Source organism: Lonchura striata, chromosome 16, assembly GCF_046129695.1.
Source record: "Lonchura striata isolate bLonStr1 chromosome 16, bLonStr1.mat, whole genome shotgun sequence".
NCBI lineage: Eukaryota > Metazoa > Chordata > Aves > Passeriformes > Estrildidae > Lonchura > Lonchura striata.
In genome coordinates, this window is record NC_134618.1 from 2,213,052 (window position 1) to 2,498,621 (window position 285,570).

Below are 285,570 nucleotides of genomic sequence, written 5' to 3' on the forward strand. Positions count from 1 at the left end.
CAGCTCAGAGCAGCTCAAATTCCTTCCCACGTGCTTTCAATTAACATCTTCATTAAACACCCTTTCAAAGCCACTTCCAGCCAGAGCATGACAGCGCAACAGAGCTTGGCTTTGTGAAGTCACCCAGAATTGATGACAAATCAAAAAGGGCTTGGTTTGTCCTGTACCAGCTACACGTGCAAATGGGAGATAGCTGCCAACGGAGGGAGTGAGTGTCCCTGCTCAGCTCCTCATCACCCTCCAGACCCAATAACAGTACCCAAGCCATGGGGGAACCTGCTGCCTGTGCACTTGCTGGGAGAGGAATTGGCTGCAGTGGCAGACCTCCCCTGGCCTGGCAGCCTGCTCCCAGGCCATACCCCTGATCCCACCAGTGCCAAGGGCAGCTCTCCAGCAAACTTCAATGAGACCTGGCCTTCAGTTAACCCAGCAGAGCAGGAAGGTTGGGAAAGCCATCTGGAAGGAAACATCACTACAAAATTGTCCAGATTGGTGTTTCTTAGAGACTCTCCATTGTATCTTCTCCCTCTAATTTACTTTAACTGTGGGCATCCAGGAATCCCAGCCCCCAGCAGTGTACAAACTGCCTGTCTGCATCATCATGAGCAGCCTTGTGTCCTCAGGGGTGACCAGAAGGGACCACAGCCTTATGCTAGCAGAATTCCATCTCTGCTTGAATGGCAGTAATGGCACTAGCTGGCTCTGAGCCAGCCAATCCCACATCCCAGACTTGGTACAAATATTTGTATTTCAGCCTGGGGCAAAAAGCTATGTTTCCATTTTCAGTCAAATCAATGAAACCAGGGATTGAAATCCCTGTGAGAGCTTGGGTGCACCAATAATCCATGCTGAGTGCTCAGCCTAGAGTGCTGATCCCACCACAGGCTCTTCCCCTTTGTTAGGCATCAAGAAATCTGAACCCCCTGGTGAAAGCTGGCAGCACTGGGTCCCACCATGCAGGCCCATCCACCTCTCCCCATCCTCCCTCCTGGTGAGTGCACTGGGCACCACCACCTCACCAGGGGTTTCTCACTTGGTGCTTGCAACAGCCAGGGGATAAATTGGGAATGGCCAGGGGCTGTCTGCCAGCCTGGGAGTGAAATCCACAGTCATGTTTTACAAGGATAACTGTGGGACCTTGGAATATTTTTCCTCCCTTTGTTCTGTGCCCAAACACATATGGTATTTGGGGATGTTCTAAATGTCACCCAAGGGATCTATTCTTTAAAGATACTATAAAATCATGGAACTACAGATTGATTGGTTCCATGATTTTATGGTATCTTGGTTGGGTTGGAAGGGACATTAAAACTCATTTTGTTCCACACCCTGCCACAGGCAGGGACACCTTCCACTATCCCAGGTGGGATAGCTTTGTGCAACCCAGCCTTGGGCATTTCCAAGGATGGGGCGGCCACTACTTCTGTGGGCCCCCTGTGCTAGGGCCTCACCATAGATCCAGATACATGGATCTATAATCAGCAGCTCATTACCCCATAACCTTTAAGATAAATTTAGCAGACTTTCGCACCTGGTTCCAGTTTGATGATGACATTGCAGGGCAAACCTCTACAAGAGTGACAATCCAGCATGGACTTCATCTCTGCTGTGCTCTTGTACAGAAACCTCCACCCTCCACCTGCTGAGCTTTGCATCAGTGGATGGCACCAGGCCAGATTTATTCTTTGTACAGATCATTTACTGAGTGTGCTGCTCATAAAGGAGCAGGAACAGCAGTGGGAGTAAGGAATATCAGAGCACTTGGGGCCATAACACCTCCCAGTACTCTGTCCCACCACAGCACTTGCATGTAAACAACAGCACACTCTCCAGGACACTTCACCTTTCTCTGCCTCCTTCTCCATGCAGTGTGGCCAAATGATCAGTGGGATGGATTTCCATGACCTGGCATCCAGTGCATTTGTTTTCCAATGTTGAGGCATTCTTGGAAACCAGCTGTGTTAAGGGAAACCACCAGGAGTCACGTTAACTGATGCCAGCATGGTGACAGGTCCTGTTCAGCTGCAGGCAGGAGCCATGACATTGGTTTGCAGAATGCTCTGCTGTGGTTTGGCTGTGGCTGGCTCCACACAGGGCTTTGGTGGAGAGAGGAATGTGGCTGGCTTCAGAGCAATGTGCACAGAATGTGGCTGGGTCCAGAGCTATTTCTTCCACAGCAAACAGCACCTTGATGGAGGAGCTGCTGTGATCCTCAGCAGGCCAGGCAGCCAGGTATAACCTGAGATGTCCTGGGGGATGAGACAAGTGGAAGGTGGGGAAACTGGTGAATGAGAGGCCGGACATGTGCTCACAGCCCAGAAAGTCAGGTGTGTCCTGGGCTGCATCTTCAGCTCTACAGAGCTGCCTCCAAATCTGGGATCCTTGCCATAAGAAGGGCATGGAACTGCTGGGACAACTCCAGAGGAGGCCACAGAGATGCTATGAAGGCTGGAGCTCCTCTTCTCTGGAGTCAGGGTAGGAGAGCTGGGGGGCATTCACATAGAGAAGGCTCTGGGGAGACCTCAGAGCCCCTTCCATGGTTTAAAGAAGGTCCAGAAAAGCTGGAGAGGGATTTGGGACAAGGAATGGAGGGACAGAACAAGGGATGGATAGGATATTGGGAAGGAATTGTTCCCTGGGAGGGTGGGGAGGCCCTAGCACAGGGTGCCCAGAGAAACTGTGGCTGCCCCTGGATCCCTGCAAGCATCCATGGTCAGGATGGACGGGGCTTGGAGCAACTGGAAATAGTGGGAGGTGTCCCTGCCCATGGCAGGGTGTGGAAGGAAGTGATCTTGCAGGTTCCTTCCAGCCCAAACCATTCTGTGAGTCTGTGAAGTTGAGGACTGCAGTCTATCCATTTAAAAACTATCAAAGAAAGAAGAGTAGAGTCATATTCTGTTACTATCTTCATGTGCAGATCAAAGTAAACTACTTCAAGACAAGTACATTTGCATCTTCAAATGTTCTTTGAAGCCTGAGACAGCAAAGTGCACACTCAGCTTTGAGCATGTGGTTTATGATCTTAAACTTAGGCTTGAGTGAATACTGGTATAAAAACATTGTCTTAACACATTATATGTTGGGTTTTTCTTTTTTCTTCCCACCAAAAAATGCGATTTTATACATAGTATAAATGTTCATAAAGGATTTTTGGTTTCGTCAGAAGGTGTCTTCCAAAATTCTTGAGTTAAAATAAACTTGTAGATAGTCACTGGTTTGTTTCTGTGTTTTGGTTTTTCAATGAAAGTGAGTTTTGTTAAAAAAACACTCTGGTTTGCTTCTCCTTTTTAAGTGCAAATAAAATAAAATAATGCACTACTGCTTCCTCATGAATTTGTATCTTTGTATTCTCAGTTCCTGTTTTCACATTTTAGAAGAGGTCTTCCTTGTGTCCCAGGAATTTTCTTGGGATGGAAACAGCTGTTTCCTTCCTGGTCGGTACATGGGTTTGGAGAACCTCAAGCCAAAAAATCCTAGACACACCAAAGTCATGTGAAGCTTTCCGATGGTGCTAGTGTTACCCGGACTCTCATTTCCTCCAGACCAAGTGTCTTTGTGGTTGAGAAATTGCAGTCTTTCTCTAAGATCCGTGCTGTCCAGCCCAGTTCCACATGGGAAGTGGTTTTACCCACAGCACACAGAGCAGGCCAGTGTGGTTTCCCAGGGAAGACTGGGATCCTGAGCAAAGGTTCCTGGACACAAGCCCCAGGCCAAAGGGGTTTTGCTCAGCAGAGCTGCATCTTTTGTGGGCATCCGGGCAGGGGATGAAAAGTCTGGGCACCCTGCAGCCCCTTGATTCACCAGTATGAATCCCATCAGACCACCTTGCAATTATACAGCAAAGCTATTCATAAGCTCCATGAGTAAACAGTCCCTGGCACTGCACATGGTGGCACAAAGTTCCTACAGATGATAGAGAGCTAATTAACTTAGTAATTGCATGTGGTGTGACAGCCCTGGAACTTCCGCGCTGTTTTGGATGGCTGGGATGGGTCTTACTCATGTTCTCACCTCCTGTTTGAGGGGAGAAATTCTTTCACTGCCTTCAATGGGGCAGGCTCAGAGCATCTCATCTCTGTGGCCATTGCAGCAGCTCTGCAGCCATTCCCTATAACCAGAACTAAGGAGAGAAGAAGTGTCCCAGGCAAAAAAAACCAACAAAACAAAACAAAACAAAACCCACCAAAAACCAAAAAACTCCTCAAAAGAAACAAACAAACTGAAAAAAAAAACCCAAACGAAAAAAAAAAAAAAAAAAAAAAAAACAACTGTCCAAGACACCAACTAAACAAAATACTCCCCTATCTCAGACTCAGAAAACAAACTTTGGGAACCACAAACCTGAATTCATGTCTGATAAACTGAGCAACTCCTTTTGGTGGGAGAAAAGCAAATAAAATACTTCAGAATTGATGCCAATAGGCTCCTGAGTTTGGATAGAAAATTCAATGTCACAATTTGGGTTTATTTCTATGAATTCATACGATGTGAGCAGAATACCACTGAGCACGGCTCATTTGGCAACAGAAATTAATACATTCTCATTAATCTGCATGGAAGTACTCTGGTTTTCCCCCTCTGTGATTCTGACCCTGGGCCTGAAGGGAGAAGACCCGTTTGTCCACCCGGACAGGTTCATACTTTGCTTCACTGTGCCTAGGAGCAAAACCCAATACATTGATTTACATCATTGTGACGTTAGTGATGAAATGACAATGACAAAGAGACAAAAAAATCCTCCAAAAGTTCAAATTGTTCTGCAGCATTATCTCTTGGTGCTCCACAGCACCTGAAGAGTAGAGTGTCAGCTGCCTCCAAGGGAAGCTGGGAAATGTGTGCCTCTGTGGGGTCCACTGCTGCCCTCAAACCCTGCTTCTTCCCACCTCCCAGATGAGCACTGCTCATACCCACCCCAGCCTGGATGGGATTTTTAAGGATACACATCTCCAGGATATAGGATTGTCCAGAGAGAGTTGGTACCAAACTCAGGGATGGTGTGCAGGCTGCTGGAGTGGTGTCAGTGTGTCCAGTGGGAGCCAGGCAGGGACAGTGCCTCTGTGCTGGGGCACTGCTGGGACCACAACCCAGTCCTGGGGTCAGTTCTGGGCCCCTCATGACAGGAAGGACACAGAGGGGATGGGGCATGTCTGGGGAGGGGAGCAGAACTGGGGAAGGGTCTGGAGCACCAGGAGCAGCTGAGGGGGCTCAGGATGGAGGAGAGAACATGGCCTCAAGTTGCAGCAAGGGAGTTTCAGATTGGACATTGGAAAAATTCCCTCATGGAAAGAGTGGTCGGGCACTGGCACAGGCTGCCCAGGGAAGTGGCAGAGTCATTTCCCTTGGAGAGATTTAAAAACCATGTAGATGTGGCACCTGGGAGCATGGCTTAGTGGTGGCTTGGCAGTGCTGGATTTAATGGTTGGACTCCATGACTTTAGAGCAATTTTCCAACCTGGATGAGTCCCTGATTCTATGGTACCAGTGCAGAGGGGCTAGCAAGCACCAAAGGTGCTCACCTGGGTTCAGGTGGGTGTGTGGCACAAAGGTGGGGTGCACATATGGTACAAGGGTGTTTGTGCCTGGATACTGGCAGTGCCCCTGTCTGGTAGTGCTGGGGACATGGGGCTGCAGGGACAGTAGTGCCTGTGGCACGTGACACAGCTCTGTGCAGGTACAGTGTCCCAGCCCTCCAGGACTCTCACCTGCTTTGCTCATTAAATACTGGAGAAAAGAGATCTTACAAAGCTTCCATGGCAGGAGACAGCAGGGCTGAGCTCAGGTGCTTTGGGGATTCTCCTCCCTAGCCTGTGCCACGGTGCACATGCCACAGCGAGTGCCAGATCCCTGTGGAGAAAACCCCTTCACCAACCCTCTGCACCAGTGCAAGGAGACCTACAGGCTCTGAATCCTGGTGCTGCCAGGGCTTAGTGCCCTGCTGCCCCTCACCCAACACCTCTTCACATTACCTTAAAGAGCCACCACAGCCCCAGCACTGAGATGGCAGCCTTAAAAACTGCCACAGACAGAGCCTGCTGCCTTCTGTTCCCAGCCCTTGACTGTGGGGAAAGGCAGAAGAGTGTCTGAAGGCTCAACAACCTATTCAGAAAGAAAACATTGGTATGTACCCATGAAACCATTGAGAGAGAAGGAAAATATGAAAAGAGATAACCACCTTGCAAGTGCCATTCTTCAAGAATGCTGTGCAGTAGGAGCCACAGAGAGGATGAAGGGTCTGGAGCACCTCCTTATGAGGAGAGACTGAGGGGGCTGTGCCTGGTCAGTCTGGAGAAGAGAAGACTGAGAGGGGATCCCATCAGCCCATACAAATATCTCCAAGGCAGGTGCCAAGAAGATGGTGCCAGAGTCTTTTTAGTGGAGCTCAGCAACAGGAGAAGGAATAATGACCATAAACAAAAAGACATGAAGTTCCATCTCAACATTAGGAAGAAGTTCTTTCCAAGGATGGTGGCAGAGCACTGGAACAGATGCCCAGGGAGGGTGTGGAGTTTCCCCTCTCTCAAGACATTCAAAACCCATCTGGACACATTCCTATGTCACCTGCTCCAAGTGACCCTGCCTGGGCAAGGGTTTGGACTGCATGATCTCCAGAGGTCACTCCCAACCTCAAATCTTTTGTCATTCTGTGAGGAGTGTGTTGCATCAGGACATCACACATCCCCGTGTCCATGGCTGTGGGGCTTCCCAATAAAAAGCTGTGCAACTCCTACTCTTCCCACTTTGCATTCAGCTCTGCTCCTACCCAGGCCCTGGCTCCTTCTCTCTTCCTCTCCCAGGCGAGGAGAGGAGGTCCCACAGTGTTCCCTGCAGCCAAGTGATCCAAGCTGCTGTGTGGCCAGAGCATCTCCTGCAGAGAAGCTTTGCACAGCCAGCGGGACCCTTCCACAGACAGAGCTCTGCACCGGGGCTGGGCAGCAGCTCCAGCTGCAGACATTGTCCCAGGCCCACCTCAGAGAGCAGCACGGGGCTTTGGGTCATGGCTCCGTCTCTCTTGATGGAACTGGGCTTCTACGAAGGGAGAACAAATTCTTAAGGCAAGGGGAGGACTTTTTCCCTTCTGGGGTCAAATAAAAGGGCATCAGGAGTTGCACGGCTCCATGCTGAGGAGCATCAGGGACACACATGTAGCTTTCTGTACATAGCCTTGATCTAACACTGAATTCACTCTGTGACTTCCAAAAAGGCACTTAGTTTTCTACCAGTTGTGCCTTCCCTCTGCCTTGCCTTAGGCTCTGAGCATCAATAGGTGACACATGCAAAGGGAAGGGCCACCCTGCAGCTCCTGCTTCTTTGGGATGTTAATGCCTGTGGATGCCCAACAATGGCAAACGCCATGGGAACCTCTGCACTCACCAACCCACTTTTTCCTTGACCTGGGAGAGTGGGGTTTGTTTTAACTTGAGGCAGAAGACAAGCAAAGGAGAGAGGAGATGGGAGAAGCGCCTTTTAAAAAGTTCCTTTGTCGCTCGCCTCCACATCCCATGGTGGTGCCTGCACTGACGTCAATGTGGTGCTGGTTGATTTGCACCAGCTGAGGGGCTGGCGCAGGATCCTCCCCTCCACAGTGGCTCTGACGTGGGGCAGGAAGGGTTCATGCTGGGATATATTCCTGCCCGTGCCACACTGGTGGCCACAAGGCGAGGAATGAGGAACCTCTGCAGAGTGACAGACGACTCTTATGGCTGCCCATGGAGCCCCTCCTGCACCCTGGCACCCAGTGACAGGGGCTGCTGCCCAGCCCTGACCCCTCCATGCCAAGGGAAGGACAGTGAGGTGGCTGCTGCAGGGACATCAGCATCAGGAGCCTCGCCTTGCCAAGGGGTGCCAGACTGGCACCTTCTTCACAGTGTTTGTGCCAGCTGTGACACAGCTGTGAGCTCTCGCTGCCATCCCTGCTCATCTGCAGGTGTTCTTCCCTCAGTGGAGGCTGCAGGACTTGACCTAGGCATCAGCCCTACAGCTCTGGGGTTTCACCAGCCCATGGAGCTGATGCCTTGGCACGCCCAAGTTTATCTTGCTGCCTTACAGTGCAACAAATCCCAGAAGAGCATTTCTGACTAGTACTTTGCTCCCACGCATGTGATTTGTGTTAATGTAACACCGAACAGCATGGAAAGCATCCCACCAAACACTCCTGGGAAAGAGGAGCCCAGCCCTTGGAATCAGAGCTGGTTTGGGAGATGGATGATGGAATGCTATGCACCCAGCCACAAGAAGGACAAGTGATATGCAGTCAGCAGCAGTCGTCTTTACTATGGACCACAGGAGATCAGAAAAGTAACCATGTTAACAGGAGACCTAGTGGCTAACAAAATGTCATGCTGTAGGACGTACTAGAGAAAGAGAAGCACAATCACCAGAACAAAACAGCACCCAGAGGGACAGGGAAGCCCAGGGGGTTGCAGGAGATGCCCTATAGCAAATCTCTAGTGTGGTATTGACACATCTATGAGTGCAGGGGGCTGGCTGCATGGGTTCCTTTAGTCTTGGACACAAGTCAAAGCGTCTTCACTTTTACCCAATTCCAGTGGCTCTAGCACAATGATTATTGACTTTTTTTCAGAATAAAAATACTAATATAATTTTTTTCCAAGAACTTTGTGCAAGAATCATTTCTCCAGGTGCAGTGAAAGGAGGGCAGATAGGAAAACACCCTTCCCAGGGTTGTCCTTATGGCTCCTGCCCTCTCCTCACTGACACCACAGCCCTCCCTAGCAATCTTCAGTGGTTTTGCCTTCAGTGAATCCCAAACAAGGTTTTCCAGAAAAAAATGAGAAAAAAAAAGTATTGCTGCTTCTTCTTGTAATATTTTTCCCTCTCTCTCTCTCTCTCTCTCTCTCTCTCTCTCTCTCTCCCCCATTTCTCCTTAAAAAATGTTTACTTTCAAAAATTCCATTCCTGCAGAGAGTCCTGAGCTCTGAGGTCTCTGGACTCCACCCTCCTCTTCTCCAGTCAGAAAAACTGAGTCTCGATGTCTCTTTGGTTAAAAAAAAAAATTAAAAAATAGCACAAACAAATAACACACAACCCAGTATGATCCCATTCCACCCTGTGGATGCCTGATGAGAGGGTGTCTGTGGAAGAAGGAAGCATCAGAGACGAGCTGTCTGCTCACTGGAAGCCGAGGTCTCCGCTCCATCCCGCCGGCTCTCCTCCTCTCATACGGTGGTCGCTGGCCCATACTGGAGCACCAGAGGGGATGTCTCCTTGATGCGGACGTAGAACCGCCCCTCGGGCTGGCTGGTGTGGAGGGACAGAGGCAAGAAGTCATCGGGGAGCCACCGCTCGCTCTCGTTGGCAGCGAACACCAGTCCGAAGTGCTCCAGCTGCTCCTCGCCATAGCAGACAGCGGCCAAGCTGCCCAGCACGTCCCGCGAGATGTCATTCATCTCCAGCACCACCAGCTTCACCACCTCCCTGGCAGGCGTCTGGCTGGTGATGTGCAGCTGTGGAGAGAGAGATGGGAGAGATGGAGAGATGGGAGAGATGGATGGCAGGCGGGAGGAATGAGGAGGAGCAGGGCCTGGAGGCAGCAAACGGCGTGGAGGAATGGTGAGGGTGCAGGAACAGCTGCCCAGTGGTGCCCGTGAGCAGGTGCAGCAGCCTGGCACAGAGCCATGGGCACACTATGCCCAGGGAATGCCCAAGGGGTGCCCTAGCATGCCAGGGCCCAAACTTATGCACTGCTCTCCTGCCTCCACTTCTGTCTCCAAGCCCTTGCCACTCAGCCCTTGCACGTGTTACCTACAGCTCTGCTGAGGCTGCCCCACTATCTCATCACCTGCAGCTGGAGAGGGACAGTCTCTGCCCTGCTCCTGGTACCATGGAGGGATCTGTGTGAAGTCCCTCTTGTGAGCAGGGTCCAGACTCTCAGACCAGCTGGACCACAACAGCTCTGCCAAACTACAACTGAAACCTCTTTGGAACAGGGCGATAAATTTCATCCGTGCACAAGCTTGGGGTTCTCCCACCAACAGCTACCCTTGCCCTCTGCTTCCCTGGGGACAGCCCTGTGAATCCCCAATCCTGTCAAAAAAATGAGCTCATCAGGACCCCGGCTGCTAAGGCCAGGAGCCACTGCTTGGCTTCAAAGGCCCAAAGGCAGGACATCCATCCTCGCCCAGGGAAGGTAACATTTCCTTTGGCACATCTGTGAGGGTTTGTGGAGCGCCAGGAGTGCTGCCTTGGCAGGGTGGTCCCAGCCCTGGGCCCATGTGAACACTGCCAGCCCTGAACAGCTGTGGCAGGGCTCAGCTGATTTACACCAGCCAAGGAGCCATGCCTTTGAACTCGCCTTTCTTTGAGAACATCGTAAAATGGACAAGCAGGTGTGTCCAAAGCTTTGCAACTTCAAAAGCCACATGGGCAGCCCGCCAAGAACCTGAGGGCTCCGCTTCAGTTCCACAGAAATCTATGGGCATTCCTCAAATAGAAAATAATCTGGTGAGGCACAGTTGTCTCTGCTAGGATGTCCTGGCTTGGTGCAGAGACACTGGCTATCAAACCTCCCCAGCAATAAACCAATCAGCCTGTTGGCACTGTTCTTCCTCTGCCATTACTTGGGGGTTGCTTTCAACCCATACCAGTCCATGATTTAATGATTTTCTGCTCCATCATCCTCAGTCCTGGGCACCAGGAATGTCTTGGAAAGGTAATTTCAACAGGGGAAGGATCTCCATGGCTGAGACCAAAGGAGGCCACAAAGCCAGAGGGGGACTTGCCCAAGATGCGCGTCCTGGGGGATGCTCCTCTATGGGGGAGCCCACCTGGAGCAGGTGTGAGTGATCAGAGCTGGTGGGGTCAGCTCTTGGCAGCAAAGCCCCCATGGAGAGAAGTCAGGTCACACAGCTGCTCCAGCATAGTCTGAAGGAGCATGGAAGGAGCTCTGCCTGTTGTCCTAGCTGGAATTGGAGTGGGTTCTGCCACTGGAGTTGCCACAGGCTGGAGACAAAAGGCTCCTGCTCTCACCTCCCTAATGGGGAAGGCTGGAGCAGAGACCACACACCTGGGAAGAGGAGGCTGTAGGAGGAGCATGCGCAGGGCAGGGGTGACAGCTGAATTTTGGCCTGGAAGGATGATATGTTTGAACACCAGGACATGGCAAGGGTGTGGCAAGGACACCATCTTAAACAATGGATTCAGTTATTACATCAGCAGCTCAGATATATCAAGGAAGATTTGGATTTCTGCTAATACACTCATCTACTATTTTGGTTTTTTCCCACTATTAGAACAGTCAGGTTTTTCTTCTCTCTTTATTTTAAACAAAAACAAAACCAAAAACAAACCAAAAAACCAAAACAAAAACCACACAAAACAACAAAACCAAAAAACAAACAAACAAGAAAACCAAAAACAAAACAAAACAAAAAAAAAAAACAACAACAAAAAAAAAAAACCAAACAAAAACCCCAACCAAACAAAAAAAAAACCAACAAAAAAGTGTCCTTTCCTCTGCCTGCCCACTCTGGGTGACACCAACCTACTGTCACCTGCTGAACCACAGACCAAGAGCTGAACTTCAGCCCCACTGCCGTGTCCCCAGAATTCACTATGTGTGGCCCTGGCTCACTCCTTCTGCAGCAGTAGCCATTGTTCCTGCAGAGACACCCTGTCCTACCAGCAGCCTCATCTACAGCATGGACAGAGGGAGTCAGGACAGGAGTGCTGCGGGTCTCCAGGGGAACCTCACCCCTGGGACGGCGGAGGATGGGGAGGGCAGTGCCAGGCGTGGAACACATGAGCCCTGCTGTCTCTGTCCCCATCCCGCCAGCCCTGTCCCTCTGGGCACAGCAGAGCCGCTGCGCCACCCATGACAGGCTCTGGTACCTTGACACTGGTCTCTTTGGAGAGTCCCGTTTCGTACTGAGGGCAGACCCTCAAGGTGACAGAGCCCGGCTTCTTCCCTTGCTCGGCCAAGCCCCCAGGCTGCTCTGGCTGCTGCTCTGTCAAGTCCTGAGTCCACTCATCCGAGCGCGTCCGGCAGACGGGCTCAGAGCCCTGTCCCCCCCGGCAGCCCTCGGGGCTGGGTGTCAAGCCAGTCCCCAGCCTGAGCTGGCTGCAGAGGCCCGTGGTCCTGCTCTCGACCGGGGAGCTGTCCACGGAGCCAGGGCAGGACTTTCTCGGACCGGGGCAGTGGGGCTTGGGGAAGTCAAGGCTGCTGGTCCGAACGCAGTACGCCTGTCGCTTCTCTGTGATGCGCAGCAGCTCGATCTGCCGGCTGGGCAGGACGAAGTCACTGTCATAGAGCTTGGGCGGTGGCCGGGGCTCCTCAGGTGGTGGCGGCACTGGGGCTGGGGTCTTGAGCTCGTGGCTCTGCAGGACGTCCGGGGCACTGTCCCGCAGGGTGCGGGCCACCCTCCGGCTGCAGCACTCAGGCCCCGAGGTGGAGTACACCAGGTCGAGCTCCTTCGGGCTCTGCGCCCGGCTGGAGTCGTAGTCGCTGTCAGTGGCCAGGAACACCTCTGAGGAGCCTTCCTCGTCCGACAGGCCGTGGGAGTCTGCGAGGCGGGAGAGAAGCAACGAGTGGCTCAGCCTGAGTGTGGATAACCCCCGCGGAGATGGAATCCAGGGAAGCCTCTGAGTTTTGTCCCCTTGTCACACAGCAGAGTGGCACTCGCCATGGAACAGGCAGGGCAGGTCCCGCCCCGGCTGAGGCCGACTGCCCTGCATGCACCCGGCTCCAGCCCCCCGACCCACCGAGCACGGCAGCCATGAGCCCACAGGCAGGAGCCCGGCACGGCCGCGTCCTCACCGGAGTTGAGCTTGCGGCTGGTCTCTGGTGAGAGCGCTGGGGATGGAAGGTAGTCAATGTGGGATGAGGAGGATCGGGTTTTCTCCTTCACTGTCCCTCCGGCCTCGCTGAGGAAGCCACTGAGAGAGATCCCACAGGAGGGCTGCTTGTAGCGGGCGTGCTGCAGGACATCCATGATCCAGCGCATCTCTCGCCAGATCTCCTCCATTTGCTGCCAACAGAGGAAATGGAGGAGCCCTTTCACACAGCAAATGATAGCAACAAGAAAATCCCATGGCAAAACATGGAGTCTGTACACAAACATCTCTCCAGAGCTCTGGGGGAATCCCCGGGCTGGGAAATGCAAAGGAAGTGCTCTCAGGCAGAAGGAGGACACAGCTGCTGGTTCAGCAGGGGTGCTGGGGACAGGGGTAGTGTGGGATGCTCTCTTGCAAGTCCATCCTAAAATGCACATGCAGGCCTATTTCTAGCAAGGAGGGCATGTGCTCTTTGGGTCTCTCCTTGGGATTTTTAACGTGATCATTGCAGTAAGAAGTTGCTCAATAAAGCATCTGCAGCCTGGAGAAGAGGAGGCTCTAGGGACACCTCAGAGCCTGAAGGAGCTCCAGGAAGAGCTGGAGAGGGACTTCAGACAAGGGATGGAGGGATGGGACAAGGGCCTGGATGAACAGGACAAGGGCCTGGAGTAACAGGACAAGGGTGAATGGCTTCCCACTGCCAGGGTTAGATGGGAAACTGGAAAGGAATTCTTGGCTGTGAGAGTGCTGAGGCCCTAGCACAGTGTGCCCAGAGAAGCTGTGCCTGCTTCTGGATCCCTGGCAGTGCCCAAGGCCAGGTTGGACACGGCTTGGAGCAACCTGGGACAGTGGAAGGTGGAACTGGATGAGATTTAATGTCTGTTCCAACCCAAACCATTCTATGAATCTATGAAAGACCAGCCTACTGCTGCCCATCAGCCAGATCAGAGAAATCCCCTGGGGCCACCAAGACCAGCGAACAGCCTGAATGCAGATGCTGCTGCCTGAGTCCTGGCAGGTTAGGGGCACTGTGGAGCCTGGCTCCCACCCCATACCTGGATGTAGTCCTGAACCTGCTGGTGCCTCTGCTTGGCAGTGGAGAGCTCGGCATCGGAGAAAGCCTCCCTGAGGCTCTGCTGGGAGAGGAGCGACTCCAGTTCCAGCAGGGCAGACACTTGGCAGTACTGTGTGATGAACTCCCGGTTGTATGTGAAGAAGTGGACTGGGAGAGGAAACAAGAGGGGAGGGGATGAAAAACATTAGGTCCCATGTCCTCCTCCATATCACCCAAGATGAGGAGGCAACACTGTCCATTAGTCCACCTGGACAGCCCTCAGTACATCCCTCCATCCCTGCTCCCCAGGGACTGAGGGAAGTCTAGGCACACCACTGCCCAGCCCAGCTCTCAGGAGGCCTCAGAGGACAGCAGGACCAGCAGAGTTGAGTTTTGGCATCCCTTCTCCTCACCCAGCTCGAAGATCTGCAGCGGCAGTGTGAGGAAGCCAGAGCGAGGGGTATAGGGGTTGTTCTGGCCTGGAGCAGTGCAGACATCATCTGATGGAGGCAGCAGCAGCAGGAAGGAGACCTGATCCCCAAAGTCCAGCACCTCTTGGCTGTACAGACGGAAGTCTTTGGCCTGCAAGAAGACAGTGCAGGTAACAGCTGCACACATCACCTGGTGGGGCCTCTGTCCAGTCCTCCTGCACAGATTAGTCCTCAGGGATCACCTGTAGCCAGGGGACACTGCAGCTTCAGCACACAACCAGAGCCCCCTTGCTTCTGGCATAATCTGCTTAATCTCATCACTTCTTCTCTAATTTTTCCTAAAATTTTTGAAACTTCTGGTCAAAGTCACCATGACAGGGTGTCAAAAACGTACCACCAGTAATGGCTCAGTGATGAGCAGGGAGGTGCCCTCCCAGCTACCCAGGCAGAAGCACATACCTGTCATTGGGGCTGCTGGGTTGTTTCCCAGCAGATACTTGGCATGGTGGAAGAAGGTTTCTCCCCATGCAGTCTGGCCCCAGGGGCTGAAGCTCCAGCCCAGCACTGGCCAGGGACCAACCTGCTTTGGAGGGGCAGAGTTGGGCTGGTCTCGTGCTGCCCAGGACCAAACCACCGGCAGGAGTAAACCCAGATTTGCTGTCGTTGCTTTGGAGTACAGCGTGGGAAGGACAAACAGCTCCTGTGGACACTGTCCCTGGGCAGGGCAGACTCGCCACTCACCTTCTGTCTGCACAGCACTAAAATCTGGGTGCTCCAGCCCCACCAGGAGGGCCAGCCATGCAGTTCCCCACCCACTGCAACCACCAGCACTGTGCTCACAGCCCCATCCCCTCCCTCTGCCCAGACCTTGACTCCAGCCTCTACCTCTTGAAATGGGATGTTCACCAGGGTCATCAGCTCCTTGATGGCCACTTGGAGCTCCTGAAACAAGGGGTTCTGGGACCTGTCAGTCTCTGGCTCTGTGGGAGCAGCCTCCTCCACGCTGGCCATCTTTTGCAGCCACTCCCACTCCTCCCTGCAGAAGGCCAGAGACAGACAGGTGAAGGAAGGAGCAGTTTGTGTGGACGTGGACACATTTCTCTGAGAGCTGTTTTTGCTTGGCTGTTCCTGTCCCAGACACTGCAGCATCCCCAGAGGTATGGGAGAGGTGGAGGTAGACAGGGAACTTGGTTTGCTCTAGGCTGAATCAGACTCACAGAATCTACTGAGCTGGATGGGACCCACACGGATTGTCAAGTTCAGCCCTGACCCCTCACAGGACACCCTAACAACCCTACCCTGTGCCTGAGAGCACTGCATGGCAAGGCTAAGAGGGAGTATTACACTGCTGCTGAAGCAGGAGGTGATAGGTGCTGTTAGCCCGGATGGGACAGAGCAGCCTGACTGCCCTGGCTGAGCAGCCTTGCAAATCCCACCTGGAGATGTTGGGGTTGGAGCGAATCTTGACATGGCACAGGATGTTGGGGAGCTGCTCTGGCACCAGCACTCGGATCTGATCCACGGCACTGCACAGCTTCAAGTAGCCCAGGTAGAGGCCCTGGGAGAGGGCATGGCTGCTCCGCTGGTGATAAGCCAGCTTGTCCTGGGAACAAAGGCACTGCTGGATTGAGCAAGTCCTCACAGCAAGGCTGATGCTGTAGCACAGCCAGTCCAGCTGGAGAAGGGGAGCAGCACAGGAAGACAACCTGGTGCTGCCAGGTTTCATCTGGCACCAACTTGATGCCTCCTCTTGAAACAACAGGAGTTTTGGAGGCTGGCTGGGCTTTGCTTCCCCTCTGCTGTGAGCTTCCCAGGCCGAGGGGGAGCAGGGAGCACTGGTGTTTTCCAGGGGAGCCCAGTGCTGTCCTCGCCCCAGCACGCACCTGGAGGGAGATGAGCAGCGTGTCCAGAGCAGTGGGCTCCTCGGGGGAGGACACGGACTTCCGGCTGGTCTGCAGCTTGCAGATGGGGACCCAGCGGACGCTCTCGAAGGTCTGGTTGGTCTTCACCTCCTTCAGGGTGACGATGAGGATGTTGCCCTGTTTGTCTTTGATGGGCTCAAAGAAGACCTGCCCCAGGTCCTGGATGCCCAGCAGCCCCTGGGCAACAGGGTAGGAAGGCAGGAGAAAGCAGAGGGTCAGGGGATATCCCGGAGGCATGGTGGGTCTGGGCAGCTGGGATGTGCCTGCAGCTGCCTGCTGGAAACCAGTCTGCCCAGAAAAACACCCTGATGGTCCCCAGCCCCTCTGCAGGAGACTGCCATGACACCTGACACCTCACTGTCCCACGGCTGGAGTCCTGCCAGGGAGGATGAGGCAGGGACACACAGTCATGACAGTCATGGCCAGCAGATCCTGGGTTTATCCCGACTGTGGTACATCTGCATGCTGCTCCCAAGGGAGCTCAGCCCCTAGCATCCCACTTAAAGTGTTTGTTCCCTGCCCAGGCTGACCCTCACCTGCATCTGTGAGATAGCCAGCAGCATTTTGAAGCGTGTCTGCAGGATGCAGGAGCAGGAGGACTGGGACACAGTGACACACTGCCGCAGCCACAGGATCTCGTCCCACATACATGACACCTGCACACACCAAGGAGTGTCACCGCTGCTGCAGCTGGGTCACACCAGGCTTTTGGGGAAATTGTTTGCCTCTCTGAGTTGGGTTAGGAATGTGCATGGGCATGCAGCACCTCTCAGCAGGGTTGCAAATAAATCCCCGTGCCACAGGCACTGAGATGCCTCCAGAGTCTGTAGCCAAGGGCAGCCCTGAGCCATGTCCACTCAGACATCCATCTTCATCTAGGACTGAAACCCTGAGTTTGAATACAAGTTGGCCAAGGTCAGGAGGGAGAAGAAAGCACTCTCCATCAGTAGATAAGGATCATCCAGCAAATTATTTTGGCCCTGAGATGCCCACATGCACTTTCCTTAAGTCTGCTGACATCAGAGGAGCTGCCAGCAGCTCCCTGTGCATCCTACAGCAGAGGCAGAGGTGCCATGGCAGGATGCTGAGGGGAAGCAATTCAACAGCCACTGACATCCCTGTAGAGATGCAGTGCCCACCCACCCCAGCACACAGCCTGCCCAGTGTGGCTCTGGTCTGTCACTCATCTTTGGGCTTCTAGAGGTTGGGATGAAATGCCATTCCCTGGAAGTTACCTGGTCCATGCTGAACCCCAGCAAGAAGCAAGTCCACGGGCTGCTGGCACTGCCAAGCCCCAGTGTCTGGACTGGAGAGGCAGAAGTATTGCCTGATGCCTGCCTGGGTCACCTTGGTACTCCTGGCCCTCTGCCTAAACACAGGGTCCCTCAGCCACCCACCTTGGTGAGCCACAGGAAATCCTGCATGAGCAGGCAGGAGTAGGTGTCATCAATCTCCACCACGGGGATCTGATCTTCGTGGGTTACCAGGATGTTGTCGTCCTTGTAGAAGATGGCTGTCAGGTAGAGGCCCCTGCATGGGAGGGAAGACAGACTTCAGTGCCACCCCCAGCTGCCAGCTCCATCTCCCAAAGGGTCTCTTTCCTGAGAGAAGAGGAGATGCTCTGCCCCAGGTCCCCACTTCTCTCCAACAGCCTGTGGCAGAAGAGGCTTGTGGCTGGTACGGGAGCAGGAGCAGGAACCCAGCGTGTCCCAATAGATACCACGGCCCATGACCCTGCAGCACATGGGACAGAGATGGGCCAGACTGTGCAGGGGACACTCTGGGTCTGGACAACTTGGAGTGCCAGGTGAGCCCCAGAGGTGATGCAGGGATCTGGGCACCAGCACATCTTGGCCAGTCCAAATGGAGACACCAAGAGAACCTCTGATCTCTGGGCCATGGGACTCCTCTCCACTGACACCACAGCTCACTCCCAGTGCAGACCCTGCTCTGGGCACCCCCAGCCCCCAGTGTGCAGGCACAGCTCTCAGGATGGGCAGCTCTGCAGCCCTGCTGGGACAGGGGCTCTCCCCAACCCCATGCACCAGCTCTCACCGCTTCAGTGTCTTGAGAAACTTGCTGCCAGGGTGGAAGAGGTGTTTGAGGCTCTTGGAGACTGAATGCTTTCTGCTCTGGGGCTGGTTCTTGCAGGGCTCTGTGGAGCAGAGAGCAAAGGATGCTGCAGCAGGAGATGAAGAGCTGATACCAACTCATTGGGAAGGCTGAGATCCCCACTGCCTGAGCACTGGCAGTGGGGTCTCCACTGCCTGAGGTGTCTCCCTGCTCTCCTCATCCATGGCACAGATCTATTCCTGTACCACCCAGCTCTGTGGATCACACCACAACTGTGGGGACTCAGCTGCCCCTGCCTCAGCCTCCCTGGAGCACTGTGCTGTGGGCTCACCGTGGCAAATGCAGTGCTGGTGGACGGTCTTCACCTGGCCCAGGAGATGGTCCAGAGCTTCAGCCTGTCCCCTCCGCCGTGGCGCCCTGCCGTCGTACTCCCGCCAGTCTGTGGGGACAAACCAGCATCACCCTGGCACCCCTTTGCCTGGGCCAAAAGGGGTTCCCATCCCCTCCTCCCACATCATCTGGGTGTCCCCCCCCATGCCACAGCATGGCAGCAGGTGTGGGTGCTGGGCACTTCTGGGTGTGCTGGGAGATCCCCAGCTTTGTGCCACTCTTCCCAGGAACCCCCAGCTCTGCACAGCACCCCGTGGCCACTGGCCTCCTCACAGCATGGCAGGGACACACCAGGGGGAAGGAACAAGGTCTGTCTGTTTCTGCTACACTTCACTGGCCTTAAAAAATAAAATTCTTTCCAGTGTCTTCCTCCAGGTCTTCCCCAGTTACTCCAGATGAGTGCTGGAAGCTGGGCTTACCTCGACAAACACATAAATAAACTCCCATCAGCTCCACCCGCTATGGGCCAGCAGCAGGACCATGAGCAGGGCTGGGGACCTGCTGGCTCTTCTCCCTCAACTTTATATTAATTGCTTTAAACACCCCATGTCCTGCCCACTGCTGTTTTCCATGGAAAGTTCAGCTCTGTTAACTTTGGCTAGAACTTGCCACTATTTTTAGTAGCTTTAAAAACACCCAGGGAGGTGCTTGACTATATTCTGCTGGGCCAGGGAGGGATCTCTACTGAAGGGAGAAATATTACTGGTAATAAAAATAAATAAACCCCACTCCTGTCTGATTCACTTCAACTACACTCAATTGATGCCACCTAGATCTTGGTTACAGGGAATGGGACCTGTGTGAGGCGGCAAACGGGCTTTAAAGTGGGTGCAAATATGACAGGGACAAGACCAAGCCACGGCAGTAGACTGCTGTGTCCTTGCTATGTGCATTCCTAGACATGCAAATGGATTTTTGGTGATTTCAGTGCTCTGTGGACATGCAGCCAGAGCTGTGCATGGTGCTGCACATCTCTGACCCATTACTGTTGACCTCCACCTGTTCCCAATGCCCTCACTGCTCCCTGGGTGCCTTCAGCATGGTGGGATAGGAATGGGCTTCCATGGCCTTGGGACAAGCTCAGCCTCTCAAGGGGCTGTTCCTTACTCGTTTACAGCATCAGTCCCATGGGACACCACACAGGCACCTGTTTTGGGACTGGTGACATGTGGCAGAGACATTTCTGGAGCCCCCTTAGTCCTGAACTTCACCTTTGGGCTGCTCTTTCCAGCTCAGTCCACCTGGCCCTTCTTCACCCAGCACCCCAGGGTGCCTTGTATGACATTGGATGGCTGTTTCCTGACACTTTTCCTGGGGCCAGCATGGGGAGGAGAGTGCTAACAGCCCAGAGCTGGTCTCTTCTGGGGCTCGTGACCCCCATCCTAGCTCCATGCCAGGGAATGCAAGTCTTTGGGCCTGGGCTGGATGGGAGAGACCATGTGGTGGTACAGAGTGGGAGGCCACTGCCCCCCAGGACCACTCTGAGTCCTGGCTCTTTGCCACCTAATAGCTTTCTCCATGGAATGAGCTGATCCAGGTGGCCTGAAATGGCTCAGCCTTTCCCAGGCAGCAAGGGTAATTCCAGGCTGAAAACTCACTCTTTGACAAAGCACTTGTTGGCTGAAGGCAGCATCCCAGAACCCCAGGCACAGCCTTCCCGCCTGGCCCGAGACTCCAAATTCTGCCTCTGCCCCTGGGTCCACTCCCTCCCATCCCAGCAGTGAGAGGAACCCCTGGATGGCACAGGGAGCTGTCCTGTCCCCCCAGCCCTGTGCTGGCTGCCGTGGGAGTGTTCCCAGGGGTACTCACTGGAAGGGATGGCGAAGGGGGGCATGGAGGCTTGTGGGGGACCCCAGCCCTTCATGTTGTAGGCAGACACGCGGACGTGGTACGCCGTGCCCTGCAAGGAGAGCAGCACACTCAGCATGACACCACCTCTTCCAGCTTGGCGGGTGAGGCAAGGAGGATTCCCCCAGCCCACTGCTCCAGTACACCACGAGAGCACTCAGCTAGGAGCCCACAGCCTGGGTCACTGGCTCTCACCTCCCCTCCTGTACAAAGTCCTTGTTGTGAGGCACTAGAGAATCCCCGTGGCCCTGCTGGGTGGGTTTGGGGCACACAGAGGAAGGACTGGACATTGCAAATGCCCCTTGCCAAAGCTGCTCCAGCCTGAAAGACTCAGTGATTGTGTGGACTGGGGTGCTGGCGATCCCCTGGGACATATAAGGTTCCAGCCCCTGGAGACAGGGATCTGGCCCAGCACTGTCAAAGGCTTGTAGCACAGTGACAGTGATTAAAGTCTCTGATCAAAGCCCAGTCAAGCTGACAGATGTTGCCAGGCCTCCAGGCACTCATGAAGGCAACAGGACCTATGGAGCAGCTCTGAGAGCGTGATTGATGGGCTTGGAGCAGTTCCTTGCAGCGATGCTGCTCCAGGCACCGCCTGAGTCCCTCCCACCACACTGAGGGCAGCTCCCACCCCGACAGCACTCCTGGGCTTGGAACTGCTGCTGGGCCTAAGCCCCTCTCACCTCACCAAGGGGGTCCTCTGCTCCTCAAATCAGTGCTCCCTGCCTGCCTACCCCTGCTAAGGGTGACCCCATTTATCCCAGCATCTGCCTGTGCCCCCATCCTGAGCTCCATCCCACCGCAGTCCCTGTGTCCCTGGTGCCGGCCCAGACATGGCTCTTATGGTTCTCAGGGAGATAAAACAGCAAGGGTCCACGGTCCCACCAGCCATGACCTTGCCGAGCTCCCAAAGATGAAGATGGAGCTGGTTCCTCCTTCGGTGGCATCAGGGCTGGGGCGAGGGGTTGGACTGTGCAGGTGGCAGAGGACTGAGCCACTGATTTACTGCCCAGGAAGAGCCTGGGTGGAGACAGGAGTGGGGAGGGGGACGGAGGACAAATCAGGCATGGGGTGAATGGGCCTGTTGTGCCTGTCACTGCCGAGTCCCTGGCACCCTGTCAGGGAGCTTCCCCACTGTCAGTGGCTCCAGCCATGGGCGGACAAACATGCTTCTCCCAGCCCCACACTCTTGGCTCTGCCCAGGCTCTGCCCATGGCATACAGCATGGCACAATCCTCTTGTTCCTGCTCAGAACGATCATAGAAACAAAGAATCATTAAGGCTGGAAAAGGTGTCTAGGATCACTGAGTCCAACCATTGCCAAGGCCATCACTAAACCATGTCCCAAACTACCAAATACAAGTCTTTGGAACATTTCCAGGGATAATGACTCCACCACTGCCCTGGGCAGCCTGATCCCCTCCTCATGTGCTGCAGTATGGCCTGTGGCTTTTCCCAGCTGTGGGCTCTCCCTGCTGAGCCCTGCCTGCTGTGGGCACCCCGGCACTCACGGACACCAGCCCCTGGATGGTGAAGTGCAGGTCCTTCAGCTTGTCGATCACGGCTTCTCCCAGCAGTGGTGAGAAGGTGGGGGAGCAGCTCCACTCCACTGCAAGCAGAAAGACCCCAAGGTGCATGAGGCCCTGGAGTGGGGACAGGCCACCAGGGCTGGGGCAGCATGTCACAGACAGCAGCTGCAGGGGGATGGCAGACAGCACAGGAGATGGAGGCAGTGGAGTGCAGGCATGGAAAAGGTGATTCATAGTGGGGAGAAGGTCGTGAAGAGGTCATGGGGAGCTGCTGTCGTCACCAAGCCACATAAGATGGGGTCAGCACCTTTAATTGGTGGGTCAGAAGTGGGGGATGGAATAAATTATTCCAGAAGCCAAAAAGATATAGTTTAAGTGGGTGAGGTGTGCATAACAATGAAGTATTCCCAGTGTGCAGGATGAGGGGGGCAGTCGACAAGTGACGCTCCGAATTTTCCCTTGGTGCAGGATGATGTTTGGTCTAGCTCAGAGCATTTGGATGGTGGCTAGGCTGTCCAGCAGCCATGGCTTCCCCTGTCCTTCAGTATAAAAGTGGCCTCACTGGGGCTTGGCAGCACTGCCCATGGCTCTGTTGTGTTGACATGGGGTGCAAGGCACCTGCTGTGGCTGTGTGACCCTGCCCTGCTGCAGGGATCGTCATCCTTACCTTTGTACTTGGTGACAACAGCTGAGTTGACGCTCAGGGGCTCCCAGAAGGTCACCTGCAATGAGGAGCTGCTGGCCACAGAGAGGTGGACGCTGCTGGGGGCATCTGGCACTCCTGGGGACAGAGAGTGCAGGGACTGCTACAGCAATGACGGTCACTCTGAACCTCTCCGTGTCCCTCTTGGGCCTCTCTCCGGTCCCAGGGGCATGTTCCCTGATGGAACATATTCTCCCCTCCATGCACCCACACTGCAAGTTCTGGCCACAGGGTGCAGGCGATGGGTGCTGGTGCCCCGCACAGCCCCACTCCTTCCCCTGGAGCAGGGACAGCCCCCCAGCCCTCCGGTGGTCACTCACGGGCATGCTCAAACCCTGCCTTCATGCGCTTGTAAAGCCGGAATCGCCACTCCCAGGCCTTGAGCTGCTTCTCCTTCTCGGAGCAGTCAGCATTGGGCGCCTCGTTCACCACCTGTGCCATCAGCTCGTTGACACGTTGCTCCGCTTCCCGCACCAGCGTGGAGAGGTGCAGTGAGCGGCTTTCCAGGCTCACAACTGTGGGAAGGTGCACACAGCCACGGGCCCAGGAGGAAAGGGAGGAGAAGGTGGTTAGGGCAGGCTCTGCCACTGCTGGCAATGAATCCCCACCCTGAGACCCCATCCTCCTCTCCGTGTCCTGGTCCTGGGGTCTGCCTGAGTGTGCGGTTCCCCTCGAGCCCTGCTGCAGCCTGCATCTGTCTCCCAGAGCCCAGTGATCACCGCCCCACCTGCATCCAATGCCTGGGGTGCTCCACTGCATCATGCTGGAGACACAGGCGATGGGCACAGCACGACTCCTGTCCCAACTTACAGTGTGGACTCTCCTTCGCTCCCGCCTGCAGCAGGGCCCTGGCGATGGGAGCGTTGTTGGTCATGATGGCGATGTCCAGGGGCAGGAGCCCCTCGCTGTTGGGAGTGTTGAGGTCCAGCTCCTCAGGGCTGTAGTGTTTCAGCATCTCCTGCACCCTGTCAAGATCCTGCAGTTCCACAGCCTCAAAGAGTGCAGCATTGCTCTGGAACTGGGTGAAAGGAGAAATGCAGCTGGGCTGAGCATGGGGCACCCTCCTCCATCCCACCACATACCCTGGACCCTCACTAGCACCCCATGAACCCAATTAGGGAGAGGGTGCCCTCATTCCAGGGGCTTAGGAGCATCAGCTCTTTGCAGACAAATCTGGATGATGCCAAGCAAACACCTGGACCATCTCCAACTGAACTTCCTACAGCTTCACTTAACACAATCTTGTGCTCCCACCCAGGTTCCAGCACCACCCACACAGGGACCCTCTGTCCCCATCTGGATGGAGCCAGAAGTCACTGACCAGGTAGGACTTGCGGAGCTTCTCCTTCTCGCCCCGTCCCACCAGGCTGCCCTCGTCGAAGGAGGTGTAGTTGACACGGAATTTCCCGGACAGGTTTCGATAGAGCCTCTTGGCTGCATTTGGTGAGGAAGGGCCTGGTGGCTTCCTGGCCTGTGCCAGCTGCAGGTCCCGCATCTGCTGCGTCATTTTAGGGGAGGATGACCTGGGAAAAAGCCAGGAGGGAAATGAGGCATGGAGGATGTGCCAGAAAGGCAGAGGCACATCTGTATTTTCAGGACCAAGACAGGAATCAGAGAGCCAGAGCACTCCCAAGCAGTACCAATGTGAGTGGCTGCAAGGTGAATGCCAGTGACAGCAATGCTCTCACCCATCTGTTTTCAGCTGTGGCAGATCTATTCCTCCTCCTCACCACTGCTGCTGGCCCTGCAGGGGTGCCAAGGGGCTCCTATGATCCCTGCAGGTAAGAGATTTCCTTCCAGACACAAGCTGGGATGTCCAAAGCAACCTCAGGCTGCTCAGCTCTACAACTGGTCTGGATGCATCCCACAAGGGCAATGTCTCCACACACCCAGTCTCCACCATCCAGCTCCTACAGAGATGGGCTTCCCCATCCAGGGATGCCCAGTCCCCTCAGCAGCGGAGGCTGCAGGGCCCGGCAGCCCCCAGACTTGTGCTGGGTGATTGGTGTCTGTCACCATTGGCCTGGGATAGCCTCCTGTACCCTCTCCACACCCACCCTTCTACAAGAACCCGTGTCTTGCACTTCCCACCATCCCTCAGCCCTTTCTGGTACATGGCTTTTCTCAGAGTTGTTATTCCAGCAAAGGGCACTCTCTGGAAGTGGGAGCAGGGAACATTAAGGGCCATTTCTAAGGGCATCCAGACAATGCCAGGTCCTGACAGGGACCAGTGACCCCAGTCTTCCGCTCACCAAGAGATCCAGCCTTCACAGCTGCTCCTTACCTTTTCCATCCATTAACCTACAAAATCTTTTCTCCTCTCTGATTATAGAATCACAGACTGGTGTGGGTTGGAAGAGAACTTGAAGACCTGCCACTGGGACGTGATTTTGGTTCTTATTTTCAAGATCTACCAGTCACAAGGAATGCTAGAGTCTTTTCTGGGGACCTCCAGAGTGGGAGCTGTTCCTCTCCCTGCAGTCAGGACCCTCCTGTCTCCATCAAGACCTCATCTCACCAGTCAAAATCCCCTGCTTTGGCATGAGTGTGGCCTTGTTGCTGTGTGGGGCTTTTGCCCATGAGTCATCCCCTATGGCATGGAGGGTTTCCACTGCGTCAAACATCTGATCCCCTTCTTGCAGGAGCTCTGGCACAGTTCCCAGAGAAGAGCATCAGGTCTTAGGAGCATTTAGCATTACACTTAACAGAGTTTCTCTCAGCTTTGACCCCATCCCCCGGTGTATATGGTCAGATATTTAGGGGCAAAGTCTTCCTCCTCTTGCTTTATTGGTTAAATATCAAGAGTGATAAAAGCATGGCATTTGGCTGAAGGTCATGCCAGAACACCCCACTGAGGCTGTGCCTGCAGTAAGGATGTTTATAAAGCCATCATCGTGAGACAGGATATTAATAACCCCTTGCTCTGCACTTTGTCGTCCTCATTTCAGATGAGGCACAGGGGGCTGCAGAAGGACTTTAATGATTTTACCTTTTACTACTGTGATATTTAAGAGTGGAAAATGCTGGGAAGGTTGTCTCCTGGCAATCATTCATCTCATCAGTTTCAGACTGTGGAGTTAGAGGTCTCCAGTGTGGCCCAGCCACAGTGTCAAGTTGCTGCCCTGGATTGCTCCAGAAATGGACATTATCTGAACACAGGGCTTCATGGATCAGACACTGAGCACCGGTCACACCAACCAAAGGCCCATTTGCAAAAGCAGACAGGTGTTTTGTCACTTCAGGTGGCAAAACACTCCTGAGCAGCCACGTGGGTGAGTTTTGAGCAGCAGAGTCCTACTGGTTCTGCTGGGGAGGAAGGGATCAGCACCCAGGAGTGTGTCACTATGGTGGGAGAGATCTGCACAATGCACGGAAGGGCTGAAAAACCAGTCTTACAGTCTCCAGGACCTGCCTGGCTCTGGACACAGTGTCCTCAGCCTGGGCACACCATATGTCATCACGGACAGGGAGCAGCTCACACACAGCACACACAGCCTCTGCAGAGGGCCGGGCACAGAAGTGGAGCAGCAGCACAGCTCTGCTGTCACTGGTGCACAGAGATGAGAGAAAAGCCACCTGTACCTGAGCAGGCAGAGCTGTTCTGGCAGGAGTAGACCGAAAGGCAGGTTCTGATCCTCAGGAGAAGCCTGAGATGCAAAGCACTGCCTGGCGTATTTAGGAAAGAGAACTGACTTGAGAGGTTCTCCAGCAAAATCTTGTCCTTTCTCTTGTGTTTAAGAGTTCCCTGCTGCCCAAGTTCTCTCTCCTCTCCACTTCCAGCTGCTGCTCAGAGGTGAAGGTGGCTCTTCCAGCAGGCTCATCAACAAGGTGTGGAAATTCCACTCCAGCTCCCCTTCTTCAAAGGAGGCAACAATGCTGTCCCACACAGAATGCTCTTCCCTCTGTGGAAGCTGGAGCAGACCCTGTTGGAACAGATCCCTGCTCCATTCGTGCCTGCAGAATCATGGTTTAAAATGGAGTGGTGCTTTGGAGAGAAAGTAATTTGTTCTGCCAATTAAAATACACAGCAAATGACCCAGTGTAGGCAGACTGCACAGCTGGGAGGAAGCTCTCTCAGAGATGGCAGAAACAGAGGCAGAGAGAAATTTCTCACTGTTTTCCCTCCTCTGATTTGCTTTTAATGAGAAGTAAAGAGATGGAAATTATTCAGTGCTCAGGAGTAAACATCTATGTACATTAAACCAGGTGCCCCCAAGAAAAAAGGGTTTCCTGCCCTGTGGTTATGAATCATCTGGACTCAGTGAGATGATCTTGATTTATCTACAGCTAAACTTTGCCCTAGAGCAACTGATAGCTGAAAACAATGCCTGCAGATGTCCTGACCTCAGGGGCTGACCAGCCAACACCAGCTCACCCATGGCAAAGCCCCATCCTGCAGGGAGGTGTGGAAGGAGATCCCACCTTCTCTGTCTGAAGAGTCTCAGTGCAGCCAAACTAAATTTATCCCAGCCACAATTGGTTCGTGTTGCTAATTATTGTCCTACAGTCTGCAAGCAGACTTTGCCTGTTTTGCCCACCCTAGCAGTTCAGCTCTCTGGCCATGGAGGATGTGTTTGTGACCATCAGGGAGGTGATGTGGACATCGGATTTGCAGTGCCAGAAACCCACACACCATCAAACTCCATCTCTCCATAGAAGAGGCTGAGGTTCTGTGGAAGGATGAGCTGGGGCTGGTCACATCCCTCTGAGGTCAGTTCTGGGCCTCTCATAGAAAGAAAAACCTTGAGGGACTGGAGCGTGTCCAGAGAAGGGAACAGAGCTGGGGAGGGTCAGGAGCACCAGGAGGGGCTGAGGGAGCTGGGAAAGGGGCTCAGCCTGGAGAAGAGGAGACTCGATTGAGAGGGACCTCATGGCTGTGCACAACTCCTGACAGGAGGGGACGTCCAGGCTCTGCTCCCAGGGGAAACAGCCTCAGGTTGTGCCAGGAGAGGTTTGGATGGGATATCAGGAAAACTTTTTTCCTGGAAAAAAAGGAAATGGCACAGCTGCAGAGGGCAGTGGTGGAGTCACCATCCCTTGAGGGGTTTAAGAGTTTTGTAGATGTGGCATTTGGGGACATTGTTTAGTGGTGGCCTTGACAGTGCTGGGTTAATTGTTGGATTTGATGAACTTAAAGATTTTTTCCAACCTTAGTGATTCTAACTATGATTCTGTCTCAGGAAACCAATGCAATAGAGGTGGTTTTCTTTTTTTAAAAAAGCACATGAGGATGGATGATCATAAGGCATTTTCATTTTTTCCCTTCCTCCACCATCGAACACAAACAAATCGACTGGGTAGTTTACAATGTGGTTTATGGATATTCTGAATGTTAAGGTTTGCAACACTGCAGATCCTGGCCTAGTAAAAAGTGTTAATAATTGTTGCAATTCCTTGATTTTAAGTGTGTTTTGTGGAAGGGTGTAGCCCCTCCGAGTCTCCAGCTGAGAAGCAGTCCCTGACAGAGCTGCTGTGCCCCAGGACAGAGCTCAGAGCCCAGGTGGGCTGGACAGCTCTGCCCACTCCGAGCCCAGTGGGTACCTGGCCAGGGAATGACCACCCTGCCCACAGGTCACCAGGCCAGACATAAGGAAGAAACTTTTTATCATGAGGGTGGGGAGGCCCTGGCACAGGGTGCCCAGAGCAGCTGTGGCTGCCCCTGGATCCCTGGCAGTGCCCAAGGCCAGGCTGGATGGGGCTTGGAGCAACCTGGGACAGTGGAAGGTGTCCCTGGCCATGGCAGGGGGTGGGATGAGATAAACAGTATTTAAGGTTCCTTCCAACCCAGAGGAGTTCATGAATCTATGATGTGGCTGGTGGGGACTGTGGTGCCATCCCACAGACCAGCCAGCACCAGGAGCCTGGCTATGAACAGCTCATGTGCCAGCAGTGCTGCTGCTGGGGCAGGGACCTTCCAGCCACACCCTGAGCCTCCGGGTCCCTGCGACCCCCAGGCTGGCTGTGGGAAGGAAAAGCTCCCCTGCCTGCCCAAGTGAAGGCTCCAGGCACAGCAGCTGACATGAGCTCAGCTCTACACTCCAGCGCCTGGGGTCAGTGTGGGTGGCTGTCACTCCAGGGAGCTGCTCCACCATTCCCAGCCTGATGCAGCAAACAAGGAAGCAGCAGGGCTCCATGCACAAGAAAAAGGGAGCCTGAAGGAAGGGGCATGAAAGGTGCTGATGGCTTTCAAAGGACAAGGGTTGGTATTGGGACCAGAAGAGGGACTGGGCCCTTGCAGTTTGCTGAAGCCTCACAGTCACTTGGATGTCAGTAGAGCGTTAGCACAAGATGCCAAGGATACTCTCCTGAACCATGCTCCAATTCGGTTCAGAGAGGCAGCCAAGGATGGAACAGGTAAAGGACAGCAGCAGCCTAAAATCCAGTTATCAGGGAGAGACAACCCAATGCAGGGAGCTCACAGCAAGAGGTGACCAGCACCAAGTGTGGGCAGCAGGGAAAGGGAGCAAATCTGCCCCTCTGCCCCACTCAGGCGAGACCCCATCTGCAGAGTTGCCTCCAGATCTGGGCCCCCAGCATAGAAAAATGAGTCCAGAGAGGCTACAGAGATGCTTCAAAGACTGGAGCCCCTCTGCTCTGGAGCTGGGCTGGGAGAGCTGGGGGTGCTCACCTGGAATAGGCTTCAGGGAGAGCTCAGAGCCCCTGCCAGGGCCTAAATGGACTCCAGGAGAGCTGGAGACGGACTGGGGACAAGGGATGGAGGGACAGGGAGGAAGGGTGAATGGCTCCCACTGCCAGAGGGCAGGGATGGATGGGATATTGGGAAGGAATTGTTCCCTGGCAGGGTGGGCATGCCCTGGCACAGGGTGCCCAGAGAAGCTGTGGCTCTTCCTGGATCCCTGCCAGTGCCAAGGCCAGGTTGGATGGGGCTTGGAGCAGCCTGGGATAGTGGAAGGTGTCCCTGCCCGTGTCAGGGGGTGGAACTGGATGATCTTTAAGGTCCCTTCCAACCTGAGCTCTTCCACGGCTGTATGATCCTATGAGATCAAGTGGGAAGATCAACAGAGAGGTATTTCCTGAGAGAAAAATCTGAGTGTGAGAGGTCTCTCCACACCTGAGCACACTTGGTCTGACCCACGTCCAGGGCTGTGCTCACTCCTGTGCAGCAGGAATTCACAACTATGGCCATGGACAGTTGGACACCAACACAGCAGAGACCAACACTCAGAGCAGCTCCCCCACAGCCATGGGGACAGGAACAAGAGGTGCCACGTCTGGCATGAAGAGGAGCTGCTGATGTGTTTGCATTTTCCACTCCTTTTTCCCAAGCATAAGCAATTTTTCATGACTGGCAAAATAGAAGCTGGATTAAAAATGGAACATGAGTAGGGGAACCCTTCCAAAGAGTGGGATTTCATAACCCACCAAAAAGCACGCTCAGAACTAGGACCAAATGCCATGATCAGCATCCCTGCAAGGCAGCAGCGCTCATGGAGCAGCAGGCACAGCAGTTACCCACCCTGGGCTGTACAGACCACTGAGGCATTTAGGTGCTGTGCAGTGACCTGGCCACGCAGACACAGAGCAAAACACTCCTGCTCCATGGAAACATCTGTGTGCCTAGAAAATGCACTTGCCTATTGAAAACAGGGTCCAGGGAAAGGCACCAAAGCAGACTTTGTTTGTTTGTTTGTTTGTGTTTCATCCAGCTTTTCTCTTTTCTCCCCACTTGGCAAACCTGCTGGGTTTTGTTTTGAGTGGAGCTGAAGTGAGCATGCCTCTTTTGTTTAGCAATAACAACTAACTTATATAGATGGTCTCCTACCACGATATTTTTGTTGGAGCTCCAGAAGCCCAGTGCTGCTATAGCCCAATGCCTAGAGGAATTCAGCATGGTGTCAGGCCCCTGGGTCAGTGCAGAACTTCCTGAGCACAATGGCAGCACATTGTCCCTGCTGTCCCCAGGCCGGGCACACTGCGGTGTGCCTGTGCTGCCCGAGGAGCTCATGGCCCGTGGCAGCAGGGAACACCCCCATGGACACACAGCCCACCCTGGCGCAGCAGGGCTCTGGAGGGGAAAGCTGACACCCAGCAGCTCAGTACCCAAATGAAAAGTGCATCCTGGGTGACATCTGCAATACCCAGCAGTGCCTAGCACTCTGCACCTTTCCAGGAGATGAAGAGCAGCATTCCCCCTTGGAGCACTTTTCCTCTGAGCATTCCCGCTGTGCCATCCAGGCTGCTCCCCAGATCAGAAGGTTTTTTGCATCTCTCGAGGAACACTTGCACTGGGATCACATGGCAGGGACACCCCCCTCACCTCCAGGGCCGGTCCTCACTCAGCTGTGGCAGAAGGGACTCACACAGGCTGGACACATGAGATCCCACACCACAGAGCCAGCTGGGGGTCAGCAGTGTCCTCCTAAGGCACAGCCATGTCCTTTGGCACAGCATGAAAGAGCTTGCCCAAATGTCTCATCCCCATTTAAATCACAGGCTGAATTTAGGAAAGATGGAGACTTCAGGACTCCGAGAGAGGTCTGGAGCCAACCAAGTAGATCACTTGCTGACAGTGTCCCATAAAACACCCCAGTGCTGCAGGCCCAGCAGTGCCTTTGGGAGGAAGGGAGTGGAGACGCTTGAGCAAACTCTGCTGCAACACAATAATGCTGCTGCTCCTTGCTTTTCTTTATTTTTTAAATTAGACCTCCTGATCACTGCTTAAAAGTGAGACCAGAAGGATCTTGTGGTTCAATGGCCATTAAAATGTAGCCCAAATCAGACTTCCATTTGCAGTGTGCCTGTGACATCTGCCATCAGGGTCAGGACTGGTGTCAGGCAGGGCTGACATCACAAAGTGCTACTGCCCCAGCGTGCCATGCAGGGCACCCTCCTGCACACACACCTCACGCAGCACTGCCAGGGCATAGGGCACATCTCCCTGGGGACTGTGCTGAGGGACATGGCACAACGTCCCTGCCAAGGCAGGTGATGCTGCCAACACCAGCAGCCTTACATAAGCAACACCTTGGGCTGCAGTGAACGGGGCACTAGTGGGCACAGCCTGGCTCCAGACACCCCAAACCATCCCTTGAGGGAGGAAATTCAACATTTCAGAGGCTCACACAGTCTCCATTCACAGATCTGGGTCAGGAAGCTTCTACACCTTGCCCAGTTCTGCTGATTTTACTGTTTTCACAAGGATTTACCCAGCAGAGCTGCTGTGTGTCCTGCCCAGATGTTCCTACCTAGAAAATCCACAGAAAACCCACTTTTCTGTTTTCTATGCTGCCAAACTTTTGCGGGGATGGAGCCGAGTGGGTCTGTGCATTACAGATTGAGGACATCTCTGACTGGACGGGTTCGGGAGCTGCTGCTTGGGCTGCAGCATCCCTGTGTGACTCGCACATGTCCCTGGGGCACTCCCGGTGCCAAAGGCCGCCGGTCCCTCCCCACCGGCAGGCACGGGGGACGCCTCAGCCCTGGGCTCCCATCTCCCGGCCAGCGCGAACCTTCCTCGCTGCCTCGCCACAAAGCCAGCCTTTAATTGCTGCTTGACATTAAGTATCTGAGCAAGGGAAGTCTTGGGTAAATGTTCTTGCTATGGGAACACACAGTGCTGAGTCTCTTTAATTACATTGTTTTTGTTTGGCTTTTTTTATGAGTTGCGCTGCGGCTTGCCCTCCCTGACAGGCCGGCGAGGCTCACGCTAAATATGGCCGGGTTTAAAGCCCGCCGTGAAACCCGAGCCGCGGCACCAGACTGGCTGGACGCGGGGCAAGCCAGGGTTACGCGGGACGCGCATTCCAGCCGCCGCTCCGGCCCGCGCTGCCCCCGCCCCGCTCACACGCCCGAGCCTCTCCCAGAACGACCACCACGCTTCAAACCACCGCTGCGTCTTCCTCTTCCTTGCCCTGTGAAACCCTCCTGCGAACAGCCCAACCCTGGGCCCCAGGCTGCCCCGTTTCTGTCGTGCTCATCACTTCCACACTGGCCCACATCTCCGCGGTACCCATCGAGCCCGTCTCCATCACAGCTGTCACTTCCTGTGCTCTCCCCATCCCAAACTGTCGCGCTCCACACCTGCTCAGCCCACCTCCAAACTGCCCCTCGGGGCCAAAGAGCCTTCTTCCCACTGGCCACACTGCTTTCATCTTCTTCTGCCCTCCTTGTTATTTTAAAGGCATTCCAGAGGATGCTGTCAGGCTTGGATGTGGTTTGGTTGGGTTGTTTGTTTTCATACTGGAGGTTTTATGATCGCATTGGGAACAAGCCCTAATTGAGCTGCAATTTGAATTGCAGTCCGTGGGTATTTGTTTCATTTTTGGAAGGGCTCAAATGGCTCTGCAGCTTAGGCTGGAGAAGGCATTTGGTTTTAACTGGAACCTGATGGAGACAGGACAGAGCAGGACAACTGCCCTGAGTCATGATTAAAGTTCCTGGGGAAGTGCAGTGTGGTCAGCCTGGTGCCAGGTACTCACGACACAACAGGCGGTGCTGGTTGTGATCACAGCCCTGTGACCACCCAAAAACCCTGGCACTGTCAGGGAGGAGGCAGACACAGCCAGAACTCTGGTGCCAAGAGCCAAGCGCACAGCCCTGGGGCCTGGCTCAGTGGGAGCTTGCAGCCACCCTGCAATTCCCTGTCCCCTGCAAACTTCTTTTTCCTGTGAAGTCCTGCCCCTGCAAATCCTTGTCCCCTGCAAACCTCTGTCCCCTGCAAACCCCTGTCCCCTGAAAAATGCTGTCCCCTGACAGCCCATGTTCTGCAAATATCTGTGCCCAGCAAATCCCTGCGCTCTGTAAACCCCTGGTCCCTGCAAACCTCTGCAGGGGTTTGTGGCTTGTGCTTGCCTGGCCCCCTAAAGCAAGAGAGCTCAGCACCCCAGAGGGAGCTCAGCACGACCGCTGGTTGGTCCTTGGGGAGTCAGGAGCTGCCCCAGACCAGAGCTGCTCATGGGAACAGGCAGCAAGAAGGGGCAGCACCTAAATGTCAGTGCCCCGGCTGCCCTTCGTGGGAACTGCGCAGTGCCACTTTCCAGTGACTGTGTCCCACACCCACTGGCAGAACTAGTGTTCAGCCCCATACCCAAATGTGCCTGATGCTTCCAGCACCAGCAACGAGCCAGACCTTTGCAGGTAGGGATGGGCAGACAGAGGGACCAGAGAGCACCTGCTCTGCTCCATTCCCATCCTGCCAGGATCTGAGAAGCCCAGATGCTGGAGCAGATCAGCAGAGCTCTAGGAGACACCTCCAAGCCACTAACACCATCCTAATTAAAGCAGACTTCCACATGGGGAAGCAGATGAGCCGTGGGGACTTGCTGCCCCTCTGTCAGGAGGAAACCCTATCCCAGGCTGGCCTGCCAGGAACAAGCAACACTCCTGCCACAGCTGCATGTATGCAAACCCTGCTCCGGGGGATCAAATGCAGGAGCTGAGTCATACGATGATTGAAATCAAAGATCGCTGAAGGCAAAATAAGGGAGAAAAAGTATCCCTGTGGGTTCTCAGAAGCCCACTTTGGATCCAACAAGAGCAGGAGGTAGATGCTCAGCATGGAGATGCCAAGGGCACAGCTGGCATGCTGGGAAGAGTGAGAAGGGATGTAAAGTCATACTCATCCAAGCCTGTCCCCTTCTTTGGGTCCTGACGCACACTTTTGGAGAGGGAGCAGGGCAGGGGGCTGGCAGAGCCCATGGAGCCAGAGGCTGTTCTAATGAGAGAAGGAAGGGGGCTGGGATGACAGCGTCCCTGCTGCTCTGAGGGCTGCTGCCATGTACCTGCACCCCACTAAAGAGCCCAGGACCTTCCAGGAGCCAGGAATAAGCACTCATCTGCCTGTGCCCAAGATAGCTTGAGCTTATACCAGAGGATGTCATGTGTTTTGTCATGCCTCACGCCAGTGTAGTGTTCCAGTGTCTCCTCACTCCCCTGACACAACCAGGGCTCTCCCCTAGGTGTGGTCTCTCCACATCACTGTGCCTTTCCCAGCATGGTGGGGTCCACACGCAGACTCCCCACTACAGTTCCAAGGTTGGGTCAGCTCCTGGTTCTGCTGGAACAGGGTTCCAGGGAGCCTCATCCCCATGCCTTGCCCTGGGGCTGAGGCTGGCCTGGCATGAGACCTGCAGACTCATCCCAGCAGTGGGAGGCAATCCATTTGCACCAGACCTGCAGAGAACCAAATCCTTTAACCTCCTGCGCCACCTGGTGCCACCAGGAAGGACGTGCCAGCGGGATGTGCCTCCCGGCGGAAACCACATCCTCTCCAGAACCATCAAATGGTAGAAAAATGTCCCAAGAAGGTCTTCTGGAGGTCCCCTGAGCTCACTTCTCCATGCCTATGGCTGGGCTTCATCCTCAGCCACCTGTGTCCCACATGTACTTCCCAGTCCTCCAGTTCATAACTGGGATGTTCCTTCATGGAAACCCACCTCCATTCCACTGTCCCACCCAAGACATCCAGCCAGATGGGACCAAAACTAGGCTGAAGACTTCCAGAGCTGCACCCAAAGGGGTTACAAAAGGGAGCCCACAGCCACTGATCTCAGTGGGGAGGAGGAGACATTGGCCAAGTCACAATGGAAGAGCAGACAAATGCACACACCCAGCTCCAGAGCTGTCCCAGCTGGTAAATGTTACTGGAGTCACAAACACGCTTCCCGCTGGAAGGCACACAGCAGGAGGCAGCCAGCAGTGCTGGGCACACTGGCCACTGCCCACGGACTGTCCCTGGCATGGCTACCAACAACAGCCACCTCCACTGGGTTCTCCTTGGACCAGCATGTCCCAGCCTGGCAAACCCCTTGCCTGGCACAGCTTGCTCTAGATCTGCTCCCTGCCCAGCACCCACTGGGACTTTCTCTGACCACCCCACCACCTTGCCCTGGTGCTGGTCTCATGCCAGCACCACCCAACTCATGAGCAACACCAGAGGGGCTGGGTCACTGCCACCCAACTACCACAGCATTTCCATGGAGTCAGGGTCTAAAGCCTGCAGTCCAAGAGGAGAAGCCAATTTTTTCCACCATTTTGCTAGAAAACATCCTACAAGTGCCCGAGCACTCTTGTAACTGCACTAACTGGGGACAGTAACCAACAGTGGGATCTCCTTCCAGCTGGGGCTTGCCTGCTCCCTCATCAGACCAGGGTTTTCCCAGCCCATGTGTCATTCCTCCCTCTGCAAGAAAGCCCTGAGATACCATCAGGTAGAGAAACCCCAGATGAAGAAAATTGAGTCTGTGGAGAAAGTTACAAAGCCAAATAAATGGGACAGCAATTAGAAAAAGTTTCCACTCAAATATAAAAGAACAACTTTGAAAACCATAGCAATCATCAGTTCAAACCTCCAGCTACCAGGACCTGCTCAGCCCGGACTTGATGGCCTTGAAGGTCTTTCCTGGCCGTAATGGTTCTGGGGTTCTGTCCTTCCATGCGTGGCTGTGACGCTGCTGAGCTCACCCATGGGGCAGGCAGGTCTACAAACACCTTTTCCCAGGTCTGGCATGACAGGAGCATTTCCTCAGCTTGTCCTCCCCTCACCTGGCACAGCCCAGGCTGTCCTGAGCTCTGCTGCTTCTCTCTGCTGAGGTGAGAGGCAGGTGATACCCACAGCCAGTGTCACACATGGGAAACGGGGACTAGGACAACGTTGTCTTGGGTAAACTGCTTTTGAGACTTGTTAATTGGAAACGGCTCCTTCAGCCACTTGTCTGGGCAAGGAGGTGTCCCCAGAGAAAAGGACAGCAGGACACAGAGTGGCCGGAGTCCCTTTGCAAAAGGGGGAAAGCAGCTGGCCCCCAAAGAGCTCCTCAGGCATGCCCAGCCATGCTTTCCAGTGGCTAACCATTTGACCAAATCCATGCTGACTTCTAGCAGGAATGCATCATCCCTGCCAAATTTCAAGTCTCTTTTTCAAAGAGTGGAGACACCAGAAGCTCTCAAACAAAGAGACAGCAGAAAAAAATAAATAAATTGGCAAAGCTAACATTTTCCCCCAAACTTCTGCTGAAAATAGGGAAAAATAGAGGGGAAAAAAAGGAGAAAGTTCAGCCTGAGGCAGAAAAACATGTAATAATCCAGCCCAAACAGTTAAAGCCTGGCAAAGGTAAGAGCAAACAAACTTCCACTGGGAAGTGCTGTATGGCCCTTCCAAGGGGAAGCTGTGGTCCCCTCCTCATCCCTCCATGCAGCTCACAGGGATGACTTCCCTGCAGCTCAAAAGAGCAAGAGTGGCAGGGGCCAGTGGCTGTAGGTGGCCCTGGAGATGGGAGGTGTGGGGGGCAAGAGGAGACAGCACCTCCAAGATCTCCCAAAGCCCTTGGGACATGCCTGCTCACACAGTTACACCAAGCAGGACCTTTGAGCCACACACAGCCAGCTTGAGCCCCTCCATCACCAAGAGGCTGGGAAACATCTCCAGAGTTGGTGGCCCCAACACATGGTGAGTGCTGCTGCCTCCTTCCTCCCCCTCTTCATCCCCTGAGCAGTGAGGTGAGGGGATATCCTCATGCTCCTCATACACCCAGCTCTCCCCATCATGCTCCTCACCCCATTTTTCACTTGTGCTGCAAGTTTCAGCACCAGGATGCTCACAAATCTGAAAAACCCCACTGTGCCCTGCCACGTGCTCACCCAGGATGCCACAGCTTGTCCCCATGTTCACACGGGTGGCTCATGCTGCAGTCACACCTTCCCATCACTGACCCAACAAGTTCTAAGCCCTGAGGGCCTCCCTGGCTCCACTACCCTGATTTTTCTGTGGTCTGAATGCAGACAAGGGAGGTAGCAAGATTGATCTCCAGGTAAAGTGTGGGAGCATCATGAGGAGGGGGATTTAACTCTCTCACAGACCACCTGGGTGACCCTAAGCATGCCACTAAAACCCTGGTGCAGCAGTGGGATGCACACCATCCCCTGGGACCAGGGAGAGCAAAAGTTACAGCAGCACAGTCCCAGTGTAACACGGGAAGAGGTCCATCTGTTTCCACACAGGTCACAAGTCCAACCCCTGGCCCTGCACAGACACCCCAACAATCCCACCCTGGGCATCCCTGAGAGCATTGTCCAAGCACTCCTGGAGCTCTGGCAGCCTCAGGGCTGTGCCTGTTGCCTGAGGAGTCTGGGCAGTGCCAGCAACCTTCTGAGGGAAGAACCTTTTTGAGGCATCCAGCCTGACCCTGTCCTGGCACTGCTCCAGCTGTTCTGTGGGCTTGTCCCCGGTCACAGAGAGCAGAGATTGAAGCTGTCTTTGTGCTTCAGAAGGATGAGGTGATTGTGCTGGTGCATGAGGAAGGCAGCCTTGGGTCTCTGTACAGTGCAGGATCCTGATTCTGACCTGCTGGCATCATCAGGAAAGAAAATGGCCAAAGAAACTTTGAGTTCATGTCAAGTTCACCCGAGTTGAGCTGTGCTCCATAAGCAAAACTTTCCTGCCTGACACAAGCCTTCCAGAGTTCATGACCAGGGCAGAGCAGGGCCAGGACTGCACTGCGAGGATGGGATTGCTTGGCAGAATCCTTCTTCCACTTGCAAAGAAATCAGGCAGGATTCCACTGGGAATTCCACCTCCTGGCTCATGGAGCTCCAGGACTGTGCTCACCACTGAGGTTCCTCAGGCCCCAGCTGGACAGCACCAGTACACCAGGCACAGGGAAAGCAGGAGCACTGACCAAATAACACAGCAGCTTATCTGTGTCCAGAAGCAGCGTTCTTGCTCCCCAGGATTTGGCCCAGTGCTTTGCAGGATTTCAGGGCACAGGAAACCCAGTCCAGGTCCCCTGCCCATACAGACCCATGGGCACAGCAGGACTTGGCTCTGGAGCCCAGCTTGGGCAGGGAGGATGGAGCAGGAGTATGGGGCACAGGCAGGGACAAGGCACACGTCAGAACCTGCACAGCAAACCCTGGCCTTGGCCCAGTCCCACTTCCCAAGGAGATGTGGAGGCCGAGCGGCCCCTCCCAGGACCATAATCCAGCCCAGCCTCACCAGGTGCCTCTGCCCCTGGGGCTGGTCCCTGGCAGGGGACAGCAGGGCCTGATCCCCCAGGAGCCTCTGATGGGTCACTCCGTCAGGACTTGTGCTCTCTGACACAGAGGGTGATGGCTCCAGCACACAGGGGGAGTGAGCAGCCTACGACTCCAGGCCCTGGCTCACAGTGACATCTTTAAACCCAAAAGAATTTCGGCTAAGATTATACCTGACTGGATCTCCCTAGATTACCTCTGCTCCTGTCACTGCCTCTGACCACAGTCACTGTGCCTCCTCCTCCCCAGTAAAGATGCTCAGGAATGAGAGCACTGGGGATGAAAAAGGGACACTTTTTTTAGAACGTGCTTCCTGGGTAGAAGTTTCTCTGGACCACTTCCAGTACAGAAACCTTGACCTTGGTGCTCTTAGCTACAGTGCCAGCACAAGCTGATATACAAAGACTACCAGGAGAACTTGACCTGCCAGCCTGGAGCTTAGAGCAAGCCCACAAGTCAGCCATGGGTCTGGGGCACAGCCAGCACGAGACCCAGATGCCAGGAGTCCTAGAGCAGCTCCTCCACCAGCAGCTCTCATAGAATCAGAGGATCCTGGAATGGTTTGGGTTGGAAAGGAGCTAAAAGATCATCTTGTTCCAGTGCCTCTTTATGGGCAGGAATGGCAAAGTGCCTGAAAAAGGAGGTCAACATTGCCAAGCACCTTTTAAAGAGTGAGAAGCTGAGGGACAAGGAGGGCCAGCTCTTGTCCTCTGCTGCTCAGTGAGTCAGGAGAAGCCACAGGTACCACAGGTGGATGAAGCTCAGAAGCTCTTGTGGGTCAGTTTGGGTTCTGAACTTAAATGTGGAATCTGGAGGTGGAGAGGAGAAGCAAGACCAGGGGAAGAGGTCAGTAACCATGGTGCCAGGTCATCCTGCAGTCCCTGCCTTCTCAGGGGCCTCAACAACCCCACATTCGGAAACCTGCAGGGTTTGTGTGGAGACCACAGCTCAACAAGCCAGAGTCCCACCCAAGGTGATGGTGGCTCCTTTTGGGGCAGCAGGCCAGAGCCCACCCTGATAACACCAAGAAGAGATGTTCCTCACAGCTCTGCTCATCTCAGCAGCTGTTCTGTGGCCATGCTTAACAAACCTTATGTAATGTCGTATGTTCATTTTTCAAAGCTCATAAAATCCAATTTTTTACTGCAAATCAAGAATGCAACACAAGAAAAATGTAGACTTGTTGGAGATATTCCAGAGGAGGCCATGAAGATGATCCAAGGGGTGAAACCCCTCTGCCCAAGAGACAGACTGAGAAAGCTGGAGAAGACTCCTGGGAGACCTCAGAGCCCCTTCTAGTGCCTAAAGGGAGCCTGCAGGAAGGCTGCAGAGGCAATTTTTGGAAGGGCAGGCAGTAATAGCACAAGGGGGAATGGCTTGAGGCTGAAGGAGGGCAAATTTAGATAGGGTATTGGAAAGAGTTTTTCCTGCAAGGGAAGTGAGGCCCTGGCACAGGTTGCCCACAGAAGCTGTGGCTGCCCCTGGATCCCTGGCAGTGTCCAAGGTCAGGCTGGACAGGGCTGGGAGCAGCCTGGGATGGTGGAAGGTGTCCCTGCCCATGGCGGGGGGTTGGAATGAGGTGATCATGAAGGTCCCTTCCAACTGAATCATTCCATGATTCTATGATTGAAAGCTAAGGAGAGCTCAGACCTCTCCAGTGCAGGGGTAGGCAAAACAAAGCCCACTCCATGATTTGTGACTGTATGAAACCATTAGTAAACTTGCCCTGACCACAGGCAGGAGATTTGTCTTCCAGTTACTGCCTGATGAGCCCTGGCAGGCCCTGTTAGGACACTTCTTGGATGGAAACCAGACTCTGAACAGACCTGGAGGGGGCTCAGATGAACCTCTGCACCGTGGGCAGGGTGAAGACCACATGCAAGTTCTCAGGGTGACACTGGTAGCTGCTGCCAAGTGTCCAGTTCCACCTTGGACACAGCCAGGCATGATCCTTGCCTTTTCCTGGCCTAAAATCTATCAGATCTGCACTATCTGGCACTGCCTACATGGAAAATTCGCCTCCACATTGCCCAACAGTTCCTTGTGGCAGAAGATCTTCATCCCTGTCTGACTTTCCCTGTTACCAGAAAAATAAAGGCAACAAAGGAGAAGTGAGACAGGGAAAAGAATGTCCCTGGGGTGGAAACTGCTGGGGTAGATGGATGAGTAGTTTAATTTTGAGGAGAAAGGGAGGAAATGTGGAAGTCAGGAGTGGAAGGGAACATAACTTCCCTCTCTGACCTCCACCAGGCACAAGGTTTGGCAGATGTTGAGGCCACTTGGGCACACAATTTCCCTGAAAAGCATCCAGCCCACACAGGAAGGGTGAGTACAAGGGATGGGGAAGAGTTAGTGTGCAATAAGACTCCATCAAAGGTGGAAAGAGGTCCCAGCACATCCAAGGACATGGTCCTCCCTGTCCCAGTGTCCTGGGCTGGGGCTGAGTCCTCCCTCCCATTTGGCCTCCCCACAGAGCACTGCCCATCCTGCCAGCATCCAAGCCAGTAGATCCAATGTCAACCTGGCACTGGGAGATACTCTCCAGGAAGATAAACAGGAGGTGTCTGAAGCCCTGGCAGGCAGAATTGTCTCTGCCAGAGGAAACTAAGACCAGAGGAAACCTGCCCAACAGTGACCACCACTGCTCAAGGGACAAAGAAGCATTACAAGTACTGGAATACCTTGGAAGTGCCAGCTGTCAGGATTATCTGGATATGTTCATGTGTTTCCTGACTCAATGTCTCCAGAAACATCAGCAGCAGGACCAGTGATCCCTTCTGCTCCCAGAGATGGAGGGAGCCTGGCATTCCAGAACTGGAATGTGCTGCTGCCCTTGCTGGAGCTGCTCTAGACATGCAATTCCTCCACACTGCCCTTCCCTAAGTCCAAACTGGCTCATGGAGAAGAGGTTCATGGCTGGAGATCTGAAGACCTGACCAGTAGTAGGAAACCAGGACTATTATGGATATTCCCATTAAAAGAAACATACTTTTGTGTGTTGAATAAGGGAACTGAGAGAGCAAAGACCAGTGCACTGGGACAATGTAGTGATGAATAAGGGGTAATGGCTTCAGACCAAAAGGTTTATGCTGGATATTGGGAAGGAATTGTTCTCTGTGAGGGTGGGCAGCCCTGGCACAGGATGCCCAGAGCAGCTGTGGCTGCCCCTGGACCCCTGGCAGTGTCCGAGGTCAGGTTGGACGGGGCTTGGAGCAGCCTGGGACAGTGGGAGGTGTTCCTGCCTGGACAGGGGGTGGAATGAGATGGTCTTTAAGGTCTCTTCCAACCCAAACCATGCTGGGATTCCACAGGAATACCAGGTGGTGTGGAACCACTTGACTTGCACTGAGATTTAGATACCCAGGAGGCTTGCCTTTCATACCAAGGATTGTGACATCTCTGCAATTCCCCTAGTATTTCCATGGGGATTGGGCTGCCTGCTGTGGAAATCCACTGGCACCTTCCAGGCAGAGGCACATTCATGGAGAAGAGCCAATGGAGATTCTGCAGGATAAGGAGCATCCTCCACACTCTTCAGCAGGGACCAAGGCATCCATCCTGCTTTGCAGATCCTGGCCACAGAAAATGGCAGAGGGATGATGACAATAAAAGAAAACAAATCAGGCAATTGGGCTATTTGAGCGAAATTAAAGTGTGCTGAGGGTAATGGACTGAGAAATAATCTTATTGGAGGTATCAGCTACCAGCAGAGGGAAGCGGCCAGAGCACCAAATCAGCACAATATTTTATATTTGTCTTTTAAATGTTATTTGTGCTCTCAGAGAGGAAGGGATCTGGCTGAGGGCTCTGGTCCCAGACAGGGAGAACCTGGACATCAGTCTTCCCTGAACATTTTACTTCTGCTGCTTCCCCAGAGGAGGCAATTTCTCCCACTGCAATGACATGAGAAACAAATAGAGAAGAGAGTGCTGGACCTGCTGGAGCCTGTGGCAGCACAGAGAGGCTCCAGGCCTTGCTCTGCTCCCAAGCCTCATTGTAATCACAAGCTGAGCTGAAAAGAGGAGGAAAACTGGGCTCCCAGAGGCCTGTGGCACCAGGAGGGGAGGCACAAGATCTCTCCTTTCCCATCTGCACCCATCTGTAGGTGAGGATAATCCTGGCTCCCTGGTGGCAGCATGAGGCAGCAGGAGTGGAGCTGCAGGGACCGTGGCTCCTCTGCCTTTTGGTAAGGACTGGCTGCAGCACCATGCCAGTCCCACCAGGACCAGCAGTTGCCCTCCAGCCTCTGCCTGCCTGCAGGAAACTCAGAAAATGAGGATAAAAAGTGATTGTTCTTAAGTAAATTATTCCGTTGCAATGCTTTCCTGAGGTAAATCTGACTTTCAGAGATGTTTGGAGGGCTCGCTCCTCCCCAACCCCATCAGGATGTCCCTCATAGTCACTGTTAAATCGTTGTGCCTCCCACTCTGGGGAGGGGGATGTAAACCCCTGCACCCCCAGTACATCCAGAGGCACTGACCACGGCCATTCTCAGGATGCTAGGGACACAATCAAGCTCTTAAACCACATTGTCCCATGTGCAGTTCAACAGCAGGAACTCTGGGGCTCCCTAGCCAGCATCCACCTCACTCCCAGAGAGGTCAGGTGGGGAATGGCACACCAGGCCAGCCAGCAGAGCCCCTGACACTCAAGTGTCTATGCAGACAGAGTCCTCCTTGTTCGCCGAGGCTGTGGCTTCTCTTAACCATTTTTATTGCCTCTAAACCAACTCTGCAGCGTCCTGCTGATGGCAGCGTCCATCTGCCACACCGGGGAAGCTCTGGCTGCACAGAGCCCTGGGCGAGGGGCCCTGCCTCCCCGGAGCCCGGGCACCCCAGCAGAGCCCAGTGCAGTGTGGAAGTCCAGCTCCCATCCGGCTAATTCAATAAGTCACAGATACCATGACTTCATAAGGCACAGAGGCTCCACAGCTATTAGGGGAATTGGGAGCAGGGGGAGGAGGAGTTGAAATGGAGAAGGGATGGAGACGGGGAGGGTGGAGAGGGGGAAGCTAAGACAAGCAGCAGAACAAAACATCCCATAAATCATGAGGAGCTGCTGAAATACCAGAACAAATGACCCCATAGCTTGGCCATTGTTCCCGAGTGAGGGCTTAAAGTGCTCCCAGTTGAGACAAAGCGCCTCGCGTTTCGTTTCAGCACCGCGCTGGCCCGGCCGGACCTGGGCTGAGCTGGGGCTGTGTCACCCCAGACCTGTGCTGAGTGTCACCCCAGACCTGTGCTGAGTGTCACCCCAGACCTGGGCTGAGCTGGAGCTGTGTCACCCCAGACCTGTGCTGAGCTGGGGCTGTGTGTCACCCCAGACCTGTGCTGAGTGTCACCCCAGACCTGTGCTGAGTGTCACCCCAGACCTGTGCTGAGTGTCACCCCAGACCTGGGCTGAGCTGGAGCTGTGTCACCCCAGACCTGTGCTGAGCTGGGGCTGTGTGTCACCCCAGACCTGTGCTGAGTGTCACCCCAGACCTGTGCTGAGCTGGGCCGTGTGTCACCTTGGAGCCAGCTGGCACTGTGGGATGGGGGTGGTGACCCTCTCCGAGGTTGGCTCCCCCACAGAAAGCGCTGCCAACGTGGTGCCCACAGCTCAGCCTACCCAAAGCATCTCCTTGCTCCCACATGCCCCCACAGCTCCCAAGCTCTCACATTCCTTCCCTTCCACTGCAAGACTCAGGGCCTCATTTCCCTTGTTTTTCCTCACTCAGGCTAAGAGCTTCCTGGCCTGGGAAAAGAAAGATCTCCAAGACTTTTCTGGAGTGTAACTGCTCGAGTAGGGCTGTGAAACCAGGAGGAACTCAGAGCCCACCATCTTCATGGTGCTGCTACTCTTTGCCTCCCAAAAAGTTGATGACAACTCAATTTGTGCTGGCTGACTTGGCAAAGGGACAAATGTCACACAGAGAGTCCTGGGGACAGACCCAGATGACTGTGGACAGCTGTGGGAACAGCACCAGGCTCTCAGGGAGCTGTGCAATAGCAGCACTCCCATGCGCTGGATCAGGAATGATGGGATGGATCAGTCTGCAGCTCAGCACTTCCTCCAAGCCCTGCAGCTCCACCAGGCCCATGGCACTGGGTGCCAGGAGGAGAGGACCCTGTGGATGGGGACAAGTCACCTGGCTGCTTGCCCACAGCAACAACAGCACCAATGCTGGAGGCACTTCCACAGCAGGGATTCCATACCCAGCCATACAGGGAGAACCTCTGCAGCACTCGAGACCACTCAGAGGCAAAACATTACACTTTAAATAACTTCCATGAAAACAGTTCCCTTAATAAACTTCTTTACAACCAAACCCGAAGCACAAGGCAGAGTGCAGCAGCAGTCATGTGCCACCTCCACCACTCAGATGGTGCCAGCGAGGTTCCCATGTCTGGTGTCTCCTGCTCACTTGGCACCTTCCACCCAGGCCTGTGTGGTCTGCTCGGTGGCCACTGGGCAGGCAGCTCCCTGAGCATCCCATTCTGGCAGCGAGGAGCTGGGAGGCAGCGCCAAGCCAAGGGTCAGGCAGGAACACGAGCTGCAGGCAGGGCTGAGCCTGTCACCAAGAACCGACACGCTGCTGCCAGCACGGCTCAGCCTCGGAGTGGGCAGCCAAGGAGCAGAACCCAGATAACGCATGGGGGGAGACAGGAATGTGCTGCATTTTTCCTGGCACCACGGGAATAGGCTATTCCAACCACGGATCACAGGGAGGCTGTCTGACAGGGAGAATGCGAGGAGCCTGGAGAGAAAAAGCAGTAAATAAGCAATGAAGAAGAAAACAGAGGGAAATCAGTGTGAACAAGTGGCGAGTATGGGAAAAGGAGTGTTGGGGGAAAGTAAACCCAGGAACAAACAGAAGAAGGAAAACCAGAGCTAGAGCTAGAACAAAAAAGGAAGGGACAAAAGGATTTCAGAAGGACAAACCAGCTGAAACTCCCAGTGAGCAATGGAGCTGAGAGGATGCGAGAGGGAACAGAGGCTCCCAGCTCTGCTCACACAAGAGTAAACAAGGGATCGCAGCCCTTCCATTGGATTAAGCCTCACTTAAGAGGGAAGATAAATGTGGACCATAAGTCAGGTAACAAGCACTGGAGGAGAGAAGGCCTCTACTCACTCTAAGTGGGGAGAACAGGGATTCTTGGAGTTTTGGCATTGCTATAGGACAGTGTGAGGCCTCCATGGGAATCACCAGCTTTCACCTTCTTCGCCCCAACAGCAGAATGTGGTGGGCTTCAAGTCAAGTGTGCTTTAGTAGCCTTGTGCTGTTTTGGCTTGGGAGCTAGATTAGGACCAGAGACCACAGAAAGCAGAGCTTCAATAAACAAAATCCCAAATCCTCCCTTGCCTAAGTTACTTTTGCCTCATTTGGAGCATAAGCTGCCTTGGTGACCCAGCACACAACATCCAGCAAAGAGGAAAAGGAAATCAGCAAACCTGGGCAAAACCAGACATATGCAGCCCCCAGGTTTCTCCCAAAGACTGGGAAAGCTCGGCTCCAGCACCTCTGAGCAGCAGGACACCGGCACAGGGAGCCATGGGCTGAGGTGATCCAGCATATTCACAGGCCCGAACACTGGGGACTTTGTGGCACTGGCTTTAAAAAAAATACCCTAAAAAAGGCCTAATAATGAAGTATTTATTTCAGCAAACAACGTATGAATGAAAGAAGTGTTTTCTCAATACTTCACTTTTTCTCTGCCTTCTCTCCCTTCCCCCTAGCAATTTTGTTTTTAATAAGTGGAACTAACAGGGCTTTGCTTGCTGCTGGCCGGGCTGGAGAGCAGGGCTGTGCTCTGCTGGCCTGGTGCAGCACAGGAGCATGTGCCACGGGAGCAGAGCTGCCTTGTGCCTGGGGGAGCACGGCCCATCAGCGTGGCCACTGAGCCAGGGAGATGTGCTCTGATGGACACACGCTCCGGGAGACCCGCCTTGGGAGCATCCCTGGGCTTGGCAGCAGCACGGGACATCCAGCCCCTCACTCACTGTGGCAGCAAGGAACTGCACCTCCTGGCCCAGGGCTCACTGGGGATGGGCCAAGTGGAGGTGAAGACATCTGTGCCCTGTCCTACCTGGCTGTGCTCAGTGCAGGAACAGTGTTAGGCTCCGTGCAGCTCCTTCTCTTCTACCTCAGCTCCATCCACCCCTACCTGAGCATCTGAGTAATTTGGAACACTGTAAAATTGGCTCAGCTTGCCCTGTGTGGGGATGGGTTGTACTGACAATGCTTTGGTAGGAATTTCAAGCAGCAAACTTAAATCCCTTCCCTAGACTGACACCCAGCTTTTCAAAGCAAAGAGCACAGATGATGTCATGCTTTTCTACCTCCTCCTTGGCAACAGGAGACAGCAGGTTGAGAAGCTGTCCTTTGCCTTCAAGCCTTGGGGTCAAGATGGGTGGGACTCTGAGAAGCTGCTGATTTGGGAAAACATGGTCCATTGCTTTTCCATGCCATTCCTACCCATGAGGGATGAGCTGAACCCGTCACACACAGTATGGGTGTTCACCTCTGTGCAGAGGCAGGTGAAAAGATGCAGTGGTAACCCTGGGTTGTAAATACAGACAGATTTGATGCAGGTAGTTATTTGCTCTGAAAGACAAATTAGGCATATGTAGATTTGCCAGGATATGAGCCAAGTTTCCCATCAGCCAGAGCACCGAGGAGCAGCCTCACCTGCAGCCCAGGATTGTTTGAAGTGGCTAACTGAGGGTGCTGATCCTGCTGTGATGGGCAGAGATCCCTGGTGATGTACAGGAAACACAGAGAAAAGTTGTTTCACACCAAGAAAAAGGCCAAGATATCCCTTAGCAGGTCATGGCTGCAGAGAAGGCTGGAAAAATCTCCAAATGCCTCTCTGAGGACCTGTGCACCTGAGATGGACGAGAGCAGGGGAGCAGGCAGGGGGCAGGGTCCTCATCCCACTGCCACCCTTCATCATTGCGACCCTCTGGGGTGACCCCTCCTCTGTGTCCTGCCAGCCCCTGAGCTCCAGCAGCCTGACCCACCTGATCCTGGCTGCTAGGATGATGTCTGATCCAGCCCAAGATGTCTCCAAGGCATGGATAAAAGCCCTGTACAGGGTGAGAGTCCTGCCTGGCTGTGCCTGTGTCCCTGCAGAATGGGGACATCAAGGCCTCGCAGCCCCGAGCTGCAGCATGATGGCACATGGCAAACCAAAGGCACAGGCAGCCCCTCCTCACCAGAGCTCCTTCCCAGGCTGCTTCACAGAATCCCTCTAAAAGAGCATCGTCTACCACTGCTGCGAGTCCTTGCTGCACAAGGTGGTTTGCCAAATGCAAGACAGATGGCTTCCCCCAGGAAAACACTAGGGAGTGGGGGAAAATGTACCACAAATATCCCCCGACAGGGCTAAACTGGGACCCAGGGGCTTCAAAGACACATTTAGAGAGGAAAGAGATTGGCTGGCTTCTCGTGCTTCTTTGTTCTGAATAAAGACAAACTGATTGTTTTTAATGAGCTCTTTGTTGTTTCCCTATTTGCTACATTACAAATTCACATATTTGTCTCTTTGGGAGATTGAGAGTAATTGCAGACCAGGTTTTCTCATGACATCCTCTTAGCAAAGTGAAGAAAGTTGTGTAAGTGGAGAAGAAAGTAGTCTGTCCCCAAATATCCTGAATTCTTTGATTCATTAATACCTGGTGAGCTTTGATGCTAAAGGAACCTCACAGATAAAGGAAGCCTTTGAGGAGGGTTCCACACCCTCACACTGAAGTGTTAGAACACACAATAAATGCCAGAAAGATCTCCAAAAAAAGCAGGGAAATGGAAAACCAAATTCAACATTCTTGCAATTTCTAAGCATTTTTCATTTTTCTTTTTCTTGGTTATTTTTTTTTTTAAGTTTTACCCTCCTTTATCCATCTAAGGAAGCAGAAAGCAATGCAATTTCCAGCTCTTTTAAATATCCTTAGCAGGTCACCTCCAATGCTGGGATGGCTGGCTGTGATCTGCTTCCAAGACTGTTTCATCAGAGCTCAGAAGCCCAGGATGAATGACTCCCTGCCTGAGTGGGGACAGCTCTCTGAGACCTGTGCTCACACCAGGGCCCCAGGCAGTGCAGCAGGAGGGAGCACTGCACCCTCTGGGGCCTGGGGCTGCCCTGCAGGGCTGGCACAGCCCGGGAAGGGAAGGGAAGGGAAGGGAAGGGAAGGGAAGGGAAGGGAAGGGAAGGGAAGGGAAGGGAAGGGAAGGGAAGGGAAGGGAAGGGAAGGGAAGGGAAGGGAAGGGAAGGGAAGGGAAGGGAAGGGAAGGGAAGGGAAGGGAAGGGAAGGGAAGGGAAGGGAAGGGAAGGGAAGGGAAGGGGGCAGTGGTGGGGGTTGTCAGAGGCTGTGTGCTCATGTGCCCCAGCTCAGCAGACAATGCCATTACCCACACGAGCCCTGGCAGATCTTCAGCTGCGGGATGGTTCTCGTTTGATACCTTGGGGGAGCCTCTGCAGCAGGTGGAGGGGTTTGTGTGTCCATGGGTTGCTGTCCCATAGGACATCGCTTCAACCAAGGCAGCAGCGGGAAAGGGGGACAGGAGGGCGACTGGAGAGGCAGAAGCTTCTTCCCTCAGTCCTGTCCTGCAGCTCTTACCATTCAATGCTCAGAGACCTGGGCCGGAAGGCAGACAGCTCGGCCGAGCCATACTCAGCTTTCCTTCTCTTCTCCTGCTTCTGCTTCACCGACAAGCGGTGGGCAAACCTAGCGAGGCTGCTCTCCGACCTGGGGAGGGGAGAGGAAAGGTGTTAATGGCACCGCAGCCCTGGCCCGGGGCACAGCTGGGGCACAGCGTCAGGACCTGCTCAGTGCTGAAAGGAGGGGGCTCCCAGCGGGCAGAGGCACCAGCCCTGCGGGTGGGAAGTGGAGGAGCAGCAGCAAGTTTGGTATTGCTCAGCAGGCCAGGACCAGCACTGGTCCATGTTAGCCAAACTGGAGCTGCAGTCTGGCAGGCTGAGAGAGCCAGGTCCTGCTCCCTGTGCAGCAAAATCACCTCCCCAGGCTGTGCATTCCTCCCGAAACTCCAACAGGCGACAGCCAGGGGCATGGAAATGGAGAGAACCAATGCAGACTGAATCAAAGGCCACACGCTCCTTCAGAGAGACCCTGGAGCCCCTGTCGCCTCCCAAGCACCAGAACAGCTTCCCTGAGGAGGACTGACATGGAAATCAGCCCACATCGGAGAGGTTTTGGAGACAGAAAGAGAAATGTGTGGGGGAAATGGATTCCACTGAAGGACCCATCTGTGCTGACAAAGCCCCTTCCCACCAGGTGGGTGCTCCAGCCCCTGGGGCCTGGGAAAAGCACATCAGCAGGTTCCAACGTGCTGCACATTCCAATGGAACCCGGCCCTGTCCAGGGAGAGTGGCTGGCACACGGCACACCTGCCCTGCCTCCAAGCCCAGTGGCTCACCGGCTGAGATGGGCTGAGGAGGCGCCTGCCCCGCAGAGACCCTCGGCCCTCTGCTCCCTCTGGCACACGGAGCCCCCAGAGCCCCCCGTGCTAAGGGTGGCACCCCCAGCCCGGGCTGGACACAGCAGCACAGCCTGTCCCTGCTGCCAACGCGGGAGCAAGGCAGGACACGTCTGGGGAGCTGAGACACCCAGACTTGGGCACACGACCAGGCACTGGGGCTGTGTGCCAGCCCTGCCACACACCGGCACAGCCACTGCCTCCTGTCCTCCTGTAATGTGCCAGCACAACCTGTTCCCACCACTCGGGCAGCCCCGGGCTGGGCAGGGAAAGGGACAGGAGAGATTTGGCAGAGGTCCCAGGGGATGAAGGACAGAGTTGAAGCTACACACACTGCTAAAGCAAATCCTCTCCTCTCCTCTCCTCTCCTCTCCTCTTCTCCCTCTCCCTCTCCCTCTCCCTCTCCCTCTCCCTCTCCCTCTCCCTCTCCCTCTCCCTCTCCCTCTCCCTCTCCCTCTCCCTCTCCCTCTCCCTCTCCCTCTCCCTCTCCCTCTCCCTCTCCCTCTCCCTCTCCTCCAACCAAACAAAATAACCTCCAAAGAAAGAGAAAAAGAGAAGCTATTTCTCTGAACTGAGAGCTCCATGCCTTTCCTCACAGTAATTAGGCCAGCCCCGACCAGCTAACAGTTTTTTCCCTGATACATTTTAAACACAGACATCTTCAATTCATTAACTGGTTACTGATTTATTTTTCAGCTTATGAATTGCTGTTGCCGGGGATCGGGTGGAGACAGCTTTCTGGAGAGGGCTCTTGTCTCTCCAGTCCCCGCCGGCAAAGAGCTGTTCAGACCTTCCAGGGCAATTCTTTACATTCTTGAGAAAAAATCCTACTTTGATGTAAAGAATGAGGTTTGCCTTAAAAGAAACCCAACAAGAAACCCAAACCCTAACTTTCCCCCGCTCATAGCCAGAGAAAGAGGCAATGAAGAGCAGTGATCCTGGTGCTCATAGAGCAGAGCCCAGCACCAACACCATCCCCACCACCTAACTCTACTTTGATCTGGTGTCAAAGCTCAGCTGGAATGAAGAAGATCCCATTTAGGGAGGAGTGAGAGGTGGGCGCTGACAGCCAACGCTCTGCAGCAGCCCCAGGCACGGTGTGGATACCAGGATGAGCAGGGCTGACCCAGGAATGGGGCTGGGCAGTGGGAACAAGTGCTGCTGGTTCCCTACAGCACCTCCTCAGTGGAATTTGGCTGTTCCTGCCCCTTCCCACCTGCCCAGGAGGAGCTCGTGCCACCCTGCAGGGATGAGGGCTCCAGCCCCAGCTGAAAGGATGCTGGCAGTGTTAATCTCCTGAGATCTGGGATCTGCCTGCAGAATCCTGCCCTGTCTGCTGTGCTGACCCAACCTCCACCACACTCCCTGCACCATTACAGCCACCCCTCCAAACTGGTCCTCAGCAAGGATGAGGTGTTGGGAAATCCCAGATATCTGGGAACTCCCAAATACCCTGAACAGATGCAAGAAGGCAGCAGCCCCTGTCACAAGTGCCTTTGTGGTGCTTGTACATGGCCCTTGCAGCAACTACCACGGGAACAACTCCACACCCAGGAGCTTTACCTGGATGAATCCACCTGCCCAAGCACAGCAGGAGCAGCCACTGCATGGCTCAGATTGGATAAAACCAACAGCATCTGTCAAGAAGAGCTGGTGGGCAAAAACAGAGCAATGTGCCACAGGTCATCAGTGTTAGGGATGAAGGACAGTTAATCCTGGGGGAAGGGTGGGCTGGTGGGGCTGGAGAAGCCCCCTCGGTGTTCAGGAACATGTGGCATTGCAGTGAGTCCCCAGTCATGGCATCAAGGGGAAGGCACAGGGAGACAGGGAATGGATGCTCTCCAGCCCAGGGCAGGTGCTGCCCAGATCTGCCTGTTGAAGGACAGACAAGCTAGTCCATGTACAAGTCAGAAGCTGACCAAGAACCTTGGGGTGCTGATTTCACCCCCCAGATTTGCTGGCCACCACCTCCAGCTGGTACAACACAGGTAAAGGAATGGTTGTGACAGCTCTGACAGCCCAACACCTCCCCACTGGGAGCTGTCAGCAACTCATCCAGCCATGAACCAGCCTCCCTCCCCTCTGCCAGACCCCAACGCTTCAGCAGAAGCATCACTAATTAGAAGCCAGGAGCACATTACAGATCATCTGGCGATTTATACAGAGCTGCTTTACATAAACCGTGCTGCAGAAGGGGAATGAATCATACCTGCTCTGCCAAGGCCCTGCTGGTGGGTCAGCTCCTCCCAGCTCCTGTGCTGAGCTGCCCCGGTCCCCTGGGGTCAGAGTGCTCCCAGGGCCAGGATGGTGTGCCCAGGGCTGGGATGCTCCCACAGCACTGGGGACTGTGCCAGGTCTGGGCTCTGTGGGTGGCAGTGGGGGTGAGCCTCCAGCACAGAGAGGGAGATGCTGTGGAGACCCCAGCGTTACTTCTCAAGCGCTTTCCAAACATTAAATAGATGTCCCTGTCCCTTAATAAGGATAAGTGTTAGGAATCTTATGGTAGAAGCAAGAACACTGAGGCAGGGAGAGGACATGCAGGTAAGACAGACTACCTGTGGTTGTCAGCATCCTTCCCCTTGTGCGCTTATCTGATGGGCAAGATTTCCGTGCCTTCCCCATCAGGACTACACACTCGAGCCCACGAGTGCTGGTTTGGGGAACAGGCAGCCCCAGGTGCCACTGTCAGCCTGAGCCAGCTTCATTCCAGCCATGGGATGGGGACAAGGCCAGCACTGCTGCCCCAGCCCTGCACAGCGCTGCTCGGGGCTCATCCAGGCAAGGTCCGGGCTCACCTGCCCAGCGCTCGCTCAGAGGCAGCACCTTGCAGCAGCTCAGCACTGGAGCAGCAGGGCTGACACGGCAGACACAGCTGGCACCTCCGAGGCAGTCCCCACACCCCAAGGGGACACGTGGGAAAAGCCATCAACTGGAGCGTCAACCGCAGCACCGGGAAGAATTGTCTCCTAACAACCAGAGAAGGTTGTTCAGCTACTGTGCTGTATCATAAATCACACCTCTATGACTTTGCCATCTGTCAACCAGATTACACGTGTTCAGAGTCCCATGTCAGCATTTAAGTCAGAACACTGCATCTTTTCCCAGAAATAATTATCAGTGCTGAAGGCTCTTGCAGCAATATCTGTCCTCAGCCCTTCTCTCCAAAGCTCTGGACAGAAGAGAGCTGGCATTCCCAGAGGGCAGGACCACTGTTGGCACAGCGATGCACAGTCTCCACGCGACACGTCCCCCCTAAGCCCACTGCTTCAGGCACAGGGAGGGGCAAACTCCCCCCTGGCATCAGCCATGGCACCCAGCACCCTGAACAGAGCTGGCAGGGCCGGGCAGAGGCTGCTGCTAAAGGGAGACAGGAGCAGTGCTGTCCCCAGCCTGGTGAGGGCTGAGAGCCCGGGAGTGTCCAACCAGGATGAGCAGAGTGCCCAGAGCAGCAGCTGGACACCAGCCTGACCAAAGGAGAAGAGTCCAGCTAAGCACAGGGCACAGCTCCCAGTGCCCCAGTGTGCTGTGTGACGTGAGCCTGTACCCATCTCTTCACCCCACAGGTTTTGTGGGAGCCCGACCCCACAGGGGTGACTGCCAAAGCCCTCAGCCTGCCCAGACAGTGGGAAGGCAGGCAGAACACAGACACAGAGGGCTGGCAGCCTGTCCCCATCCTGCCTGTGCCTCCAGCAGCTTGCTGAGCTGGCACCGGACACGGCACCCCGGCGCACAAATCCCTCAGCTGCCCTGGGATGAGGACAAGGGACTGAAGTGCTGTCCTCCACCCCCTCGCTGGCCAGGCAGGCGGATGAGCAGTGACATTTCCCAAAGCTCAGAACAGAAATACTCGGGCACTGGATCCATCCTCCAGCTTCACCCGCCACACACAGGCGTGGATCCGGCCGGGGGTTCGTAATCACCACCGCATTCCCCACACCACAACTGGGAAGTGATGACAAGCAAAATCCTGATCCCTCGGCTCCACATCCCTCCCTCCCCTGTGGTGATCTGCTAAAAGCCTTTTGGCAGCTTGCAGCCGCCGGGGTGAGCGTGTGCCCGCAGGAGCCCGGGTGCCTCAGCGCTTGCTGGCACAGCAGCACTGTGCCATGGCTGGAGCTGCAGGGACACCAGGGGCCATGCAGGCACAGCTGCACCGAGTGAGCCAGCCACTGGCACAGGATGACCAGCACCAGCAACACCTCTGCTCCACCGCGCACCCAGCCAAAGCCCTCACCACCACATGCATACCAGCCATCCATCCCACAAGACAGAACATCCAGGCAGGAAAAGCTCCCACTTGTTGCACACTCCTTAGCCTGAGACTCAGGAGCCAGCACGTGCCTGTGGCTCTGAACTAACCCAGATGTGGGCAGGCAGCTCCCAGCCTCTTCCATCAGCACTGGCAACAGTCCTGGGATGAGCCGTGGGCTGCCGGCAGCCCAGTCAAACAAGCAGTGTTTCAGCTGGTCCTCCCTCCTTGGGGAGCAGCCCCTGCACAAACAGTTCGGAGCTGGGCTTCTCCCCCGGCGCCGCTGCAGCCGGTCTGGGGAAGGTGGCTGAGCCCGGGGTGAGCAGTGCTGCGAGCACGCAGCCCTGCACTCCCTGCGCTGTGGGGCTTGGCTGCTGTCAGTAGCTTATTTGCACAGGTACAGTCAGGATAAAATAGAAGGAAAATAACCAAAGCTGGAAAGGCTCTTCCCAAGCAGGGAGCAGTCTTTTGGGAGAGAGAGGGTTTGGAAACCCTCGTGGCCAGGAACACACAGTCAGCCTCTAGGCAAGTGCTGGCTGCGCACGCTGCTCTGGCAAGCCCCACTCACCGGTGGCATGCTTCCCACTGACCACGGTCCCAGTCATGAGAGTGTCTCCAAAGCAGCAGCCAGGGCCAGGACCCCAGTGAGCCGTGCCCAGCTGTGCCCTGCAGGGACAGGGACAGATGCCCGCGAGCCACGCAAGCGATGCTCACTCACCTGCGCAGCCTCTGCTCCCTTTGCTCCTGGTGCTCGGCTCACCCGCTGCCAGAGCAGCAGCTCATGCCAGGGCGTCTCTTCGGGAGAGTCCCTGTCCCCTCTATGCACACTCCCATCCTGAGCGGGGTCCCTGCTCCCATCCGCGTCGCCCGACCTCCTCAGCTGCCACCTCCGCTTCCCTCACCCATCACCTCAGGTTTCTCATTTGCTCTGTGCTTGCCTCCTTTTTTCTTTTATTTTTTTTTCCTCCCAATCTTGTTTCTATAGAAACGAGATTAGCAGAGGGGGAAATAAAACAGCCCCATGTGACTCAGATTCCGACACTGAAGAATCTCCTGGTTGCGCTCGCCGTGGCTTTACATAACCAGGAGCCTGTGCGGGCTCAGATGGGGGTCCCGGGCTGGGACGAGGGACACAGGGCCCAGCCAAAGACAACCAGGCTCAGGTGAGCGGGATCAGGCTCAGGTGAGGAGTACCAGGCTCAGCTGTGGAGGGACTACCAGGCAGAAGGCAGCGAAGCCTCACCTCCACTTGCTTGGGGTTTGCTGTGACACCCCTGGTGCAATTACATGTCCACAAATCCTGCTGGCACCCCCATGAGCCCCTCTCACCCTGCATGGCCCTGCCTCACTATCTGTTCCCATTGAAAAGGGGAGAAAACAGAGGTAGGGATGCTGAAAACTACTCTGAGTCCCACCAAAACCTCTTGGGTCTGTAGGTGAGCTTTGGAGGAGGAAGCCTCAAGACTCCCCATGCTGCCAGGCTGTCCTGCCCCTGCCCTCAGCACTTGGGAAAGTGTTTTGGCCCACCGGTCTCCAACCTTCATGGACTCATGGGTGACCATGCAGGCAGTCTGGTGAGCTGCAGGCAGGCACATATTCCACTCTGCTGACATTCCTTCTCCTCAATCTCCCAAATCTGTGAGAAGCGCCCATGACTGGGGCACACAAACCATGGACTGAGCTCTTCCATCACTCTTTGGGGACCGACACAGAACACTGCCCACAAGGACCTCTCAAGCCCAAACCTTAACTCCCAGTGAGCTGGGAAGTGCTGAGGATCCTGCCTGAGAACCCCCATGTGTTTCCTTAGCTTGGGGACAGATGCTGATTGCACATGACCAGTGCTGCCTGCCAGGGTCACCCACCCAGGGCTTCTGCTGATGAACTCCCTTGTCTGTATGGCACTCTGCTCTCCTGCTGCATCTCTGGAAGCTCAACCCCCACTCCCCAGCTACTGCCCAGGACTGAAAAAGAGGCAGCATGCCCTTTTACTTGGGTACTTTTTACAGTGATAGGACAAGGAGAAACTATTTTGAAGTAAAAGAGGGAAGATTTAGAGTAGATGTTTTGGAAGAAATTCTTTGCTTATAGTGTGGTGAGACCCTACACAGGGTGCCCACAGAAGCTGTGGCTGTCGCTGGATCCCTGGAAGTGTCCAAGGTCAGGCTGGATGGGGCTTGGAGCAGTCTGGGATACTGGGAGGTGTCCCTGCCCGTGGAAGAGAGTTGGAACAAGATTATCATGAAGGTCCCCTCCATCCCAAACCATTCCATGATTTCTAGGATTCTATGAAATGGCAGTCTAGGATGATGTCCTGCCAGAACACAGCAGTGAGGTGTCTTCCCCATGGAATGGCACAGGAGCTCAGCTGGGCTAGCAAGGCAGCAGAGCATCTCAGGAGGTTTGCCCAAAGGATGGGCATTGGCTTATCCAGATCCTCCAAGTCCCTGGTTTTCCTTTGGGATTTCAGTGTCCCACTTCTCAGGCTGACTCAGCCATGATTAGCTGGTGAGCTCTGCTGCTATGACAGCCCCAGGCCTGCCTGCAGGATATGACATTAGGAAACCTCTCCCCCCTAGGGCACTCTGGTGTTCACGGGGGTCTCAGTTCCCTCCCTGACAAGCTCAGGACAGATCAGACAGAATGTCAGAGCAACTGTGAGCAGCCATACTGAGAGCAAGTGATGAATTCAGGCATATCCACTTAACCAAACTTTTCCATGAGTTATCCCAGAGGGCTGGGGATTTGATGTTCAGGTTGGGTGGTGCTGCAGAGGAGACAAAGGCTCATGCAGTGCTGAGGGCATGAGCTCTGTGAGGGCCCTGGCTCACCCACCTGCTGAGGACACAGCTGCATACCCAAGCCACCCTGTCTGGTGGGACAGAGCTGGGGATGCCTGTTCTGACCCAGTGAGGAGGGTGCTCAAGGGCAGGACAGCTGGGCAGCAGCCTGAGGCTTCCCAAGGCCAGGGAGAGGGGCCCCGGGGATGCTGCAGATGACAGAACTTGCATGAGAGGGTAAAGAATGAATGTAGGGGGCTCATCAAAAGGGAACAAGAAGAGATGTCTGACAGCCCTGGGATATGAGGCTGCAGCTCCAGACAAGTTGATCCCAGACCCTGAACCATTCCTCCCCCTGACACAGCTCACCTCAACAGAAGCCATTGTTTTGATTACCCTAAAACAGTAAAGAAAAGATGAGTCAAAGTGCAACCCCCTGAAAACCACAGCCCAGGGCAGCCCCTTTCATTGGCCCAACACAGCTGTGGTCACTGGGTAGTTAGCGAAGGGATTTTTATAACAACAAAAGTCTCAGTGGTCACTGACATTTGCAGATCTTGGGGGCCATAATCAGTGCTTAAAGCCTTTCAGTGAGTGCTGCTGTGCCAAGCCTGACTCTTCACAAGCTGAGCAGATGCAGGCACCAGGACTGATGCTAGGCTGGATTCCCTAGAAAGGACCAAGCTGGACTCTGCAGGTCCTGGCTCTGCAGCCAGAAGCCAGGCAGAGCAGACAGGATTCTCTATTTAAAGTATGCTAACAAGGTCACAGAAACGTCTGCCAGCAAAAGGACTTGGATACCTTGATCTAATTATAGCTGGCATTATCAGGCTGCATTACAATTAGCAAGTCAGTGGCCAGTCTCTATTTCTGGTCTGCAACACGAGGCAGGCTGGTATTCCAAGGAAGAAGGAGAAAGAAAGCAGGGGGAGCAGGACGGAGATACCTCACAGTGTGTTTAAATAAGCAGCACAGCTGCTTCCGAGTGCTGTGGACAGGCAAGTTTTATTTGGAGGGTGTTTATATGGAAAGAAAGGAGAGAAACACAACCCATCCCTTCAGCACAGCCTTCGGCAGTCACCTGCGAGCAGCTCCTGACCCCGCGCCCGCTCCTTCCCCACGATGGTGAGGGCTGGCTGCACCCTCCAGGTGAGCTCGGGGTCCCACCAGACCTCTGGGCTCCTGTGCCTCAGAGCAGAACCCCAGCCCAGCTTTTCATGGAATTGTTAAGGTTGGAAAAGTCCTCTCAGATCATGCAATCCAACCAATGCCAAGGTAACCACTGAGCCATGTCCCCAGGTGACGTATCCACACAATTTTTGAATCCTTCTGGGACAGTGATTCCACCCCTGCCCTGGGGCAGCCTCTTCCAATGCCTGAGCACCCTTCTGTTTCTTCCAGTGGAGAAATCTTTAACATCCAAACTTTTCTAAGCTATTTAAAAGCCAAATTGAAGCAGCATCCAGGAAGGAACCCAACCACATGTCCTATTTGAACCCCACAAAGCCTATTCCCACTGGCCCGTCCAGTGTCCAGCACCAGACCAGTCACTTAAGGACAGCTGGCAGCAGCCAGAATCCCTGGAAATGGCTGGCATTTTTAGAACATCTTTTTGTTTTCTTTGAAAACCAGAGCTTTTTCAAAATTAGAGCATTTGATGCAAAGTATATGATGCTAATCCAAGCAGAAGGAACCATCTGATGAGTCCCAAATTAAAATGTTCCTTTGTTTTGGCTTTCAAACATTGCATTTTTATATTAATGAACACTCAGAATGGAAGGTAAATTTGCATGTCCTTCCCCTAAAAAATCTCTCTCAAAACAGTAATTTTACTCATTTGCATTTTGACAATAACAACTGTCCCCTCTCTGACCAACATCTGTGCTGTGACAGCGATGCTGGGCACATGTGCCACGGCCTGCTGAGTCATCCTGCACCCCAGCATGACTGCCACTGGGGAGACTGGACCTGCATCAGTATCATCCCCCTGAGCAGACATCCTCCAGCTGGAAACCCACCCTCCACAGCAAGCATCCCAAGGGTGGACACAGCAAGGAGGCAACAGGATGTGCTGCTGAGAGCCCAGGAGTACAAATGTGGTCTGAAAAGGGGCTACAGGACCTTGTAAGAGGTGGGATCCTGGAGACAATGTGAGACGATCAGGAAGATTCCTCTCTCTCCAGACTGTAAGGAACATTTAAGCTGGGCTCTGCACACCCGTGCCACTGTCACATTAAGATCCCGTTGTTGCCCTTTGGCATTGTAAAACAGCTGAAAAGAAGAGAAGGGTTTGGGGGTGCTGCTGGCTGAGAGCTGGACATGCCCCGGCCATGTGCCCCCAGACCCCCCTGGCTGGACTGGGCAGCAGGGGCAGGGGGATTCTGCCCCTCAGGTGAGACCCCACCTGCAGAGCTGCTCCAGCCCTGGAGTCCCAACCCAGGAATGACATGGATCTGCTGCAGCGAATCCAGAGGAGCTCACAGAGATACTCTGTGGGGGCTGGAGCCCCTCTGCTCTGGGCCAGGCTGGCAGAGCTGGGGGTGCTCCCCTTGAGAGGAGAATATCCAGGGAGAGCTCAGAGCCCTGCCAGGGCCTAAAGGGGCTCCAGGAGAGCTGGAGAGGGACTGGGGACAAGGGATGGAGGGACAGGACACAGGGAATGGCTCCCACTGCCAGAGGGCAGGGATGGATGGGATATTGGGAATTAGGAATTGTTCCCTGTGAGGGTGGGCAGGCCCTGGCACAGGGTGCCCAGAGCAGCTGTGGCTGCCCCTGGATCCCTGGCAGTGCCCAAGGCCAGGCTGGACAGGGCTTGGAGCAGCCTGGGACAGTGGAAGGTGTCCCTGCCCATGGCAGGGGGTGGAACTGGACAGTCTTTAAGGTCCTTTTCAATGCAAACCGTTCCATGATCCTATGATTGCATGCAACCAAAGATCTTTTTCTGACTCCCAAGCATGAACCAGATCATTAACAAGAACCATTTCATGACTGGCACATACCGGTGTGCTTCACTCTCAGAATTAACAGTCTACTTTAAACCCAAAAATCCATCCATTTACAGACAACAAATAAATAAAACCTACAAAATAACATGGTCAAAAATTCCTTTCCTTGGGCAAAATTCCCATCACTTGCTTGTTTTTAAGAATCCTGTGATGTCCCTCTGTGATTGTTTTTAATGAAGATATCTATCACTCCTTCCTGAGCAGCAGGACGGAGCACTTGGGCTCTTCTAAGCAGGCTGTGTGAGCATGATGGATTGTCCATGTGCCAAGTCAGAGGAACGTGCAGACTTGCTCTTGTCTTGCCAGGAGGCAGATTTTAAGAATTCCCCTACTACCAATTACAGCTTTTATCCTAATTAAAAAGATAGCAGGGCAAATAAAGAAAAGGATGAAATCCAACTAATGTTTTTGTTCACATTCCCTCAGCAACGATGGGTGAGGAGGTTCCTGAGGGGCTCAGTCCTCCTGGGACCTTCACCTCCCTCCACTCCTGCCAGCTGAGCCCACGCATGGAGAGGCGGCACCATGCAGTGCTGGCAGTCCCGCTGTGCCGAGCCGTGCCGTGCCGTGCTGAGCCGTGCCATGCCCAGCCGTGCCGAGCTGTGCCGAGCTGTGCTGAGCCGTGCCATGCCCAGCTGTGCCGAGCCGTGCCGTGCCATGCCCGTCTGTGCCATGCCCAGCTGTGCCGAGCCGTGCCGAGCTGTGCTGAGCCACGCCAAGCCGTGCCGTGCAATGCTGAGCCGTGCTGAGCCGTGCCATGCTGTGCCATGCTGTGCCATGTCAAGCTGTGCCATGCCGTGCCGTGCCATACCGAGCCGTGCTGAGCCGTGCTGAGCCGTGCCATACCTAGCCGTGCTAAGCCATGCTGAGCCGTGCTGAGCCATGCTGAGCCGTGCCTTGCCGTGCCTTGCCGAGCCGTGCTGAGCCGTGCTGAGCCGTGCTGAGCCGTGCTGAGCCATGCTGAGCCATGCTGAGCCGTGCCACGCCGAGCTGTGCTGAGCTGTGCTGTGCCGTGCTGAGCCGTGCTGAGCCGTGCTGAGCCATGCTGAGCCATGCTGAGCCGTGCCACGCCGAGCTGTGCTGAGCTGTGCTGTGCCGTGCCTTGCCGTGTCGAGCCATGCCATGCCGAGATGTGCCGAGCCGTGCCGAGCCGTGCCATTCCAAGCCGTGCCGAGCCGTGCCAAGCCGTGCCGAGCCGCGCCGTGCCGTGCCATGCCAAGCCGTGCCCAGCCATCCCAGCCTGTGCCTGCAGCCTGCAGCCTGCCCTCCCTGTGCAGGGACAGAGCCCCGGGGGACGTGCCATTGTTTAGTCTGCGCGCAGCCCTGGCGCTGAGCCGCCTCCTGTTTTCCATGGCCCCGCGTCCCACACTGCGCGCAGGAATGGAAAAGCTTGTTATTCTGGGCTGCTGGGCGGTTGGGCCCTTCCAGGAGCGGGGAGCAGGGATGTGGTTAGGGCGAGCCTCCATGGATCAGATCCTGGCTGGCACCCATCTCCTCCAGACCACACCGCCAGGACAGGCAGGTGACAGGAGACGGCTGTGCCGGCACACGGACGCGCTCGTGTGTCCAAGTGTGCCTGCAGGGGCCTGGAGGGAGGGTGAAGGATGGGAGAAGGGTGGCAGAGAACAAGCCCAGACCCCAGAGGCACCAGACAGCTGCTCATAAATGAACCCCTCAGCATCCCACTGGCCTCAGTGCTCAGGAACGGTACCAGGCAGGGCCAGGACACGTCCCTTTGAGTGATGGAGCACTGGAACAGGCTGCCCAGGGGGGCTGGGGAGTCTCCTTCCCCAAATATGTCAAAAACACATCTGGGCACAACCCTGTGTAAGCTGCTGTAGGTGACACTGTGCTTTAGCAGGGGTTGGACAAGATGATCTCCAGAGATGTCTTCCAACCCCAACCATTCCCTGATCCCATGGGACACACAGCCTGACCCATGGTTCTGCTGCCTCTGCACCATCTGGGTAGCTGGGGGTTCTGATGACCCCCAAGGGTACCCAGTACCTCTCTGTTTCACTCACAAAGCTCCTCAAACTGGTAAAGAGCTATCAAAGAAGTTAAGACCTATTAAATCCAAACCTATGGAGGGTCCTGGGCAACCAAAGAGAAAAAGAAGAATGGCAAAATACCACAAGTCTGATTATGAGATTAACACTGGTGCTCACCAGCACCAAACAGGAAAAACTCACTGAAGGACTTTAATGGTCAGAAGAACATGACCATAAAATGCCACCACGTTACCATAGCCCTGTTCTGCCCTCTGTGGTTCCTCTCCTGCAGAGAGTAAGTGATTATTAGGGACAGCTGGGCCCACACCACAGAACCCACTTCACTGCCAGCACCTCCTGGTCCCAGGATGGCCTGCAGGAAGATGCAGGGCTGCAGGGGCACCTGTGGAACTTATGCCTTGGCCCCTAGGTGGATCTGGCTGGGGGTGAAGACCCTCCAGGCTGCAGCTCCAACCACATCTGTCCATCCCAAACAAAAACGTCCCTCTCTGGCTTTTCCTTAGGATTTGTGTCAGAAATAAACCCCAGTCTCCTGAGCTCATTGCACTGGTGCAGGAATATGCATCTTTTTCTCTTTCCTGTGTCCCAGTTCTTCCCAGTTCAGTTCAGTTCCCTCCCCACCTTGCCCAAGGCACTTCAATATTCATGGGGACGCAGGACGCTGTTTAGCAGCCCTTGAAATAATGGGGACCAGGAAAATGGGAAACACATCCCTACAGGCAAACCATGGCTTCTTCAAACTTCCTCCTAGCCCAAAATTTCCCTTGAAAAGACATGACAGGGAGTTACAAAGGTCCCTCTTGCAAGGAGGGGGAAAATGCAGGAGAGAAAAGCCCTTGGCGCGCCTTCTGCGCAGCCGGCTCCGGCTCCCACGGCTGCCACAGAGGTTTGAGGGACTTGAAGGGATTTGCGATGCAATAAAAACATTCCTGCTTGCAAAGCATGAAACCCCAAAAGTTTATGGGAAACCACTGTCTTCGGGATGTCTGCATATCTTCAGGCATCCTGGGAGCTGTAGTTCAAAGAAACCGAGAAAAAGCAAGCAGCCGATAATGATGGTTTCTGGGTGGAGGTTGTGTGACTATTGGCTCCTGCATGAAAGCCTGAATTTCTGGGATGCTGAGCCCATTTCTGCAGCCAAGTGAGAGGAGAGCTCCTTGGCACTTGGGGTAGGAGGGACTCCAGCTCCACAGCGAGGGAGAGTGAGAGGCACCCAGAGAAGGCAACCCAAAAACCAGGTGCTGATGACTGGGAAGAGGGATGCACTGCAGCAGAGGCCAAGAGGGACAGGCCAAAGCCATTTCCAGGGCTGGGAACCTGGCTGGAGCATGGCCTCACCTGTGAGCTAAAATCTCTGTGCCTCAGTTTCCCCATAAGCTCTTATTATCCCCCTATTCCCAAGGGCTACAAGGATTGGCCTTTGCTGTTTGAACACCCATGGGGAGCTGAACTCTTCAGAAGGCAGCTGTTCACACTGCACCAGCAGCATTAAATCACCTCCAGGCCCATTTCCTCTGAGCCCATGAAGGACAGCTGTGCCAGCCAGGCTACTGAAAGGCACTTAATTCCGACAAGAGACACCCTGCATGCAAGAGTCACCTCCCAGCAGGAGAACCCGTGGCATGTGATGTGACACCCTCCAGATGATGCACTGCCCATCAGCAGAACTGCCACACCTGAAATGCCCTGGGGTGCAGGGGGCAGTGGTGAAGGGACAGAGATGTGAGAGGCTGTGCATCATCCTAGACTGAGCATGGAATGATGAAAGAGATACTTTCATTTCCAGCCAAGGAATTCTGCAGCAAAGACCATAATCTGGGTGAAGTCAGCACTGGAAACATGAGCCAGGCAGGTGAGCTTCTCGCTACCTGCTTTGTATTGTGGGCTTGGGCTCCACAGGCCAGAGCACAGGACTGCCCCGTGGCTGTGCAAGGCCCTGTGTGACACGGGACAACACCTGCCCACCAGCACACCGTGACACAGAACCGCGGGGACAAACCCACAGCATCAGACCTGGCATCAGCCGACACAACCAACCCCAGCACGGTGTTCTCTGCTGGCTGCTATCGGCCTGAAGGCCTCAGAAGCGCCTTCTGACACTTGGAAAGCAAAGATAAACCACAGAAGAATTTGTCCTTTCGGAAGACCTGTAGCCCTGAAGAACAAAGAAGAGGTGGAGCATTCACACTGGCAGTAGCAGCATGGATTATTCCGTGGATGGTCTCCAGCTGTGGCATCGTCCCACTCCAGAGCAGAATATCTTGCACATTGTTGCCAAAACCACACGTTGGTGCTTGCCAAACATTGCCCATGGGGTGGGAACACCCCACAAGGCAGGTCCCCAGGACACAACACTCTTCACACCTCACTGCTACTGGCCTTTGAACTCCTCAGCACCACTCTGGTGTGATGAGGCAGCAGGTCCACATGACACTGCAGCTGAGAGCCAAGTTTCTGGAGGTTCTGCAGACAGACACCTTGGTTTTGCAGAGCTGAGCTCTCTGCTCTGGAGAAGAGTGGCTAGAATGTTTCTGGGCCAGCAGTGCCTTCACAGGTAGTGGAAAGGGCACCCTGAAATGGTAAAGGCCAGGGCACATAAGCTGAAGACCTACCAAGATTTAGGACATCATGCTGGTGCCTCTTGCTTCCTTTTCCTTGACTGCCATACTCACACAGCAATCCTGATTTCTCCTGGAACTAAATCCAGATTGACTGAAACCATGCAGTGGACACAGCCAGCACCGTCTTCTGAGGCTCCCAAACTCCAGGAAATACCCACAGGCATGGGCCAAGCATCTGGGGTGAATGCCAGCACCTGCTCCACCTCTCCCAGGGCAGGAGGTCTGCACTGTGGCCTTGCAATGGTTGTCCCTGCTCATTTCAAACCTCAGTTTAGAGCCCTTGTTCTGTACCTCAGAGATGATAAAGCCCAGCTGAGGAAGATGGTGGAGGCTTCAGCAGCAGTGCAGATGCTCAGAAACCAGGACTACCTCCCAGCCAAGCCCAGCCAAAGCACAGCATGTGCCTCTTGCACTGCAGGTTTTCTCCTGCACTGCCTGACCCTGACAGAGCATTTTCATGGCACCACAAGCCTCAGGAATGGACATCTTCAAAGCAAAACCTCAGGGAGAGAAGGGTGGAGCAGGAAGCTGCTGTTACAGGCCATTTCTGAAAGGCAAAGCAACCATCTGGGTTCAGAGCATCTCTCAGCAGCTGGGAGATCACACAGGCACTGCCATGAGACAGGTTGGCTCAATGCCCCCAACAGGTACTCTGGGCCTTCTGCACTCATTTGCCTTTGAATTAACACTGGTCTTCAGATCTGACTGACAATGCTGACATCTGGCTATGATACCAGGAGTCGTTCCCAAAGCTCCTGTACCTTTTTTCCAGAAGATCCAAAGCAGTAATGGGTTATTAACCAGGGAGACAGCGAGCACAGGGAAGGAACGTGCTGTTCTTTGACAGGAACTGTGCTAATGAACGTTTTAAAATTAAAGATCAGGAAAACCTCAATGACAACTTCTGCCCTAGAAAAGCTGCCATTCAACTCCAAGGAAAACAGCCAAGAATGAAGAAAGCTCACTGTGGATTCTGGGTCCACATTTCACAGCTTTCACCTCCAGCACCAGGTTACTCCATAAGCAGAGTCCGGCTGTAGCCTCATCACAGAGGTATCCCAAGGCCCTCTGCTAATTCTGGGTATGATTTCAGCCAGCCACCACCCGATCCTGATGGAAAGCAGTTGGGTGATAGCTGAACCAGGACTTTGCAAGCAACTAAGAGCACCATGCAGACACAGATTCCTATCCTGGGGATGAGTGGCCCTGGTGTCCTCTCTTCTCACACCTCCTTGGAGCTGGTTAATCCACAGAGAAGAGGAGGAGCTGCCACACCATGATGTTTGTGGCCTTACAAGTGTCTTTCAGGTTTGCTTGAATGGTTTGCTTGAAAACTTGAGTCGTTTTCAGGCTTCATCTCCTTGGCCACTGAAGGGACTGCTTTAACAGGAGCAAATCCAATGAAACACTTCAGCATGTGCTCATCTCCCAGGTAAGAGCAGCCTGTGGAGATCTGTGCTCCAGAAAAACATTTTCTTGGATGTGATGGAGATGCCACCACCAAAGCCCTACCTGAGTAAGACCTCCCAGGGCTGCTTCTCCCCAAGAAAAACAGAAAACCTATACTGAGTATCAACCTGTGCTTTAGGCATTTAAAAACAAGCGTAATTCACTCCACTCTAAAAAATAACAACAATCCTGGAAAAAACAGAGCACAAACTGTACCTTCACACGTGCCCCACCAAGCATCAACCCAGGGTGAGCAGAAGCAGCTGAGTCCAAAGAGAGTCACATTTTCTAGGGAACATTAATGCAGCCCTGGAGCTGGTGGTGACAGGTGAGCTCCGGGCTCCTGGCTGTGCTGGGCTCAGTGGGAGCCGGGGCTGGAGCCCCACGGGACAGATGCTCTAAATTAGGAATGAAAACATTGCCCCCCTGCTCAGCAGAAGGCTACACTCAAAGGGAGCCCTTGTCTGGGACAGGCAGCGGGCGAAGCGAGGCGATAACAACAGCCCTGCCAGAGTCCAAAATATACCCGCAACTTGTTTTGAATTACTTTGTGCTGGGCTTTAAAATATGCTGAAAATTTTCCATCCAGCCTGGCTGTGGAGCTGCAGGAGGAGCCTGGGGTTTGTTTCCACGTACAGTGATGCTGATCTGAATTTCTCCCCATGGGCAGTGAAAAGAGAGAACTCTCGGGGAGGGCAGTGCTGAGAGGAGCAAGGGGACAAGGAGACATCCAGGGTGCTCTGGTGGTGATTTTGGGTGGGGACTGCACAGTAGCCACACCAGTGGCTGTAGGGGGGACTGATGCTCCTTCCCAGCACTGGGAAGCACCCCATGGACACATCAAGCTGAGTTAAACCACAGAGGGAGATCTGCTCCCTGAGTGAGCAGCACAGCCCCTGCCAGTGCTGGAACCTCTTGCTTGTGGCTCAAATCAAGGCAGCTCCATTACAAACAAACCTGTGGGAGGGAGAGGCAAAGAAAGAATCCCTCGAGGAATCTGCAAGGCACTGGAGGAGCTAAAAATAAGCACCACCACCAAATCAATCTAGAAACAGAAAGCTAAAATCCCTAATAATAGAGGGTTGCCAGGTGGAGGAGGGATGTGCCTGGCATCCTATGCCCTGGCTCTGCCCATCAAGGATCCTGCAGAAAGTGGGGGCACAGGAATGTGGGACTGGGGGGGCATTGCTGCCTCTGCCTCCAACACACACCAGCTCCCATACAGGGAAGTGTAGCATTGTTTCCCTGTTGTTTCTTACCTTTATGGTTTCATATTGTCTCTCAAGTTGGGCCAGCTTCTCCAAGGAACCAAGGTGTTTCAGCCAAACTGCCCAATCCCTCCTCCACTCCATTCCAAGCTCTAGAAATGGAGCCAAATCTTGTGTCCATTCCAGTTCTGGTCACCATCTTTCCCACATCCCTCTGGTAAGATCAGTCTGATCTTAGGACTCATCTCTGTATCTATCAGTGCTATCACCCCAGAGGCCTCCAAGGATGCATATCTCAATCCAGGCCTGACGCCCCTGAACATGTGCTATCACAGACAGAAACCTCAGAGTGCAGATCACCATGGCCTCACAACTGTAAAGTAACAGAAACACTCTTGGAAAGTGGATAAAAGGCTCTGGACGGCAACTCAATTGCAATGTGACATTCAAGTGTGAATTTTAGGACTTCACAAGATCGGAAAAATCTGTCCTGTATGTGGTAAGTCAGCAGAGTGGAGGAGCCCTGTGTTTGTTTACCAGGCACACCAGAGAATTGCCTCCTGCCAGAAGGTCCCAGCACAGGGCCAGAGAGCTGCTCCTGTCCTCCGCATCCCCAAGGCCAGCAGGCAAGAATGCATCCCAAGGGGGACTGGGAGAACCCCCGTGCTCATGCCATGCCCACCCCCCAGGCTGCCATCTACACATGGTGACACGCACACAGCCAAGCAGAGATGTGCCACGGGGGGCTGCACCCACCCCTGTCTGACCCCACCCCAGCCACGGCACAGCCCCCCTGGATCCGAAGGGTGGAACTGGGGGGACATGAGGCAAGGACAGGCCACCCAGGAGCGGGGACAAGAGCTGGGCAGGAGGAGGTAATTCGATGTGCTGCCCTTGCCTCCCCCAGCACAGCTCAGCTCAGGTAACGAGCACTGCAGGAAAGGGGACGCTGCTCTCCTGACACGATACACGCTGCTAATCCCACGGCTTCATCTGTCACTTTATTTGTCACTTCATCTTTCACTTCCTCGGCGGCTGCGGGCCCCAGCCCCATCCTGCCTGGCTCCCGGGTGCCGCACGACCCCGGCCCGCCGGGCTCTGCTCCCTGCCTGCCTCCGGCTCCCCCACCCCGCTCCCCGCTCCCTCCTCTGCCGCAGGAACTCCAGGAGGGCAAAAAGGGTGTTGGCAGGGTGTTTGTTAAATGAAATGAGCTGGGAATGAGTGGGAGCCTCACCAGGCAGTGCTCCCAACGCTCCTGCACAAACCACTTCCCTGGGCTGGGAGGGGAGAACAGGACCCGCGTGGGGCTGGGGACCCGCCCGTGGGGTCGGTGCTGACACAGGGCAGCCCTGCGAGGGCGCAGCAGGTTTAGCGCTGGGCAAGGAACTGTGGAAGCACAGGAGCAAAATCCCAGTGGCCACCAGCCCCGCCTGGCCGCTCCCTGCAGGGAGCTCCACATCCCTCACATCCCCAACCTGCAGGGTCCAGCAGCTGACCCTGACATTCTCGTCCAGCAGCTCCTCTCTGGTGTGAAGCAAGAGCCCTGGACATGCCTGCAGGGATCTACCCAGGGACACAGACCCCAGCGCCAACTCTCTGCCCAGGAGCCCCAGAGCAGATAACCTGCACTGTGCAAGTGCTGGGGCATGCAGCTCGGCAATAGCCCAGCTCTCCAGCTCAGGAATGTCCAAATAAATACAGAAATACATAAAAAGGCCATAAATAAGGTTGCCTGAGATGGCTGTTTGTCTCCCGCCTGGCCAGGACCCCTGCTCCCCCGCTGCTGTTTGCCTTGGCAGATGACAGCTGGGTAATTTGTTTCCATTGCAATGAAGTCCCAATTAACTGGAATAAACTTTTTACACTAAGTGTGTTTGTTTAACAAACTGGCTCTTTCAGAGCCTCACCGAGACCTGATTGATGCATTTGAGGGGAGTGGAAACACGCTGGGTGCTTGGACATTAAAGCAGCAGTGTCTGAGCAGGCTGGGCTGAAAGGGCTCTCTCTGTGTCTGGGAAATCAAAACTGACACCTCAGATGTCTGGACTGGGATAGGGATTTCAGCGTGGCCTTTGTGTACAAATATTGACAGTTTCTCATTCGCTGTGGCTGACACCCCCCTCCGGTGTCCCTGCGGGGCTGGAGATCGCCCAGGGCCACGCTCTGCTCTGCTGGGAGAAGGTGGGATCCATCACTGCTAGGATGCATGGGGTTCCTCCTGGGAACAGCACTGCGGGCTCCAGCCAGCCATCCAAATCCCAAAGAAAGGTGGGATTGACTCCATAGGGCACTCTCAATGAAGCAGAGCCCGTGTCTGCTGAAGCAGCCACGTTCTTCCTCCTCTGAGATCGGCTTCATGGCTCATGAAGCCATTGATGCACAGCAGCAAGACCAAGGTGGTGAGAGACCAGTCTGAGATGGCTAGAAACTAGTTGGGAGTCTGAGTCTGGTTTCTGGTTCACACCAGAGCTTTCAGCAAAACACTCCAGCTGAGGGGAGGTGAGAGAACAGAAGAAATGTGATAAAAGCCCAGAAGCAGAGTCCTCAGAATCATTCAGTGAGGATGGATATGGCAAAGCCAAGTGGACAAACAGCACAGGAGGGGTCTGGCACAACTGGGAGCCAAGGCAGGCAGTGAAGATGCAATGCAGGCAGAGGAACTGTCTGGACACACCTGGAGACAGAAGCTCTCGTGCTGTGCTTCCTTTGGGAACATCACTGCTGGGAGCACCCTCGGGACAAGCAAAAGGAAGCCCCACATCTGCCAGATGGTGGCCTAGGATGCAGAGGGACAAAAGAGGAACACTGTGGGGAAAAGATGACCCAACCACCCCTGTCCAAAGGCAGGCACCAAGCACCACTGCTGGCCCTGCTGGGATGTCCCACGAGGAGGGAAAAGCCATGGCACAGCTCCATGGCAGAGCCCACACCAGGACCAACCCCACCCTGGAGCTGTGTTCCAGCTGCCTGGTGAGACACTGCATGGGTAATAAGCACTTCTGGAAAACAAAGCACTTCTGACATCCAAGGGGACAAGGAAAGCAGCTGAGCTTTCTCTCCCTGGGTGCTTTTACCTTCCTACCTCAAACTGCGAAGGAAAACCTCCAACAAACCCCACTTGAGAACTGTCAGCTCCAGAGGGTTCTTGAAGCATTCGCTGGGAAGGCTTTTCTATTTCAAATCTAAAAATTGGAATCTGCAGGTCCCAGAGCTCCTTTCTTCTGGTTCTCCAGCCCATTTTCTCAAAGCAACAAACACATTTCCATCTAGTGTGGGGCAAGGTAGTGTTTTCTTGTGGCTTGGGGTTGAGCAGATCTCCCACAATCCATCAGTAAAATGCTCCAAAGTCTGCCTGAAGTCAGCCTGCCAGGGCTGTCTACAGCTTGAGTCAGTCAAGTCTTTAATTTAGGTGTAAATACCATTATTCATTGTTCCAGGCCCTGGCACAGGGTGCTCAGAGAAGCTGTGACTGCACCTGGACACCTGGCAGTGTCCAAGGCCAGGTTGGATGGGACTTGGAGCAGCCTGGGACAGTGGAAGGTGTCCCTGCCTGTGGCAGCAGCTGGAACGAGATGAGCTTTAAGGTCCCTTCCAACCCAAACCATTCTGGGATTCCATGATTCTTCAGTGATTATTATTAGCTCCTATATTCGGGATGTGTTGAAGCCACCAGAGGCAGCACTGATGGCAGAGCTCTGCACTGTCTGCCCAGGCTCCCTGTGCAGTCCATGGGGAGATAAGAATTAATTTTCCCATCAATTAGATGAAATGCTGGTCATGATGCCCTTTCACATGATATCCTAAGCCTGAAGAGACAAATAAGCACCTTCATCCCTTCCCACTGCACAGCCACCACACTACCCTAAATGCTGTGTCTGCCAATGCCAAAAGCCTGCAGGAAAGCTGAAATCCTTGGATCACCCTCCACGAAGAGCTCTGTCAGGATGCAGGAAAGACAGTGCATTTCCTCCTTTAACACCCTTAGTCACACTTTTCCCTGAGCAAATTAGCACTACTCCCATGTCTCCCTGCAGTCTGCCAAGCACAGTCCAGTCCTGCCTGATTACCCCTCCCAGAGGAAGAGCTCTGGGATCCAGCTGATTGCTCACACAACCTGTGACATCCCTGGAAGTGTTCCAGGAATGGGGTTTGGAGATACCTGGGACAGTGGAAGGCATCTCTGCCCATGGCACAGGGGTAGAACTAGATGATCTTTAAGGTCCCTTCCAACCCAAACCCTTGTGTGATTCTCCAGTGCTGCAGCCCACCTGTCAATCTGGCAGGTGGGAGCATGGAGAGAAAATACCACAATGGCATTGGAATAAAAACCGAGATTAATCTGTGGCTGTTCCAAGAAACTGTATCAGAGCCCTGCTTGTGCTGTGCTGAGGGCAAAGCTCTTGAGATTATGTGAGGCAGCATGGTGGAGAACGGAGAATGAGGAAAGGGAAATTTTCTCTCCTGAGCAGAAACTGAAAGCGCTCAACACACCTGGAGCTGCTACACTGCTGAACGTGATCACAGTGCCTGCGTGGGAGGGTGGCAGGGAGTGAAGAGGAGGGCACTGCACACTTACAGTACACACCATTATACGTTTTTCTTTGGAATTACAGACCTTTTAGCAGTGGATGCTTGAATAAACACATATTTACCTTCTCACCAAGAACTGGGGCGAGGCACAGCACATCATACCTAAGCCAGCTGCAGGAGCTCACCTAAATGCACGTTCCCAATGGATAAGAAATAATGTGTTAGCACACTGGGAGACTTGCAGAGCCAGCAGTAAAATCATGGAATCATGGGAGGATTTGGTTTCCATCTAGCTCCAACCTCCTGCCATGGAGTGCAGAATTCAGTGGTCAATACAAATGAAATATTACAATATATAGGAAAATTATTAGGGAAACTAAGGAAAGGGAAAATGTGTGGCTGGACATGGAAAATCTGATATTGGGAACCAAACAAAGGCTGGCAATAGGTCTGGTTTTAAGGATCACTGGGGCTACTTAAAAGCAGAGTCTGTAAGAGTGCTCAAATGATACAGAAAACACAGTCCATATTTATTTTGTGTTTGGGGAAAAAATGTGAGTAAACTAATTCCTAGGAGAGATGAAGCTCTCATTAGCATCCATGTGTATCAAATGTGGCCAAAGAGCACCAAGCAGCCAGCACAACCAACACATACCCAAAAGCTGGGGAGAGGTTTTTGGGCTCTGCTGCTTGTTTTGAGCCAAGTCCAGGCTACCACATCCAGATGGAAATGGCTCCTTCCCCCCAACATTCCCACCCAGCAGTAAGGGTGACCTAGTTACCAACCAAACAGTCAGCCTGATATAGGACCCAGAAGGCAGGGCTCATCTGGAATTAAATTAAGAACTAATTAAAGGATGTAAGTTCTAATTAAAGTCAGTCAGTGTATCTTGGTGGAAGAGATCTTGTCAAATGAGCCTGATGTCACTCAGTAATGAACACTCACTTGCAGGAAAGGCCTTGTGCACATCCTGGCTGCGCAGGCAGAGCTCTCAGTGCTCCTTGACATTCTCATTTCAGAAGATGGGGCTGTGCAGCCCAAATCAAGCACTTTAAATAGATTTAGAGCCGGCTGACAGGTCTCACACAGGAGGTGTCAATGGGGAATCGTTAGTGAGGCTCCACAGGGAACAAACCAGTCGATATTTCCATTGATGATCACGATGGAAATACAAAATCCTCACTCAAAAAATTAGCGGATGACAGGAAGATTGATGGAATGGTAAATATTGATGAGGAGAGCGGGAAATGCCTGGTAATGCTGAGCCCATTCAAACACTGTACATGATAATGCAGCCCAGCCCAGGATAACAGAGCTTTGGAGAGGGATTTCAGGCCGTAGTTTTGAACAGGGACTGGATCCCAGACAAGAGGGAGCCTCCAGAAAGGGTCAGGGGTCACCACGGGTGAGCAGCCCAACACAAGGCTCTAATGTGATGCTGTGATGAAAAAAGCTGATGAGGTTCTTGGGGGAGAGCAGGAGAGCTGCACATATTGCACTGCTGGGACTGCCACTGCCACTCCTGCAATTAAGGTGTCCATGTTTAAAGGGGACACTAAAACAGTACAGCCTGGAGGGATGAGTCACAAAATTGATCTGACGGCTGGAGAAAATACCATGCTGCAAAAGATTTGAGCTATATTGAGTTTATTGATAAAAATCTGCCACCCACCAAAAACCAGAGTGGTGCCAACTGCTTTTATCAGCAAGATGTGCCAGGAGGCAGGGACTGGGAAGTGGAGCCCAGCAAATTCTAGCAAGTTTTGAGTCAGGATTAGATACATCTCAGGGACACTCAGAGAATTACATAACTCTCAAAAGGCAACCAAAACCTCTACAGGAGCATGTGGGCAATTCATATCCCTGCAACACATGGGAGGCCACAGGAGTGATGTAATAGACCTAAACCCACCCAAATGGATCCCATCAGACAACTGCAGCTCCAGGGCTGACTCCTGCTGTGCACAGGATGAAGGCTCAGGAGGGCTGTTTAATGGCTTTAAACTGACAGAGCAGGTTTGGAGTAAATGCTATGAAGGAATTGTTCTCTGTGAGGGTGGACAGGCCCTGGCACAGGGTGCCCAGAGCAGCTGTGGCTGCCCCTGGATCCCTGGAAGTGTCCAAGGCCAGGTTGGGCGGGGCTTGGAGCAGCCTGGGACAGTGGAAGGTGTCCCTACCATAGCAGGGAGTGGGACTGTATGAGTTTTCAAGTTCCTTCCAACCCAAACCTTTCTGGGATCCCATGAGACATCCTGGCCTTGGAGCCATGAGGTGCTGGGGTGGCACTGAGCTCCTCAAAACAGAAGTTCTGAGCTACAAGTCCAACCTCTGAAGAGTTCCCATCAAGTCTTGTGCCAGAAGCAAAGCATGAGGGAAGGGAACCCTCTGTCTTGGAGAAAGCCCAGCAGGGATTGCTGGCTAAGCAGCTCAGGAAACTCCTCTCCCCACTTCTCCCTTTTGGACCCGGCTGTCTTTGGGATGGCTGCCGTGGGTGGCAGCGGCACCTCCCATGGCTAAAGCATCTCTGCGTTGACTCACTGCAGCAAACATTTTGCTCTCTTGCTTAGGGGAGAAAATAGGCTCGGTTATTTGTTAAAAATGCCCATCTTCCTACGCTCAATTCCCTTTCCATGATTAATGCCAGGCACTGCAATCGTGGCAGGGCTGCAGCTGGTGATTAGGTGGCTCCCATGCCAGCCTGGATGCTGAGCTGGCAGCACTGTCCTCCCAGCACCAGAGAGGAAGGCAGCCCCGGGCCCTGAGCAGCAGGGCAGGCAGATACCATCCTCATGTCCCCACCAGTGCCCAGGCACACAGGGACCATGCCCACTCTGCTCCCTCCTTCTGGAAAAAGCAGCAAGGAGAGAGACTCCCGTGGCGAGCAAGGAGTCTTGTGCTGCCCAGAGGCTCTGCAGGGGTGCAAGGGCTGAGCCCCAGTCCCTGCTGGCATCTCACAGGGACAGAATCCCCTCAGGGAAGGGCACAGTGCAGGGGACACCTGCCCTTCAGCTGGGACAACAGGAAGCACGACAGAAGACTTGTGAGTCCTTGTGTGGCAGTGCTGGAGACCCGGGATCAGGTCCAGGCAGGTTTTTAATTGGAATGGAATTGAAATTTCAGGGGAGACACAATCCAACCCTTCTTTGGTGTAAAGAAAGGGGCTGGGGGACCATGCAAAAAGCCCTGCAAGTTTCTATGACAACTGCCACTTTAAGAGCCTACACTGCAACCTCACTTAACACATTAAAAGCTGCGGAGAAACAATGAAACCCTAAACTTTATTTTATACCAGGTGCAGGAGGGCTGTTCCCAGGAAGAGCAGGCACAGGGCTTGGGGTTGGTCCAGTGCTCCCATGGCCTGTGCATCCAGTGCAGGGTAAAATGAGTTCAGCCACCCCAGCAACACCTCCTGCTGTCCCCTGGGCTCCAGGGACCACTAAAACCAAATCCTTGTTCAAACTTTCCTGGGCCAACATATTTAATTCTGGTATCAAGGGTCCTGATACCATCTTGAAAAACCATAGATCCAGAATAGTTTGGGTTGGAAGGGACCTTGGAAAGGATCTCATTCCTACCCCCTGCCATGGGCAGGGACACCTTCCACTATCCCAGGTGTCTCTAAGCCTTGAACACTTCCAGGGATCCAGGGGCAGCCACAGCTGCTCTGGGCACCCTGTGCCAGGCCTGCCCACCCTCTCAAGGAAGAACTTCTCCCCTGTACCAAATTTAAATCTCTTGTCTTTTACTTTAAAACTATTCCCCTTTGTCCTATCACTCTCTGTCCATGTAAACAAGACATTCTCCCTCTCTTTAATAAGCTCCTTTAAGTACTGTAAGACTGAAATGAGGTGCCACTGAAGCTTTCTCTTCTCCAGGCTGTCCCAGACTGCCTCCAGAACAAAGGGTCTAGCCCTGGAAGCATCTTCGTGGCCTCCTCTGGACCCATTCTGTGTGCAGAGCATCCCACCATGATCCTCCAGGCCCAACGGGCACAGGAGCCCAGGGCAGGCACTGTCTCCCAAGGAGCGATGAAAAAGAAAATGAGTAAGAGCAGTGCTCATCCAGACTTCAGCAGAAGCATGGTTTCAGCAGGACCTCCCAGGCACATAATGCAGTGCTGCCCTGCCAGGCTGCAGCGGGAGGGGACCAGAGGACAGCCAGGCCTTTCGCAGGGGGCCCTGCCCTCAGCCCCAGGTACAAACTGGTACCAGTTTCCAGCTTCCCAAGCAAACAGCAATGTTAGCCTGGGCAGGGAGCCCAGAGGCCACAGTGCAAAGCAGCAGGGTGATGGCTCCTCCATGCCTGAGCTCCTGTCGGATCCCTGCCAGCACCACTCCTCCTTGGGGCCCTGTCCCAACTCCCTCCACAGCCCAAAGGAACAGCCTGGATCTGCCTGTTCTGAGCTGGCAGGAGATCAGCTGAACTCCTGCACCCACGGCAAAGGTCCAGAGCGACCCTGTGCCATGCCATGAGATACCCCTCAGTTCCTTCCCACTCCTGCTAATCCCCAGCTCCCTGCTGCTCCCCACTGCTCATTCCTGCTTCTCCTAACTCCCTGCTCCCAGGCTGCTCAGTCAGCTCTGCTTTCCATTCCCAGACTGGCATTTGTTGAATGACTACATTTCTCCAAAGTGCCTTTCCAGGATTCCCTTCCTTTCTCTGCACTCCAAAGTATTAAACCCCTCCACCTGCCTGCAGCTCAGACTGAATCCACTTGCCAAACTCCAGGGGGAATATTTTCTAAGTTTGCTTTACAGTTCTAATGGCTCAGCCCCACTACCGGGATACCCCAAACCAGCACCAGAATCTTCCTTAAATATGTTGTGTGTAAAGATCAGTCCTCAACTCTCCAGAGATCGGCCTTGGCTAGGATTTGGGGTTGGAAGTGAGGACACTGTGTTCATTACCCCTTCTGGAGGGCTACACTCCCCTTCAGCTTCCAACCTGCACCTGCCCAAAGGGCACCCACCCCACAGACACCAACATTTCTCTTCCCCCCTCCAGAGCTCTGCCATCCCACTGCCACCAGAGATGTTGGTGATGGTACTTCATCCTTTCCTACAACCAAAGCTGGGAGCATCCTCCAAATCTGTGCAGGTGGTTTTGGGACAGTTTCTTGCATCACTGAGTATCCCAATGAGTATCCTTTATGGAGAGGTGGTCTTGGCACTGTTTCTCCTTCCCCACAGCTCCCTGGTGTCACTGGCACCATCTCTTTCTCCCCACTTCCCATGTGTGTCCTCCTGGCTCTGCTCAGCACTTGGAACCTGAGCTCCCAGCTGAACAACTCTCAGCCACCACAGAAGTCAAACACTGCCTATATGTGTGTGATTATCATCATTACTATAGCAATAATGTCTGAGGGAAGGAGGCACTGAAATGAAAACCTGGCTTAGGAACACATCACGCTTATTATGATGGTCCTTAATGCTTCCAAAATGTAAATACTGATTTCTAGAGCCTTAAAACCACTAACATTTTATGAGATAATGATTCAGCAAGGAAACACTTTCATCTAAGTGCTGGCATGGCAAGATTGGAGTCTGGGAGATGAAATGTTCTGCTGTAAGGGCCAGGTGACAAAGAATTAGCTGTGGAGACAGCTCCACGTAATGACTTTGAGGCAAACAAACAGGAGCTGCTGCTTTCTGGGAGGTGGTTTCAAAGGTTCCTCGCGTGTTTGCACATCTGAGGCTGGAGGACAGAGGGCGGGGGCAGCCTTTAATCCGAGATGGAGACAGAGCCATGAGGTGCCTGCCCAAAAGGGCTGTGGGACCCTGCTGCTGCAGGGCGGGCTGCGAGCCAGCCGGTCTCTTCTGCACGGCCACCATCCCAGGGGCTGGGAGGGGATCACTGAGAGCATCTTGTCACCACAGCTGCGTCTCTCCTGACACCTCAGAGTGCCTTGCAGATATTCCCTGCTCCCCAGTGACGGCTTCCTGACAGCTGAGAATCACGAGGGGGATGAGGGCAGCTCCCACTGCAAAGCAGTGACACTTTATTAAGCCCAGGTATTTCAGTCTGCATTTGCTAGGGGGTTTATGAGTGTCATAACTACCAACATTTCTTTCTGCTTTAAAGAAAATGAGCTCCTGACGCTGAAGAGCAAATATGTGCCAGGGCAATTAGCAAACACACCAGACAACCTCAGTTCCTGTCAAGAGACTTCCACCCAGCCCTCCCAGGAGAGTTATCACCTCCTGTCCCAGGAAAGCCTATTCCTGTCTTACAGCATGGTGTCCTTGCCCCTGGGTCCTCAGCCAGTGGCTCCTTGCTGCCTTGACAGAGAAGTCAGGTCCCTGTGTTAGAAATTTGGAAGTATCTCTGGAAGCCTGGATAGTCTGACAGCATTACAGCTGTATCAGCACCTTCCAAAAGTGGTGTGGCAAAGGAGTGAGCAGCTCAGGGGCTGGACTGATACCACCCCACGTTTCTTCCCCAATGCCTACCAACTCTGCTCAGATCCCAGACAGAGCAGAGTTGCAGCCAGGGCTGCACCAGGGGAGGCATGGGCCCAGACTGCATCAGATGAGAGTTGTTAGGTCAGGATAAACCATCCTGACATCTGAGCACAATGATTTGGAAATACAGGAAGGCACCTGTACCTGTTCATGTGGATGGCTGGAGCAGTCAATTCAGGTGAGGATACCTGTGCAGATGTTGACTAACAACTGGACTTGTGGACACTCCCAACATGCCAGGTTCCTCTCTCAGGTATTTCAGCCACAGGAGCTCTTTATGTACCACTGCTGGTCCTTCCTTGGTGGTCTCTACCCCTTTCAGTTCTCAGCTGATGTAACTTTACCTAAGATTAATGCTTCAGCGTTCTTGACTCGGGCTGCATCCCTCCATTTACCATGGAAGAGGGAACATTACCTCCCAGACTAAAAATCAGGAGACCCAGCTCCTGACATGGGCCAGCTCTTACAGGAATATCCACAGGTACCATCACTGAAGCCCTTGCAAGCAGAAGGGCACCTCCCAGAGCAGGCAGCAGCTCCACCAGCTCCATTCTGGGCACCTCTGACTTCCTATAGCCAAGAGCCACCTGCACTTCACCTCCCTGTGTGCTTTCCACTGCACCTTGAGGCAATCAGTGGGAGATCAGTACCTCGTGGATGGACTGGGAAGAGGGAAGGGCCATCAGAGGCTGATGAGCAAGGGTGAACATGTCTCCATGCCCTTGATCAGCACTGGCATGTTCCAGGAGCTCAGGAAACACCCACCTGCTGGCTAAGACAGACTGATGGGAGCTGTGAGGTGAGGACACATTTCCATTGCTGAAGGGAAGAGGCAAAACAGGAAGGGAGTCACTCCAGGAGACACAAGGAAATTCAAAAGATGGAATATCTCATGTCCATAGAGGAAGAGGGCACCCAGTTAGAGAAAGCTGAACATGGCAGGAACAGAGAAGGAGTCACTCCCAGGACAAGCAGTGACAAAACTCACTGCTGAGATTTCTGGCATGTGTGTCTTCTTCTTCTGCTTTCAGGACCAACATCTGCTGTGGGAGAGCCCTAAAGCCTGACACAAGAGCAGGGTGGCTCTGACCCTGCTCCCACAGCTCAGGCCTTTGGTGGCAGATGAGCCAGGGCCCCAGAAGCCAGAAAAGGAAAAGCAGAAGCACAGTCAAGTTTGCTCTGACACATGGAAGCTGCAGGACCAGCTACACACTGCCAGATTTCTCTCAGCTCACCACCCTCACTGCACAGATGTGTCCAGGAACCCCCACAGCTGGGCTCAGCTCTTCCCATGCTCTGGCTGCTTGCCACCGCCTTGCCCAGGGCTCAGGGAACTGTGAATCTGGGCTGTGGAGCTGCTGCAGAGGAGCTGAGCTGTCTCAAGTCCTCAGCAGGTCCATCCAACCTCTGGCATTTTTAGCAACCTTTCTCTGCTGAGGAAGATAATCTCCAATCCTGCTAGAAACTGAAGGGCTCCATAGAGAGCACCTGGTCCAGCCAACAGGCACAGTGTGGCATCAGCTGGTGGATCAAAAAGCCAGATGGGATGGGGGCAGTGGTACACAGGCCACATCAGGCCACAAACATATCCATCACAACCCCAAAACAGCCACTGAGGAGTGTAAATGGGCTGGGCATTAACCAAAGTCATAGTGTTAGGACCAGGCACATCACAGCTGCTCAGCCAAACCATGGAGGTCCCGTGGCCTCATGGCACAGAGAAACAAACTCCCATGAAACATCCTGTATCTACAAGAGCACCTGCACCCCCCCTCTGACACAGCAGCTCCACATCTTCAGCGAGATGGGAAGCCCATGTTCTCCCATTCAAGGTAGAGAAACATTCCTAATTTCTCAGAAGAGATTAGTTATAAGTGCAGCACCATAAATTATGGCTACCAACTGCAAAAACAATAGGAAATCTGAATAGTAAGAGCTCTTAAAAGATTTCCTCCAAATCTCCTACTTCAAGCCTCCCCAAAGCTTCAGCTGGAACTGAGACATGGGACATGCTTCAATCTGTTCTAAACCTGCTTATTAAACTCTTCACAAACACAGCACTACATTCAGGAGCACCAAAATCTTGGACAGCTGTTGGGAGATGTCACAAAAACACAACCGTGAGCTCTTTGCCAAATGTGTATTCACATTGTTGTGGCATCCACAATGACTCCATAACCTCCTGTGATATTCCTCTGATCTCCCAGAAAGCCATGCAGGATTAAGCAGATACTCTGTATTTCCAAAAGTCTTTATCTGCCTGAGGTCTTGGAAAGCTGATGAGCCACACTGTCTTGGGGTGAACAGGCAGAGGAGCTCCCTCAAATCAGACTTTCAGTACAGACCTAGAAACCAGCACCGTGTTTTAAAAACTCTTGGTGGCATAAAGAGGAATCAGCAGACAACTGGACAGCACATACACAGCCCACACTTGCTTTCCCAGGATGGACAGCGAGCAGGCAGATCTGTACAACATTCCCTGACACAGCCTGCCACCCCTGGACCTGCTCCCTCTGAGGCCAAGCCTGACTTGGAACAAGAATTCTGCCACGCTGCTTGCACTGCTGGGATGTAGCACTGCAGGAATGCTTGGGAAAGCAGCAAAGGGTGAGCAAGAGCACAGGGACAGTGAGCTTTGGAGGAGAAATCCTCACCCAATTCCTTCTGAATTGTCCAAAGCCATGCTCCCTGGACAATCCTGCCCATCAGAGCACTGTCCCACAACTTCAAATCCACCTATGTTTTTTGGTTTGTTTATTTTTTCAGAAGGAAGGTGATAACCTGAAGATTTGCACTTCCCCAAGCAAAGCAGGAGCAACACAAGGTCCCACAGGTGACGTGCTCAGCAGCACAACACATAACACAGTGCCAGGGCAGAACCCAACCTCCCAGCAGGACTTTTGGCTCGGTTTGCCATTATCCAAATGATGATGGGAATAAACCTGTCCATTCAGCAAGCACAACCTTCTTACCTGGAAGGTGCCATGCTGTGGCGAGGCTCTGTAACCTAATCCACACACCAAGTAGCCAACTGTTTGTGTTGGTGGAGTGGTTTGCAGCAACTTTCTCAGGTCCATAGCTCTAAAACCCCCTCGCCCTCCTCTCCCCCTGCAGCTCACAGAGCTGCACCAAGCACAGGGGTGAAGACAATGGGCACCAGCGTGGAAACACAGCTGCAGGAGATGCACTGCGAGTTCCGCCCGCTGTGACACGCAGCGAAACCCTTTGATTCTCCAAGGCAGCTCAGCTGTGTAAACCAGGAGCAGAGGGAGCCAGAGGTGGGAAAGGTCAGCAGCGCACCCCCCTCTCCCGGCTCTGTCCCCCAGGCTCAGTCAAGCTGTCATGGTTCCTTCTGACCTGATGGAAGGATTTGCATATGCCCTGAAGCCATCATGACTGACAGCCCTTCCACTGTTATCCTCAGTTTTGTAATTGCAGCAGCTATTCTTGTACACTGAAATGTCTAATCTTAGCAAGCCATGGAGCTGCTGGGTAACACGGACCAGCCGGGAATTTCCATGCAATTACTCACCACTGCTATTGGCACTTACTTTGGCTGGTAAAAGTCCTTCTTGTCTGCTGACCCCAGGCTCTACAAGACACAAAAGACAGATGTATTTATTTTTTTAACCATTTGCCAAGCAAGTATCGCTGATGAGGATGTGTGAGGAAGCACTGAAAGGCAGTGTCTGTCATTTTTCTGCCTGATGGGTCTTAATGGACTGGCTAGACAGGACAGCTTGGCCCTCCAGCCATAGGCAGTGCCCACAGCATCAAAGATGCAAAAATAGGGAGTTAAACTAGAGGTGAGAGGATGCATTAGATCCGAATGCAATGTACTCAGGCATGTTTGTGTCTTCTGCAGAAATGTGGCACCTTGTGTCAGGAGGGGACTCTCGTCCTGTCAAGTCCACCCAGCTGAAAAGAGGACAAAGTGCAGGTTTGGTGGAGGGGCTGAGCCACCACCACTGCAAAGACCCTCTGGCAGGTATGGGGCTGAGCCCAAGACCCACAGCTCCTGCCAGGAGCAGGACAACAAAATTCTTCTGCCAAGGAAACCACATCAGGCCTCAAGCACATGCAAAACTGGGAAGCAGTGACAGCCCTGATGCTTGGTCAGGTTCCTGTCCCTCCACCCCAAGCATGATGGAGTGTAAGTCTGAGAGCACCCCAGCTGGGCTGTGCCATGGTCCCCTGTGAGACCCCAGGGAGTCCAAGTCTCCCCATGGGGCCCCTGGGCACTGCACAGACCCCACCTGGGGTGCATGGCCAGGTGTGTGCATGGCACACACAGGGTGTGTGTGCAGCTCCTCACACCTGAGGATGAGGCCGTGTACCCCGCACACATCCCAGTCTCTCCCCCAGCACACCTTGTCCCAGAGGCACCCACAACAGGGACTGGCCCCCAGCCCTGCTCTGAGGCCCCAGTACATGGCCCGAGCTCCCTGAGCACACAATGGCACCTGCACCGAGGGATGCGCAGGGCAAGCCGTGCCCAGCGCAGGGGACACTCACGGCAGGTGGCACCGGGACAGACAGACACACACCCACCAGACTTTGGTGTCACCAAAGCTGCTGCACCGCCACAGCCCTCTCCTCCTGCTCCTTGTCCTCCTCATTCTGGGGATCATCCTTGTCTGTGCACCCTGTGGGGCAGAGGGCAGGGAGCAGCAGCACAGGGTGGCCCCACACCGTCCCTATGCCCGTGTGTCGGTGCGTGCAGCTCGCTGTTGTGGTTTTGCTCTGTGGTTGCCAGGCAATGGTGAGCTCCAACTCGAAACAGTGGGAGCAGCGGGGCTGAATGCTAATCAGGCCCGCAAGAGCAATCCCAAAGCTTCTCCTTGCCAGCCAAAGCCAAAGAGAGCTCCCACTAAACCCAGCAGGGAGAGGAGGACCCCAGCTTTTAAGCAGGCAGGGATCCACTGTCACCAAAATGTAACCAAAAGGGAGCTCTGGACACACCAGCAAGATGGGGATGTGGTTCTGTGTGGGTGACCCTTTCCATGGCACGGAGATGTTGGTTGGTCACCGGCGCAGGGGGGAGGCTGCAGCCACCCCACGGCACAGGGTACGACAGGCTGCGTGTGTGACACCCTGGTGCTCAGCCCCGGGCACAGAGCTCTGCGGGGAGAGCTGGGAGCACACAGCTTCCATTTGGGGTGAGAAGCTCATTGGGAATGGCTGGAGCTGTGCCAGGGCAGAGTCAGGCTGGAGATCAGGAAAGGTTCTTCCCCCAGAGGGTGCTGGGCACCGCCCAGGCTTCCCAGGGAATGGGCACCACCCCAAGGCTGCCAGAGCTCCAGGAGTGCTTGGACACTGTTCTCAGGGAGACACAGGGTGGGATTGTTGGGCTGTGCTGGGTAGGGCCAGGGGTTGGACTGGATGATCCTTGTGCATCCCTTCCAACTCAGGAGATTTTGTGGTTCTGTGGTTCTAAGATGTCACCTGCCCTGGTGCTGACTATCAACATGCAAGAGCTCTGAGCAGCTCTGCCAGGTGGAGATGGGGATAGCCCCTGGCTGTCCCTGCTGCTCCTCTGACCCCACAGCAGCAAGGAGCTGCACCAAAGCCCCACTAATAAATGGCCAGACACCAAACTGGGCTGATCCAACACCGGCACAACCTGCCCAGATACGTCCATCTTTGGAGACATCCAAGACCCACTGGACATGGACCTGGGTGTCCAGGATAATCCAGACTAGGTGATCCTGCATTGAGCAGGGGTTTGGGCTGAGAGATCTCCAGGATATCCCCAGATCTCCCAAACCACTCCGTGCATTCCTGAGGTAGGAGAAAAATGAGCACAGCAGTAACTGCTCAGAGTGAGTGATGGGACCTGAGCAATGGGAGCTGTCCTGCAAGCCCAGAGCACACTCAGGAACAGCTCCACTCCTTCCAGCACAGCATTCCCATACGATATTTCCTTACTTCCTTAAACTTTCAGACAAAACCCAAAGTGGTACTTCCCGAACTATGGATCACTTTCAACGAAATTCATGAGCCATGACGAATTCAGTTCTTTCTGCTCTCTGTGCAAATGGGGATCATGGAGAACTGCTGATATTTAAGGACAAATCACCCTCAAACAGTGTTATCAATGCCACTGAAACAACATATGGATAACCTGCACCTCACACAGCCAGACCCTCCTCCCAGCCACAGCAGAGGTCCATAGGAAAAGCTCCCATCAATGCCATAGCCAGTGGAAAACTGAGATTTTAGATATCTGGGATAAAACAATGAGGAACTAACTTTGAAGAGAGATTTAAAAACCCCACCAATAAACTGGGCAGTGATTACAGCAATGATGAGCCAAAATTACTAATTTTAATGCTCATGAAGAAAATAACAAATAAGGAGGAAAAGCAGAATTTCAGCAACATGTCCAAGGAATTGGGCCTGGAGCAAGACCAGGAGCTTTTAATCAGCTGGTGGCTGTACCACCATCCCAAAGTCTGCCCTTGAGCCATTTCTTCCCACTTTGTATCTCAGTTTCCCCATATTGCTCAGGCACAGCCCTTTGCCTTCTTACACTCTTTCCAGAAGAGAACAGGACCATGCCCAATAGGCAGACAGAGTTGCACCAGTCAATCCCACCATGCTGAATTTCTCTTTCCTAAGCAAGCACAAAACCAAGGTAGCCACAGATCCAGAAAGCTCTGGGAGAGTGTCCAGGAAAGCCCAGTAACCACCAGTGAATGGAGCAGAGCTTGCTGGAGGCCTTTCCAAGGGCAGGGACATCACAACATCCTGGTAGGAGCTGAAGCACTGAGAGAGCTCAGAGCCCTGCCTGGGAAGATTCTCCTCACTGGGGGATTGGTGATGGTCTGAAGAGGTTAATGAGGGATCACACAGGGAATGGGGGAGGCTGTGGGCCGGAGTGGCCACTGTAGTGTCACACACAAAGGGACAGCAGCAGCAGGACGGGGACAGTGCCACCAGTGCCACCTCGGTCCCACTGAGAATCGCAGTCTCAGCCACATCCACAAGAGGGGAAGATAAGGGAAAAGGGGTCGAGGGAAGGGTGGGACGTAAAGAAGAGAGGTCAAGAAAAGGGAACACACCACATCCTGGATCTTAGGAAAAATGTCCTGTCACTGGGCTTGAGCAGTTTCAACACCTCCAAGTGGGAGACATAGAGCAGGTTTTACAGCACTCACTAAACAAACCAGTGTAGATGGGACAGGTCCTGACCTTACTGGGAACTGGGACTGGCTTTTCTTTTCCTGTCTGTTCCTGAAGCCTGGTAACTGAAAGAGGCAGAGGAGCAAAAGGTGACCTGGTGTTTCCCTGTGCCTTCTGGGAGGAAGGATCAATTCCTCCTGGACTGAGAGGGGCTCCGCAGGCTTCTACAAATGCAAATAGACAGTGAAAGCTCACATGCCAGCCTGTGTGCATGCTCTCCTCCTGGATGGTCTCCAGACTTCTGGAGGAGTGACTGCTCATGGTTCCTGTGCATCAAGGCAGAGAGATGCAACTGTAGTGTGGCTCAGCTCCCAAAACAATCTGGGAGCCTCACAGACTCCCAGCCACCTCCTGCTGCTGCTCAGGGTGCTGGGAGCCCTCAACTATCCTGACAGAGGGAGAGAAACATCACCCAGCTCTGAGTCCCTGTGAGCCCCACACTGCAGCGTGAGTCACCCTCCGGCAGGACCCACTGCTGCTCCTCACTTGCTCACTTCACCGATGACTCAGGGCTGAGGAAGCACAGTTTAAGTCCCTTAATTAAATAATCTTTATCAGCTTGTCTTTCTAAAACAAACACCTTGAGCGAGGCCTGCACCCATCTCCACCCTTTCATCCTGAGACACCAAGGCGAGGGACTGTGGGCATGGGCACAGAGGCACCTGTGGGGGCAGGAGCAGCCCCTGCTGCCTTGGCACATGGCACTGGGCAGGGCAGCCACCAAAACCTCCCAGAACAGGTGCTCCATCCCTCCAGTGCCCCAGTAGGGCCAGGAGAGGAAGGTGGGATACAAGGGTGCTGTCCCAGATGATGAATGCCCCATCCCTGGAAATCTCCAAGGCCAGGTTGGATGGGGCTTGGAGAAAGCAGGGATACTGAAAGGTGCACATGGCAAGGGGTGGGACAGGATGAGCTTTAAAGTCCTTTCCAACCCAAACCACTCCTTGATTCTATGAATCTGGGCCAACAGGAATGCTTGAATTTGCTCGTTCAATTTCACATTGAAGGCACTAACTAAATAATTTTGTGAGTTACACAGTGTAGGTAAGACAGCGGCCCAGATTCCCTAGGCCAGCTCATCTCCAGAGCCAGCCCTGCTGGTCCCCAGTCAGAATTAGCACAAGATGCTGCACACAGAAATGATGAGTGACTTAAAGGAGTGTGCTCAATTTCAAAATTCAGCCATGCTAGGAAGATTACAGACCTGGGGTTGGAAACAAGGATGTTCATGGAGGGGCTAAGACAGAGGTATTGTTTTATTTATTTCTTCCTGCCAGCAGACATCAATCCTGTTGTACTTTTTCCTCCTGTAGTGTTGCCAAGCATAATCTTGGCTCATCTTTTTTTCTAGGCAGCGTCCCCGCGAGAACAAAGTTATTAGCAAGGCTGAAGAAGCCTCATGCAATTATTTAGCAACTACACCAAAATAATCCCCAAAGACCAGTGGCTGCTCACAGGTGGCAGCTTTCTAAGTCATTCCAATAAAATCTGGCTCAGTAACTCCCAGCATAATCAATGCCCACACAAACAAAGGAGAGGAAAACTGAGGGATGACCGATTTTTCCATGCTAGAAGAGGACTCTGCAAAACAAACTCACAAGCCATTGCTGGCTGCGGGCTGTGCTGCCACACTGCCACTGTCACCTGCTCACCTGCCGGGACCTCAGCATCCCTGAGCTGCACTTGGAGCAGGGCTGGACAGACTCCAGGGGGATTTGGGCACAGGCAGGAGGTGCTTGGCCCCCAGGGCAGGGCAGGGTTTGGGGACCATAGCTGCACAGCCTGTCGCCCCAGCCCCTCCTGGCTGGGTCTGCCCCCAGGCACAGCCATTGCCCAGGTTCTGTGTATCTGCAACATGCTGCAGTTATGAGTAATCAGGAGGTGATGCCTGACTGTCAGAAGGGGAATAAAATTCAAAGCCTGGGATATGAGTGGTTGTTTGGGGGGAGGAGGAGGAGGAGGAGGAAGGAGATGGCAGCCCCCACCTCAGCTCACAGCATCCCCCCAAGCAAGTGCTGGAGCAGGGCCAGGCTGGGTACTCCATGGACCCCATCTCCCTCCAGCCCTCTGGCAGGGGCTGGCTGAGGAGCCAAAGGTTTCTGGGAATGCTTCCTTCCTTCTGAGATGGGCAGCACCCATCCCACCTGCCTCCAACACTGCACCCCTCAAACAGCCCCAGCACTGCCAGGACCCCGAGCTAATATAGCCCCAGGCAGCCCCAAAACATCAGCTGAGGGCAGATGAACCTTAAAATCCTAAAACTTGAATTTCAGGCTGGATGAACCAGATCACTGAGCTGAAAATCACAGAGGTAACTCCTGCCTCCAGTGTGGGTGCCAGCCTGGAGAGAGCTCCAGGCCACCAAGCTGGGGGCAGCCCAGATTCCCAAAGGCCATCCTGGATGGAGAGCAGATGCTGCCTGTGTGCTGAAGTGTGGAGCACAGGAATGGAGAACTGGGGTGTCTTAATAAAGCACGGATGACCCAGCAAAATGAATCTGGTGGCAGTGGAAGGGTCAGGTGGGGCAGGCAGTGCTGCCCAGATGAAAATGGCTGGCGCAAGGAAAGGAGGGAAGAGGACACAACCCCTGGCAATTACAGAAGGGTCTTTGTCGGGGGATGGTATTTTGGCAAGGCCAAAGCACCCATGGGACCACAGGGAGGGGTGTGAGCCCTCAGCCCCAGCCTCTCACCATCGTGACCCTTCCTCTTCCTGCAAAGGATCTGAGGAGAGGGTGGCGTTCCCCCCCAGACCTGACCCAGCTGGGGAGGATGCCAATGGCTCCAGCACGTTCATTCTTCCACAGCTACCTCATCCCAGCCAGCTCACAGAGGGAGCCTGACCTGGCTCTCACACTCGCCTGCAGACAGGCCTGACCCCATGCGTGTGCCCGGGGGAGTGATGCACGTCCAAGTTGGGCTCTGAGTCCAGCAGAAGGTGAAAAACAAGCTGGAAACCAGAGAAAAGGGGGTTTGCACCACTGAGGGGGGAAGGAAAGGCAAACATGGCTCTGCACACATGGTACACTGAAGCAATCCAGAGAACAGAACCAAGGCCCTGCAGCCACCCCCGGCAGAGCAGCAAACCCCACACTCGGGAGCTTGTGGTGACCTCCAGGCTCCTGCCCGAGACACCACAGGCCCAGCAGGAACAGGGGACTGGTCTGGGTCTGGGTCTGTGTCTCCCTGATGGCACAGCCTCACTCAGACCCCAGCCCCTCACAATGCCAGGATGTGTGAGCAGGTGAGCACCACCCTGCTCCAGCTCAGAGGGTCAGTGGACATTCTGATTGCTCACCCACCCTCACCTCAGGAGGGGAGGCCTCCTTGGTGTTTTTCTAGGGCCTGAAATACAAACATAAACCCGGTTCTTTGGAAAATGGGGTGACCAGCAGAAGGTGGTGGGGCACTGCCCAGGCTTCCCAGGGAATGGACATGGCCCCAAGGCTGCCAGAGCTCCAAGGAGCGTTTGGACAATGATCTCAGGGATGTACAGGGTGGGATTGTTGGGGGATCTGTGCAGGCACAGGAGTTGGACTTGGGTCCAGGTTTTAGGTTCAACTTGTGTCCAATCCCTCTGGGGCCATTTCCAGGGTATTCCACGATTCTGTGATCTCCACCCAGCCTCTCCCTGAGCCCCAGGGCAGTGATGGGATGGGCTCTCTGGGACAGCAGCCACATCACCAGCCCCTCACTCCAAAGCATATCTCTGCAGCTCAGCCTGGCCCTGCCAGAAGGTTTTACACTCTTCAGGCCAGGCCAACCACAACAATGTCAAATTTCCCAACATCATTAATTCTGCTTCCTCTTCCTTCTCCTCCAGCTCAGAGCTCACCCCTAGAGGTGCCCCGCACAGTGGAGCAGGATCTGTGTTGAAGCAAGAGAAAGGAGCCAGGCCTGGTTCCACATGCCATGCTAGCATAGCTCCAGGGACCCCCACCCCCCACCATCTCCCTCCCTCAGCAATTACATCCACAAAACTGGGCTGGCTGCAGCACAGACCCTCACTGTGACTTGGGGTTCCTTGTAGCTGTGAAGGGAGGACCAACTCCATCCCAGCCTGCCTTCCTGAGGGAGGAAAAGCGAGTCTACTCGTGAGCATCTGCCAGAACTCATTAAACAAGTCCATTTGCACTCCCTCCTTGCCTTCCCACCCCTTGCAGCATCTCCCCAGCTCTGCTTTCCCCAGCTGAGCCTCTTCCCAGCCACGCTCCCCGTGCCAAGGGGAGCTCACCCGCAAACCCCTCACAGCTCACACCACGCTAAGGCTGACCCAAGATTCAAAGCATTTCTTTACTGAGAGCTCATCCAGGAAACTTTGTTTTCTCCACTCCCATTGTACTGCTGCATGCCTGTAGGAATTCATTCATGCACAGACGGCCACGCAGGCACGCACAGGCTCTGTGCTGGAGTGTCCCTGTGGAAGGAGCTCCCGGAGCCCTGCTGGGGCCGCCACAGCCAGACCCTGCACTTGCTGCTTCCGCGAATGTAAGAACTTGTCACATTGCTGGCAAAACCACGGGAGCTTGTAAACCTGTGCCACAGCCTGCCAGCTCCACAGCACCCAGGCATGCACGGGCCTGGGCACCTTGGCTCCGTGCTGTCATTCACCCAGCCCCTGGGTGCCAGGGAGGGTGCCAGGCGTGCCCGGGGAGCTGCAGGCACGGGGCCGCAGCCACCCGTGACCATACCACTGGTGAGCTGCACACCTCCCTGCTCCACCTTATTTTTCCTTCTTTTTCACGATTAAAGCCTGCAAACTATTACAGCAGCTTCGAGCACACTGGGAAGGAGCTGTGCTTGGGCTTAAGTGTTTGCAGGATCAGGGCTGAGCTGTGGAGTTGAATCGCTGCTATTTATAGCAGGAAGCCCTGAGCACAGCACGTGCTGGAGGGGAGCGTGGCCGGGCCCGTGTTCCTGCTAAAACCTGGTGGGTTTTTTATTTTGCCTCATTTTGGGGATATCAGCTGCCTGCTCTCATAATTGCATTCATGTGCTGCCTGGTATTTACAAATGGTTTTGTTGTTTTTTAATCTTTGGGCACACCAGGTCATAAAATCCCAGACTGGTTTGGGTTGGAAGAGACCTTAAAGCTCATCCTATTCCATCCGCTGCCATGGACAGGGACACCTTCCATTAGACCAGATTGCTCCAAGCCCCATCTACCCTGGCCTTGAACACTTTTATCCTTCTACATGTTTATACTGGTTTATAGGTGAAGTTCTATCTTTCATTACTGGTTAAAAAAATAAAAAAGCAGGAAAAGAAGTTAGATCCGAGTAGTAAGCTCGCAGCTCCCAGGACCTGCAGCTGCTTAATCACACCCTGTCCTATCACACCCTGCCCTGCAGCGTGCACTTCACAGCGGCCCTGCGTGCCCGCAGCCTGGCTGGATGGCAGCAGCCTGACAGCAGCTCTGCCTGCCAGCCCAGCTAATTATAGTGTGGGGAGCCAAGGAAGGTGCCCTGCCTGCCCTCCTCTTCCCTCCCTTTCCCTTCCCCTCCCTGATCCCGTCACTGCAGCCTCTGAGGAAGAGGACACAGGGCTGAAGCTCAGGTGGGGGAAGCCCCTTCCCTGAGGCTCCCAGGGGGACCAGTGAGCAGTACAAGGATGGGAGTCCCCAGGAGACTGTGTCAGGGGATGTCCAAGGGCCCTGACCCCCCCGGGGTACCTGGGCAGGGAGCAGGCCATACCCCCACCATGACCTGACCCCACTGCAGAGCCAGGCTGTTGGTCCTATGCCATCCCTGCTGTCCTTCCAGCAACCCCACCTCTCCTTGGACGGAGCTCTGCTTCTCCCTTGTCTGTCCCACTGCCTTCATACACCCCGAGCACTGGGTCTGGGTGAACCCTTCAGTCTGCCTGGAAAACCAAATTCACAGGAATGCCCTCTCCTCTGGCAGCCTCAGCTCCTTGAGAGGGACAAGGCACAGATGTAAGAGGACCACAGTGGGATGTCCCACCTCCACTGGCTGGGGTCTGCTGCCCCACAGGGGAGCCTAGGCATCACAGACCCCCCAGCAGGCAGCAATGCTGTCATCTCAGTGAGCAAGACCAGGACCAACAAAGTATACATCCTCAGGAAGTGTCCTCTGTCATCAAACCACTCCTGGGGTAACACACATGGAAAATGGGGAGGATCCGAGCAGAGCAGGGATCCAGGGGACCTGGCTAGTCACCCACCACAAGTTCTAAACAACCACAGCACACATGAGACCTGCAGGGATGTGAACAGAACCCAGCCCTTGCATGAGACACAGAAGTCCACAGGACTGGAATGGGTTGGAAGTGACCTTAAATCTCATCTCATCTCATTCCACCCCCTGCCATGGGGACACCTTCCACTATCCCAGGCTGCTCCAAGTCCTGTCCTACCTGGTCTAGAACACTTCCAGGGATCCAGAGGCAACCACATCTTCTCTGGACAACAACATCCATCCAGAGTTCGAAACACCACTGGAGAGAAGTTCTGTCATGCTCCTGGCCCTGGAAGTGGCTCCCCAAAGTCACACAACATCTGATTCAATCAGTGTAAATGTGAATCCCCACTCCCAGGAATGTGGCTGCCACCACAAAATGACCTTAACTGCTCCTAGCTCCTGGGGTGCTGCCTCAGCTTTATCTCAAGGCAACAGGAGCTAAAATATGGTTTGGTCAGGACAGGGACAGATGTGACTCAGAGGGAGCACCTGAGCTCCATATAGAGCAAATCCACTGCTTAGACACAGCAGGAACCATTTTACTACCTGGGTAACACTGAGCACCCTTTGCCACCATCACTGGCCCAAGGTAACTCCTCCAGGCCTAAAAATTCACTTTTATTCTCAAGTTAAAAGTGTTTGTTTGTTTGTTTGTTTGTTTGTTTAAATAGGGCTTGTAACATATCAACTGACCCATTTTGGAGCAGCAAGCTCTCTGAAATTCATATGAAGCTGTGGCTGCCTCATCCCTGGAAGTGCCAGATTGAATGGGGCTTGGAGCAACCTCGGATCATGGAAGGTGTCCCTGCCCATGGCAGAGGGTGGAATGAGATGAGTTCCAAAGTCCCTTCAAGACCAGTCCCTTCCATTCCAAACCACTACATGATTCTAGGATAATATGCCACAGGTTTTTGAGAGCATCACCAATGTAAGCAGAGAAAAATCTACAATAACTTTATCTATTTTGGTTACAGGTGAAGCTTTAAGAAGAAAGAGCCCCTGGAGCTTTGCACATTTCTCTTGGAACAGCCTTTCCTGAGGGATGGAGGCACTGGTTCAGTCCTGGCCACCCATTTCTCATCCAGACAGGAGGCAAGAAGGAGCCAGGGGATGAGGATACCCCTCCATCCCCCCAAAGCACACAGCTTCCCACAAAGCCACCCCATCTGGCAGTATGGTGGGGACAATGATGACCTTGCTATGTCCCCAAGTCCACCTTCTTAAGTGGAAAGGGACCAGGACAGCCAGTCCCTCACTGCTCCCACAACTGCATCCGTGCCCTGAGCATTTACACAGGCTCCAGCCAGCCAACCACCACCAAATATTCAGGAATCAAACTCCATAAAGGACGCACAAGACACACTACAGAATAAATTGAGTACATTAGAAAAAGCTCAGAGAAGAAAAATAGATTTTTGGAACGTGTTCTCAATCTCATTAATTGGGAAGACAGCCTTGGAGGGGGAAAAAAATGATTATATCCTCCCCAAACCATTATCCGCTCTTCAGAGTGTATCATATGAAAACAGTTATATAAAAGAATAAATTATATTTGGAATGGCAAGAACCCCAGAATAAAGCTAGGAACTCTGATGTTCCCATATAAAGATAGGAGACAGTTATCTGTTCCAAATTTTCCAGTTTTCTGCTGCGCCAATTCAAATTCACTACATACCAGCATGGCCATATAAAAGGGACTCCACCCATGTGAGCTTGGAAAGAGCAGTAATCCCCCAAACTATCAATTTAATGTATGGGGATAGAAAATGAGAGAAGAATGTACTCCCAGAAGGAGCGCTCTGTTAACGACATGGCACAGGGCTCCAGAACGTGCACACAGGAATATCATCTGCAGGGACTTTGCGTTGTGAGATCTGAGCTGAAATCGAGATTTCTGCACGCAGACACCACCGATGCTGCAAATTAAATGCCCGGTTCCAGATCCACTGTGAACTGTATTTTTGTTTTATTTTCTACTATTTGCTCAGTGTCACGTTTCTTGCCCGGCACTAGGAAATCAACTCTTCCTTGGGGGTTTTTAAATTGATCTTCAGCACATATGCCCAGGCTCTCCTGAACAGCAGAGGAGTGAGGATGCCTCAGGCCAGGGCTAGCACCAGGCAGAGTGCTCTCAGCCTGACCCCTGTCTGGGGAACCCCTACATGGGCAGCCTCAAGCTTCCCCTTATCCTGCACTGGATCTGAGGTGGATAAAAATCCTCCTTTTTCCTGGATTTCTGCAGATGCAACACAACACTGGGAATGCTGTAAGCATGGGCACATGGCACTGGTGTGGGCCGAGGCACAGCAGCAAGGGGCTGGTGACACAAACATGGGAGGCAGGATATGACCCTGAATCTGTCCACACACTCCCGAGCCCCCAGGAATGTGCTGTCATGTTTGAAACCACAAAACAAGCTGGTTCCTCACCTGAACTACACAAACAATACACAAAGTGCAGGTGGTATCTTTCCAAGTTTTCTTTCCTGTTTGGAATCCCTGCACCGAAGACCCAGCTCCATATTCCTCCCACCAGACCTGTGGAGCCACTGTTCACAGCAGGAGATGAGCAGACAGGAAGGATGGCTAGGAGATGGAAATTGGGCCAGGAGATGAAAATGAGCCCATCTTTCATCAGTTTTTAAACCAGTCAAGGGCTAGGGACAGAGACCCCTTGTCACTGGTCTGAAGCTTCCAGGTCCCCCTCCCTGGAAGTGTTCATGGCCAGGTTGTACAGGGCTTGGAGAAACCTGGTATGGTGGACAGTGTCCCTGCCCATGGCAGGGGGTTGGTACAACATAAGCTTTAAGTTTCCTTCCAACCCAAACCATTCCACGATTCTATGAAGAAGCAGCGTGAAGAAGAAATTATTTTCTCCAGCTCTACCAATCTAATAAAAATCCTTATAAAATAAAATCTAAAAAATAAGAACCTTCTAGAAAGCACCTCTTCTCATGCCCTGAAACCCTGATGAGGACCAGCTGCTCCACGTCCAAGCTCCCCCTGCACCACTGGCACTGCGCGGCGCTGGCGCCGGAGCCGGCAGCACCCTGGGAAGGAGCTGGCAGCCAACAGTGAGCCCTGTCCAAGCCATCAGGATGGATATGCAGATAAACCAGGTCAGAGAAGTGTTTCCATCCTGGCCAGACAGTGACTAAGAGACGGCATTAATTTGTTACTCAGCCCAAGTTTAACTTTTCAGACCAAGAAGAGACAAATGGTCGTTCCAAGTGAAAAAATACTGCAGGATGCATTCCTTTGCCCTGTCCCAGGAATACTCAGGGATTCATGATTTCAAGATGGAGTTGACAGCTCTTTCATATATCACTAAGAATAACAAACCAACCTTTCTGTTTTTCTTTTCATTCCCCAAATGCTATTTACTGGTCACAAGAAGCCACACGTCATGTTCACATAGTGCTCTGGGAAGGTGGGGCTGGACGAGCTCCACATGCTCTTAGTGCAGCACATCAAACAACCACAGACAACACAAAGCTGTTTTATTGGCACTCCTGCTGTCAGCACAGAGAATCAAGTGTGTATGAGGGAGCATCCACCTTCCACCCCTTTCTGGACTCAATGTGAAAGCTCCTGGGAGTTTACCAAGGGTGTGAGACTGAGAACACAACTGACAAACCCTTTGGAACTTGAAAGCCTATCTAAATTTACTCAGAATTTGATAACCTGCTACAGCACTTGTGTCTGTTGCATTGCCTGGTTCGGACAGTCCCCACATCACACAGGTACAGGGCAGCACCTCTGCACCAGGGTGCAGGGAGAGACCCGCATGCCCAAGTGAGGGGACAGCAACTCAGTGTCTCACCAGTGACCCCAGTGACCCCAACACCACACAGAGGGATGGGTATCACCAGAACCCCTCACACAACAGCTTTTTTAAAAAAATTTGCTTTTAGGGCCTTCAGAAAATGGTGTTTTCAATGACTGGGCTCAGAGACTTGTCCAACATCATGCCAAGATGGTGGCAATTGTGCCCAGGGAGAGGGACCCCTAGTCCCACTGGTTCCCTCCTGTCCCTGGGCTGAAGCTGCAGGGTGTGAGGCAGTACAGGGTCCCTAGGGTGCCTCACACCACTACAAAGTATTTGCTCCTGCAGGCAGAGGGGCTTTGATGCTGTCAGCCTGGCCAAGTGCAGCACAGCAGAGCTCTAAACAAACACTGCCACAGTGCTCACATCCAACTGCGTCCGCAGATAGAGCAGAAGGGATGCCCGTGATGTGATACAACCTCAGTAAATCCTGCCAGAGAGCTCAGACCACATCATACCCACATCTTGTTTTATAACACCATGTACTGTCTCACACTAGGTAAGGTCAGAGCTGTGCAGAGCTTTCAGCCCCAGCAACCTTCTTCTGAAAAATTCCCAACCAGCTCTGCCAAGGGGCCATGATCTACAGATCCAAATCAACATCCTTGGGGCCCCCCAGCACAAGAGCTGGTACCACACTCTGCAGCCTGGCCCCTTTGGAACCCAAACAGCGACTTCTCCACCACCACTCAGGACCCGAGAACCATTTTTAGTCCATAGCCAAACAAGCCTAAGGAATGCCTGGGGACAGTCCACAGAGACCCAGCCCCACAAAGCACCTTGATGGCAGCATGCTGTCACTTAAGGACAGCACGGTAACAGTTCTCATGCCTCCTGGATGTGGAAACCAGGAGACAGGACCCACCTGGTCTCCAGTGAAACCCCAGCCAGCTCCAGCTGAGCCGAGTTGCTGTAGGAGGGCAGCCCAGCCCAGCACCCCCGGGCGAGGCCAGAGCTCTCTTACCCTGCAGCAGGGCAGCAGAGGCCAGCTGGAAGGGCTGTGCTGCAATGCAGCGGCCGCGGGAGGTGGGTGACACATCCTGCGTGCAAAAGGCACATCTCCAACCGGCTGGGGCTTTCAGGACTGGGCAGGGCTCCTGCTCTTCTCTGTGCCACCCACAGCCCTTCCCTGTGGCACCTGCTCTTGGTCCCACCCTGCAGCTTCTGCCATCTCCTCACGCTCGCCCCATCCCACTGGCTCCTGCCCAGCTCCAGCTCGGAGGGGATGGGAACCCTCCAGAGCTGGGGTAAGGATTGGACCAAACCCACACCCCACTGAGCTGCAGCTCAGAGCCACGGCAGCTCAGGGCTGGCCGCTGCAATGCCACTGGAGAGGTCCCTCCTCTGATGTGTCCCTCGTCAGGCACAGCCCCTCCTCTGGCACATCCTCCCACACACAGGGGTCTGGGCAGAGCTCACCTCTGCACTCCACAGGGCAGCAGTCCTCCAGGATGCTTGCTGAGCCCAGCTGGCCTTCCCCACAGCCAGAAACACAAAGTCTCTGTGAACCTCGTGAAAAAACCAACCGCCTTGAATGCATTTTAGCTTTTTCCCAGTAAATCTCCTTGGTACCCCCTAGTCTGATGTGAAATCACTCACCATCTCTACAGTACTCAGAGCTGCACAGAGGTCCCTGTTTCTTCCCTATCTCGTCTTCTTGTCTCTCTATCTCTGTTTCTTCGTTCTCGTCGTCTTCTTCTATCTTCTCTCCTTGTCTTCCTCCTCTCCCTGCTGGGTGGCCAGGCTCTCCCTGCCAGTAGGGCAGCAGCCTATTCCAAGATTCCCATCCGGCCGCCCACAGCCTCTCCCAACAATTACAGGCTCTGCAGATGTCCCAGGTAAGCAGCAATGACAGACCTCGAGGCAACTTCATGGAAATGTCTGTTCAGAGGCAGGGCTACCTGTCCTGCCAACTCCTGCTTGGAAAGGAGCATCCTGCACACCCCAGCAGCATGACAACCCCAAACAACTGGATGGAGGGAAATGAAATTACACCAACCTGTCCCTAGAAAACGAGGGTACAAGTATTTCCTAGGGTCCCTGAATCCTTTCAGTGGCCCTGTCCCCAGTTCCATGGCTTCTTCCCAGCACAGACAGGTCTGTGGGGTTGGAGTGCCCACCCCAAAAGCTTGCACAAGCCCAGCATGTTCAAAGACAAAGTGATCCTTTAATGCTGCATCCACATCCAAAGGTTATTGGTGAAAACCCACGGGACAATCTTTGGTGGCCACACTAGAAATGTGGGTGCTGGGGCACCAAGCAGTGCAGGGCAGGGCCCTGGGCAGTGGCAGCAGAAGCCTCAGCCCCTGGGCTCAGGGTGCAGCTGCTCCCTGAAGAGGCACAGCCAGGCAGTGGGGCACAGATGTGATGGGCTGTGGCTCTCACCACACACTCACTTCATCTCTGACTTCCTGGGTGTGATCATAATGAAAGTCCAGAACCCCCACCAAAGGGCAAAGCTGGGAATTCCCAACTGCAGCAGACACCAAGCCCATGCTGCTGACACAAGGTACAGCAAACTTACAGCTCCTCTCACCACAAACCCCTCCATACTCACCAAGCAACAAATGACATTGTTCCCCCTGTCCCATCCCTCAGGAGCCACTGAAGGCATCATTCCCCTTGCCTTATCCCTATGTGACTCCCAGCCCTGCCCAGCAGCACCGGCCCTGCCAGATTTAACACTCAGCACACACTCGCCCCAGCTTCCCTGTGCTTTGAAAACAGCAGCCTCTGACATCAGGAGGGGCTCGTGCTCTAAACAGGGTCCCATGTTTCCCTCTCCACACTCTGTCCATAAAAACCCTCACACTTTCCTGCTAAGCAGGACAACCAGGACCCTCAGTCCTGTCTACCCACTGTCCATAGGCAGCAGCAGCACTGCAAGGAGCTCCCTGGTCACTTCCTGCTGGTCTGCTTGTGTATTTTAGGGACATGTGGCAGATGGGCACACCAGGGAGAATGCAGGAGCCCCTGGTCAATCACAACCTTGTGGCAAGTGAGCAGCACCCAAATCTTGCTGACCACAGGTGTCGAAAGTGACTTAGAAATAAATATGAGCATAGATCTTTGGGAAGGGTGAGGAGGAAAAAGGTTGAGGAAGAACTGACTGAACTGGGATAAAGAAACTCTTGCATCCAGACCACATTTCTCTCCAGAAGGAGTCAAAACCTTAACAAGAGTTTGTGTTAAAGCCTCTGATCTTCACTGGGGTTTCACCCCTGGGCACTACATGTTCACATAGCCAGAGACAGCCAAAGTCCAAATTCAACTTTAATCCAAATGACATTAAAAAGATACTCCAGGGATTAAGTGACTTGACAAGCTCCAGGCACACCCAGGGATAGAAAAGTAATGGTGTGTGTCACAATAGGGCCCTCCTGGAACTCACCCCATGTGCCTCAGTTTACCCAGTCATTATGGGCAGGTGTGGTACTGCCCTGCTCCTGCAGGGCAGGAGGAGGTCAGGTGCATATCACAGAATCACAGAATCATGGAACCATGGAATCATGGAATCATGAAATGGTTTGGGTTGGAAGGAACATTAAAACCCAACTCATCCCACCCCTCCCATCCTCCCATCCATCCCACAACTTCCACTGTCCCAGGCTGCTCCAAGCCCTGTCCAGCCTGGCCTTGGGCACTGCCAGGGACCCAGGGGCAGCCACAGCTGCTCTGGGCACCCTGTGCCAGGGCCTGCCCACACTGCCAGGGAACAATTCCTTCCCAATATCCCATCTAATCCTACTCTCTCTCAGTTCAAAGCCATTCCCCTGTGTGCTATCACTACATGCCCTTGCAAATACATATAAATATATATATATATATATATATACACACACACACTCCTACCCACACATATTATATACATATTTTTATTTTATGTTTAATAGTGCTGTTCCCAGGACTGCTCCCATGAGGAGCACAGCCCCATACTGCTTTGGCTGGGGGTCGGGATGAATAAGCAAGTGGAGGGAGGAAAGCCACGGCCCTGGGGGGTCTGCCTGCAATCAGGCAGCATTTCAGCAGTGGTGAGGGAAGAAATTAAAGAAATAAATCGTATTTTGTTCGTGCTTAGTGAACACTCACTAGAGAGTCATGATGAAACCACACATATGCTTTTCCAGGCAGGAGACAGCAGTGCTTTGAATCACAGGCTGGTCCCAGGGCGGCACAGAGATGTGGGTACTCACAGCAGGAACAGGATGGATGCTGACAGGGAAGGAGGTGTCAGAGCACAGGGAGCTCTGGCTGGGGATGTGGGGTGAAGAATGGATTTGCTATGCCTGAAAAGCTGGGCTGAGGTGGATGCTGGGAGAGGAAGTCAGGGAGGAGAGGGGAGGTACAGCCTGAGCCCTCAGCTGGCACAAAAGGGCTAGCAGAAAACCCCCTTCACAGGAAAGACCCTGCCCAATGCCATCATGGCACTGCTGGGACTGGGGATCACCTGCTCCCCTACCTGTCCCCAGCCTTGGGAATCAGCTGGCCAGGAGCAGCACCTTGGGATTCCCAGCAGCAGCAAAGTGGGCATGGTGCCTGCTACAAAAAATGAACTGGGAGAGCCAGTTCTGGGGCAAAACAGCCATTTTTGAAGAGGAGGGGAGAAAAGAAAATAATTTTTTAAAAAAAAGGAAAGGGAAAAACAAAACCACTGTGTAGGAGATGAAGGGAATGGGGGAGAAAAGTTGAAAAGAAATCCCTGGGGAATTGTGGAGAAGAAGAAAGAGCATAGACACGCCAGGCGAGCTGGAGTGAGAGCCAGGGAGCAGGAAGCGCCTAACTAGGATGGAGACAGAGATACTACAGAACCCTGGTGACGTCATGCCGGAGTCGCAGCGGTTTCCAAAACAACTCCAACTCCAGAGCCCAGAGAGGGAGTGAGGAGTGCAGGAGAAGTGGAAACGAGATGGGGCTCGGCGCTCAGAGGGAGCTGGAACAGGAGCTGGAGGCGTCTGTGGAGCCGAGTCTGCTCCCAGCTCCCCGTCGGTTTGCTCTGGCGGGACGGGCTCTGGGGAGCCGGCAGCCACGGAGACAGAGGTTATTGTAGAGCCAGGCAGCATCAGAAAGGAAATTCCTGAGGGTGTTTTCCTAATTGACACGTACAATGAAGTTACAGTCCCCCAAAGCCCCTTGCAGTAAGGAGGTAAATGCTGGATGCTCCCAGAAGCAGAGCCAAGGAGTGAGCAACAGCAGAGCCGGCGACCCAGAGGAAATAAATCTGCACTAAATGGGAACCACACACAGAGAGTTGTCCCGATGGCAGCAGGCGGCTCTGCCCCAGCCTGTTCGGATTAGATGGTTTTATGGTTGTGCTGGCCTTGGGGAGCCTGGCCAAGGCGGCTGGGTCGGCTCAGGGCTCTGTGAGGAGGGTGGAGAACAAAGTGAGAAGGCAGAGTGAACCCCCAGGGTCAGGCTGCGGTGCCCTTTGTCCAGGGCTTGCAATGTGGGGATGCCCCCTATGTCCCCAGCCCATCCCGCAGCTGCTGGGTGGGACTGGCAGTCCCAGCACCCACCCTATGGATAAGGAATGGTGTCACAACAGCCATGGTGACTTTTCCTGTCTCCCAACCTCAGGTATTTTCCTGCCAGAGGCTGCAGGAATTCCTGCAGGTTCTCCACTGCCAGCCTGGCCAGAGCCAAGCCCAAGGCAGCACCTGGGTGCTCCCACACCTTTGCTCTCACAGTTTCACCTCCTGCCAGGCTGGAGCCTGCCCGTTCTCATAGGCTGTGCTGCTTGATAATTGGCACAGCCGTAAGTGAGTGTCCTGGGGCTGGGGCTGATGCTGGAGTTCTGCTATCCTGCAGCAATCCAGGCCTGGATCCTGCTGGGACACAAGGATCCCCATTCTGTAACACTGCTGCACTTGTGATGAACCTGCTTGGTCTCAGAACTGTCCAATTGTCCTTGGCTTCTGCCAAGGGATGCAGCACACAGGGAACACTGCCAAACACACTGGTCAGGGGATGGGTGTCAGGGCACACCTGCAGGCTGGTGATGGTGTCCTGGGTAGGAAAAGGACCCAAGAGGGGTGAGCAGGGCACAGTCACCTCTCTGCCTCCAAACCTGTGTCAAGCGGCAGGAAGGCACAGGCTGCACAAAGCAGGTTTGGCCATGAGCCCACCTTGCAAACCACTCAGGGAGATCCAAGGGAAGGCAGCGAGACCCCCGAGCTGGCGAGAAAGACAATTGTTAGCATGGAATTGCCAAGAGATGTCCTCAGTGGCGGCACAGCCACGTCCCCTCTGCACACACTGGATGGCTCAGAGCCGGCAGCACGGGGAGCAGGCTGGTCACAGCAACAGCCCCTGCCTGTCACCCTCCCCTGGGCCCCTTCCCCGCTCCCTGGTTAAATCCCACCACGGCTGCTTTCCTGCCCGGGGGCGAGGAGAGCCTGACTCACACACTAGCAGAGATTAATAAGCGAGCAGAGGAGCCGGGCTCATCCTCTGAGGCGGCAGCTGAATCACCAGGCTCCAGCTGCCTCGCGCATTGTTCCAGCGCTGAGTCAGTGCTGCTGCGCAGGGAACAACGGCGGCGAGCACAACTTGTGGCCTGTGAAATGCAGTAGCACGGAGAAATCAAAAAAGAAGTGTTGCTGTAAGCAAGCTAATAGGGCTACCCACGGAGTCCCAAAAAAGCAGTGCTCTGGTCTCCAGCCTCCCCTCCAGAAATCCAAACCCACAGCCTCTCACAGGGGCACTGGGCTTGGCATCAGCAGCTTTCTTTCTGCTTAAAAGCTGCCACCTCTGTATTTATCATTTTTTATGTTCAACCTTAGCTGGATGATGTGGTCTGGTTGTTCCTCCCACCCCAGCTGGGCTGCACGTGCGCTGCACACAGATATCCCAAGCCCTTCCCATCCCTGGCAGTGCCCAAGGCCAGGTTGGACAGGGCTTGGGAGCAACCTGGGATAGTGGAATGAGATAAGCTTTAAGGTCTTGCCAACCCAAACCTATGCTACTCCCACAGCTCCCAAACTCACAGTCCTGGTCTAGCACTTCCTCCAAAAGTACAAGATGGGATTTTGAAAGATGAGGAAAACATTAATTCCTGGAGAAACTGCTGTCTCAGAGCAAGTGACAACCACCCTTCTCAAACTCTCCAGATCATCCTTAGTTGCCAGGCTGCAGGGTTCTCCATCTCTCCCAGGTAAAGAGAAAGTCCCACTCCAGCCAGGTGTGCCAGTCCCTTTTTGCGACCCCAGAACAGCTCCTGCCATACAGCAGTGTGAACAGCCACCACTTCCTGGGCCTTGCAAAATCATATTTCACCTCAAAATGAAGCAAAATCCTTCTGCACTCAACATCCTGCTTCCCGAGGCTGGGAGGGAGTGTCTCAGATCCTCTCAGGGTCCTTGTCGACCCACAAGCCACACACTTGGCAATCTGGAAAGTACTTTGCTGATACACAGGAGACAAAAACTTGAAGAAACAAGGGACTAGAACCTGGATTCATGGAGCAGAGAGATAGGAATCAGCTTGAGAAACAGGGTCAGCTGCTGGTCTATCCTTAAACACAGCCCTGAATTACAAACATCACTGTGCCCGAAGTGCCTCTTCCTGATCATATCACCCCCAGACAAGCCTCAACCTTCCCTGACACCAGCTAATGACTGGGCTTTGAAGGTGCTGCACGGCAGCAAGTTCTGCAGGTTAACAGGAACATGTGGCAGTGCTGCATCTCCTTCCTTCCAGCCTAGTGTAATGTCCTGCCCTAGAGAAAGACCAAGCACACAAAGGAGTGCCCAGGAGTCACAATGCCATCCCAAGACACCAACCTCCCAGTGCAGCTCTGGGACCCTCTGCATCCCAGATGGATGGTCCCAGCCCTGAGTGCTGTCAGCAGCCCCTCCACCCCCCATGCCCTACTCTGGGCTGACTGCAGTGGTGGTGGTGCTGGGCAGGTCCCACACAAATACAACGTGAAACCTCCTTGTCCATGATCCAGACTAGAGTCATCCAATCTCCAACCACCCCAATCTCAATGAACCATCAACCTGAAATAAAACAAAATCCGCTCAAAATCCCAGGGAGCACCAGGTTGCCTCTGTTTGCTCTTACAAGGATCTAATTCAGGTCTAATAGGACAGTTATTATGATATATTAAATGAGTGGCAATTGATTATTAAGAGCTTATTCATTGGACCTGGGCAGATGGGTAATCAGATACCTGCCTATTACATAGCTGTGAAACCACTCTGAATATGCTTCTAATGACCAAGTGATATTTACTTAACATTCAATATCCATCACTAGGAAAGGTCTCTCTAGATTTAATAAGCCTCTGTTATTTTATGCTTAATTAAATACCATCCACTATTAAAAACATATTTAACTGAGGTCAAAACCAGTAAAAACTGTATCTTATAACATAGCTGTTAAACCTCAAATATCTTCTTAATGATTAATTGGGATTTAGCACACGATCGTTGTCCTACTGAGAGCGGATGGAAAGCGGAAGCTCAACGATTCAGGGACCAAAGTGCTTTGCTTCTGCAAACAATTCTGCTGGTTAGATGGTTTGGCTAATAAAAATAAAACAGAGCAGTGGAAGCCTCAGTTCCTACATCACCCAACTTTGGAAAATTCAGAATACAGCACAGTCACTTGCACAGTGCCCAGCAACTCACACAGCCACGCAGGGAGGCAGGACCATCATCCTCCTCCCAGAGATCTGTGTGCCACGGGTGCTTTCCTGCGGGTCAGCACATCAACAGGACCTTTCCAGAGCTGCTCTGCTCCAGCTTCAAGGCAGAAGCTCTGGAGCAGCATGCTGGGGGACTCCTAATGGGACATTTCCAGTAGGGATTACGAATGCCATCCTTTCTGCTCTGGCTGGCCAGCTGGGGCAGTTCAGTGGTCCATCACACTGACCAGTTTCCTCAATGGAAACAACAGTGCCTGGAAGAAGCTGGAGACAGATTTCATAGAATCATGTAGTAATTTGGGTTGGAAGAACCTTAAATAGGTCCTTAACAGGACTCATCCTATTCCAATCCCCTCCTACAGGCCAGGACCCCTTCCTTAGACCAGGTTACTCCAAGCCTCATCCAACCTGACCGAGGCCACTTCCAGGAATGGGGCAGCCACATCTTCTCCAAGCAACCTCTTTGCCACAATGGTCCAAAACCTCAGTGTTAGAAACAAAGAGATGCTGTCACACCAAGGGACCAGTGAGCTCCCAGAACCAAGGGCCCTGGAAGCACAAGTCCTGCAGCAGCAGCACGTTAAGGACAGATGTTTCTGTCACTGCCCTGCACAAGTGTCCTCCACACCCTCCACTACAGGCAGCTGTGAACACACTCAGCACCACAAATCACATGCTTCCTTCACCTCAGCACAGGGACAGCTGATGGAGGGAAAGAGGCTCTAGGCAAGGGGGAATAAGTTTGGACAGGGAGCAGGGAGAAGTCCAAAGCATGTCAGCACTTGGGAAAAAGCCATTCCACCTCAGTGACCTCGGCAAGAAGATTTATTTTTATTGGTTTTGTTTTGAAAGACCTTGAAAGCAAAATCTGATACTAGCAAAGTATTAAATATAGCAGCGCAGACCCACATGGATTGCACAAGAAAACAATTTCAGAATAGAAACAGTAAGAATGTCTACAAACACTGAGAAAAATACCAAGAGACTGAAGCCAAGAGGGTCCTTTCTTTCTGTTGTTCCCCTTGCAGCCTCAGGCACACTGGGGAAATCGGGGTTAGACCGTGGGCTGCGTGCTTCAGTCCTGGGGAATGAGTCAAGAGCCTGGAACATGTGCTCAGCACCAGGCACAGCCAGGGTAGCCCTGGGCTATGAGCTCATGAGCTTCCTTGGAGGGATCCTGGTGGGTCAGACCCGGGCTTGTGGCGCTCCAGGAAGAGCCACAGAAGGAGCATCCCAAGGGAACTGCTGGACAGGCTTGGAGACAACCAAAGCTCTTCCCCAAAGTCATGTCCCAAGAGTGAATCATCCTCCTGCCATGAATGACATACCAAAGGGATAAGAAAACATTCCCAGTGTCTGACAAGACACTGAGTTATGTGTGAGGGGAGTTCTAAATATCCACATGGAAAAGATGTTTTTTGGAGGAAAATCTCAATGCTATTCAGTGTTTCCAAAACCAGGAGTCTCTGGTAGTCACAGAATCCCAGGATGGTTTGTGTTGCAAAGGACCTTAAAGCTCATCTCATTCCACCTCCTGCCATGGGTAGAGATACCTTCCACTATCCCTTTTTGCTCCAGGCCCGTGTCCAACTTGGGCTCAGACACCTCCAGGGATGGGGCAGTCACAGCTGCTCTGGGGGAGAAGAACAAGTCTTTGTTTTGTTTTTCTTCGCCAGAGAAGTCCGAGAGCGTCCAAGCACCAGAGATCCAAGAACTTCAACCAGAGGGAAGCAGTTCAGAGCAGACTTGGGCAGCTGGCCCTGCAGACCAGGTAGCGGCTGCCTCCACAGAGGCTCAATGGAGAGGACACTCATGGAGTAACCTTGTCATCAAAAATACTCTACCACCCCCCAAATTTGAGGACCAGGAGGAAAGTCCAGCTGGATTTCATTTCCTTCCTCAAGCACTGCTGTGTCTGTATTTGTACATATACAAATACACAAACTACCTCCTCACCTTCAGCACCTCCCTCCCATGCAGGAGCCCCAGCACCAGGGCAGGCAGGCCCAGGAGATATCATCTGGGCTGCTTCAAAGCCACACAGCTGATTAAGGAAATAGCAGAGGTGCCTGTCTGGGGGATATGGTGATTAAGGATGTCTCCATCTCCAATCAGCCCTGGAGACTTTGCTGGAATATTGACTAGTGGCCCACAATGTCATGGGAGCAGCTCCACACCTGATTGTCCTATCTCATTCTGGAGAAGTCAGAGGATGTGAAGAGTCAGGAGGAAGCCTCTGGAGGTGGCTCCCTCATCCAGTGGAAGAGAGCAAGACATCTGCTCCAACACATCTGTCTCCACTGGACAGGGCTGAACTTTTCTCTTTCCTCTCATTCAGACAGAAACCACTGCTCATTCAGAGTGAGTTAATCTCACTTTTGATCAACTCTTCACAAGAGCCTTACAACCTACAACTGAATTTTGGTATCTACAAATGACTCCCACGAGTAGGAGAGGCCTCAGGAGCTGCTCCAGCAGGAACACAAGGGTTGCCTGCTTCAAATATTCTCTTTGTATCCTTGCAACCCCAAGGAGAAGAGGAAGAAGGAAAGAAGCACTTCTTCCACCAATCCAATCCTCCAGCTGAGGCTCCAGACCACATCCTGTTGAGTTTGAGTGTTTCTAGGACAAACTTCAGAGCTGTACAGAGGAGGGCCCAGGTGGGCATAATGGATGCATGAGATAAGGACACAGAGGTGGGCTGTCAGAGCCTCCACAGAGGTCCCATTTTGTTCCATAATAACCAGGACGCTCCTTGCTCAAAGCTGAGGTGGGGTTGGCCAAGCCCTCCATGGAGTCAGACAACTAAACACACACAGGGCTCACAACAGAGCCAAATCTCACTTCTGCTTCTGCTGGATGTTTCTTCACCAGGCCCATCTTCCTCTCCATTCCTGGAGCAGAGGCATCTTCTCCAGTCCATGGCAACACGGGGGTATCCAAATGTGTTCCTCTCCTGCTTCACAACCCACCCCACAAGCCAACAGCGCTCTGGTGATGCCCATTTCCCTCCATCAGCTGAGAAGGCACTCCAGACACCCAGCACAGACACCACTACATCTCTATTTGAACAGGCAAATCCCATCTCTCCCCTTCTTAATACCTCAGTTTACCCCATGGCAGAAGCAAACCAGCCTGAGGGTGCCATCCCACCCCAACCCCAGCAACACAGTGAGGCTTAATTCATCCCTGCAAAGTCCCCAAGGTCTCTCCTCCACCACCACATAAACCCCAAGCTGGTGTTTGTTTGACCCCAGTGTGCAGATGGAGGCAGGCACCCAAACCCACAGCCCTACAGCCCTCGCACAGCCCCACTGCCCTCCCACTGCCCTCCCACAGCCCCACTGCCCTTCCACTGCCCTCTCACACTGCCCCACTGCCCTCCCACTGCCCCACTGCCCTCCCACAGCCCCACTGCCCTCCCACTGCCCCACTGCCCTCCCACTGCCCCACTGCCCTCCCACAGCCCCACTGCCCTCACACTGCCCTCTCACACTGCCCCACTGCCCTCCCACTGCCCCACTGCCCTCCCACAGCCCCACTGCCCTCCCACTGCCCCACTGCCCTCCCACTGCCCCACTGCCCTCCCACAGCCCCACTGCCCTCCCACTGCCCCACTGCCCTCCCACTGCCCCACTGCCCTCCCACTGCCCTCCCACAGCCCCACTGCCCTCCCACTGCCCCACTGCCCTCCCACAGCCCCACTGCCCTTCCACTGCCCTCTCACACTGCCCCACTGCCCTCCCACTGCCCCACCAGCCCCTCAAGGGTCAGCACATGGATCGGCTGCTGTGAAACAACTTCCTTCTTTCTTTTTGCTGGAGTTAACTGGGTTTAGACTGGGATTTCAGTTACATTTGTGGGCAGCCTTTCTGGAGACACCCACCCGCCTGATGCTGGAGACAGAGCTCTGAAACCATGGGCACTTCATGTGTGTTTGGATTCCAATCCTGCCGTGGTTCAAAATCCTGGGAAAATGAATCTATGTTGCTGAGGTAAAAGTTTTTGGTTTGGAAGTGTTAGACTGGAAGTAACTGGCCATCCAGCCAAGCTGCTGGAAGTTTGGTCTCCCTCCTTTTGCTCTCCCACACTACCCTGAGCAGGAGTTTGCAAGGACCAAAATGATGTGCATGGCCTCCAGGACATCTGGGGGCTTGCAGGCCAGGGAAGCACAGGCACACAGGAGCCTGCCCTCTGCCAAAACCCGACACCGCTCTGGAATGTAGGAACTGCAAACGATACTTTAATTCCACAGTCACTCAACAGTAGCTCCGGCCTTGGGAAATACTGGGAAAGCACATGCTCAGGAGCAATGAAACTGAGCACATCCAGCCCCAGCCTAATCCATGGGCTGGAAACCATGCTATCTTTATCAGAACTTCCCAGCCCGGCCAGTCCCCCTACATGCCTGCCCTTGAATCAGCAAGAAATGCCGTGAGGCATGGGCCAGGCCCAGAGCCACAGCTCAGCTCATCTCAGCTCCCTGTCGGTGCCACGGGAAGGGACAATGGCAGTGGGGACACTGCCCACAGTGCCATCCTCAGTGGCCACAGAGCTGTCCTGCCACACCTTACCTCAGTGGCCAAAAGGCCCTCTCATCCAGCCTGGGCGCTGCAAATGTCACCACTGTCGTCCCCACCCAGGACACTTACATGTTGAGTTCTTTTGTCCAGGTGCCCCTCTCCCCACAGGGACCCTCCCAGAGCACACCCCAAGCCCCCAGGCACAGGGTCCCCGCACTAAGTCCTGCTGCTTCGACAGGTCAGTGCTGCAGGAGCTGTGTCCCCTGTCCCACGGCAGACATGTGCTCGGACACAGCTCCTAAGGAGCCAAGACAACCTGTAGGACTCGGCCCCCAAGTGCTCTGCTCCCCCAGGAGCCCACAGCTTCTGTACTCTCATCCTGCTCTGCACCTTCAGCCTCCCCTGCAGGGGGATGTGCATCACCAGCAGATCCGTGGGGACCACATGGTGGGGAAGGGTCAGGACAGACCCACAGAAACAAAGGTCAGAGGATATGGTAAACTCAGAAGAGCCACATAAGGAACTCAGCAACGGCCACAGTTGGATTTATTACCAGGAGGGAGGATGTGAACTTGAGGAGAGTTTGCAGCTAAGGTTTAGCAGCTCTCAGTGCTCAGGCAATGACGCTGGAGAGGAGAGCTCAGCATGTCGGGATGAAGGCTGTTCTCACCTTTCAGGAACTTCCTGCTCTGGTTTCAGCTCTTTCTTTCTTCCTTCCTTCCTTCCTCTCAAGCTGTCCCCTCTGAAGTGGATGGTTTTGGAGACCAAAGGATAAAACAATTTGCTTCTCTGCTCCTGAAAAGGGGCTTTCAGCTCCCTGTTGTCATACTCCAAAAGCTCTCAGTGGCACAAGGGGTGGGATTGGGCATTCCCAGGGCAGGTGCCACATCCCACAGCTCAGGAGACTTTCCTGAGCCTCTGATGGTGCTTCCACCTCCCTGCTCCTCTCACCCACCATGGGCAGCAGCAGCTGGGGTCCTGTTCCTGTCTGCAAACTCCTATTGCCCTCCAGCAATGCACTGCACAGTGAGAGCTGTCCCACAGGTTACTGCTGTCACCTGACATGTCACACCATGTACTGTGTGTGACACAGCCCAGACCTGCACACGAGGTCCCTCTCCACATCACAGCCTACCTGGATGGAGACACAAGGTACCTGCGTGTCAGCACAAAAATTTGGTGCTTCTCCTGCCCTGGGTCCCACAGCTAGTGACCTTAAAACCTCACCTGCCCCAGAGGTGTGCCATAGGTGATCCACATTGGATTAAGGTCATCACAATGGAAAAAATCTACAGTACTTAGTGTAAAACCCTCCTCTAACCTCTGGCACTGAACCAGCTCAAGGCTCTGCATGGTGAACACCAGAGCAGGGCTCTGGACTAGGGACAACTGTTGCTCCCCCCAGTGTCTCTGTGTACAGACACACTCCAGAAAAACAGGTTTCTTGTTATGTCCTTTGTCAAATACTGGTTCTTCAACAGAAAAGACAAAGTGGGATATCTAAGGCTCTGTATGAGCTGTCATGGTAGCTGCAAGTAGCTGGTCTCTGAGAATACCATAAAATCACAGAATGACAGAATGTTGTGAGTGGGAAAAGATTTACAAGGGTCATCCAGTCCAGCTCTCAGCCCTGCACAGACACCGCAGCAATCCACCCTGGGCATCCCTGAGATCATTGTCCAAGCACTCCTGGAGCTCTGGCAGCCTCGGAGCTGTGCCCATTCCCTGGGGAGCCTGGGCAGTGCCCAGCACCTTCTGAGGGAAGAACCTTTCCTTGATATTCAACCCAAACCTGCCCTGGATCAGCTCCAACCATTCCTGGCTCCTGTCCCTGTGACAAAGCAGAGATTGGAGCTGGCCCTCGGGATGAAGCTGTAGCCACTGATGAGATCTGACCTCAGTCCCTTCCAGCTGAACAGACCAAGTGCCCTCAGGCCTTTGTTTGCTCAGGTGAGGTCCCTGCACCATGGGGACAACACCCAAAGGTGAAGGTTCCCATGCCCTGTGGCACCAGTGTCCACCTATACCATCTCCAAGGGTTCTGACTAGTACAAGCTCTGGCTTGGTCAGGGAGCTTGGCATCTGGTGTCCAGGAGCACAACCATCACTGCAGGAACCACTGACTCCAAGGTGGTTCTTTGGGAGGCTCAGATGCCACACACATCCACTGGAGAACATCTCTGCCTGAGTGCTCCCCCATGTAGCTCTAGTTTCCTTGGGAGGCTCGGCCCAAGACGAATCCCCTCACAACCACGAGCCAAAAGAGAGCCCTGGCTATTTTGGGGTGTATGTCACATCAGGCAGTGGGGAGAGCACTGCTCTCCCAGTGCCACCTGCACTGGTTTCTCCTCCCAGAGCCCCACTTGCCACCTGCAGTGAGCAGCCCCCACCCTGCCTGCACGCTGCCACTTCCCAGCACAGAGCTCCTGCAGGCCAGGACTGGGCTTTGTGCTCTGTCTCAGCAAGGCAGGGAGGGAGAAGCCCCTTGTGCCGCCTCGCCAGAGCACCATGCCGTGCCTGGAACAGGGTAACCCGAGCTGTGGCTTCCCAACATTCCTTGTGGCTCTAGCTCCCCAGCCAAAACAAAACCAACATTTTCCTTTTTTTTTTTTTAATTCCCTCTTCTCCTTGAGGCCAAACAGGAGAAGGGGGTACCGCACAGCACTTAGCCAAAGTTGCTTTGTCTGGAAAGCAGCTATTCCTATTTCCAGGCGTATTCCTGCAGCCCCATGCCCACAGCAGCCCTTGGGTAAGCAGGGCACGTGAGGTGACACTGTGGGATGGCACCTGGGAGCGATGCTGTGGCACCAGGGCACACAGCGATCGCACAGCGACGCTGGCTGCTCCCAGCTCATGGAAATCACTGCTGCTCCTGGAGGAGCTGGGGAAGCACTGCCAGGTTCCACAGACAGTGAGCCAGGGTGTCCCTCTTCAGAAACCTCCCTGAGAACAGCAAGCGAGAGGAAGGGCCATGCAGCTCCAGGGATAACACCAGCCATGTTCGGGTGTCTCCACAGCCACAGCAGGAGCTGCGGGGCTTCCCGAGGAATGTGAACAAAGACCTGGAGGCTGTCCCCTACACAGTGTGAGCACAGCAAGCATGGCCCAGGTAGAAAGGAGGGAAACACACCTCAAGGCTGCAGAGTGGACAGAGATTCATCCAATATTCTGAGTTGGAAGGGACCCACAGGGATTATTGAGTCCAGTTCTTAAGTAAATGGCCCACACGGGGATTGAAGTGAGCCCAGTTTGTGCCACTCTGATGAGCCAGTGGCATCCCCATCTGTCACCTTCACAGAGGCTCCTGCTATCCACACCACCCACAGCAGGGCTAGTAGCCACGGGACAGTGTCAGGAGGGCACAGCTTCTCTGCTGTCACCAAGCATCCAAATCCACCATACCATGCCATCCCACTCTGCTACAGAGCACAGTGAAATGCAACTGGAAGGCAGGCTCACTCTCCAAAACACTGGGGCACAGGGACATGCTGAGCCCTGTCCCCAAGCAGCAAAAGTAGCAGGGAGCAGTGAGGAGCCCCAGCTGCCAGGGATGGCTGAGGTTTACCTTGGCTGGCTGCCCAACACCCCCCAAACTGGTCTCTTGCTTCCCCTCCTGAACAGCAGCCCCAGAGCTGCAAATCCCAAACAGCTCTGAGCTGGCTTGGAAAGCTGCATGGTTTGCTAAAGCAAAGCTCAAAGCCCACAAGCCCATGGTGTTAAGGGACCATGCAAAGGTGCCAGCCCGGAGCAGGCAAAGGGACAGTGCTGGGCTGTCCCAAGCAGAGGAAGTGCTGCACAGTGTGGGCACATCAGTCCATTGTGCCAAGGGACTCTGGGGACAGCAGGAGAGGAGTGTAAGCACACTGCCCTCACCATAACACATCTTTTTCAGGCTCACACACAGTGGACAGAGCTGTGAAATTTAACTTTGATCACCCCAGGGCAACCCTGGCACTGTTGCTCTGCAGCTGAGTGTGAGCAGAGTGAGAATGGGGTGAGAGCGGGGTGAGCAGGGGAGGGGCTGCCAGCCTGGGTATCCTGCTGCCCGGGTGTCTGCTGCAAACACTGAAGCTGAAATTCTCTGCTGGCATTAGAGATGCAGATTTAACAATTATAACAGCTAGAGCAGTGGGTCAAGCCCCATCGTATGAAGTTTAACAAGGCTCAGTGCCAGGTCCTGCACTAGGGTCACCACAACTCCCTGGAGCTCCAGGCTTGGGGCAGGGTGGCTGGAAAGTGCCCAGCAGAAAAGGCCCTGGGGGTGCTGGTGACAGCAGCTGAACCTGAGCCCAGGTGTGCCCAGGTGGTCAAGAAGGTCAGTGGCACCTGTCCAGGATCAGCCATGGTGTGGCCACAGGCCCAGGGCAGTGACCATAGCCTGTGCTGGGCACTGCTGAGGCACCTCCAGTCCTGGGGTCAGTTCTGGCTCCCTGTGACAGAAAACACTGAGGAGCTCGAGCAGGGTCAGAGAAGGGAATGGAGCTGGGAAGGGGCTGGAGCACCAGGAGGGCCTGAGGGAGCTGGGAAAGGGGCTCAGCCTGGAGAAAAGGAGGCTCAGGGGGACCTTGTGGCTCTGCACAACTCCTGACAGGAGGGGACAGCCAGGGGAACAGGGCTGCTTCCAGGGAACAGGAGCAGAACAAGAGGAAACAGCCTCAACTTACACCAGGAGAGGTTCAGATTGGTTACTGGGAAAATTTCTTTAGAGTAAGGGAGGTCAGGCACCAGCTCAGGCTGCCCAGGGCAGTGGTGGAGTTCCTGACCCTTGAAGGATTTAAAGGCTATGTGGATGTGGCAGTTGAAGCTTGGCAGCGCTGGGTTAATTGTTGGACTTGAATATCTTAAAGGTCTTTTCCAAACTTAGTAATTCTGTGAGTCTATAATTCTGTGCTGAATGGCTAACAAAGCAACTGCTGCCTCCATGATGGGAAAAAAATACATTAATCAAGGAATGGGAAAAAGGAAATGCTCTCCTGGTGAGCAGGAAATGTCACCAAGGACAGGGCAGGACCACTGTGAGGTGGGAAATGGTCCCAGATGGGCTGGTACAACCAAGAAGCAGAGGCACTTCCCATGTGGGGAACATCCTCTCTGGAATTGCTAAAAGCTGCTCCTCAGTCACCAGGACAGGGAAAAAATCAGAGATGTGCCAAATTTAACAGCAAGCAATGCCTTGTCAGTTAACGTGACTTAATTGGTAAATTCCTAACTAATTCAAAAGTTCTGTGCTAAAATGTGCCACACTCTGCCACCCGCAGCCAGGCTACCATCAGATGGGGAGGGACCAGGCTCCCATCATTCTTGTCCCTGTGCCTGGGGCATAGGGAACAACCTTGGGACGAGAGATGCCCCAGGGCTGGGTTTGAATATCCACAGCGCTGCCCATGGGACCGCAGCTCCTCTGCAGAGGCTCCCACAGCGAGCTGCAGCCTAGGGAAAGAGTTAACGCTGCCCCCGTTTCTGACAGTGTTATTCAATACATTATTGACGTTGAAAAGTCGTCACATTACAAGCCAGCAGTCCACGAGTATTAGGGGTAAAAGAGACGCACGCAGAGACACACAGAGCGTGGGGCCGTGGGCCCCTCTGAGCTACGGTTACGTTACCGCACACAAACTCCTTTCCCAGACTCGTTTTCTTCCCCCATTTGGGGCGAAACCGACTCGTCTGTTATTTGCATTTAATGCCACAGTGAATCCCTAAATCCAGCTCAGGGAATGGATTACTGAGGGGGGAGGGATGGCTGGACTGGGTATTTTCTCAGGCTTCAGCAGTTCTGATTTTCTATGAAATGAGGAGTGGGACAGTGGTGCCGGGGGCTGCAGTCTCCTCATGGCTGCTTGGCCAAGCCTGTGTTCCCAGACTGGATGGATCTCCCCAGCTGTGCTGGCCTCAGAGCCTCTCCCAGCAGAGCCCACATGCTCTGCCCAGCACATCCTGGCCCTGCTGCCCAGCACATCCCTGCTGGCTCTGAGTACTGAGATTCCCATGGAGCCAGGGCTGGCAGCTGTCTGTGCCAATTCACAGAATCCTACAATGGAAGGGACCTTAAAGCCCACCTTGTTCCAGCCCCTGCCATGGGCAGGGACACATCCCACTGCCCCAGGTTGCTCCACGACCTGTCCAACCCAGTCTGGAACACTTCCAGGGATAGAGCAGGCACAGCTTCTCTGGATGTCCTCTGCCAGGGCCTCCCCACCCTCCCAGGGAACAATTCCTTCCCAATATCCCATCTATCCCTGCCCTCTGCCAGTGGGAAGCCATTCCCCCTTGGTCTTTCCCTCCAGCTCCTTGTCCCAAGTCCCTCTGCAGCTCTCCTGGAGCCCTTTTAAGCATTGGAAGGACCTCTAAGATGTCCCCAGAGCCTTCTCCAGGTGAACACCCTCAGATCTCCTGGCCTGACTCCAGAGCAGAGGGCCTCCAGCTCTCGGAGCATTCTTGTGACCCTTGCAACCATTAATTGCTGAACAGCAACATCACTATGTTTCACAGGAACAGCTGTATTTCATTCCCTGTCTGTCCCTCCAGCCCACACCTCATACTTGACTCCAGACCCCATGATGGTGATGGTGCTTCTCTGAGAAGGTCAAGTCCAGCAGCAGGAAAAGAATATTTAAAAATAATTCAGGGACTGTCATTGATCTGGCCAGTACTGAGGAGAGGAATCCCACAGTGGTACAGACTTTGGTCTGCCACGAGGCCAGAGCATCCCGAGGGCTTCAGGCTCCAGCCTTGGGCATCTCCACCGTATCAAGCCTACGGAAGCCCAAAATTACACCTTGTCCCTCTGCCCACCCCAGGTGAGCTAGGAAGGTCATGAGGCCCCACGTGATGCCAGGTAGTGCCCAGCAGATGCTGCTGCCAGCACCTGGCACACCACGGGGTCGGCCATGCACGGGGCAGAGGAGGCTGGACGGGCACGGGGAGCTCGCCAGGCATGATCCCTCTCTGCTCGTATTTTATTTCATCTCCTGATGGGTGAAATGTGTCCTTAATTTGTTCAGAAAGAAAAAGAGAGTGAGCTGCATTCTCACACCCCTAACGAAGACAACACGCAAAGCGCTTTCAAAGCCGGCGCCACACATACGACGCGCTGCCTTGTTCTAATTAACGATGTCTTTTCTCATTAGCCACGGCCGTGCGTGCTCCAGGCCACGCTGCCTCTCGGGCGAGGGCCCCACAATGGCCACTGCTGCCCAGCAGCACCAGCTGAGCGCTCCTGGCCCGGGGCTGAGTGGTTCCTCTGGGCTCCAAGGCCAAGCAGGGGCAAAGCAGCACATCCAAGCCCTTCCCAGACTATCCGTCCCCAGAGGGCTGTTTCTGGCTTCGCCGGCGTTTGGGAGAGAGGGGTGCATCTGGTTTTAATCTCACCCCTCGCAGTAGCTGTCACCATGCGTTTGCTGTCAGGGTAAAAGATGCCTTCAAACATCCCTGTGCCAAAGCAGCAGACATTGAAACCACAGGCCACAGCAAAGCCCCAATGCCCAGGGCTACCCTGGGCTCTTCCCTTGGCCTAGTAGGCAAGGCAGGGGCTATCATGCCATGCCATTGCTCATGGGGTGGGCACAGTGAGCACAGGAGCCCGGGGATGTGGCCCTGGGGAGCACACACCTCCCTTTCAGCCAGCTGCAGTCCCTGGGGACCCACGGCAGCACCCTGGGCTGGGAGCACCATGCCAGGACAGGCACTGCAACCCCCCAGGGCTGCTTGCCTGACCTGGAGCACACTCCAGCTGAGAGTCTGTGCTCCAGTTGCCTCTTCCCTTCTCACAAAAAACACAGGGAACCACAAGAACCACAAGAACGCCTCTTGTCCACAGCACAGAGCCTGCCTCTCTGAAGGGCAGGGCACGCTGCTGGGGGACTGGCCACACCACTCACTCTGCCCAGGCTCCTGGAGAGCCGCCAGCCTTTGGAAGCAGCTGTCACATAAAAGCAAACACTGAGAGCCATTGCACTGACAGCGGAGCAGCCCTGACACCCGCTCAGCTCTGACGCTGCTCCATCCTGGTTCAGTCCAATGGTTCCCCCCACAGCTCCTCCTGCATGCCAGGAGCCTCCTCCTCCTTGGGATCACGATGCTGTGACATCACCCTGCCATGCCACCGTGACAGCAGTGACACCACAGCTCACAGAGGCAGGCAATCTACCCCCTTCCCAAGCATGGGGAGAAGGGGAGAAAGCAGGGGAAAAGGCACAGGATGGTGTGGACATCACAGAATCATGGAATCATTATGGTTGGAAAAGCCATCTAAGATCATTGAGTCCTACCACTAACCAAGGACTGCCAGTGCCCCACTGGACTTTGTCCCCAAATGCCATATCCACATGTTTTTTGAACACTTCCAGGGATGCTGACTCCACCAGTGATGTCAGCAGAGGCTGGAGCAGAGAAGCACCCATGTTGTCCAAGCAGGAACTGACCTCACCCCATCCCCAGACCATGTGGTCATCCCACTGAAGGAACCTGCAAGGAAAGGGGTTGGAAGCAATCTTGGAAGTCAGGTAAGCATTCCCCAGCTGCACTTGGGAATGCCAGCCAACACCAGTGTAGGAAAATCTGCTCCCCTTGCCATGTCCTGGATGTCCTGGCAGGCACAACTCCTCCTGCACTATGCCCACCTGGAGGAGAGGCCAGCTCCAAAACATCTCCAGCCCCATGGGCCATGTCCTGTTCCACACCAAGGGGCTCCAAGGGCATCCGCATCTCAGGGACATGCCACCCCTGAGACTGGCTGGGATTTCATCCTCCAAATGGGGCAACAACCCAAGAAAGCCCAACAGCATCACTGGAATTTCTCAGATGGGCTGAATCAGAAGCAGGACAAACAAGGTCAGTAAATGCCAATTGGCAAATACAGAGCCTGGCTCTCATGAAATGCTCTTATGGATATGCATCCCAGTAATCAAGATAAAAAGTGCAACAGGACAGGATTAATTGTATTTCATGGACTGATGTGTCCCCTCCCTTTCTCAGTCACTGAGAAATGAGCCCTTCCCCCAGGCTGCCACCCTCACAGCAAGCCTGGGAATGGCTGATGGGCTGGGAAGCAGCTCCCGGCTAGTTGCAGTGTCCTGGCAAAGTTGGTAGCAAAGGGCTCCAAAGCACAAAACCCCTGACCTAGCTGGTTCCTCTGCCTGGGCAGAGCAGCTGGAGTGGGGCAGGGGGAATGTACAACCCCAAGCTCCTGATGCTGCTACATGGATACTTCTGCACCTGGGGACGGAGCACTGCCAGTGCTGGCACGTCCCACTCCCTTAGCAGCTGGAGTCACACAGGGCAAGGAGAGGTCACACTGCCAGGTCCCACCTCCAACTCCCAGGATGAGCCTCAGATCTCAGTGGGCATCGGATCTGGGAATAGTGCTGGCAATCCTGATAGAAAAACTGAGCCGAGGCAGCACCTGCCCTGAGCTGCCACGGCAGAGGTGGCCAGAGGGAGGGTGTGAGTGCCACCACTCTGGACCTGGACTCCCAGAGACTTCCATTTTGCCCTTGGGTTTGCCGCCTCACCCATAAGCCAGAAGAGTTTTATGGATCTCAGAAATGACTGGCACAGCCCCAATGGTCGGGAACAAGTCTCTGCGAGCTGTGTCCCTGCCGAGCCTGCAGACACGGAGGCTTGGAGGTGCCAACTGCCCCCAGTCCCGCTTAATAAGGTGTTAACTCCCGGCCTAATTGCCACCACTTAATATGTCAACACCCTTCACCTCACTGCTGCTGAACTAGAAGGTTTGAACCAGCACAGCTCAGCGCACACTCACATGTTTGATCCTCGGCTGTGTTTTCTTTCCACCTCGCTCCCTTCCATCGCTCCCGGGTGGGGGCACAGAGTATCCCCATCTCACCAAGTCCCTCTCCCCAAGCAGGGGAGCACCTCCCCTCCAACCATTCATGTTCAGCTCTCCCTCCTTCTCCATGCACCGACAAAGGGAACTTCACTTCCAGCATCCTAACTTTGCACAGGGAAATAAAAAAGGCAGGAAATTAAAAAGGTTCTTATAACAACAGTAACAGAGCTGCAATGCAGAGCTAGGATGTATATAAAATATGTTCTAAAATAACATGCCAGCCCAGCCCCTCCTCAGAAGGGCAGGACACGCCAGTGCTGGTATCCACACAGCGCAGGATCAGCGCAGAAGGCAGCGCACACGTTTGCCGTGAGCACAGATGTGTCCTTCCATTTTTTTCTAAGATTTTCCCAAATTTGGCCATTACCATGTTTTATGTCTATTCACGTCACTCCATCTTTTGCTTTTTAAGGCACAGAAGATGGAAAAACAATAAAATCAGCCTCTGAGTTTAGTCCTCTGCCCCATTCACAGACAGTTTCAGCAATTTATTTGAGGCTGATGTCATAAATGCCTCTTGCTCACATCCTAACTGGCAGCACAGAACTCTACAGAAAAGGGCAATTCATGCATTATTTTTTCTTTTAAAAGGCTACTTCCTAAGGCATGCAAAGCAGCTCTTCCCTGCCGTAGTGGGATACAGCTCCCATCCTTGCAGAGGTAAGTAGGAGGGAGAGAATGGGCTTGGGATTGTGAGACCCAGCACCAATACTTACACTTGCAGAGTATCTGCCCAACCTCCTGAGGCTCAGCCAACACCTTCAGCTTTCAGCAGAGCAGAAAATTCACCTGGTCTCCAGCTGATCCAGCCTCCCCACAGTTCTCTTTTCAAGCACTCCTCTGCAGAGTCCCAAAGGATGAGACTATTCCATCCTGGTATCGCAGGCCCCTGGACTCAGCGTGGAAACCCATTTTGGGTGATCAGGCTCTTTCCTCACCCACCTCACTCCCTGACTTGGAACCAGGGAAATCTAAGCAGTGGTATCTCCTCATCATGACCTCCATGGTCTCCCTGCCTGACCCTGGCTTAGAAGGTTACTCCAAGGCTTGCAGAGTTGTCTGTGCTATGGACTGAGAGCAAATTCACACCCTGAAGTTACAGGGCAGAGCTTCCATGCAGATATTCCCTCAAAGCTGGGCTGACCTTGGGAGGCAGAGGAACGGGCTCCAGCCATGTCTGCAATGATGCTAATGAGATAGACACTGATCTACATGCATTGGCTTCACCCTTTGGAGACACACCTGGGCTCTCTCAGGACTCTCCCTTGGATGGGTGGAGGTGAGGGGCCGCAACCCTGGCTGTCACAGCAAGCTGTGGCCTGGGACACAGCTCAGCCTGGTGCCAGCCCTGAGCCTCTCAACTGCACATGGACACACACCAAACCTAGAAGAGGTAATTTTCTGCAAATTACGTCTGTCTTGGTTCTCCCACCCCTTCCTCACCAGGGAAAGAGCCAAGAGCTGAGCAAGTCAAAGAGTGTCCTTTGCCAGGGGTACCCAACAGCCATGTGCAGACACCCCAAAACCTGGCAGACCCTCTCATGGCCGGGGTGGAATGGTTGAGATGACCTGACCCTCCCATTACACCCTTGCGGGGCTGGTCCCATCACTGACCCACCCACTTATCCTTCAGAGACTGAAGGATAAACAGAGGGCCAAGTCTCTTGGTCGAACACAGCCTGTCTCCTTCCTCAGCTGTCCACCTTCCCTGAGGTCCTCCCATGAATGAGGAAACAGAGACGAAGGGACAGGGGGGAAATACCCTGCTCCAGACTCTGGTTTTCTGCCAGGACATCCCACTGGAGCAGAGCAAGGGTTCTGATGGATGTGATGGTTCATCTCCAGCCTGATCCACACACCAGCAAGGGGACAGGAGCTCTCCAAGAATCCCACACAGCAATGGTCCCAGCCAAGTTACAGCAGCATCACAAATTAAAGCTCAACTTGAAATAAGGAAGGGGATGAAGAACCTGCAATGTGGTCAATGCCGTGGGGGAGAGAAGGGAGGGATTGGAGAAAATCAAAGAAGAGGAATGGGGAAGGCCAGCTCTGGGAAAGCAAAAGCCAGACAGCCAAGGGATTTCGCTCCATCACCAGCGTTGGAGCCACGGCTCTGAGCGCTCAGTGGCGATGTGAACAGCGAAACCTGATCGGCTGTTAACCCAGGAATGCATGGAAATGGCAACTGCACATAACTCCAGGGAATCCGCCAGTGGTGCCCCAGCACCCGGAATCACACGGATAACCCGCGCGCCTTGCGCATGAGCTCATCCTGGGGATAATGCTCTCACATGAGCCCAGCCAGCAGGAATTCACTGCACGCTCAGGGGATGGGGGGGCTCAGGGGGATCCCCTTCTCCCCCTGCTCCTTTCCCTTGCCCTCCTGCCACCATCCCACGTTTCCCACGGATCCGCGCTGCACCCTGGGAGTGTGCGGGTGCCAAAGCCCTGCGAGCTGTGCCTGGTGCTGCAGCCTCCCCACGCAGCGCTGCAGAGGGACTGGGGAGAAACCCCACAGAATACTATGGAGTCAGGGGGAAAGAAAAGGAGGGGAGAGGCATCTGTGCTCCCACATTTCTAACCTGCTTCTTTCTATTCCTCCAGCCTGCTGGGATAGGGAATGAGAATGTCTTCCCTGTTTCACCAATATCGCGGCTGCTGGTGGTGCTTCATGTACCCAGCAGGGCCCAGCAGCCCTGAGAGGAATCGTGCTCCAGCCCTGGGAGCACACTGGTCACCATTAGGTGTTGTACCATTCCTCATGGCACTACATCCATGCAGCTCCTCTCCTTGCCTCTGCCTTCCCATTTCACCATAGTCAGCCTTGTGGAAAGAAGCTGGAATCTATGGAGGTCCCCTCCCCCTGGGAACCAGCAACCCAACACAGCTTTCTTCTCGCAAGCAGCAAATGACCCACAGAAGAACCATAAATAATATTTGCTTATTCTGTTCCTCCCTCTCCCAAAAGCATCAGCCCAGAACTTGCTCTCTGCTGAAAGGGATGGTAAAAGTCCCACAGAGCAGGAGCTGGACTTGATCTTTGGTGGAGGATTAGCTGTGCTCCACAGGGCAGACATCCAGGTGGACTGGGAAGCCAGCTTGCTCACAGAGGACACGTCTGTCACCGCTCAGGCACTGACACCTCCTGCCCATGGTGGCTTTTCTGGAAACCACCTGCAAGTGAAAGCCTGCCCCTTTCCACACCTCAAGGTGTCTCATCCAGAAGGCAGCTTCCCTGTATCCATCTCCTGGTGGGAACCAAGGAGAGATAAAGCCACCACAGGTGGAGGAAGAGCTCAGACCTGCAAAGCAGGAATTCGAGCTGCATTGCATGTGGCACAGGGACTGCTGCAAACCAGGGAGCTCCAAGGGCCATTGGGTTAGGGGGACCAGATTCATCTCCTCAAACAGCACCCCAGCATGTCCTGAGGGCTGGGCTGCATCCTGCTGGGATGAGATTCCTTCAGAGCATGGCAGGGGTGCCTTGCAGGGAGCACAGCATTCATGCCCAAGGTCAGGTAATCGGAATTTTGGAAGCCATTCCAGTCTTTTTTGAACTACCTCCAGAGAAGCAGGATTTTCTACCTTTGAACTGAATGATCCAATCTTTCCACAACCAAATCCCTCCCTCTCCAGTGTCTAATCTCTGGAGCTTGTGATGTCACTCACCCTGGAAATGTCAGGGCAGGAACAAAATGAGCCAGCCCAAAAAGAGCCCAGCCAAGACAAAATGCAGGCAGGGTACAAGAGTTTGGGTCCATAACCTGTCCTTCTCTGGCTGGACAGCCCCCCAAAGAGTACTGGAAATGCAATTTAACGTGCCTGCAGAAGGATACTTTACACCTGGGCAGCTCAGTTGAAAGAGGTGCCACACTGGGCTGTGGGTCTCTTGGAGATTCCCCCTCCCCATATTCCCCTGGAGCTTCCATCTCCTCCTCCAGGCAGGGCTCTCCCCTCCCATAGGGCAGCATCACCCAGGAGCTGGCTCAGGACCCAGGGGTGGGAAGAGAGCTAGCAGTGGGAGAAGGGACTAAGGCTCAGACTGCAAAAGGAACACGAACGTGCAAAATTAGGCCAAGAAAATGGAAAGCTGAGAGGTAACACAACAGTGGGGCAAAAATCCCAGCAGGAGAGAGACACGGCAGAGGTCACAGCCAGCCTGCCCTGGGGGAGGGGGTAGGAGCAGTGCAGACTGGGGGTAGCTTTTGGTTTTGACCCCTTCCAGTCCTGCAGACCACCCCAGAGCTGGATGTCTGCTCGATCACCAGTGCACGGAACATGGAGCAACAGGAGACGAGTGTTCTTGTCCCAGGAGTTCCCAACGCTCCCCAAAACATTGCCCACACCGTGTCACCGCCAGCCAACTGAGATTTTCCCCAAAGCCGGCCAAGAGCCCTGAGCAAAGCGTCGGCATGTGAGACAGCACCGGCTCTGCGAGGAGGATGCTCGGAGCCGCGGGTACGGCCAGCGGCGGCTCGGCAGGGACACGGCACCAGGCAGCACCCTGGGAGATCCCTTGAGAGCCCAAAGATCCCAACAGGTCTCCAAACAATTTCCAAGTCAAACAGCAGAGCCGTGCCAGCCCTTTCCCTGCGTGCCAGGCGATGCGGCAGTCCGGGGCCAGGCGCCGGCAGAGCTACCGGAGCCTCCCGGGCCACCGGAGCCTCCCGGGCCACCGGAGCCTCCCGGGCCGGGCTGCAGCGAGCGGCAGGAGGAGGAGGAGGAGGAGGAGGAGGAGGAGGAGGAGGAGGAGGAGGAGGCCGAGGGCTCGCGGAGGACTCGCTGTTCCAGCGCGACATCTAAAGGCTCCACAGGCGGCTGCACGGGAGGATTTCCCCGCCGCATCCCCGCTCCCGGCGCATCCCAGCGGCCGCAGGCACCGCTGCTGGAGCTCCGGGCTCGGAGGACACAGACGCGGGGCTGGGATTAAAATCCCGCAGGGACTGCACAGAACTCGCCGATACCAGCACGGATTTTCAGCCCCAGAGGGGACGAGGCTGGGGGGCTGCGGGGATGCAATAACATCTCCTTGTCAGCTCTTTACCTTCCCCAGGGGCTGCAGAAACAGCAGCTCTGCCCCTTGCAGACACATCCAAGCCTGGCCCGAGTATCCCAGAGCTCAGGGATGAAGGTGCAGGACACTTTGGAAGGTGAGGAGCAGGGCTCAGGCTGCAGGAACAGAGCGGGGGCTGCCTTTTATCCTCTACAGAGCCGTGGGCTGGTGCCACACCCTCAATTCAGGCAAGGAACAAAACTACTACTGAAAAGGAAAATAGGCAAGATGGAAAGGTGCAGAGCACAGCAGGTGTGGGCACAGAGCCATGAGCAGCCCCCACATCCAAAGCTTCTGACTCTGCCTGCCCTGCCCTCCCCTGCTTCCCATCACTGTCTGACACCTGATAAATGCCTTGTGGCAAAGTCCTGCGAGGAACTTCACAGGTATCAAACCACTACGCTGTTCAAGATATTCCTTTGAAACCTACAGAGTTTATTATTCTCGAGAGTTTTTGTTGTGCTTCTTCTATACCAGCCCAAAATACTCCTCAGCAGGTGCAAAATTCTTTCCTGAATTCCAAAAAAAGGTTTATTCCTAACAAATTGCAGTCATTGTTGTGAAGCAGCTGAGAGACTGCAGTGCAAGGGCCTCACCCAGCTAAATCACTGGGGTAATCACAAATGGGGATCCCCATTTGCCCCACTCGGAGCAGAACATTTTTCTATTAATGGGAACAGGACTTTTGGAGCAGCCACAGATGTAGGGAGCAGAGTAGTGGTACCATTTGGCTTGGTACCACTCCCAAATCCCTGCAGGTGATGAGTTGGCTGCAGACAGAGCTCCGACACCAGACTCCAGCCAGAAAACACCCATGGGTGCTGCCAGTCCTAAAACAGCTGAGGGATGGAACACTTCTCCTATGGGAGAAGGTTGATGGGACTTGGAGCAACCTGCTCTGATGGGAGGTGTCCCTGCCCATGGCAGGGGGGTGGCATGAGATGATCTTGAAGGTCCCTTTCAATCCAAAGCATTCTGGGGGTCTGTGAATACCCTTCCCTTGGCTTCCCATCCAGCCCTTCTCTGACCCACCTCAGCACAAATCTGCTCTTGTAGGAGGGTCCCAAGTGCTTCAGAAAGTTATCTCGTCACTCTCAGTACCTTTTCTTTGGCCAAAGCTCCTCATCAGCTCTCCTGCAGCCCCTTTAGGAACTGGAAGAGGCTCTAAGGTCTCACCAGAGATTTCTCTTCTCCAGGCTGAATAACTTTAATTAGAGGGGGAGAGAGACCCAGGAGCCAATGGAGGCCACCAATTACCCCGGCTAATTCCCTCAGGGAAGTCGGGGTGGTGGGAGTGGGAAGGGGGGCAGGGACCCCTCACCCCCTCTGCAGCTTTCCCAGGCAGCGTGGGGAGTAGGGCAGTTCTGCTCCCCTGCCAGCAGTCTCCTGTTTCCAAACACCTCACTCTCATCTGCCAGGGTTGCATCAGCTCCCGCACTCGTATTTAGAACCAGGCTTTAAAACCTGATATTCCATTTCCAGGAGCTCAGTGGGGGTGAGCTGAATCCTCAGGGCCCCCAGCCAAGCAGCTGCTGCCAGCGTGATCCCTCTTCCCTTCACATCCTGCTCAGAAAAGCTCCCCACCGTCAACCTGGTGCCACGGCTTACTGGCATGGGCTCCTTAATTAGCTGAGCGAGGCAAGAGGCAGGCTCTCATTAAAGGGAGAGCTAATTGAGCCTGGGCAGGGGACGGGGAGCTCGCTGGTGTTTGACACAGCGCTGGTTAATTGAACTGAGTGCAAGCTCAGGCACATTGCTCCCTCCCCTTCTCAGCGAGTCTCATCACCGGCCTGAGGCTTCTGGGATTAAAATTACTCCCACCAGCCATTTTTAAAAGGATGGATGGGTGGGAAGGGGTTGAGTGAGAGAAGGAGGGGAGTCCCTCTCCATCCTGAGCACGGTCTCCCTCAGCACAGCCTCTCCTTGCCAGAGAGACTGTGGGCTGAGAGGAGCTGCAGGTCCTTCTCCAGGGCTGCTTCTCTGCTCCTTCCCCAAGCCAGAGGGAGGGAGATCCCAGCTCCAGCCACCACGGCTCCAGGACTCACCCTGAGGCCAACTCACAGCAGGCTAGTGACAGCAGGACTGACCCTGCCATGGCTCAGGGACCTGTGCTCCCTGCAGCAGGAAGCTTCCAGCTGCTTTAGGTTATAAATAAAGAATAACCTGATGAGAACAGCCTATCTCCTGGCACAGGGATCAGTCACACACCTATTAAGTGTACAAAGCTACCTCTCAGATTAACAGCAATCCATAAACCCTGGCATCAGGAGCAGATTTGGAGCTTGGCTGGGACCCATCGCCCAGTCTGCTTCCATGTACCATCTAATTCCACATCTATTTGGCCTTGGCTACCTTTTGTGGAGAATTGTAGACACAAATCTGGCAGAAATAGCATAAAAAGGGGAACTCAAGCCTGGGACTCTTAAATTAATCCTCTCTCAGCCCCAGCTGCACTGTATGTGTCTGCAGAGCCCAACCATCTTCTGTGAGCCCAAAACTGCTTCCATGGAAAAGGAAAATAGCATTTAGTAGCCTGAAAGAGGCAGTAAAAAGAAAAATTGCCTATTATTTGAAATGTGCTTCGGGAACCTCTGCTGAAAATTATTTGGGAAACACAAAACAAGCCTGAAATTATCCAGGCTCCTGGCTGGGTACTGCAGCACTGCTCCAACCCCACCCTGAGCACTGAGGACCAGCTCATTTTGGAGGGTATTTCGGACAGGAGGGGTGGGTGTCCAGCAGGCAGCAGCATATTTCCCTGCTTTTACTTAGCTGTCTGACCCTGTCCCATTCCTGGGCAGCCCCTTGCAGCACAGCACAAGGCCCTGGCTGGGAAGAGCCTCCACACAGGGAAAACACTGCACAGCTCCAGCCCCAGTGCTGTGGGGACATCCCAGCCCCCCAGGACTCACAGCTGCTGCAGGGACAACCCCGACCCTCCTGGCTGCAGGTGTTCCCTGTGGAGCAAAACCATCGCCTGCTTTCATAAAGGCCCAGACAGAGGGAGGGGAGGAATTTCCTGGTGTCCAGCATGGGTTTGAAAGCACTTATCTACAGGAGGAGAGTTCCCCTCCATAATCAGCTCTCTGTCATCCTGTCCCCCTTCATTTTGGGACTCCCAGCAGCTGCTGTTTGGGGTGGAACAGGCTGGAACCACCAGACATTCCATAACATTCAAGGCAGGGATGTGATCCCATTTTGGAGAAGGTAGCAGTTACTGTCTGATAAACCCTGAGAAGAATCTGAGCAGATGCTCAGTGAAGATGAAAAATAAATGCAAAACTCAGTCCTGCAGCAGACTGGTGCTTGAGACCCTGCTGAAACCCATCCTTCCCTGATGGGAAGCTGTTTCAGACAAAGCTTTTTCTGGCACCCACAGAGCAGGAGAAAGTATGGGGGTGTCCCAGCAATCACGACAAACTGTTTGGAGCCGAAAATCCATTTGCCTGCAACAGGGAGGCCAGGCAGGGCTTAACTCTGATCCACCTCCACCTCATTACCCCCACACAGCATCCCCAGCAGGGAGGCAGCCTGTGTAAGAAGGGACAAAGGAGTGCCTGCAGACCCCCCCAGGCAGTGACAGTCCCTGAGCCTCAGCCCTGTCACTGGGGAGAGAGCAGAGCATCCTCAGGAGCCTTTTCTTGACCACCTTCTCCTCTGGGAAGCAAGGATAAACCTATACCCAGATCATAACATCTGTCATGGCGGGGGTGAGTTGAAAGGGACCTTCAAGATCATCTGGTTCCAACCCCATTGCAGGGACACCTTCCACTAGACCAGGTTGTTCATGGCCTTGGGCACTGCCAGGGCTCCAGGGGCAGCCACAGCTGCTCTGGGCACCCTGTGCCAGGGCCTGCCCACCCTGCCAGGGAACAATTCCTGCCCATATCCCATCCATCCCTGCCCTCTGGCAGTGAGAAGCCATTCCCTGTGTCCTGTGACTCCAGGCTCTTGTCCAAAGTCCCTTCCAGCTCTCTTGGAGCCCCTTTAGGTACCTGAGGGCTGTGCTCATAATTTCTACTTCAGTCTGGAATTATTTTATCTGCTCTATCCAATGACTCCACTCTTGCTGTGCCACAACTGGGGAACACTTGAGCCATACATGGCAAGAGGGGAGGGATTCCATCCCCAGACCTGTGTGGGTTTGCTGAGCACATCCCAACCCTGCTTCAGAGCTGCCTCCTCTGCCAAGGAGCACAAGCACTCTCTGCCTCCCCCCTTGCTGTCAGCTTGGAGCTGGCTCAGCTGAAAGGCACTGCAGCACTACAAACCATGAGTGTGATTGAAGTTGGAAGGATTTAAAAAGCACCCATCGTTATCAGTTTTAATATTGTGAGATAAGCCTTGTACCTCAAAAGCTGAGCAGAAGAGATCCTGGTGCCAGAGGCAGGGAGGTGCTGTCTTAGATCCTTATTTACAACAGCAAGATGCTTCCAAATGATACCACCACCAAATGTTGGTCATTATTCTGCAGCTATCCAGCAGAACTGGTAAGGAGCCATTATTTCCATTCCCATTTCCCCCTTGTCGGAGGCAGGCAAGGCAGGCTGACACCCAGGGGCAGCAAGCAGAGCACAGCTAAGCACACGCTGCTTTCACACACCAGACTTGAGTTGTCTGGATAAATTTGGTCCTCTACCTTCACAGCAAGCTGGTTTTGGGTATCCCCACACATTGTGGTTAGCACTGGGCAATCCAGCAGCTGAGATTTGGATGGGAATTCCAGGCTGAATTAAACCCATTAATCACTCTAACCCCAAATCTTGGGAAGCTGCAGGGCACAGCAGCAGGATGTGCAGCATCTGTACTCAGACATCTGCATGCTCCTTTTAACAGGGAAATGGGATTTTTTTCTCACCCAGCTGTTGTGTGACGGGAATACGTGGGAGCACCCTGGGAAAGGTGTGTGCCTGGTTTCCAGCTGATCCAAACAACCCAGATCCAGGAGAGCCAGGAGGATGAGGGATCTTCCTGCACTTTCCATTGACCAGCAAAGTGGAAACAGAATCACAGAATCCCAGACTGGTTTGGGTTGGAGGGACCTTAAAGCTCATCTCATTCTACCTCCTACCATGAGCAGGGACACCTTCCACGTTGCCTCAAATCCTGTCCACCCTAGCCTTGAACACGTCCAGAGATGGGACACAGAAACTGCCTTGCTGCCATTGCTGCTTGTCACAGGCAGGAACAGCAACAAGGCTTGTGACGCTTTCAGTTTGATTGTAATTAAGAGCAAGAGCTACTGCAACAAAACAAATTGCAGAGCAAATCACCTGCATGAGCAATGAGGGCCCAGGCAGAGTCATCCCCACATGTGGGGAGGGGTGTGGTGGCAGCCCTGCAGGGCTCAGCAGGTTGAGGGTGGCCAGGTGATGTGCCTAAATTAAAATCTGGTTCTCACCGGGTGGAATGCCAAAGAAATGCAGGGCCTGGCAATCCCAGCTTGCCTGAGCTGCTGTATCTCAGCCACAGGAGCCAAGGAATCTTCAGGGTGGCCACTTATTCTTGCCCACAGACTACTCCTGCCCAAATGCAGATAATGGTTAACAGCCAGGGTGCCCCAAGGGCCTTGACAAGTCCAAAACCACACCAAAAATCCCAGGGATGCAAAAAGGATGCTATGAAACAGGTAGATCCAGAGCAGACCTTGTGACCCACCAGGAAACAGGGAACTCAAGCACAGAGCCTGCAGCTCATGCTCACATTCCCAAAAAACTGCTCCCTGCTTGTCCCACAGATGAGCCAGCTGGGTAAAGCAGAGTCTGTTTTGCAGAAGACATGCACCTGAGAAAGGAATAAGGGCATGAAAATCCCCAGGGGTTGAGAGGAAGACATTTGCTGTTGATGAAGGTGTCTGGTAATGCCCAGCTCTTGGCTGGGGGAAGGAGGCAGAAAGTGCTTGGGCTGTGGTGAGAAGAGCCTGCAGGAGCTCCCTCCAACCCAGCCACCAAAAGCAGTGAAACCCAGCATGAAAATGGCAGAGAAGCCCATAAATACAGAAAATACCCTTGCAGTCAGGACTGGACAGAGCACAGGTGGGAGCCACGGTCTATGCCAGCCAGTGGCTCTCTATCCCTCACAGACAAGGAGCACCACGAGACATCAGAGCACATCCCAGGATGAAAGGAGAAGCCCTCAGGTGGATTCTGGCAGTTGGCCCAACAGCCAGGTGAGAGACATCTGCTCTGAGCAAGGAGGCTGCCCCGCTACCTGCCGCTCCCAGAAATCTCTGGATGAGCACAGGTGGTTTAAAATTCCACCTCTCCTCAGGTAAAGCTTTCTGATCTTGAGAACACCCAACAAGCCCAGAGTCAGTGTACACCTTGCTCAGCTGGATGAGGCAGCACTGACCCCAAGGGTCCAGCCCCATCCAGGTCGCAGCACACCAGGAGTGCTGGGACCACAGGGTCACTGTATGTCCTGCAGCAACGGAGCAGCTGAAGGGAGAAACCTTTTTCCTGTGCCTTTGGAAACAAGAATCCACTATTTTCCAGGACTTTGGTAAAAAGTTTTGGACCAGGAAACACACAGGAGTGTGAGCACCTGCCTGGCTGAAGGACAACCCACCTGCTGAACTTTCCCACAGGTGAGATGTCTTTTAACCACCTCCACCTTCACTCCTGGCTTAATCCTGGGCAATGGAGCACCTAAAAACCACAAAGATTCCTAAGAACCACCAGATGCAACATCCCAATTGGAACGAGATACTGAGTAAGAGGAAAAATCTGATTCTTTGCATCTTTCTTAAAGACATAAAGAACTTAATTTTAGGACTAAAGATACTTTTAACAATTATGACTGTTCAGTCCTTAAATCTAGAAACAAAATAAAACAATCTACTGGGTTTTTCTCAGTTATTGAAGAGAAAAAAAAAAAAGGCAAAGGAAAAAAGCAGAGGCAAAAATCCATGTTTCTAGTGTAAAAGTGCAAGCACACATGAACCAACACACAGATAATTACAGCCTCTGACCAGATTAGTGACCTGCACAAATGTGCAAGTGCAGCCCCCACCGCTGTGTGCATGGCAGAGCACAAAGTTTGGGGGTTCTCTTGTCATGCCAGAGGCACAAATTCATGGATCTCTTCCTATGGAGGCAGAACTGCAGTAATTGATTTCTTCCCTGCTCCTTGATCAGCACTTGTGCCATCAGGGAGATCTGCTCCGGAGGGAGCCAACCTTCCTGCTTGTCACTGCCACATTCCCAGAAATGATGGGGAGTAAAAAACCACTCAGCTCATTTCATAGGCACATTAGTAACAAATTCCTGTCCCAAGGAGACTGGGAACAGAGCCCCACAGGGTTCTTTTTAAAGCACAGCCTGCCCCGGGTGCGCCTGCTCAGGACTGCTGTTCCAAGAGCGCTGGAGTAGCCATGGAGGACACACCAGCTCCCTCCACCCCAGGCAGGTGGGAAGGGAATGAGATCATCTGGTCTTTCACCACTCTGGGGAACAAAGCCTTCGTCTCCACATACCCAAGAGAGAGCTCTGTAGTGCAACAGCAGCACCTTCTGCAGGATGACAATGCCAGTCCCTGGGCTCCCCAGCAAGGACAGACACCTTCCCATAAAGTCACAATGAGTTTGGGCAGTTTTTGCTCTCCTTTACACCTCCAGCTCTTTGCTCCATGCTCCCAAGCTCCTGGCCAAAGGCGAGCAGCCCTGAGAGCTCGGGTGGGATCTGCAGATCCCAAGTCCTGTCCATTGCCTTTGCTCCCTGGAATGTTCTGTCAGCTGGAAAGCCTGAGCAGCCAGAACACTCCAGATCTGCTCCAGCAGGAGCAGTCCATGCCTCTCCAGCAGCATTCCTGCTCCCTTCCAAGGCAAGAGGCAACAGCAGGTCCTGTCTGAGGAGGCCAGCAGGATGCAGTAGATATCCTGGAGCCATCCATGTACTTCCATGCAGCCTTTAGATGCTTGTGTGTTTCCATTGGTGGCCTGGGTCTCTCCTGCACCTCAAGGAGGTGGGACCATGTCTGAAGTAGAGAAGTCCCTGCTCCAGCTGCCCCTCAGCACTGCTCCCTGCTCAGCTGTGTCCAGCACAGCTGTGGGTGGTGATGAGATCAGAGCCAACCTGTAACATCTTTTCCAGCTGGCCAGACCTCGCCTGAGAACCTTCTCTCCCATGACACTGGATATTCTGAAGTGTTTTGAAGGTGATGCTTGCAAAGCTCTGTGGTTCACAGCTTTCTGTTGAAGCAGATGCTGGTGAGGCTGCGGCCAGCCCGGGGCAGCTCTTCCAACTTGCTCCCAAGCCTCAGTGGGAAGTGCTGGATGTAGCAAGGGCCAGGAATTGGGGGGATGTCATGGCAGGACCATCACTCCCCTGTGAGAAGCAGGGCACACTTGCAGGTCATGGCCAAGTTCAAGCAGGAGTCCGGATAATGAGTAAGTGGGTGGGATGGGGCATCTCTGAGATCATGCTGGGACACCAAGCACAGCCAGGGCAGGATCAGGCCTGGAGCTACTGTGCAGGTCCACAGAGATGAGGGCAGAGTCACGGAGAATCAGCCCACAATTTACAGATGGAGCCAGAGGCTGAGCAGGGCACATCTAAAGGCCAGATCTCCTACAACGGCAGGACCCATTCAGCACAATCCATGCAGCATCCCTGCCCCCAGCCCAGCAAACAGCCTGTGGGTTGGCTCCAAGGACACCTCAGAGACTGCTGGATCTTGGGATAATGCTCTCTGCCATGTCAGGGGCTGCTTTTCCTACCAGATGAACATCTGGGGCCTGATGCTGCCCCTTGTGCACAGCCACATTTCTCCAGCACAACACTCCTGCGTGGCTGGGGCTGCCCAGCCTCCTGCCCCTTGGCATTAGCTCTGCCCACTCCAGAGCTGAAGGACCCACTCAGTGCAGCATTCAGTGACTCTAAGCAGCTGCACTGCCAGATCCCAGGGCACAGACTGCTTCCAAGGCCAACCAACCTCGCTGCTGGCAGGCTGGGACTGTGCTGATTCTATGAGATCTGACTGCAGCGCTCAGGAGCAGCTCTGCAGCAAACAGGAGATGCAGATGTTCTTCTGCTCCACAGCATTCCCAGCCCAAGGCAGACAGACGCAGGCTCAGGAGAGCCTAAAGTTTACAGGGCTGAGCAGCAGTTACAGTTCTTATCTGAAAGGTACTGATGCCAAGAGAAACGTTGACATTGGCTTCCAGGAGCTACTGGGGAAAAGCTTCTGCCCACCCTGCCAAGGCCTTGGAGCAAAGAGGGATGATCTGTGTAAGCAGCAGGGTAAGGCCAGCCCATTGCATGATCCAGGCTCAGCTGCCTAGAGGGGGAGATGCTTGAAAACACATCAATGGTGTGAACAGCCAGGCCCTAGGGAAGCAAGGACCAGTCACTTTCAAAGGTGACTCCATGGGGCTCTTGGGGGCTTTGGAGGCCATGGCAACCTCCTCATCCATAGGCTCCTGAGGTAACCTGTGCCTTGACCTCAGAACAAGGTGATCCTGCTTAGGCTGAGCTTGCTGTCCTTGAGCTGGGCCCTGACCACGGTGCTCCCAGCCCTTGTCTGGCAGCCACCCACGGCAAACAATGGCCCTGCACTGCCCAGGGGAACCGGCCCTGGCAATTGCCACGCTCTGCTCTGATGGACCCCAGGAGATCACAGAATCCCAGGATGCTTTTGTAGGAGGGAACCTTAAAGCTCATCTCTTTCCACCCCCTGCCAGCAGGGACACCTTCCACTATCCCAGGCTGCAGCAAGCCCCATCCAACCTGGCCTTGGACACTGCCAGGGATAGCATAGCACACAATAACTTGTGCCAGGCCCTCCCCACCCTCATAGGGAGGAATTTACTCCTAACATCTGGTCTAAATTGCTCCTGCTTCAGCTTAAAGCCATTCCCCCTTGTCCTGATAGTGTACCTTAAAGCAAGATTTTACAGCAAGGTCCCACTGGGGGTCAAGGAAGGCAGGTGACAATCTCCACTATGAAGAAGATTAGCAGTGGGACAAAGAGTTTGACTCAGAAGATCATCTGGTGGCATGGTGGGTAAAACATCCTCTAAAGTTTTGCATTAAGCCTGGTCCTAACACTGTACTGAGCTTCCGTCCTGAGGGGTGTCCTAGCGGAAAAAAGACTTTGCAGAGGGCAGAGCAAGATCAACTAGAGAATCCCTGCAGGCAGAAAAGCCAAGTCCTGGTTTGGTTTGGATCATACTCCTGCTCCAGCATTGCTCCACCCAAGAAAAGTGTGCAGCAGCTCCAGGCTGGACATGAGGACAGCCGGGCAGCTGCCAGAGGCTTGGCATGGGAGTGTGGAGACAACTCTGCAGCCCTCAGCAGCCAAGTGGCTGCCCAGGGCCACCAGCAGAGCTGGCCTGAGCTGGCATGTCTCCTGCAGGCATCACCCTGCTGCCTCCTCCCTGCACACCTCAGGACTGTGGGCATCAATCTCCCCACATCCCAGGGCTGTTCCCTCCCAGGGGTGTGCCCTCCCTCCCCATTTTCCCAAATCTCATTGCTCTCCCAGGCTTCAGTGGGCAGTCATGGGATGTTTGGGGGCCATGGTGGGGTGAAGCAGAGCCTGGCTGAGCCCTGGGCTGCCCTGCAGGCACTAGGGATGTGCCTGTCCCCAGCTCCACCATTGCCCACCTGGGCACCAGTAGGCAGAAAGGAGCCAGAGCCCAGAAGCCAAGGTTCATTTTGCCCACCCTCTGTTGCAGCTGCCCAACTGGGAGCTAGTGGGAATTCCCTCTGGATACCCAGGGGCTCATCCATACCCAGCTGGAAACCAAAAAGGGATATGTCCTGTCTTCAGGTAGCACTGGGCATGAGCACAGGCACCAACAACAGCTCGAGAGCATTGTCGAAGGAAGGGGGCTGCCCCTTCCTCAGGTCCAGGGGGGAAGACAGGAAGGGGAGGGAGAGCAAAAAGGGCTTTGCAGCCTCCTCCAGGATCCCAGCAGCTCAGAGGAGTGGGAGCAGCAGAGCTCAAGCCCAGAGTAACACCCTGCTCTCTGGGCAGGAAGGACAAGTGAGGTGGTGTGTTGGTGAGCCTGGAGATACAGCCAGGTGTGCCATGGGGATCATAGCCAGGTGTGGCGGGACACACAGCCACCTGGAGATGACTTCATCACAAACCCACCACTTGGCATCACACCATGAGCTAAATGATCAGGTATTGGAAGTGCCAAACCAAGAGCTGGTAATAAGGGCTTTAGCCAAGAAGAAACGGGGTGGGGAATTGGTGTGAGCACTGGGACTCATCCCATGCATGGGAGAGAAACTAAAGAACCCTTTTGTCTGTATCCTGCTGGCAGAAAAACCACAACAGATCTCAATAATAAAGAACCCCCTGTCACCATTTGAAAAGGTTCAATCCCTGCAGCTCAAGCACTACCACAGACAAGCTGCCCCCTAGGAGAGGCCAGAGCCTCCCTCAGTGGAGGTGCTCCCCACAGAAATGGCCATGTCTTACCTCTTCTCCCAGACTTCCCCACCCATGTATCCCAAAGCAACAGAAGATTTAAGGCAGAGAGGTTTCTGCATTTCAAGGGTGTTCTACCACCTCCCACCATGCCAAGTTCTACTGGAGAAAAAAAAACATACCACCAGATCCTTTAAAAAAGTGCCAGGTTGGCACACTGGAAACGGGGATTTTGCTCAGGTGTGCGTAAGAGGAGTGAAGGTACCTATTCCCTTGTCCATTTACACAGCATCTGCCTACCTGCCCAATGATGTGCAAACCAGAGAGCATCCTTCAGCAGGAGATGGGCCCTGGAACCCCCTGTGGCATGGGTAGCTAGCTCAGTGACAAGGACACTGAGGTTTTTAAGCTGAGCAGCAGGTACTGCCACGAGCCACCATGGACCACAGGCCAGACACACTGCATGCAGAGCGACCCCGCAGCTCACACACTTCTATTTCCTCAGAAAACTTTGGAGCTGGAAGGCAGTTGCTGAGGTTGAAGTGTTTAAAATTCCACCTGGGAGGAGGCTGGGGAGGCAGCTCGGGAGAAGGGACATCGCTCCCAAACGTAAATGAGAGCCAGTGTTTGAGCCTGGAGGGGGAGCGCCACACGGGAGGCATCCCTGGGCCCCCCTTCCCCTCATCAAAACCTTCTGGGTGGGCTCTGCTCACTGCCTGCCTTCCAAGGAAAGTTCAGGTCCATGCTGGGCGAGGCACGGAGAGCTGCAGGATTTACAGAGCTGCTGACAGGCAGCCCCAGGGTGACCTGGGCTGTGCACCCGGCGTGACCAAGCCTGGGGGTGCAGCAGCACCAGTGTGGGGGCAGCCCTGGGAGCTGGCCCCAATAAACACATCGGGTTCTCCTGGGGGCTCATGCACAGTAACCACTAAATACACACCCAACGGAAAGTGTGGAGTGATTTATTTTTGTTATTGTTGGTCTGACGTCCTGCCGGTGCTGCTGAGTCCTAGGGACTGCCTGAGCACACACCAGGCACTATCACAGAAGCGTCATAAAGCAAATATTAGCAGGGCCTGCACTGGAGGTGACGTGGGGCCACCGCAGCTGAGCACAGCCACCACACAGCGGGAGCCACCGCAGAGGGTGACATAATCCTGCACATTCTCCAGCAGCCCAGCCACCATCCACTAGGGTGGAGGAGGAGGAAGGCCATGGCACGATCCTGCCTTGGGAAGACGCCAAGGTGCAACAGACTCGGCTGCATCAGACTCCTGGCCACCATGCATGAGGCAGGAGAAAAATGCCCCCTGGAGAAGGGGTCTGAGCTGTCTGGTTTTTCCCTGGAGCCCATGTCTGCTAGCAAAATGGAATTCCCTCATGAGCTCCCACCCAAGAGTTGTTAGCCTTTCATCATCCAGCATGCAGATGAATGTTATGAAAATCCCAAAGCCCCCATGGACTCTAGGCACCCAAACCACCCAAACGCAGGGGTGCGTTTCTCTGGGACATGTTTCCAGAATAATTTAGTGCTGGAGGGGAGGGCACTGACACCAGCAGGATCCTCCCCATTTTCTCACAAGGGTGTTTCCCTGTGGTGACCACGACATTGTCCTGACTGTGTCCTCATCACCCTGTACGTGCCTGACAGTGACTGCAAAGTGCAGTGACCTTTTGCCCCTGGGGTGGGCTTTGAAGGGTAGCAGTGACCAAGAGCCCTCTCTGCTCCTCACTCTCCCTGCTCTTTGCCCAGTAAAAATGCCCATCCACGGAGACATTGAGGAAGAGGACAGGAAGGTCCCACCAGGACAGGACAGGTTCACAGCAAAGCTCGAGCCAAGCTGAAGAGCTGCACTGGCTGCACGGGTGAGCAGTGGTGCAGGGCCATGAGTGCCTGAGTAGACCTGGAGGGTCAGAGCTCCCACGTCCCCGGGCAGTGGAGCAGCACCTGCATTGCCCCACAGCTCCCCTGGCCCCATGCAGGGAGACAGGGCAGCAGGTTTCTCACCAGAACAGCAAGGACAAGGTACCAAGCCAGTGCCACACTTTGGGAAGCTTTGCCCTCTGAAACAATAATTTCCCCTGTACAGGCTGCTTCAGGTATGGAGCAGGATTCAGTGGATCCAAGCTCAAATTCAATGAAGTTTTGGTAAACCGTGGGGCAGGCTGGGCTTTAGGCAGCATCATACTGTGCAAGCTTGAGCCCTGCAGACACACAGGTCACAGCTCCCGAAATGTACTGATGCCTGCAGCCCGAAGCCCTGGCACTGTGTAGATCCAGTGCCCATGGCGAGGGTCGGGGCAATCCCAAGCACAGGAACAGCCTGGGCAGAGAATGGATCAAGAGAAGCCCTGAGCAGCAGGACCTGGGGTACTGATGGGTAAGGAACTGGCCATGCCCCAGCTGTGTGCACCCAGAAACCCCCCCTGTGCTGGGCTGATGCCACAGCATGGGCACCAGGGGAGGGGGGATTCTGTCCAACTCAGGGCAGAGCCCACCTGCACAGCTGCTCCAGCCCTGGGCCCCCAGCACAGGCAAGGAAGTCCAGGGGAGTCCATGGAGATGCTCCAAGGATGCTCCTCTGCTCTGGAGTCAGGCTGAGAGAGCTGAAGGGGTTCACCTGGAGAAGAGAAGGGTCTGGGGGCATCCTTAGAGCCCCTGCCAGGGCCTAAAGGGACTCCAGGAGAACTGGAGAGGGACTGAGGATGAGGGATGGAGGGATAGGACAAAGGGCAATGGCTTCCCACTGGCAGAGGGCAGGGATAGATGGGATATTGGAAGAAATTCTTCTCTGTGAGGATGGGCAGGCCCTGGCACAGGGTGCCCAGAGAAGCTGTGGCTGGCCCTGGATCCCTGCAAGTGTCCAAGGCCAGGTTGGACAGGGCTTGGAGCAACCTGGGATAGTGGAAGGTGTCCCTGCCCATGGCAGGGGCGTGGAACAAGATGGCCTTTAAGGTCCCTTCAAAACCAAACCATCCCAGGATTCTGTGATGATTCTATGATAAGGTGTCACTTGGGGACATGGTTTAGTGGTGGCCTTGCAGTCCTGTATTTATGTATTTATTGATCTTAAAGGGCTTTTCCAACCTAAATGATTATAGGATCCTAGAACCACCACTTCAACCTAAATAATTATAGGATCCTAGAACCACCACTTCAAATGCCATCGCAAAGCTCACCCACCTGATTGTCTCCCTGCCCTCTCCCAACCCAGCTCAAGAGCCAGCTGCCTGCAGACAGAGCCTTACAAACTGCTTACTCAGTGCTGCTGACTGCTGTCATTTCCTCTCTCCTGGGAGAAGAGGGGTGCAGAGCTCAGTGCTTCCCCTTCCCATGGCCCCATCTCACCCCCACACATCCCAAAGCACATCCTGTCCTATTAAACTTGCCATGCTGCCCTCCTGGCTCTCCCTCCCTCAGCAGCTCCTGCACACCCACACTCACTCCATGCAAGAGTCAGGAGAGCTGAACAAGCTTCATCCACAGAAGGGAAAATTAAGACAATCAACTCTCCCTACAGATCATCTTTAAAGTTGGTTGGTTTTTTTTCAAGTTGTCCTTCTTTATTAGTCCCAGACAGAAATCCGAAACCCCCTTTTAAAAAAAACAGAGATACATAATGATTTTCAAAGCTGTGTCACATAATTAATGTCACGTTTATCTCTTCAGTTGTAGAGATAAAAAGAAACCATCTATCCATGTCCTCATTATTTTTTATTCTCCTTTTAAAGCTAGAGTTTAAATCCACGGGATGGGGTACTCTAAAGGAGGGGGAAGGTCTGGCTTTCCCTTTACCCCCCACAACAATGGTGATAGATTCTCCCTCCCCTCTCCCTGCTCCCTTTTCTCCATCCTTGCTGATCTGAGGGTAGAGTATCAATTAAGCAAATCCTGTGTAACTGTTTCTGTCCCTCCGTCCTCTGTCCCACCACCCTAAGTTCAACAGAGACATTCCAGCAGCCAGGAGCTTTTCTCCCATTTTCCTGGGCCAAGCCAAGGGCCAATCTTTCAGGTCTCCTGTGACACACAGCCCGAGTCCCACAGCAATTTTAGTTTTTAAAAGCCTGGACATTTGCCATCATTAACACAGCTTTGATTGATCTCATGTTGCGTTTTGCTCCATTTAGGGACTCTCTCCCATTCAAATGACATTTAACACATCGGAGCGGGACCACCAGCGCTTTTCCCCACGGCTCCCATTCACAGCCCTCGCTCCCCTCTGCTCAGCGTTCCCCCCTCCTGGACCAGACAAGGATGTGTTGGGCACAGCCTCACAACAAAGGCCCAAGAAGTGAGAAGGACCCTTTAAGATCTCTGATGGATGCAGATAATCTGGTTTTGATCAGTTTATGACAGCTCTGAAGATCACAGCTGGAGCTCTCGGGGCTTGCAGCGTGTTTTGTGTCCCACACATCCACACTCAGCTTTCACTGAGCCCCACGGAATCCCTCTGTCCCCAGCCCCTGTCGAGGACCCGTCACTGGGTGTGCCCCAAAAGCAGGGGCCGAATAACAGGGAGGTTCAAATGCAGCAATCACTGAATGAGTTGGGAAGAGAAAGGGCTGAGGGACCTTGGGAAGCACAGGAGAGCCAAGGCCTCACCAAGGACACCTCTCCCAAGAAAACCCCTCCTTTCCCACCCCCTCTGCAAGCACCCAAGCAGACTCTGCTGAGACTGGGGAGGTAGAATAGCCCAGTATTCTCCTCTCACAGAATAGCCCAGAAATCTGAATGGTATTTGGAAAACTCCAGGAACAGAGAGCATCACGACCTCCAGATCCCTGTATCCCACTCAGGGCAGCATAAACAACCTCCTCCACGCACTGCTGGTACCAGCAGCTGGTCACAGCACGTGGCAATTCTGCCACCAATGGCACTGGCAGAGGGAAGAACACCCCACCCCGTTCTCCACACTGTCCAGGACTCTGCCATGTGTCCAGGACTCTGTCCACGTCCCTGTCATGTGCTTAAAAGAAACACATCAAAAAGAGCAACCTGCCCCACTCCTGGCACTCCAAGTAAACATTTCTGGTGGCAGATACCACAGCCTCAGATGGCAGCTCTGGCATGCCAGGCTGCAGCTGCTGCTTTCATCCCAGCTCACTCACCAGCAGGTCCGAGCCCTTTCATGCTGTGCCTTTATCTGAACCAGGTCAAGCAGCTGCCACACGCCCACACAGGCATAGAGGAGGACAGGTCACTGTCCCTTGGACCAAAGCAGTGCCCAGCTTGAGAAACACTCCTCTGCTGAGACAAACCAATCAGCACAAGCCATGGATAGCTGTCACTCAGCATTTCTGTGGCAGAAAAGTAGAGCATGAAAGGCAAACAAACCTGGAGCATCCTCTGGGCTGGGATCAGCTTGGGGAATGCAGCCCAGCACCCACCTTTTGCCAGGGGGGCATTGCCTGCCAAAATCCAGCTCATATTCCCACTTGCTGTGGATGAAGATGCTCACCTCTGAAACAGGGTCCTGGGGCAGCTCAGGAAGGGGCAGTGTGAAAACCAGGGAGAGCTTTCCTGTGTTGAGGCACCTGAGCACTGCCAGGCCCTGCAGCTGCAGCAAAGAAAATGAATCTGTGCCCCCTCTTCCAGAGGGGTGCCTTTCCTCCACAACCACTTGAGTGGTCAGCTAATCCCCTCTTCCTTCCAATGTCTCTTGAGAAAGGGGAAAGAAAAAGCAGGGCAGTCAAAGTGCCCCTTCACTTGTTCTTGCTGAGCACATGGAAACCAAGCAGTTGCCCTGGGTAAGGGATCTTCAACACAGCTCCCAGCAGGCCTAAGCATCAGCTCTTCCTTCTGCCCTGAAACATACACAGTTAGCCAGGGAAAAGCATTTTATGGAGGAATTCCAGCCCACAGAGCCACCAACAAACAAATTACAAACTGAAATTGTGGCTTGTCCACAAAATTGCTTCTAACCAAGCTGGTGAAGGGCAGGAAAAAAGCAGCACCACTGAGGGGAAAGTGTCCCCGTGCCTCGAGTGAGCTGCACATGCTCTGAGCATCCCGCGTGGGACATGCAGGGAGAGGCAAGAGTGCTCCCCAGCGTACAGACACAGGGCACATGGGAATAGAGGACTCTGCAGGGAGCTTGGAGCTGAGAGAGGGCCCAGCTGCGTCCTTGTGCCCGCAGAGGGGCTGGGCTGCTGTGCCAGCTCTGCTCACAGAGCAGGGACTGAACCAGCTGGGAGGGGATGGGGCACTTCCGAGTTGCCAGCTCCCAACACCTGAGATAGAATCATGGAATGGTTTGGGTTGGAAAAGACCCCAAAACCTCATCTCACTCCCAACCCAGAGACACCTTCCACTAGCCCAGGGGGCTCCAAGCCCCATCCAGCCTGGCCTGGGACAATTCCAGGGATCCAGGGGCAGCCACAGGTCCTCTGGGCACCCTGTGCCAGGGTCTCAGCACCCTCACAGGAGAGGATTTCTTCCCTGTATCAAATCTATCCCTGCCCTCCGGCAGTTTAAAACCATTCTCCTTTGTGCTGTTGCTATCTGCCCACACAAAATTTTCTCTCCCTCGTGTTTATGAGCCCCTTTATGGTTCTGAAAGATGCAGTGACACAGGCACTAGAGAAGTGATGGGAGCCCCTCCATGGGAGTTCTAAATGTGGGGTGCTCCTCCTACTCATCTCAAGCCCCTCTGCCCCTATCCTCCTCCTGCCCCATGGACTCCTGCTGTCTCAACCCCCCTTCTCCTTTCCATGTTCTCTTCCCACCTTTCCCCCAAACCTCTCCAGCTCCACCAGCAGAGCCCAGAGCCACGTACAGCAGGCGCTGCCCTTGCAGCCTGGTTTAGCCAAACAGCTGCTTGGCTTCACTCAGCAATTCTGGGCGTATTTCATCCCCTTTTGGGAGGAACCACGGGACATCCTGGCTCTCTGGGCTCTGGGTTGGGAAAGAGCTCTCCTGCCCCAGTGCCCAGGCGCTGCCCTCAGGTACCAGGGAAAGCCACCCCTTTCGTTTGGCAGTGGCACAAACAGCGGCACGGGGCAGGGGAAGCACAGGAGCAGACTGGCTCCAGGTCCAGGAATCTGCATTTCACCTGCTGGAAGCAGCCCCACACTGCATCCCCTCACTGCGGGCAGCAGGCCCAGAGGGGGATTCTGTCCCTGTGTTCCATCTGGAGGGACCTCACCTGCAGAGCTGCTCCAGCTCTGGGGATCCCAGCACTGAAGGGAGGTGGAGCTGCTGGAGCGAGTCCAGAGGAGGTCATGAAGATCCTCCTAGGGCTGGAGCTCCTCTGCAGCCAAACTGGGAGAGCTCAGGGTGCTCACCTGGAGACAGCTCAGAGCCCATTCCAGGGCTTAAATGGGCTCCAGGAGAGCTGGAGAGAGACTGGGGACAAGAGATGGAGGGACAGGACACAGGGAATGGCTCCCACTGCCAGAGGGCAGGGATGGATGGGATACTGGGAATTGGGAATTGTTCCTTGGCAGGGTGGGCAGGCCCTGGCACAGGGTGCCCAGAGCAGCTGTGGCTGCCCCTGGATCCCTGGCAGTGACCAAGGCCAGGCTGGAAGGGCTTGGAGCAACCTGGGACAGTGGGAGGTGTTCCTGGACATGGCAGGGGGTGGAATGAGAAATGGTCTTTAAGGTCCTTTCCAAACCAAATCACTCCATGATTCCATGATCTCTTTAGTCCAGCTATGCTTCCTGTAGCCAAATCAGGTTTCCCTTTGGGCACTGTGAGCTGTGGCTCTCCTGATCCCATGGTCACAGTCAGGAGCAGAGCTGCCCCTGTCCCCTGGTGGCCACGGGCTCCCCCTGACCTGAATCTGCTCTGAGTCATGGCCACATCCCTTGCAAGGGGCCGTGGGAGCAGGACCAGCTCCCAGCAAACCAGCTCCTTCTTTACCAGCAAAGCAGGACACCAGAAGTCCCTTCCCCCTTTTTGGCTCTGTCTGAGCTATGGTGTCACCAGAGGCAGGCCCACCACTGGAGCCCACCCCCATCACAGATAAACCCTCCATCCACCTTAGGGAGAGGAGGGAGGCTCAGTGCCTGCTGTGGGCCCTGGAGGAATACATGCTCCACCATCCCATCCTCCCTTCACAGACCCCTCCCCACACAGGCCACTTTTCCCTGCTCTTGTCAGTGAGGTTATTTACACCCAAGTGTTTGCAGACACACCAGAGCCTCTGTGCAGGGACATCCCGCAGCAGCAACCCCTTTCTCTGTTTATTTATTTATAGGAATCTATTTTTGCAGGTAACACACCCCTGGAGACACAGCCACCCCGCTCACACACTCCTGGCTCACAGGAGCAGCCATATACACAGCTCCTCAGGAGGATGTTTAACTAAACCCACTCTGGACTCACACAGGGAACCACCTCCAGGCACCACGGGCTGCTGAGTAAACTTGGATCTTGAGCACCTGGAGACTTTGAGTCTGGACTCTCTGTGCATGAGGTCTTGGGCAAGATACTGAGCTCATGGTCCCCTGCAAGGAATGACAACATCTGGGCAGCTCAGAGTGGGGACAGGCTCCTGGCTGGTATTTGCCACAGCTATCCCTTGAAAAAACCCCTGAAGAAATCCTTTCTTTATCCTACCCTAGCTTGTGCAACTGCAACAGGGCATTTACTACCCATCATGCAGGATTACTCTCTCTGGGAAAACCCCAAAAACCAGATCAGACCACAGCAACTCTACCTTTCCTTGTTCTGGTTGCACCTACAGATCCATTTTCTCCACACAGAGCAGGGAGAAGCAGATGATGGCAGGAGATACAGCCAGGTTAAAACACAAAAAGCAGCAGCACTGGGCAAGTGAGACCCAGAAAGAGATGTCCCAGACACCACCTTGTGCAGGGACAAATTTTGTGGTTCTGCCCATGAAAAACTACATCCCTTCTACTTTTATAAGAGGAAAAACAGGGTCCTGATCCCAACAGGATATTTGGGAAGGCTCTAAAGTTGGGCACTTTGTTTCTTAGAGAAAAAAAACTAAAGTTTGGTGGGAGAGCAGGCTGTTCGCTTCACCAAGAAACACGTACTGAAGCCATCAAGATCTGTGCTTCCACAAATCCCTTCCAAGTCCCTGACCTGCTTACATGGACAGGGCCAGGATGCCAACCCATAAGCCCAGGAGGCACATGAGCCCCACGGCTGTGCTGCTGAGCCCTCTGGCTCACACAGGGCAGGGTCTTCTGCCCTCAGCAAGCCAGCCCTTTGCAGTGATGCTCTTCCAGCTGGGGAAGCTTTGTCAGTGTAAGGTTTTGGAGCAATCTGTCTAGAGGAAGGTGTCCCTGCCCATGGCACGGTGTGGAAGAGGATGGGTTTTAAGGTCCCTTCCAACCCGAAGCATCCTGGGATTGTGTCCCAAATATTGGCGTCTTCCTCCCAGCACAGGGATCAGCCCAGCTCTGGAAGGGGCTGGCAGAGGGGAGGTGCTCCTTGGAGGGCAGAAGGATGTGAAAAGAGAGAACAAGAAGAAAGGACCACCTGTTGCACAGACTGGGTTGGGGGTTAAACCCTTCCCTTTCTACCAGTGTAGGAAAGGGCAAAAGGCCACAGGAAAGCTGACCATTGGGAATGTGATCAGGAGCCTCTGCCAGTGTGGAGAAGGTTGGTCTCAGCACGAGTGAAGACAGCAAGGGAAGAAACAGGCACAGAACAACTCCAAAGCCAAGGCAAGGGCTTCCACCAGCCACCCAGGGCTTCCAGAACCTCTCCCCCAGTGCAGCACAAGCCACTGGGAAACGCTTCCCCACCAGGGCTGGTCCCAGAGCTGAGGCCCCAGCACCCACAGCCGCTGCTGGGGACCCCACTGAGCCCCACAGGTCCTCACACTTGTTCTCCTTCCCCAGTCCCACTACGAAGCTCCTTTGTTCCACTTCAGAGGACTGCAAAGCACATCCTCTATCCCTGGGCTCTGCTCTCCATCTGCATTAACTCAGGGAAGTTAACCAAGTCTCCATTCTTCCTCCCACTTCCACCCAATACACTTCGGCACAGCTACTCCACAGACAGGGAAAAAATAACCACAAATTCTGCTTTTTAACATTCCTGTACTAGAAATCCTACAATTCTAAAAGCAGAAGGAAGAGCACAGCACCTCCTGCTGCCACCAGCAAAGCCCCTGGGGCAGCTCAGGGACAGCATGACCCACCATCAGAAGCACGTAGGGCCACCCAAGCCCAGCAGCTGGGTCAGCACTGACATCTGCACCAGGTCACACATTGCTGCACTGGGAACTGTGCAGGGTTTAGCCTGAAAGATGAGTTGTGAGTCAAATTAATTAATTCATAATAAAGAAACCTGTGAAGGTGTGCAGATCACCACCATATCACACACTGCAGGCAAATATTGAAAAACAGTTTGTCAGGAATTCTGCAGCCTGAATTAAATTAGTTCACTTTAACAAATGCATTCAGTGCTGAATCAAGGACCCTTTGCAGCCCAGTAAAAAAATCAGTGTACCAGTGCTCAGCCACCACAGCAACCCCATGGCAGGCAGCTCCTGAGCAGCAGCGGGGCCATCCAGAGCCAATGAAACACATCCTGCTCACCCAGCTGAACACACAGCACTGAAGATTCCTGCACGGCTCCCAGTGCTTGGGTTGGACCATTCACAGCAGCCATGCAGGACTGCAGGGTGAGATCCAGAGGGTGGTCTTCTCCCACAGCCCATCCCAGGGATGCTGGTACGGATCCCGGCCCATCCTGCTCTGGCTGCTCATCCCCAGGGGCTCAGAGCTCTGACAGAGCAATCTCTCTCTCCAGAGATTCATCCTCTCTGAGAAGACAAAGGCCTGAGCTGAGTCTCACCACAGGGACAGGCTGTTCTGCCTTGGTGCTGCTCAGCATCTCCTCTACCCCCAGAGCAAAGCCAAAATCACAGAACTCCGGACTGGTTTGGACTGGAAGTGACCTTAAAACTGATCTCATTCCAAACTCCTGCCATGGGTAGAGACACCTTCCATAGACCCTGCTGCTCCAAGTCCCATCCAACCTGATTCCCACTGGCACAGAATGGGAAGGGACTGGGATACTGGGCACTTTGCACCCCTCCATGACGTTTGCACACCTCGGGGGTGGTTTTTGCTTTGCTTCTCCTGAAGCCATGCCCACATGCTATCCCATTGCTGCTCTCTTCTGGAAGTTTTCCCAAATTGTGACTAAATTCCACCTTTCCCAGTATCACCAAAATGAAGAACTGATGGTAGAGCTCTCAAGTGTGGCCACTACCATTCTTCATATTACTTGGAATGGAGGAATTTTCTTTAATTTGATCAATGATGCGTTCCCCACCTATTTTTCCATCTGAAAAGTGAGGCAGAGTTGACATGTCTCTGTTGAACTGTCCCATAGAAAATGCCCTGAGCTGCTGCTGCTGCCCAAAGCCCCACTGTGACTCACCTCCTCACATGCAACAACACTCCCTGCATGGAGCCACCAGCCAGCTCCACTCCATGAGACCGTTCTGGTGGAACTGGTGACACAGCTCACTGTGTTTTTCTTGGAGGGAGAGCAGTGGGATATGTGGACATTACTGAATAAAAAATCATTGCTCCACATGAACAACAAGCTAGTCATCCAGAGGCGAAATATTTCCCCCAAAAAAAGCAGATAACTCTTTAGACACTTTTTGCTGTGTGCCTCTTCAAAGCCCATGGAAATGGGCTGGGCCTCAGCCTCCCCTGCAAATCAGGCCAACACAGGATCCTTGTGCAGCACAGCTCCCATGACAAAATCCTTCCAAGCACCAGGAGATATCATCAACACTGCAAAGTAATGAACGCCTTCAAAATGCCACTGGAAAAGGCAGGCACTTTTGCTGCCAAGCCCACCAAGAAGGGATGAAAGGAGAGCCCTGATGGCTGTAATTCACACCAGGCTGGACAAATGGAGGGCTGCATGTTACCAGTTCTCATCCCAGATACTCTGCATGGATGGGGCCAACCTCGGAGCCACACCGCTGATCACATGTGAATCCCAGAATGGTTTGCATTGGGAAAGACCCCAAAACTCATCTCACTCCAACCCTCTGCCATGTCCAGAGACACCTTCCACTATCCCAGGCTGCTCCAAGTCCCATCCAACCTGGCCTGGAACACTTCCAGGGATCCAGGGGCAGCCACAGCTTCTCTGAGCACCCTGTGCCAGGGTCTCCCCACCCTCACAACCAAGAACTTCTTCCAAGTATCTCATCTAAATCTCTCCTGTTCTCCTCTCTTAGTTTAAAACTGTTCCCTCCCACTTACAGAGGTGAAACCAGAATTCCTGGTAGTGGATGAGCCAGACTCGGGCAGAGCCATGCTCCGTGGTCCCCAGCCATGCAGGTCCCTGCTGTGCCAAGCACCCCAGCCAGAGCAGGAACACCCTGTCCTGTCCCCCTTCCCCCAGGATGCCAGCCCAGCAAAGCCCTGCTCCCACCGCAGGGCCCTGGCGGGACTGTGAACTGCATGGAGGGACAACACCAAGGAACTCTCCCAAGCACTGACACCATTAAGAAGAAAAAATAAATAAAAATAAAACACAGTGTGTTCTCTGACCGCCCACTGGTTCACTCCTGCCATTCCTGGGCCTGGGCTGTGCAATCTGTCTCCCAGCTTGGCGCCCGGGCTTCCCTCAGAAATGCAAGTCTTTACCCAGGAATTCATGGCAGGAGAAATCAAGAAGAGAAAGGGGAGGGGTGGAAAAATAAAAACCACTTTTTGTATTTTATCCAAAGTGTTTTGCAGGTCTACTTCCCCTTGGCTCACTCACTCTGCTAGGTCTACCAGCATATTTTGGGTAACGAAATACACATTTGCTGGTCAGCCCTAATAGACCCAGAGGGACTGGGTTTCACGTGTGTTTGTTTTAAACTTAAGGGTGTTGTGTACTTTTTCCAAGAGTCTAGGCTGGGATGATAAGCCATGGCAGGCAGTGCCTAGTTAGTGGGTGGTTGTGGTGTTAATGTTTATCCCATAACTGAAGGAAGACGTGACAACATCAGCGAAGCAAACCACCACCACCACCACCACCCTTCCTCACAGGGACACACTGAACCTCTGCAGGGACCACCACACAGGAGGCATTTCATACAATCCTTGTGTACTGTGAGAAAAAGGGCAAGTTCATTAAAAAACCGAAAGCAGAGTTCAGAGTGAGAATCAGACCTTCTGGTCTCAGAGCCTTTCCAGCCACATCCTTCAAATGTCCATGTGGGACCTGCTAGAGTTAATCCAGAGGAGCCCACAGAGATGCTCCAAGGGCTGGAGCCCCTCTGCTCTGGGGCCAGGCTGGGAGAGCTGGGGGTGCTCAGCTGGAGAGAGAGAGAAGGCTCCAGGGAGAGCTCAGAGCCCTGCCAGGGCATAAAGGGGGGGCTATAAAAAGGAGTGAGAGAGACTTTCCATGTGAGTAGACAGACACAGGATCAAGGGGAATGGCTTCCACTGTCAGAGGGCAGGGATGAATGGGATATTGGGAAGGAATTGTTCCCTGGCAGGGTGGGCAGGCCCTGGCACAGGGTGCTTAAAGAAGCTGTGGCTGCCTCTGGATCCCTGGAAGTGTCCCAAGGCCAGGTTGAACAGGATTTGGAGTGACCTGGGCGAGTGGAAGTTGTCCAGGGACAACTGGCAGGGGATGGGATGAGACAGGCTTTAAGGTCCCTTCTAACCCAAACCATTCTATAATTCTGTCTCAGATTCCAGCTGCACAGTGGACCATTCCTGTGGAGCCCATCCTGCCTCAGCCCTGCCAGGCTCAGAGGATGTGGCCCCATCCGTGCACTGTCAAACCCCCATGGGCAAAGTCTGTTTCCACCTCCAGGCAGTCTGCAGATCAGGAGTGGAGCTTACCTCCCAAAGCTACAGGGGAGATCTTCTCAGGGAAATGGATTTTGTGCTTAGAAAACGAAAGACACCTTAGTTTCCTTGAACAGCAGGATCAGGCATCCTGCCTGGAGCAGGCACCACGAATTCTGCAGAGCTGCAGATCAGCAACACCAGGAGCACAGAGTGAGGGCAGGGAAGCTCCAGCTGATGGGAAGGCAGCACTGACCAGCCATGGAGACCTGTGCCCTGGGGGAGCAGTGGGTGCAAGAGGGACAGGCTCATCTGTGCAAACCCCCCCTGCAGAAATGACAGTGTGATCTAAAATCACTGCACCAGTTTGGGAACATAAGGGGCTTGAAAAATACAGAAGAGGAAGGAAAAGGTTTCCTAGGGCACCAAGCATAAGGAAAGGCGAGGTAAAACACTGTAGGGAGATCTAGAGGCCACGTGCCTACATTTGGGAACACAACTGGAGACTGACTCCATCCCCATGACTTAGCCACCCGTCTGCACTGGGGTAACTGCCCAGGTGCTCAGCTCAATGACAGGGGAAGCCCTGTTACCCCCATGGCAGCCTCTTCCCTTCCCAGTCCCCTTCTGCTCCACACAGACTGACAGCAAGAGATGGAAAGGAACACAGTTCCCCATAAAATCTCCCAGCTGTGGGCAAGAATCAAAGCAATCAATGACACTCAATGCTTGCTGGATATGGAACATGGATGAGGAATGTGAGAGCTAATGTGGCCAGGCTGCTGCAGAGCCAGGGGGTCCCACTGGGACCTTGCGGTGGGCAGCAAGGAGTGAGCTGGTACAACCTCAGGACACAGACCCATACCAAAGCCACCTCTCACCTTCTGTGGTCACTTGACTGTAAAGCAGCTTCTTCTACCCACAACCTGCCTAAAACCCAACAGAGGTTGCCTTTGCTTCAAGATTTCAGAGACCATTTAGTAGACCAAGTCTGTGCAAAGCTGTAGTATCTGGGTGATACACTGCTAAAAGTAAAATGGGAGCTGCGATTTCTCCCACAGCCATGCACATTTGTCACCTTAGATTTGCCAGTCAGTGGTTTCACTCTCAGATTTCTTGTGCAACACAGATCCAGGTTACTCCATGGAGAATCCCAGATTGTTCTCACATCTGAGCTCCCTTGGCACAGCAGGAGATGCAAAGCAGTGTTGTCCTGCACTCCAACAATCTCCATGTTTCCCTCTCCTGTCCTTTTTTTCCTTTTTTTATGTTATTATTTGGTTATTTGCAGAAGGACACACGCTCATCTAGGCAATCAGAAATCCTGAATGAATGGCTTAGAGTTTATCCCAGTTTTAAGCGCTAGAAGCTGACACAACCTTGTATTGCACAAGGTGCTCGGTGATACAGCTGATCTCCCTCAGCTTCATCTCTTGTTTGGATGAAAATTTGGAGGTGACTTACCACCAGTCCTCCCCCTGCACACAGTTTCTGCCAGGCTCATTTACAGAGAGGCTCTGGGAATAAGCAAATACATTATTTAAATCAAAGTATTTTACACCAACAGCACAATTCCAACTATTCCAACACCACACAAGGCTTGTCCGTGGCAGACAACATCCCTGCCAAATAAACCCTTTAAAGGTTCACTTATCACAGCTAGACGTGTCATAAACTTTCCTACATAGTTTATTATCCCCATAAATCTCTATAAAACTATTTTATCTCATCTGGGTTGGCAACAAAGCAAACTTTCCTCTGTTTATGGCTTCCCAAGCCAACCTCTAAAAACAACATATGTGCTGCCTAAAAAGGGGGATGAAGATCTCAGCCCTGCCCAGCCTTCCCCACCACAGATCCTTCCAACTCTATACCACAGGCACCACAAACACCCCACATGCTCCATGTGCTTCCCTCCAGGAACAGACCTACTATCAAATAACATTTCTCCTACTTCCTTATCTTCCAAATGTGCTATTTAAAGGGGGGAAGAAACCAGCTTGGAGGCTTACTCAACTCCCTCTTCCCAAATGTGTGCCCAGCATTTCATTCAAAGAGAATTTTTGTTTCTGGGAGCTTTGCAGCAACTTTGTCAAAAGCTTTTTATTGGGAAATGATGATGCTTTATGGTTTCATTTAAATCAGATGGGTAACTGTAAAACTGTAATCTGTTTGGCTTTCAATTAGAAAACACAGAAATAAAAGTACTTTCCACGCTGTCCTACCTACCACATGACTTCCAGCTTTTCCATGCAGCCATATCCATTTTTGCTTTAAAATCCTAAGATGGTTTGGGTTGGAAGGGACCTTAAAGTTCTTCCTTTCCACCCCTACCATGGGCAGGGACACCTCCCACTATCTCAGACTGCTCCAAGCCCTGTCCAGCCTAGCCTTGGACACCACTAACACCATAACCCAGTGGATCTCTTTCCACCCAGCCCTGGTGCTCAGAACAGCACTGTACCACATATCTGTCACCCACCAGTGCCACAACAGCCTGTGCCAGCTATGTTAGAGCTGCCCTTGCCCAGACCTTCAGGCACGACCACCAACCACCACCACCACAGTCAGAGCTCAGCCTGAGAGCTCCCAGACACCAGCATCCAACAGAGGGACCCACAGAAACCTCAATCCCCCACTGAGCCCTCCTCTCATGCTGGAATTCTTGGGGCTTCAACACTCCTCAGTGGAGCTTGGGAAAAACATTCAAAACCAAAACCATGGACTCACATCCTCTGCCTCCCCAGCCAGGCAGGTCCCACAGCCCTGGCAATGTGGTTCCTACACCACCCTCATGGCCTCGGGCCAGCGCCCACCCCGAGCTCCACCTGCCCTCTGCCACCACTCCCACACAAACCCTTCATGCCACGCCAGGAAAACGGAGCAACCGCCTCTATCACCGCCCTGGGAAGGGACCAGGAACCTGTGGAGAAGTCCCAGGCATCTCTGGGGTGTTTTTAATGAGCAAACAGCTCACACTCTCAGACTCCAGGAGGGTGAGGACCAGAAGCTGCAGTCATTTCAGAAACCTTTAGCATGAGCTGTGGGTGATTACTGGAAGAACCTCACCCTAAGGCACTGGCAGCATGGATGTAGGGTACAGATCCTGGGAATAAAAGGATGCAGAACTGCGTGGTCATGGGAAAACAGGGGCCAGGGAGTGACCGACCACCCACACTGCCACCAGCAGCAGGGCCACCACTTCTGCTGCCTGTTAACTTCAGACACCAACAAAAAGGCAAAGCCATAACTGTAGCGTGTCAGACAGGAACACTGCTGATGCCACCCGTGTCCCAGTCCCCTGCTACTGCAGGGCACGTGCTGACCTCCAGCCACCACAGCCCCAAGCCGAGGTCCCGCAGGAGCCGGGCCACCTCCCCACTGGGTCACCCCGGCTCCTGCTCGCCAGCAGGCAGAGGTGAAGCGCCCAACACGGCAGATGGCAATTTCCATGGCAACACAGGGATGCCATGGCAGGGGATTAAGCTCCAGTGGGAGGGGAAGCGGGACCACGGGGAGGGAGCTTCATAAACAAGCACCCGACAGGGACGCTGAGCAGGAACGGAGGCCCACGGCAGCGATTTTCACGCCCATCTTCCCCTTTCAATTCTTCTCTAGCATGAAAGTCCCAATTTAAATGGCGGAATTTGACACCATTAGAAACTATCAGACCATTTAACACACTGCCCCTTCCTCGCACGTCACTGCACCCACGGCTGCCACAGGAATAAAGAGCACTGCAAGATCCAGACGTCTCCCAGCAGTCCCAGCATCAAAGTGCAGCAAATCTGCGTCACACAGAGACCCTTTGAAAGAGGATGAATGTGGAGTGCAGGGAGAAATGATTACTTTATTTGTAAAGACCATGTCTCTTGTCATTCTAATTCATCCCAAATCCTCCCGGCACTGGACAGCTGCAGGTTTAATCATGAATATACAAATCAGCAACACATGAACAACAAAGCCTCTCCAAATGCAACAGACAAGGCCCAGAATTCAGCTGGTTCAGGTCTGGTTCAGCTGCTGCTCTCCCTCCTTTGCACTGAAAGAAGAAGGGGATGGGTAAAGCCAGGACCTGCCACCTCCTCCTGCCACGACAGTGCCCCACCCATTGAATCCCAGACATGGGAACTGCCTGCACCTCTCCCTACTGACAGAGTGGCCCAGCACTGAGCAGGAAGCAGCAGCTGCAAGAGGGGAGCAAAAGGAAGAGGAGAGGGAGAAGCGAGGATGGGGGACAAGGGCTGGAGGGAAGGAGAGGCTGGGGACAGAGAGGGGCTGGAGCTGCACAGGCACTCGGGCTGGCAAGGATAAAACGGGGTTTAATCCCTGCAGAAGATGGGAATTGCTCACTTTGTGCAGCCTTGGCCGGGCAGAGCACAGGGCTGGCACCACAGGGTGGGGGTTCCCAGAGGGGCGTGCAGCCCGGGCAGGGGGTGCAAGGCCCCGGCAGGCACTGCTGCTGCTACACTCAACATCAAACACCAGCCCTGCTAAAGAGGGGCTCTGCAGGGACTGCTGCTGCCAAGCAGGCAACACCTGCCCATGCTGCCTCTCAGGTGTTTTATGCCTGCTCAGATGCTCCAAAGCTGCTGAGCAACCAGACATGGGGCAGGCAGTGGCACCCACCAGCCCAAAGCACTGCGTGCCACATGGGAAAGAGAGCTGGGAAGCAGGAGCTATCCTGAGCTTCCAGAGGGCTGCTGCACAGAAGGAATCTCATCAGGTCTACAGCTTCCTCAGAAGGAGCAGCTTTAATCTCTGCTCTCTCTGACCAGGGGCACAACCAGGCAATGGCTGGAGCTGTGCCAGGGCAGGTTTAGGTGGGATATCAGGAAAGCTCCTTCCCCCAGAGGTGCTGGGAACTGCCCAGGCTCCCCAGGGAATGGGCACAGCCCCAAGGCTGCCAGAGCTCCAGGAGTGCTTGGACAATGATCTCAGGGATGCCCAGGGTGGGATTGTTGCGGGTCTGTGCACGGCCAGGAGCTGGACTGGATAATCCCTGTGGGTCCTTTCCAACTCAGGATATTTTATGATTCTGTGAAAAGAGCAGGGACTGAGTACAAGACAGGACTGAGCATCAGCCCAGCACAAACCTCATCTCTCCTGCTGCTGGGAGCTGTGCAGTGCTCACCAGCTCCCAGGCCCGCTTGCCAAAACTCAGCTCACATCATGAGGAATTTGCTTTCCGAGGGCCTGAGATCCTGCAGGACATTGTGTCAGAGATCTGGACTGAGGTCTCAGTTTCAAGCCCAATGTTATTTCTGCAGAATTACCTGCTTTAACTTCAACTACTCTGTGCAATTATTCATTTGGTCTGGAGTATCGCTTGCCTAGAAGTAATGGGGTGAGGGTGATGTGCTTCCAAAGTGCAAGCTTTAGAAATAAAAATAACCAAACCAGTCAGGGAATGAAGTGGTTTTTGAGCCTCCCAGAGCACACCCAGCCTCTCCTTTGGTCTGCCAGGCCGTGCTGGGCTGTGGGTGGGACATCAGGGTGGACAGACACGTGGACAGTCCCGGCAGCCTGGGAGACCAAAATCTGTGCCAAGGCATGGCTCCAGCAGTCAGTCCCAGCAACACCTTCCTGTGTTACAACAAACTGCTCCACATCAAGCTTCAAAATCACATGGTGCTCATATTCTCATGCAGTGGGAGAAACAAATCCATTTTGCTGCCCACTGCAGTGGAGCACTTGGATCCCAACAGAGCATCTGCATCCATCAGGCTCCAGAAGGGAGGGTCCCAGCTGCCCCACGCTGGGAAGGGCTCCATCCTCTTCTCTTGCACAGGGACCTTCTAGATCTTCACTGACAGGAGGGTGCAACCAGGTGAGGGTCAGACACTGCTCCCAGAGAACAAAGACGAGAGGAAATGGCCTCAAGTTGTGCCAGGGTAAATTCAGATTGAATACCAGGGATATGGAAAGAGTGGTCAGGCACTGACTCAGGCCATCCAGGGCAGTAGAAGAATCACCATCCCTGGGGAAATTTAAAAAATCTGTGGATGTGACATATGGGGACATGGGTTAGTGGTGAGTACAGTGGTGCTGGGTTAACAGTTGGACTTAGTGATCTTGGAGTTTTTTTCCAATCTTTATCATTCCATGATCCTCAAACACACGGAGGGAGAGAGGTGTTCCAGGGGGTTCACCTGAGCTCTCAAACTTGCAAACTCTCTGTATTCCCTTCTACAGACTCTCCCACAATATCTGATATCTCTCTGGGGATATTTGAGCTTTCCAAGACCCCCAGAGCACCATTCCCTCTCTCCAGCCCAGCTCCAGGGCCAGCCCACTCCTGACACCTCCTTGCCTCCCCTCCATGTCCACCACAGGACCACAAGACAAAGCTCCCTCCAAACTTTACATTAGGTTCCCAAGTCAAACCTGGGGCCACAAAACAACACCAAATGCAGAATGCTGACACAATAAAAATCACTGTACCTAAGAAAACAGGACAGTTCCTTATAATGGAAAGAATCAGACAGGAATAACCTCTCTTCGCTACCATCTCTCTGAACCCTCCAGGATTCTGCAGCTCATCAGCCTTGGTCCTCTGGGCAGAAGCACCTCATGGCAATGCCAGGACCCCCCTCTCTGCCATAACCCTCTCAGAAATCCCCACACCTGCAGGGTACCACAGGAGCCTGCTGTGGGACTGGAATTACCTGTGCTAACATCCTGCATGACAAATTCAGTGTCAAAATAAAGAGCATCAGAGATGCCCCACCAGCCAATCCCATCCATAACTAAAATATCCGAGTTTCATCTAAGCAAAGCACTTGCTCCACATGTGGTAAGTCCTGAGCCCAAGCCCAACTGGGCTGTGACATCTGGGACAATTGTGACGTAAGCAGCACGAGCTGGGGATCCAAGGACAGGACATCCACGTCCCTGCAGTCACCACCAAAAGGAGACCTTAGAGCCCCTTCGAAGGGGCCTACAGGAAGGCTGGGGAAAGGCTTTGGATGAGGGCCTGGAGGGAAAGCACAAGGGGGAACAGCTTCCCACTGCCAGAGGGCAGGGATGGATGGGATATTGGGAAGGAATTGTTCCCTGACAGGGTGGGCAGGCCCTGGCACAGGGTGCCCAGAGCAGCTGTGGTTGCCCCTGGATCCCTGGAAGTGTCCAAGGCAAGACTGGATGGGGTTTGGAACAGCCTGGGACAGTGGAAGGTGTCCCTGGACATGGCACAGTGGTGGAATGAGCTGTTAGGATCCTTTTCAACCCAATCCATTCTATCCATTCTGTGATTTAAAACCCCCACAATTGTTCACCTGGTGAATCCAAAGCCCAGTGAGCAGGAAAACAAAAATAATGATGCTTTCATGGATAAACACACCTCCAAGCCTGCAGGCAAACTTGTCCTGCAGCCTTTACAGCATGGGTTGTCTGGGCACTGGTGAGGGGCCCCCAGCCCAAGCCACAGCTGGGGCTCCCCAGGCAGCTGTGCACACCTGTGGGAAGGGTCACCTCTGCCACAAACCAGAGCCTGGAGCTGTCAGGGCTGCACCCAAAGGAGCATTCACCACTGGGAAACACAGGCACAAACCCACAGTCCCCTGGGAAGGGTTTGTGACTTCTCAGGGATGGTCTCAAACCGAATTCTTGCTGGGAAAACCCCTCCCCGTGGGCACAGGCTCGGCTCCAGCCCTGCAATGCTGCACAGAATGGGCTGGCAGGAGGTGGGATGGGGACCCACAGCTGGCAGGAAGCAGCACCCTGAGAACCCACACAATCCATTTGCTGGATTTCACATTCCCTGCCTCCTCCACAGCCTCAACAAGGAAAGACAGGGAAACATTCACATTCCCTCCCAGGCATGAAGCCTGAGTGACCCTGGGAACAGCACCAGTGACAAACCTACTCCTGTGCCCACCTCTGCCCAATGTAACTCATCTGTCCCTGCAGCAAGAGAAAGGGGTGTTGTACCCCCCACCCTCCTTAAAAATTGCCTTTCTTTGAAAGAACATTCCTTGAACAAATGGCAGCAAATTCCAAGGCAGAGCTGCACAATGGACACTTCAGTCTGCCCAGGGGAGGAGAGACAGGACCTTTAATGCCTAAATAAATGCAATTTGCTCGTTAAGAGGGGGCTGGGGAAGGTTAGGCAGAGGGGAGCCCTGGTTATTCACTTCCCCCAATTAACATTCCAGCAGAGCTAGGAACAATAACTTTTTGGGAAGGGGGAGTGATGCCTGTGGGGCATGGGATAGTCCTGGAGAAAGGTCCAAGAGTGTGAGGGTGTCAGTCTGTGTGCGATGGGAACTGAGAAACAAAACCAAGACTAAATATGGTCTACCCTACGCAAAAAGAACCTGCAAAGTAAAACCATCACATCCCTGGACCAAGATTTGGTTTTGCTGCTGATCTAAATGGCTTTCTGTGGCCAAGGAGACCTGCACAGAACAAAAGTGGCTTGTCACGGTTTGAAAGAGGTCTCCAAATGCAGGATATTTTCCACCATCACTCTCTGACAGTAACTTGGTCATCTATTTCCTTGTCAGGATGAAAAAGCTGCCTTTCCTCAGCAAGGGCATTGACTTCTTCTGTGAAGACTTTGCAGCACCGTTGGTGGCTCTCATGGCTTCCCCAATGCTCTCCTAAGGGAAGTAACCAGGCTTTTGTTAGACCCACACGCAGAAAACAAGGAGAGTGAACCAAACCCAACTGTGGCTGGGATGGAAAAGCAGCAGAAGGATTCTGCAGGCCAAGCACTGCCCATCCTGCCAGCAGAGCCCCAGAATGCTCCCATGACAGCTCCCAAACACAGGACAAAGCCTGACCCCAGAGGAAGCCTTGCCTGCTGCTTCCTCAAGCACTGCAGGCCTGAGGGGAGCAGGCTCGCCCTGGTAAAGCTGGAAGGAGCTCTCCAGGAGTGACCAGGTCCATCCACACCCTGGGCACGTGTGCTGGGGCAGATCCATTTCACCACACGACAGTACCTGAGGGTTCCCATGAAAATCCATCTCCAACAGACAGATGGTGCAGCTCAGCACTCCCAGCCACCACCGTGAGCAAGAACAGGGTGCCCAGTAGTGTCACCCTGGCTGGACAAACAGACACCTCAGAGGGAGGACAGACGATCCCCAGAAGGAGCTCAGGCACCACAACCACAGAGCTCAGTTACACTGTATGTGGCTGCCAGGGTAGGTAAGGAAAACACTCTGATTTCTGAATGGGCCAGGAATTTAGCCCAGTTTGGCTGGTTCGTTGGACACCTCGAGGAGAATGTGCTCAGCTGACAGAGCTCTGGTCACGCCGTGTTCAGCTGCTCCAGCTCCAGGTGTCCTGTAGGACTCAGAGGAGGCACCTCCAGGGCTGCTCCTGTTATTTATTCACTCACAGCAACACTCAAGCTGAAGATTTGCAGCTCCCAGATGCCAAAGCAGCTTTGCTGATATACCAGGCAATGCATGATTACATCCAAAGGCTCTCTGGTGGCAATGCAGTCTCAGGAAGAAGATGAAGGATGGCAGAAGGGCTGTACCTTCCTAGGAAGGTGCCGACTCACAGGCTCCGTGCAGAAAGGTTAGGAAAGTTGGATCAGACCACCAGTATTGTCACAGAATTCCAGAATAGTTCAGGATGGAAGGACAACTGCAGGGGTCATTTGGTCCCACCTCCCTGCTCAAGCAGGGTCATCCCAGATCACACAGGATTCTGTCCAAGTGGGTTTTGAATAACCCCAACAAGGGAGACACAGATTCTCTGGGCAGCCTCTTCAGTGCTCTCTAAAAGCACGATGAACAAAACATCACCCTGAGGTTCTTGGTTAAAAGCACACAGAACCACAGAACAGCCAGAGCTGTGAGGGAAAGGCTGCATTCACCTGAAGCCCACTGAGACTCTCCAGGCACACCTCCTGCTTCCTGCCCAAATCCTTCCCATGGGATCAAAACAGAAAGGCTCCCAGAAAACTGTTGCCTTTGTTCCTTTTGGAGCATCACAAAGCTCAGTCTCAGTGCAAAGAACTTGGTGCCTTTTCACAGCAAGCAAAGGGCTGCAGTCAGAACAAATCCACTCCTAGGCCAGCACCAGGCACCAGGACTCTGTTTTCCCTACTTTTGGGGCAGCCAGTGCTCCACCCTACCACCCATTGTACAACATATTGCTGCAGAGCCAAAGCAGCAGATGGCACCAGGGGTACCTGGCAGCCACATGGAACAGTGAAGGGTCATCTGGACAAAGCCTGGATCATCAGCAGAGCTATGGGCTGCGTTTGCTGACAACTTTCAAGCCTGAAAGAGCAACCCACACACAAAGATGCAGAGGCTAATTATTGAAAGAGAATTACAACCCCCTCAAGAGGGGAAGCAGCACAAAGCCCAAGCAGGGTGGGCACGAGCTCCCTCCCAGCCCAGGTACCAGCATGTGGCTCCTCCTCCCAGTACACCAGTTACTGCCAGGGCAGTAGGAGCTGAACCAGGGCCCAGGCATGGGTCCAGAAGGGACCTATCAATGTCTCTTGGAGCTTCCTGCCATGGAGCTCCATCCCTGATCTGCTCCAGCAATCAGTTTCCTCCTCCTCTCCCCAGGGGGAACAGGGGCCTAGACAAGAGTGTCAAGACCCCAACACCCCAAGCTGAAACTGGGATCTTTCTAAGACCCCACCACCCCACAGGGGCACTGGGAACCTGTAAGGTCATTCCAGGACAGCTGTTTCATTCTGCTTTCCTCAAAGTGTCCAGAAGTGCTGAAACTTATCACAAGGCTGGACATTTCTTCTGTCACGAAATAGGGACATCCAGAGTTGAATGTTGTCATGCTGATAGCTGGACATCTCAGAAAAGCTCCTCTCTACCCTGAAAAGCCACCTCTGTAACAGCCAAAGAAATGGGGAAATTCTCTCCTACAAAAACACCATTCAGCCGTCCTGCTCCCCTCCCAGCTGCCCCTGGTGCCAGCCAGGTTCCCTTCTCCTGGGCTGCCCAGAGGCCTCAGCAAGGAGAGGCTCAGCAGGCCAGCAACAAACACAGCCCCTGCCTTTAAATGACCATCTAGAGCTCCACAGGCAAAGCATCCATCCCATCCCTCCTTCCCCTAGGGTGAGGGTCTGAGGGTCTCACAGAAACCCCTCTACCACCCCACTGTGGCTGTTCTCAGTCTTCTGGTGGGGCTGGGCTCAGACTGCAGATATGACTACAGCAGCAGGAAGGAAGAAAACCAGCTTTACATGTGACATGTAAATAGTCAGTGCAGAGAGAGATTAATCCCCTTTTCTTTTCAGGAGATCAAGACCCAGTTATGCAAGTGGGGCACCTCCTCTGTGCAGCAGCCTGGGCACCCTCTGCCTCTGCAAGTGCTCCCTTACAGCGATAGGGCTCAGCTGCTGAACCTCACCAACTCACCATTAAAAAATAAAACACAAGTGAGATGAACAAAATGCTAATAGGAGCCCCCAGGTCAAACCGCCTCCGTGTCACCGGGGCCCTCCTCCTGCCAGCACATTCCTGTCACTAGTGAGGTCCCATCACTTCCTCCTCCCTCCTCAAATTGCTCCTGGTGATGCAAATCCACCGTCTTTGTTTCTATTCTTGGAGTAAAACCAGAACCAAAGTAAATAGCAGAACAGCTCTTGGGTTTCAGAAGCCTTTCTTTTTCCATCCTCCCCAAGTGCAACAAGGCTGTTGCTGCAGTCAAAGGGAGGTGACACCCGACCCCAGCCCCCAGCCTGTTCCCACCGGAAATGCTCCACTTAATCTCCAGCCTCAACATCCCCTTGGAGATCGATGCCAGCTCCCTGCTAAGCCCCAGCCTGCTGTGCTCCAGGGGAAGTGTCAGGCTCCTCTTGGAGAGGGAGAAAAGCTGTGGGGGCCTGCCAGGGACCCTGGGATGGCAGAGCTCTCTCCATTCCCAGTCTCCACCAAACTTTCCACTGTCAACCTTCTCCAAGGAGCTGAACCAGCTCCAGTGTGTGCCCCAACTCATGGAGCCCATGGGTTCCCATGTGCCACGGTGGGCACTGTGCAACAAAGGGGGAAAGGAGACGCGTGGCAACTCCAGTGGGTCCATCAGGTCTGCCCTGTACATGCCGGTGTCCCAGGGAGAAGGGTGGCACTGTCCTGCCACATCCCACTGCCAAGGAACTACTGAACGTCAGCTCTGCCACCGTAAGCCCCACAGGAGCCGCAGGGCAGGAGGGACAGGTCTGTGTCTGTGTGCCACAAAAAGCTATGTTCACATCGAGTTCTGTCTGTAACAACATCTCCATTGCCAGAGGGCAGGGATGGAGGGGATATTGGGAGGGAATTGTTCCCTGGGAGGGTGGACAGGCCCTGGCACAGGGTGCCCAGTGAAGTTGGGCTGATCCTAGACCCCTGGAAGGATCCAAGGCCAGGTTGGACAGGGCTTGGAGCAGCCTGGGCTATGGAAGGTGTCCCTGCCCGTGGCAGGGGTGGGATGGGATGAGCTTTAAGGTCCATCCCAACTCGAACCAGCCTGGAATCCCCTGATGCAGAAGCTGAGAACTGAGAGCTCTGTAGCGAGGGCAGGGGCAGGTAGAATACAGCCCTGCAGCCAGGGGAGGAAGGCTGGAGCAGACTGCGGGGTGGCTGCGCCGAGCGCGGTGCTGCAGAGACCTCTTGCAGCGCTCCGCTGCTACTGCAGCCATGCTGCAGCACTGCCCAGCAGCTCCAGCTGCGCTTCCTCGTGGGACAACTGCCCTGGTGATTTACCCAGCACATCCCAGGCGGGCTGCACCTGGAGAGGCGCTGCAGCTGCAGCTGATGGCACCCAGCACACACAGAGTGCCACCTCCACACAGCCACTGCAGGTGTGCCCAGCCCTGCAGTTGAACCCACCTGAGTCTCTGTGAAGCCACAGCTGTGTCCTGTTCCCAAAGGGCTTATTCAGGCACAAGCACCTTCCTGCAGGGATGTGCTTGCAGGGAAAGTGCTCTGAAGGATTTAAACCTCAGTCTGTCAAAGCACTTTCTTCAGCGGCATGCTCCAATTGTGCAGGAAAGGCACATGGAGATGGCACCATTTGCTCACAAACCTGGGGCACCTGCCTGCCTCACAGCAAGAGACCCAAAGAGCTGCAGACTGTGGGTCTGAGCTGCAAAAGGACACATTGCAACAGCCAGATTTCATTTCTGAGATCTGGGAAACAACTGCAACAGGCTCAAGAGGAAGAGCAGAGGAACATATTTTCCAGGGAAACAAAAGGAAGGACTGCAGGTGGATTAAGAGGCCCCATGGGCAGCAGAGGATGGGATTTACTACACCTGGTCTAAGCAGTGACCCAGCTGGATCCAGGGACCTGCCATCACAAAGCCATTGTTACTGGCAAACCCCTGAGGAAAGGGAAATCAGGATGATAAAACCCACCAGAGTATGCACTTTAGGATTAACAGGAACAGCCCCAGCAGCCAGGACCTCTCTTGCTGGATGTCAAGACTAGGAAGGGCCAGGGCAGCAGACATGTCACTGTCACCATCACAGCCAGCTGTTGGGAGGGGACAACCAGTCAAAGGCAAGTGAAGAAGCTGAAGCTTCCCCTCACACCAACCAGACACTGAACTGGGTTGTGCCAACAAAAACCCTCATGCTTAGCAGGTTGGAGCCAAAAGCATTTGATTTTCCACACAGCTAGACCATTGCTGACTGCAGCCCAAAGCATCCCCAGCCCACCCTGCACTGCCAAAAGCCCAGATAGGCCTGGAGTTCCAACCCTAAAAATCTTTCGAGTTTCACGTAAGGCTCCAGTCCTGCCACGGAGGAGGAATACTCCAGCTCACAAAGTAGTGTCTCACTTATTTTAAATCACTATGGTTATTTTCTTTTTTCACACAAACTTCACAAACCAAAGGACACAGTGCACATTTTTGGTAAGTCTCACTGGTAGAAGCAAAGTAAAATTGGAAGTTGGCAAACAACTCTGCTCTTCTCCTCCGCCTCCCCTGCTGCTTGCTGAGCATCTGATGTTCCTTGTGCAGAAATATAAATGGTAACACATCAGAGACTGGAAACTTCAGAGAATCAAAGAATGGATTGGATTGGAAGGCCTGTTAAAACCCATCCCAACCCCCTGCCATGTCCAGGGACACCTTCCACTGTCCCAGGTTGCTCCAAGCCCCGTCCAGCCTGGCCTTGGGCACTGCCAGGGATCCAGGGGCAGCCACAGCTGCTCTGGGCACCCTGTGCCAGGGCCTGCCCACCCTACAGGGAACAATTCCTTCCCAATCTCCCATCCATCCCTGCCCTCTGGCCGTGGGAGCCATTCCCTGTGTCCTGTCCCTCCATCCCTTGTCCCCAGTCCCTCTCCAGCTCTCCTGGAGCCCCTTTAGACCCTGGCAGGGGCTCTGAGCTCTCCCTGGAGCTTCTCCTCTCCAGGTGAGCACCCCCAGCTCTCCCAGCCTGGCCCAGAGCAGAGGGGCTCCAGCCCTTGGGGATCTCCCTGGGCTCCCCTGGACTCTCTCCAGCAGCTCCTGGTCCTGCTGCTGTTGGCCCCAGGGCTGGAGCAGCTCTGCAGGTGGGGTCTCACCTGAGGGGGCAGAGGGGCAGAATCTCCCCCCTGCTGCCCATGCTGGGGTGTCAGCCGAGCCTTGGGGGCTTCTGGGTGCACATGGCCAGGGCAGGTCCAACCCTCATCCACCAACATCTCTAAGCCCCACTCAGGACTCCTCTTGATCCATTCCCTGCCCTATCTGTGCTTGTGTTTGGGATTGCCCCAACCTGGGTGGAGGATGTTTCACTGGGGGCTTGCTGAAGCTGCTGCTTGTCTCTGCCAGCCTGTGGGATGCACCACGCTCCACAGCACCGGCAGCCCTTGCCAGGGGGAGCCAGGCTCTCCTCCCCAGAGTGAAGCCAGCAGAGGGAGCAAACACTTCAGGTTTGCTGGGACAGTGTGATAGTTTCTCACTATGGTTGTTGTATTTTGAATCTAGAGGTTATGTCATGGGAGTTTGCATAAGTTATTTGGAAAGGTGGTGGAACCCTGGCTGCTGAGAATTTCAGCCTTCCTGTGCTGCCAGGCACTGACCCTCAGGAGAACTCTGCATTGACCTGAGGCCGTGGAGAAGCTTCCAAAATGGAATGATGGCACTGGGATTGTGGTTGTGGAGTTTGAATAGAAGTGTGTAATATTACCTGGTGGGAAACTCTGAGTTTAGGGCTATAAATACAGTAAGCAGGATGGAGGTTTTAGGGCAGAGGCTAGTCCTTCTTCTCCATGGGTTTGGGTGATTTTGTGTAATTGGATTAAAAAGTCCACATTGCAGGCATGGGTGGTTGGTTATTGGGTTAAAAGTAAAAATAATTTAGTTGTCATTTCTTAACTGGACAGTTTATCCTTAAAAGGTCTTGTAGAGAGAGAGATGGGGCTCTCTCTGTGAGAGATAAGAGATTTTAATTTGTTAGAGTGAAGTGCTGTAGAACTCAGGGTTTGTGAGACTGTAACATAGATAAGAACTAATAAACATCTGAGTCCCAACAAGAAATACCATCTCGCATTTTAACCCTGATCCTGGCAAAAAGAAGATAAAAATTCGACAGAAAGGCCCAGGTTAGGACCAAAGCCAGCCTGTATATTTTCTTGGAAAATGATATGTCAGTCTCATTAGTATCCCACCCTGCAACAACAGCATTGAAATCAAACCCAAAGTCTGGTCCTCAGCAACAAACCCCTCCTAGTTTCAAGCTCAGGATCCCACATTTTCTGTGTCAATTTTAGATTCCTGTGCCTTAAACCTTTCCAGCACTGGGCTTACCTCTCTCACAGCAAACAGGAGAGGCCTCACCCACCCCAGCTCATTCTGTCACAGCCGCCACAGCCTGTCCCAGCCTGGCTTTGACAAAGTGGGATGTCCCACACTGTCCCCAGCCCCACCAGAACCCCCTCTCTACTAGTATGGCCTGCTGCATGCCCCACAAACTGCTCCTCTGCTTCCTAATTCCTCCCACAGGAGACATCTCCCTTTGTGTGGGATGCTGAGAGCAGTCCCACAGCATGCTGTGCTCTTCCCAAGCCATCCCTGCTTTCCTACAGGCACCACAAAGCACCAGCTGGAACATCAGAAGCTGCTGCTGTAAATAAAACCAGAGAAATGAGCTGGGTACGTTTGGGTTTCGAGCTTTGCTGTGCCTGTTTACTCCCACACTAATTTGCAAAGTGGGGTGATTCACAGGGAGCCTCCTCTCAGCTCCCAGGGACTGCTCTCCAGGGAATGAGTCGCTCTCTGGCTCCAGCAACACGTTATTCATCGGGTTTGGGTTTTCTGTTGAGCACTCGGTGAACAACAGTCGGCAAGTGAGCAATGTGTAGAGGAGGGGCTGGGCACAGGAGAGATGCACAGCGCTCAAACATCACCTGCCTTTGCAATCCCCTCCCTCAGGCAGTCACTGCCGCTCTGCTCGGGAGCTGAGGCAGCCTGTGTGGAGTCCAGGATGACTCTCATCGCTCTGCTCCACCTCCTCACCAAGCACAGCTGACCTGCCTCTCACATGGTCATTTTTTCAACCCAGAGCAGCTGTGGCTGCCCCACCCCTGGCAGTGTCCAAGTCCAGGTTGGACAGGGCTTGGAGCAACCTGGGCTAGTGGAAGGTGTCCCTGCTCATGGCAGGGGTGGGATGAGATCATTATTAGGGCTCTTTCCAAACCAAACTACCCTAGGATTCTATGATTCTATTTTTATATATGTATTTCTTTTTTATCACACTGAACTACAGACACATCCAGGAATCTTCTGTCTGCTTGCTGATCCTTTCTGAAATCAAGTATGGGAGTGCATGGCTCATAGTAGTCAGAACAGAACCCAATAAAATACAGCAAGGAGAGAGGTACCACCAGCATGGAGAGAGTGGGATTTCACTGGACCAGAGGGATCGTGGCAGAGTGACCTGACCTCCCTGTCACCATAAACATCACCCCAGAGCCTCTAGCACTGGCTGCACACAGAACACAACAGGCTACACCCAGCATGCTTGGGGAGGTCCCTGCACACTTAGGAATGAGACCAAGCCATTGGGATAATGCACAGATGGATTCTACCCAGGTCCTATCTTGTCTTCAGCTCACCTGGCACCCAAAACCCAGACCAGGATAATCACACCCCATGGACTGGTGCTGCTCTGGGGTGAGGCAGTTCCTGCACTCCTCAACATCACTGCAGCGACGACTGGGGACAGGAGGCATTTCTGGGTTGATCATTATTCATTGGAATAGGAAAACCTGGACAGGTACCTGTCAGCTAGTGCCAGCCCAGGTGCAGCCAGTGACTCCAGTGAGCACCAGGTGTGACCAGGTCTCTGCCACACAGCGAGTTCCTCCCCTCACTGCCTCCCTTCCCAGGCTCTGCTATCCCAATCCACCTTTCTCTGTCACCATCGCTTTGTCAGGCAGGGATTTCCTCTGCTCAACTCATCTGTAGAACTCCCAAGGCAAACAGAGTCTAAATGTTTCCTGCAGGCCACAGACATTTCATATCAGAATCACTGCCTGGAAAAATATCATACACAAACAATAATAATTAAAAAATAAATTAGTGCATGAGAGTATAGAGTGAAATTAATTAGTGCAGAGGCAGGAAAGCAATACAACCTTGAGTCACCTACTTGAAACCTGCAGGAACCACAGCGAGCAGAAGTGCCAGGGTAGCTGGGGCAGCACCAGGGATGCCATGGCAATGCCAAGGGCTCTCCTCCACCTCCACTGCACAAACCAGGCAACTCCTCCACGATGCTCAGAGAGCAGCACATCATTTCAGAGCAGCAGAGGTGTCAGGGTAGAGACCTCAAAGCAAGCTGGGTCAGCATCTGAGACCCCGGGCACCCCTCCTCTTCAGAGGCAGCAGGGTCTGTGCCATAACACCACAAAATGAGTGGGCAATGCCAGAACGATTGGCCTGGACACAGAGAACTTGAAATTCCCATGGGGAAAAGGGAAGAGGACAATTCCCTCAGAGCCCTGCTGCAATCTGCACTGACTGTCCCAGCAACCACCACAGAGGATGACTCGGCCCTGGTGACATCTTTTAATGCTCCATAAGGTTGATGCTGAGTTTAACAGGGTTAATTCTGCCTTTAATGACCAGTTTTCCAGTGAAGGCAAGGAGATCAGCACAGTCTGTAACTCAGCCATGTCTCGCTTCTCCTCCCGCCGCAAGGGACAGTGCAGAAGGTTCCATCCCTGCTCCTGCTCCCATCTCAGTAGCCAGCTGGGCACAAAACCAAAACAGTCCCTTGGGCCATCACCAAGTGACCCCAAACAACATGCCCAAGGTCTCAGAGCACAGTCCCAGCCTGGCCATGGTCACTGTCTCTTCACAGATGGAGTGACTGGGAGAAGGCAGGGGATCCGAGTGGGAGAAAGATGTCAAAAGCAATCAGCCGCTCCCCTGTCTCCAAGGCAGGAATGCTGACAGCACTACAGGCCTTGGACGAGTTAAAAAGAAAGGCTTATTAGAAAGAAAACTTGTTCTGACAATCACAAAAATTGGAATTAATTTAAAATTCAAATGATGCAAATTCCAGTAATCTGTACGTGCACATCCATCACACAGCAGAGTGGGACTGCAGACACATGTCACTAGTGACATGGCTGGAGAAATCCCACCCTCCCCAGTGCTCTGGGAGGAAGGCAGATGTGCTGGCCTCTGGCAGGCACAGAAGGAGAAGCTGCTCCGGGACAGTGGGGCCAGGCAGGATTTGCAGGTGCTCCTTCTGCACTGAAAGATACAGTCCTGGAAGCATCTAGCATGTCATAGCCAGGGGAGTAGGGAAGCCAGATTTCAGTGTTTTCACATAAATTATAGCCAATTCTCCCTTGGACAAGCTCAGGTGCCTATCACCAGCACAAAACCCTTGTCAGGCAGCACCTAATCACATGGATGTGAGGTGGCCTCACACCACTGGATGCATGTGGGCAGCAGGTCTGCCCTGTCACCATCCACCCTGCCATGGGAGGGTCCTACCGAAAGACTCAAGAGCCTCTCCCTCTCTCAGCAATTCCCAAAATTCCATTTTTGGGGAAGTTTAAAACCAAGCCAAGCAGCTGCATCACACAGCAAAGGTGGCTCAGGCTGTCAGCATGGAAAGAGCAAAGCCAGAAATCAACATTACAGGCTGGGGAAGTGCAGCAGCCCAGAAAAATGAATCCAGCTTCTTCCTAAAAGGTGAGCCACTGACATGGCAAATGGTGCTCTCTCCTGCACTGCTGCGCCATGCATGAGGAGAGCAGATCCCACCTGGCAGCAATTCCTCCCCCAGCCAGGCTGGGCAGAGCCAGGGTCATGGAGGGCCAGGGCACAACACCAGCCCAGAGGAAGCTGCAACACCTCCAGCAAGACGGAAACTAACCCAGCCTTGGGAGGATACAGAGCCCAGAACTGTTCTTGGAAATAATTTCCCCAGCTTGGCAGGATCTGTACTTTGAACTTACAAACCCAGCTCTGGGGCTGTGTCGGGAATGCTGGTCCTGTACTGGCCCAAGCCTCAGCCAAGAGCTGCCAGTTGACCTTCCTCCACCCTTTCTGCCTCTGCTGAAGGCCCTCTGGAAAACCTTTCCAAGTAGGACGAGCCTGCTTTTCTCAGCAGGTCTCACAAGGTCAAAGTCTATGGCTGAGTCTACAGCAACAACTTTTACACTGGAATGAGCCAGAAATGATTTAGCAAGGAAAAAAAAAATCCACATCTCCACATTCTGCAAAAAACCTGCTCTGTTCCTTGACAAACAGACAGCTCTGTGGGTACACCAAGGAAAGCTAAAGGTTCCTAAAACCTGAGTAAGTCAAAGGCCAAATCAAACTGGCCACAGACAGCACAGGGAAGTGCTGGCATGGCACCAAGCAGGGAGGGACAAGGGGCTGCCCTACAGGAAGCACAGAACCCAGTTCTCTGCAGGTACCAGGACACAGTGCTTAAAACCCAAGTGCTTCCACGCCTTTTGTACCCAACTCTCCTGCAGCACAGAGGCTGTGGGGAACAGGTCCCACAGAGATACTGGAAAAACATCCCCAAAAGACAGTGGTCGCCAACATCTCAGTGCCCTCCTGTCCATCCTGGGTGCAGCTTGGAGCCACAAATCCAAGCAGACAGAAAAAACAGAGAATTCCTTACCCCACAGCAGGGTCGCCTCATCTGAAACATCTCCAGCATCTTTCAGCCACTCATCAGGTGCCACATCCTGCTTGTGCTCATCCCCATCCCGGAGGTGATGTTCTGCAGCAGTTCCCACAGAGAAGGTTCACTGGCAGTGCTGGGACCGTGAGCAGCCCCACGGACGCACCCACTGCTGCCCCCAACACGCTGTGAGGCCAGAGCAGCGAGGGTGAGCCCCCAGACCCACAGTGCCCAGCTGTAACACTGCCCAGGTGCACCAGCAGAAACCCCCAGTGCGTGTGACCCCCAGAGGGACCAGTCTGTCCTCTGGGGCAGAGGAAGTCCGTGCTCCAGGGTCCCAGCAGACACGTTTGTGCACAGCTTGGGGCAGGTGAGCTGTGCTGCCTCAACTCGTTCCCTGCTCCGTTCCCATTGTACCGGCTCGCTCAGCCATTGCCAATCAACACCGAGTGCTTCTCATCCCTGCAGCACCTGAGCCCTCATTACAACCCCGAGCCGCTAACGAGGCGGGGGAAGGACATCTGACCCCTGGAGTTCGGTGTCTCTGGGAAAGAGAAGAGGCAGAGCCCATGAAACATTGATCAGCGGCTCCCACAGCTGCGGTGCAGCCCTGGCACATCCCTGCTGCCCTGCCACCAGGAGCCCCCAAGGGCCAGGAAGGTCTGAGCTGCCCCAGGGACTCGGTGCTGGCTCTTTGTTGCCCCAGCCCCTTATTGCTGGCCCCCAACAAACATTTGGGAAGGTTAGTTCCTCACAGACAAAAATCTGAGGACAGGAAAACTCATTTCCTCCTTTCAGCCTTTGTTCCATGCTTTGGACAGCAGTGCTCAGGGTCCAGGCCCTCATGGCACGCATCCCCTGGCTGAGCAGCCACCGCCCCGAGCCCCTCGGGAGCCGGGGGGACAGGACCCCCAGGAGAGGGGCTCTGCCACACGCTGGGCAAAGCCGACCTGCCACCACCATCTGCTCCACCACTCTGGAGCAGCCTCTCTTTCTGTTGTTTTACTAATGCTGGGCACAAAAATAGCTCTGCAAGATGTCAGTGTTTTTGGGAAGCCGCGTGCGTGTGAGCGTGGGCGGCCAGAGGCCGATACTCACAAACTGCCGCCGCAGCTTGGTCCTGACGCGCTCGGCCTTGCTCTCAGCCGGGTGCACGGCGTAACCCAGGGAGCCCAGGTGGTTGTCCACGGACAGGCTCTTCCTCATGTAGAAGGAGCGGGTGCGGAAGTAGCTGAACGGGGCGTCCTCCACGGCCGTGCCGAGCTGGGGGGCCCTGGGCGGCTCCGAGCAGTCATCCTCCAGCCGCCAGGCCTCCCCTGCGGAGGAGAAGGAGATGTGTCCCCATCAGAGCATGACCCACACATGCCCTACCCCCGGAGCCAGCTCTGGGGATGCTCAGTGGGCATCCCTGGACCCCCTCTGGCCATCCCACAGCTGCGGGGTACAGATGCTGGGAACTTATTCAGACAGCAGGTCCCTCCCACAAATCCCCATGTACCCCTGCCCCGAGCAACAGCCCCTGCACTCAACCTGCCCGCCCCAGGTAGCCACAGTCCCCACCATCTCCTGGCAGGAATCAGTCAAATAGTTAGAATCGCAGAATGCTTTTTGTTGGAAGGAAGCTTAAAGCTCATCTCGTTCCAGCCTCCTGCCATGGGCAGGGACACCTTCCACTTCATCAGGTTGCTCCAAGCCCTGTCTAACCTGGCCTTGAAGTCTTGCTTTGTGAATGAGAAAAATGAGGCATCACAGGTGTTACAAACTACAAAAGGATTTACTGCCATCTCCTCCTGCAGAAAAAACAAAACCCTTTATGGCACAGCCAGGAGCAAATCAACAGCCCCATGAAGGACAGAAGCCAGACCTCCCTTCTCCACCTGCCTGTCACCAGCAGCAACAGGATGCAGCAGCGCAGGGCTGAGAGCCACAGGGACAAACCTCACTAACACTGCCACAGCGGTGACAGTGGCAGAGCACAGCTGGCACCATGCAGGGCTGGTGATCCCAGGGTAGGACTGGCCACATTTCATTGCAACAAAAGGGAAAAACAACAAAACAACAGGAGATGTTTCCAGCATATTACTGCTGCGCTCTTTTCCCTTCGGCTGCTTTTTGTTGCCAATCTCCTCTTTACATCTGGAGCTTGCCCTGCCTCCTCCCCTCGGCCAAAATAACTGCTCAAGCCATGACAAACAATCAATAAAAGCCTCAATCTTGAAAGCCTTCTCAATTACTAGCCCAAAAGGGCATCTCACAGGACTGTCTCCAGGGGCTCTCCCCCTCCTGCAGCCTCTTACCAAGGCAACATCCTTCGCCTCTCATTTCTGAAAAAGCCAGCACCTTCGAGCATGAACAACCACGGTCCCAGTACACCAGGGCCAAGAAGCAAAACACTTCTGGGGTTTAAAGCAGATAATGGCCCTAAGCCCCAGTTCAGCAGCGCGGTCCAGTTTACCCAGCAAGGCTGTGGGGTTTACATGAAATATGGTGAGACACAGGCTGGACTACAAGCCACCAGAAGAGGAACCACCTATACACACTGCCAGAGGGCAGGATTAGACTGGACATTAGGAAGGAATTGTTCCTTGTGAGGATGGGCAGGCCCTGGCACAGGGTGCCCAGAGAAACTGTGGCTGCCCCTGAATCCCTGGAAGTGTCCAAAGCCAGGATGGACAGGGCTTGGAGCAATCTGGGATAGTGGGAGGTGTCTCTGCTCATGACGAAGGGTGGAACAAGATTATCTTGAAGGTCACTTCCAATCCAAACCCAAACCATTCCATGAAAGAGGCAACCCAGAGCACAGCACTCCAAGCATCATGTAGATTTTTCCTCCCCTACTTTCAATTTAATAAGCTGCTGCTGCTCCTCTCCAAATGTCACCTCACACAACACAGGAAGTGCTGTTTGAAAGCTGTGATTATTCCATGCACAAACACATCAATCGGAGGCAGATCCAGACTGCCACTGTGAGACAGCATCGCTCTGGGAGCGCAGCAGGGAACGCTGGCACAGGAGATGCGGGGAACCTGCAGGGAAATCACACATGAGGGGAGGAACACGCCCCAGTGCTCACCTGAGATGGCCCAGCCACTGCCTGTGCCATCCTGTGTCCTCAAGATTGTCCCCTCCCGGCCCCCCAGTTCACCCTGACACAGCCCCCATTGCTCTGCTGCCCTAAGCAAGGAGGGCCAAGGCTGAATGAGGGAAAGGATTCACCCGCTGTACCCATGCCTCTGTGCAGGGCACCTCACCCAAGGATGAGGAGTTGGGTTTCCAATCCTACAGAGCAGCTGGGTCACATCTGCTCTCACTAATCCCAGTTCCCCAAGGATTTTGTGGCTTTTGGTCTCATCTCTCATGTACAGGCGCTGTATTCTCCAGCAGGAGCTGGCCTGCCCAAGGGGTGATCCTCACCAAACTGGGTTCTTCTTCCCTGCACACAGGGAGCCACCACAGGACCTTGACTACCCCAAAATGCTTTTCTACCTGCTGAAGGAACTTGTCCAGATTGCTACCAAAGAAATAAATCAACAGTCAAGCCCAGAACAGTCAGAAGGGGAAGATCAAGAAGTCAGAGAATACAGACTGACATGGGCAGGAAGGGAAATAAAACTCATCTTGTTCCAACCCCTGCTACAGGCAGGGATGTCACTAGATCAGGTTGCTCAGGGTCCCATCCAACCTGGGGAGGAAATGCCAGGAACAGAAGCAAGCCCACAGACTGGAGACAACAATCCTCATGCTCTTGTGTCTTGGAGCTGCTCACCCCTCTGCCACTCCGAGCTCTGCCCTCAACATCAGCACCTCTGTGAGATCTTCTGACCATCTCTTTGGGCTTGACAGTAACAATTCCTGCAACCCCTTTTTTTCTTTCTGAATTTGAGGTGTGGGGAGGACACACATCAAAGGATGGAGGGGACAGCAAGGATGGAGGGGACAGCAAGGATGGAGACCCAGAGGCTGGAGCCTCTCCAGCACATCCTCTACAAGTAGAAGACAAATTAATTCCAGGGTTCTGGTCTAAGCTCAAATCCAGCTGCTTCCCTGTGGATTCTTTATTTTCCTCCCATGGATACAATTCCCAGTAAACTCACCCCAACCATGCTACGAGTTAACTTCTTCCCAGACCCACAGCAGGGCATGGACCCAGCTCCAGAAGAGCTCTGCATGTTTTCTGACAGACAAGGGAGAGTGGAGGCAGGGAAGTGCTCCAGAGTTGTCTGCTCCTTCCAGGTGCAAGAGGAGGGAACTGCAAGGGACCAGGCATGTAAACCATGCAGGGAGTTGCTGTGCAGGCTGCAGCTGAGGGCTGCAGGTGGTCAAAGGCTGAGAAGCCCCTGCCTGCTGTAGAAGGAAGAAATGAGTAAGGAAAGGAAGGCTCTTCCTCAGTCCCACTCCTAAATCTTCACAGGGGAACAAGGGATGAGAAGCAACAGGCAGCTCACTGCTCTGTGCCACCAGCATGTGTGAGACCTCCTGGCAGAATACAGTGTGACACCCAAGGGATAATGGCTTTGACAAGGCAGGCACTGTCCCTGTCAATCAAGCCCCATTTGTGCTTGTCTTCGTCTCTCTAGGGCTTGTAGCCATAAGGATTTGGGGTTAATCCTGGAGCAGCTCCAGACAAGGAGCTGCATGATACAGGATGGAAAGGAAGAGCCCATAGCATGTCCCAGCTGACCACAGCACTGTTATGGGTGTCCTGCAGGGATAAAACAAATCTAGACCAGCAGGAAACCCAGACCTGCTGACTAGCCAGCTAGTTCCTGAGCTCATGGAATGAAGTGGAAGGTTGTTTTGAAGGGAAAGAAGGGGTCCGGGAGGCTCAGCAGCCACAGGCTCAGCTCTTCTGCCCATCTTCAGGGCCCCAGATCCCCACCAGGCACCTTGGTGTCCTCACAAGGACCTGCAGAGGAGCTGTGGTGCCACAGCAAGAAAACCGCTGTGACCGCCCGTCAAGCGCACATCCCTCCTCCAGTGCTGCCACACTGGAACCATGAGACACAAAGGAAAAGGCTGAGGAACATGTCCCAGTGGTCAGATGAGGATGTCACATCTCATCCATGCCAGACATAATCACTTCTTTCATCTTGCTTGGTGATTCCTCTGCTCATGGCCCCCAAAACAGCAGTGAGCCGAGTGCAGTTCCTCCCCAGAGCTGTGAACTCTCCCTGAAGATGAGCTCATCACCTCTCCCAAGGACAGCCCTGCTCCTGCCATGTCCCTGTGCATGAGCCTCTTCCTGAGCTGGTTTTGGCCCTGTGTCCTCCCACCTTGAATGGGGACTGGTGGTACCTGCTCACAGAAAATTCTTCACTTCTTTAGGGAAAGGACCTTATCCGACAATGCCAGGATGGTTTGGGCTAGAAGAGACCTTAAAGCTCATCTCATTCCACCCCCTGCAATGGGCAGGAACACCTTCCACTATCCCAGGCTGCTCCAAGCCGGGTCTAACCTGGCCTTGGACACTTCCAGGAATCCAGGGACAGCCACAGCTTTCTGGGCAACCTGTTCCAACTTCTCTCCATCCTGATACCCAGCAGCCCAGCTCTTTTTCATAAATCCTTATGGGAATCCTGCATTCCTAGTCAGCATCCCAGGGACTGTTAACCTGCAGCACCACATGCTGCTCCATTCCCTTCGTGCTGTCCAGATGACCTACCTTGCCAGCAGTGCCTCTTTTTCTCCTCCAGGACATCATCCTGACATCCTTCATAAGTGAATAATTAGCAGTTCCTAATTGAGCCAGGAAAACAACGTGGGAGAATCTGGACTGATAACAACACACGCATTCATCCCGCTCTCCCTCTGTGGAGGAAGCCCTCCTGTCTCCAAGGATTCTTCTACTCCTTCTCCTCTTGGCATCCCCAGCCCCTTCAGCCATGAACAAAGTAAGATCTTAAACACTTCTGACGTGCACTCAGAGTTTCCGTGGCTCCTGCTGTGCAGGGAGGGCTGTGCACAGGGTTTGCTGCAGGACGGCTGTTTCATGGAGCACGAGCCTGTCTGCACTCCCAGGACAGGAGGTGTCTGCAGCAGAAGGTGAGGTGTTTGCAGTGGCTCTGACCCACATGGCAGCATCACCCCACGGTCTCACACCAGCGTCCCACTCCTTCAGCACCTCCAGCACAGCTCCCTGGAAGCACCAACAGAGCAAATGGGGACCGGTAGGTGTGCAAGGGAGCTCTGGACATCATGTTCTTCGTGGTGGAGGCTACACAGCCTTCCCACAGGTTTCCTCCCATTCCAAGACCCACTCTAACAATTTGATGGGCTGAAGGAAAGCCCATGGGTCCCACACATGGAAGCAGTGGCTGCTGCAGTGGTGCTGCAGAACACCCAGGAGCTCTGTCACAACAAGAGTGGCAGGACAGGCTCAGCGATGTGCAAAGATCTGCTCTATGCACAACTTTTGGGAAAATTAGTAGTACCAGGAAATGAAATGCAGCTTGAAAAGCATCAAAATGAATCCAGGGTTTGGACAGCTACTCTGCTGAGCAACACAGGGTTCTGACTGTGAGAGAGATAATTTTAAAAATCCTATAAAAATAAAAAAAATCCAAAGGTGCTGTTTGAAGGGAGCTGTTTTATAAGGATTTTATTCAGCACTGCATTGTCAGCCCTGGATTCCAGGCTTTATCTTTGTTTCAGTGTTAATAATCCCCCTTCCCATCGTTTTTATAGTCCCAGTGTGATTCTGCTGGCACCAAAAGCACTGAAATTCTTTGGCCATCAGCGGCTTTGCCAACAAACTTGCTCAGACCAGCTGGCCCAACAATATTAGTATTTCATCAGGATCAGCATGAGAGTAGAAGAACATGATAAAAATCCTTAGGGCTGACCCAAAGGCCAAAACAGTGCTAGGCTGGGAGCATCTTCAAATCTCCAAGGCCAGGGCTGTGGGAAGAGCACAGCGATGATGCTCCTGCCACCACTCCCAGTGGAGACCAGCTGCAAGTGCCCTGAAGTGACACAGGAAAGAGGCACCTGGCACCTGTTGCATTGGCCGAGGAGGCCCCAGGGTGGTATCTCACCCCAGCACTCTCAGGCAGAAGACTCCAAGCGTCACCTCTACACCTCAGGTAGCTTCCAGCAGCCAACTCTTCTTTTTCACCAGCATCATATGAAGGATTGGGAAGTTTAAGTATCAAGCTCAAAGACTCGACCAGGAGCAAAAACCCCAAAAGTTCACCTAGGACTGCTTTCAGAGCAGAATAAACTCCACATGGGCTGGAGTGGAATTTGTGCCCCTGGAGGAGCAGGAAGGCTTTGCTGGGATCCTGTAGGCACAGAGGGGTGGGTGCACTCACCGGCAGAAGGGACCGTGCAGCCTTTCTGGTGCTCAGAGGCCGAGTGCTTCTTGTAGGGCTTCTGCTCCGGCATCTCGTCCCTGTAGGCCGCGGGCTGGAGCGGGGGCAGGCGGCTCAGCACCGGCGACTGCGGGATGCTGGGCAGCGTGCGCGACTTGCCCAGGAGCGGCCGCTGCAGCTGCCTGTCCAGAGACCTGCGGGGACACAGCGCGGGCAGGGCGCTCAGAGCCGGGATGGACACGGGACAGGGACAGGACACGGGACAGGACACAGGACAGGGCGCTCAGAGCTGGGACAGGACAGGGGCGTCCAGAGCTGGGAAGGACACTCAGAGCTGGGACAGGACATGGGACAGGGCTTTCAGCGCTGGGACAGAACACAGGGCTTTCAGGAGGTGGGAGGGGTCACTCAGGCCAGGACCCCTCTGTGACACACACACAGCTCATGGCTGAGCATAACTATGCCCTTCATGGAATCATGGACTTCTTCAAGTTGCAAAAGCCCTCTAGGATTAGCAAGTCCAGCCATTACCCCAGCATTAAACCACGTCCCTAAGTGCCACATCCACAGGTCTTTTCAACACTTCCAGGAACAGCGACTCCACCATTGCCCTGGGCAGCCTGTTCCATGAAGAAATTTTTCCCACAATCTAATCTAACCCTCCCCTAACAGCACAACTTGAGGCTGCTTCCCCTTGTCCTGTCCCTGTTCCTGGGAGCAGAGCCTGACCCCCACCTGGCTGTCCCCTCCTGTCAGGAGTTGTGCAGAGCCACAAGGTCCCCCCTGAGTCTCCTTTTCTCCAGGCTGAGCCCCTTCCCAGCTCCCTCAGCCCCTCCTGGGGCTCCAGCCCCTTCCCAGCACTGTTCCCTTCCCTGGTCATGCCCCAGCCTCTCAGTGTCTGTCGTGAGGATCTCAGAACTGACCCCAGGACTGGAGCTGCCTCAGCAGTGCCCAGCACAGGGGATGGTCACTGCCCTGGGCCTGTGGCCACACCATGGGTGGTACAGACCAGGTGCCATTGGCCTCTTGCCCACCTGGCTCAGGACCACACTGCACTCTCTGTTAGCAAAACTGCTTCTGTGCCAGTGAAGCCTTCTCCCCTGGCCAGGTACTGTGACCAGGATTAGCACCTTGAGCTGCAAGGCACAACCAGCACAAAAAGAATTCAAGATCCCAGCCCACCTCAAAACTTCCAGATAATCTGAATTAACCAAATAAAGAAACCAGACAGTTCAAGACTGAAAGGATAAAAATTTCCTTTGAGACAGTGAAACCCCCATCAAACACCATCCACAGCACCAGAAAGGGATTTGAGGAAGAAAATAGGTCACTGGACAGGTGCTAGGGAAGGTCCAGACTCCAGAAAGCCAGACTCACACAGCCGGTACTGCAGAAGTCCCCAGGGTGTCATGGAATCATGTAGAAACATAAATTCAATGTCTCTGTGATGTCAAAACTCAACTGAGTTTGATGCTGGAGCTCCAATCTGCTGGGGTGCCCAGGACACAGCCCCATGTGTCAGTGTGACCACACACAGCCACACGTCCCAAAGCCCAGAGGCAGCCCACGCCCACAGGGGCAGGGGAGCGTGGCCCCCTCCTCCTGCTCCAGCCCATCCCCACCTGGGGATGGCCCCCAGGTGCCCTCCCCGGGGATGGCACCGGCCCCAGCGGTGCTCCAAGGAACCCAGGAATGCAACAAAAAGGAGCAGAGCCCAGCACTGTTGTGGGGTGCCCTGTGCTGAGGGCTCCCCAAGGCTGTCCCTTGTCCCCTGCTTTCACAGAACCAACAGCTGAGCCCAAAAGGGCTCCCCAGCACATCCCAAGGCTGTTCCAAAATCACAGAACACTTTGGGTTGGAAAGGACCTTAAAGATCATATTCCAATGCCCTGCCATAGCCAAATCTCAAAATGAACAGCAAAGTTCATTCAAATTTCTATCTAGAACTCAATTCTTCACTGCTTATGCTCATTTATTCTTGTGCCAATATTAACCTTCATCTTAAATAATAATCCCCCCTCTACCGTGTTTTCTCCCATGATTAATTTCCATTAATGAAGTCCCAGCCCCTTTCTGCCTGCTTTTTCAAGGCTGATTAATGCAAATTCTTTCACTCTCCTCTCAGAAAATAAGCTTTCTTTTCCCTACGGATGTTTCCACACCCCTCACTGCCCTCCTTGTCCCTTGGACTCAGCTTTCTCCACCCATCCTGGAGCATCACAGAATCCCGGGATATTTTGGGTTGGAAGGAGCCTTAAAGCCCATCTCGTTCTACCTCCTGCCATGTCCAGGGACACCTCCCACTGTCCCAGGCTGCTCCAAGCCCTGTCCAACCTGGTATTGGACACTGCCAGGGATCCAGGGGCAGCCACAGCTGCTCTGGGCACCCTGTGCCAGGGCCTGCCCACCCTGCCAGGGAACAATTCCTGCCCAATATCCCATCCATCCCTGCCCTCTGGCAGTGGGAGCCATTCCCTGTGTCCTGTCCCTCCATCCCTTGTCCCCAGTCCCTCTGCAGCTCTCCTGGAGCCCCTTTAGGCCCTGGCAGGGCTCTGAGCTCTCCCTGGAGCTTCTCCTCTCCAGGTGAGCACCCCCAGCTCTCCCAGCCTGGCCCAGAGCAGAGGGGCTCCAGCCCAGTGATCATGCAGACCTGAGCTCCTCCTGCAGACAGCAGGACAACTCTGCCTCCCTGCATGTTCCACCACTAAATTTTATCCTATTTCATGTTCCAGTGCTCAGGGTCACACAGGCAGGGTGTTGGTCTATCATGGGATGTTTCTCACACCAGCCCTGCACTCCCACTCCGGACAGGGCAGCAGCTCCCAGCGGGGCCAGTCTGGTGTCACTCAGGAGAGCAGGCACGGGGCCAGAGCGGTGCCACCTCGCAGGGACAGTCACACCAGCCCTGGGGCACACGGCTGGGGCAGAGGGCAGGCCCAGGCAGCCCAGCCAGCCCCACACAGCACACCCCAGAGCAGGGCTGGCCAGCACATTTTGACATTAGGTCAGCAGTTTATTGGTATAAATCAATCCCATTCTCTCTCAGTTCCCAGATGCTGCTGCTCTGCTGCTCTCTGGGGCTGGGCAGGGACAGCACTGCCCCAGGCCTGGGGCAGCAGTGCCTCGGCTGGGCCAGGCGCTCAGCACTATCCTGCCCACCCCAGGCACCACTTCAGTGGGATCAGCATGGAAACAAGATGTGCCAAGAGATACAAAGCCAGAATTAGCTTCCCAAGCACTTTCCATTCCAGCAGAACATTTGTACATCTCATCGTAACATATTTCACTGGCACAAGGCAACAGGGAGAGAGCTTAACACATCGCTGTGCTGCATAAATGAGTTCAAAACATTCCTTTTTCTGTGCATGTAAATCCCAGGATACCTGTGTACAGCTCCATCACCTGCAGAACCCCATTAGCATTTTAGTGCTCCCGTTCCTTTTGTCCTCACAGGGCCACTCACAAGAGTCACATGGGGAAAAAAAACCAGAAAAATTCACTCTGTCAGAGAAGCAATTTTCAAGCTATGTATCTTCAGGCAGCAATTTATTTTGTCAGAAAAAGCAAAGCAACTAGAAACCTGTTTACCACTGAAATCTGAATTCAAATTCCCAAGCACAATTCAGCTCCATGGATTTACTATCCCACTTGTCATTGTTGAACCACAGCTGGCACTAAAGTACCACACAGATCCTCATTCATCCCCATCCCCCAGAATGGTGGGGAGGAGAATTGGGAAAAGGTGAAACCCATGAGTTGAGGTAATAATTGAAACACAGTTGTTGGTGGTGTTTATTATTATTATCATTATTATTGTTGTTGTTATTATTGTAATGAAAATGGAGATAAGAAAAAGAGAGAGAGGAATATAACCCCAGATAGACAAGTGGTGCCTAACAGTCTCTCACCAACCAAAAAGTCCAGCCTGCTCCTCAGCAGCAACAGGCCTCTCCCAGCCAACCTCCAGTTTCCATACTGGGTATGACACTCCATGGTCTGGAATATCCCTCCCAGTCTTTGTCACCTCCCCAGCGGCAGAGCATGAGAAATAGAAAGTCCTTGACTTAGGGAGAGCATTTCCCAACAACAGCCAAAGCAGCAGTGTGTTATCAACACTGTTCTCATCCTGAATCCAAAACACAGCCCTAGACCAGCTCTGGGAAGAAAATGAACTCTATGCCAGCCCAAGCCAGAGCCGGTCCACAGCTCCAGAGCCCTCAGCAGCCACTGCCAGGCAGGACCTGACAGCACCAGGAAGTCACATTGCATCTCCGTCTGCTTCCCAAGCAGGCGTCCCAGCTGGGTGCTATCAAAGATGCCACATCCCATTAGTAAAAATCCCTGATGGAGTGTAAAGCTCAATTAGAAAAGCCACAATCAACGCTTTACAGCCTATATTTAGCTGCTATTTGGCATTTGGGTAGGAAGGAGAGCACATAATCGAGTCATGACAGGGGTGGAAAAATCCTCCTGGCTGGGTGGGAGAGCTCAGGCAGGAGCCCAGTGACAGCTCTGTCACTCCAGCCCACAGGCAGATGGGGAAATGTGGGAACGTCGTCAGGTCCCTGCCCCAGCCCCAGGGACAGCTGTGGGCAGGATGACTGTGCCAGGCAGGGGGCAAGGCTGCTCCAGCACCTCCAGCCCAGCCACAGCCTGGCCACAGCCCCACACACCCAGCAGCACAGGAAGAAAAGCAGCAGAACTCATCTCCAAACCCGTGCTGTGTGCAGCACCTTCCCCATGGTGATGTCCTTCTGAAATCCAGGAAAGAGAGGGGAAGGGCTCAGATAAAGGGAAGGGAGGGAAAAAGAAAAGTTTAATGCAAATTAAAAGCCAACTCCTGCAGCCCTCCTGCAAGCTGGGAAGAAATTGCACACACCTCCATCCTCCCCTCCCAGCTCGTTTTTGTGTGGGAAAAGTTACTCTCCAGAGAGCACTTCCAGCCCAACCCAGAGTGTGGAGTCTGCAGCATCCCAGGGCAGGATGGGGGAGTCACCCCAGCAGCGCCAGCAGAACCCCAACAGCACCAGAGAGAGCAGCAGGAGGAGCGGGTGCCCTCACAACCCAAAAAATACCCCAATAAGCCTCACTGATTTATATGATTTGCCCAGGAGCCAAGCAAGGAAACCTCCAGCATGTGTCCTGGAAATGCCTGAGGATGGTGACCCTCCAGAGATGTCCCACTCCCGAGAACAGGGCAGCCTTCATCCTGCAACAGCACCCAGTCCCAGCACCTCTGACACAAAGCTGAGCAGCCTCTGTGCTAATCCCTTCCCTGAGGCAGGAACACAGCAAGGAGAGGAGGTTAACCTGGGCAGGAAAATAAGGAGGGAAAGGGGCAGAGCAGCAGGGCAGCTGCTAGTCCAGAGCTGTGGCTTGGTGACAGCCATATGCCCTGTGAGGAACATGAGAGGCCACTTCCAAGATCCAAGGGGGACAACATGTGTCCCAAAGAGCTCACAGCCCCAAAACTCAAACCAAAAATAGACAGAGTAGACAAAGGGCTGCCCCTCCTCCTGCAGCACTGCACAGCATCCCACAGGTAACTGGAGAGGGCTCATCTACCCCCTCAGTTAATTCATTCACTAAATTGACCGAGCAAAGGAAGTTGATAAAGCAGAAGGTTTGGGGAAGAACAGCTAAATGTGGTACAGGCTGAGAGGGTGGCAGGGACAGGGGCCAAGAGAGCCCAATTATTGCAGAGGAACAGGTCTCCCAGATCTTCCTAGCCTGTGGTTGCTCACTCACTTCCCAGCCTGCTCCTCCAAGGAGATGTAACTTAGCAACCTGACCTTAAAAACTCGGCAAGGGTTCCAGCTGGATTCAGGAAAATCAGAGATGTTACAAGGCAGGAGGAGCCATTACCCACCAAACACCCTCTCAAAGCGGGTGGGGTGTGTGCAGGGGGTGCACAGCCTGAGCCCCATGGCAATGCAAACAATGGCTGCAAAATGGAAACAAATCAACAGAACACCCACATCCATTCCTGAAACAGCTTGTGGAGATGCAGCTGGGTGTGATAGGTACAGGGGGCAGGGATGGATGGGATACTGGGAAGAAATTGTTGGCTGTGAGGCTGGTGAGGTCCTGGCACTGGTTGCCCAGAGAAGCTGTGGCTGCCCCTGGATCTCTGGAAGTGTTCAAGGCCAGGCTGGACAGGGCTTGGAGCTACCTGGGACAGTGGGAGGTGTCCCTGCCCACGGCAGGGGGTGAGACTGGATGGGCTTCAAGGTTCCTTCCAGCCCAAACCCTTCTGGGATTGTGTGAGGTTTCCCCACGGGTCTCAGCTCCAGGGCACAGGATTCACCCTGTCCTGCCACGGTGTCCCTGCCCAGGGCAGACATGGAACTCGGAACTCGCTCCTGCAGGAAGCAGCTGGGACCACCCACCCAGGCTGGGCTGCAGCCAGGCCAGCCCAGCCCCCAAAGCAAGGCTTTGTGCCTCTGACCCCCGGGAATGCACAGTGCCCACTGGGTGTGAGCTCTGCTCTGAGCCACGGGGCTGAGCAGAGATTGGAGCAAGGATCTTCTCCATCCCCACCCCAACAGCAGCAGGAGACAAGCCAACATCTACCTGTAGCTGGTTTCTGCAAAGGGGCTCTGCAGGAGAAGGCAGAAGCAGGAGAGGGGTAGCACAGGAGGCTGTTGTGCATCAGAAACTCTTTCTGGACAGAAGCTCAAGGCAGCAGCCCCTGGGATGTGCTTCAGTCCAGTCCAACACCCAAAGCAGTGGCAGGACCCCATGGAGGGCAGGGAATGCAGTTTAAGGGGATCACACAGCAGTGATAAAGCCTAGGGAAGGAGTGTGAGAGGAAGAAGTCAACTGGTAACACAGAGTAGCCTTGGAAACCAAAGCCCGAGGATTTTGGCAGAGCGGAGCCTTCACAGGGCATCCTCACCTGTTCAAATCACCAGTTTGCTCTGCAAACCTTATCAGCTGTGAGCAAACCTGTGACTCACTGGCACTATTTCCAGTGACCCTGTGGCTGACAAAGCCAGAGAATCACTGAGAAATCTTCTCTTCACATTCAAAAAACACCCAAACAAAACACCTTCCTTTCTGGCTGGCTGGTGTACGTGTGTGAAGAGTGGAAAATGAGAGCTGAAACAGAGCATCTTTCATCTGACTGTGAGACAGTTTCAAAGCAAAACAAAACCTAGAACAGCATTCAGTGTGCAAGTTCAGAAAAGGAGAAAACCAACTATGTGAAGCTATAAAAATGCCTTCCAATGCTCAGCTGTGAACTGGTAAATACTATTATTTCCACCGGCTGCTTTCCAAAAGCGTCTTCACCTCTCTGACTTGCAGAGCATCTCTGCAGCAGGGCCATCACCCCAGCGCTGAACTAAACACCACTGGCATCCAGGGAAAAAGTGCTGCTGTCCCTACAAGCTGCATTTTGATTTGGAGGGGTGTGGGAGGGCAGGACAGGCGGGCACACCTCTTGTGTTGAGGGCAGCACTCGGGAAGACATTTCAGAGCTGCCTGGAGGAGAATTCAGCACCGTTCCCTGCTATGAGCCCCCTGTGCCTGAAGCCCAGCCCTGCTCCCAGCACCCAGGACATTGGGAGCCAAGTACCAAATGGCCCTGGAAAGGGCCAGATGCTGCCTGAAAAGCCCCGTTCTTGGGCGTGTGACAGCCAGTGTCACACCAGCCACTGCCCACAGCCTCTCTCCCCCCAGGCTTTCACCAAGTGCTGAAGAGCTGCAGCTGCTACTCACCCCTGGCACCATAACACCATCCCGGCATGCCAAGCTGGGCAAAGCCATCCCCAGGGAAACAAGGTGAAAAAACACAAACCCTTCATGGCAGCACTCACTATGAGCTGTGGCTGTGTTTTGTAGCAACGCCTCCATTTCACCATTCACTGGAATCCAATTGCTGAACAGATAAGGAAATACATTGAAGCCAGACACTGCCATTCATTCATTCAGATGTATGTTGGTTTCTTTGTTAAAGGAATCTTTTTTTCCAGCTCTGTTGCAGGCAGTGAATGACATCCCCAGCCAGGGATGTCATCCACTTCCCAGCCCAGGAGCATCCCACAGGGCCCTTGCTGGTGGCCACCCTGCCCTCTCTGTCACCCTCTGGCCCTGTGGTGCCACCAGACCTCCCCCCCACATGCCGGAGTGAGAGGAGCCCTGTGCACACCCTGCCCTCCTGCTGCCCTGATCACACCGGGGCAGAGCAGGGACCAGGCGCTGCGGAAGGCTCCGGCAGAGCCAGCTCAGACCCGGAGCTGCACTTGCACAACAAAAAGTCCACGAAGACAAAAATTCCCTAGGGCCAGGGAAAGAAGCAGGAATATTCACAGTACATGAACATTTATCCTGCTCACTGAGTCCTCTCTGATAAATGGGGAGAGATGGCAGACAAAGGTGAAATTAATCCCAGCACAACAGTGGAGCAGATGAGCATCCTCCTGGCAGCTCCAGAGTGTGACCTGCATCCTCAGGGACCAATGTGGTGACTGTCTCAGGGTCCCTGTGCTTATAGCCAGGCTGTGCCATCCAAATGAAGCAGAGAGGATAGCCAAGGGCATCTGGGATGCTCCACAAGAGGCTCAGGGATCACTCTCCAGGTGGAGTAGCTCTGAGGTTTACAAAGAAGGCTGTTTGAGATGCAGAAGGAAGCTCCTTCCAGGCTGACAGTCAGCTCACGAGCAGGATGTGACCCCCAGGGACACAGCAGTGCCTGGCCAGCCCCAAAACAGGAGAGACACAGCAGAGCATGGCTGGGAACACAGCAGAGCATGGCTGGAACACAGCAGCAGGCAGAGGGAGTGGCCCCAGGACCAGCTCCCGGCTGAGAAGGACAGAGCCTCAGAGTCGCCCTGGCAGGAGCCAGGTGACCCAGTCACTGGTCACTCGAGGAGCCAGTCACTGGTCACTCTGGGGACCCAGTCACTGGTCACTCTGGGGACCCAGTCACTGGTCACTCTGGGGACCCAGTCACTGGTCACTCGGGGAGCCGGTCACTGGTCACTCGGGGAGCTGGTCACTGGTCACTCAGTGACCCGGTCACTGGTCACTCGGGTACCCGGTCACTGGTCACTCTGGGAGCCGGTCACTGGTCACTCAGGTACCCAGTCACTGGTCACTCGGGTACCCGGTCACTGGTCACTCGGGGAGCCGGTCACTGGTCACTCGGGTACCCGGTCACTGGTCACTCAGGGAGCCAGTCACTGGTCACTCTGGGAGCCGGTCACTGGTCACTCGGGGAGCCGGTCACTGGTCACTCTGGGGACCCAGTCACTGGTCACTCTGGTGACCCAGTCACTGGTCACTCGAGGAGCCAGTCACTGGTCACTCGGGTACCCGGTCACTGGTCACTCAGGTACCCGGTCACTGGTCACTCCAGTGACCCGGTCACTGGTCACTCAGGTACCCGGTCACTGGTCACTCGGGTACCCGGTCACTGGTCACTCAGGGAGCCAGTCACTGGTCACTTGGGTACCCGGTCACTGGTCACTCGGGTACCCGGTCACTGGTCACTCCGGGCACCTGCCAAGGACACAGCAAACGCCTCCCACTCCCCAGCTTCACCAGACCGGGCCACAGACGCTGTGCCCCAGCTCCCGGCTTTCCTTCCGTGGTGTTTATGTATCTCCTGTCTCCTCTGAAACATTTCGAGACAAAACATAATGAAGCACAAGTAATGGATGACAAACATCCGGCTCCCGATGGTAAAATGTTGGCTAATTTACAAGATAAATGACGTAACTGCCTCCTGTGCATTTACAAGCACCTTTCAGGGAGGATGTGAAGGGGTTCAGCATCACTGTCACCTTCAGCAGCCACCTCCTGCCCTCCTCCCATCAACCCTGCATTCCCAAGAGAATCCCTGGGCAGAATTGGAGCCGAGATGCTCCTGCACCACAACCCCCCAGCTCCTGGTCCCGTTCCCAGTCTCATGACACAGGACTGCTCTCCCCTGTTGCTTCAAAATCCAAGTCACACGACAGAGGAGACAAAAAGCTGCTGAGATCATCTTGGAAAGGATACTGCTGCTTGGGGAGATGCTTGAGGCCTGAATTTGATGTGCTCCAGCACAGGAAGACACTCCTGACAGCTGGTGGAGCTGCTTGGTTTGCTTGAAATCCTGTAATTTCTGCAGCATGACCAAGTTTTTCAGCACTGGAGGTAAACAGGGGCCAAGCTGATCCATCTCTGACTATTAATCCCTGGCAGAATAATTATTCATATATGTTTTGGTCAAAAAGCAGATTTATAAGCAATCATTGGCATGTTGTTGTTTTAAACCTCCTTGGGCACCACCTTTCAACCAGAGCCTTAGGCTGGTTTCCATTTTCCTCTGAAGCACAAGAGGCAGTCACTACCATGGTCAGAGAGACAAGCTCATTGAACAGAAAAAAATTGTTATGTTCCCAGTGTATCACAGTAAAATTCCTTAAAAAGAGGGTTTTCAGTGCAAGAGTAATGGGGGCTGAGGGGAGCTGGGAGCAGAGCTCTGGCAAAACCCAGCAGCTGCTCGTGGCCAGGCTAATGGATTTTATCTGTCTTGTGAGGGGAAGAACAGGAGCAAACAGCCCCAAAACAGCCCAGAGGAAGCCCAGCCTGGGCAGCAGCACTTGGGGACAGGATTCCTCCAGGGCATAATCAGGGCTGGGTCCCAGGCAGCCCCAGGGCCCCACTGCACAGCAGGAACCGAGCCACAGGGCTGGGCTGGGGGCTGGCCATGGGCTGCAAGGAAGCAGAGCCCAAAAACTTCCTACTTCCAGACAAGAACCCTGGCAAAGCTTCAGCTGCCAGGCTGTATGGAGAATCACAGAATCATCAAGGTTGGAAAAGACCTCTAAGGTTATAAAATCCAACAACCAACCCAGCATCACCACCATTTTCCATGTGCCACATCCACACATTTTTCAATGCTTCCAGGGATAAGGACTCTGCCACTTCTGTGCACTGCTGCAGCTCAGCGCCCGCAGAGGAAAGCAGAGCCAGGTTCTGCCAGGGAAACACATCCCTGCTGCAGGAAAAACATCCCCTAAAATCTCAGCTAGAATAGCCTCCCAATCTCCCAGTGAAGAACTTGTGCCTGGAAGTGTCCAAGGCCAGCTTGGATGGGATAGCAGAAGGTGTCCCTGCCCATGGGGTTGGAATGAGGTGAGCTGAAAGCTCCATTCCAGCCCAAACCATCCTGGGATTCTGTGATAAATGTTAGCTATTTGTTCTTGAAGCAACATAAAAATGCATGGGAGCTTTCCAGTTTTTCTACAAACATTGTTTTGCAGCCAAAACATAGATGTACTAGGGACAGCCACACAAATCCTGCACCCAGGGCAGACAGCAGAGGGCCTGGGGTCCAAGCAGCCAACAGGAACAAATGCCAGATCCAGCGGCTTCCAAACACCCGTGGAAGCACATGGATGCTCCAGGCAGCAGCAGGCACACCCAGGGGCTGCCTCAGGTGGGGGATCTGCTCTGCTCCCCCCACACCAGGGGCTGCTACAGCCAGGGAACCAGGAGGAGCTGCTTGTTCCCATCTGCATTCTTTCCATCAAAAGACTGAAAAATGCAAAGTAAAGTTATCTTGCATTAATTTGTATAATTTCCAACTATTCCTACAGGAAAGAACACAGAATTTTTGTGGGGGGAAAAAACGTTTTAATTTTTGAAGTAAGTATTCTAGTTTTCGTATTTGAAATATTCCCAACAGTAGTGTCCTTTTTTCCTTTCCTCTTTGAAATGCTTCTTCCTGGGTCCAGAGAAAATCTCTTTTGTTGCTCTATCCCCTTTCCCTTCCTCTCCAGCTCCCCCAGAGCTGGCTCAGCCTACCTCCTGCAGGACAGCATCACCCGGTGCTCTCCCTGGAGCAGCCCTCTCCTCCTAGGGGAGCTCTTCCCCCACCAAGGGGCTGTTTGAAGGACATAACCCACCCAAACTCCCCTGCAGGAGGGGGCACTCACAGCTCTGGCACTTCCATCCTTCAGCTCAACGTGCTACAAGGACACCAAGCCTCTTCCCCTCGGCCCCCGGTGATGCCGATGCAGAGGGACATTTCCCAGGTGGTTTGGGGCAGGAAGCACACCACAGCTGCCCTGTGCTTGCCCATATCCCACCCCCACCTGGAGCACACAAAGCCACCCCTGCCACCAAGCCAGGACCTGGGCTGCCTAGTGTCCCTTGCACCCTGGGGGCTCACAGGTGTCCCCCCTCTCCTCAGGGACTGCCCTGCACGGTCAGGAGCAGGCAGAGAAGGGCACCCAGGAACAACCCCATTGGGAATCTCCCCCATGCAGCCACCATTTCTCCCAGAAGCTGTTAACATTCCCACTGTTGTCTGGAATAACTGGGGATTGCTGGGGCTTGTGTTTCCTACCTGCGCCCCCACCCAGCTGTGACTCAGTGCCAAAACAGTGGGAATTAGGAACCCAACAGCCTTTCGAGCAAAGTGTGACTCACAGGCCAAGGCTTTCTGCTCCAGGAGCCAGCTCTGCAGTCACGCTCTGTCTGTGATTCCCCTTAATAATACCAGTTTCATTCCCTTCCTCCCACTACCCATCCAACTACCACTCCAAAATAAAGGGTGCCCATTCATCTTTTTCTGCCTAATTCTGCCTTCAAAATGAGCTTCAGCTTGTGCAGAAACCAGGCAGCTCCCAAGCTCATCTCCCATCCCAAAGACTGGTCTTCAAAGGAAACTGGAAGCCAGGCAGAAAGGGAGAACAGCCGGTGCAAGCCTTGTCTTTACATAAAACATGGTCCCAAACCCCAAAAAGATGACCCTGAGGGCTTGGATGTGCTTTTCAAGTCTGTCAGATCCAGGGGGCTTTCCCCACCAGCTCCCAGGCCACACATACATGCACTTTTATGGGACAGATCTTAAACATCCCTTTACACACAGCCACGGGAGCAGGTTTTTGAGGAGCAGGAAGAGGCAGAGGCCCAGAGCATCCCTGGCTCTGTCCACATCATCTCCCCCTGCACCCTAACAGCACAGGAGAGGACAGAGCCACAGCCCAGAGCGAGACCAGGAGCTCTGTTAATGAGACTGCATTAGTGAGGGCTGGAACTGGAAATGCACCCAGGCGTCCCCCAGAGCACAGAAACAGAGAACCAGGGTAAGTCAAGGCTTGGTGGACAGGCCCCTTGCAATAACAACTTTGATGGGGAGACAGATTTTTTTCTCTGCGCTGCTCCCCAAGCCCCTTCCTGCCAGATCCCAGGCACGGTGCTGCAAACAGGAGGGAGAACAAAGCCAAAAGGCTTCTTTAGGTTTAATATACAAAACCCAGGCAGCTCAATCAAGCAACAAAAGCTAAATGTCATTTCCTCCCGTGGCACTGCCACTCTGCTCACCATTGTGCACGTCTGACAGCTTGTCATGGTCGTGAGACACCAGGGACACAGCCTGGGGAGAGGCTGGCACAGAGGAGAGGGGAGGAAGGCTCAGTCCTGCAGCCACCACAGACACAGCATCAAGAGAGATGGGACACCTGGGTGAGCTAAAGGGCACAAGTGACCCCGCCAGGCACAACCACACAGGGCAGGTAGGAAACAGCACAGAACCATGGAATGGATTGGGTCGGGAGGGACCTTAAATCCCATCTCATCCCACTCCCTACCATGGGCAGGGGCACCTCCCACTATTCCAGGGTACTCCAAATCCTGTCCCAGCCTGGCCTTGGACACTTCCAGGGATCCAGGGGCAGCCACAGCTTCTCTGGGCACCCTGTGCCAGGGCCTGCCCACCCTCACAGGAAACAATTCCATCCCAGTATCTAATCTAAATCTCCCCTCTTGTAGTTTAAAACCATTCCTCCTTGTCCTGTCACTGTCTACCCATGTAAAAAGTCACTCTCCCTCTTTTTATAAACCCCCTTTAGGCACTGGAAGGGGCTTTAAGGTCTTCTTAGAGCTTTCTCTTCTCCAGCTCTCAGCCTGTCTCCATGGCAGAGGGGCTCCAGTCATTCCAAACAAGCCTCACCCAAGAGGACACAGGCTGCCCTTAAAGACAGCCCCACACAGAGCTCTGCAGCCTCAGGCACCCCAAAACCTGTCGCCACATTCCAAACCTCCAGCTGAATGAGGCTGAAGTTTCCAGCTCCAGCTCCTGGAGCTCTTCCCCTCATTCTTGCCCAGCCAAGCTGCAAAAGTGCTTGGCTGCCTGTTCCAGCTAAGAGGATTAATGGGTGCTCAGCACCTCTGCGAAGCACGGGCTGAGTCACCAACACCGGATTTAGGACTTCCAGCACCAGCACTGCCCACTCCCATGCCCTGGCCACGGACATTGACTTGTTCATAGGTTACAATGATCAGTTGCAGCAAAAAATAGGAATCCATGCAGTCACACACATTTTCCTGCTGGCATCTCAGCAGGCAAGGGAGGTGTGAGCACTGGGAAGTTTGGAGTATAAGTGTCACAAACACTTTATTGACTAATTCCAAGTGGAAACTTTCCACTTAATCCAAAACACTTCCAAGTTCCTTGCTAGTTTTCTGCTTTAAAATGCAGATATCTTTCCATATGGACAATGTCATTTGGAAGCAGAAATGCTTTGTTCAAAATGCCAAAAACACAGTGGGAAAAATCAGTCAAACTCTCAGCCATGTAGGACAGCCCCTCAGAGCCACCCTTTGGGCATCTTTACGTGCCATCTTTGCCTGTCTCATGCTGTGTGCTGCTAACACAGGAGCTGTTCTCTCAGTGCAATTTCCCAGCCCCAGACCTTGCCAGGTCCTCCTGTCCCACACCACAATTGTGTGCCTGAACACAGACATGCTGTCAGAGCTGAGGAGATATTTTTAAGCACCCAAAAACAACTAAGCACAATCCTGCCAGGAAAACATTCCCCACTACCCCTCCCCACCTCAAAGCCCATCACACTGCACAGTGAAGACACGAACCAGGATATCAGCATGGAACAGACCCTAAAGGAGAGGAGGTAACAGCTCCCCATGGCAAAAAGCAGCTCCTTGGTCCAGCTTCCCACAAGGCTTGGAACAGGCTCTGACCCTGGGAGCAAGAGAAACACCTGGACCCACCTCTACCCCACAGGAGTGCAAAGATGATCCCAAGCACCCCTTCTTCAGCTGGATAGCATCTAATGACATGGGCAAAAACAGGCCCAGCAAGTTAGAATTTTTATGTAATCGAATTCTTACATAATCTAATTTATTGCTAATTAACACCAACTTCCAGCTCAGGTACTGAGAGAAGAAAGGTAGCAGAACCCTGAAGGTGTCACCCTGCAGGCCCAGCACAGAAAAACTCCTCTCCTCCCCCTATCCCACACTGAGCTTCCCTGGCCACCCCAAGCCAGAGAAAATCTCCTCTCCTGGAGCCCACTGAGGACATAGGGTCTTCACCCTCAGGTTTTCGGGGTTGTCAGCTCTGCTGCCTCCAGGGCTGAAGGTGCCCCCAGGAGTAGAATGCAGGATCCAAACCCTGGCACAAATTTCCCCCTGTATTCCCCCATCCTGAATATCTTCTTTCCATAACTAGGCAGCAATCTCCTGAGGAGCTCATCAAAGCCCTTCTGTGGGGACCCTGTGGGGCTCTGGTGACCACAGAGAAGGGGAGAGGTCAAAGAGGGACCATCAACTTCCTGAAGCCAGAGAATGGATCTTTCTCAGAAGAGTCCTGGGCCAACAGTGGAAGCCTCTGAATCAGTCCCCAGGTCCCTGCCTAGAGGAGAAATTCCTCTCAGAAGCCACCTCTGGACAGGACTTGGGATTTTTAACGACTTTCAATTGGGATTTTTAATGATTTCTTTAAATGAATTAGTTACTGTTGCAGGTCACCTCTGTGGTGATAAAACTGGCCTTCTCCGATAGCTCAGCTTTCCTGTGTTGTACCCAGACTGAGAGCAGCTCCAAGAGTGTCCTTGACAACTTCTCCCACACCCATAACTCTGACTGCTGTCCTCCCAGAATCCATGCAGGCCCCCAGGGTCCCAGCCCAGTGCTCTGTCAGGCTGGCTCACTGCTGAGCAGCCCTGGCAGCAAACAGCAGCCTGGGAAGTGCCATCATGCTCCAGACAGTTCCAGCCTACCCTGGAGCCCCCCAGCTCATTCACAGCGGGCAGGACTGCTCTCTCAGCCCACTGACAGCACAACAGGACAACACTGATGTTCTATTCCACTTTGCAAAAGCTGCAGGAACCCAAAATCAGTTGTCCAGACCTTTCAGTTTACACACAGCTCACTAAAAGAAGAGCTATTTAGTATAACTTTCCTTTGCCTTCCATTTCCCCTCCATTCCAGAGCAGAGCCTCTGTTCCTTTCCAGACAACACACAGAGCTGGGCACAAGCACTCAAGGCTGGCACCACAAGATAGCACAAAGAACAACCCGCCAGAGCTCAGCAAGCACCTCTTATGCTTCACCCACAGGCACCTGCACCCAGTTCTGCAGACAAATCCTCATCTCCCTGCCATGCCCTGGGCTCTCATCCCTCACGGAGCAGTCCTGCTGCAAGCCTGTCACCTGGAGTTTCTCCTTCATCCATCACTGCCTCTGCTAGACAGAAAAGAAGTTGCTGCAAATAAATCAGCTGCCTCACTGGGCTGGGCTTGGCTGGGGTGTTTACTCACACTGCCCGCCCCTGTCCCAGCACAGCTGCCCAGGGGACACCCTGATCCCCACCTTGCCACACCTCGTGCCTCCCAGCCCCAGGGACACCTGCCCAGGTGACTGACTCAATAACAGGAGGCAGCCGTGCCACAGCCCCTCCTGCAGCACAGGGCTCAGGCTGCAGGAGCCTCCAGCTGACACAATGCAGAGGGACAAACCAGGACACACTGTGCCACAGGTGAGAGCAGAGGCTGAAGAGTTCCTGCAAGCAGCACCTTTGCCCAAAAGCACCTTGAGTGAGATGATCTCCTGCTGGGCTCCACTTCTGTGCACAAGTCTGAGCTCACAAATTCTCAAGCCCAGCAGACTTACTCATCCCAGCTCACTCATGTTGCTTTATCTGGAGGCGTAGTTTAAAAATGCAGGAATATTATTTAAAACCATAACTGCACACCTGCTGATTTCTGTCAGGTCCTGTGAGAATGCGTGGGACCACTATATTTAGAATTTAATAACTCCAGTCAGTGGAAGCTCTCGACTGAGTACCTGCCTACATCTGTTCCCTGTGGTCCCAGGGGATTATGCAGCCTTGGGAACCGTGGTGGGAGCCTGGCTGCCCTGAGCAAGACCAGGGCAGGGCTGTGCTGAGGGCTGTTAGACATCAGTCACCCTGCTGAACCTGGGCTGCAGGACCTCTGGAACCTCCGTGCACGTGGAAATGTGGGAGCTGAGGATCTCATCTCCATGCTTCACTTGCCCACAACAGAGTGAAGAAAGGAAATAAAAGCAGAAAGCTGATCAGCAGAGCTGGAAGAAGCACCATCTACAGCAAGGGCAGGGCCAGACCTTGCAGCAGCAGCATTGTGTAGGTTTTTGGATCTCAGCCATGGAGATTTCCTGGGTTTTCTCAAGGTACAGACACTGGGGAGGCAGCAGGGGAACAGGCAGAAGCTCAAGTAGCTGGGTTGACAAGTGACACTGATTTCAAAGCATCCCACACTTCAATCACTTAGTTTTAGTTTCATAATCAACCGCAGCAATCAAGGGAATGGGCTCAGTATCCACAGGTGCACTCAAGGCCTGTCACTGTGGGGGTCAGGGACACCAGGAAATCTGTTCACACACTCTCATCCAGGCCAGAGGAGCTGCCCTGGAGCAGCTGCATGGCCCAGGAGGCAAAACAGGCAGAGCACAGCTCCCTGCAACTCGAGCTTGGCCACACCAGAGCAGCTGGGCACACACAGGATCTCTGCTTGTGGGCAGGGGGTCCATGAGCTCCACACAGCACTGAGCCCTGACGGGCAGTGGCCTTGTGGCCACATCTGCTGCAGAGTGAGCCACAGTCCTGCACGAGGGGACAACTCAGACACAGAATGGTTTGGGCTGAAGGGACCTTAAAGTTCATTCCGTTCCATTCTCTGCCATTGGCAGGGCTGTCTTCCAGCAGAGCAGGCTGCTCAGAGTCCCACATCCACAGCCAGCATCCCCAGGAAAATTTGTTACGTGAGCTACAACCATCAATGCCACTTTTGTGTGGCTCACATCCCAGGGCTAGGAAGGCACCACGACATCTCCCACTGCAGAGGAAACCACCCAACTCACCCCACACCCCAAGGTTCAGGACAATAGCACCCTGTGCATGGGGGTGGCACCTCCTCCTCTCCCTCGGGCTAGGCACTGGCACACACTTGGCTGCACACAGCAAACCCCAGGCACGCCCTGCACCCAGCAGCACCTGGACAACAGACCTTCCTCACACCCAGCTCCACAGCAGCACAGCAAAAACCCGAGGGCAGAAACCAGGGTTTCTGTCCACAGCACCAAAAAAGAGCAGAACAAAGCTCCTGGCTCTGCCAGGAATGTTTCTGGAGAAACGAGTGAGCGGGGAAGAGGCGACTCCTCCCCAGCCACCGGGAAAAGAGGGGAGACAGCGGCGGCTGTGCGTGCCTCACTGTCTCAGCAGCAGCACAGCAGCAGCAGGAGGGGCTCCAACTTCATTTGAATCTGTAGATATTTTAAATACCTTTAGAGTAGAAAGTGCTCACCAGCCACGGAGGAAGGCAAGTGAACGCCTTGGTATTATTTTTTTGTCCTGTGTGTCCCTACGCAGACCTGCACCCCACAGCAGGGAGGCACCAACTGCAGGTCGGCAGGAGATTTGGGGATGCACTGCTCAGGCTGAGCCCACAAAAATGGGGAAGAGCCCAGAGCAGCACTGAATACTAGCTCTGTCCTACATGCTGTACAAAACACCCAAGGAGAAGCCACCCAGGCACAGAGCAATTTTCTTAATTGCAGTAACTGTGTTTAGATGCAAAACAAGGACGTGTGCAACCCCCCTCACACAACTCTGAGCACTCACACGCTCCTAGAGAATTTCCAGTCAGCCCAAAAGCCACCTTCCCCATCCCCACTGTGATCCCCTCCCAGTCCATACCCCAGAGAAGCTGCCGATGAGCCGTGTGTCTGTCTGCCCAGAAGAGCTCCCCTCTTCACTGCCCAGAGCCTTCCAATGTGACAGGAGGCTCCATCAGCACCTCAGATTCCACTTCACCTGAGCAGCCACTTCTTGGTGCCCCTGCAGAGAGGCCTTTGCACGGGGCAGGTGGAGGGAAGGGTGATTTTGGTGTAATGACCTCAGTCCTCTCATGAGGGGACAGTACAGTGGCACTGCAGAGAGCACCAGGCAGAGGAAGCAAGGCACAGGTGCATGTGGTCACCCATCAGACGCCCAAGATGTGCCACTGACACCTGGGACGTGCTCTGGGCAGGGAGACAGATGCCAGGTCACAGAGCCTGCCAGAGACATCCCACAGCGATGAGCTCTGCAGGAGCCCCACACGGGAACGGGGTGATGCTCCCAGAGCCCTTGGCTTGCTCCCAACCCCCTCCCAGCCCCCAGGGAGGTAAACACAGCAAAGCACCGAGGATTGCACATGCCATGCCCCAAGCACACACGGAGGCACCGGGCCAGTCGGGTCGCTGCCACCCCGTACCTGCACTCGGCGACACTACAGCAACAGCTCCCGCTCCGCCGGCCCCAGCGCCTGGAGCGCAGCTCCGGCCTCGACTTCCTCAGGCTGAAATACTCCGTCAGCTTCCCAAACGAGGCCATGGCTCCCGCCGGTGTCCCTGCGTCCCTCTGCACACTCGTGCATGCTACACTCCAGCTGTGCCCGCTGCCCCGTGTGCTCCACCAGCCCTCAGCACTGGGAAAGAGCGGGGCCAGAGGGACCCGGCGCAGGCCAGGAGGAGTTCAGCCACCACAAGTTACTTGGACAGTCCACAGCGTGCTCCAGCCAGCCCTCAGATCTGGAGGGTGCTAAGTCCTGTCTCCCTGAGCCAAGCGATGGTCACAGCTCAGGACAGCCGGCGACTGCACATGTATTTCATGTGATGCTGCAGAGCTGAGTGAAGGAGGAAGAGGAAAAATTAAAAGCGTTCGCTGGAAAAGGTCCCTCGGTAGCACTGGCGCAAGTCTGCGAGCCCCCACAGCGAGTGGCACTGGGCAGGTGCAGGAGCTGCCCTCTGAGTAGGTGACCCAGCGTGGCTGTGGTGGCCCTCGGATGAAGAAGGGGATGGGGTTTGATCTCAGAGGCGATGAGAAACCCCAAGAAATCAGCTGCTCAGATGAATTTCCAAAGGGTCTATTCTTACAGCGTGGAGAGGATCCCCGCTTGCTCTTCCCAAAGCTATTCAGAGTCCACCAGCCTTCCTCCCTCCCTGTTTTCCAGAGCAGAAGGCACACTCAGCTGCCAGCAGCACCAACCTACCATGACTTTCCAGCCTGTCACCAAACACCTGAGCCTAAGGAGAGGGACAGGCATTTAAAGCAAGCGAGGCTGATCCAGCTGGAGGTCACCTGTGAGCTCTGCTCCCCATGCTCCAGCACAAAGCCTTTCCAACAGCAGACAGCAGACACGGGGATGCTGTGAACCCGAAGGGAAATCCTCCTGCCAGCCCTCCCCTAGTCAGGAGCACTTGTCTGCATCCTCGGTGCCTGACGCCAGCTGGGCGGAGAAAAAACAAGGGCTTCAGAAAAAACCACCCAAATCTTGCTCCAGCCCCACAGAGCAAAGCCAGATCAAGTCAGTGAAGCTTATCCGGGGAAGGGGTGTCTGACGGTGACTCCCCACCATGCCAAGAGAGGAAACAGCAAGGAAAACTGGTGGTAACTCAGCTGGCAGAGCCCCAGGCTCCCCGAACACCCTTTTATCCCTCCGGTGTGGATGCCATGTTAAAAAATAAACAACCTGCATGCACTGCTATTTCCCTGCTTAGAGCCATCCCCTGAAAGCAGCCCCCTCGCCACCAGGGACGGCCATCCGCTGCCGAAAGCCCTTCCTGACCTCCGCTTCCCTCCCCCCTTATTTTCTTCCTTTTCCTGCGGACTCTGGCTCAGCTTTCCCCTCGGAATTAAATGCCTGAGCAGCTGGGTGCGCCCCGCGGAGCACGGCCCGGGGACAGCCGGGCAGCCGCCCCCGCCGGCAGAGTCACAGTGCCCGTCCCCTCGCCGCGTTTTTTGGGGATAATTTGTCTGCACCATCCCCACTCCCTGCTCCCGTTCCGGGCGCTGACGTTCATGCCGGCTAACAGAGCGAGCCGCCGCAGACCTGCACACAAAGCAGGGGGCAGGCGATGCTCGGAGGGGACCCCGCCAGCACCTCCACCGGGCAGGCACTCGGTCCGCGGGCACCTTCTCCTCCCCGGCACACACGGGGAGGGAGAGCGGGGCTGCTCCCCTCTCGCAGCTGGGGAATACAGCCGCTCACGCACTGCTTCGCCGCAGCCGCCCCCCCGGCTCCCACCTGTCCCTGCGATCCGCCGATCCGCAGGGTCCGGAGCGCTGCCCGGCTCGCCGGGCTCGCAGAGCACCCGCCCGCTGCCTCCGCGCGGTTACACCGCCACCGCTCTCATCTGCCATCGGCTCCCCGCCGCCGACCGCGGTGAAATGGAACACGCCAAAGAGGTCACAGGAGCCGGAGCGGAGGAGACGGGAGAGCAGAGGGGGCTGGCAGGAGGCAGCGGGAGGCAGCCGAGGGGGAGAGCAGAGGAGGGGAGACAGAAAAGGACAAACTCTTGTTTCCCTGCTATGGGAAAAGGCACAGCAGCGGCTCTCCCGGAGGAAACCGGGCTCAGGCACACACACCTTGGAGCGTGAGCAGGACAGCGGGCTCACCTGGCAGCGGTGATGTTACCTGCTCCTGGCTATGCCAAGGCAACAGGAGAGGGGGCTGGCAGGGCAGCAGGAAGAGTGCAGAGGAAGAGCGGCATTCATTTGAATCCCTCGCTTCCCCCCTTCCTCCCACCACCTGGGAGGGCAGAGGAGCAGCGACGCTGCCCCAGGGATCCTCCTTTGGCGTCTGCAAAGCACAACTGTCTGGGGACAAAAGGGCAATTTAGAAGACTGCACGAAAAAAAAAACAGCAGGAGGATTCGACAGACTGCTGGACACAAAATAGAAGGAGCAAGGCAGACTTCCCCAGCATTCCAGCTGCAGCCGGGGACACCACACATTCCTGCAGCTCCCTGCGGTGGGGGGCAGGTAGGAACCACAGCTCTTGGCAGGGAGTCAGGCTCCCTATAAAGTTGCAGAGCTCAGTCTGTGAGCCCAACAGTGCCAGCACTTGGCAAACAAACAAGAGGAAATGCCATCTTCACGAAACCTCTGGATAAGCTGGGGATGGTGACTTTGAAGGTACCAATGCCTGAAAGCTCAGACAACTCCATAAACCCCTCCACCTGTGCCCAAAAAGAGGATTCAAGCCCCTGGACCAGGCAGACTGGGACCCGTCTGGCTGACAGCACAACCAGTGCTGGCACAGAGGCAACACAAGCTCCCACATCATTCCTCTGAGTTACAGCCTCTGCTTTTGTGCTGGTGCCTTGGGGCAAGCGAAGGGCTGTGTCCTTTGCCCTAAGGACACGGAACTGCCCTCAGACCCTTCCTTGCTCAGAGTGGTCAGCCCTTCAAACAGGGCTGTCACACCAGCTGGCCCCCAGAGGAGCTCGGCAGCAGAGGCAATCTGCCAAGATGTTGCTGAACTCTCTAATTTCACATTTACAATCTGCTGTGCTGGGGTTTGCAGCCACACACTCAGCGATGCAACAGCTTCCCACTTCCACTTATCAGTGGAATTAAACACTTCATAAGCAAAACAGTGGTTTAATTTGCAGACACATAAACTGATTTTTAAGAGGAGCTGTGGAGGAGATGTAAAAGCAGGAATCAGAACCCCACGATGCTGGGACTTGAGGGATGCTGAGCACAGCAGCACAGGTATCACCCAGCCCTGGCACAGGCATCTCACACAGGCTGCAGCATTTGGGAGGAGAAAATACCCACGAGTCAAACACAGCCTGGTTGTCTGGGTCATCTCACACATTCCTGTGTACATACTGCTTTAGGCCCTAGAGACCAACATTCCCCATTTCAGAACCCTCCAAACACAATGAAGCCATCACAGATATGGGAACCAGCACTGCTCCCAGCCTGCAATCAACCACAATGCTTTTTCAGGCAGAAATCATCAGAGCAACATCCCAGCAGCTCAGACATCCTATGTGTGAACTCAAGCTTCTCTACCAGGTCTTGGGGTGAGCCAGCACAGTGGGATAAGCCACACAGCCCTGGAAGGTGGCCCTTGCACAATTCTTGCAGCCCCGGCCCCTATGCTCCTGAGCTCATTGTGAGCAAACCAGATCTGGTTACATCTCTGTGACTTCCCCAAGCAGTTTTTGCTCCAATTACACTTCTTCAATATGGATAGGCAGAAGCAGGCAAAGAGGAAAAGGAGGTTCCATTGAGCTGACAGCTGCTCCATCCACTCCTACAGTCCAAGAGGACCCTTCCTGTTTTTTCTCCAGGGCTCCAGTGCTCCAGTTTCCCTCCACACCTAGACTACTCAACATAAACTTTCCAGCCCTGGCTCTTCTGGGGTGCTGCATCTCTAAAAGCCACTCAACAGCTGATGCAGAGCCCATCCTGTTCCTCCTTCAGCCATGCTTCCCATAGCTTATCCCTTCCCCAGGACAGCACGGGGGATGCTCACCAGTACCCAACCTCCCAGTGAGTGGGGGAAGCAATTAAAAGTTCAAGCCATTGTGGGAGCAGCAACCCCATCTCCACAAGCAAAAACTGGGCTGGTTTAAGGCTCCCTTTCCCTTTGTCCCTTTCCCAGGCTGGCTGATACCTGGAGAGCAGAACTCCAGCAACGCAGAGCACAGAGCCCAGCAGGATGCACAAAGTGCAGTCCTAGACTGGAGGTGTGACTCTGAAAAGTGACAAGAGCAGAACAGTCTAGAAAAGCTGCCAGGTGGGCCAAAGGAGGAGCTGGAGCCTGAGGAGCTCATCAGGGACAGAGCCAGAACAGGGGGCACTGCTGCCTGCTCATCCCAGGATGTCCTGTGGCAAAGAGGTCATTTCACCATGGGAGTTCTGTTTCCATCTATTGTCATCAGAGTCCCTTTCCCCACAAGGGAAAAATACCTGCAGAGATCCCAAAACTGGGTGAGAGGAAGCTTCCTAATCCCCCAAGAACATCTGTGTCCTCAGGTCACGTGAAAGAGAATCTCTTATGATCCTTCTTTTAGTGCCAGCTGGGGAGGGACTGGCCTCTCAAGTTACCTGAAAGCACCATGGGGACCTCAAAGGACTTTGGGGCAGGGATTTTCCAAACTGCTGAAAACTGGCCACTGTCACACACAGCTGATGTCACACATCAGCTCCCAGACATATCTTTCAGCCAATTCAGAAGAATTATGATAAACTTTTTTTTATTTCATTCTGAGCATTAATCCTTGTGTTTAGGAAGTAAACTTCTTCCACCCTATTTCAAATATACCCACAGTGACTGAGGCCAAATTTTTCACTGCTGGTTAACCCAGCGCACAAGAGAATCATCAAATGTTTTGGGATAGTTATAAAAATAAAAATGTAATACGTTATTTCACAGAATGTTCAAAACCAATTAGCAACATGTGCATGTGAAGAAATATGTTAAATGCAAGTATGAACTGATTAAAGAAACAGATGCACAAGAGACATTGGAACAAACTGAGAGGACCCCATGGAGATGCCCCAAGAGCTGGAGCCCCTCTGCTCTGGGTCAGGCTGGGAGAGCTGGGGGTGCTCACCTGGAGAGGAGAAGGCTCCAGAGAGAGCTCAGAGCCCTTCCAGGGCCTAAATGGGCTCCAGGAGAGCTGGAGAGGGACTTTGGAGTGACAGAACAAGAGGGAATGGCTGTCCATTGACCAAGGGCAGGATTAGATGGGATGTTGGCAAGAAATTCCTCTCTGTGAGGGTACATGAGTGGGATTGGCAGTGCTGAGGTAACACTTGGACTCAATGACCTTGGAGGACTTTTCCAATCTAAATGTCTCCATCCAGAATTCATCAAAGCATTTCATCTTGATTCTAAATGTGCTTGTGCTCTGTGCAAACATGAGCCCACAGTGGCACAACACGCTGCAGGTCCTCTCTGGTGCCCAGTGCCCTGGAGAAACACCTTTGGAGGTTCCTGGAGCTAACTCCTGGGAACAGCATGGATCTGGGAGCGACACACTTGCTGGCAGAGCTGTGGGGCCCTCTGGGAAGTGCTACATCTCAATACAGCTGTAATAAAGTGCAGAGTGTGCAAGAGGCTCAATAATTTCAGTCTAAGCAGGCACTTTGCTGTAATTGCCAGCTCTATTACATTACTCACACACTTCCATGCCAGTACCTACCATGAGCCAACCACATCAATTTACTGATTTACCCAATGTATCACTTAGCGCAACCACTCTAATTCCAGCAGCAAACCCAGATGTGTTGCTCAAATGAAGGTAAAATACCGTCATTCTCAAATTAAATTAAAATACCCTCCTTCTTGGAATAACATAGAATCACATAGGGAGACCATTTCACTACAAAGATGGGGAAGGGTCTCAGGGGGAAGCCATAGGAGGAGCAGCTGAGGGCACTTGGTTTGTTCAGCTGGAGGAGATGGAGCACAGAGCTCACCGGGGCTGCAGCTTGTCCTGAGGGGCAGCTGCAATCTCTGCCTTGTGACAGGGACAGGAATGGCTGGAGCTGTGCCAGGGCAGGTTTAGGCTGGATTTTAGTAAAAGGTTTTTCCCCAGAGGGTGCTGGGCACTGCCCAGGCTCCCCAGGGAATGGGCACAGCCCCGAGGCTGCCAGAGCTCCAGGAGTGTTTGGACAGTAATCTCAGGGATGCACAGGGTGGGATTGTTGGGGTGTCTGTGCAAGGCTGGGAGCTGGACTCGTGATCCTCGTGGGTCCTTCCTATGATTTTATGAAAATTCACCTTCCCAGAGAAGCACCCAGGAAGCAGAGATGGAATCACCACCAAATTCAGCATGGCAGCACAGACACAGCCCCAGCCCCCAGCCCAGAGATGCCGGTGCTGATGCAGTAACCCACCTGCAGCAGCTGATCAGCAGCTATTCCTTTTTGGAGCAGCATGGGATGTGCATGCTCCTGAAATCCAATTCCCTTTTTAAAGCCCCAGATGGAAACTGCCAGGTTATTTCATCCCACTTCAAAAGTTTCTCCCCACTGGCAGCACTGTGCAGTTAAATCATGGGCACACAGGGATAATTACCTCCCAAAAGCAGGGCTGTCCCTGCTGCTGCTCCCTGACAGCTGCATAAAAACCTGGCTCAGGCTTGCAGGGAAGAGATAAGGGCAGGGAAAAGCAGTCAGCAGCACAGGCAGTTGGAGGTCACAGAGGCCTTTAGACGCTTGCTAAGTGGAAAAAAAAAAAAGAGAGAAAATTGATTGATACCTCCTAAAAATAGTTTGTTGGGTTCAAAAGGACTGAAGAAAGTCTAAAACATCAACAGTGAGGTGATGAGAGTAAACACAGCCAAATGAGAAACAAAGGCAGGATAATTTGAGGACATTTGGAGCTGGCAGGGCTCTCTTAAGGGCAAGGGGTGCTGCCTCTGCTGAACCACTCCCCAGTGCAGCCCCATTGGCACTGCCCTCACACTGCTTGAGATCCACCCAAAATTCATTTGATCCCCAGGGAATGATCTCAGCCCCAAGGCTGCCAGAGCTCCAGGAGTGTTTGGACAACTCTCTCAGGGATGCACAGGGTGGGACTGCTGGGGTGTCCGTGCAGGGCCAGGGGCTGGACTCAGGGATCCTTGTGGGTCCCATCCAAGTCAGGACATTCTGTAATCCTATGATTCTTTCAAATCAAAAGGGACAAAACCCCCTGATCCTGCCCAAGTGGGGCAAACTGGGACATGTATAATCCCCACTTACTCAAGCAGCCTGGGAACAGACCCAGCTCACTGCACACCAGTTGTTTTTTTCCCTGAAAAACGAGCCCTGGCAAAACCCAAAGCAAAAATTGGAAAACTCATTAATATGATCAAGGGTTTCAGAAAATGGAAAGGAGAATAATTCATGCAATTAGAGCCCAGCAAACTTCATCAGTCTTCAGAAAAAAAAAATTATAATCAATATGGAGCAAGCAGTCTCCAGGCTTGGAGAACAGGGGACTGGATCGATGCAGCTGCCAACATCCACAGACAGCAGAGCTCCAAGGAGGAGCAGCCCTCTCCCACAACTGGCTCCTGACAATTGTGTCCCCCACCACCCCTGTCACACCCAGGGGGACTGTGACAAGGGTTTTGGGGCCAGGACTCGCAGTGCTGTGGCTGGGGAAAGACGAAGCAGGAAGGAGACAGAGGGTTTGTGCCCAGCTGCCAGCCCATGGGGCAAAGCCACCCCAGCCACATAATATTCACTGTGAGTTGTGCTGTCCCCACTCATCCTGGTCCTGTACACATTGTGGTGGCTGTTCAGTGAGCCCCTGCTGCTCCCTTCACCCCAGCCTTGTGCCCACAGTTTCCTAAACCACCTGTGACTGCCCATAGCTGCTGTGTCCCCCCATGGGACTCACCAGAGCTGGGAGAGAGCACCAGTGGCCACAGGCTGGAGGGGGATCAAAATTCAATTAACAGCCAGGCATAGAAGATCACCTCATACCAACAAAATGAGCTGGATGAACATCTGACCTCTCAGCACTTGGCATGGCCCGCTTGCAAGGGAACTATGGATAAATGACAGAAACCAGGAATCACAGAATGATTTGGGTTAGATGGGACCTTAAAGCCCATCTTGTTCCACCCCCTGCCATGGCAGGGACACCTTCCACTGTCCAAGGCTGCTCCAAGCCCTGTCCAGCCTGGCCTTGGGCACTGCCAGGGACCCAGGGGCAGCCACAGCTGCTCTGGGCACCCTGTGCCAGGGCTCACCACCCTCACAGGGAAAAATCTCTTCCTAATATGCAACAGTCTCTGTGGGAAATGACTCATCCACAAGCTCAAGCTTCCCTCGGAGTTGTATGAAGTCCTTCCACTGATCCCATGGCCACAGAGGTACAGTCCTGAGCACCTCTCCTTCCCAGAGCTTCATAACTCAAGCTCACCTGGACCTTGGAGCACTGGCAGCAGACCCAACCTGGCAGCTGGGGTTGGTGTAGTGGAGATGCTGTTCCAGGAAGGAGATGGTGCTTTGACCCCATGGAATCTGAATCCTCCCTGCTCCCCAAATAAGAACTGTATCCCTCAGGAAGCACTGGCCCAGAGGGGCACACACATCCTCAACAAGCACAGGATCCAACACCCGGCATCATTTCTACTTCCAACCTATTTCTTTTCACCTCTCAAGCAATAATTATCTCATTTCTGCATCAAGAGAATCTATTAAAATCTTACTTCTTTCCCAAACAATAGATTAACATAATCCTTTTACGCCACCGAGCTGGCCCTGCCTGTTGCAGTCAATGATTGCAAACTTTCAAGCCTGGAGTAAAATTTTAACTTTTCCTGTCAAAACTCTGAACAGCACAATCACCAGCTAGACAGGGATGTTGGATTTACACAGAATAAGGCTTTCCATTTAAATTAAGGCCAAAGATTTCCCCCACGTTATAGCAATTTAATTAAAACAAAGTCAAAACAAACCTCTACAACTTCAGAAACACTAGTTGTGTAAAATTAAAACCTCCAGGAGTGCCAGAGTACAGAGCCCAAATAGCACCCAAGGGAAAACAAATACTTTGACTTATTTTAGGAGAATAAGACAACTGACAAAGCAAATCACATCCAATCCTTCACAATATAGGTAAAATATTTAAAGCCCCATTGGGCAGGACAAAGACAATTACCCAGATGGTCAGTGCCACCAAAATGAGCAGTTGCACAGTGAGCTGCTCACCTGAAAGGAACTCTGCTGCCATCCAGCTCCAAGACACTGCTGTCCCTTCTCACACCCCACGTACAGGCAGCAGGGACAGAGCTCCTCTCATGGAGCTGCTTGGGGCACTCACATCAGCTCTGACAGCTCAGGGACCCCCACGGGTCTGGAAGCTGGTGGGATTAGCTGTGCATGGGGCAGCCATACATGGGGGTTCAGGGAGGCTCCTCCACTTTCCAGCATTAGCCCAGAGGAACCCGGCTGCTTCCAGGACTCTGCTCCACGTGCTCACAGTATGCCAGGAGCACATGGCTCAAACCCAACACTACAGCCCTGTGTGGTGAGATGCTGCTGTGGACAAAGGATGCAGAGAAGGAGGGAGACCCTGCACCCATGTGCAGCATCAGCTCTTCTCACCTCCATTCCCACCTTTACCTCGCTGCTGCCTTCAAAGAGTGCTGCCCTGCTGACAGAGGGAGGTGTTTGTGCAGGCTGATGGGAACTGGCTGTGGGACAGGTCTGTGTCACACTGTGAAACTCACACCACCAGCAGAAAAGAGCAGAAATTAGTCAGCTCAGCTGATCTGCTGAGAACCAAAACACAACCCAGTCCAACCACACTGCCTCAGCACCGGAGTGAGCTGACTCATCCCACAGCAAGCACTGGACCTGACACAGGGGCAGGGGAAGGAGGGGACTCCTTCCAGGGCTGGGGGGTTTGAACCTTGTCCCAGCACCCACTAGGGGATGAGCAATGTGAAGTTGTGCCCCGAAGAACTGTGGGGAGACAACACTCCAGCCCTTACAAAGCATCTTAGGATCCTGCCAGAGCCTGGACCACACCAGGAAAGACACTGTAACTTCTGCACATCCAGCACATTCAAACCCCAACATTTAAGTGCTAGCTGGCCAGAGGGTTTAGCCAAGCTGTTCTGCCAAACAGCTGGGGTCAAGGATCCACTGGGCTCCCACAAGAACTCAGTGCCCTTCCCCAAAGAGAGGGGGGCAACAGCTGTAAGGCAACACCTTTTACGAACACCCCACTGGGGTCTGCCAAGCTGTGCCAGGACACAGGGGTAGCAGAGCACACCTTGCCTGCAGTGTGGAGGAAGGAGGTGCAGCATCGCAGCCACGTCCCACAGCAGAAAACCCTCCAAACTTCCAGCCCCATGATGGTCAATGTGGTGAGAAAAATAACTCACAGCACATGCTCTGCACAGGCACTGCTAGGAAACAGCAACCACTGACAGGAGGGAAACACATTTTGCTTAAAAAAGAAAGTGACTTAGAAATGGAATTTTCTACATCAGTTACCAGGTGCCATGGGAGAGGAGATGGTGGAGCACAAGGCACTGAGGTCAGTGATTCTCCCTGTCAAATACCTAAAACCAGCATCACAAGCGTGTGACAGAACAGGCGACTTACTACACCTGCTCTCATCAGCATACAAACACACAGGTTGTCTTCAGCTAAAATGCCAAGGAACCCATCCCTTAGTATCCCCAAATGAGAAAAGAAGCTTGAAGTACACCAAAGATTTGCCCATCACATTGCTGTGCACCCTTGCACGAGCAGAGACACCGGCACACCTCAGTGCACAGGCAGGACCAGCACCACGGCACCTGCAGGGCTGGGCAGCTGCCCCGTCCCACGCAGCAGCCAAGACACCTCTGCCAGCACCTCAGGCAGCCCTGGGAGCTGTGCTTTGGCCTCCCAATTGCTGGAGAGCCCCATGGGCCAAGTCTGCCTCCTGCGGGCAGGGCTGCCAGGGGCAGGCAGAGCTGGCGTTGTGCAATCCCAGCAATTAACATCATTAACATCATTAACATTGGGATATGTCCCCTCCCATAGCCCCGCAGCAAAACTCGGGGTGCTGCCTTCCCTCCAGGCAGGGCTCAGGAAGATCTCTTGGGCTCCTTCCAGGGCTGGAGCCCCTCTGCTCTGGGCCAGGCTGGAGAGGAGAAGGCTCCAGGGAGAGCTCAGAGCCCCTGCCAGGGCATAAAGGGGCTCCAGGAGAGCTGGAGAGGGACTGGGAACAAGGGATGGAAGGACAGGACACAGGGAATGGCTCCCACTGCCAGAGGGCAGGGCTGGATGGGATATTGGGAAGGAATTGTTCCCTGGGAGGGTGGGCAGCCCTGGCACAGGGTGCCCAGAGCAGCTGTGGCTGCCCCTGGATCCCTGGCAGTGCCCAAGGCCAGGCTGGATGGGGTTTGGAGCAGCCTGGGACAGTGGAACCCTGGAATGGGATGAGCTTTAGTATCCCTCCAACCCAAACCATCCTAGGATTCTACTTTCCTGCATGGTTATCTCAGGTGCCAACAGTTCCCCACTTTGTGCCAGGCTGGCTTGAGGGCACAGGAGATGCTTCCCCAGGTGTAAGACCTCAACAGAAAAAGGGGTGTTATGTGTAGTAGACGTAATTCGTGCCATTTCTACTATGATATATATGATATTGAGTATTTATTGGAGTATTCATATTTGTATTAGGAGTCCCCCCCACCCTCGCAGGCAAAACCTGGTGTATGTTGAAACCCGATTTACACGTAAAAGGATGTGGCTCTCTGGAGATGCCGTATCTGAAGCGATAGCCCAGGTGCTGATCATCGTGTGAACGACCCGAGATGGTTATCATGGAAATCCTCGGGCAGATATACGGGAATACAACTCCGGAGTCGTCAATTGTTCTACCTGTCTGTTCTACCTGTCGCCAAGAAAAGAAATCTCATCAAACTATGGGACTCTGAATCGAATAAAGGACTGATTGCCGGAAATCCTGGCCTCAGGGAGCATTTTCGCTATAAAAACCACTTGTACCAGAATGGTGGTGTGGGCATGGAGGAAAACCTTCCCCTGAGGCTGACTTTTCTATTGTACACCCAGCACTGCTCTTTCCTTGTGGCTGGCTAGATAGAATCTGATTGCAAAATAAAATTCTTTTATTTATTGGCTGGATCAATTTTCATTTATAACAGGGGGGGAAACAAGAAAAAAAAAAGAAAAAAAGAAGATTGCATCTTAGCCCAAGCTGTCTAGTGCTGAATGTCACTGCTTTGGTCCCCAGCTCCCTGGCAGCAGCTCTCTGCCCTTCTGTCACACCATGGTCTCATCCACTGTCAGACCCTCAAACCCACTTCAGCCTTCACTTCCAGTGGAAGGAGTCAGCACCTCTGTAAGCCCCCAAGCTACATCCACAAGTGTCAGCTGGGGCCTGGGACACACAGGGAAAACCCTCTCCCCCAAAGGCCTCAAGAGAAGTTCTAGAAAAAGAAGTCACAACCTTACCAAAATCAGGAGCCCTCACCCTTCTCTTCAGAGTTGTTTCAAATCACCTCAATCTGCCCACAGCAGCCCTTTGGCAACACACAGAAAGCAAAAGCTGAAGACAGGCAGCCACATTTCAAATGCACAAACTGATGGGTTCCCCAGAGCAGCCTCACATGGCTCATCTCCATGGGTTCCACCACAGCTCTGCCCTCATCTTGGGGCCCACAGTATCCCCCCACAGGAAGCAGCAGTTTTGGGTTGTTCAGCAAACCCCTGGGGCTTCTTCACATCAGCTCCTGCAGAGCATGGACAGAGGAGGGCCACAGAGGGCAACCAGCACCCGTGAATGGGCAAGGTCACCCTGTCCTACCCTGCAGCATTCAGGTGCCAAAAACAGACTGGGACTGTTTCATTCCAATATCCTCCAGCTCTGTGCTGCTGGGCCATGGTTCCAACTCAGCTGTGTCTTCTCAGCTGTTCATTTTCCAGCCAAGCTTAGCTTTCCCCACCATGCAGTGAACCCCAGGCCCCGCTTGCTGTGGGGGCTACGGTAGGAGCAGGCACTGCAGTGGCACATGGCAACCCATGCCCTCAATGCCCTTGTTGGCCAGAGATTTGGCCACAAATGGGTGGGACCTAAAGAGGTCAGGGGATGATTTTCTGCTTGGTGCTCACAGCAGGGCTGGGAAGGTGTCTCTGCCTGCCTGGACAGGTGTTGGGATGCTGCTCAGAGCCACAGAGTGACCATGCAGGAATGCTGCTCGGCAGGACCAGCCTCCCCAGCCCTGCACCAGCGCATTAAAGCAGGAATAATGCACCAGGGAAGCAGCCTCTTGTCCTGCAGGAGGGACAGTCATCAGGACAATGTGACCCACTTCCTCCCCAGCACAAACAGCTTGGCATCCTCGTGCCACCCCCAGGGATGCAGAGCAGGCAGGGCACAGATGCCTTATGGACAAATCCTCACCCACATCCAGGAGAACACTTTTTAAAAGTTCATTTCATGCATGGAGCAAGGAAAATTGCAAACAAGCAGTGAAGGTGGGAAATACCAGAGGACATCAGACAGGCCACACTGTCACTGCTGCCGGGCTGGTGCTGTCCCAGCCAGGCAGAGATGGGAGATGCCAGCAGAGCAGCCAGACCTGTGAACACTCATGGATGAATGCTCTTGGAACAGCACAAGCAGCCCCACAGGGCTCAGGAATAAGATGAAGTGATAATAGGGCAGCTCTGGCACTTGGAGCAGCTTTCCTACTACAGACACTCAGCCCAGAGCACGGGAGTGGCAGTGTCTGAGCCAGGTGTCACCCATGGGGCACACCTGCCACATTGGATGTCACTGCCTGGGAGGTTGGTCATAGCTGAAATCCACCTGAATCGCCTCCAGACGTAGGCAGTGAGTCCAGCCCTGGAGGGGGATAAGGGCCAGGACTCCTCTGGTCCAGATTATGTCCTGGCATCCCAAGAACCCAGCAATGAGATCACAGAGAGGTGCTCAGAGGTAAGGCTTTTTCAAGGCACCATGATGCAAGTAAAAACAGATAAAATGAAAATTAAAAATAAATAAATAAGATGCAAAGCATCTTTTTCATCCACGGAAAAGCCTCCTGCAGAACTAGAGCTGCAGGAGCCAAGCTGTGCAATCCAAGCTTAAAAACCCTCCCTCCAGCCTCACAGCTCTGCTGACCAGTGATATCTAGGCTCCCCAGGGAACAGTCACAGGCCCAAGGCTGCAGAGCTCAGGGATGCACAGGATGGGATTGTTGGGGTGCCTGTGCAGGGCCAGGAGTTGGACTCCATGATCCTTTTTTCACCCTCTCAGGACATTCCATGATTCTATGATAAGTCTGAATATGTCCCAGCCATCCTCAGGCCCCTCTTCTTTGGGAAGCTGCATCTCCTGCTGAACTCGGCCTGATTTGCAGATGTGTCTTTATTACCTGCCCCCTTATTTGCAGAGGAACACATCAGATTAAGGTGCCTCCCTGGCACCAGCTTTGAGTCTTTGATTTACTCTTTCACGGGTCACTGTCTCTGTAAATGTCTATCAAAAGCAATTGCCAGCACAGTCAACAGCTGCACCTGTGGTTGTGCACAAAAAATGAATGAGGCTTTCCTCCCAAATTACTCCTGCCTCACAGAGAATGCTTTGAGGGCAGAAAGCAGGGGACAGGAAGGAAGAAAAGGTCAGAGCATGCAGTAAATGCAACATAAAAGTCAAATCAGCACAGGTAGAATGGGACAGCATGAGCTGGGTTAGCAGAGCCCTCCCTCTCTTCTGCCCAGGAGCAGGGCAGGCAGCACCAGGCTAAGCAAAATGTCACTTCATTTCCAAAAGTCATTTTATAAAAAAAGCTGCCAAAAAATTATGGTCAGCAACCCTGAAGCTCTTAAGAAATTGGGACAAGCAAGGATTTTTGAGCATGGAAATAAAAGAAATCACAAGCAGAAGCAACCTGCTGGAACATGTTTTTTGGTAGCAGCCCCGCAACAGCACATCCCAAATCCCACGCAGTTTATCTCACATTGTTCCAGCTGATGTGACCCAAGTACCCACAACACAGAGAGGATCCTGCTTCCCCGGCACAGAGTGGATGTGGCATTACAGCAAAAGACAGGGAGAAAGCAGAGGAGCAACAGGGCCCTTTGCCACCCCAAAGGCTCCAACTGCACCAGCTCCAGCTACTCCAGCCTCTTGGGTAACATCAGGGCAGTGCAAGAGCTCCACAGCAAAGGCAGGGAGACTGACTCTTCTCCCTTAGCAGCTGGCTGGATTAAAGATTTAATGCAATGGGTCCCTTTGGAAAAATTTACACAGGCTATTAAGAAAGATGCGCCTTTCATCTGATGAAATCCAGCAAACATTGCAGCTATCCAGGCACCCCAGCGGCCCTGTGGAGCGAAGGAGAAGCTCATTTGCTCTCGTGAGCCCTTTCTGGATGCAGGAACCAATGGGTAAAGCAGCAGCTCCATTAGTAGCAAAGCAAATGTGCAGACACAGCCCTGCCAAGCCTACAGAGAGAGGCAGGCCTTGATTCCAAGGGAAGAAGCAAAGCAACGCTCACTGCTTCCCATTGGAATCCAGGGGCTCCTAAGGCTGCAGGAACAGGACAAACAGCCCCAGGCCAGGGGCAGGGAGCTTCAACACCTCACAGGGTCTTCTTTCCCAGAGAAGAGTGAATGACATGGCCATCCCCCTCCAGACCGTGACACTTTGGGATCCAAAGCACTTGCTGGTTCTGACAGCAGGCAGGAATTAACCCTGGCTCCCTCACCAGGACTGATGGGACCAGAGGAGCAGAGGCTGTCACAGCATCAGGAACATCATATGCTAAAAAATCTCATGGCTTTGGGGAGATAACCTAGTTTAGTACAGCATTATTGAGGGTGTAGCAAGTGCCACTTTCTAAGTGGCACAGACTACATTAAACTGGACTCCAACACCCCCTCACCTTCACAGTCAAGCCTGAGCAGTAAAACATTGGACTTGTCCAGGGGAAGCAGATACAGGGGAAGAGTTCACACAGCAGAGATCCCACTGGCATCCACAGAGCCCTTTCTGCAGAGCAAGCCCATCTCCCCAGCACAAGGCACCTGCAGATAATTTTCCCAGGGAACCAGAGCTGATGCCCTGGGCTCACTCAGATGCAGGGAGCATTTCCAGGTCCTGAGTGTGAGTTTCCAGGTCCAGCCACCTGTACATCTCACACTCTTTCCCGCTCTCTGGGCTTACAGCTGCCAAAGGGAACCTTTTGGCTTGGATGCTGTGCCAGGCTCCACTGCAGAGCTTTCAGGTGCTCCACTCCAGGTGCTTTCACAAGGACACAATGTCTGAAGGAAGGTTACACTCATGGATAACACTCCTTTGCAGTGGATCTCTGGTGCAGTTTGCTTCCCACAGGCTGCACACACCTGGAGAGAGGTGCTTGAAGCAACAGCCCCCACCACCTTCACTGCTGTATAGTGCTTTGCTCCTTGGGAAGGCCATTCCACAGTCCCAGCCTGGCTCTGGAAACATCCCATGCAGCCAAGCACTACCCTGTGGTGTCATTCCCCGTGCCACAGGGCTGGGTTCCATTCCATAAACACAGCCTGTCCTTCACTCACTGCCCACAATTATCTTCATCCTCCAGATCCTCCGATCTTCCTGCAGCGGGGTGAAGCGGAGCCACTCATGTCCTCTCCCAACCCTTCCCCATTTCCTTCAAACCCCTCATGGTTCAGGAGCTTGTGTGAAAGCTCCTGCAGGACCCAGATGAAGGTGAACTTGCCGAAGGAAATAACAGCTAAAATTCAGTTACTCTGATCCAAGCAAGGATTCCCACAGATTTCCAAACTCCAACAGGGAGAGAAGTTGGAAAAACTGGAAAAGAGATGCCTGCAGACTGCCTGAGATGATGGCTTGGTGTGAAATGCCGACTCCTGCCATCAGCATGGGAGGCATGGGCAGGCTGCAGGGATGACAGCAGCTCCTTCCCCCTGTGTCCCAGCACTCACAAAGCTCATGGGGCTGCTGCAGGCAGAGCATTCCTCCCCTGCACCTTCTTCTGCTGTGAGCGCCAGAAGATCCAGCAGAGCAACCCTCTCCAGAGCCACGGTGCTGCCCCATGAAAGCAGCTGGGTTTGGGGAGAGCCTCAGCACTTCAGCCCCAGAGCAGCCCCAGCAGCTGCACACCCCTTTCTCAGCTGCATGTGTCAGCTTTGAACACTGCTGCTTCTGGCAGCTCCCTGCAGCCAAGGACAGAGCGCAAACACATCCCCCTGCTCGGCTGGTGAGCAGCTATTTGCAGGTTACTAATAAATCATTCACTGTTTATTGCAGTCATTCTGCCAAAACACAAACAAAAAGCATTACAGTCACTATCAGCAAAGCTGCCTGTTCACACAGGTCAGGGAGACAGACGTTTTGGGTAGTGCCTTCTGAAAAGGGGGTTTGCAGAACCCTGGGTGGCCCGGGCTCCTCCAGCTGTGACAGCCCTACGATGGTGTCCAGGACAAACCCAGCCTCCTGCAAAGCCCCTGCACTGAGGAACAGACAGCAACACAATCACTCCTTGCAGAAGCTCTCCTGAGGAGCTCATGTTCTCTCCAGGCACTTTTTGGCAGGGCCGCAGGGAACCCAGCAGAGCTCTGGGTCTCTCCCTCACCTTTCCACAACTGCAGCAAAGGACCAAGCCCCCAAGTCACCCCCCAGCACTGCAGATGGGCCCAAGGGCTGCTGACAGCCTCTTCACGCTGCTTCCTCCCAAAACACCACGGGAAAAGCACAGAAAGGAGCAAAACTGCCAACCTGCCATTACTTTGCTGTTAAACAGGGAACCCACTTTCATCAGCACATCAAGAACCTGTGGAGATCAAGGGAATAAATTCCCACACACACTCTCCAGGGCACGGAGCTATTTGCAACCTGAAAAACAGCTGCTGTCACTGCACATCTGAGGAATGATCCTGAGCACAACAATGTGGCTTTAAAGGAACAAGTACTACCCACACTGCAGCTTGTTGCATGCTCCCTCCAAAGTGTCTCTGGATAGACTGGGAAGCAGTTTGCAGGGAGGACCAGAACCACCCCACCCACAGAGACAGGGCCCAAGGATCCCCCAAACCCCAGCACTACCACCAGATCTGTGCTGACAGCCCCTCCCCAGGGGACTCCTGTGAAAGCCCTGGCCAAGGGGGAGGTGCCCACCCCAAACTGGGAGGCTGAGACAGGGCCTTGGGGACATCAGTCACAGGGACCTCCAGGGAGGAGGAACAGCAGCATGAGCTGAAATTGTGCCACCAAAGACCAGAATTAGGTTTTCTGCTAAACATAGTGAAAATTAATAAAAGGACCAGAGCAAGACACAACTACATCTTGATGTGCTCCCCAATAGGCACCTGCACAGCAGATGTGCCCTTAGGACACCTGGGGACAGATCAGCATCTGTCCCCAAGCCAGGAACCCTGAGCAGGTTGGCCAACAGTGCTAGGAATAGACATTACCCTCCCTCCCCATACTCTCTGAATAATTAATCCTCTAGAAATTAGTCAAGTCTTTAACTAAGCCAGCTCAGCAAATGTAGTAAGGAATTTCTAGGTCAGAACAAGGGAGGGGGGAAAAAAAGGAATAGAGCCTTATTGCTCTGCCTCCTGTTCATTCCCAAGGGATTAGCACCCTGCTCTGCCTCTTCCTGCCAGAGCCAGCACATTGTAGCAAGAGCTTAGATGGGAATCACACCTTGTCATCTGACATCTCTGACACCTCAGCTCCCTCTGACACCACCAGAGCACATCTCTGTGCAGAGCATCTCTCTCCATCTCATACAGCTCGCTCCTAGCGCCGAGAGGGAAGCACCCCATGACAATTATATTTGTTACATCCCTCCCGCTTCAATGCCTTTGATGTCTTAACCACTATCTTCTGCAGAGGCGTTTTCCCTCTCCCCAGAGCTGTAACCCAGGCAGAGCTCACAGCAGAAGCCCCAGGAGCACCAGATTTCATAGCACCAGGGAAAGAGCAGCCTCTGTGAAGCCTCTCTCAGCCCACCCTTGTGGGACCATCCATCGCTGTGCCCAGAAGCACAGAGGGCAGGCAGGTGACCGGGCACAATGGACAGCAGCAACTCCCACAGGCTGCTGGAGGACAGATGCTCCTTCAGCAGGAGCTGCAGCCAATGCTCCAAAAGCATGAGGTCTGTCCTCCTCAGGAGACAACCCTTGTGAAAATGAAGTAATTCTTCAAGTAAATGGAACTTCCAGGAGACAGATACAGATATCTGCCCACCAAAGAGAGTCTGATGCTGAGTGAAGAGAGCACACAGAGACGGGGTGGAAGAAGGCAGTGGGATCAAGACATGGTGGAGGGTTGAGCACAGATGAGGGGTTCCAGTAGTGCATCCCAGTCCCACAGGTGCCAGAGCCATAGGAGCAGCAGTCCCTAGCCACCCTCTTGTGGCCCTAGCCCACGTACCATGGAGACATAAATCACTTCGCCCCTGGGGACCCACCCTGCAACAGCTCCAGTCTCCTGCTACTCCCTCCTCTCCTCCCAGTTTCGTCTGGAAATCAGGGGGGCTGCATGGGGGATCAGAGACAGGGGCAGTGCTTGCAGTTGCCCAGTTCTCAAGGAAAGAGTTCACCCTGAAACTCCACAGTGGGAACATGGAAGAGGGGGCAGAGGGCTCTAGTGACAGCTGCCAGACCCCCCCGACCATCCCCACGCAGACAGGATGCAGGAAGGAAGCACAGAAGGACCGGACTCCTGCCAGGAGCCTGGGGCAGAGGAACCCACAGGAACCTGCTCTCACCTTTGCTCAGGCATTAAAACAACCCTGACCCCCATTCCCACAACCTCTGGGCAGCCAAGGAGGTGTTCACAGGCAGACCCAAAGAGGGCAGGAACCGGGCAAGGCTGGGCTGTGCCCACCTGCCATGTGCTGCTTTGTGCCTCCTCTTCTCACAGCAGTCACGAAGACCACGTTGTCCACAGGCAGCTCCTCTCAAGCTCTCCCTGACCACACACCTGCTTGTCTCGTCCTTCAGGTTAACCTGAAGGACGCTGCAGTCCATACTTGCACTTGGAGAACATACAGCACATATCCCCCAAGGCCCTGTGTGAATCCACATCCCCCAAGCCCCTGTCCCAACTCCAGCACCCCAGCTTGTCCCTGCACTATTCACAGGTTGGTTTATCTGCCTTTTCCTTCTGCAGTCTGAGACAGACATGGACAAAGGGAGAACAGAGGGCGGGGATTCAGGGAGCAGCAATGCAGAGGGTTGGTCCCTACACCTGGTGGGGTAGACACTCTCCAAGGGTCTCCATCCCTCTGTCCCGTGGCAGGAGCACTAAAACCTTGCTGGAATGGGGATATCCCATGTTCCTTTCTCTCACCCACACGGCAGCAGTGCAGATGGCAAATGCTGAGGTTGGTGCAATGCCACCTGAGCAGGACCACGTGCTCTTGGGATGAGCCCTCCTCCCTGCTCCGAGGGGGTGGCAGCCAGAGGACAGGTCCCTGCACGAGCAAGGGGACCATGGGGACAGACGGGGTCAGCACAGCAGCTCTGTGCTCCCAGGCAGTGCCTGGCTCTCGGGGGTGCTGGGGACCCAGAGCAGCAGCAAGGGGGGCCCCAGCACCCCCTGCCTGACCCCCGAGGGAGGCAGGGTGGCCATGGACAATGCCACATTGACAGCCACTCGCTCCAGCCCATCTGCAGCTCCGGGAGCCCGGGGCACACAAAGCCCCGCTGGGCCACGGCGAGCCTGCCAAGGCAGGGACACAGACCCGCCTTTGTGTCTGCAGAGGCAAAGTTAGCTTTGGGAGGAGATGGGGGAGAGCTCCACCACTGGACTGATGCTTTGGCTGCTTTTCACTTGGAGATGGCAACCCATGTGCAGCCAGCAGCAGAAGTGGCCAGCACCCCCCTTGTCCTGCTGCCCCACTCATGAGACCAGGCAGGGGGCCCAGCACAGGTACCCACTCGTGCAAGGGCCTGGAGCACACAGAGGGGCCATGAGAGTACTCTCATAGCAACAGAAGACCAAGACAGGAGGGGTTTCATACAATCACAGAATGGCTTGGGTTTAAGTTTGGAGGGACCTTAAAGCCCATCCCATTCTACCCCTGCCATGGGCAGGGACATCTTCCCCTACCCCAGGTAGCTCCAAGCCCTGTCCAGCCTGGCCTTGAACACTTCCAGAGATCCAGGGGCAGCCACAGCTTCTCTGGGCAACCAGTGCCAGGACCTCACCAGCCTCACAGCCAAGAATTCCTTCCCAATATCCCATCTAACCCTGCCCTCTGGCAGAGGGAAGCCATTCCCTTTGTTCCATCACTCCAGGCCCTTGTACCCAGTCCCTCTCCAGCTCTCTTGTAGCCCCTCCTCTTGTATGATTTGACAATCCCAGCTTAAATCCCTTTATCATCCCTGTTTTTCTTTTGCCCACAGACTGGCAGAGAGCCAGGGGCTCCAAAGATTTCCTTCAGGGGACCAAAGAAAAGCAGGGCCTGTGCTCCTGCCCTTGGACCTGGCCCATCCTGTTCCTCCCCAGCACTTGCACTTCACATCCCTGCCAGCAATGATTTCCATATGCAGAAAAACAAATCCCCAAGGACAACGGGTTTTATCCCACTTCCTTCATTTCCCAGCTCTGGGATGAGAGCAGCTCTGCTGCCTGCAGTGAGCCAGCAGCCTGTCCTCACTGCTGCCCGTGTCACACAACAGCACTGCCTTCACCTCCACACCCTGGGGTCACTCAGGTGATCTCAGCATGGATCTCACAGGTGGGAACATTTAGCAGTGGTTGCTGATGCCTGCTGAACAGCCAGGACAGCTCAGCCAGCACATGCTTCCAAAGGCATCCTCCCTGAAAAGGCAAATTCTCCCTGCAACTTAATGCAAAAAACAACACCAAATATAAAGGGGAGCAGGAAAACTGCTTTCCCCACTCTGGAAGGTGATGTCATGGATGGAGATTAAACAGATGTGTTTAACCACTGCTGCAGTCAGACTGCCAGATGTGACAGTACCTGAATCTCACTCCTCAGGTCAGTAGTCTGACTGACCCTTTGCAGGATCCATCCCACCCCTCACCCCAGGACCTGTCACAGCAGCTGCTCCTGTGCTCTGGGCAGCCGAGTCTGTGTGCCAGCACACAGCCACCCACGCTCTGCCCCCCAGCCAGCCTGTGCCCCTGCAAGGGACAGAGACACAGAGACCCTGCCCAGCAGTGACCCCGGTGATCCCCACACACCAGCAGTGGTCAGGGACAGGTGAGTGACACCTGCGTCCTGCACAGGAGAGCAGTGCCATGCCCAGCACAGCTAAGCTTCCCACCCACACAGGGACACAAATCCCAGGGACCTCTGGCCCAGCACTGTCCCACCCAGCAGCTTCAGTTCACCCCCTCTCTGATGCCTGAGCAATGAGCTCAGTTTAGAGAAATTTAATGGCCTTAACATGAAGGATGGAAGGTTTAGGTTGGATACTGGGAAGAAACTTCCCTGTGAGGGTGGGCAGGCCCTGGCACAGGGTACCCAGAGAAGCTGTGGCTGCCCCTGGATCCCTGGCAGTGTCCAAGGCACTTTTTGGCAGGGCTGCAGGGAACCCAGCAGGGCTGTGGGTCCTGGTTGTGTCCAGGTTGGACAGGGCTTGGAGCAACCTGGGATAGTGGAAGGTGTCCATGCCCATGGCAAGGGCTGGAATGAGATGAATTTTAACGTCCCTTCCAACCCAAACCACTTCAGATTCTATGATCTCAGCAGCCATAAGCCTGAGTCTCTGTGAGGAGACAAACCTCCCTTCCTTCTCTGACATTAAAGCAGGACGTGCTGCCCTCTTTTGGGATGATTATCAATCACTGGACTGACGAGAGATTGCATTAGCTAATGGATTACGTTAATTTCTTATTCAGCAGTAAAATGCAGATGTGTGAATAGGAACTATGGGCTTCTACATTCATATATCTTTTCTTCCCTCTATTTGGCACCAGCAGCAAAAATGTATTTGTGCTTCCTCCTGACTGCAGCAAACATGCACAGCTTGGCAAGAGTGCCCAATGCATTCGCTCACTGCCACGTGAGTGGCAATGCTGATGGTCATTTATTAATTACATGGCCCCGTGCTTGTTAGCCTGCAGCCTGGGGTGTTAGGAGAGGTAATGTGCCCTGTTCAGAAGCCAAGGCACAAGGACAAACTGCTGGGGACAGAGAAACCCTCCCCCAGGAGTGGGAACTGGTGAGGATCAGTCACACTATAGGGGAAAAAGCCCAGCTTTGTATCCAGGCTGTCCTTGGTCAGCCTGCACTCCAGAGAGCATGGAGGTGGGAAGGACAAGGGTTAAACGGGGTGAGACCATCAGCAGACACTGCTGTGGGCTGAAGGGGTTGCTGGGCTAGGGAACAGCTAATGCACAGGGAGCCTCAGCCAGTGGGAGCCACAGGCTCCCCTGAGGGGATGCTCACTGGGATCTTGTTAGCAAAATCTAGGGACTACAGGGAAGTGCCAAAAGCTGCCCAGACAGAAACCTTCAGCATCAAGTTTTCCTCCATTAGGGTAATAAAGGAAAAACTCACCCACTAGAAAGAGGCCTCTCAGTGCTTTTTGTGCACAACTGCTAAATTTTCCTCTGTTTCAGTTCATAACACCTGTGCTTTTAGCCCCCAAGCCCTGACATGCCTGTCACTCACTGCCTGTTGCACATTGACCCTGTGACAGACAGAAAAAGGCAGCTGCCAGCTTTCAGCATCACTGAATTTCAGACTAATCTGAGCCTGGCTTCAGTCTCCACAGTGTAACTGCTGCTGCTCCAGCGTTTACGTTCAAAGCAAATTTGTAGGGGAAAAAACACAACTAAGACCATGATGTGCAAATCATTATTTTGCTTCACTAGAGCTGGACACTGATGCAAAAGGAATATTTGCATCACATCCTTAGTCATACCTGCTAATCAGGGCTCCTGCTCTCAGCCAGCCAGGACTGAAATTGAATTAATGCACACAACCAAGAGAACTGCTTCCCTCGCTCCTGGCCCAGCTGGGGCTGCCAAGGCACAGAAAGCATCCTCCAGAAATTACTTACCCTCAGAAAACCATATAAACTCTAGGCCATCATGTCCCTGCCCATCGCAAGGGGGTGGAATGAGATGATCTTCAGGGTCTTTCCTGTGATTCTATGGCAATTGACAGATGAAAGTCTGGAAACCCCATTTTCAGCCAGAATTATTTATCTGGTTGTAAATTGGAGGCTGCAACCTCAGCCAAGCAGTTATAGATCAAATCACTGTGTCTGACATGGAGAAAGGTGTCAGGGAAATTTTACTGCAACACAGCAAATAGGGTTTGCCCTTAAGCACTGGACAAATCTTCTGGTTCATTACCCAACGTGAAGAAACACTTGGACCAATTAGAGATTGGAAAGTCGAGGCTGCAGTGCAGCTCTCTGATTTACCTTAAACTGACCTGCAAAAGGAAACATTCCATCTGCCCCTCCTGGTCACCCTCCCCACGCAGCACTGTAGTGCTCAGTAACATCCTGAGTGCAGGGCAGGGGTGGGCAGCTAATTACAGAACTGCTTTCCCCTCTCACTTTGTGAGCAACTCTCAGACAAGGGGTGGCTCTCCCCTGGTTTGCCTGAAAAACTGAAACAAAGCTGAGGCATCCTTGGGCTCCCAAAGTACAGGGGAAGCATCAAATTTCTGACAAAGAAGAAAGTCTGGAAGAAAACTTTTGCACACTCAAGTGATGCAGATTGCAGAAATTTAAAAGGCAAGATGCAGGCAAAAAGAGTGCAGCAAGTGGGATGAGTGTAACTGCCAAGGCCATCAAGGGCATCCTGACCAAGGAGGAGCCTCAGTCATCGCTTGCCAAAGGGAAGCTTGGTCATCATTTCTCTCCGTGGTGACTCTGTTCTTCCACCTGTGCTGCTCTTGCAGCCAGGGAGGAAGGTTTGCTGGAGCAGAGGGCAACACCGAAGGGAACTGGGCACTCTGTGATAGTCCCACACACCGACAGACACATGGGGCCTGCGCTGCTGAGGGGCAAAATCATAGAACCATGGAATATCCTGAAATGGAAGGGACCCACAAAAATCAATTTCTGGCCCTGCACAGACACCCCAACAATCCCATCCTGGGCATCCCTGAGATCATTGTCCAAAACCTCCTGGAGCTCTGGCAGCCTTGGGGCCGTGCCCGTTCCCTGGGGAGCCCGGGCAGTGCCCAGCACCCTCTGGGGGAAGAACCTTTCCCTGATCTCCAGCCTAAACCTGCCCTGGCACAGCTCCAGCCGTTCCTGTCCCTGTCACAAGGCAGAGATTGCAGCTGCCCCTCGGGAGGAGCTGCAGCCCTGATGAGCTCTGTGCTCCATCTCCTCCAGCTGAACAAACCAAGTGCCCTCAGCTGCTCCTCCTATGGCTTCCCCTTGAGACCCTTCCCCATCCTCATATCCCTCCCCTTGGACACTCTCTAACAGTTATAGACCCTTCTGACATTGTGGTGCCCCAAAGTCCCGCAGCACTCGAGGTGAGGCTGCCCCAGGCAGGGACAATCCCTTCGCTCACCAGGCCATGCTTGGCCCAACGCACCCCAGACATGGCTGTCCCCCTGGCTGCCAGGGCACACTGGAACCAGCACATCCCTCTGCCTGCCCTGCCTGTCTCCAGACCCTGGCAGGGGCCTCAGAGACCCTGGCATGAAGTCAAAAACACCTGTAGCTTTGATTTTAGCCCGTGGACAGAACTGCCAACTTTGTGTGAAGACTGACAGGTCACAAGAGTTTGAGTTAATGTAACACAGGGTAAAAGAGTAGAATTTTGGGGGTTTTTTAGAATGGGGTTCAGGAGACAAGCTGGAGGAATTTGGATGTGTCTTGTCCTTCTTCTTGTCCTCCATCTTCAATTGTGATGGTGACACTTATTGCTTAGAGTAGAGACACACTGTCTAACATAGGTGATGGGAATTGGGAATTAATCGTAAATAAAGCACACATAGTTCATATTATAAAATGTGAACACTGCCCTGGAGGGCAGACAGAATGCCATGGCTGACTTGCTAGACAGAGCTTAGCAGCTCAGAGAAAGAATGTTATAGATAAAATAAACAACCTTGAGAAGCAAAACCTATGCATATGGACATCTTTGGCTGTGGGGCTGGGAGAAAAAGACTTTTTATGATCTCAGGGTCACCTTAACCACAAGTGTGCCCCAAGAAGGGCACACTGTGACTCACATTCAATTTGCCAGTGACCAGCAGCCCTAGGCCCTGAGGCAAGGAAGGAAGGTAGGGAAGAGCCAAAGCAGCTGGACATGTCCCTCAAATGGTGGCAGCCACAGGAACCAGCTTCACCTGGTGCTTCAGGAATGAAGATCACAGCATGGCAGAGGGTAGCGGGGGCCTCTGGAGATGCCCCAGTCCAAACCCTTCCCAGCAGGGCCAGCTACAGCTGCTCAGAACAGCGTCTGTCTGAGTTTTGAATATCTCCAAGGCTGAAGACTCCACAACCTCTCTGAGACTAGCCCAGTAAAACATAATTTTTTGATGTTTTAAGTGCAATTCCTGTGCTTTAGTTTGTGCTCTCTACCCTTGTCCTGGCACCAGCAGTCGGAGATGAGCCCACCTGAGGGCAAACCCCTTCACGTGGGCAGAGCTCACTGCCAGGATCTGACCAGAGCTAAAGACCAGATTCCTGTGGGTGCTGAGCACTTCAAAACCCACCTGTGGCAGCTGTGGATAGGGAACCACAGCACCCAGGGTGGGAAGGAGTGGCTCCCAGCCCTCGTCCCAAATCCATGCAAAACCAGGTTTTACCACAGCAACACGTCTCCTCCATAGCCAGGACAAGGCTGAATTGAAATTCTCATGGAATGGAAAGAAAATAAGTTTTTTGCCCTTAAAGGACAGACCTAAAAGGAGCTGTGATGGGATGCTGCTTCTTGTCTCCCCCAGAGCCTGTTTCAGCACCTCTGGCCATAGGTTTGATGTCCAGAACTTGTCCAGCTGGGGCCGAGAGGTTGAGGAAGCGACAAGAACCCACACTTCTGACTTTGGAGAAGCACCTGGGTATTCCCTCTGCAGAAAGGGTGCCTGGGCACAAACCCACCTTGAGAAAGGTTCCCTGTTGCTGTCACTGCAGGACAGAGCCAAAGAGCAGCAAAGTTCTGCTACCACAAAACCCTCCATTTTTCCAGTGCTGCCTCAGGACCTGGGAAACTGCTCTATCGGACAAAGTAAAACTGTCCAGATGTGCACAGGACCAAAAGGATGCTTGCTGCAGGTTTGGTGTCATGGTCTGGCAGCAGCTGCTTCCCAGAAGAGGATTTATTCCATACTCTGAGACATGAGCACTGACAGCCAGGGATGCAAACCCACAGCCCACACAAGATCCCTTAGAGGAACAGTCCCACCTGTCTTCTCTCACAAAAGAAGGCTGAGCTCATACAGGGCCCAGTCACCGCATTTTTAGCCAAATCTTCTGCAGTATTTTCAGAGTGAGGATCACTGGCTTGGCTACATCAATGACTTTGACTTGTTTGCCTGAAATGGTCCCAGCCAAGCGAGCCAGGAAATGAACAACTTCAGCAGGTTCCTCCAAAAGACAGAAAACCCCCTTTTGCCAAGAGCAAATATAGACCATTCAGGAATTCCAGGGAGCTTGGGTTAGTTTTGTTTGTCTGGCCTTCCTTTGAATTCATAGTCACTGAAAGAGTTTTGTGCCCTTAACTATTGCATGTGCCACCAGCTAAGCACTGAACAAGGAGGAAATGAGACTTACACAGTCACTGCTTGGACAGGAGGAGGGAGACACAAGCCATGCCAGCCTCTGCAGCCACCCAGATCCAGAGCAGCTGGCAGGAGCTGGCAAAGGGCAGGACTCTCAATCCCTGCCCACCCACCCCGCTGTAGGAAAGGAAAGCTTCACACCACACCAGGCACCAGGGGAGCCCTGTAGCCCACCACACCGGGAGCCCCCTGTCCTGGGCAGGGACAGCACTGATGCCACATGCACTGCACAGCCCTGCAGCCCCCAAAGGGGCTGCCCAAGCTGCCAAATTCCCCCAACCTTTCCAAGAGCAGGCACCTGGGAAAGATACAATGTGAAAACAAAATACAGAGAAATTTTCAGGCTCCATGTGGAATAAGAGCAATGCCTTAAACTCTCGCCACAGCCAGCTCAGGGTGGGGATCTGGCAGAGGACTGCTGCGACTTCTAAAGTTTCCCCCAGCTCAGGGAGGAAGCAGAGCTGCACTTGTCCACAGAAAGGGATACAGACACACTGCTTATAGGGCAATACAACACAAAATCTCCTCGATATTACAGCACGGGGGCAAGAGACCAGCCAGACAGTGCTGCACACTCAGCCTTTAAACCCCTTGGGCAGGGCTTTACTCCCCAGGCTGAGACCAAAGGGACCTTGGGTTGAGAAGGCTGCTGCTCTGCTGTGGGTTAGACCCTCCAAGAGCAGAGCAGGCAGCACTAGACCCACAGCACCAGCACAGGGGATGAGCCGGAATCCAAGAGGAATTAACTCACACTCCACAGGGGCAAAGGCCTTTGCAGGAGCTCAGTGGTGGGCACCAATAGCTGCCAGAGACTGCCTGCCACCCTCCAGCTCTGCCAGGCAGGGAGGACAGACCCCTGCTCCTCTGCAGCCTGCCCTCCACGCTGCTGCCCGTCAGGAACGGGGATTGCTGCACAGTCCATGTAAAACACTCACTCTGTTGGGATTGGCAAGCACTCAGGAACAAGCTACTCCCTTGCCTGCCAACTCGAGGGGATGGAGAAAACTCATGAAAGGCAAGACACAGTCTCTCTGGATGCAGAGCAAGGCAGGACAAGCCATCCCAGGCACCCAGCAGCCTGTTTGGATGGGGAGCTGTCAGCCACACCCTGGCAGATGCAGGCAGGGTGGGCTGTGTCACTATGTCCCCAAAGCAGCAGCAGCTCTTCCATTTCATTCCCAACCAGTAGCCAAGCCTCCTCCTGCCTGCAAAGGCAGACAGTCCTTTGCTTTCAGAGCTGGCTCCAGACATTGCAGACTCCAGCTGGAGCTGTGCAAGGGGACCGGACCATGAAGAGCAAGGACTGTGCCACACTATGACAGTCACAGGATGCATGAAAGAGCCTTTGCTGCTTTTGTCACAAACACAAATTCTCTCTGTCCATGACCCAAGCCAAAGCTCTGGATAAGCTCTCCCCAGCACCATGGCAGGGCATGGCCCCCACAAGTGGTCCCAGCTGCTGCAAGGGGCACCTGCCCATTGCTCCAGCACCTGGCACACCAGGGCTGCCAGTGCCCAGGGTTTGCTTCAGAATGGGTTCCTCTGCCACAGACACAGAACAGACATCACAGGCACAGAGAAAAATCCAACCCCCATGGAAAGCAAGCACCATAACTCACACGGCTCCAAACAAGGCACTGGGTGTCTCCCTGGGCACAGCCCAGCTCCCCGAGGAGCACATCATCTGGAGGAGTGGGCTAGGCTGTCTGCCTGATCAACACAGCCAGCACAGCCAGATCCTGGTCACCAGCACGGCAAGGAGAAGAACATTCCTCAGCTTTCAGCTTGGCTTTTCACGGCATCTCTTCTTGGTGGAAGAAGAAAAGGGGCATCACAGGAGCTGCCAGTGATTCCTGGCCAGGGCCAGCACAAGGAGCCTCACACAAACCTCATTGCCGTGCCCGCTGCCACACAGCCTGTGGCTCCTCGGAACAGCCCGGCCCCAGGGCACAGCAAAGGGGCAAGAGGAGCAGGGCTACCCCGGGGCACAGCAAAGGGGCAAGAGGAGCGGGGATACCCCGGGGCACAGCAAAGGGGCAAGAGGAGCGGGGATACCCCGGGGCACAGCAAAGGGGCAAGAGGAGCAGGGCTACGCCAGGGCACAGCAAAGGGGCAAGAGGAGCAGGGCAACCCCAGGGCACAGCAAAGGTGCAAGAGGAGCGGGGATACCCCAGGGCACAGCAAAGGGGCAAGAGGAGCGGGGCTACGCCGGGGCACAGCAAAGGGGCAAGAGGAGCAGGGCTATGCCGGGGCACAGCAAAGGGGCAAGAGGAGCAGGGCTATGCCGGGGCACAGCAAAGGGGCAAGAGGAGCAGGGCTACGCCAGGGCACAGCAAAGGGGCAAGAGGAGCGGGGATACCCCAGGGCACAGCAAAGGGGCAAGAGGAGCTGGACTATGCCAGGGCACAGCAAAGGGGCAAGAGGAGCGGGACTACGCGCCCATCCTGCTGCGGGGCCACGGGGCCCGGCCAGCGCCTCCGCGCCGGCAGGGCCGGTCCGCCGGGAGGGCTGGCCCGATGGAGCCCTGTGGGAGCCGCCTCAGCCTCCCGCCCTCATCACACCAGCAGCACGCAGCAGAACTTCACTCGCTGATCCAGCAAACCGAGGAATCGGGACCTCTCCCTCCAGCCAAGGCTGCTACAGACACGGCCTGGCACGGCCGCGCTGCCCCAGCACCCGCGGCCCCGCTCCCCACCAGACTCCAGCGTGTCAGCAAGCAAATCCTCTTTGCCTGTGGGCAAGAGAACTGGAGGGGGGAGGGAGAAAAAGCAAGAAACTCTTTGTCTCCAACCATCCCAGGCGGGCGCACGTGCAGCGTGAGCTTCCTGGCGAGGGCGGAGGGGGGTCTGGACTTGGGAGCCATCATTTCCGCCCGAGAGCCCTCCGCTCACTTATTGTCCTCTAAAAGTACAAGTAAACTCTGAAGAAAAGCTCTTTGTTTTTATTTCTGCTGTGTCAGAGAGATTTCTCTGACAGGAACAAGTTGTGGGGCCTCTGCCCAAACCTCGAGGAGCTTCCCCTGAGAGCAGAGCAGTGCTCAGGAGGCAGTGGGTGTCCCAGGGACTGGCAGGGAAGGAAAGCTGTCCTCTCTTCCCTCCAACCTGCAGCTGCTCATCGTGGGAACTATAAATCCCAGAATGGTTTGGGTTGGAAGGGCTTTAAAGTTCATCTCATTCCCACCCCCTGCTAAGGGCAGGGACACCTTCCACTGTCCCAGGCTGCTCCAAGCCCCATCCAACCTGACCTCAGACAATTCCAGGGATCCAGGGGCAGCCACAGCTGCTCTGGGCACCCTGTGCCAGGGCCTCACCACCCTCATAGGTGAGAGTTTCTTCCCAATGTCCAATCTAACCCCACTCTGTGCCAGTTGGAAGCCATTACCCCTTGTCCTGTCACTCCATGCCCTTGTGATGGTGAAGATTACCTGCCCTGGAGTCCACCTGCACTGGGTGAACCATTTGCCCCTGTCTCAGCTCAGAGAGAAGGTCATTGCCCAAAGTGCAGAGTGCCACAACATTCCCCTTAATAAAGCAGCAAAGCACAAGGAAAGCCAGGAAAGCCATTTTAACACATAAAATACATATTTAAAAAATAAGATTGAGAAATGCATTTATATCTCTCTTCTTGACAGGCCCAGAGGCTGATGAGGCCAAGCCTGAGCCCTACACAGACATCACTGATTAAACACAAGCACAAACTTCCTCACCAGGCAGCTGCCCTAATCTAAGTATCTCACAGCTTTCCCAGTTGTTTGTTCAGCTTCTTCCTTTACCATGGAGCTGCTCTACAAAATTACAGGCTAATGAGACACACACACACAATGAGGGTTTTTTTACATTTTAGGAAGTAAATCCAGCATTAATAGCCCAAAACCTCAGGTATTCTCCATTATTTGATAAAGGTGCTTATCTAAGCAAAACCCTGCAGGGACCAGCCTCATTACTCAGAGCAAAGGTCTTCCCCCACACCCTGATTAACAGTGTTTCTTTAAATTTACCAGCTCCAAAAAACCCCACCGATTAAAACAAAAAGATAAAAAAAGAGGAGACATTTGTTTTCTCCATTTGAGTGCTCAAATGTCTTCCCAAGGAAAGTGCCAGGGGACCTGTCACCAGGCTTCTCAGGACACCTGGGCCCTGGGGAATGGCACATGGAAAGACCAGTGGTGCTCCTGGGAGACAGGAATCACCCATCCCAAAGGCAGGGGCAGCTCAGAGGGACAGGAGAAGACATGAGTGGAGCCATGACTGCCATGGTTCCCTCTGGAGCAGCTGAGAGCTCCCAGCCCTGTCCCGTGCTGGGACAGGACCTGGCTCCACCCTTCATGGGGACGGATATATTCAAAGATAATGGGTTTGACAGGGCCACAGCTCCAGAACAGCAGCTCATGATTGCAAACATCCTCCCCAGGGCCTGATTACCCCTGAGAGTAATGAATTGCAATAACCAGTGCTGGACCAGTACAGCAGCCCAGCCCTGTGCAATAAAGCACCCTGGGAACACACACACCAAAGTCTGCTGATAAAAATGCTGTTAATTCCCAAACCATGCACTTCTTGGCTGCCAAGTTACCCATTGTGTATGCCTGGGTGGTTTCTCTCCCAGTAGAGCCCTGACAGTGATCTGAGCCCGGGTGCAGCCTCCAGGACACTGCAGGATCCTCCTGCAGCTCAGCACAGCTGGAGGAAGGGGAGTCTTTCCTCTCCAAATACAACTCAGCCCCCCAAAAGCTCAACAGAACTCTACAGCTTCAGATGTAACAACTTATGAGTATCAGAGGATGAAAAAATGGTCATGACACCCATCATGTGTCAGGCAGGGACTCTGGGAGCTGGGCTGGCACTATCATCCTCCTCTCCCTGTGCCAGGCCCTACAGCACCATCCCGCTGCTTCAGATAACAAGCTCCAGCATGGAGGGAGAATTCAGCAGCGTAACCTCCCTCCAGTCTCTGCCAGCATTTTTCTGATCCAACAGCTGGGTCTGGCACAGGAGGTCTCATTCTCCTCAGCCATCCAACCTCTCCCTCCTCCTGTGGCTCTGTGAGGCTGCACATCAGCTCTAGTGACCTGTCACCATATCACACCATGCAAATAAAACCCAAATGAAATCCATGACCATATCACACCACACAAAACTCAAATCAAATCCATGAAGCAAGAAAAGAGAGAAAATGGTTTTGTTTCTTATTAGTTTACCTATGAGCCAGAAAGACAAGTCACACCAATAAAATCTGTGGGCAAGAGACAGCAAGGATGTCCGACTGCTGAGCTTCCAGCATCCTCTGCTGCAGCGGGACAAACCCAGGACCCAGTAGGGCTGAGATCCAGGCAGGCCACGAGCCCTGCACAAGGGACACCTGGACAGCCACCTCACACCTTTGCCTGGCCTGGCACAGCACACCAAACCCCAAAACCTGAGAAGCAATGCCAGGCACAGCACCAGGGCCAAACTCAACAGCAGCCACGGAACGGTGGGGCTGGCACAGCCTGGATGTGCCTGTGCTGCTGGAAGTGCTGCCATCCTGGATGGGATGTGCTGGCAGACAGGGCCAGGCTAAGAGCTGGCAGGAGCAGAGTTGTTAACCAGGACATTTAAAGCACACTGTAACCAAAGAAAAGCCACGTCCCTGTTCAAAACTGACCAGCAGCAGTGTGAAAGAACACCCCTGTCCTTAAAGGGCCGAGCCATTACAGCCCTAAACTCTTTGGACACTCAGCTCACAGAGCTACCAAGATAAGCTGCAGTGCATTGTTAATACATGTTAATACATTGCACAGCTACAACTTTACAGGTGTATGGATTGATTTACTCCATGCACATCTCCTGGAATCCCAGAGAATGCTCATCAGCTCCCATCTCAATCTGACTTACAGCCCGGAGCTGATCCAGGCACAGAGGAACACTTCAGGCCTTAAGCATTCTGGTGGGAATGCCTCCAGCAGGAGCCATGGGGAGACTTTGGCTTTCCTCTAGTCATCTTAATTAATTTCAGTGTGCTTCCTGATGCTGGCACTGGAGGCAAAATCAACAGTAAGAACTTGCCAAGACTCTAAAGTACTGCCATGGCTCCCAGCAGCTGCCTGCAGCCAGGGCCATCCCAGGGAGCCCCCCAGGGTAGGGCTGGGTGCTGGCAGTGCACAGGCCATGTCCTGCCAGCCTGGCATCTCCCACAGCATCCAGCACCTCGACCCTGAGCCTTCTCTGGACAAAGGGACAACCCCCAAACACCCAGGCACAGGCACTGCTCTGCTCTGGGGTGCACACACACATCTGGACTGGGAAAGCTTCACAACCACTCCACGCAAGGGGACCATGTCCCTTCAGCTGCTCTCCCACCCACCTCTCCTCATCCAGCTCCCCATGATGAGCCAAGAGCACAGGAACAGCCAGAGCTTCCACAGGACATCCACCACCCATGGCAGCTGTCCCCTCTGAGAGCACAGCCTATTCTCCACCCACAGGAGGGGAGGAGTGGAAGCCTCGGGAAGCACTGTACCCAAAGGCACTCCACCATCCACCCTTCACTGCCAGGACATGTTCAGCATTCCCTGAAAATATTAGGGAAGGCAAAAGCCAGTCCTCACCCCTGCTGTCCCTGGCATCAAGCTCGGTGCAGGCAGTGCAATGCACCCAGGAGGGGTAATTCCTGTCCAGCTTATCACCTGGCCAGCTAACAGTGTTTCTGTGCAGGGACAGCCTCGGTTCAATTCAGGGAAGAAGGTAAAAGTGGTTTCCCACTTGCTGAGCCCCAGGCAGCCTGCCCAGCTCAGTGTGGCCCCTCTGTACACAGCCAAGGGAAAGCAGAGCAGGACTCCTGTCCCAAGGAAGTGGGGCAGAAAGGGGTGACATAACCTGCCCAAGCAAGCAGGGTCACTCTGCCTCTCCCAGGTGCCCTATCCACTGATCCTCATCAGCTCCAGCCATACATAGGAGGGGCTGCATCAAGGAAAAGCAGGACAGCTGTCCCGGGTTTGGGCCCCAGCAGCTCCAGCTGCTCTTTGTCTGCCACCACAGCTCATTCCAACCTCTAAGGATCTCTCCTGGAGCGCACTCACCTGCTCCTCTTCTCTTGCAAGTCCACCTCCATGTGCTGCAAAGCCAAGCTGCACCAGTGCCCGTGCTTGGCTCCAAGGCTGGTCCCAGCACGCTGCCCGAGGGCGTGCCAGGAACAGAGACCTCACTGGGGCTCAGAGGGTGGAGGAAGAGCCCAGCAAACCAGGCACAGAGAGGGCTTTGACCCCCTCAGTTCTGCCAAATCGAACAGCACACCCCTGCTACAAGAGGAGGTCAGATTGCAGACCAAACCCCTTCAAACCCTTCAAATTTATAAGTTATTTCTAAGGCATGTACAAGGTACAATGCCACAGTTACAGACCAACCCACAGATCTAAGAAGAGCCTACTGCATTTTGCATCTCCACTGAAGTATTCCTAGAGAGACAGCAGTTACAAGAAGTTGCAAATCTCATTTGCACCATCATTAAAGGGAGGAAAAGGAGATTAAGAAGATATTATAAGATTAAGTACTGTCAGCCTCAAGCAAACCTCAAAATTAAGTCCTGAGGTAAGAATAATGAAGTAATTACCTCTCTGAAAAGCTTTTCTTTTACCCATGATGAGAACATTCCCACTCAGGACTGGGTGTGTTCAGTGGAAATGCTCTTTGATGCAGTCAGTGGTACCAAGGTAGGGCAGAGGCAAGCCCAATGCAAACCTTCCAAGGCCTCATGTTTTTGCATGGTGCTCACAGCTCCAGCTGCCATGTTTTCCCAGGTCAGGGAAGGGATTCTCATGTTCTCCTTTCTGATAGCTGCAGTTCCTGGAACCCTGCTGAATGCAGGCTCCGCAGCAGCAGCCTGCCCAGAGGCCCTGGGCAAGGGTAGGGAGAGTCACCAGTTAGTGATGAGACTTTTAGGCAAGTTATGTCATAAATGCAGCCAGGAATGTCTCTGCCTTGAGGGTAGATCCGTCCAGTGACCTTATTGAGTCACTGCCTGCTGACTCACTCACTTGGGCAGCCTGAGCTGAGTTGTAGGCAAGGAGATGTCATGGTGGCAAGGACTCAGTAACTGTCCCCTAACACAGGAGTCTTACAGGTTCTCCAGGATGGCAGGAGCTTGTTTGCAACAGCAATCAGCCCCCACTCTGCTCTTCTGCACTCATTCCCATCTCCTCATGCCACAGGCCATCATCACACAGGAAGGGGCTTCATCTGCTCTTGTGACAGGACAGCTTCCAGCAGAAGCGAGGGAAGTCGTCTCACTGTTCAACATGCCAAGGAGTCAAGTGGACAGGAGCAAAAGGCCCCAATGCAGCACAAAGCAGAGAACTCGGAGCCAAAGCAGCAGCCAGCCCCCAGGCACCACCCCTGACCTGCTGCATGGCAGCCTGGGCTGCAGCTGCCACACAAGCCACATCGCCCTGGCACCTGCACCTGTGCTGCTCTGCCCTCCACAATCAGTGCCTCAGCAGGGGAGAGGGATGCAAGGCTGGGCCAGCTCCTTCCCCCTCACAAACACAAAGATCTCTTCACAGGAGCCATGTGAAAGGGTCAGTGTCAGTGCTTGCTCTGGGAGCAACACACAGGGTCAGTGCTCTAATATTAGAGCACAGATGATGACAGGGAAGCAGGGAAGGAACAATAAAAGAACCATATAAATAGCAGCATTGTCCTTACTGGGTTTCACGGGGCATCTGATGTCAAATAGGATCGTTCACTCAGAGATGAAGTCTCTAATTGATTCCCATCTGACAGTTTCTTATCCAGCACTTGTTCACCGGCCAAACAAGCTGAGTAAATATGCTTTGTTCTACCATTAAAGCCAGTGACAAATCATTGGCTTGCAACAAACCCAGTGTAAACAGCATCCTTCCTCCTGGGCCTGATCTCTCCTATTCCCCTGACGCCCTCCCACTGCTGCACTTGGATGCTCTGCCAGCCCCGGCTCTGGCATGGGGTAAAGACCTACGTGATGGGGACCAGCACACACTTGGCTTTGGGAAGAGAAGTTGCTCTCTCAAGGGGGTTTTGGCTCCAAAAGACCTTTGCAGATCTCAAGTGAAACCTGCTGCAGCCCAGAACATTCACTGAATAATGGAGACATACAATCCACAGCCTAGAAAAAAGAGTCCTTACAGGAGACAGACCCTGCTCTGAGTAGAGCCAATCTAGCCTGGCAGTGTCACAGACACATTTTATGGTCAAGCAGAGTTCAAGACAGACTGGGGATATTCTTGCCCTAGACACGTTTGTCCTGACCTTTGGAGTGTCCCCAGAAGATTTCAGCAACCCCAAAGACCATCAGTAACTGCCAGTTTTTCTGCTCTTCTTCTCCAAAGAGGCTGCTCAGGGAGAATATGGGAGCCTGGGTGCTCCATGGTCCATCCTCAGCATCCACAATTATGGGATGACATATGACAGTGGATATATCCCAGGTGAGTCCTTTTTGGATCCATCTATAGACCTGCTGGCCAAGAATATGCTTAGTGCCTTTCAAATGAGCCACCTGCCTCCCAAGCCTACTGCAGCACCAAGGTCCAGGCACTCGTTACCTGCTTGGGGAAGCAGCACCTCCCTTCACCCTTTTTCCATCAACTACCCCTGAGTCTTGCCACCAACTCCTGGTTTTTGTATAGAGAGATGAAGCGAGTGACAGTTACACCTTCCTCTGACTCAGAGCCTTCATGATTTTGTAAGCCTGGAGCAGGTTTTCATTTCCATTTTCATTCAATCAATGCACATTTTATTTCACTCCCGTTTCCAGAGTGCTGATGGAGCCCCCACACCAGTCCTGAGGTGTTACCACCACACACTTCTCTACCCTTAACACTCCAAAGGTGACACACAGCTGACCCTTTGCCTTCTATCACACAACTCCTTTCCAGCACCTGAAAGACCCTTCTTAGAAACACAGAGTTGTTAAGGTTGGAAAGGACCTTTAAGATCACCAAATCAAACCACTCACCCAGCACCACCACCATGTTCACCTTAGCTTTGTGTGCTGGAGCACCAGCAGCAAGAAACAGCTGAGCTGAATCCTGCAGGGGCACATGGGGCCAAGGGTGCTGCTCACCCAAGAGAACACCGTTCCAGATGCATCCCACCACCCAGCCAGCACCTGCACCCATCAGCACACACCAGACTCCATGGTGGCACCTGAGGGAGTGGTAAACACATTGTACCTCCTGGTGTCCAGCTGCTGGCTGGAGCAGGCTCAGAGAGTCTCAATTCTCCCATGCGGGGGTGTGCAGCATCCTTCACTGCAAAGCTCCTGGCTCGCTCTCCTGCTGCTGTGACCAACAGCAAAGCCACAGTTTGGGCAAACAGCCACCACCCATCCCAACGAGAGAGAGCCCAGCAAACAAAACAAACTCTGCTGCCTCAGGTCGTGCCTGAGCATCGCTGTGGCAGCAGCTTCACCAGGAGGCTTTGCTTAAACACCCTGTGATCCCAGTGTAAGCTACATCTTTGCTTCTCGACATTTGCTAAACCCCAAAGTGCCCAGCTTGGAGGAAATCCAAAGAAAGGGAAAAAACCTCAACATTTTTCAAACAGATGATTGCTGAGAGCTAGGGAGACCTTGTGGTTTTGTGAAGGGGCCACTCAAAGCATATATTGTTTTACAAACCCAGATGAGAACCACTACCAAAACAAAGAGTCTTTTTTCCATTTTGGCCCCAGTAAGGAGTAGGGATTGTGGGTGAGGGTAGAAATTTAGTGCATATATTTGCTATAAGGGCCAAAGTCCTACCTTAAAACGTGCATGCCAAGGGACGTATATGAAAACATATGACGAAGCAAAAGTATAAACTTCTACCTGAGCCCTATTCTATGATGTTTCCTAAATGTTGACCTTAGTGCTGAAGTTTGGAATTTTCCTAAGCAAAGCTGGAATCACACGTTCATCACAGGACTCCAGAGGAAGTGGCACTGAGAGCCCCAGCTCCAGCCCAGAGGGAAGGGATGACTCTAACCAAACAGGATGAACAGGACCCTGCACACAGAGGATATGTTTTCTTCCCAAATCCACTGACAAATGCTCTGGCCAGGGCACCCCCAGGTGGTGCCCAGACCCATGCCCTCAGCAAAACCTTATGAGAGAGTTCTACAGCCACCACTCTGAAGGTAGGCACAAGGCCATCCTGCAGGAGTGACTCCTAGCCCCCTGCTCTGGAGGACTGCAATGCTCTGTTGCTTGAAAACATTGTTGTCATCATCTGGGAAAGAAGACAAATAATATAATCACATGTTTTTGATATCTCTGTTTACAACTAAATTTCCAAGTCCTCCCAGAAAACATCTCTTGGGAACATTTCTGTAAGCATAGCTTAGCTGGAAAACCTTGGGCTCTGGCTCAGAGATTATAGCAAATCCATCTCACGTGGCTCACAGTGAATTGGGAACAAGTGACAGCTTGGGGCTCAGCTGAGAGCTCAAACAGGAGAAGGAGAGAGAAAGTGGGAACAACCTCAGATACACTTAGCTGGTCACAGACTCCTGGTTTAGCACATCCCGAGTTCATTTTTGTACACACATGGCAAGTATTCCCACTCAAAACCCACTCAAGTCTATGGCAAGACTTTCCCCCTCAACTCTGCTGCCACTGGACTTGGCCCCAGACAATCCCTCTGATTATGCCAAAACAAGTTACTCACACTTAAGCCCTTATTCCAGGATCAGACCTGCTGCAATTATCACTTCTGCAGGAGAATTCCTAGTTATGTTTGAATTTTAATGTCCCCACAAAAAGGAAAGTTTGTGATCCTTTAAGCAGTGTTCCCTGCTCAGGGTTTGAAGGATACTCTTCCCGTTTCCAGTATGGGTGGAGGTAAGATTTACAATGTACTTAAGCTGTCCACTTCCCTGCCTTTAAGTGCCTGGGGTTTATGAATGATGCAGCACATGACTGCACCCCAAACCACCATCCCTCAGAACCCTCACAGCCTTGGAACTTCCCATCTCACCCCACCTGCCTGGGGTAGATATGGAAACATTTCTTCCAAGTTTCCAAAAGGTGGAATGGAAACACTACAGAGTTCACAGCAGCTGATGTGTCAGTCAGTGAACAGTGGCTGAAACCCAAAATCCTTGGGCTCCAATTTGAAGTGATCCTAGGGAGTTGGAAACAGCACCCTTACACCCATGGTGAGCCAGCACCTCACCTTCCCCTCCAGCCAACACTGTCAAGTATGGGCCTTTCTCCTGCACTGTCCATGACAGAGAAGAAAACTTGACTTCCAAACACCTTATACCATCCCTGCCCTAGGGAATGGGTCTCTCCTGTACCACCCTCTACATGGAGACATGCCTACTAACTCCTCTGTATTTCTACTCATCATTTCTCTCCAACCAGGCCCAAAGGATGGTCCAGAAGGACAGAAGTCTCTGCACAAGGTCCAAAAGTACTTGGGCCAAGCCATGGGATTTCAGTGGACTCGACACAGGGCTGCAGTCTCAGCCCCTGGACAAAGGGTTTAGAGGGTTTAGCCCATTGCCTGTGCCCACCTCCATCCTGGCCAGATCCTGGTGCCATGCAGATTGCAAGAGTCACAGGTGTGAGAGGTGTGAGGCACAGGACAGGCAGAGGTGACAGGGCCCTGCAATTCCCTGGCTGTGGAAGATCAGCCTTGCCCCTCTGCCAAGCAGTTCAGGATCTAAACCTGAAAAGCAGAGCAATAAAGGACCACATGTAACATGAAACCTCAAGTTTCACCGAGCTCTCTTCCCAGGGAACTGCAAATATTTGCAGTGTTTTATCCAATATCCCTCCATGTTTGCCCAGTGCCCAAAGTTAAATGAACAGGTCACATACACTTAAGATATAAAGATTTCATAAGACTTCAACACAAACACCAGCAAGGCACTGTTGCCACAGAGAAACAATTGGCATCCATGAGCAGCCAGGGACCCAGAGTGCCAGTGCCACGGGGGGCTCCCGTGCCCACCTATCACTGCCCCCTTGCCAGTTCCAGGGATGGATGTTCAAATCACATTCACCAATTTGTCCATGTCAATGCTCACTGTCCCCACAGCCCAGCAGAAGCCACCCCAGAGGACTGAGCCAGCATGGGCACAGCCATGGCTGGAGGTCAGTGCACTTTCAGGAGGCAACATTTGCAGCAAACACCTCTGGGAGTCTCTTCCAAAACCTCCCCAAATCCCAGATGACAGCAAGTTCTTGAGCTTTTAGCACTGAATGATGACACAAGGGGTTGTGACCCTCATGTTCAGTTTGTGCGGCAGCACCCCAGAGCCAGGTCTGTATCTCCACACAGGCAGGCAATCCATCACCAACAGCAAAATCTATTCCCTCTACATGCTTCTTTTTCTGCTCTGTTTCTCCTACAAATGCTGCTGACCAATCCTAGTAGCCCAATTTCTAAGCTTTGGCTCCCTCTCCCCTACAGCCCGTTTTCAATCATGTGTTAAAAGGACAAGTAATGCAGAAACAAATCTGCACTAAAGGTCAGGCAGCTTCCCCCACCCTGCAAGGCTGAAGAAAAGCCCCTCTGGCTCCAGCAGAGCAGAGTCCCTGATCCAGCCCCAGCCATCTCTCCCTCCCCCACCTCAGGCCCAAAACAGCCAGGCAAGGCCAGGACCAGATGAGTTATGGCCAGCAACTGGGTGCTACCAGCCCTTGTCATAGCCACACTGAGAGATGTCACTCCAGAACATCACCATCACAATTCTGAAATTTTTCTGTTTTCCTGGACATTGTGAGCTCCCAAAACTGCTCAACAGCATCACACCAGCACTCTGTGCTGGTCCAGCCTCACCTTGAGTCCTGGGGGCAAGTTTTGGGTGCTGCAATATCAGAAACAGGAAAACATCCGAAAAAGGGACATGAGGATGGTGAAGCATCTGGAGGGGCCATAGGAGGAGCAGCTAAGGGCTTCTTCAGCCTGGAGGAGACTGAGGTCAGACTTCATCAGGGTCTGCAGCTTCCTCTCAAGGGGGTAGCTTCAATCTCTGCTCTCTGTGACCAGGGAGAGAACCCAGGGAATGGCTGGAGCTGGGCCAGGGCAGAGTCAGGCTGGATTTTGGGAAAGGTTTTTCCCCCAGAGGGTGCTGGGCACTGCCCAGGCTCCCCAGGGAACGGGCACAGCCCCGAGGCTGCCAGAGCTCCAGGAGTGCTTGGACAGCGCTGCCAGGGATGCTCAGGGTGGGATTGTTGGGGGGTCTGTGCAGGGCTAGGAGCTGGACTCCAGGATCCAGGATTGGATGATGTGCCCAGTCCATCTAGAGTGCTTTGCTGAAGAAGCAACTGCTATGGCAGCCCCTTTCAGCATCTCTTTCCCCCTCCTGCAAGATCTCCTCTGCTACACGGGCAGCAGCCATCACTGTCATTTCAGAGACTGCTGCCAACCCTCCTGCTTCTCCAAATCCCCCTTATGGGCTTAGGAAATAACAAGCTCACCCTTAAGGCCTGCTCTTCCCCCAGTAAATTTGCTCTTCCCAGACAGAAACCCCTCAGTCCCAGGTAACACAGCTGCTAGATAGAGGCAGAAGACAGGAAAGCTGGATGGTGACCATGGTGAAGCCCCTGCCAGTCTCTGCACTGTGAGATAAGGAGCTGGGAACAGCACGACCAAAGCTTCCCACCAGAGCAGGGGACTGCTGGGAGCGGGGCCATCGACATCAGTCTGGAAGGGCAGGCTTGGATCAGGATTCAGAGACACCCATGGGTCCCCACGTCTTGGGAGCACACAGGGAAAGGAAGCTCGGCTGTTTTCTCCCCCCTTCTCAGAAGATTTGGCTTCATCTGAAGTCAGCCTTGCAAGGTCAATGCTCTGGCAGGGACTGGGAAACTTCCAAGATGATGTCTGTTGTTTTAATTTTGTAACACTGCAGGACTGGCTCAAATACTAAGTCCAGTTGTTCTCTGGGTACTCAGCCCCCCAAGCTGGGGACAAGAAGCAGAATGAAGACCCCATCAATTCCAAAAGAGGAATAAGTTGGCAAAATGCTGCGGCACTCAGACACCCACAAGTTTCTGCGGCCGCATGGGATCCACCCAAGGGTGCTGAGGAAGGTGCTGGAAGAGCTCACTGAAGCATTTTCCACCACTTACCAGCAGTCCTGGCTCTCCCAGCTGCTTGGAGTGTGATGCCCATCCACAAGAAGGGTTGGAAGAAGAATCTGGGGAGCTGCAGGACTGCCAGTGTGACCTCGGTGCAGGGGAAGCTCATGGAGCAGATCACCTTGGGCAGACACACACGCTCAGGACAACCAGCAAATCAGGGCCAGCCAGCACAGGCTCATGAAAGGCAGGGCCTGCTTGAGCAACCTGACCTCCTTCTGTGACAGGGTGATCCCTTCAAGCTGATGGGTAAAAAAAGTGTGCAGATGTGTCTACCTGGACTTCAGTAAAGCCTTTGTTACCCACAGCATTCTCCTGAGGAACGTGGCTGTTCATGGCTTGGCCAGGGGCAATGTTTGCTGGCTGAAAAATGGGCTGGAAGGCTGGGCCCAGAGGTGTGGGGAACGAAGCTTCATCCAGCTGGCAGCCAGTCACTAGTGGCGCTCCCCACGGCTCAGTGATGGGGCCAGGTCTGTTCCAGATCTTTGATGAGCTGGGCAAGAGGGTTGAGGGCACCCTCAGATCACAGGTGATGCCAATTTGGGCAGGGTACTGATCTGCTGGAGGGCAAAAAGACTCTGCAGAGGGATCTGGACAGGCTGCATCCATGGGCCAATGCCCCTGCGTGAAGAGCCAACAAGACTCAGTGCCTGGTCCTGCACTTGGGTCACAACAACCCCATGGGATGCTCCGAGACTGGAACACAGTGGCTGGAACGTGCCCAGTGGGGAAGGCCTTGGGGGTGCTGCTCAAATGGTGCAGCTGAATGAGACAGGTGTGCCCAAGTGAGCAAGAAGGACTATAGTAACTGGCTTACACCAGCTCCATGTGGCCAGAGACCCAAGGCACTGACCATTCCCCTGCACTGGGCACTGCTGAGGCACCTCAGCTCCTGGCGTCATGCATGACCTGCCTGCACTCCCTGGGTGTTGCAGCAGGGAGCCTTACACAAGAAAAGACTGCCCAGGAAAGATGAAGCTCTGCTCAGACACACAGCCACAAACCAAAATTACCACCTCCAAAGGCAAGCCCAAAGCCACAAGATGAGTTTTGTACCCAGAACTCCCTCCAAGATGAAATAACACAGTATTTGACACTAAACCTGTGGATCCTGCTGCACTTCCCCCTTGGAGTGGCAGCAGCAGAGCCCCCTCAGTGCACACCCACACACACAGACCAGACCAGCTTCACCACCCTTGTGGCTTGCGGTGTATTTGCACATTTTTATCATATCATGTATGCTTACCCAATTCATTTCACTGCAATGGGAGAAGACCTGGAAAGCTATATTAAGCTGCAGAGGCAAGAGTGTTAAAAAAAGATCAAAGGTCCATCATTTAAAATTAATTAATTCAAGCTTGAACTATTAACATAAATTAAAAATTCAAACACACGCAAGAATATACCCCTTTCCAAGTAATTTTCAAGAACCTCTAGTGCTGCAAGATAATGTAATGGCACATTCCATTAATTTGCAGGATGCACAGTGGTGGTTAACCTCCACTTAATTAGAACTAATTGTAATTTTGTGGGAATAGGACAAGCACACATTGTAAGAGATCCTCTTGACATACACCTCACAGGGAGGGAACAGAGCTCTTTATGCCACCTCTCCCCCTCTCCCTACACACACACATTATCCATCTGCAGCCTCCCATACAGGCTCAGCTGGAAGAGCAGAGGCATTTCACACAGGGCCACGGCCACCAAGGCAACAGACAAAAGAAAGCACAGGATTTCACTTCCACAGCATCCCTGCTATGGGCGAAGGAGAGCCACACGGACACTTAACAAACACCAGAGTCACTGCAGGAAGGGCTGCAGAGAGCTGAAGGACCAGACTGACATCGAGTGACATGCAAAGAGCACACAAAGTCATGGAGGAAAACTAGCACTGAACCCTGCTGGAGTTGTGCCACACGTTGCAAGGCGTGACATCTTGAGAGGATGTGGGAAGGCTCAGCCTTGGACGGCCCTTCCAAGCACCCTGTGGAGTGGGGTGAAAGCCACTGCCCAGCTCCCTCGCACCCGACAAGGCTTGGAGCCAAACCTGCATCTGCCAGGGCTCCAGGGCTGGCCAGGGTGGGAGCCCCTGGCTGCTCCACACACAGCCCTGCTGCTCTGCCTTCCAAGCTCGCTGCTTCCTGAGCACAAGGTACATCTTCTCAGGAGGAGCTTCACTGTGAGTCCTCACGCACCAAACAAGTCCTAGCCAGGAGCCAGCACCTGAGTCACAGCCTGGGAAGGCTCTTGGCACCATCGTGCACCCCCAGCTTCAGCACCAGCCCTGCTTAAGCCTTCCCCCACTGGCTCTACCTCTTCCCCAGCCTGGCCCAGCTCCCAGAACAGCTCCATGCACACTTCTGGTCTAACCTATGCAAAAAAAACCACACTATGGGATGGCCTCCAGCTCCATTAACCCAAATTGATGCAAACCGTAATTCAAAGGGCATTCAAGAGATCAATCCTAATTTTTTTTTTTAATTTGCCTAAATCATCTTAAAATATTCCAATTCCTGTTCTACCTGAAGCTTCTCTGCAAGTGGAAGGATTCCAATTCCTGTTCTACCTGAAGCTTCTTTGCTAGCGGAAGGAATTGCTGTGGGGTCGTAAGGGCTGCACGTCTTCTCCCTGGGCCAATGCCACCCCTGCAGCCCCCAGGAGCCATGGGGACACCCACGCCTGCCTTCCCCAGGGACTAACAGCCACCTGAGACCCAAAGCACCAGCACAGCCTGTGTTCACAGGACACAGCTGGTTTCGCTCACACCCTGGGGAGGGAGGGGAAGGACCAGACCCTGGAAACCAGAGATCCCTCTCTGTGGCAGCTTTGTTAAAGCTGCCCACAGCAGGCGTTGGAATGAGATAACCTTTAAGGTCCATTCCAACCCAAACCGGTCTGTGGTTCTGTGAAGGACTGACCTCCCCATGTGTGCCCTGCACACAGCTGCCAGCCCAGGCACCGTGCCCTGCACACAGCATATGTGCCCCTTGGCTTTTTACTACCTCCAACCTGAACTCCTCACCCCCAGCACCGCTATCGATACCTCCTGCCACCAGCAAGCCAAGCAAAGCAGTGACTTCATCGCAGCTTCCTTCACCTAAATTGTCTCAGGAGACCCTGCTGCTGCTTTCCAGCAGGCGCAGCATCCTCCCCACACAGCTGCACACCCCCGCTTCCTTCCTCTGCACGGCCTCTGCTCACATCCACCCTCCCTCGGGCCAGGCTTTAACCTCCAGCTCGCCTGTGTGCTCCAGCACAGCCAAACCAGTCAGGGACTGGGACCCCTCCCGGGGTCCTCCTCTCCAGTGCCTCCACACACAGCCAGCAGCTTCCAGAGGCTCCTCTGGGTCAATGGGGCTGACCAAGAGCCAAGCTGAGCTCCTGGGAAAAGCAGGGCAGGATCCCCACCAGCTCAGGTTCAAGCCCACAAACAGGGAGCAGTAGCATCACCACCCTCTGCCCTGAGCTCAGAAACTTCTCTGAGGACCAGGCAGAGGCACATTTGCACTCAAATCCTTTTTTCCATCCCCCAAAAAACATGGGGTGGCATCAGCGTGCCAAGGTGGCGAAGCACAATCAGCCAGGGAAGGAAAATACAAAAACCTGAAAATATTTAGTAAAGAGATGCCCCGAATCCTTTCATTCTGGTTTTCTGTGAGGCACAGAAAAAATAAGGCGTTTGAAATAATTGTTTTAAAGCTTTTTGAAGCACCATATTGCTCAGTCAGCTCCACTAGACAGACACCCCCGAGCACCATCCCCAGCAAGCTGATGACATTCCTGAGGGTTCCTCTGGCCGTGGCCAGGGTCCAGCAAGTACAATTAAAGCAAATCTAGTTTAAAAACAATAGTACATTGCTTTCAGACTCATCTGGTCGCTTTTAGCAAGCCTGTGTTCCTAGTCCTAAATTAATCTATCAATTAAAGCAGCTCCATGGATTTTGAGGGACTTTAGATCAGCACACAAATGGTAACATCCACCTGTCCTCTCACAGGCCAGCACTGAAGGCCAAAACTATTCTTGAGATCGTGCTTTTTTCCTCAAACACCCCCCATATTTCAGCCAGGCTCTTTCACAGTGCCATGCAATAGCAGGAAGGGACCTTAAGGACCATCTCATTCCAGCCCCCTGCCATGTCCAGGGACACCTTCCACTGTCCCAGGCTGCTCCAAGCCCTGTCCAGCCTGGCCTTGGGCACCTCCAGGGATCCAGGGGCAGCCACAGCTGCTCTGGGCACCCTGTTCCAGGGCCTGCCCACCCTACAGGGAACAATTCCTTCCCAATCTCCCATCCATCCCTGCCCTCTGGCAGTGGGAGCCATTCCCTGTGTCCTGTCCCTCCATCCCTTGTTCCCAGTCCCTCTCCAGCTCTCCTGGAGCCCCTTTAGGCCCTGGCAGGGGCTCTGAGCTCTCCCTGGAGATGTCTGTTCTCCAGACTGAGCATCCCCAGCTCTATCAGCACTTGGGATGCTCCTTAAGAGTGGAATGGGCACAGATTCAATCAACCCAAAACAGCATCATACGTGGTGTTCGTTACTTCATATTTTCTAAATTTTTAGGTTTGATAAGTTTGAACAGCTCTGATTCTCCCTTAATTGGTGCAATTGTTTTTAACCCTGCTCCTGGAGCCACGTTGCCATGGCTACCCCACACAAGCCTGGGCGAGAGAGGTGTATTTTTAGAATTGCCAAAATATACATCTCTAACAGAGCTTTTCTGGACAGAGCTCTCCTTGTTCCGTGACACAGGAATTAAGGGCGTTCAATGGAATTAAAATGTGGGAAATTCAAAACAGATTAAGAGAGAGGTGCAGCCGGTGCATGGCTCGAGCCCCACGGCCAGGATGGTGCCTGGGGCAGGGCTGGGGCAGGGCTGGGGCTCAGCCTGCCAGGGCCACAGGACAGCATGGGACAGCCGAGTGCTGCCGTGGATGGACACGGGCTCTGTGGGGCAGCAAGGCAGAGCTGCTCAGGGCCCATCTGCTGTGCCTTGGGAGAGCCGATGGGCCTGCTGAGAGCTCAGGGCTGGGGGACAGCCCAGCACAGGTGACATTGGTGTGGGCGTCAGCAGACCACCTGCCCAGGGCAATGTCTTTGAGACATTGTGGCACATGGCGGAGGTCCTGTGCTTGCAGATCCTGATCCTCACGGGATTTCAACAGCACAAGTATGTGCTGGAGGAACACCACAGTGGGACTAAAGCAAGTCAGGTGGCTTCTGGGGAGCACTGGTGACAGCTCCCTGACACAGGAGAGAGGGGACAGTGGGAAAAGACACTCTGCTGGGCCTCACTGCAAGTGAGGAAGAACTGGCCAGGGGTGTGAAGGCCTTGAGCCTTGGCCGCAGTGCCCACGAGGTGTGGGGGACACTGATGGGGCAGCAACCCCAGCAAGGCCCCTGTGAGCTCCTGACAAGTGACACCTCGCTGGTCATGGCCGGGCAGACCCTAAGGTGCAGAGATCCAGTCCTCAGACTGCCCCAGCTCCAACACTCCTGGCACCCCTCCAAGAGAGTCACTGCCCAGCAGCAGCTCCCTCAGCTTCAGGGGAGAAAACACATCTGAGCTGAGCCAGAAGGAAATACGAGGAAGGAAATGGAAAGTATAGCAAAGATTAACACCATTTTCGCTGAAGTCAGCAAGTGGATTAAGGGGAGGGAAAGCTGGGGGCTCCAGCATAAACTTGTCCTTTAGCAGGAATGAACCACTTAAAAAGAAACTACTGAGCTGTGGTACTGTGAGCCTGACCCAGGTTCCTGCAAGGACCCATCAAGGACAAGGGAGAGCACAGCCAGAAGGAGCCCACAGTGCCAGCAAGAGCCATTCCCTGCTCCAACTCCACAATGCTGCAGCTCTGCTGTCACTGCACTGCACTCCCAGGCAGATGCTGGAGAGGAACCAAAGAACCTTTCACCTCCAGCATGGCTGGGATGGTTGAACTCAGCCTGATTTTTGATCAGAAGCTGCACTCAGACTCAGTTCACAGGTGCAGGACTAGTGAGAGAGATCAAGGGCACAGCAGGTCCTGTGGTCTCAGCCCACCCTGAATGAGGCACAGGAGAAGGCCTCCATCACCACAGCTCTGCTCTTGCTGGGAAGCAGCTGTGCATTCAAAAACCACACACACAACCATCACACCTGTAAGGGAAGGCATGGCCTGCTGACAATCATTCCTCCTGAGCCAGGGCACCACCATAGTAGTGGCTCTCTCCCTGTCCATCCATTCTGGTGGCCACAGGCTGTCTTTTCAGGAACACACCAATGACATCAGGAAACACAAAACAAAAAATAAAGAGAAGATTCTAGAGATGCAAATACCCAGGAGTGAATCTTCTGGTTTACAGAACAGCTGTATTTGAGAGCTCCTGGGGTCTTGAAAATTTGCATAGACTAGAGAAAAAAATCGTTCAGAGAGACATTTACATGCTCTAAGTCAAACAGGATCATAAACATGAAGACAACAGCAGAGTCCAAAGATGTTCCTGCTGCTAATGCCTCTCTGAATCCCCCTGAGGACACTCTTTCCACAGGAGCCATGCTATGGACCATGACTGTTCCTGGCTGAAGCTGGGCTCTGCCAGCATCACTCCAGGGGCACTGTGCAGCTGGAAAGATGCCCTCTCAAAAAAATCATCTGTACAATTCAAGAGTCAGAGCAGTCTGCCAGCAGCTCTAGTCATGCTGTCCCATCTCTTTCACAAGGACATGAGTAATTACTGAGCACTCTAGCTACTAAAACTGATTAGAGCAAAACAAACTAATTTTGTCGCAAGGCAATGCTGTGACCTCGTTAACGATGGTAGTAATGGGCTAACAATATTTTTCTCTTACACCGTGATCTCTTTCATTAGCGCTCAAGCCGTTCTGTAAAGGAGATTAGTACATTCCTATAAACTCATTTGCATAGGAGGAAACCCAAGCCAACACCCCCATATCCAGAGGCTGTTCCCTGGGAAGCAATCTGGATTGAGAGCATGGAGAAACATCACTCTGCAGCCAGGAACAATAACCCAGATGCAGGGCCGGTGTGGGGGCAGCCCTCTCTTCCCTGCCTCTTCAAAGCAGGCACCAGCTCAAGCTGCTACATCCCAGCCACGGCAGATCCCGGCCAGCCCTGCACAGCAGCGTTGCTCCTCCTCCATCAAAACCTACATCTCATCTCGTCTTTGTCAACTAAGAGAACAACTCCGGGCATCCAAACTGACTGTGAGGGTCACAGAGATTTGACACACTGCACACCACAGTTATTGACCTGCCCGTGTGTGAAGCTGACCAGCAGCTCCTTGAAGCTCTCACAGCCCCTGTGAGGCATTAGCCACTAAACAGAGCTACAGCTGTCCTCCAGTCAGGCTGGTGTCCTGCACAGACACTGGCACATCAGCAAGGATCCTCCCCAAGTACGTCCATGAAGAGCCACCTTTTCAAATTATGCTTTCCCCTTTGTGTACTTACAGACACACCACGGACACTCAGCACATATCAGCTTCAGAGCAAGCTGCCCAGCGAGGGCATCTCTCCTCACGCCCGAGAAAGAGAACTCGGGGCTGTCAGGTTTCGGGGATAGAGCAGAGGGAACAGCCCCCGACTGACGCCCCGAGGGCTGGGACAAGGAGAGCGGCTGGATCCCAGCAGGCAGCAGGAGGCAGACTGGGGAGCCGGCTGTGGCCCAGGGAAGGCTTAACCCCTCCTCACCCAGGATCAACTGCAGTCAGAGCCTGATTTAACCCGCCCGCTGCCAGTCACCTGCTCACAGCGCTGCGCTTCAGCACCCCAGGCACTACACAGCTCCCACTCCACGGCCAAGCCGAGATTTGCCCTGCACTTGGAACAGCAAGGACAAGAAGACCTCAAGATAGTGCTGCCACAAAACACCCCATCCCCAGCCTGCCTTTCCCCCTGCCCTGTAGCCAAAAGCCTCAGAGCACTTGCTAATCACTAATTAACAAGATCTTACAGCTCTGCTTTGGAGGAGCTCTGCTTTGGAGGATGGGGAAATAACTTCTCCCCATCTCAGAGATAAGGAAAAGCCCTGCACAAAATGAGATGATGCTCTTTGAGGTCCTCACAGGCTTGTCTGAAGTTCAGCAGCTCAATCCACCTGGCCTTGCAGGGCTTCGAGAGGTTTTGCACTCCCTGAGAGGTGATGGGGGTTTGTGACCATATGTGCCTTACAGTTCCCAGCCAAGGCTCACACACAAGTTAAATGCATTTAAAGAAAGGATTAGTCCACTTACCCCTCTGCACTGCTAGAAAGGGATGTTTGTGCAGCAGAACAGCAAAGAGGTCGGATCTAAGAAGCTCAGTCCCAGCCAGAGGGCAACCGCTCTGTTCCCACTGAGCTGGCACAGCACTGTGTGGCAGGGGGAGCTTCACGTGGAAGTAGAGCTCACATCCCAGGGACTTCTGGGCTCTCTTATGCAGGTCATACATTCTTAGCACTCCATGAAATATTAAAAGCAAGATAGGCAGCTGCCCTGCCCGATTCTTCCCACGTGCAGGCTCACATGTGCACGGGCAGCTCTCACAGCATCACTCAGGATGCTCCGAGAGGCAAATCACCCTCTGCCAGCTCTGTGCTGCAGACACCAGCACAGAGCACCTCGACGTGATGTCCCCAGGTGCCTCCTGTAAACAAACACGGACCAAAACTGGGTTAGACTGGTTACACATGCCCAGAACCAGGTTGGATACTGGCACCACAGTGACGTGCAGGCACACAAAGAACATTCATCAAAACGTTCTGTAACCATGGGGAAAATGGGTAAGTTCTTGGGACAAGCAGGTTTCTGCCTCTCTTTTGGAAGAAGGCTTATAAATGCTAACCCCAAATTACCCAGAACAGGGACAGCCCAGCACCACATCCCTGGCAAGCTGGAAAACAGCAAGGGGGGAGATGACAGCTCAGAGGCCGCATCCTTGCACACAGAGCAACACTGGAGCTGCCAAAACTCTGCTCAGCACAGCAGGATCAGACCCCAGTTGACACCACCGGTGGGAACAGCATCAGAGGAGCCCTGAAGAAGACCAAGCAGTTCTCAGCCTCCCTCATTTTAGCATTTGTTTTTTCCCTTCAAGTTACTTTTAAGTCACTGAAATCCCTGTATAAGTCTGGAAGCCCTTGTGCCTTAGTGTCTCTCCAGGAGCTTCCAAGTCATCAAAAGAAAACAATTCTACCAAATTCTCCCTGCTTCCCTTTTTAATTCCCTGTCATGCAGGCACCAAATCTCTGAGGCAGAGGAGCTCAGCCCAGGACCTGAGCCTTGTTTCACACTAAATTTGGTCTGCCAGACATCCAAAAAAAAAAAAAAAAAATCACATCAGTCATTCTGCTTCAGAGCTGGTTTCTCAGCATGGAAAATTACATTTCCTACATGTAGCTAATGCATGAAAAGCTTTGAAAGGTCAAAAAATGAAGCCATCAATTTATCACAAAAAGTAACTTCCTATTAAAGCTGCTGAAAGCCTGGGCTCCCCAGTGCAAACACTCCACCTAGAGCCAGCTGTGCCAGCCCTGCTTGTCCAGGACTGCCAGCACCAGTGGGTGACTTGGCAGTGCCACTACAGCCACCAAACATCAGCCACTGCTCTGAAGGGGACCCAAGCAGCCTTTTGGTGGGACAACCACCCCTGCTTGTGCAGGGAGTCTTGGCAGAGAGGACCCTCACTCCCCAAAAAAAAAAAAAAAAAAAAAAAAAAAAAAAAAAAAAAAAAAAAGGAATCTGTGCTCTTGCATTGGCTTTCCTGTGGGCACCATCCCAGAGAGAGGTCACCCATGAGGTGATCCCAACCAGCAACATCCTGTCCCTTTGTCCTTAGGGACAACATGAGGCTGAGCAAAGCATGGGTGCAATGGCAAAGCGTGAAAGCACTGGGATGACAGCAGAGCGCCCAGACACACTGCCAACACTTCCTTCCAGAAGGGAGAGGAGCAGGGGAGCCTGAGGACCCGAGCCACAGAGGATCCTCTCCCACCCAGCAGCTGAAGGGGAGCAGCGACCACAGTAACTTGTTCCACCTGAGCAACAGCATCCAGCCCACCCATAACTCTGCCCAGGACAATTCAGTGCCACCGAAATGGCATTGTGTTCCCTGCTCTGTGTCCATCCTCCAGCTCTGTGGTCGTTCCCCATACCTTTTGGGATCCCCAAAAAACACCCAGCAATGCCAACCAAGGCAGGATTTGGTCCCCTTGCTCTCATTCTGGCCCAGTGAGACACAGGACAAGTGTCTCACAGGTAACTGAGAGACTCCTGCAGCTGAGCAGGACAGGCATGGAATACTGGAATGCAGCGACAGGATCGTGGGGCTGCCCAGGGCCAGGAGCCACAGGGGGTGACTTGTCCCTTCCTGCCTTAGGGCTGCAGCAAACAGGCTGTGGCATTCCACAGAGCCTCAGCAGGACACAGCATCCCTCACCTGCCTCTGCTCACCACAAAGATGTCACTGAACATCTCCACTTTAAAGCTGGGAAAGCTGCCAACACGCATTTCTCCTTTTGGGACAGAAGCAGCCCCACAGGGAGCAGCTGCCTCAGCAGTGCTGCACCTGAGAGCAGCCAGGCCCTGCCAGCAGTGCCCCAAGGCTGTCCCCATGTCCTTGCCAGCTCCTGCTGCTAGGAGCCAGGACAGACAGGGCTCTTGGTTACACTCTGGATCAGCTTCCCCAGCAGTGACATCCTCTGCAGCTCTGGCTCCAGGCACCGCCTGCGGTTCCGCGGGCACTCTGCTGCTGGCTCCAGGCACACAGGCTCTGCCCCAGCCCTGCACTGCCCCCGTGCCATCCCCAACACCAGCAGTGCTGCACATGGGTGGCAGGGACGGGAATTTCTGCAGCTGAGCTCTGTGCAAACGGTAATCATCTGCCCTCTTACCTTAGACTGACAAAAAGGGTGTTTGCCCTTAAGTTATGACTCGCTGGAGGTAAAGGGCTAAGAATTGACATTCCCATTGCCATAATGACCACCATGCTGGAGAGGACATCTGACCCCTCTCTGACCATTGTTCTAATCATCCTGGAGGAGCACACAGGACGTTGTCACTGAGTTCTCTTCCAGATGGACACCCCAAGCTGCCCATGAACATCACAGCAGGTGTCACTAGAGAAAGTTGTGATAGCTGCTGGTGCTGCACAAGGATGGAGATGCCTCATCCCAATGAGGCTGCTCTCCAGAAAGAGACACCCAGGTGACACTGCTGTCTCTGCAAGGCTCTGGCTTTTTGGGGAACAACCTCACCAATAGCATTTGCCTTCCCTACACTGGGAAGGACCATCCGAGCCTGACACAGCTCCAGGGTGCAAACACGAATGGACTGTAGGTTTCCTGGGCTGGGAATCATTTAAACAACTGCTGTCAGCATAAAAACAGATGTGGATTTTCACTTAGCAGAAGGGGAGCAGGAAAGTCTCTACTCATCTAATTAATTAATGCCCAACTATTATGAGAAATATCAACTTTTCATAATTTTAGATGAGACAAGTCACTTTAAAAAAGATTTATCAGTCCAGCTTCACTGAGGTGAAAGCTGTAAAAGTCAACTTTCAGGTACCTAGGGACAGGCTGGGTTAGGAAATTTCCCACCTCTACTTCAGGGGAAAAAACACCATTATTCAGCAAGTTCTGAACTTCTCAAAATGCAGGACAACTTCCAGGGACCACACGGGAGTTCTCAGTGCCACAATAAAATTAATTCAGGGAAATAAAGCAGAACAGCCAACCCCAGAGCACGATACCATTGGAGACAGCCCAGGCTTAAGGAGCACAAAGCAAATTTCCCTGGGTTTAAGTATTTTTGAGGTTACTGTTTTACAGATAAAATATTTTTGATAAAGAAGGAAGACAAATTGCCCCCTCCTTATTTCACTGCTGGAATTGCCAGTTGAGAGCAAAAACACTGCCCTTATAAAGAAGGTAACAAGGAAAAGTGAGCTCCTGAACAGCACACTGCATCATCCCCTTTTGGAGGGGAATACACAGGAAAGTTGAGCATGAGACTAACATAAACTGGTCCTTCACTTGCAGATATTCCAGTGGTGTACACATGCATCCAGCCAACCCAAGGACCAACTCCAACTTGCTCATCTCCATGTTGAAGCATCCTGCAAACTCCAGGCCTCAGGAATCAATGCCCAGCAGTCACCTCCTCTGTATTTATTTCTTTAAAACACACACAACCTGATGCTCATATTCAAGAATAAACTGTTCAGGGAGCACATCCGCACATACTGTATTCTCAGGGAAGCAATTTCTGCTGGTTTGGCTGGCTGAACTTCAATCACCTGCACAAAAAATCTCCCTGTTCCCCCATTCTCAGACAAATCTGAAGAAATCCAGCTTTCACCAACCGAGGAGAAAAATCGAGGCTGCTCTACACAGTGACAATCCATGGCTGAAGGAGCCAGGACACCAGCCAGCAGGCTGGGAAGCCAACAGCCCGCTGCCAGCATCGCCGCTTCCCTGGAGATCACAAATTCTACGGAACTCTCGGAACTAAAGGAGAAAAGCCCGAGTGATGGAATGAACCTGCCAGATGAGGAAGCCTCTGGGCAAACACCATGGAGCGGGATTAGTGCGGGACCCGCTGTTCAAAAGGGCAAATATCCTCCGAAACCAAGGCAGCAACAGAGACAACGAAATCGTCCTTTAAAGTGAAAGCCTGCTAAGGAAAAAAGGCGCTGGCGGCAGAGCAGCGCCGGCCCCCACCGCGCTGCAGGGCAGCACCGCCAGGCAGGCTCTATTCACGAGAAAGGACCGAAATCCAACAGCAAAACAGCATTGCAAGAGCATGAAGTAATCCCACCCCTGCAGTTCGTGTTTTCCTACCCAATTAGCTACTCCGAGTGTAAGAGGGAAAAGGGAAAGGAAAAAAAAAATTAAATGTGCTGCAAAGCCAGGAGATGTTTTGCAACTCCCGGGCTCCCGCAGCAGAGCCCTGCGCTCCCAACAGCCACGGGCGAGGCGGGGGGACCCACGAGGAAGGAAGGAAAGGAGGGGGAAAGGAAGAGAAGAGGGAAGAAGGGGGCCAAGCCCGCTCACTTGCTCCGCCGTCCCTCGGGCCCGTCCCGCAGCGCAGCCCCGCACGGCCGGGATGCGGGAGGGCAGCGGGCTCCGGCCGGGTCCCGGGGGAGGAAGCGGGCGATGGGGGCGGCCCCGGAGCCACCCCCGCCCAGCCCGCCCCGCCCCGGGACGGAGCTGCCCGGGATGGAGCTGCCCGGGCCCGGCCGGGGCCACGGCGGCGCTTACCGTGGCTCAGCCGGGATGGGAACGCGCTGTTCCGTGGCAGTTCGTTCCCGAGATGAACCAGACCGGCTTGAAATCACTGATTAGAGCGCTGGGAAAGAGCAGAGAGCAGCAAAGCCCCCCGAGCCTGCTGGAGGGCAGGGGAAGTGAAGTGCTCGGAGCTGCTCCGAACCGCGCTGGGCACGGGCACAGGGCGCTCCCCGCTGGAAATCGTCCTGTGGCTTTTCGTAGTTCTTAAGTGGTTCTAACCTCAGAGTCTGGAGACATCTGCTAGAGCAGGATGCTTGGAGAAAGTGAAATGCCGTCCCAGGCTGGATGTTAATTTTGAACCGTGCAAACCCACAGAGCTCGTGAACAGCGGCAGGATGCTGTGGGCTGCAGGCAGGACACACACTGCTCCTCAAGCTCACGTGTGAGGTCCCCTTGCATCAAAGCAGGCAGCCAGACCCGCGCTTTTGATGGCTCTGGGATTCCTGCTACCCTAAGAGAAACCAGAGGATCAAGGAGCAACGCTGCTTTGCCATCACTGCAAACTCCGCTTTGAGAGTGGCTGCTCCTGCCTGTGCTGCCTCCATCCCTGCTGATCATCTCATTTCCCCTCCACTGCTTGTCCTGCTTTCCACTGGCGATGCAGCTGGAGCCGGTAATGTTTCCCAGCCGGAGCCTGCAGCCCCAGCCCCTGCACCCCTCTGCCAGCTGCCTGGGGGCACCTGCAGCTCCAACCCACCTGTAGCCCCAACCTAGCTTGGCACACCACCCAAATGCACTGAGGCCGGGGAGTGCAGACAGCTCTGATGGGTTTAGGAAAGTGCTTTTGTGCACCCCTGTGTGCTGGGGCTGCACATCCCTGTGTGCCAGTCATGGGGATCAGCTCCATCACCTGCCCCAATGACAGACCCCTGCCACCACCATTTTTCTGCAGCTCAGTGCTGCAGTGCAGGACAGCAAGCTGCAGGTTGCTCTCTGTTCCGGCTACGTTGCCCCAGACCTGTGCACAGCGATGCAAATTGAATCAGGGTCAGGGCATCTTTATGCAGACTCATCAGCCAGCCCAAAAATTGCTTTTGTCCATTCACTGGGGCTAGATAGGGTTTTCTCAGTGATGTCCAGCTGCATGGGCAGTGCAGGGTGGGCTGGAAACCATGGGAGGTTACAGACATAATGTCCCCCTGGTGTTAAGTCCAGAACACACTATATACACATCTGTCAAATTCAGGCAGTCTGTATTTCCATGTCTTTTCCATTAGTATTTTGTGCACATCTACCTGCCATGCTGCAGAGCCATAGAGCATTTAATTTCAGTTTAAAAATTCTAAGAATGTTCACACTGTAGTGATACTGTGGTATCAGCAGCCTCTGCTGCCAGCCCAAAGTTTATGTGACTGCCTCTCCTTAGCAAGATTTGGAGGTTAAGGCTTCTGAAATTTGCCAGTGGAGAGAGATGTGCTGATGGGCAGCCCAAGGAGCATCTGTGAAACCCTGTGTTAGCATTAAGCTTTTTACTGGGAATAGCTGGGCCTCATCAGTCTGTCTCTGAAACACCATCACCCTCTTTCTTCATGTTTGCCAAAACATAAGCACACAGAGTAAAACACACAAGTTAATCGGGGGGAAATATACTGTGGGATGAAGCAAGAGACACCCCAATGAAACAGTCTGCTAAGAATGGGAAATGCATTTTTCTTTGTGTGATTAGACAGAAAAAAGTCTTATGAAAGGCCCATGTCTGGTAGAGGACTTGTGGTATTGACTGAGCTTCCAAGCTAAAATGCTTCAGGCGTGCTCTGCATAAGGAAGGAAAAATGCTTTCCCTCTCAGTCAAGAGCACCTTGATGCAAAGCACCAGCACCAAGACAGGGCTGGTGGGGTGGAAGTGGCTCCTTGCAGGGGCTCGGGCTGAGCAGCTACTCCGGGGAGGCTGAGCCTGAGCCTCCACAGTGCCCGAGTGCAGGTGCTGACCCAGATAGCAATTAGTGGTCACAGGGGTGAAGAGGAGGGCGCTGAAAGCCTTTTCTGGGAGCATTTCACACACCTGGGGATATGCTCTGTCCCTCTGGAGCAAAGTGCAGGTGCTGCTCCTCTGCAGAAATGCTGGTCCAGGTGCTCCTGATGCTGCACAGCTGTGAGGAGGAGGATGCCACGAGGGGAATGGTACTGGGAACTCCCAGCTGCCCACTCTGGAGGTCCAGAATGTGGATTTCCTGAAGGCCAAGCAATGCACAAGTTTCAAGACAAGTGAAAGGAAACAAGGAATGCCAATGGGCTTTTCAGCTTCATTGATTTTAGATTACATCAAATATTCCTACTCAATGAATATTCCTATTTAGCAGGAACACAGAGATGCTTTGAGGACTGGTGAACCTCACCTACAAAGCCAGCCTGAGAGCTGGGCTGTTCAGCCTGGAGAAGAGAAGGTTCCAGGAGACCTTAAAGCCCCTTTCATTGCCTAAAGGAGCTCCAAGGCAGCTGGACAGGAACTTTGGACAAGGCACTGGAGTGCCAGGACAAGGGGGAATTATAGAGGACAGGATTAGATGGGGTACTGGGGAGGAATCTTTCCCTGTGAGGGTGGGGAGGCTCTAGCACAGAGTGCCCAGAGAAGCTGTGCCTCCCTCTGGATCCCTGGCAGTGCCCAAGGCCAGGCAACCTGGGATGGTGCACGGGGTCCCTGCCCATGGCAGGGGCTGGAACTGTATGAACTTTTAGGTCTCTTCCAACCCAAACGATTCCACAATCCTGTGATTCACCATTCTGCCTTTGCAGGGAGTAAAAGCTGCTGCAAAGGACTGATACGGTGTCATGAGCATCCTTCTCCCTGCAGTCAGTGAGTGCCACTGCCCCCAGCCTGGCCAGTCATGGCTGGCTTCCCTTCCCTTCTCCTGTGCAGGCTAAAACCCTGTGGGAGCAGGTCAGACCTCAGGCAGTGAGGGCTCACCTGGCTGTGTCTGACCTCAGATCAGAGCCAGCTGGGATGTAATGCTGGGGAGCCAGTTGAGGCAGCCCCCCTCAGAGCAGCAAGCTGGTCTGCAGTTGGGATTCTTCCGTTGTGTCAGGTTGCTGTCTCAGATTACTCCATGAGACTGAGAACCCTCACCTCATTGGTGTAACCCAGCTCATTCTGAGCTACTCTTCTATACCTTAAGAAATCTGAAGTCATTCAAGTAGAACCAATTCCACTGGACATCATTAATCTGTTTCCAAATGCTGGTGCAGCTTAATTGGCTTAAGTTATTGAATTGGTTTAATAAAACCAGCTTAATTGGCTTAATTTATTGAATTGGTTTAATAAAAACAGTTGATCTGGTTTAACTGGTATATAAAATAAATCTCGTTTGAATATATTATGTGTCTCAATTTTACAAGCCTCTGCAACACTCCTTCATCACACTATTTCTATTTTAGATTGATTCTCCAGACAGCTGGACAAAGTAGCTCATAACCTCCCTCCAGGCAGCTCTAAATCTGCCATAGAACAGTGGGTTACCAGGAAAATGAATTATAATTAACACTGAACATCTCTCATTTTCCAGTCCTCTACAAGCTTATGAAGAGCAATGATTCCAGGGTGGCAGGGCAGCCTCGTGGACAAGTCTTCTGGAGTGAGTCACTTTTCCAGAGTCAAGACACCAGCTGTGCTTTAAAGTCCCTGTCTGTGTGGTGAGTGAGGCTGACAACACCAACACTGGCCTGCACCCCTGAGGCCAAACCCTTATCTGGCAGTTCAGCTCCAAGGAACACGGTGCAGGTGCACTCTTGTTTATCCATCCTGCTTCAAACATGGTATTGGTTACCCTGGTCTGGGATTTGCAGATGGGACAATGACAAATCCCCCTGTTTAACACACCTGCTTCACTTCTGAGACACTTGCTAGGCCTTATTTTCTGCTTATCAGTGACTGCACCTTTCCTACAGTTTATAGGAAGGGCTCCTTCATATAAACTATGTTTATGTTTATGTGTCTATAAAGCATGAACCATGTTTCTGTTTATGTTGTCTATGGTTTGAGACCCAGCTACAAAACCTTGTCTGACTCCTCTCTTAATTCACAGGCTTCCAGTTCAGACACGGCTAACAAGCAGGATTTATAATGAAGGCAGCTCCTAATGAGCTGACACAAGATGCAGCATTGGATCATACTTGCTTTGAGAAACACTGATCAAAGCCCTGTGCTTTCTGGTTGGAGAGCATAATTAACAACAATTTCTAAAAAGTCAAGTTTGGGTTGATTAAAAATGCCATCTGACAGCTCAAGAGTGCTGCGCTGTCTCATGATCTGCTGAGCAGATACAGCACAAGCTCAGCATGGTGTCCCTCCTCCCCAGGCAGCAGAAGGGCTTTTGCTCCTTTCCCAGCAGGCTCAAACCCTTGGGTTTGCAGGGTGGTGGGTCTGCCCCAGGAGGGCTCTCGGGGCTATGGGACCATCCCTCTGGGGGCAGCAGGCGCTCAAGGTTGTTGTGCTGACCCACTTGCAGAGAGGTCTGGCACATGTGGTGCAGCTCCACATCTGGTGGGGATGGAGGGGACTGATGCCATGAGCAGCAAAGTGGAGGGCCTGCTCCAAGAAAGCAAATGGTCTTTATTGTTTTGGGAGATCCCTGCCTCAGAGGAAGAGAAATGAAAGGAATCAGAGCTGCTGAATCCTTTTCAATCTTCAATAACAACCAGGTCAAGACAGTTCTTTGGGCCTGAACTCTTGAGTTTCTTACCAGGACAGAGAATCCTAGGTTATGTCTAAGCCATTAGCTCCTGGGGTTTACTCCTGCCCCCGGCAACACACAGGCCCTTAATCCCCACTTCCTGGAGTCCTGTTTCACCCTGAGATCCTCCTGTTTAATTCCTCAGCCATGTGAGGTCTAGAATACACCAACAGAGACATTTGACCAAAGAGCCCCCAACCACAGCCTGTGAAAAAAATTTCTGAGCACACCACTGACACCACCCATGCCTGTCAGGGAGAGGGAGCCACTGGAGAAAATAACAGGCACCTGAAAGAACCACTCTGTGCATCTGTTCTGCTTTGGGAAAAGAGTCACAGCCTTGGCCAGTCCTCCTGCCTTCAGCTCCTGCTAAAGCTTATTTCACCTGACACAAGAAAATTCTGTATTCCCAGTTTCTAGTACTTCTCCTCACCCACTCTGTCCACACCCTGCTCCAGCTTGCAGGAGAGCAGAGTCTTTTGCCAGGTGATTTCATTGTCAGGGGAAGGTGTTCCCTACAAACCACATCACCACAGTCACAATTAGCTCCTTATCTGGAGCTTTTAAATCTGAATGGAGGCTATGGCCACTCAGCCCTTTGTAGTAAGGGAACAACTGCAGAACAACTTTGTCAGCTCAAATTAGAGATAAAAACTGAAAACAAAGGCAGTAAAACACCTTCCTGGTACCTATCTAGTGAGTGGCATCCCTGCCCATGGCAAGGCAGGGCTGGAACAAGATGAAATTTAAGGTCCTTTCCAAACTAAATCATCCTGTGATTGTATGATAAAGTACAGGAGGGTGTTTTGGGGGCATTGGGGTCTCTGAGACCTTCTCAGCCACCCTATCAGCAGCTCTGCACTGATTCCTGCACTCCCTTCACATTACAGGAGCTGGATCATACCCTTCTTCTCTCAGGCCAAAGCTGGGTTCAGCCCTAATCAAGATAAAAAAATAATTCACAGGGAATTCACCTTATATTTTTACAGATGGATGTGATGCAGATCCTGTGATGCTTTCTGAAAGGAGCTATCTGATTTATTATGATGGTAACAAAACCTCTTCAAAGTTGCTGTGGTCTTCCAGAGTGTTAGGCATGACCAAACTACCTGGGGAAATTAGGAGGTTATGGAAGAGGGTCTCCGTGGCTGGCCTATCTTAAAAAAGCTGATTTCTAAAAGCCATAGGTGCTGATTAGAACACAGCACCTCTGATGGCTCATAATCAGTCCTTGCTTCAAAGCACAGAGGAAAATTGAACAACTTTTTGTTTTTCCTTTGCAGGATGACCTGGCTCCCTGCTGGAAACCAACAACCACCTCTGCTGATGGGTGAGTTTGTGTTTCTGGGTCAGACAGAAACTCAAGCACTCGGTGGAGATGTTATCAGACTGTGGAGCTGCTTAAGAGAGAGCTCCTGTTTTGGGCAGATGACATGGTATGGAAACAATGACCCTTCCTAGGTGCTCTAGGTGCCCACCACTAATATTTTTTTCCAGAGATGAGGCATTAAAATACTGATACAAGAAAGGAATTTTTATTTCTATGGCACCAAAAAGAGCAGATGGGGATTTTTTTTTTTTTCCTGTAAAAATCAGAGAACTGGACCTGTCTCATAACATTGATTTTCTCCACAAGGATGAGAAGTGGAAGGTAATTTTAGTTCAAACATCACTAGTGAAGGAAAGGATGAGCAGATGTGAGTTAGAAACTGAGTGTGAGATACAAGTAGAAATCAGAAGCCTTTCTAGAGATGACATGCATGTGTTTGCTCATCAGGATTGCTGTGTATGAAAGACTTACTTGGTTTTAGCTGAATGCCCTCAGAGAGATGCAAAATGGACAGCTGGATTTGTAACTGAAAAACTAGAACTTAGGTCTTAAATCAAGTTCATGAGTAATGAAAATGAGGTTTCCAGCACATGAAGACCTGCAGTAATTTTTGAATTCTAGAAGAGGAAGATGAAAGTGAATAAAGAAAAACAAGCTCAATTCTGAGCTTGATTGCTGCCCACAGGGAAGAGGATGGAGCTCATCAAATGCTCTTATCTGTGCAATAGATGATGTGAGGGCCTGGAGCTGAAAGGTCTTGTCTGAGACCAGCAGCAAAGATAAAGATGATGCTAATCTGCATTGATTAATCAGCTTAATCTGGCAGTGATGTGTGCAGAAATTTAGATACCTTTCCTCCACCTGATGCAGTCTTCTCCATCATCAGCTTTCACATATAATTTGACTTAATCAGTTTTGTGCAGAAGACTGAGACACAGTGTCAAGTGCTGTAGTAAAATCTAAATATATTACTGCAATCTCTTCTAGCATCAGTCACCACACCCCAGACTCAGAGCTGACAATTTCCTTCTCATCTAACTCCTAATGTTTAACTAATGAGGGAAAATAATAAGAGACAGAAAGGAGAAGCAATCAATAAAGCCATGGCTTATTGTCCTTTCCTTGCCTCCAGCAGGGCCCTGTGGGCACTGATTGTGGATCTCTCTACATGGATAACAGGAGCATCCAGAGGTTTTTCTTTCTCAGTCTTTACTCCTTTTCAGTTAGCACTGAAGCAGATTTATTTGTACAGCTACTGCCAGCTCACTTCTCTCGTGTGCCTTTGCACCACATGGTTTTCCAAACTTCTGGACTTTCACCAGTTTTAATTTTCTGTACCGCAGGACCACCTCCACCAGGACCACACATGGTCCCATCTGGCCCTGCTCACACAGCACAGGCATCTGCTCCTTCAGCAGGCAGCTGGTACCGGGGCAGTAGCCAGAAGGAAAAGAGAAGGACTCCTGCTGCAGTGCCCAGTTTGACCAGTTGCTACCAGTGGGCAGAAAGGGGCCACAGGCTCATGTGAAGATGCCTGCAGAGCTGGCAGGGGCATTGGGGCAGTGTGGTGGTCAGGCTGTGCTCTGCTCCATCCCCTGCACAGACACCTCCCAGACAACCCTCACTGTGCTGGCCCACAATGTCCTGAGATGGAAAATCTAGGCCATGTCAAAGTTAAGGCTTGGTGTTCTCTTCTTCAGGTAGAAGGCAAACATTTGGGAATAGATGTAAATATGTTTGAGACTTGCTTTGCCTCTCTAAGGTATGCATGCCCCATGTTTGAACTTTCTCCAAGAAACAGCAAGCAGTGTTTTAGCTTTTATCCAGGAATATTATCATGGAAGACAAGAAAATACATTTGTTGCACATTTTATTAGCAATGCCAAGGGAAATAAAAAAATACTTGTCTTTGGCCCTTGCTCCTCTCCATCCTCGAAAGGGTTCAAACTTCCCCAGAGTTCAGATCTTTGCATTTCATTCCTGGTGATGTTTGATTTTTGTTATTTTTTCCTTTGAGTTTTGCTAATAGCTTCTTTTTTTTTCCCATTTAACTCATGCAAACTTCAGTATCCACACCCTCCCGTGTAGATGATCACAGAGTTCACCCCCCATTCCCAGAAGCTGCACTTTTCAGGGAATTAATGGTGCTGTTCAAACACTCAGAGCATGAAACCAGCAGGCAAATCTCACAGCCACACTTGGTCCCAGGATTGTTTAAGGCCTTACATGAAGCCTCAGCAGGAGAAGCTGTGGTCAGTGGGTAGGACAATTCTTTGTCCCACTGGAACCCCATCTCCTTTTCATAACAGTCTGTCCTGTGAGTAGGCCAGAGAGAAAAAAATGAAAGATCCCTCAGGTTTCCATTTGGCTGCATTTTCCCAGACTGTAAATCAGGAAGCGAGAAGCCTGGAGGGCAAAACAGCACCATAAATACCTCTGTGCTATGGGTGATTCTGCAAACAACTGGGCAAGGCTGTTCCATAGTTCTAAAGTCCAGAGGGACATGATTTTCATTTGGAGTGAACTGAGACCTCAGCCTGGGCTCAGGATTTTGAAGATGTGTTAATGTGATGATCTGTGTTTTGTTCTGAATCCATGTTTGCTCCCTGTCCTCCTCCCTAGTCCCCTCCCTTTACCAGTTGCCAGTTTTCCCAAGCCCTTCCCTAACCTCCTCCCTTCCAAGCTGTCAATCCTCCCTATCCCTACCCCTTTCTCCAGAGAGTTCTGTGTCTGTCTTGTTGCCCTCGACACCCCATTTGTTACTTCGTATTATTCCCCCCGTTTTCCCTGATAGGCTCATAAGCTGCTTACCCCACCTTATACTCCTCTCCTACCATATCCTCATCGGTTCACTTTCCTACACCCCTACTCCTGAGCTGCTGTATAAAAACTTCTGTTCACCCCCTCAGTCCTGTCTGGGAGCCCAGGAATAAATCCGTGTTGTTGCAGCCCAAGCCCCGTGCCATGGCTGTGTGTCCCTGCTCTGTCCCTGCCGATAACTGGGACTGCAGCTCGCAGGGAACGGTCGCGGCCCCGCCGCAGCCGCCCCGCGCCCTACACGGATCCTTAACTCGTTCATTCCCCAGGGGCGGTATTCATCTGCTGCTTTCCTGTGGTTTATGAACTCCTGGACTGGCTTTATGGGAACCTGCATATGTTAAATGCATAATTTTCTATAGAAACAAGGGAGGAAAGACCCCCTTGTTAGTGCAGCACGTCAAAGAACCCCACTGGCAGAGTAAGACAGCAAAGGCAGAACCCTGCCCACGGTGCTCACAGGGGCTAGTGATGAATTGCTGCAGATGTTTCCCAAACATCCTGGCCAAATCTCCAGATTCACAGCCTTCCCTCTGCTCGGGTCTCACTCCACAGCCCAGCTTTCCTTGCTGAAACATCAAACCACGGTCCTCACCTCCTTCCCATACGGCCAGACATCTGAGAGCCGGCCCGGATTTGCGCAGCCCGGCCCGGGATGGCCGGCACCGCAGCCCGGGGCTTTGGCCTCTGCCGTGTGCGGGAATTCTTGTGGAACAGCGGCTCCTCCCGTCCTTGCCCTGCTCCAGCAGTGAAATCAGGACCTCTGGAGAAGGCTCATCCCATCAGCTCCTGTGTCCGGCACAGGCACGGCAGGGCTGCGCAGTGATGGAGGGCAGGGTAACCCAGCTGCGCCGCCGCACTGGGCGCTCCCCTAGCCCCAGTTCCCAACCCGACATGTGGCTTCCCACGTTTGGAAAGAACTCCCCTTTTCTTTTGGAGCTTCTCACCTGAGCTGCAGTCCTTTCCAACTTGGACATGTACTTTAGCACCATCTTGACAAGAATGAGGGACTCGTCTTTACAAACACACTGTGGATCTGCTGGTACATAAAGGTAGATACTCAGAGATAAAAGAAACAATGGGAAGGATTTCACTGATTGATAAATGAAACGAGAGATTTGTCTTTACAAACAAACTGTAGGTCTGCTGATAAATAAAACTGGATACTGAGAGATGAAAGAAACAATGGGAAGAACCATAAATTCCATAAGGAATTCCACTGAGTGACAACAAGGAAAAAACAACAGTGGGGAGTTATACATTTGAAGGTGGTCTTAGGTATTAGGCGTTTCAGGTATTGGGCGTTTCAGAAAGTCTGTACCTCTCAAGTACCTCAGCCAACAGGAAAAGAGAGAGGGATATGCAGCCAGGAAATTAGGATAAAAAGAAGGCTGTGTCCTCTAAAAATTAGAGACTCCAGGGGAATTCCCCATGGCCTCTTCCTTTATTTGAATAAAGTTATAGAACTCCTCTGTCTATGTTTTGGATATAAATCTCTGGTGTTTGTGGATTCATTTTCCTGACAATCTGTTCCATGGTTTCACACCAGGAGACTTCCTTTGTCCTCCCTGGTTTGTTTCAAACAGGGCTGATCCTCTGTACCATTCAGGAAAAGGATGAGGATACAGACTACTTCCCAGTGAAAATGTCCCTGCTGCCAGCATTTTTCACCTAGGCAGCTGAAGCTGAAGCAGTAAAAGCTGAAGCAGGTTCTGCCAGGTGAGGTTTAGACTGGATATTAAAAAAACAATTCATCATTGTAAGAGTAGCCAGGCACTGGCACAGGCTGCCCAGGGCAGTGGTAGAGTCACCAGCCCAGGAGGTGTTCAAAAAACATGTAGATGTGGCACCTGGGGACGTGGTTTAGTGGTGGGTTAATGGTTGGACTTGTACGAAAAGTCACACTATGAAAAGCCAGGGTCCATAAAGGAGACAGAGGAGTCCTGGAACTTTATTTGAATAAAGGCAGAGAGTCCACCAGGGCACACACCCATGGGGTTTCCTCTCCCGAAGTTTCAGAGGGCACAGCCTCCTTTTATCCCGAACTCCCAGCCTCATTTTGGCCTCTTCCTTTCCCCATTGCTGAGGCACTAGTTAGGTACAGCCTTCCCGAACCGCCTACCACATCTCTCCCTGTCATTTTACCCCAAAGTTTAGAAACTCAGCTCGTGCAGACCCACTTGTCTGTTTCAGGAGTTAAAGCTGTCTGGACTGTGTAACAAACCTGCTGCTTGTGATGCCTTGGGAAGGCTGACCTGGCACAGAGCTAAAGAGTAAAGTAGGGATTTATTAAAATACCTCAATGATCCACCTTGGGCAGCACAAGAGCCCAGCCAGGGCTACACCCAAGGTAAGCCAAAATGGTCACAAAACGCACAACCTGTCACAGGGTCTCTAACTTTTATAAGTCCTGCTCCATTTGCACCTTGGAGTCCAATTACAGCTCCAGCCCATGAAGCCCCACCCTTCTTGTTTTTCTCTCTTCAGTCCATGTTGTTTCTGCTCTTGGGCCTGAGATTTGGATCATTTGTCCTTGGTCCCCAGCTAGAGAAGGAATTGTTTTGTCTCCCTGCTCTGTGAAGAGAGCTTACTACCTGCTAATATGAAGCTCAGAAGTACACACTAAAGCAGTACAGAATCTGAAAAACACAAAAGCTAAAACCTGAGGCATCACTTGAAGCTGGTAGAGACATTAAGATGCATTTCAAAGATGTTAACACTCATCCCCTCACCCATGGAATTGTTTGTAAAAACATTAGCACACACCTTCCCTATCACAAGGAACTGTTACCTGTGACAGCGTCCTGCTGGCCTGGTGATGGTTGAATACCTGCTGGCCCAAGAGAAGCAGGTAATGAATTCCTTGTCCTGTTTTCCTTGCACGCCCTTTCCTTTCCCTGTTAAACTGTCTTCATCTCAACCCATGAGGTCTCTCACTTTTACAGTGCTCTCCCTCATCCCACTGGGAAGGGGTGAGTGGGCAGTGTGGCGCTGAGTTGCTGGCTGGGTTTAAGCCATAACATGCCCATCTACATAGGGAGGATTTTCCTGTGTCAGTTCAGCAAAGAGCACTGATCCCCATGGGCAGTACACAGGAGGAGCACGGCTCATGGAATAATATAATACAGCAATAATATAGAAAGTTGGAGGAGGTGTATTAGTGATTAAGTTTATCTCCTGGTTTAATTTTTTTCTCTTCTTGTTGCTAAGTGACATCGACTCCAATTTTACCCCAGGGAATCCTACCATGATGGGTTATGGGCAACGGCTTTCAAAGAGCTTTAGGCACCCAGCAGGAGATCTCAGCTCCTGGAGAGTTATTTTTATTAGCTGACAGGTATTTGAGAGTTGGGTTCTCAGGAAAATAGAAATACAAATTGCAGAATATCACCTGGCACCTGTCAGCCTGAGCCATGAATGAGTGCTGACGTTGTAACTTCCATTACATCTCACCTGTGCAAGAGTCTCATGACTTCAGGCCCCAAAATAACTGGTGCCAGAGCTGTGTACCAGCAGCAATCCCTTGTACACCACACAAATATTTTAACCTGTCTTTTGTAACTAAATTTTTGCACGAGTTGAAATGTTACTTAGCATGGGTGCCAGGTTGAGGTACCCAGCATTTGCCCAGCAAGCAATGTCATGAAGAAGAAACACAGTTCCTCTGTTAGCTCATAATTCGGGCTCTGGCACAAATGTCTCCTGTGCCAGCTGTGCCAAATCAGGTCTGTACTCGTGCAGGGCCTGTTGCTACATGAACAGAATACAGCTCTTGGCTGCATTTACCCATTCCAGCACAAGCTGCTCTCAGTGAAAAGTGATACACACACCTGGGACTTTTTCCTCAACTGGCTTTGTCAGATGATCCACTGAAAACACAACCACCCACAAGAGAAGGCAGGAACTGATGTACCCAGCAGCTGCCCTGTTGTGAGACCCCTCAGAAGGTGAGGCAGCAGGAGCCCGTCATGGAGGTGTGGAGGGGAGTAGGGGAGGGAAGTAGGAGCAGCTGAGCTGTAATGGCCAGAGTTGGCACGTTTGAGCCCTGAGCATCAGTAGAGGAATGGTTTTATCTCTGTCAGGAAGTTTCTGCTCTCCATCTGCCAATTATCACCTCACCCCAACGTCTCTGCCATGGTTTCACCCGTGGTTTAACCAGTGCTCGCTGCAGCTGGAAGGTGGATTGCTCCCCTGATTGCTGCCCCTCCTGATTTTGTGATGGCAGCAGCCCTTGCCTCACCTAAAACTTGAAGCCAACATGCAGATAGTCATCTGTCCTTCACAGCAAGGTGCAGCTTAACAGCAAAGTGCCTGCATTAAAACTTTCCTGTCTGTTGGGGGGAATTCTACTGCCTGCACAAATCCAGAGGCTCAGGAGGGGCACAGGCTTGATTCATCTCCTGTACAAAGGGATCCTTGGGTTTTGAGGATCATTTTTAGCACTGCCAAACCACAGAGACCTGATGGAAAAGGTAGCCGTGTCAGTAGTGCTGCTCCAGCAGGCTTCATGCCTCAGGTGACTTTCCTGGATTACAGCAGCCTGATTCCTCTTTTGGTCGTTTTTAATAGTTCAATGCCGACAGTATGCAGGTGCCTGAGGAGAGGTGTCACTCTCACGGCCCGGGCTGTGCTCCACCTGGAACAGCAGGTGATGCTGGAGGCTCCAGGAGTCCAGGGCTCCATCTCCTGGCCAGTCCCAGCTTGCAGGAATCCACCCACCCCTGGCACAGCTTTGGGCACCACAGTATCAGAAGGATCTAAAGCTACTGGAGAGCAAAGGAGGGACACGAGCATGCTGAAGCATCTCAAGGCAACTAGAGCTGTGTGAGGAGTGGCTGAGGGCACTCGGTTTGTTCAGCCTGAAGGAAACTGAGGGCAGAGCTCACCAGGGGCTGCAGCTTCATCCCAAGGGCCAGCTCTGATCTCTGCTCTGTGACCAAGGACTGAGGGAATGGCTGGAGCTGTGCCACGGCAGGTTTAGGTTGGAGATCAGGAAAAGGTTCTTCCCCCAGAGGGTGCTGGGCACTGCCAAGGCTCCCCAGGGAACGGGCACGGCCCCAAGGCTGCCAGAGCTCCAGGAGTGCTTGGACAGCGCTGCCAGGGATGCCCAGGGTGGGATTGTTGGGGTGTCTGTGCAGGACCAGGAGCTGGAATCATGATCTTTTTGTGTGCCTTCTGATTCAGGATATTTAATCATTATAGAGATGCAGCTGTCTGAAAATGAGCTCTTCTGCTGCTGCTGCTGTGCTTCCCAGGGTGTCACAGCATTGCACCTTGTGACTTTGTTGATTAAACTATTTTCTGAGTGTCTGATATCCCCGTCAGCCCTGCTGAGCCCAGGGATATCTGTCTGGGCTCTACCTTGCCTTATGCCTCAGAAGCATAACTGTTCTGACAGTGAACTCACACTTTTCAACAAGTTTCAGGGCAGGAAGGGGTCAGCCTGTGCTAATTCGGCTATAAAGTCTACAGAGAGAGAAATAATTCTTTGTCTGTGCAGAAGTGCAAATTACAATTGGAAAAATGTTGAGTTTCTGGATGTGGAAACTCACGATGTGTGATGACTTATCTGATTTTTGTAACATTTTATATGGGGTTTTAAAGTCCTGTCTCGATGAATCACCTGAAATTCTCAACTTCTCTTTTTAAAAGTCTGTGGTCATGTCGCTGCAGAGAATCATGAGCATCTCAACCTCAAGATTCAGCCATTGAAGGCAAAGAACGACTTCTTTCCTATTTTCTAACTTTTTGCTAACTTTCATTCTGCTGTGCAAGGGGGAGGGCTGGATTCCTGCTCTCAGCTGCCTGAACAGACAGTGCCGAGTGCCAGCTACGGGCTCTTCTGGAGAACTGCAGTGCTCCGCAGCGAGAGCTGATCCCGACGGGATCCAGCAGCACTCGGAGTCCGCGCTACCAGCCCGGCAGCTCCCACAGCCGCAGCAAGGCAGATTCCCCATTTAAAATAAAATAAAGTAAAATAAATTCTCTTTTCTGCCGGTGCAAAGCGCGGGCGGCGGCAGCGGCTTGGCGTGCGCGGCCGGAGGTGGGCAGGTGGCCGTGCCGCGGTCCCGGGCAGCGGGGCTGTGCGGAGCCGGGCTCTGTGTGCCCGGGGCGCTTCACTGCCGAGCCGAGGGGAACAAATCCCGACTGTGTCCTGGCCCCAGGAGAGGCCGGGCACCTCGGGCTGTGGGACGGGCCCGCCCAAGCCCCCTCAGAGGGGGTAGAAAGAGAGGGAAGCGCCGAAGGCAGCGGAGGGAAAAGCAGATTCCCCGTGCCCAGCGGGGCACGCCCGGCACCGTCCCGCCCCGCCGGGAAGCACAGCGAGCACAGGGACCCCGCCTCCCCGCCGCCCGCCCGGCCCCGGCGCCGCCGGAACGCCTCAGGCCCGAGGCCGCTCCCGCCTCCGCCGCGCCCCGCCGCGGGTCCTGGCAGGGCCGCGGGGAGCGCGGCCGGCGGCGGCGGGGCCACGGCCGGGCTGATGCTGCCCGCGGGCTGCGGCCCCCGGTGAGGGCAGGGGGCCGGGCTGATCTGCCCGCGGGCTGCGGCCCACGGTGAGGGCAGGGGGCCGGGCCCACGGTGAGGGCAGGGGGCCGGGCCCCGCGGGCCGGGCCCGGTGCCGCGGGGCGCTGACCGCGCTGGGCCTTGCAGGGCGGCGGCGGCGCTGAGGGCGGCGCTGGGCGAGGGCGCGGAGCGGCGGCGGGAGCTGGAGCGGCGGGCGGCGCGGAGCCGGGCGCTCCTGCGGCGCTGGTGAGTGCGGAGCCCGGGCGGGTGGCGGCCGGCCCGGCGCCCTCCTCCCGGGGCCTCCATCCCCGGCGGCCCGGCGGGAGGAAGGAGGCCCGGGCGCCGCTCCTGCAGACGTGTCCGCGGGCCAGGGGTGCTGGTGCTGTCCCGCTGCAGCAACGCTGGCTCCGTCGCTGTTTGTTCCCCCCAGGGATGATCAGGAAGAGGAGAGGCCACAGCCACAATCAGGCTCCAGTACTGAGCATGGTGAGTGCTTCCCTCGGTGCTACCTCTTGTCCCACCGGCCCCGGGCCTGTTGTGGTGTTAGGAGTAATTCCAATGCTCTGTATCCACCTAAATGCCCTCTCTGCCTTTTTCCTCCCTCTCTCCTCCTTGGGGTTAGCTTGGAATCGTGTCTCGCTAGCCAGTACTAAAGTGACTGCGGACCTGACCCAAAAGTGGGAATGTCCCTTGTTGAGGTTGACTCGAGAACTGTCCTCTTGTGGATCACATCCTGCCTGAATCCTCTGTGCAGTGGCTGTTCCCACAGCTAAAAAATACTTGACTGTTGGTCATTAGGTCATTAGGTTTCGTTTCCTTCTGTGCTACCTGGAAGAGCAAGTTAGTGAAGAGTCAAATGGCAAACATCCAGGTTTAAGCCTTCTGACATGTTTTCTCTTCTTGCAGAAGACAGACCTTCACCCAAGCAGCTCGAGGAGCTGGAACTGCTGAACAGGGCCTTAGAGAAGGCACTGAAGGTCAGGAAAAGCATCTTGAAAACTCCATTAGAGACTCAGGGAGCTACAGAACAGAAATGGGCAGGTGAAGCGCATGCTCCCAAGAAAGCTGAAGCACAGCAGCTGCCTGTATCTGTTGAGGATGTTCCTGAGTGCAGGAATGTGAAAGCTGGAAGCAAAAAGCCTTTGCTGTTGAAGAAGCCCTCTCCATACCAGTTAAGAGCCCCTTACAGGACTGACCCAGATGTGAAGAAACTGCAAAGGAAAGTCCCAGCCAGATGTGTTTCTCAAGGCCCCAGGACAGCTGGGAAGATTTCCTCAAAAGGGATGACTTCCAAACAAGGAAGGAGTCACAGGACAGCAGCTGGTGCCAGTGGCAGAGAAGTCTGTGCAGCAGCTGAACCCCAGGAGACACCTGGCTTGTCTGAATCTGCCCCAAATGAGCAGCAAAGCTTTTCTGGAGGGGCTTCAGCTGCAGGAAAGAATTCCATGGCTTCTAGCAAGCAGTTACTTGATGCAGGGAAGAAAAGTTCTGGTTTCCTAGCAGAGTCCAGCAAAAAGGAGGACACTGCAGGTGCATGGAGAAGGAGCATCACACCAAGGACAGGCACCCTGCAGGAAAAGGGGTAAGTGTGGGAGGTGGGCACCTCTCCTGTTCTGCTCCATACTCACAGGCATGTGTACAGATCCTGGTGGCTGTAGCTGCTCTGGGGGTCCCAGCCTAGCTTCATCCTCCTCACATCCCTCTCAAGAGGAAGGATCCTATACAGTTTAAAAGCCTTTATTGTGGTTGAGTAAGTGTTTTCTTTCTAAGGGCTTATTCTTGGATGGCTGGAACTTTGAAAGCCTTTCAATTAAGACTTTTGATGTTTCACAGTCCCCTGTGAGTGTTTTGGAAAGCTGTCTCTGTAGAGCTTTCTTAAGCCTTAGCTTTCCTCTGAGTGTCCTCTATTATAGCATATTGATTTTTTTTAAAATTCTGTTTTTTACACAGTGATAATACATAATGCATGAATTTTTTCTCTCTTTAAACCATGTGCCCAGTGCTGTTTGAAGTGATGTCATCCCTGTTAACCTGTAACCTACTGCCCATGTAACTACACAAATCAGGACTGGCTAGAGTGCAGTTGTTTCAAGGGTTTGGTGCAGGAAGGATTATGAAGGGGATGTTTGGATTTCAGGAGAATCTCCACAGAGATTCTCTGTGGAAAAGTGCCAAAATAATACTTGGAAGATTGGCTTTGCATTCATGCCAGTCTATCTTGTTTGATTAATTTCTTCCTCTTTTGCTTTAACAAAACTCTGAAGCTCAATCTGCATCTGGAAAGTTTTGAGGAATATTTCTCTCAGCCACCACAGCCTAACTCTTGTGTTTGTGCAGGGAGGAAATGATCCCTTTTCACTGGCATTGGAAGGGTCCCAGGACACTTTAGTGACAGTTGCTGTAGGAACAGGGATCTGGATTCAAACATTTACTTAAATTCCCAGCTGTGGCCTTGCATTCCAAGTCTGCATGTGACTAACAACTGCCAACCCTCCTGTTTTTCTAGTAACAGTTTAGGGATTATTCTGCTTCAGGATTAAGAATCATAATCCCAGTGGAAGCTGGAATGTCCCTTTCCTATTTCTTTGAGTGTGATATGGTGCTAAACAAAGCTGCCTCGTCCAGCTAAGGTAGGGCAAGAGGGTATGGCAGACCAGTTTCCCTGGAGGTGTTGTTTCCATGTCTGTACTCTGCTGTGCCATGGTTTTGCTCCCAGCTGCCACCCTGGATGAACCTCTGATTGGTCCAGGATGCAGGAGCTCTCCCAGCTCAGCTCCATGATGCCTGTGGAGTCAAATGAGCAACTTAATCTTCCTTCCTTGAGGACAGTCTGAAGCCAGTGGTGGATCCAATCTCCAGAGTTACTGACATCTCCCATTGCAGCTAAATTAATTTCAGATTTTGACAAAGCACCATTTCCCTGTTGGAAGACATGGCTTGGTTAATTGCTTTCCAGCTGCCAGGATTGATTCTTCTCCTGTTTCACAGATGCCAGCTGAAGCTCCCCCTTCCCTACAGGAAAGCCTATTCCAGGAACTCCAGGTAAGACCATCTGACAAGTTAAGTCCAGAGTTACCCTCAGCTTCAAGGCTGTGAGGAGGGGTCAGGTGTGGCTGCTCTGTGTGCCCCAGGAGGCAGTGACCCCACAGGGCATGGGGCCTGAACTGGGAGCAGGAAGAGCTCCCATACTGCAAGGCTGCTGCTGAGGATGTGTTCTGTTACTGTCGCCAGTGGTGCTACTTTTGTTTTCTGAGTGCTAATTACTGTCAATCACTGAGTCATGAAGTTCCTGGAATGCTTTAATCGTGAGTTTAAGGGTGCAGCAGAAGTTTGGTGGTGCCACACACCTGTTGAAGTAGGACACCCCATGGGATGGGTGATTGAATACACGATCCAGTGTGAGTTTCACAAACCATCCCTGCCCTCCTTTGCAGCCTAGAAGCACCACAACTGTCTGTGTGTGTGAGGCTGGCTCCTGCTGCTGAACTCTTACACTAAACCAGCTGGTGCTACTGCAGGGATGGTGCAGGTGGTTGGGGCTTGTCTGTTCTAGTCCATTCTCCAGTCTTCTGGAGGAGTTTCCCATATTTCCTCTGAGAACTCTTGCCGTAATTCACCAGATTGCTCATTATGTGCTTTGTTCAAATATTAAGCATAAACTCTTTCTTAAATCTAATTGTAGCCCCTTGTGCTGCCCTCAAGAATTCCTCCTCCTCTTGGAAACTCATTTATCAGACACCAGTTTGTTAGTTGCCCTTCTGCAAGTTGTAAAGACTTTATACCCTTAATTTTCACTTCTAAATTGAGCCTTTTAGCATTCTAGTCACTTTGGTGTATTTTTATACTTCTCACTATTGCTTTCAACTCAGTACCAGATTGAGAATAACCTCTGCACTAAAGATCCCTCATAGAGGATTTGCATCTTGCCTGGGAATTTTTATTCTTTCCTGTTCCATTAACCTTGCCACTTCTTTGCATAACATATTTCTGAGATCTGCAGATTCTAACATGATTTAAGACTCATTAGGCTACAGAGAAGACACATGCACACTCGAGCTAGGCAGGCACTGCAGAACTATTTTAAGCTTCCTCCTGATGGCTCTCGCTTACTGCAGCAGGTTTTGGGAGACAGTCCTTGATGAATGGATATCATGGGGACTGTGCATCCATGAGGATGTTGAATTCTGTGAGAGAAATGCATCTCTCCAGTAGTGCTGTTATTTGTGCAATGCTTTATCAAAAAACTGGTGGACTCTGGTGCGAAGTCTTGGCCAGCTTCCTCATGATCCTGTCCTTAAACCTCTGCCTTGCATCCCTGACATGCTGCTGTCATTCTGCTTGCCAAACATACCACTTTGTCCCACTCAAAAAAATTATTAAAGAATAATCTCAGGGAAGTTTGGAATATGAAGTAGTTGGGTGAGAATTTGTCCTGTCTGCTCCTTTTTTTTTGTACACGTATACTAACAGAACAAATGTAAAGAAATGCAAATTACTTACTCCTAAGAAAGGAAGAGAAGATTTATTGTTTCCTATGGGATATAAACACAGGCAGGACAATACAACAGAATGAGGGATGTGCTGCGAGTTCACATTCTGCTTATGGAAATGTGCTGTCTGTGTTCTGATCCTTCCCCTCAAAACAAGAGGAGAGAGTAACAGGTGCTTTGCAGTGTCTGATGCTTTCTGCAGGGTGTCCTTGTTGATCTGATAGCAGCCGTGGGAATGAGTTGGGAATGGCTGGTAAATAACCTGTGAGAGAGGAGGGGGGAGACACTTGTAATTAAAGCACTACTATGCCACACTGGTGTGTCACAGCTCAGCGTGAGCACCATCTGGTACAAAGGAGCATAACTTCCACCTCCTGCCTCTTTGGAATTTCAGGGCATGGGAGAGATGTCGCCTGTGCCAAACAAGTGCAGATGCAGCAGCTGCAAGGACCCGTTTTATAGAGAGAATCCAGACAACCGTATCCTTTCCTAGCAGGCACAGGGTGCAATGCTCTGCAGTGAGCTCCAAGCTGCAGAGAGTTATGCCCCCAATAACAGCAGTTCCACTTGGGTCTCTGAGCAATGGGTTTTTTCACAGTAGAGCTGTTGAGCACTTACAAAACTTCTGATCCAGCCAAATGTGGTCACAAGGCAAGCATGCCCTACACAGCTGTGCTATGCTGTCCTCACCTTCCCCCTGCAGTGCCACTGCCCTCTGCCCTGATTCCAGCTGGCCTGGGGCTCAGGATTCTGTGGAACCTTCCTTAAGCTGCTGCTCTTTGAGTTCTCCTCCCTGAAGCTGACTCCCAGTCCTGCAGAGATAGAGGAGGAATTAAGGGGCCTCCAGGATGTCCCCTCCCATCTGAGGCAGTATGTGGAAGCTGAGACTGCAGGTAAGGAGGGGAAAAGGGCATTGGGAGGGCAGAAGGCAGAATAAGGGTTATTTGGGCTCCAGTTCCATGTGTTTTGTGTTCTTGGCATGTGCTGGACACAAGGGATAGTGTCCCTTGCACCAAAAATGACACAAGAACAGACAAGAGATGCAGCGTGAAAAGGAAGAAAAGAAGGCTTTAATGGAAAGGAAGCTTCAGTTTAAGTAGGCCGATACGATACATTCTATTTGATTGGTTAGTTAATGACATCTTCCTCACACACCGTCCTTGAGAGGAACAGAAAAGCAAGGTGGAAAAAGACCACCTGCAGATTGTTTAGACTAACAAGTGATCACATTCCTACAACTCCCTAAAAATTCTCACAAGCCACTGTGAGAAACAGTTTCAGTTTCTCTCTCCCTGACCAGGCCGGCATCCACAACACAGGAACACTCTTCCTGAAGGTTCCAGTGTTCACACCTTTTCTCTGCTTTTATTTTAGACCCTTCCACTCTGCAAGGAGAGTATGAAAGCCTTCTGACCTTGGAAGGTGTGCAAACCACAGTGTCCCAGTGTCTGCAGAAGCTGCAGCTGCTCCGAGAAGGTGAGACAGTCCCTGTGCTTGTGATCAGGTGTGGACGTGGCCCTTTGCCCCCTGTATGCAGGACACTGGACCAGGGTCATTTTTCTCCTGATTATGGTAATGGAGCACTTAATTTTCTGTTGGCAAATAAATCTGTGGTACCTGTGTGCCACCCCTCTGTGTTCAGGAGAGACTTGGAGCTTTGAACTGCAGTTGCAGTTCAAGAGGGCTGGGGAAGGGACAATTCAGGCCACAGCTTAGGGTGTCCTGATTGTGCCATGTGTGAGGAACTTACCCTGATTAATACAGTCTCTTTAGTCATTAGTTTCTGGGAACAGTAAGTAGATCATAAAGTCTGCAAGTACAGATTTAAGTTGTATGTTTTTGTCTCCTGCCTTTTCTTGTACCCTGGCAGCTCTGGAGTCCCAGCTGAGGCTGCACCCAGACTGCACTGGGGATGTGGGGAGCTGCTCTCCAGCCTGTGTCCCTGTCAGGGGACAGATGTGTGACAGTGCAGACATGCTGGCTGTGCCTCTCCTCTGTTACTCCAGTCTCCAGGAGCTCAGGGACCTGTTTGCCTTGAAGCTGCAAGTGTCAATGCTGCACCAAGAGATTGCCTTACAAAAGGTGAGTCTGGAGAAGTGTCAGTGCTCCCAGAGCAGGGAAGGAGAAGGACAACTGTGGGGCAGCAGCTGCTGTACAAGGTGTTGATGGGCAGCAGCAGAATGGCAAGTTCCTCCAGATGTTTCTGTGTTTATGCTTGTTTGCTTTGTTGGTGAATGGGACTTTTTTTGTTGTTGGTCTTGTTAGGGCCAGAGCAGAGGCTCTTACATGCCTGACACTCTCCTGATAAGATTTTATTTCCCTGTTCTGAAAGACGTTGGCAGTGGAGAATGTTGTTGGTAATGCCCCTTTTGTTAGGCCTTTACAGCCCTATTAGGGCACCCACTCCCTCATTCCCTTCTGTGTGACTTCCAGCTGGTGAACTCCTCTGTTCTCTGTTGCTTTCCTTTCAAATCTCAAACCACTATTCTGCTAATCTTGCTTTTACCATTCTAAGAACAGGGTAGGAGGTGTCAACTTCTTCAGCAGCCCGAGCAGAGAGTTTGCCACACAGGGATTACTTGTTCTTCTCAGCCAGCAACAAAGGGCAGAGAAGATATGTGAAATCAAATCTACTCATTTGACCTATTCTTTGCCATTGACCTGAGTGATAGAGGCTCTGGAAAAGTAATTTTTTGTAAGCCAGAGAGGCATTATTAATAACTGTCTGTGACTGAAGACAGATTTCTACCTGACTTCAAATGGGATTTCAGCACTATAATCCTGAATTATCGATTATGAAGGGTTTGGGGTTTTTTTTGCCTGCCCAAAACAAAGTGGTGACCAAAGCCTGATTCCTGCTTCTCTGCTGGTTGACTCATTTCTTCTGTACATGTACCCAAATAGATGCTTTGTGCCATGTGAGCCCTGAGGGTCTGAAGCAGCTCTGTGTAGACTGTGCAGGATAAGTGAAATTCTTGGGACAGGTGAAGTAAGTGGGCATGGAGCAAGATAAATACCCCAGAAAAGGATGTACCTGTTTCCAGGCCAAGCCTGTCCACTCCCTTTCCATGGAGGAATGCCAAGTATCATAGAAATTCCTGGTAGCTCTTAGGTAGGTCTTTGATGGTGAAGATCTGTTTCTTCTTAGGTGTCAGGAGCAGAGCAGGGGGATGGAAGTGGAGCAGTGCAGCACTCCTTCATGTGCCAACTTTCCCCTTAGGAAGCTTTCATGTCTGTAGAAAGGGACTTCCCAGAGATGAACAGCTGTGTCCTGCTCCCTTGTACCTGCACAGAAATTTGTGTAGAGCAGGAGAGAGAGCCTCCTGCAGATAGCCTGTACTCTATTCTGTTTGGGTCTTCCTCTGTATCCACCAGGGAACAGTCATGGAATCACAGACTAACTTGAGTTGGAAGAGACGCAGCTCCTGACCCTGCATAGACAGCCCAAGAATCCCACACCCTGTCTGAGACTGTTGTCCAAACACTCCTGGAGCTGTGGCAGCCTTTAGGGAGGTGGCTGATACATGCAGTTGTCCTCTCTCCTGGGCAGGCAGTGTGCAGCAGGCTGGGTGGGTTTTAGTGTGCAGGCTGCTCAGACTTCATAACCTCATACCAGATGAAAAAAGAAAAAAACAAAAATCCCAGGCAAAACGTGTGTCTGAGCATTAATTCAAGAGTGGGGCATCAAAGACCAATTTTTGTCCAGTGATTTGAAGTGACCTGTGCTTGAGTTGTCAGTCAGTCCTAATCCCAGAGCTGATACTGATGCTGCCCTGGTTTGACAGCATGGGCTGAGATTCCATCATAGGATTAACAAAGCAGCAGCCAGGCCAGGGAATGTTGGACAGCCTGAGCAGTCCCTGTAGCCTGTTTGGGCTGGAGTTGGACACTTACACCTTTGGCATAAGTGGGAGGTGATGGTAACAGTCCTGAGTGAGGGGTTGAACTTTACCCTTGGGTGAGTGAGCACTTCACTGTGTGGCTGCAGAGGTCCTGAACCAGCACCAGCTTCAATTTCTTGCAGGGTGCTGATCTCATCCCAGTGCTGGGTCTTCCCTGCAGCAGGGCAGCTGCACTGCCACTTGACTCTGCTCTGGAAATGCTGGGTGGCTGCCTAGGTAGCTCATGAGCAGAAAATGAACCACTCTGCCTTTATTAAATCTGACAAAAGAAAGTATCCATCAATCAATTAGCTTGTTATTAGTCATACTGCTCTGATTAGATTTCACTCGTTATGCAGCCACTACAAGGAATACTGGAGTGCTGCTGGCTCTGGTGACAGTGTCTCCTTTGCTTCTGCCCAGGTGATGATGGCAGAGCTGCTGCCTGTCCTGGAGGCCAGGCCATTGCTGGAGGGCTCTGCAGGGCTGTTCCGGGCCATCCAAAGCCAGCTCTGTGAGGGGGGCCGGCGCTTCCCTGTGCTGGTGAGAGACGAGCTGCTGGACTGAGCTGGGGAGCCTCCTGCTAGTCCTGCACAGAGCCAGACAGCTCCAAACAATAAATCTTTTCTATGAACTTCTTTACTCTGCCTGTTTATTCAGCTAAATTCCAGGGGGTTGTTTCTGTTATGGGCTTTTTTTACTGTTTGTTTTTTTTTTAATTCCTTTTGTATCAGGTGGACTGGAGCCCCTCTGCTCTGGGCCAGGCTGGGAGAGCTGGGAGTGCTCACCTGGAGAGGAGAAGCTCCAGGGAGAGCTCAGAGCCCCTGCCAGGGCCTAAAGGGGCTCCAGGAGAGCTGGAGAGGGACTGGGGACAAGGGATGGAGGGACAGGACACAGGGAATGGCTCCCACTGCCAGAGGGCAGGGATGGATGGGATATTGGGAATTAGGAATTGTTCCCTGGCAGGGTGGGCAGGCCCTGGCAGAGGATGCCCAGAGCAGCTGTGGCTGCCCCTGGATCCCTGGCAGTGCCCAAGGCCAGGCTGGACAGGGCTTGGAGCAGCCTGGGATAGTGGGAGGTGTCCCTGTCCACGGCAGGGACTGGAATGAGATGAGTTTTAAAGTCCCTTCCCACCCAATCCATTCTGTGTTTTAATGGCTGTATATCACTTTCCTAACCTGAACTGAGCCCCCTCAGGACTTCAGAGACTGATTTTGGCTTTTCTTCCAAGGGTGTCTCTACCAAGCTCAGGACACCAGGCTCCTGGATGCAGACAGTGTAGCAGGGAGTAAAACACGGTTTATACTGATCAGCCGTAGGATCAGGGGTCACGGCCTCTCGGCATCCAGCGATCCCAGGAACCGAAGCTGCTGCTGCTGCCTGTCCCGCAGCGGCACGGAGGGGTCATGTAGCATCGACCGCCTGGGTGTGGTGCCGGCGGGGAGCCGGGGGCCAGCGGGGCCTGCGCTCCCTCGGGCCGTGCGGCAGTACCGGCGGGTCCCGCTCCTCCGGGCCGTGCCCCGGTACCGGGCGGGTCCCGCTCCCTCGGGCCGTGCCCCGGTACCGGGCGGGTCCCGCTCCTTCGGCCGTGCCCCGGGACCGGGCGGGTCCCGCCGGGCCGTGCCCCGGTACCGGGCGGGTCCCGCTCCTTCGGCCGTGCCCCGGGACCGGGCGGGTCCCGCTCCTCCGGGCCGTGCCGCGGTACCGGGCGGGTCCCGCCGGGCCGTGCCCCGGGACCGGGCGGGTCCCGCTCCTTCGGCCGTGCCCCGGTACCGGGCGGGTCCCGCTCCCTCGGGCCGTGCCCCGGTACCGGGCGGGTCCCGCTCCTCCGGGCCGTGCCGCGGTACCGGGCGGGTCCCGCTCGTTCGGCCGTGCCCCGGTACCGGGCGGGTCCCGCCGGGCCGTGCCGCGGTACCGGGCGGGTCCCGCCGGGCCGTGCCCCGGTACCGGGCGGGTCCCGCTCCTCCGGGCCGTGCCCCGGTACCGGGCGGGTCCTGCTCCTCCGGGCCGTGCCCCGGTACCGGGCGGGTCCCGCTCCTTCGGCCGTGCCCCGGTACCGGGCGGGTCCCGCCGGGCCGTGCCCGGTACCGGGCGGGTCCTGCTCCTCCGGGCCGTGCCCCGGTACCGGGCGGGTCCCGCTCCTTCGGCCGTGCCCCGGTACCGGGCGGGTCCCGCTCCTCCGGGCCGTGCCCCGGTACCGGGCGGGTCCCGCTGCCGCCGGGCACCCGCGGCTGTCCGGCCCGGCCCCAGCCCCTCCCGCAGCGGTTCCCACCTTGCCACTGCGGGAAAAGGGCGGCCGCCGTTTCTCTTTCGTTTCTGCGTGCAATCTCCAAATTCCCTGGTGTTCCGGTGACAGGTAAAGCTTCGGAGTGAAGCAGAAATCCTCTGCTTGTGAGTACTTTAAATTCCACTCAGGAAGTGTACCACGGCCTGGTACAGTTTGACCCAGACCATATCTCTAAGCTGGACTCTGCTTGCTTGTGTGTGTGTAATTTAGCTCTTAGCAATGCAAAGACATTCATTAGTTTTCCTTATCTTTTTTTCAAGGCCAGGTTGCTGCCTGGCTCTCCTGAATGTCTGGCTCTTTCTGACTCAAAATTCAATAAAAATCATTCATATGATAGGTAAAAAATAGCATCTCTGACTTTCCCTTAGTACTTTTGTCATAGAATCCCAGAATGGGTTGGGTTAGAAGGGGCCTCATCTCATCCCACCCCCTGCCATGGTCTGGACACATTCCACTAGACCAGGTTGCTCCAAGTCTCGTTCAGCCTGGCCTTGAACACTCCAAGGGAGCAGACACTGCCTCCTAAATTAGCATGGTCATACACATGAACATGTCCAGCTTTGAATGGGAGAGCTGACGTTTGGTGTTGTTAATTAGGCTGCTGTTATGGATAACTTGCATCTGCAAGCATTGCATGAGTCATGGAGCATCTGCTGCTCATCACAGAGCAGACCAGTGTAAATTGGCAGCAACTTCAGCAGCACAGCAAGGATTGCAGATGTGGGAAAGGGCTGGGAAAAGGAGGCAGCCCACAAGAGAGGGTTCAAAGGGGTTGTTGCAAACTCAGAAGGCGAGCTGACCCTGTAGGAGTTGTGCAGAAGGGGTGCAGAATGTCAGGTAGCTGGGTCGTTCTCTGCCTCTGGGTGCAGTGTGGTTTTGTTTCTCTTCCTACACCACATTTTAAAATTTCAGAAATGTGTAAGACTTTAAATAATTTGAATGACTCATTCTTTCAAACCAGTCTTGTGCTGTAGGAGAGACAGATTCAATAGCAGTTGAACTCAGGGGCTGGGAGGCTTTGTTATAGAATGTGCCATTATTATTGGAAGAAAGTACATCCAGCTGAAATGAAGAAACAAAGACATAAGGTAGTGTTAAGTGTTTGATGCTAGGGGATAGAATTACAGAAATACAGGAAATGAGCAGTATTTTTGGAAAGTGATAGATGATCCCAGTGTTGTAATAGACATGAGCTGAGAAAGCATAGTGAGGGCCAGGCAGGATTAGCAGGTCTTATTCCTTCTCTGTCTCCTGCAGTAGCATTTAAAGGTTTTTTGGTTTTCCCTACTGAAGGATGAGATCCTGAGGAGGAGGCAGGTTTTTTCTTTCAAGAATCTGTGACTTCAAGTATTTTCAACTGCTATGGTTTTTCTTTTTCCTTGGCTCTCTCCTGTCCTTCCTCTCTACAACTACTTTATGGGCTGTGTTTGTTTTGCAAATGTGTTTGGTCAGTGGAGGGATAGCAGCAGTGCTGCTGTTAGTGCACACTGCAAAGAGCAGAGCCTCTTTGAGGGTTTCACATGCACCAGTTGTCTTTGGTTAGCATTAGAGAATACTAGAATCACAGACTGATTTGGCTTGGAAGGGATCTTAAAGATCAATTCGTTCCCCCCTGCCACAGGCAGGGACACTTCCCAGTATCCCAGGTTGCTCCAAACCCTATCCAACCTGGCCTTGGACATTTCCAGGGCTCCAGGGGCAGCCCCAGCCTCAGCTGTGCTTAGTTCTGAAGCTCTGTTGAGCCTCCAAGGGGTTTATCCTGCACGTGTTACCAGATCTGTCACCAAGTGCTGCTGAAGCCCTTCCTCAGGAGGTGCCACATGGAGAGACTCAACTCCGGAGCTTTAGGGGTGTTCCCCATCTAAAACAGAAATAACATTAGTCTTGGTAAGAGGGACGACACCAGCAGTGGTGTGGAGGAATGTCCTGCCTCTTCCAGTCCTTCTGAGGGGTTTGGCAGCATGTAAGTGGTGACAGAGCATGCCAGCCTGTGCCCTGCTGCTGTGACTGTCCATGGCACACTCCCAGCCCTGGGAAAAGGGCAGGAGGAGCTCCCTGGGCCAGGAGCACATGTTGGGGTTTGGAGAGGCAAACCCTGATGAGCCATAAGAGAATTTCATCAAAGAGCAGTTTAAGATGGTAAATGTTGAAGTGGGAGGAAAACTCCCAGCCCCCTCTGAAGATGACAAATTTGCTGTTGATGTTCTTCTCTAAATGAGCTTTCTGTGCACTCCAGAGAGCAGGTTACTTGATTAAAATTGTGTGTGAGTCAAACCCGAAGCATTAACACCTGATTCAGCAAGTTGTTGTGCCAGTCTAGAGTTCTAGAAAGAGCACTGGTGCTGCAAAATTCTGGGACAGAGCTCTTGGATTTTAGGGGAGCTACTAGGGAGAAGCTGTATGTCCACACACGTTTTTTAATTTTTAAATTCTTTTACCCAAATCATTCTCTCCCTGAGCTACAGAATTCAGTATGAGCTTGTGATTTCCAGCTGAAGCTTTGCTGAGAGATTTTGTCCGCTTCCGCTAAATCTGAAAGGAGTGGTTTTGGGTTCCACAAGCATGCAGAGCACACTGAGGATGCTGGATGTGGGAGCTGCAGGATGCAGAGGGCTCCTCCAGACTGTCCCAGGGTGTCTAATTATCAGCACACTGTAAGCAGAGAGTGGGAAATGCTTTAATAGCCTTATGAATGCCAGGAGAAGGAGCCAACAGGGATTTTTTTTGTGGGCAGGCAGCCAGTTCATGGCTGTGCATTTCCAGTCCTAAGTCCTGTCTCCATTGTGGAGTCACTAAGAGGCTGCAGCAGATGATGGATCTGACACCAGGGCTTGTCACTTGTTATCTGTAAAACAGAGATTGATGTGATTTCACTTGCTCTTGAGCTTGGTTTTGTATGTCTGTGCTCTCTGCAGCAAGGCCTTTTGTTCTTGTGGATTATGGTTGATTTTTTTAAGCATGTTCACTGGGACTGGATCAGATGACATCTGGTTTCACTGGCAGCTTCCTAGTCCTCCTTCACATACACTAATAACAACCTCACAAAAGAAAAACCCTACCATTCACCATGCATATTGAGTACTATTTTTGCAACCACTAACCAGAAGAAAAGATCTATCATCCTGTGGAGAAAGAAGGGGTTTAGCATTTTAAACAAGAAAAATCTATGGCTTATTAATTAATCTGAGCTTAGTTAGACAGAAGAGGGCAAGAAGCAGCATGCCCCATGTGCCAGGGAACAAAGAACTGGGAATGGGAGGGGGAAAAAATTAAAACGGGAGTTTTGAACTGTAATTTCACAAGGTGAAAGTTTACAGTAGTGGGTTAGTTAGGCACACAAATGAAGACGTTTGACTTATTTTTATCCAGAAAAGGAAAGATAACCAGTGGATCAGGAGTTTGGATAAGAAAAAGTAACTAGAAGCAAGATGTGAGTCAGTGGAGGAGCATGGCCTTGGAAAAAAGCTTGTCTGGAGAACTCCCCCCTGGTTTCTGAGAACACAAGCTCCCAGATGTGCTCAGGCTGCTGCTAGGTTTATCTTCAGTCCTTCCATGTTGTAGAGGGAAACAATTTGTCTGTCTCATCTGAGGTCCAGCTTGAAAGAAAGACTCCAGGAGGCCTAAGGTGCGTGTGCAGCTCAGCAGGACTCAGGTGGCACTGGGGGTACATTCCCTCTCAAGCAGCTCTGCAGCACCTCAGCTTCTTTCCCCTGTCCCAAAACCAGTGTGCCACAGCTGTTTGCTCAGCTGGCACAGCCTCGCAGCTTTGCGATTTGCAAATGTGTTTACTGAGGATCTCCCCCTTGGGGGTTTTGTTTTCCTGCTCCAGGCTCTGAAGTTCAGAACACACAGCAGTTTTCTCCTGAGCTGAAGCCTCTTGGAGGACGTGTTAGCATTAGACCTTGCTTTTGGAATTGTTGGGCAGCTGAGTGCTGTCATGCAAGGTGAAGGCATCTGCAGCTCTTGCTGCCTCCAGGAAGGGAGTTCTGGGTACCAACCAGGCATAGGAACACAAAGGAGAGAGCACAGGAATCAGAGAATCATTTAGGTTGAAAAGATCTTTAGGAACTTCTAGTCCAAATGTTCCCCCACTGCCAAGACCACCACTTCACCGTGTCTACACATCTTTTAAATCCCCTCAGGGATGACTCAACAAAAAAAAAAAACACCACCTTTAAAAACTTACTGAAACTATAAATAGTGCTTTAATTATAATATTGTGCTGACTGTGTAATGGGATAGAATTCAAATGGTTGGATACTGGATGCAGGGATGAATCAGACAGTATTTTTTGTATTTAAGCAAGCTTGGGCATATAAATTTAAACATAACCACATGTTTCTGTGACCATTCCAGGCTTACTTTTAGGGTCATTATGAAATTCAGTGTGTTTGCCAATATCCTTTCAATTATTTTTAGTCTTAAATACCTGATATTATCTCAGTTTTAAATGGTGTTTGTTGTTAAAATGGTTTTTAATGGTGTGTTATGCTGTTCTGGAGTCTTCTTGAGGGTGACAGAGCTCTTGGCAGAGATCCTGCTGTCCTTGCAAGAGCAAATTTACCAGATTTCATGGAGTTGTTTGACTGAACAAAGCATTAGTGATTTGAATCATGTGTGATTCCATCTCCCTTCTTCCTACCAGCAGGAGCACCACGGTGTCCATTCGTAGGGAGGAGTTCAGGGTCTTGCTTATGACAATGCAAACAGCATTATTTGGGCTTTGGGCTTTTAATTAGGTTGGAGTTTTTGTTTTGTTTTGTTGGTGGTTTTTTTTTTGTTTTGTTTTGTTTTGTTGTTGTTTTTTTTTTTCTTTTTAAGAACAAATTACAGTAAAATAGCTTATTTCTGTGTATTAGGTGCATTTCTTATCTGTGAGCCTTAAAACCACTATGCCTGGTGCACGAGTCACTGGGCTCCACTGGTGCCTGCCCAGCTCCCTGGGCAGCACTGGGAGTACCCACAGCTCCTTCTCCAAGGGCAGAAGAGAGTATCAGCAAAGCTGCTGGGGATCTCTTCTCCCAGTTTCAGCCTTTCCTGTCTCTGGATCCCAGCAGCCTCCCAGCACTGCGTGTGCTGCGTGCCCGCTCTGCCCCGAGCTGGAGGTGGGAGCTCTGAGCCAGCTCAGCCCTGGTGCTGGGAAGGAGCGTGGCTGTGCCTGGGGTGATGCAATGATCCTTTTCCATCTGCTCCCATCCATCTCTGAATCCACAGGAAAGCATCCTCCTTGTGAGACACGTGAATCCCTCCTTGGGAGCCCCCTCCCTGGTCTGGAAGTTCCTCTGGAATGCTGTGCCTGGCGTTCTCCCCGTGCCCATGGCCCAGAGGGGCTCCCACTGAGTGTAAAGCCATGGGCCCAAAATAGCTCGGAGATGTCACCCAGCAACTTGTCTCTGTTGCCAAAGTCTTTGTTGGAGTGGATCAAGGTGACACTTGGCTGCTATTTTCAGCCCCACACTTCCTGATGGCTGTTAGTGCTTTATTCCCCTGCTTTGATTATTTATTTATTTCCCTTTTGCTGAATCATAGACCTGGAAAATACTTCTTAGGTCACTGAGGATCCAAGAATGTGCCTCCTGATTTATTTTCCTCCCTGTTTTCCAGCTTTACTTGGCACGAGGCAGCTTAAAATGGACTATGAGATGCCACCTGTGCTTCTTTAATGACACTTTCCTGCTGTGTTTCTTCCCTGCTCTTTATCTTAAAATTAATGGAGCTGCTCACAGTTTAACACTGGCTTTGCCAGGGTTTTTTTCCACACTCAGTTGTGGTTGTTGGTGCCATATTCACCTGCTCTCATTTCTCTGCAGCTCTTCATTCATGGTGGGGGACAATAAATTGTTATTCAGTACTTCCTATCCCAGTGGGAAATCTAATCTATCATGTGGCTTTTGCATGAACCGTACCAGATTTTCATCATGAAAAATGGTCAGGCACTAGCACAGGCTGTCCAGGGCAGTGGTGGAGTCACCATCCCCAGAGGGATTTTTAAAATGTGTGAATATGGCACCTGGGGACATGGTGACCACAGTGCTGCTGGGTTAGTGGTTGCATCTTCCAACCTTAACAATTCCGTGATTCTTTATTAGCCAAATAAAGGCAGAATTATTAATTTTCTCACAAAGGAAAAGACCCTTATGAGGATTTCTAAGTTATTACAAACTGCTGAGGTTTGTTGATTTTTCCAGTTTCTCTGTCAATGCCTGTGATCTGCTGGCATTTGATTTTTAACTGAGTGAGGGTCACTTGTTGAGAGCATAGTTCTCTGTGTGAGAAGGCTTCAGGGCTGCCAGTTTCTGGATTTCCACAACCTAGAACTCAGTTTTGAGCTCTGTGTCCCAAAAATGAGCAGTGAGGTGGGCACAAGTGAGTATTACTTCTTTGACTCATGCAGGGACATATGCGAATTGTCTAACAGTGGTTATCTTTGATTATCTTTGCCCACAGATGTTCCTGCAAGATATGTAGTTTTCTGTTCTTGTTTCCAGCCCCATTACCTTCTAGTTCTGGAGAAAATAAGGCATAATTCCTTCATATACAAAATTCCCCTCTGCAGTGGTTTAGCTCCAGGAGGGAGTGTGTTCACCCTGAGCACAGCAGGACCTGGAGCTGGAAGCAGAGCAAGTGGCACCACGAGGGGGTCTGTGCATCCTGGCCCTGCCTTCTTTGCTGGAGCACTTCCACGTGGTCTCAGAATTACTTTGGCTCTAGCATCTGCTTTGAGAAGGTGCTGTCAGTGTCTCTGGTCCATAATTATGGACTGAAGGTGCTGTATGTGTCTCTGGTCACTCACATAATTATGGACTGTGGGACTCCTTCCTCCTGCCACAGCACTGGCCAGTGCTAGAGAACATGGATCTCCTCCTGTGCCTTGCTTCTTCTGGGATTCCCTAGTGGTGCTCAGCATCATATTTGATTCTGGCCTTTCTTACTTCAAAACTGGAGAAACTAATCCATTTTAGAGGGATCCTGGCTTCCTCACCCTTCCTTTCCTCCTCATTCCCTTCTAGGAGTCTGGGTTTCTTTTTCAACCACCACCATTCTATCACCCACCCAAGCCATTCACCTTCTCTGCTCTTTCCTGTTCCTCTTCTACAGGAATTTCCCCAGTGTTTCCTTCCTCCCTGCAGCTCTGTGCCAGGCTTTGGAGCCTCTCCTCCAGCCAAGGGCAGCAAGCCATGCTCTGGGCAGGGTTCTGGCAGCAGGCAGAGCTCCTGTGCCCCATCTGTCACCCCGAGGACACCTGGGGGTGTCTGTGTGTACAGGGAGTGTCATCCCTCTCTGCCCCTGCAAAGTGACTCATCCAGTGCCAGCTGCACTTTCATCTCCTGTGGGAAGACGGAGGAGGATTCACAAGTCTCTACTTCTGCTGTGAAAATTACACCCTAAGGTTGGTTACAGAAGGAGTGAGGAGGGAAGGAGGGAAGAATCCAGGCAGAGGAGCCTGTCAGCCCCACCAAGGGTGGAAGAGTCAGTGCCCAAAACTATGGACTCACCCATGCAGCCCATTGCACATTTGTGAGTTTATAGAAAACAACCCATAAAATCAGAAAAAGTTGCCTGAATTTGGCCTGTAAATGAAGAAGAGAAAATTCATCCAGCTGCCTTCCACACGAGTGTGAGAAATTTCCTGGTGGTGCCCCTGCCCCAGCCCTAGCCCTGTGCAGGGCTGTC

At 53.2% G+C, this 285,570-nt stretch overlaps 2 protein-coding genes across 4 annotated transcripts; one reads left to right on the forward strand and one right to left on the reverse strand.

The window, feature by feature from the left end:
• Positions 1 to 8,246: 8,246 nt before the first annotated feature.
• On the reverse strand, positions 8,247 to 176,441 carry LOC110470184 (ankyrin repeat and fibronectin type-III domain-containing protein 1). 3 transcript variants are annotated; one of them, XM_021529644.2, is made up of 21 exons: positions 176,293 to 176,441; positions 170,081 to 170,298; positions 82,070 to 82,110; positions 24,061 to 24,262; positions 23,550 to 23,757; positions 23,060 to 23,254; positions 22,704 to 22,817; positions 22,019 to 22,116; positions 20,469 to 20,559; positions 18,601 to 18,708; positions 18,252 to 18,351; positions 17,594 to 17,726; positions 16,733 to 16,852; positions 16,158 to 16,373; positions 15,711 to 15,877; positions 15,160 to 15,310; positions 14,257 to 14,425; positions 13,845 to 14,011; positions 12,773 to 12,983; positions 11,848 to 12,518; positions 8,247 to 9,464 (listed from the first exon to the last, which is right to left on the reverse strand). In XM_021529644.2, the coding sequence occupies exons 1-21, from the start codon at positions 176,363 to 176,365 to the stop codon at positions 9,177 to 9,179; spliced, it is 3,741 nt and encodes a 1,246-aa protein (XP_021385319.1). In that variant the 5' UTR covers positions 176,366 to 176,441; the 3' UTR covers positions 8,247 to 9,176. The 3 variants fall into 3 exon arrangements, with proteins under 3 accessions (XP_021385319.1, XP_021385321.1, XP_021385322.1); XM_021529646.3 differs by lacking the exons at positions 82,070 to 82,110; positions 170,081 to 170,298; positions 176,293 to 176,441 and adding exons at positions 49,326 to 49,454; positions 55,170 to 55,521; XM_021529647.3 differs by lacking the exons at positions 82,070 to 82,110; positions 170,081 to 170,298; positions 176,293 to 176,441 and adding an exon at positions 55,170 to 55,521.
• Positions 176,442 to 263,555: 87,114 nt separating this feature from the next.
• TEDC2 (tubulin epsilon and delta complex 2) lies at positions 263,556 to 276,243 on the forward strand. The gene is made up of 13 exons (XM_077786939.1): positions 263,556 to 263,588; positions 265,307 to 265,385; positions 266,551 to 266,681; positions 266,902 to 266,957; positions 267,386 to 267,484; positions 267,669 to 267,724; positions 268,145 to 268,820; positions 270,227 to 270,280; positions 272,123 to 272,207; positions 272,513 to 272,621; positions 273,103 to 273,204; positions 273,599 to 273,810; positions 276,033 to 276,243. The coding sequence occupies exons 1-13, from the start codon at positions 263,556 to 263,558 to the stop codon at positions 276,174 to 276,176; spliced, it is 1,836 nt and encodes a 611-aa protein (XP_077643065.1). The 3' UTR covers positions 276,177 to 276,243.
• The last annotated feature ends 9,327 nt before the right edge of the window (positions 276,244 to 285,570 follow it).

Bases quoted from the DNA above. Each gene is read 5' to 3' on its own strand.
- LOC110470184 (XM_021529644.2), bottom strand. From the start codon at position 176,365: ATGCCGGAGCAGAAGCCCTACAAGAAGCACTCGGCCTCTGAGCACCAG. The intron at 15,878-16,157 runs GTGCGTGCTGGG...CTTTGTTCCCAG, and splicing joins CGCTGCTCATCTCCCTCCAG to GACAAGCTGGCTTATCACCA. The intron at 12,519-12,772 runs GTGAGGACGCGG...CCCGCCTCGCAG, and splicing joins CAGCCGCAAGCTCAACTCCG to ACTCCCACGGCCTGTCGGAC.
- TEDC2 (XM_077786939.1), top strand. From the start codon at position 263,556: ATGGTTGAATACCTGCTGGCCCAAGAGAAGCAG. The intron at 265,386-266,550 runs GTGATGCTGGAG...CTGCCTGAACAG, and splicing joins TGCTCCACCTGGAACAGCAG to ACAGTGCCGAGTGCCAGCTA. The intron at 272,208-272,512 runs GTATCCTTTCCT...CTGCTCTTTGAG, and splicing joins TAGAGAGAATCCAGACAACC to TTCTCCTCCCTGAAGCTGAC.